Genomic DNA, 217,556 nt, shown 5'->3' on the forward strand with positions numbered 1-217,556 from the left:
AATGTCTTCTTTTGAGAAGTGTCTGTTCATGTCCTTTGCCCACTTTTTGTTGGGGCTGTTTGTTTTTTTCTTGTAAATTTGTTTGAGTTCATTGTAGATTCTGGATATTAGCCCTTTGTCAGATGAGTAGGTTGCAAAAATTTTCTCCCATTTTGTAGGTTGCCTGTTCACTCTGATGGTAGTTTCTTTTGCTGTGCAGAAGCTCTTTAGTTTAATTAGATCCCATTTGTCAATCCTGGCTTTTGTTGCCATTGCTTTTGGTGTTTTGGACATGAAGTCCTTGCCCATGCCTATGTCCTGAATGGTATTGCCTAGGTTTTCTTCTAGGGTTTTTATGGTTTTAGGTCTAACATGTAAGTCTTTAATCCATCTTGAATTAATTTTTGTATAAGGTGTAAGGAAGGGATCCAGTTTCAGCTTTCTACATATGGCTAGCCAGTTTTCCCAGCACCATTTATTAAATAGGGAATCCTTTCCCCATTTCTTATTTTTGTCAGGTTTTCAAAGATCAGATAGTTGTAGATATGTGGCATTATTTCTGAGGGCTCTGTTCTGTTCCATTGGTCTATATCTCTGTTTTGGTACCAGTGCCATGCTGTTTTGGTTACTGTAGCCTTGTAGTATAGTTTGAAGTCAGGTAGTGTGATGCCTCCAGCTTTGTTCTTTTGGCTCCGGATTGACTTGGTGATGCGAGCTCTTTTTTGGTCCCATATGAACTTTAAAGTAGTTTTTTCCAATTCTTGAAGAAAGTCATTGGTAGCTTGATGGGGATGGCATTGAATCTATAAATTACCTTGGGCAGTATGGCCATTTTCACGATATTGATTCTTCCAACCCATGAGCATGGAATGTTCTTCCATTTGTTTGTATCCTCTTTTATTTCATTGAGCAGTGGTTTGTAGTTCTCCTTGAAGAGGTCCTTCACATCCCTTATAAGTTGGATTCCTAGGTATTTTATTCTCTTTGAAGCAATTGTGAATGGGAGTTCACTCATGATTTGGCTCTCTGTTTGTCTGTGATTGGTGTACAAGAATGCTTGTGATTTTTGTACATTGATTTTGTATCCTGAGACTTTGCTGAAGTTGCTAATCAGCTTAAGGAGATTTTGGGCTAAGACAAGGGGGTTTTCTAGATATACAATCATGTCATCTGCAAACAGGGACAATTTGACTTCCTCTTTTCCTAGTTGAATACCCTTTATTTCCTTCTCCTGCCTGATTGCCCTGGCCAGAACTTCCAGCACTATGTAGGATAGGAGTGGTGAGAGAGGGCATCCCTGTCTTGTGCCAGTTTTCAAAGGGAATGCTTCCAGTTTTTGCCCATTCAGTATGATATTGGCTGTGGGTTTGTCATAGATAGCTCTTATTATTTTGAGATACGTCCCATCAATACCTAATTTATTGAGAGTATTTAACATGAAGGGTTGTTGAATTTGGTCAAAGGCCTTTTCTGCATCTATTGAGATAATCATGTGGTTTTTGTCTTTGTTCTGTTTATATGCTGGATTACATTTATTGATTTCCGTATGTTGAACCAGCCTTGCATCCCAGGGATGAAGCCCACTTGATCATGGTGTATAAGCTTTGTGATGTGCTGCTGGATTCGGTTTGCCAGTATTTTATTGAGGATTTTTGCATCAATGTTCATCAAGGATATTGGTCTGAAATTCTCTTTTTTTGTTGTGTCTCTGCCAGGCTTTGGTATCAGGATGATGCTGGCCTCATAAAATGTGTTAGGGAGGATTCCCTCTTTTTCTATCGATTGGAATAGTTTCAGAAGGGATGGTGCCAGTTCCTCCTTGTACCTCTGGTAGAATTTGGCTGTGAATCCATCAGGTCTTGGACTCTTTTTGGTTGGTAAGCTATTGATTATTGCCACAATTTCAGAGCCTGTTACTGGTCTATTCAGAGATTCAGCTTCTTCCTGGTTTAGTCTTGGGAGGGTGTATTTGTTGAGGAATTTATCCATTTCTTCTAGATTCTCTAGTTTATTTGCATACAGGTGTTTGTAGTATTCTCTGATGGTAGATTGTATTTCTGTGGGATTGGTGGTGATATCCCCTTTTTCATTTTTTATTGCATCTATTTGATTCTTCTCTCTTTTCTTCTTTATTAGTCTTGCTAGCGGTCTATCAATTTTGTTGATCTTTTCAAAAAACCAGGTCCTGGATTCATTAATTTTTTGAAAGGTTTTTTGTGTCTCTATTTCCTTCAGTTCTGCTCTGATTTTAGTTATTTCTAGCCTTCTGCTAGCTTTTGAATGTGTTTGCTCTTGCTTTTCTAGTTCTTTTAATTGTGATGTTAGGGTGTCAATTTCGGATCTTTCCTGCTTTCTCTTGTGGGCATTTAGTGCTATAAATTTCCCTCTACACACTGCTTTGAATGTGTCCCAGAGATTCTGGTATGTTGTGTCTTTGTTCTCGTTGGTTTTAAAGAACATCTTTATTTCTGCCTTCATTTCATTAGGTACCCAGTAGTCATTCAGGAGCAGGTCGTTCAGTTTCCATGTAATTGAGCAGTTTTGAGTGAGTTTCTTAATCCTGAGTTCTAGTTTGATTGCACTGTGGTCTGAGAGACAGTTTGTTATAATTTCTGTTCTTTTACATTTGCTGAGGAAAGCTTTACTTCCAACTATGTGGTCAATTTTGGAATAGGTGTGGTGTGGTGCTGAAAAATATGTATATTCTGTTGATTTGGGGTGGAGAGTTCTGTAGATGTCTATTAGGTCCACTTTGTGCAGAGCTGAGTTCAATTCCTGGATATCCTTGTTAACTTTCTGTCTCATTGATCTGTCTAATGTTGACAGTGGGGTGTTAAAATCTCCCATTATTATTGTGTGGGAGTTTAAGTCCCTTAGTAGGTCACTCAGGACTTGCTTTATGAATCTGGGTGCTCCTGTGTTGGGTGCATATATATTTAGGATAGTTAGCTCTTCTTGTTGAATTGATCCCTTTACCATATGTAATGGTCTTCTTTGTCTCTTTTGATCTTTGTTGGTTTAAAGTCTATTTTATCAGAGACTAGGATTGCAACCCCTGCCTTTTTTTGTTTTCCATTTGCTTTATAGATCTTCCTCCATCCCTTTATTTTGAGTCTATGTGTGTCTCTGCACGTGAGATGGGTTTCCTGAATACAGCACACTGATGGGTCTTGACTCCTTATCCAGTTTGCCAGTCTGTGTCTTTCAATTGGAGCATTTAGCCCATTTACATTCAAAGTTAATATTGTTATGTGTGAATTTGATCCTGTCATTATGATGTTAGTTGGTTATTTTGCTCGTTAGTTGATGCAGTTTCTTCCTAGCCTCAATGGTCTTTACAATTTGGCATGTTTTTGCAATGGCTGGTACCGGTTGTTCCTTTCCATGTTTAGTGCTTCCTTCAGGAGCTCTTTTAGGGCAGGCCTGGTGGTGACAAAATCACTCAGCATTTGCTTGTCTGTAAAGTATTTTATTTCTCCTTCACTTATGAAGCTTAGTTTGGCTGGATATGAAATTCTGGGTTGAAAATTCTTTTCTTTAAGAATGTTGAATATCGGCCCCCACTCTCTTCTGGCTTGTAGAGTTTCTGCCCAGAGATCAGCTGTTAGTCTGATGGGCTTCCCTTTGTGGGTAACCCGACCTTTCTCTCTGGCTGCCCTTAACATTTTTTCCTTCATTTCAACTTTGGTGAATCTGACAATTATGTGTCTTGGAGTTGCTCTTCTCGAGGAGTATCTTTGTGGCATTCTCTGTATTTCCTGAATCTGAATGTTGGCCTGCCTTGCTAGATTGGGGAAGTTCTCCTGGATAATATCTTGCAGAGTGTTTTCCAACTTGGTTCCATTCTCCCCATCACTTTCAGGTACACCAATCAGACGTAGGTTTGGTCTTTTCAAATAGTCCCATATTTCTTGGAGGCTTTGTTCATTTCTTTTTATTCTTTTTTCTCTAAACTTCCCTTCTCGCTTCATTTCATTCATTTCATCTTCCATCACTGATACCCTTTCTTCCAGTTGATCGCATCTGCTACCGAGGCTTCTGCAATCTTTGCGTAGTTCTCGAAACTTGGCTTTCAGCTCCATCAGCTCCTTTAAGCCCTTCTCTGCATTGGTTATTCAGTTATCCATTCGTCTAATTTATTTTCAAAGTTTTTAACTTCTTTGCTATTGTTTTGAATTTCCTCCCGTAGCTGAGAGTAGTTTGATCGTCTGAAGCCTTCTTCTCTCAACTCGTCAGAGTCATTCTCCATCCAGCTTTGTTCTGTTGCTGGTGAGGAACTGCATTCCTTTGGAGGAGGAGAGGTACTCTGCTTTTTAGAGTTTCCAGTTTTTCTGCTCTGTTTTTTCCCCATCTTTGTGATTTTATCTACTTTTGGTCTTTGATGATGGTGATGTACACATGGGTTTTTGGTGTGGATGTCCCTTCTGTTTGTTAGTTTTCCTTCTACCATACAGGACCCTCAGCTGCAGGTCTGTTGGAGTTTGCTAGAGGTCCACTCCAGACCGTTTGGATGGGTGTCAGCAGCAATGGCTGCAGAACAGCGGATTTTCGTGAGACCGCAAGTTCAGCTGTCTGATAGTTCCTCTGGAAGTTTTGTCTCAGAGGAGTACCTGGCCGAGTGAGGTGTCAGTCTGTCCCTACTGGGGGGGTGCCTCCCAGTTAGGCTGCTCGGGGGTCAGGGACCCACTTTAGGAGGCAGTCTGTCTGTTCTCAGATCTCCAGCTGCGTGCTGGGAGAACCACTACTCTATTCAAAGCTGCAGACAGGGACATTTAAGTCTGCAGAGGTTCCTGTTGACTTTTTGTGTGTCTGTGCCCTGTCCCCAGAGGTGGAGCCTACAGAGGCAGGCAGACCTCCTTGAGCTGTGGTGGGCTCCACCCAGTTCGAGCTTCCTGGCTGCTTTGTTTACCTAAGCAAGCCTGGGCAATGGCGGCTGCCCCTTCCCCTGCCTTGCTGCCACCTTGCAGTTTGATCTCAGACTGCTGTGCTAGCAATCAGTGAGACTCCGTGGGCATAGGACTCTCCCAGCCAGGTGCGGGACACAATCTCCTGGTGTGCTGTTTTCCAAGCCCGTCGGAAAAGCACAGTATTAGGGTGGGACTGACCCGATTTTCCAGGTGCCGTCTGTTACCCCTTTCTTTGACTAGGAAAGGGAACTTCCTGACCCCTTGTGCTTCCCGAGTGAGGCAATGCCTCTCCCTGCTTCGGCTCGTGCACAGTGCACTGCACCGACTGTCCTGAACCCACTGTTTGGCACTCCCTAGTGAGATGAACCCGGTACCTCAAATGGAAATGCAGAAATCACCCGTCTTCTGTGTGGCTCACGCTGGGAGCTGTAGACCGGAGCTGTTCCTATTGGGCCATCTTGGCTCCACCTCCCGGTTTTAAGTTCTTGAGAGCACAGGCTAAGGGAGACAGAGGAATGGAGGGTGGAAGGTTGCCCATAGTGAAGGAGGCAAGCCTAGAGAAAAGAGAGAGTAGAGACATGGAGGGAAGGGGTTCAGGGGTTCTTACCCTCCAGAAAAGCAGGAAAGGGGTTGGGGTGCAGAAATAAGGGGTTGGGGCGCAGAGATAAGAGGTCGGGTCACAGAAATAAGGGATCAGGGTGTAGAGATAAGAGATTGGAGTGTGGAAATAAGGGATTGGGGCACAGAGATAAGGGGTCAGGGCACGGAAATAAGGGATTGGGGCACAGAGATAAGAGGTTGGGGCTTGGAAATAAGGGATTGGGGGTTCTTGCCCCTTAGAAAAGCAGGACTTGCCGCTAAGGGTGAAGGAGAAGGGGTTGAGGGGTTCTTGCCTCTCCCCCAGAAAAGCAGAGAAGGAGTAGAGACACAGAGAGACAGGAGTTGGGTTGGGGTACTTGACCCTCCCCCAGAAAAGTGGGACTTGCTAAGGGTGAAGGACCAAGGCAGGTGTCCCTGCGTGGTCTGACACTTCTGAAACGTGGGTGAATAATCAGAGAGGCATCCCTGCAGTGATTAAACACCAAGGGAAGGCTGCCTTCCCTAGTCCGTGGCCGGCGCCAGAGTTTGGGTCCACAGATGGAATGTGTCTCCTTTGTCTCTATCAGAAAATGAAAGGAATTGAAATTAAGAGAAGGGAGAGACTGAAGTGTGGCGCAAAGATTGAAAGGAGAAAGAGGTTGAGGGATACTGAAGGAGATTGGAGAAGAAAGTAAAAAGAGGCTGCTTACTGGATTTGAAATTGGTGAGATGTTTCTTGGGCTGGTCGGTCTGAGGACCTGAGGTCATAGGTGGATCTTTCTCACGGAGCAAAGAGCAGGAGGACAGAGGATTGATCTCCCAAGGGAGGTTCCCCGATCCGAGTCATGGCACCAAATTTCATGCGCGTCAGTATGAAGAGACCACCAAACAGACTTTGTGTGAGCAACAAAGCTTTTAATCACCTGGGTGCAGGTGGGCTGAGTCCGAAAAGAGAGTCATCGAAGGGAGATAGGGGTGGGGCTGTTTTATAGGATTTGGGTAGGTAAAGGAAAAAGGGGGGTTGTTCTCTGGTGGGCAGGAGCGGGGGTCACAAGGTACTCAGTGGGGGAGCTTTTGAGCCAGGAGAAGGAATTTCACAAGACAATATCATCAGTTAAGGCAGGAACAGGCCATTTTCACTTCTTTTGTGGTGGAATGTCATCAGTTAAGGCAGGAACCTGCCATCTGGATGTGTACGTGCAGGTCACAGGGGATATGATGGCTTAGCTTGGGCTTAGAGGCCTGACAGTTTCTCAATAGTGGGTTGGGGATTTCAGACTCTCAAAACACAAGAACATTGTAAGAAAATTTGACATTTAAAACTTATTAAGCCTCACTTTGTTACTTTTATTTTTTAAAAGATGCTGATGGATTATAGAATTAGGGATGTCTAATCCAGTTGAGTTTTGGAGTCAGCCAGGCTCGAGTTAAATCCCATCCCTGCTACTTCACTATTTGAGCAAACAATTTAATCTCTCTCTCTCCAATGCACCCCTCTCCTCTTCCACCTACAAAATGGCATAATCATAGGACTGTTTTTGGGGATTCAAGGAAATGTAGGTTACAGTGACTGGTACACCATAAGTGCTCGACAAATTGTCCTTGTTAGTCTTTCCTTAAACACAAACCCCTGCTCAAGTGAAATGTTTATTTTCTCCATCTTTGTAATTCCAAGTCATAGTCTGTGGTAGAGTTGTTGGAAGAGAATCTCAAATAATTAACTGGGTCTAAAATAATCCTGGCTTTTTTCCAGAATCTTTTTTTTTTTTTTTTTGGCTTAAAAATGTCAACCTAAAATATTCTGTTTTTCTTCAATATCTACACAATAAACCAATCAAAATGAACCACCAGGCAGAGGGCATGGCGTTGAGCTGGTTTGCTCCTATTCTTGGGTATGGTCCTCCAGGGCGTCCCATCCGAGCCTCAGGCATCTGTAACTACCTCAGTGGATTCCTACCGATGAGAGGTTTTCAGCTAAGCTATTCAGGTTCCTGCTCCACACAGCTCCCAAAATCTGGCAAAACTCATGAATCACAGACTAGCTATGTATGTATTTGAAGTGGAGATTCCCTTTAAAAGGTACAAGCAGGTTACATGTAACTCTGGATTGTCATGCAAATTCTTGATGGTGACAAGAGATACTCCTGTGCAGCTGATTTGAGGCCACGACTCAATTCTAGCAAGGAAAGACAATACTTCTGGACCAAGGCATTTAAGAACTAGGATGCCCCCTCCTTTCCTTCCTTCCTCTCCTGTAACTACAGATTGATGTGAATAGAACTATAAGATGCAAGCAGCCTGGATGCCTCAGCCACCACCTGGAGAAGAGTTGTCTTGTAAAGTTGCCTAGGAGTTACCAAGCTCAGTGTGGATTTTCCATAATTGAGAAACAAACCTTTTGGGGGGTAAATTTGTTACTGTAGCTTATCCTGTTTTCATTTCACACTTACATGTGGGGTGCAGGGGGGACCATGAAGATTTCATAGTTTTGGAAAAAACAATGAAACAAGAACACGTAACAACACGTTCACGATGCAGTCTAGGGAAGTAGCTGAGAAAGGTACATGGAGAGAAAGCTCCCATGTTTGGCTTTTTGTCAATTAAATAGTATTTACTAAAATTTATTAAACAACTTGTATTGGTACAATATTCGTCTATCAGAAAAGGGTAAACGGACACAGAATAGTAATTTCTTGTAGAGACAGGGTCTCCCTATATTGCCCAGGCTGGTGTTAAACTCCTGGGCTCAAGGGATCCTCCCACCAGCCTTCCAAAGTGCTGGGATTATAGGCACGTGAGCCACCTCGCCCAGGCCAGAAGAGTAATTGTAACCTACGTATATTTCTTGTAGAGACCAGGATCAGGCTTTAATTTTAAATTGTGTGGTAATGGCAAATTACTACAGCTGTCAATGTTTCAACATGATCTTATTCAACTCAGTGACCCAGTGAAGGAAACAGTTCTAGTGCCAAGATGGTTGATTTGTGAGAGGAAAGAGCTTTTTTTTTTTTTTTTGAGATGGAGTCTGGCTCTGTTGCCCAGGCTGGAGTGCAGTGGCGCTATCTCGGCTCACTGCAAGCTCCGCCTCCCGGGTTCAGGCCATTCTCCTACCTCAGCCTCCCAATAGCTGGGACTACAGGCGCCTGCCACCTCGCCTGGCTAATTTTTTTTTTTTTTTGTATTTTTAGTAGAGATGGGGTTTCACTGAGTTAGCCAGGATGGTCTCGATCTCCTGACCTCATGATCCACCTGCCTCGGCCTCCCAAAGTGCTGGGATTACAGGCGTGAGCCACTGCGCCCAGCCAAAAGGAAAGAGCTTTTTGAAGTGTTTATATTACAAGTTCAAAACAAGTCACTTTGTTGCCACTTTTATTTTGCAGTGCCAGGCCAATAAGTAAATGGGGGAATGCTGTTCCTTCTAACTAACGTGGCAGTGAGAACTCTGCTTTTCCAAATTTTATCTCTGAATATAGTTTTTTACAGAGATGTGGGGAGGAGTAAACTTTATACAATGAATTTCTGCGGTGGAACAGTGGTCCCCAAACTTTGTGGCGCCAGGGACTGGTTTCATGGAAGACAATTTGTGGAAGACAATTTTTCCTCGGATGGGAGTTGAGGGCATGGTTTCAGGATGAAACTGTTCCACCTCAGATCATCAGGCATTAGATTCTTATAAGGAGCGCCCAGCCTTAGATCCCTTGAATGAGCAGTTCACGGTAGGGTTTGTGCTCCTGAGAACGTAACGCCTCTGCTCTGACAGGCGGTGGAGCTCAGGCAGTACTGCTCACTCAACAGCCCATCACCTCTTGCTGTGCAGCCAGTTTGCCAACAAGCCACAGACCAGTACCAGTCTGTGGCTTGGGGTCTGGGGACGCTTGCTGCAGAACATGAAACTTGGCTTAAGCAATTTCTGTGGTCATTAGTGGAATGAATATCTTCCATATCTGCCACTGGAAAGTCTATCACTTTTTCTAAGTCTTGGTCACAAATATGCCAATTTACAATTAAAGGTTACTACCTTCCTTATTGTGTAATTTTTTAAAAATCAGCAAAGAAACATCTTAAACTGCACTTTAGCATAGCTTCAGTCCCCTAAAGGTTATTTTGCTCCCCCAAAGTATAAAGCACATATTCTTTTAGTCAAACGTAAGGGTATGTTTGAATACTAAAATGCTATCGACATAAGACAACCCTATTCATGTTGCTTAAGTGTACTTAAAGTTTCTCATCTTACAAAAACTTTGTTGCTATATGGCTAATTCTGCATCTAGAATAATGCATGATCTCATTCTTTCAAGCTTAATTTCTTTTAAAGCTTTTTCACTGAAAGCTATATACATACATAGTCTTTACTTCTGGGAAGGACGCTCACAGAAATTAAACTTTAAAAATCTCTCTACTATGGCCAGATGCAGTGGCTCACGTCTGTAATCCCAGCACTTTGGGAGGCCGAGGTGGGTGGATCACGAGGTTAGAAGTTCAAGACCAGCCTGGCCAAGATGGTGAAACCCCATCTCTACTAAAAATACAAAAATTAGCTGGGCTTGGTGGCGCATATCTGTAATCCCAGCTACTTGGGAGGCTGAGGCAGGAGAATCACTTGAACCCAGGAGGCGGAGGTTGCAGTGAGCTGAGATCGTGCCATTTCACTCCAGCAAAACTCCATCTTAAAAAAAAAAAAAAAAAAAAAAACAGCATCTATATATTCATTCATTCCTACTAATGAAGTTAAAATTCATTGTCAAAGCGAAATATCAATAAATTTTGTTACATTAGTTCAGAAACCACAATAGTGTTAATTTTCATAGTGGTTTCAACATAAACACTCCTGAGATCTAAACAGCATCCCAAAAGTGATGAAAACACAGACCAGTTGGGACTCCAACCTGCAGCAGTCCTGTGTGTGTTGACGCACACACTTCCACAATAGCTGTGTGTACTGGAGTGGGAAAAGGAGGCATTAAAGAGCATGCCACAGTCAAGAAGGCATGCAGGGCTCAGACTAAGCAGTTATGCACAGATATGGGTTAAATACAGAAAACTTCCAAGCCAGTAGGTAGGAGACTGCTGCCAGGTCTCCTGAGCAACTCCTCCTCACATCTCCCAACCATTCTCAGGCCCACCCCCCAAAAAAATACAAAACACATAATGACCCTCTGATAGGGGCCTCTTGAATCTGTCTTCTGCATTTGTGGCATTTGTTCGATTTTGTTGCAGCCCATGCCATTATCAGTTGGGAAAACTTCTGAACCCCACTCTTGATGCTAGGTTCCCATGAGGCAGGTGCTATTAGAAATAGTTTACAGACAAGGAAAATAAGACCCCAGAAAGGTTAGCGATTTCTGTAAGGTCATATGCTATCAAGTAACAAAGCTGGGAGGCAAAGCCAGGTCAGACTTCCAAACCCATGCTTTCTTCCACTTTCATCCTTCTAAATATCTCCTTAAAAGGAAGCTATGGGCCAGGCGCGGTAGCTCACGCCTGTAATCCCAGCACTTTGGGAGGCCAAGGTGGGTGGATCACCTGAGGTCAGGAGTTCAAGACCAGCCTGGCCAACATGGTGAAACCCTGTCTCTACTAAAAATAGAAAAAATTAGCCGGGTGTGGTGGCACGTGCCTGTAATCCCAGCTACTTGGGAGGCTGAGGCAGGAGAATCACTTGAACCCAGGAGGCGGAGGTAGCAGTGAGCCGAGACTGTGCCATTGCACTCCAGCCCAGGCAACAAGAGTTAAGCTTCATCAAAAAAAAAAACAAAAAAAAACAAAAACAAAAACAAAACAAAAACAAAAAAAGGAAGCTATGAATTTGGGAAGTAGCAGACATAAAGAGATGCTCTTAGGATGCAATATGACACAAGATCATTTGAAACACCAAAAACATGACTAATATTAGTAACAAATCAGCCATGCTCATTCTTTAGATCAGGTAATTTTAGTATCTGAGTTTGATGTCTGTCATATAATGGAAATAAGACCTTAGTACCCCTGTGACATACCACACACCCAATCAAGAACGGGTGGGATGCCGGTCATGCACATATACTGTTTGGCCCAAGGCATATAGTTTTGAGAACAATCTAAGGTCCTTCAGGTGAAAATGGATCACACAGAGAATCTTAAACATAATTAGATACAGCAATTTTAAACCCCAGTAGAGTCACTTGATGCAATCAGAAGTACCCATTTGTGATCTTGGTGGTAGAACACCACACATAGGTAATTTCATCAGATTTAGAAGACTTCGAGATACAATGTTGAGGGGCTATATATTGGTGAGTTGGTTAATTAGTGAAATCTCTCCAAAGTTCCAGGGCTTCCTTTAGAGGAGTTACTGACTTACTAGAGTCAGTTTTAAACTTTTTTTTGGGGGGGGGGGGGACGGAGTTTTGCTCTTATTGCCCAGGCTGGAGTGCAATGGCACAATCTCGGCTCACTGTAACCTCCGCCTCCCAGGTTCAAGCGTTTCTCCTGCCTCAGCCTCCTGAGTAGCTGGGACTATAGGCATGTGCCACCACACCTAATTTTGTATTTTTGGTAGACACAGGGTTTCTCCATGTTGGTCAGGCTGGTCTCGAACTCCCGACCTCTGGTGATCCACCTGCCTCGGCCTTCCAAAGTGCTGGGATTACAGGCATGAGCCACTGCGCCCAGCCTTTTTTTTTTTTTTTTAATTTTAAAAGACCAACTGGTACCACTGCAGGGAGAGGAACCAGGTGTACTTTCTGTGCCTGTGACAGCAGGCAGAGGAAGACCTCTATGAGGTGCTTTCTGTAACATGGGTAGAATGGGGTAGCTCATTGATGGACCTGATCTTTGACTTAAAAAGGCAAGGGAAAAAGATGTAAGAACAGAAAAGGTGCAGCCCACTCTCCATCTTACCTAGAATGGGTCTGTGGCAGGGCTCTGCTCTCTAGTGACTCACAGCCAACAAGACTCAGCTCAGATGGCATTCTTCATTTAACACTTGAAAAATTCTTACATCAGGCATGGTGTGGGTTACATCTGTAAGTCTAGCACTTTGGGAGACTGAAGTGGGTGGATCACTTGGCCCAGGAGTTTGAGACCAGCCTGGACAACATGGGGAGCCCCTGCAAAAAATACAAAAAAAGGAGCCGGGTATGGTGGCGTGCACCTGTAGCCCCAGCTACTTGGGAGGCTGAGGTGGGAGGATTGCTTGAGCCCAGGAGGTCAAGGCTGCAGTGAGCTGAGGCTGCACCACTGCACTCCAGCCTGAGTGACAGAGAACCTTGCTCCAAGACTCCAAAATCTGTGTTTACCAGTTATGTGGCTTTACTGTTATTCCCCCCTCCAAATGTTTCTTCCTTTGTAAAACAGGGATACTGTGATCTGTCCTACCTCAATCAGTTGTTACTAGCAAGGAAACTCTGGAAAATATGACAGGTATCTGTGATGAAACAGCATCACGAGGGCATGATCCTTTCGGCAATTAGTTCACATATACAGCTACTACTTTTTGTTTCAAATTGCTACATTTCCTCACCTTCCATTTCTGGACAATCTAATCATCACTTGTTTGAAACCTGAGTCAAGCACTGTGAAAGTATTTCTTAAAATAATTAAAATTACTGCAGGAAGCAAAGCAGACAGAATTTTATAAATAGGGCTAATAGAATAATCTTTGAGTTTTAAAAAGCGATGATGACAATAGCAGCTTATATACAGTACCTACTTATGAGCTGGGCATATAAGTAAAGGTTGAGTGTGTTACATACGTGAATTCACTTATTCCTTCCTTGCAGCCACTCTGCACGATGGGTAGTTATTATCCTAATTTTCAGATGAGGAACCAGAAGCACAGGTAGTAAATGTTAGTCAACATTTTAATCCAAAGACTCTGGTTCAAAAAAATTGAGATCTTAACCTATTTTATTGACCTTCTTAAAACAGTCATATGGGCCAGGCACTGTGGCTCACACCTGTAATCCTAGCACTTTAGGAGGCCCAGGCAGGTAGGTCGCCTGAGCCCAGGAGTTTGAGATCAGCCTGGGCAACATGGTGAAACCCCATCTCTACAGAAAGTACAAAATTAGCTGGGCATGGTGGCACACACCTGTAGTCCCAGCTTAAGCCTGGGAGGCAGAGGTTGCAGTGAGCCAAGATCATACCACTGCACTCCAGCCTGGGTGACTGACAGAGTGAAACCCCATCTCAAACAAAAACAAAACCAGTCATATGTGTGTAGATAATCCACATCCCTATTACTTTAGACAAATGAAGATTTCCAGGTGAAAGCCATGCATTTTTGTACTAACTATAACTCTTCTACCCCATTCTCTGGCTCTCTGCAAATAACTTTAAAAGTTGATTTAAACACATTTACTCAAATCTTTCCTTTTCAAAAATTATAGAATTCCGGGGGTGGGGGGGTAATCCTCAAAAAAGAGAAATGAAGGGAAAGTAGGGGAAGGTAAATGGAGATGTTTATGTTGTAGGAAATACATCTAATTTAAATTGAAAAACAAGTTATATAAATTCTAAAACTGCCGAAGAATGAACTGAAACACAGGAACTAGAATTCCAATTTAATTCTAAAACTAGCTGCTAAAAGCACGCACTTATTTATTTATTTTTGAGATGGAGTCTCACCCTGTCGCCCAGGCTGGAGTGCAGTGGTGTGATCTCGGCTCACTGCAACCTGGGCCTCTGGCGTTCAAGTGACTATCCTGCCTCAGCCTCCTGAGTAGCTGAGATTACAGGTATGCACCACCATGCCCAGCTAATTTTTTTGTGCTTTTAGTAGAGATGGGGTTTCACCATGTTGGTCAGGTTGGTGGTCTCCAACTCCTGACCTCAAATGATTTACCTGCCTTGGCCTCCCAAAGTGCTGGGATTACAGGTATGAGCCATCACTGCCAGCCTAAAAGCATTTTTTGAATTAGATTAAATCTTCAGAACATTGAAATTTAGTATATGTAGAAGAAAAATCATCAGTTAACAGGTCAAAATTTAAGGCAGAATTAAAGAAAGACCTGTCAATGGGCTTTTAAATGTGTAAGTAAGGTTAAAACATTCACACAAAAATCAAACAGCAATGTAATTAAATTTTAAGAGTAAATTAACAATCTAGGTGAACTGTACTGTACAACTAAAACACAGCTAATAGCATGAGGGCAATCAACATTACTGCATTTAATAAGTAATGATGAACAGCAAAACAACACACAATATACTCTTTAGATGTTTCACCGAAGCTCTTCATTTTGACTTCATGTAATGAGGTGTTTGTTCACATTTTATATGCCATTTAAACTGACAGAGTTGTTTTAGAAGGAGATGGCAGTGAGTGTTAAAAAAAAAAAAAAAAAAAAAGAAAAAAAAAGATTGAGTCTTTATTTTTGAAAAACCACCAAGTATCTCCAACTCCCAACTTACAAATTAGGGTGGTTTCTACACTTACTTCCTCTCAACATGCACACACTAAAGCAAATTCAAATCAAAGAAAGATTTTAAATTCATATGCAAAAACTGTAGATTTTACCCTACATCAGTGCTGACTCTTAAAAGAGAGGCCTTGGCTATCATCTTAGGGATGTAGGACATGCTTTAATTCTGAGGACAGACACCAGGAGACCAGAAAACAATAAAACCCTAAAAAAAAAAATAGTGTCAAAGACTGTCAGAGTGACCTTGAAATCATTTAGCAATAGATACCAACTTTCCATGTGAGGGTAAAAGTTAAGTTATTTAATGTGGCTCAATTAGCCATCTTGGGCCTGCTGGGTCACTGGCATGTTATTCAAAATCTGTAACATTTCTTTGGGTAACTTTTAGAAGGAAAATATGGGTCTATAAGTTGATTCATCTCCTACACATCTTTGATTTTAAAATGATGACCTAAACCCAGGTCAAGAAAACAACTTCATTTCATGGCTTGTTTTTCCCCTTTTCTGCGTTCTGCCACTAGCAGTCGCTCTCATTCATTTGAAAGTAAAATGGCAAAGCAGTGATCTCTAGGTCTGCACTACTTAACTTACCGAACTTCAAAGTTAGATTTACACACTCACTTCATATCTCCCCAAAATTTTAAGGAAAATGGGCATTTTCTTTTAGTTCAGGAATTTAAATGATACTTTATGAACATAGTACTTTATAATTCATAAAGACGGAAACTCCAACAACAAAGCTGAAAACTTGCAGGCAGCATGTAAAGCACTCAATCAATGCTAAGATTTCATTACTGTGTAGTATTTTTTTAATAGGATTTCTCTCTGCTCTACAGAGGAATGGGTATAGCCAGCCCCTTAAACCACTCTTGATAGTTCTAAGTGTTACTTACCCAGGAGTTGCCTTGATAATGGTTATTAGGTTTAACTTTACCAGCTTGAAACAATTTACACTTGTCTTGAAGTATACTTAAGGAATTTATTCAGCTGATTTTTAAGTAAAGGAGCTCAGTCAATATCCTACCATCTTGAAAGCTCCCTTCCAATGTAATTTTCATAGTCTTTACATTTTAACTGTCATTGTTTATTACTGTTTTGGCTATATTCTCTACAATTTCAGCAGCATTTTAAAGAGACAATGTGTCTATGTACAAGGAAAAAACAAAATGGCTTGCAACATCAGAAATACAGTTTAACTGTACAATATTAAAGAGAATCCGTGGTAAGTATAACCTTTTTCTGCAACATGAACAACTTACATGTAAGTATCAGCATTATGAATGTGACAATAAAGAAAAAGTCCTTACAGGAGTGAAATACAGCATCCTGAAAAATACTGGTTTCTACCCTACAAGGCAGTTAGAAAATGTTCACATTTTAACAAATCTGTACAAACCACAAGAAATTTGTTTATGGGACCATCTTGCTGATAAGAACTTTCTAGAAATGTAGAATAACCATGAACAAATTAAAAATCTAGTATCTATGTGTTCTATAGCCCTAGAACCCAATAAACTGATTTAAAAAACTCAATTATGTCCAACATGGATCACTTTTACATCTTGTTAATGACTGTCTGCTTTTTAGTATCTCTCTATGATGTACAGTCAACTTGCACCTTCTAGGTCATTTAATTTTTTAGCAAAGAAGCAACATCATTTAGCAGCAATTAGAGCGCCTTCAAGAAGACTTAAAAAAAATACAATATCCAATTAGAAAAGCCATATTTTAAACATTTGTACAAGAATAAGCTGCTGAAACTTAGTAATTGAAATATGACATCTGTACAACAATTTACAATAGAGCTAGAAGGGAATTTATCATTATCCTGCATAGAACTGGTCTGCATTTGGTTACATACTGTCACCTGTTTTGATGAACAAGGCCTGGTAACAAAAGAAAAATACCTGTTATCAATTCTAACGTGTTGAAAACACTGGCAATATTATAATTTAGTGAATTCAACTGATTTCAAACCAAGCAGCTCATTTTGTCAAAGGTGTAAAGTATTTAGAAATAATAGCTCTCCCTTTAATATAACCAGTGAAAGAAAACAGACATGTGATCTCGAGGTACAACTTGGTAAAAGTCTGAATAGGCAAATGACAAAGCCTAACTTTGTCCAAGGATTCTAACTCTCACATTCTATTACTATAAAACACAACTGTCACTGTCATTCAGTTCTTACTTTGGTTTCAGCAGATTAACTAACTGCCAAATGCTGAAGAATGTATCCAGGCACTATAGTTCGTATGTTAGAAATATGTCTCATATTTTTCCATGTGTTTTTAAATAATGAAAAACTACCCTTCATATTAGAACTCTCTAGTAACAACCAAATGTATTTAAGTATTATAAACGTTATTTACAGTGTTCCCCCAAATAAACAAATTTTTTTTCTTCTATCTTAACATGGTATTCCTGTTTCTGTGTAACAGGCAGTCATCCTTCACTGCTCAAAATTATAGTCAGAAGTGTGCATTTATTCATTGTCCATGATCCACTCTCATACAAATGACACTATGAGGAACTTCAGTTCACAAACAGTTCTTAACCATGTCTTGTGTAAAAAAAACAAAAACAAAAAAACACTCAAATGCTCTCAAACTTAAGTGTGCATCTGGAAGCAATTCAAAGATATCATGCCAATCTTGGAGGAAAGTCAGTAAGTAATTATGCTTGAAGAAGGGGGCGTAGGGGATGCTGTCAGCCCAGCCATGTGTAGGTTTCCTGAAGAATTTGATCTTCTCATGTGTGGGAGAAGGTATGGGTCATTTGCCAGCTGGTGCACATCAAATCGATCTTCTTTTCGATATGCCAAACAGCGTCTTATAAAGGCCTCAAAAAGAGAAAGAAAATGTCAGCAATTAATGATCTTTTTCCCTTCTAAATATCAATCAACTGAATCAACAGAAGGATGGACACATTTAAGACATAAGTAAATCTCATTTTATCGGAAGTTCAAACCTTAAAAAAAAATTCTGTAGCTATAAAATTCTCACTCCAAATGCAACTCACCGCTTGAAGCCCCTGCAGCGGTTCACTTTACAGTCTAAATTACTATTGCAACCATTTGAACTTTTACTGGAAAGTTGTTTCTGCTTATGAAATTCTGAAGACTTCTTTTTCTAGCATTTTTCTTCTGCTAAACAGTCCTCCCACCCTTATCCCATTTTGTTATCACTTCAGTTTAGCAAAGGGTAAGATGCCATTTTCAGCCATTATTTTTTTTCCTACTGGCATAAAGACTTTCTTTGGATGAAGAGATCACTGAAGTGACACTTCCATTAGGGACATTGTTTCCCAGGTTAACCCTATGCATCATTACACTCATGGAAAAGCTAAATAAATGGAACATAATCACTTTTTTTTTCTCAAACCAATTTTACTTATTCTTTGAGAATAGCCTCTTACAAAAAAAAAAAAAACTTTTCCTGAAGTGTAACACATTTTTAGAAATGCACACAAATCGTAAGTGCATAGCACAAAGTAAATACATCTATGTAACTGGCAACCAGATCAAGAAAAAGAACCTCTGAATCCCCCTCATGCCCGGTTCCAGGCACTGGCTCTGTCCCCAGTCGAACCTGGGTAACCTTTATCTTGACTTCTAACACCATAGTTGAGTTCTGATTGTTTTGAATTTTATATAAATAGAATTGTAAGTTATGTTCTCCTTTGCCAGGCCTCTTTCACTCAATATTAAATTTTGAGGTTCATCCTTTTTTTGAGGGGAGGGAACAGATAAAATATTCTCAGGAGGTAACTGGTAATTGTTTCCCTTTCTTACTGCTGACACTAGAAATTAATATATACCATTAAACAGAAGTATAATCACATTAAAAGGTAACTATTTTGCACTTTCTTTGCTTTGAAATTCATTAGAAGTATATTTTTCTCTAAAAATATACCTAGCTATTCTCATTTTACCATAGCTTACTGTTTATTGGAAGTCGATCGGATCCCTTAGAGGTCTTATTTTTTTTTTTATCTTTAACAAAGTTTCAGAGATCACTTTGAAAAATGATTAAGATGGAGAAAAAACATCAAGACTGATATGTTAGAGTTTGAGGGGTGGAAAGGCTATCAATAGCAAGGTTAAGGTTAAGTCTGCAACAAATAATGTACTTAAAGATGCCCACACCAAGTCAGGGAAAGTGCTTGGCAAAGGTATCTTCTGTAGTGATACAGAATATAGGGATATTATATATTACATTAAAATATTAATATTATATAATTGTATCATATTAATATTATATCCCCCCAACAACCCCTTAACCCTTCCTGGATTCCAGATCTCAAGAAGGTGACTGTGGCGCCTACAAGAGCCTAAGGAGAGAACCAAGAATGGCTAAATGAGACGTTGCCTTTGGCAACTCCACTCCTCCTCGTCTTTTCGGTCAGTATTTAAAAAACGATCTTGCGTCAACTAAATTCATTTAATTTCTGTTCTCAGTGAGGCTATAGACAGAAAATAAGATAAGATTTAGATGCTAGCACAGTTAAAATATTTTTAAAGGAGTCATGTTTATCTTACAAAAATAATTCATTTTGCTTTAGAATATTTATCTTTTTTTTTTTTTTTTTTGAGACGGAGTCTTGCTCTGTCACCCAGGCTGGAGTGCAGTGGCGCGATCTCGGCTCACTGCAACCTCCGTCTCCCAGGTTCACGCCATTCTCCTGCCTCAGCCTCTCCGAGTAGCTGGGACTACAGGCGCCCGCCACCACGCCCGGCTAATTTTTTGTATTTTTGGTAGAGACGGGTTTTCACCGTGGTCTTGATCTCCTGACCTCGTGATCCGCCCGCCTCGGCCTCCCAAAGTGCTGGGATTACAAGCGTGAGCCACCGCGCCCGGCCCCTCTTTTGTTTTTTTGAGACAGGGTCTTTGCTCTGTCACCCATGCTGGAGTGCAGTGGTGCAATCTCACCTCACTGCAACCTCTACCTCTTGGTCTCAAGTGATCCTCCCAGCTCAGCATCCCGAGAAGCTGAAACTAAAGGCACGGGCCCCTACACTGGGCTAATTTTTATATTTTTAGTAGAGATGGGGTTTCACCATGTTGCCCAGGCTGGTCCCGAACTCCTGGGCTCAGGCAATCTGCCTGTCTGGACCTCCCAAATTGCTGGATTATAGGTGTGAGCCACTGCGCCTGGCCTATTTGTTTTTTTTGAGACAGGGTCTCACTCTGTCCCCCCAGGTTCGAGTGCAGCGGTATCATCATGGCTCACTGCAGCCTTGACCTCCATGAGCTCAGGTGATCCTCCCACCTCAGACTCCCAAGCAGCTGGGACTCTAGATGTGTGCCACAATGCCTGGCTAATTTTTGTATTTTTGGTAGAGACCAGGTTTTGCCATGTTGGTCAGGCTGGTCTTGAACCCCAAGGCTCAACCACCTCTGCCTCTCAAAGTGTTGAGATTATAGGCATATATGGCTACTAAGCCTAGCCTCTTTTTTTTTTTAAGAGATGGGGTCTCATTATGTTACAGCCCAGGCTGTTCCTGAACTTTTGGCCTCAAGTGATCGTCTTGCCTTGGCCTCCCAAAGTGCTGGGATTACAAATGTAAGCCACCATGCCTGGCCTATATTTATCTTTTTAATTGTCAAAATGTTTTAACCACCATTCACATAATTTACAAAAAACCAATAAAGATATAAGAGACAAAATGGAATGCTGGACAGTTCTAATAAACACAATCAGATTACACAAAACCCAGCATATTTTCAATTAGGTAGGTTACTATGACCCCAAACATCTCGCAGTATTTATCTGCACTATGTAAGAATAACAGAATATAGAAACTATATAGTGTCTGTTTATGAATTATTCTTATGGCCTGAACTATTCACACCAGAAAAAAATAGGAGCTTCATGTGTCTTATGAATTTGACGAGGTTTAAAAAAGAGAAGACTACAACAGCAAGCCACAGAGAAAAGAGCTTTGTGATGAGTGCGACAGAGGAGTAATAAAAACAGAAACACAAAAGGCTGATAGGATGAAGGCAGGAAGATATTGAACACCAAAAAAGTTTTGCTATTAATTAGAAATAGCTATTTCCTGTAATTTTATTATACAGACATATGGATTATACTGGATTAGCTCTCAAGAGCTAATACAGAGCAGCATAGAGGTCAAGGCTACGGACTTTGGAGTCTGGAGGAGTAGATACTTATAAGCCGCAGCTCTGCTGCCTACTAGCTGGTATGATCCTGAACAAGGTCCTTTTGCCATGGCATGGCTGTTCTCCTCTTTTATAAAATGGGAATAACAGAAGTACCTATACCTCATAAGGTTGCTACAAGATAATGTATATAAAAGCACTAAAATAAATGGTATTTATTACTTTCTTTTTTTTTTTTTTTTTGAGACCGAGTCTCGCTCTGTCACCCAGGCTGGAGTGCAATGGCATGATCTCGGCTCACTGCAAGCTCCACTTCCCAGGTTCAAGTGATCCTCCTGCCTCAGCCTCCCAAGTAGCTGGGATTACAGGCATGTGCCACCATGCCTGGCTAATTTTTTTATTTTTAGTAGAGGAGGGGTTTCACCATGTTGGTCAGGCTGGTCTCAAACTCCTGACCTCAGATGATCTGCCCGCCTTGGCCTCCCAAAGTGCTGGGATTACAGGTGTGAGCCCACCACGCCCAGCCTTATTATTACTTTTAATATTTCTTATATACTTATATATCTCAGTATTAACATAAGCAGATAAATAATACATAAAAGGTAATGATGAGCCCAGATCTTGTGATTTTTCCCTAATTTTCAAAGTAGCAGCTGATGAACATAAACAATCAGAGACCATATTTGGGTGCTTAAAAAATAAAAACTATAGCAACCAGAGGCTGATGCAACTCCTTTTCTGAAAGTAAATCACCAGCCCCTGCTGGACAGATCCCCTGCAGCAGCGAGTCTTGTGACTTTACTTACTGGAAAGTACTTACCTTGTTGTCAGCACAACTGATGAAAGAAAAGTTACTTCACAAAACTCATTTACAAAAATTTAATACCTTGGCTTCACTGCTTACAACTGGTTTTACAGGGAACTGGACTTCTGTGGCTTTTAATATTGTATTTTCTTGAAGAATGTCTTGTTGAGATTGATTGTGACCAAATGGCTTTAAAAAAAAAAATTAAACGTTGAGATACTTTTCTCACAAAATATTTAAACATAGATATCATTTCTGTTTAAGCGAATTCCCAAAGCCCAAAATCCAAATATTTTGTGTTCTAAAATCTTCCTCAGTTATTTGAAACCTGAGATGAATTCTCATACAAACAAGGTATAATTGATAGCAGGCCAAGAAAGCCTATCTAATAGATCTTCAACATAGATTAAACACTGTAAGAAGAAGAAAATAATGCTGTTGCAATATAAGATAAAAATATAAAGAGAAATTTAAAACTTTATTCTGAATAAACAATGAAGTTCAGTTAGAGAAGAGATGAAGTAGTAATGAAAATGTCTATGACAATTTCCAAAGAATAAAATAAAAATACTTTGTGCATCACAGGCAAATTCAAACGAAAGAGCTCTGGATCCCACACAAATCCCTTAACCTCTCTTCCCCTATTGATGAAGGGATGGGGTGGGATGTGGGCTAGATAGTATCTATGGTAACCTGCACTTCCAACTTCAATATAAAAAGAAGTTGGGAAATAAGACTAAGTTTGATGCTATTTCCCTGATGAGCAACAGGGGGAAACTGCCCACCCAGGCCAAACTGTGTGTGTGGGGGGGTGGGGGGTGTAAGAGGAGGTCAGGTGAATGGTGGATAATGAAAAGTATTGATTCCAGTATTCCCAATAGTAGACAAATATTGGCATGTTAACAGATAGTTACTTTTCTTAAAAAAAGGAAAGAAAGCAAAAAGTAGGTCAAGTAAACTGGTGTGACATTAAAATAATTCTGATCCATGGAAATTTTAGGAAGAAATAGAGGAGAAGCCTGGCTTTCTTTAGAAGGATCTAAATTGACTTTAAGTTAGTGAAATTTTGCTTTTAAGAAGGAAAAATTCAACTTAATTTATCTCTGTATAGCTGAAGGCTGGTAGAATTCAATTTACCTTTCTACCATAAAGACACTGAAAGAAGATGACTCCAACCGACCATACATCAACCTTGTTGGAAATCTTTGGTGGCTCTTTTCCAACTACAAAACACTCAGGAGGTAAATACCTGTAAGTTTTGTGGGAGAGAAAAAAGGTTACTACTGACAATCTGTAACTTAAAATCTTCTAAGTGTAAAATCTTAGACCACTAATTTTATTCATACATAAACTCTAGGACTTCCATCAGTGAAAATCATCAACTGAACTTCTAGAGCATTTACATTCTTTTATCATTTAACTCTAGAGCCAACACATACAACATTGTGATAAAGTTCATTATCTATCTATCTATCTATCTATCTATCTATCTATCTATCTATCATCTCTATCTTATCTACCAAAACAAAAACTTAAAGAGGTTACAATGGTCTAATTTAGAGTATCTAATAATAGTAGAAGAAATCCTCTCCCATCCTCTTTAACCACTGTTCAAACTGTAGGCACTTCTCTCCCTAAAATATATACCTGATCACGTGGTTCTTTTGTTCAAACAACTTCCGACAGTACTTACTGCCAACAAGACCTTTTATCTCTTGTTTGTAACACAAGACCCATGCTAATCCAGCAACAACATACATTTTCAAAATCTGCATACACTATTTTCCCCCACCCTAACCTGCCAAATTGCCTAGTCAAAACCAATTCACTTGCGTCCCCACTCCTTTATCCTCTGAGCTTTTGAATATGACAATCACTCCTGCCTTCCCTAATCACTCCAATTACTTAGCATCTTTTTTTCTTCAAGACCCACCCAACCCCCATAAGCCGCCTTTTGCTTCTCCCCAGGTGGCTCTGCTTTTCTCTGTTACTGCACAATGGTGCAATGCCTCTATTATGGCATTAAACTACAATCACACCAGACTGTGAGCAGCTCAAGGAACTCTTATTCACTGTGCAGTTTCAAGCACTAGCAGTGTCTGACACACAATGGGTATTCAAAATTACTATTTTAAAAATATCTAAGTCCTACTTATAAGTTCATAATTTTTTTTGATACAGGGTCCCACTCTGTCACCCAGGCTGGAGTACAGTGGTACGATCATAGCTCACTGCAGCCTCACACTCCTGGGCTCATGTGACCCTCGCACCTTAGCCTCCCGAACAGATGGGACTACAGACGTGCACTAGCACGCCCAGCTAATATTTTCTTTGTAGTGATAGTCTTGCGCTGTTGACCAAGCTGGTCTCGAACTACTGGACTTATGTGATCCTCCCACCTTGGCCTTGCAAAGTGCTAGGATTACAGGCATGAGCCACCACACTAAGCCAGTTCATAATTTTTAATAGATGAAGGGTAAAAGTCAAATTGTCATCTCCAGTTATAAGTAAAAGATCCATCACAGGGATGCAAGTATCTCACACCTCAAAAATTTAGATAAAATTATCAAAAGGAATAATGCTGCTAAATGGGAATTTACTTTTTAAAAAAAAAATGCAGTTTTGTATTCACTATGCTAAAATCATTAAGATTTCAGCAGGATGTTGACAGATCTCTTAAAAAACACATGAAACTTCCGTGAAGTAAAACCACCAAAGATAACCAATAACTCATTTGTAATGCAGTAAAAAGCTAGATTTATCAATAAAAGTGTGTATTTTATGCAGGTGTCTATGTGTGTAACTGAAACAGGAATGGCTTGTAAACATTAAGCTATACTCTCTCCAGGCACGAGGTGTATGTATGCAAGGAGAGCAACCACAGAAATTGACGTCAAAGTAACTTGGGAAAAGATGTCCACCAAGATTTAGTGAATTTGAGACCAGAGAGACAAAACTAAATATTTTAAGTTTTTGAGGATGAAAGGTAATTTATAAGAGCAATATTATATGTGTATTCTAAAATACATGAGTATTTATGGTGCTATCCAAATATATCAAATACAGTTCACCCTTGAACGATACAGGGGTTGGAGGCACTGACCCATGCAGTTGAGAATCCATGTATGATTTTTATTTATTTTTTTTGAGACCAGGTCTCACTGTGTTGCCCAGGCTGGAATGCAGTGGTGCGATCACGGCTCACTGCAGCCTCGATCTCCAAGGCTCAAGTGATTCTCCCACTTTAGCCTCCCAATTAGCTGGGACCACAGGCACACACCACCGTGTGGGGCTAATTTTTTAAAAAAATGTATACAGACAGGGTCTTGCTATGTTGCCCAGGTTGGTCTTCAGCTCCTGGGCTCAAGTGGTCTTCCTGCTGGGATCGGAGGCATGAGTGAGCCCCTGTGCCTGGCCACATGTCTAACTTTTGACTCTCCCTAAAAAGTTAACTACTAGGCTGAGCGTGGTGGCTCACGCCTGCAATCCCAGCACTTTGGGAGGCTGAGACGGGTAGAACACGAGGTCGGCAGTTCAAGACCAGCCTGGCCAACATGGAGAAACCCTGTCTCTACTAAAAATACAAAAAAATTAGCCAGGCATGGTGGCAGGCACCTGTAATCCCAACTACTTGGGAGGCTGAGGCAGGAGAATCGCTTGAACCTGGGAGGCAGAGGTTGCAGTGAGCCAAGACCGTGCCATTGCACTCCAGCCTGGGCGACAGAGCAAAACTCTGTCAAAAAAAAAAAAGTTAACTACTAATAGCCCACTGTTGACTGGAAGTTGACTTACTGATAACATGAACAGTTAATTAACACATATTTTATATGCTGTATCATATACTAAATGCTTATAGTAAGCTAGAGGAAAAAAATTGCCATTAAGAAAAATCGTAAGAGAAAATCACTATTCATTAAGTGAAAGTGGATTATGACAAAAGTTTTCATCCTTGTCATCTTTAGGTTGAGTAGACTGAGGAGGGGTTAGTTTTGCTGTCTCAGGGGTGATAGGGGAGAAGAGATGAAAGGGGAGGCAGACACAGTGCAACTTTACAGACATCATAATTTGTTTTGCTTTTTCATATAGTATCAATCCTTCTTCCACCATTTGCTTTAGTTTCAGTGCCTGTATTATAGAAGGGTCCATATCATAAAAGTCAAAAGCAATGTCTTGACTAATAGAAACCCTTCTGCCAGGCTGTCTAATGTCAACTTGTTTTCTGGCAGTGCCTCTTCTACCACTAGTTTCTCATCATCTGGCACCAGTTTGGAAGCACTCATCTCCATCAAGTCACCTTAATTCCTCTGCAGGACTGTCTTTTAGCTCTTGAATTTCTCCAAGATCCATATCTTGAAACCCTTCACCCCACCTTCTTTGCCATATCCACAGTCTCTTTCATGATTTCCTTGACTGCCTCTGTCATAAATCCTGTGAAGTCATATGCAACATCTGGACACGGTTTTCTCTTGCAGGAATGTACTCTTTCAGGCTTGATGGCTTTCATGGCTTTTTCTAAAACAATGATGACATCTTCAGTGGTGTAATCCTTCCAGACTTTCATGATGTTCTGTCTACTGGGGTCCTCTTTAACAGCACTGACAATCCTTTCCATAGAGTATCATGTGTAATGGGCCTTAAAGTTCCTTAAGACCTCTTGATCTAGAGGCTGAATTACAGATATTGTTGTGTTTGGGGACAAGTAGATGGCTTCAGTATCTTCAGTGTTAAACTCATGGGCTCCTAGGTGGCCAGGGGCATTGTCCAGTATCAAAAGAACCTTAAAAGGTGGTCCCTTATTGGCAAGGTACTTCCTGACTTCAGGGATAAAGCACTGATGGAACCAATCCAAAAAAAGGGTTCTAATTGTCCAGGCCTCCTTGTTGTATAGGCAAAACACTGGCAGCTGGTATTTATCTTCTCTGTTTGAGGCTCCAGAGTTAGCAGCTTTATAGGTAAGGGCAGTCCTGATCATAAACCCAACTGCATTTGCATATAACAGTAGAGTTAGTCTGTCCCTTCCTGCATCAAATCCTGGTGCTCACTTCTTTTCCTTACAAATAAATGTCCTTCATGGCATTTTTATTTTCCAGAATAGGGCACTTCTGTCTGCATTAAATTATCTGTTCAGGCAGCTATCCTTTCTCCTCAAGTATTTTTTCTTTTTCATTCATTCATTCATTCATGAGACCGAATCTTGCTCTGTTGCCCAGGCTGGAGTGCAGTGGTGTGATCTTGCTCACTGCAACCTCTGCCTACTGGGTTCAAGCAATTCTCCTGCCTCAGCCTCCCTAGTAGCTGAGACTACAGCATGTACCACCACACCCAGCTAATTTTTGTATTTTTAGTAGAGATGGGGTTTCACCGTTGGCCAGGATGGTCTCAATCTCTTGACCTCGTGATCCGCCCGCCTTGGCCTCACAAAGTGCTGGGATTACAGGCGTGAGCCACCACGCCTGGCCTCAATTATTTTCTTAATAGCATCTGGGAACTCTTGGTTGGCGGGAGCTGTTTCTCCTGTTATCTTGACATTTTTAAAGCCAATCCTTTTTCTAAAATTATTAAACCATCCTTTACTGGCATGAAATTCTCCAGCTTTAGATCCTTCACCTTCCTTTTGCTTTAAAATGGTCATATAATCTCTTTTTCTTTTCTACTTTTGAGACAGTCTGGCTCTGTCACCCAGGCTGGAGTGCAGTGGCACAATCTCGGCTCACTGCAAGCTCCGCCTCCCGGGTTCATGCCATTCTCCTGCCTCAGCCTCCCGAGTAGCTAGGACTACGAGTAGCTGGGACTACAGGCGTGTAGTTCATGTAACAGACATGTTCTCACTCTGTTACCCAGGCTGGAGTGCTGTGGTGCAATCTGGGCTTACTGAAATCTCCACATCCCAGGCTCAAGCAATGATCCTCTTGTCTCAGCCTCCTGTGTAGCTGGGACTACAGGTGTGTGCCACCACATTTGGCTAATTTTTGTATTTTTATGTAGAGATGGTGTTTTTCCATGTTGCTCAGGCTGATCTTCATCTCTCAGGCTCAAGTGATCTGATCTGCCTGCCTCAGCTTCCCAAAAGTGCTAGGATTAGAGGCATGAGCCACCATGCATGGCTTGCATTTTCAATTAGAGATAAAAGGGTATTTTGCAAAAAGTACAAGGTTTCGCCAGGCACGGTGGCTCACGCCTGTAATCCCAGCACTTTGGGGAGGCCGAGACGGGTGGATCATGAGGTCAGGAGATCAAGACCATCCTGGCTAACATGGTGAAACCCCGTCTCTACTAAAAATACAAAAAATTGGCCAGGCGTGGTGGTGGGTTCCTGTGGTCCCAGCTGCTCAGGAAGCTGAGGCAGGAGAATGGTGTGAACCCGGGAGGCGGAGCTTGCAGTGAGCCGAGATTGCGCCACTGCACTCCAGCCTGGGCGACAGAGCAAGACTCCGTCTCCAAAAAAAAAAAAAAAAAAAGTACAAGGTTTCTGTGCCTGCTGACATAGCTGCAGTGACAGCTTTACAAATTTCTTTTTTTAACAATGATCTTTTTGTTGAATTCATTTATCTTGGAATGGTGGGCAACTGCACCTGCAGACCTCAATCTATGTGGTACATATCAAGCAATTCAACTTTTTCTTGTAATGTCATGATTTTTCTCTGATCCTTGAGAGCACTTCCATCATTACTGCTGTTATTCAAGGTTGACAATATTGCACTAAACATGATGAAAAATATTTGAGAATCACGAGAGATTACTTTTTACTGCAATAGGCCTTTTACTGGACAGATTAATTGCTCACGTGGAAGAGATTAGCATCACAGATACTCAAAACAGTTGAGCTCCTTACAATAGCAACAAGATGTAGCTACAAAATTATTACAGTACACAGTATGTGGTACAGTTAATTTTATGAAGTTATTATTTAATTCGGCATCTTTACGTTTGTTTACATTTCTCTCAACTGCAAATAGCACCAGGTACAGTCTATGTTTGTATACGTGTTTTGATAAATTTTAACTTCTTATAATAGATTTGTGTACATTTTATGGCAGTAAACGATAAAACAGATGAGTATCTACATATATTTCATGCCTTCGTGACATACCTTTATCTTAATTTTTTCAGTTTTTTTTTTTTGAGACAGAGTCTTGCTCTGTCGCCCAGGCAGGAGTGCAGTGGCGTGATCTCAGCTCACTGCAACCTCTGCCTCCTGGGTTCAAACAATTCTCCTGCCTCAGCCTCCTGAGTAGCTGGGATTCCAGGCATGCACCACCACGCCCAGCTAACTGTTGTACTTTTAGTATTTTTAGTAGAGACGAGGTTTCACCATGTTGGCCAGTCTGGTCTCGAACTCCTGACCTCAAGTGATCCGCCTGCCTCAGCCTCCCAGAATGCTCGGATTACAGGCATGAGCCACCGTGTCCAACCAATTTTTTCAATATTTCTAGGCTACATGGTTCATCAGTGAGATTTTTCAAACTGTTGGAAATCTCCAAAAAATTTTCCAATGTATTTATCGAAAAAAAAAAAAGCCACATAAAAGTGGACCCATGCATTTCAAACCCATATTATTCAAGGTCAGCTGTACATAGCTAAACAACTAATATGACTGTAGACATAAACCAATTTTTGGACCACAGATTTCCATGAGAAATACATTCCATGTTCCTATGTAACAATGCCATTATTGTATCTCCTTCCAGTACAGCCCCTGAAACATAAGCTCTTTGTCCCTCCACCATCTGTAAAAGGGAAATTTCCTTGTCCTTCCCTATACTAGTGAAGCCAGAGTGAGAGAGAAACAAATAATGAGAATGTCCTGCAGAGGAAGAAAAATTTACTATTTAGAACATGGTTTTCAAGCTATCTTCCATGGAATCTAAGATTCTACCAAGATGCTTTGTTTTTGTTGGTTTTATTAGAATAAGATTTTGTTGTTAAAAAAAAAAAATGAGCCTTGTTGCTAAAAGAAAAAAATCCAAAGACTTTGAGAATATTGACTTTCAGGGGGTTACCAGTTTGAATAGTTTTCTTAAAACATGAAGAAAAAATTCATGACATTATTATCTTATCCATGTTCCTAGGAAATGCCACAAGCCAAATTTAAAATTTTAAAGTGGCTTTAAAAGAATACACGAATATGACTAATCCCTGTTCATAAAAGTGAAATCTATACAAACAGTGGCATCGTGTGTAACTGGTTATGATGTGCTCAGGTTGTGTGAACACTGCGCTGGAAAACCTGAAGTCACATTTATGTTTGTAGTCACAATCCTGTTTCAGTGAAGTTGAATGCAGTTATCTTTCTTCCCATTAAAATGTCACTCTTTATGCTAAACTAATTTTCTCTGAGAACTAAGTTTGTTTTGAAATTTTATAGTTTATGTTCTCCACTTTGGTGAATTTAACAAGTTTGAAAATTCATACTGAAGTAGTTTTTGTTAACACGTAGGTATACTGAGGGGATGACAGTCATTTAGATTTGAATCTATGAATCTGTGATTATATCTAAATTTAAATCTATACATATCAAGTCTTTAAAAGGGATTTCTGAAAGTCAAGTCCAAAGAATATGCCAAATTTATCTTCCATTCATAACCAACAAAACATCCATCTTCCACAAAAACCACCAGCCAGGTTCAGTGGCTCATGCCTGTAATCCAAGCACTTTGGGAGAGGCAGATCACTTGATACCAGGAGTTCAAGACCAGCCTGGGCAACAAATTAAGACCTTGTCTCTACAAAAAATTTAGATTAGCTGGGCATAGTGGGTGCGTACCTGTGGTCTCAGTTACTCAAGAGTAAGTGGGCAGATCACTTGAGCCTAGGAGTTTGAGGCTGCAGTGAACTAAGATTACACCACTGCACAGGGCAAGACCCTGTCTCAAAATAAAACGAAGATCCCTGCTACCATATAACCTCCATAGAGAGGGCTTGATGCTTGCAGTTTTTGCTTGCAATAGTTAAAATATTATATTAACATAAGTATATTTATGATAAACATCACCCTAACAAACATTGTAGAAGAAAACCCATGAATGAATTCTTCCTGTTAGGAGTTTCTGACTCGCAGGTACTAAAGTCACTTGTTAATGCCAGGTCATTCTCTCTCCAGTATGCTGTTATTTGCAGTTAAGAACAGATAAGAAAAGAGGAATGACCACGGAAGTCTCCCTCTCAACTAAGAGCTTTAATATCAGTACCTTTACCACAGTAATCTTAATGGCTACATGGAAATAAAAAAACACTAAATTATCATAAAAGCACTGGGCACTAATCTAGACATTCTGATGTTTTTAGTAATACACTTACCAGTAAGTGCCTGCCCCCTGGGAAGTTAGATCCATTCCATCTACACCATAGCTATCATCATCCATAATCTTGGACAGACCAAAATCAGTGATTTTGATTTCACCACATGCTGTTCCATCTACCAGTAGGATGTTTCCTAAGAATAAAATATAAGATTCTTTTAATGATACATACATGAAAAACATAACTTTAATAACTTCTAATTTTACTAGTATTCTACTGATGTCTTAAAAGTGAAACCAAAAAACATGTTTTCAGATAATGACTTTTAAAAACTATACTCGTTTAAAAAAAATTGGACAAATTTCATAATTACCTGGCTTAAGATCATAATGTATAATAGGGGGTTTGATCTCATTGAGATATCTTAGTGCGTTTACAATCTGCATTACAATAGACCTAGCTTCTTTCTCTGACATTAACTTGTGTTGCTTCAGATAGAAATCCAAGTCATTGCCTTCACAGTATTCTAACACTGTACAAAACCTACAACAAGGAAGAGAAAAAAATTAGACATAAGTAATATCCAAGAATTCAGAATCACAATGGGGAAATGGAGAGTATTTATAACATCAACACAGGATGAGGAAAGAGAAAGCAAGCATATCTTTCCTTAAAAATTAAACCTTAATATTCACTTACGTATCTGTATCCAAGGAGAAATAATCATAGAGTTTAACTATTCTGGGGTGATCCAGTTCTTTGTGTATTCTATACTCTCTGCAGGCATGTCTACGAGAAGACAGTGTATTAATTCTCCATGATCGTTCAAAAAATACTCAACTTTAAAAAACCATAAAGTATTAGTATTTACTTGTGGTAGTTTTCTTTCTTCTCATCTCTCCAGCTTTTATTAAGCTGATGTATCTTCACAGCAGCATATCTTTGTTCATAAAGGTCAAAAGCCTAGGATTTCAAGTCAAAAACAATTAAGATGAAAGACCAATTGAATAGCTGAAGAGATATTTTTTATTTTGGTGATAATTTTTGCAATAATATGGAATTAGGACAAACCCTACAATTATTAATGATCTTCTCCGCTAAGACTATATATAGTTCAATGACACTTTTATTATCAGAAGACAGAAATTCCATGGTAATAAATCAGAGAAAACCTTAATGTAAATTTTCACATTAAATTTTATAAATGCCAATATACTGAATAAAAATAAAACAATAAAGCTATTATTTGTTTTTTTTTTTTTTTTTGAGATGGAGTCTCGCTTTGTCACCCAGGCTGGAGTACAGTGGCTCAATCTCAGCTCACTGCAAGCTCCGCCTCCCGGGTTCACGCCATTCTCCTGCCTCAGCCTCTCCGAGTAGCTGGGACTACAGGCACCTGCCACCACGCCCGGCTAATTTTTTGTATTTTTAGTAGAGACGGGGTTTCACCATGGTCTCGATCTCCTGACCTCGTGATCCGCCCGCCTCGGCCTCCCAAAGTGCTGGGATTACAAGCGTGAGCCACCGCGCCCGGCCTATTATTTGTTTTTAATATGGACTTACTCCTGTATACTAGTAGTAAGCAGCCAGGAAAACAGATGACTGTGCCACTTTTTTTGTAGGTTGGATAAAACCTTTAAAATCTATCTTTTCCTAGCAATCCCCTACTTCTTTTTCACTTTTTAGAAAAATTAAAAAGTTCCTAACAGTTATTTTTCTAACTGTTGAAAAAAATTCTACAGTTATTATAAAACTGTTCAAACATATACACAAGTAGACTACTATAATGTGCCCTTATGCCCCACCATCCAGTTTCAAAAATTATCAATAATTTTGCCATTCTTGTTTCATTTATTCCCTAGTACCCTTGCATCCCACCCTCCCCAACCAGAGTATTATTAAAACAAATACATTATTTCTCCCAGTAAACACATCAGTATTTAAATAAAAATAACCACATACCATTATGACACCTAACTACATCAGTAATAATTCCTTAATCTCGTCTAATACCTAACCTGTCTTCAATTTTCGCTGGTGGTCTCAAAAATAATTTATACTTGTTCAAATCACCAGCCTATTTCTTAAAAACACAGAATGATCAGTGTTTTAATAGCTTTACATGCCTTATGTTTTTTTAAAAAACAATGAATACCATTAAAGAGACATTTAATAATTTTGGTTCCATTGTGATTTATACACAAAGGTGCCCCTTTCACTTAAAAGCTTACGTATTTATTAGAAAGAAGGTCCCCATTCCCTGCCATCAATTCAACCTAAAAATAAGCAGGAGGGGATAAGCAGTAAAGTGACTACTTTGGTACAAAACTATAAAATTATGAGATCAGATATAGTATAGCATTCTCTTTGCAATCAGATTAGCTTATTAGCTGAGTGACTCTGTGCTAATACCCTCTCTGAGCCCCAAAAGTCAGGGTTATTGAGAGGATTAAATGGGGGTAAAACATATGAGGTGTTTAGAATACTACATGGTACAGCCAAGAAACATTAGCTAATTACATATTATTATTAAGGGTTAAGTGTAAAGAAACTGAAAAGAATAAAAATAAGTTTATGTAAGGGACAAGGCAGAACAAATCTATAAAGAATTCAAAGGCAATCATAGTAAAGGATAATTGAAGAAAAAACTAAGCAAGCAATAAAAAGTCATTATCAGAGTATACTGATTATAATAAATTATATATAACACATCTTCCTCCCAAGATTTCAGGTGAGTAGAAGTATACCTTTCCATAAGGTTAATATGGCAATCACTCAGCAACTGACTCAACATCTCCCATCCTGGTATAAAATACAACTCTTTACTTTTTACTTACAATCTGCTTTTTGTCTGGTTGTTTCCCAACAGACCTGGCAATCATGAAAGGGCTTTAAAGGGCTTAGAGAATGATGTCACTAGTATTTAGGTCAGTATAGAAAGTTCAAGTCACTGGGCCCCAATCTGCACTTTCTAATCTCTATGTAAGCCTCTTCTAAAAAAGTCCTACCTATGAGGCTAAAACAGTTATTTAAAATACAAGCAGGCAGTAGCAGAGGGTTGTTATGAAGGCTCATGGTAAGTTCATAAGCTCAACAATTTTTAGGCCATGCTAATGCTAACTGCACTTTTAGTGACTTTTAGCTCCCAGCTGAACTACCATGATAATCTTTTCTACCTTATGGTAAGCCTACTTCACCCATTAAGTGCTTAAGTATAAACTATTATTAGTATCAGAGAAACGGGAATTGGAAGAGAGCCCAAAGATCACTTTTGATGAATGAGGAAGGTGAGGACCCTGACGTGTAATGCTTATCTAAGTTAACAAAATAACAAAAAATAGTGCATGGTTTAACTGATACCAGAACTGAAGTTCTAATTCAAATCCCATAATTTTTCCAAGTCAGAAGCAGAAACGAGAAGGGCATAGTCTTTGTCCCGTGCAACAGTCAGGATTTTTCTCTTTTCTATTTTTTTTTTTTTTTTGGAGAGAAAGTGTCTCCCTCTGTCCCCCAGGGTGGAGTGCAGTAGCACAATTCTGGCTCACTGCAACCTCCCATCTCCAAGGTTCAAGCGATTATCATGCCTCAGCCTCCGAGTAGCTGGAACTACAGGCATGTGCCATCATGCCCAGCTATTTTTTTTGTATTTTTAGTAGAAACGGGTTTACCATGTTGCCCAGACTGGTCTTGAACTCCTGAGTTCAGGCAATCTGCCTGCCTTGGCCCCACCAAGTGCTAGGATTACAGGTGTGAGCCATGGCCAACAAGCAGGATTTCTAATAATCTTATCAGCTTATCTTAGCCACCTATGTTCTATATGACTTACATGTGAACTCAGTTAATCACTGCAACAACCCTATAATGTAGGTATTGTTGTTATTCTCAGAAGGAGGCGATGAGTCAGACAGAGATTTAAATAAGAAGCCCAAATTAACAAAATTAGTAAATAGCAGTCAGGATTTAAACCTAGCTGTCTGGCTTCAGAACCAAAGCTTTTAACCAACTACGCCAGTACGTAATGAAGCACAAAGTATTACAAGGAGCTTATAAAAAGGCACACCAAATCTATCTGAGAAGATGCAGAGGGTCAGGGAAGCTGTTTAGAGGAACCAAAGATGAGCATATACCCTTCACTAGGACGTCATCCTAAGAGCAAATGGGAAGCTACTGGGGCTTTCAAGTAGGACAGATGATCAGGTTGCCTTTTATAAAAAGTCCACTCTAGTTGCAGTGTACAAAATAACTTGAGAAAAGCAATGCCCAAAAGAAGACAATCAGCTATGAGGTTCCGGAAGAAGCCTTGAGCTAAGAGACACAAGGGAAGGGTCATGGCTGAATTTAGGAGAACTTAATGACATTAATAATAGCAGGAACTAGGGACTTATGTGAGGGGAGGGGAACAAAGGGAAAGGAAGAGCATACCATGGTTTTTGTGTTTTTTCACTTGAGGGACCAGGCAGATGAATGGCAATGTTATATACTGAAGTCAGGGAAGTCAGAAGCAGTGTTAAAAGGCATTTTAGAGGAGAGGAAGATAACTTCTATTTCAAATGTGAGTCTCCAGTACCTATGAAGCACCCACATGAGGTACGTCATGTATACAAACACACTTTGAGGTACTGAACTCAGAAAGAAAGTGTGAGCTAGATATCACCTGGGGGTGACACCAAATAGATAACCCAGTGAATGAGAGAGGATAAAAACCTTCTTAAGGGAGAATACAGAATGATAAAAGGGACCTTAGGAATCCAGTATTTAAAGGTTAGGCTAAAAGATACAACGTAAAGTACAAAAAAAAAAAGAAAGAAAGGCATAAAATAGTGAACATGGGGAGTAAAAATGCTACATTTATACATACGCATTTGAGAAAGGGACTTGACGCAGGTAGAAATTTGGATAAATTCAGGACATGTTAATACTTCAGACATTTTTAAATTAAGGGGTACAATCTTTCTATAAGTGTACTGTATTAAATGGCTACCTGCCTATCTTGATTTAAATAGCTGTTACTCTTTGTATTGGACTTGTTAATGGTGACTAGGTGTCAAATATCACAGGGACTGTGCAGGTGGCAAGGACAGTCTTTGGATTCTGGAAATAAGACAACAGAAGCCACAACAAACCCTTTTTTATAATGAGGACATATAATCAATAAACTAAAAGACAAGTACTTCTGTTTTTTTTCTTTTTTTAGACAGGGTCTTGCTCTGTCACCCAGACTAGAGTGCAGTGGTGCAATCATAGCTTATTGCAACCATGAATTCCTGGACTGTGCAATACTCCCACCTCAGCCTCCTGAGTAGCTAAGGCTACATGTGTGCGCCACCACACCTGGCTGATTTTTTTTTTAAGTAGGGACGAGGTCTCACTATGTTGCCCAGGTTGGTCTCAAACTTCTGGCCTTAGGCACCCTCCCATCTCCCAAAGCCCTGGGGTTACATGTGTGAGCCACCATGCCCAGACAATGTAAGTACTTCTTAACCACATACTCCTATATCCTTGCTACATTAGTGTAAAAAAACAGAATAAAACATACATTACCTTATATACTTCACTAAAGCCACCTCTACCAAGCAGATGAAGTAATAAATATCTTTCATTTAATGTTGGGTGATCTTTGAACCTTAGAGGTGAGGGCAAAAAACAGACATATTAAAACACACACACAAAAATTCCTTCTACACTGAAGTTCTACTCTCTTATTCTCCTCCTAGCTATTTATTTCTCAGTTACTCCACTGCTAATTTCAAATTTCATTCAATATTTCTTGGCCGGGCGCGGTGGCTCACGCTTGTAATCCCAGCACTTTGGGAGGCCGAGGCGGGCAGATCACGAGGTCAGGAGATCGAGACCACAGTGAAACCCCGTCTCTACTAAAAAATACAAAAAATTAGCCGGGCATGGTGGCGGGCGCCTGTAGTCCCAGCTACTCGGAGAGGCTGAGGCAGGAGAATGGCGTGAACCCAGGAGGTGGAGCTTGCAGTGAGCCGAGACTGCGTCACTGCACTCCAGCCTGGGCAACAGAGCGAGACTCTGTCTCAAAAAAAAAAAAAAATATTTCTTTTCATTCTCTACCAGTCTACCTGCATGACTACCACCCATCTTAAGGCTTTGGTGCTCACAAAACTTTTATAGCTCAGTATTCAGGATCAATGACCAATTATAGCACTCTCACAAAGACCTAACAATTACTGCATTGCCAAGAGCTTCATAAAATCCTTTATGTACTCAGCAGGAATCACTTCTCTGGAAAAAAACAGACTTTTATATTGGGAGTTATAATCAAGCTTTTACAGTATTGACATATGATTAAACATAATTATAAACTGGACTTCATCATTAAATTTTACTGTCTCTGGACTTTTGTAAAATAAATCAACCACCGATTTTAAAAAGATTTTTTAAAATTAAAAAAAAACACTCATAGGTAATACTACTACTATTACTAGTTATAATTTACTGTATTTGCCATATATAGGCTGAGTATCCCTTACTGAAATACCTGGAACCAGAAGTGTTTCTGATTTTGGATTTTTTTTTTTTTATTTTAGGATATTGCCGACTGAGCATCCCTAATCTGAAAATCCAAAACCTGAAATGCTCCAATGAGCATTTCCTTTGTGCATGACCTTTGAATGTCATGTCAGTGCTCAAAAATTTTCAGATTTTAGAGCAGTTTACATTTCAGATTTCCAACATTGGGATGTTCAACTTGTGCGTTTTATGCTCTCACCTGTATTAACTCATTTAGTTTTCAACCCACCCTATCAGGTAGGTCCTATAACTATGTCTATTTTATAAATGAAGGTACTGCTGCACAGAAAAGTAAAGTAACTTGCTTAACAGCTAATAAAAGGCAGGACTTAGCAGAAAAATGTGGTTCCAAAATGTACACTTTCAAAAAAAAAATGTTAGCTTTGCAATGCTAATACACTGTATTTTTTTATTTTTATTTTTATTTTTGGAGACAGAGTCTTGCTCTGGCTGGAGTGCAGTGGCACGATCTTGGCTCACTGCAGCCTCTGCCTCCCGGGTTAAAGTGATTCTTCTGCCTCACTCTCCCGATTAGCTAAGACTACAGGCATGTGCCACCATGCCTAGCTCATTTTTGTATTTTTAATAAAGACGGGGTTTCACCATATTGGCCAGGCTGGTCTCGAACTCCTGGCCTTGTGATCCGCCTGCCTCCGCCTCCCAAAGTACCGCGATTACAGGTGTGAGCCACCATGCCTGGCCAAAATACATTGTATTTTATTATTTTTTTCAAGATCAATTGACTCTGGATTTGGTAATTAAAGCTTTTTCTTGAGAAACTTGTAGATATAAGAAATTTCTGCTTAGTGTCAAGCCACACTGTAAAGCTTTAACAGTTGATTTTATTTTCATCACTGTAAGTCAGATCCACAAAATTTGAAATGTAATTTTCGGAACAGTTAGTCTTAAATTAGTTTTGTACCATATGCTCTATTAGATTTTTTTTTTTTTTTGAGACAGAGTCTCACTTTTTTTTTTTTTTTTTTTTTTTAAAGACAGTCTTGCTCTGTTGCCCAGGCTGGAGTGCAGTGGCGCAACCTCCGCCTCCCAGGTTCAAATGATTCTCCTGCCTCAGCCTCCCAAGTAGCTGGGATTACAGGTGCCCACCACATCACCGGGCTAGTGTTTTTACTTTTAGTAGAGATGGGATTTCACCATGTTGGCTAGGTTGGTCTCGAACTCCTAACCTCAAGTGATCCGCCCACCTCAGCCTCCCAAAGTGCTGGAATTACAGGCATGAGCCACCACACCTGGCCCCTCACTTTTTTTTTTTTTTGGAGACAAAGTCTCACTTTGTCACTCAGGCTGGAGTGCGATCTAGGCTCACTGCAGGCTCAACATCCCAGGCTCAGGCGATCCTCCCTCCTCAGTCCCCAAGTAGCTGCGACTACAAGTGCATGCCACCATTCCCTGCTAAGTTTGTATTTTTTGTAGAGACAGGGTTTTTCCACCTTGCTCAGGCTCGTTTTCGACTCCTGGGCTCAAGCGATTTGCTTGCACTGGCCTCCCAAAGTGCAAGGATTACAGGTGTAAGCCAGCACATCTGGCTTTCATTAGAATTTTAATCTGACATAATTTAGGTTATTCCATAACTATATTATTTCTTTCCCTTCACACAATGATCTGTGTATTTATGAATTATACATACATAGACATCACAAGAAGGCCTTTCTAAGCAAGATTTTCATATTTCACACAGAAATTGGCCACTTCCTATTCTGATACTTGTATTAACTCACGAAGCTTTAAACTACATGAACAGTCAAAGATGAAGTGTAAACAGAAACCTTTCCTCTCTTTTACATCAATTAAATCCAAGTAGTACCTTGCTTAATTTCTACTTCTACGTCTTGCTCAATTTGTCTTTTTCATGAAGCTCCCACAAGCCCACAGATATTTTCTTTTCTTTCAACTGCTTCAACATACACTATCTATGGCACTCATTCTGACAACCGATTAAGAACACAGACTGTAACCTGTACTTTTCCATTTCTCTCCCAATTCTTGCATAATGTGGGACACATGGTTTACTGAAATACTTTTGGTTGAAATAATTGCTCCTTCACTACCATAACATTAACTTTGGTATTCAAATATTTATTAAGTGCCTGCCATATGTCAGGCACTGGTCTAGGCTTTACGGATACAGCAAGAACAAAACGAAGTCCTTGCACTCATGCAGCTTACATTCTAGAGGGAGGAGACAAATAATAACTAAAAAATAAATTTATAATTCCAGATAGTGATCCAGATATTCAGAAAATATTAAGCAAGGTAATGATATTAAAAGAGGAAATGAAGAAGCAGAGACTGCTTTTTTTTTTTTTTTTAAAGAAATGGGGGTCTCACTATGTTGATGACGCTGGTTTTGAACTCCTGGCCAAAGCAATCCTCCTACCTTAGCCTCTTGAGTAGCTGGAACTACAGGTGAGCACCACTGGGCCTGGCTAGGGACTACTATTTTAAATAGGGTGATCTAAGAATGGCCTTTCTAAAGAACATCTGGAGTGAGATAAGTAATTAAGCCAATTAGGTGTTTAGAGAAGGAACATCTAGGCAGAGGAAATGGTAAGCACAAAAGCCCACTGAGATGGAAATGCTCTTGACATGTTTAAGAGAAGTGAGGACAGGGAGGTGGCCAGGGACCAGATCATAAAAGGCCTTCCAAGCCATGGGAAGGACTTTGGATCTTTTCTAAGTATGATGAGACAACCCAAGAAGGAAATATTGTGTTTATGTTCTATACGGGGGGGCCGGGGGGGTAGTTTTAATAATATAAAACTGTGAAATGCAAATAATGACTTACTGTGAATTATCTTCATTGTTTATTCTTTTCAGCTCACGTATGTGAAGATTTCTGACTCTTTCCAAACGTTCAAGTTCTGCCTGGATTTCTGCCTCTTCCTGAAAATGAAGAGAGGGGACTATAACAAGCTCAATTTATTTGCGATATAAAAAAGATATTTTTACCCATGCATCGGTTTTTTACAGTGATGGGAAGAATAGTATATTACAAAGTACCACTGAGTTAAAAGATCAAAGTGCTCTTTTCAATGCCCAAAAGATGGAACGAGATAAGGCAAAAACCTATTTTAAGAAACCATCCTCCACATGAAAATCTATACCTAATGAGATGCTGGGTTTTATTCTGTACTACAAGAAATCTATTTTTATAATGTATATACTGAAAGGTAGTTGAAAACTGACATAACATAAAATGAGCTATTTCTAGTCCATGCAAATTTTAATTTAAGAAGGAATAATTTACTAGTAGAAAACAAATAAAATGAAAATATTTTATAATAGTTAAACATCATTCTCAGTAAACTATCGCAAGGACAAAAAACCAAACACCGCATGTTCTCACTCATAGGTGGGAATTGAACAATGAGAACTCGTGGACACAGGAAGGGGAACATCACACTCCGGGGACTGTTGTGGGGTTGGGGGAGGGGGGAGGGACAGCATTAGGAGATATACCTAATGCTAAATGACGAGTTAATGGGTGCAGGAAATCAACGTGGCACATGGATACATATGTAACAAACCTGCACATTGTGCACATGTACCCTAAAACCTAAAGTATAATAAAAAAAAAAAAAAAAAAGAGGAAGAAAGAAAAAAGCAGAATGATTCTTCCTACACCTTACAGTGTTTGGAGTACAAATACAAACATACATACACACACACACACACACACACACACACACACACACACACACACACAATTGACCACTCACTTGCAATCCTAAAGATACATTACAACAAAAAATTTATAGATTGCTGTAGTAGGCCCTAAGGTATCAAAGCAGATGTAAATAAATCTTAAAGAAATTTAATAATCGATATAAATATTTTGATAAATACAGTTTTGTCTTAAAATATACTTTTAGACTAGCCACCAAAACAAGTACACATATCACTCATGTCATTCATTCATACACACACACACACACACACACACACACACACCCATACCCCTTTGTCTATACAAATTTGAATACTACTTAAAAAATGGATAAGACTAGGGCTGGGTGCAGTGGCTCACACCTGTAATCCCAGCACTTTGGACTTTGGGAGACTGTGGCGGGCGGATCACCTCAGGTTGGGAGTTCGAGACCAGCCTGACCAACATGGAGAAGCCCCGTCTCTACTAAAAATACAAAATTAGCCAGGCGTGGTGGGGCATGCCTGTAATCCAGCTACTCGGGAGGCTGAGGCAGGAGAATTGCTTGAACCTGGGAAGTGGAAGTTGCAGTGAGCTGAGATCGTGCCACTGCACTTCCCTCTTCAACAAGAGGGAAACTCCATCCCCACTCTCCAGCCCATCGCCACCCGCTAGCAAAAAAAAAAAAAAAAGGGTAAGCCTGTGCCAGGTTTCAGTGAAAATTTCTAGCCCAATTTCTTTTTTCACTCTGTCACTCAGGCTGGAGCACAGTGGCATGATCACAGTTCACTGCAGCCTCGACCTCCCAGGCTCAAGCAATCCTCCTGCCTCAGCCTTCCAAGTAGCTAGGACCACAGGCATGAGCCACCACACCTGGCTATTTTTTTGTAGAGATGGTGTCTCACTGTGTTGCCCAGGCTAGTCTTGAACTCCTGAGCTCAAGGGATCCTCCTGCTTCAGCCTCTCAAAGTGTTGGGATTATAGGTGTGAGCCACCATGCCTGGCTCAGAATATTTTTAGTATATAATTTTGAAGTAAAGAAATACAGATCACCTTGGCCTAATGTGTACCCACTAGAATTATAAATCTAGACCACATGGAACAGAAGTTTTTTCTGAATAATGCATTTAAATATTTCATCAGCTCCTTTGCTTCTTTTTAGTAATTTATCTTTCGATATAAAAAATTATTTACCTCAAAATATAACTCTGAAATTTACTTTGAAAATATAAATATATCATTTCATTCAAAGACAGATAACAGAGGTATAAAGCTTATTACACCGGTACCTAAGACAGAAATTCAGAGGAGTATTTTAAGCATTATGAGAAAAAATAAATTGTATCTCTAAAGATTATGTTGTTTGTACTTCACATTACTCCTAAGGTTATTTTTATTATTTTAAAATGAAATTCAACCACGACTTGTTGCAGAGATATTTAATGCAGATTTGATATTACATGGCAAATAGAAAATTTCAAAATAAATTCAAATGAAGATAAATCTTTCTACAAGTACTGGGAGATTTTCTACAATAGGTACACTACATAGATTCTCTTAATTTAACTGAAATTTCCTCATTAACAGCTTCAGTCACATATATTTTTAATTTTAAAAAGTAAAGTGATATCCTAGGAGATTCAATAATCAAAGTTTCACTATAAAAACAGGAAGTAAATTTTAAAGCTTTGAGACAAAAAACTCAAAACATAGCTTAGTTATCATAGTTTAGCCATGTAAAACAGATAAGAAACTGGCCATACAGGTTTACCCAGGAGTATGAAAGAATTTAAATTAATTTACACTAGAAATCTAGAATCTAGATTCAATTTTAATCTAGACTAGAATCTAGAAAGCAATGACTCCCTTCGTGTTACTAACGTTTGCTGCTTAAAAACTTAATTTGACTGTCACACGTGTAGGAAGCTACTCAACATTTGGTAGGCTGGTGAAAGTTTAAATAATCTGATAAAATTGTGAAAAGCCTATTAGAATAAATACTTGTTTTAACTTTTATTTGAAATTGTGGCATGGGGAGACTATTTCAACAGTGAATTTATAAAAGCTAATTTTTACTGAGTCATAAATATATAAGATTCAAATAGGTTGTTGAACATAATTACATTTGTTTTATAATCTTCAGATGTCTATACAATGGTAGTAATCAATATTACAAAATAAATACTTGTTAAAGAAAGTAAAATATGTCTGTATCAGCAAATTAAAGCAAGCTTTTTTTTTTTGCCTCTAAAAACATGACAAATATGTCCCATAAAAATCTTACAATATAAAAGCACAAGCAAGTTTCGTTCCATTTGAATTGTTAAGTTTACTGGAAGAAAAACAAAATGTCAGTAGCACTAGAGAAAAAAAAGATGGATTCTGGGTATTTAGAAGGAAATGTCAAGGGAAGAAACTATGTCTTAAATAGATAGATATAAACCCACCATACTCAGTGAAATACTTTTGTCTTTCATCTTGTAACTTAGTATTTCACAGTATCTTGGACTTCAAGCAAATTGACACACTTCTGGGGGAAAGGTAACTCTGCTACTCTAAAAATTCCACTAAGAAAAAGTACCTATATTGTGATGGGCTGAATGTCTGTGTTCCCTCAAAATTCATATATTGAAGCCCTTATTCCCTAATATGGCAGCATTTGAAGATGAGGCCTTTGGGAGGTACTTAGGGTTGGATTAGGTTATGGGGCCTTCATGATGGGATTAGTGGCCTTATGAGAAGAAAGGTTCCCTCACCCCTCCCTCAAAGGAGCACAGAGAAAAGGCCATGTGAGGACAAAGTGAGAGGGTGGCTATCTGCAAACCAGCAAGAGAGCCCTTACCCAAAACTAAACTCTGCTTGATCTTGTCATGGACTTCTAGAATAAATTTCTGTTGTTTAGGTGCCCAGTCTGGTATTTTGTTATGGCCAACACACATACTTGTAGGTAAATGCTAGGGCAATACTGTCTAGCACCTTGTCCTCAGAGAATGGGGTAAGGCCCAGTTTTGGTTTGGCCCAGGGTACAACAGTTTGAATAATTTATCTTTGCTACAGATCATTTCCAAAGATCTATCCAGTAGGCTACATTCTCCTTGCCTGAGACTGACATTAACCTCTAGGCCATCCTCAGAATTAATCTTTTTCCAAGGGTTCCAGAGAAGACAGGACTAACTAGGCTCAAAATTGATCTGAATTCATCACAGAATAGAATCCTCAAACTCATAGCAAAACTAGGCCAGACGAGTAGACTGAAAGGAGACAATCCAATCAGCTAAGTTGTGCTTAGTAAGAACACCAAGTTTCAGTCCTGAATTCATACACTAGCTGAGCAGTTAATGAAAGCAGAGAAAATCTAGAAGAAACAAAGAGACAAATAGCATCTCTAGAAATGAATTGGTCTCTATAGGCTATTACAATGAAGAAGAGACATAAATAAGAACAGACTGTATTAAAGAGACAGGTAAGTTTGGCAATTAAATACACAATAAAAGGACATGGCTCTTTTCTGTTCAAACAAAAACTACAATGGAAAATTTAACAGTACATACTATAGCTATTTTAAAATAAAATCTAATACTCTCACTCACATAAAAAAACAAGTCAGACAGGTATACAACAGATCTCAACACTGTCTCATTGTTTAAGTAACTTGCAAAAAACACTACCTTCTAAGTTAAAATTTTTTAAAAATGTGTATGGATAATTCCCACAGCAACTTCACTAAAAGACTTTGTCCCTCACCAGATCTTCAGCATAGAAATGCTTTCTATTTGTAATCAAAGTATCTTATGGCAACTTAATATTCCTTTGGCTCAAGTCTATAAGCCAAATGTAGGCTGTAGCAATGCAGAATTTCTGTAAAATTCCAGGTTAAAAATGATAGGTGGTTCCTATGTGAAGGAGATATTTTTTAAAAAGAAAAGAAAATGGTAGGTGAATCTGGAGTATTTTGGAGCATTTCTCATAATGGCATTTTTTTCAAAAGGCAATTATTAAGAGGTGAAATATGGTAGGCATTAAAACTATAAGGCTTAAAAAGTTATAAAATACATTTTTATATGTAAAACCAATACATTTCCTGAAAAAATTAAACTTGCTAGTTTAAAGTTATTTAGCAAATCCCGAATATATGTTACATATTCTCTCTACCAAAAAACTCAATTTCTGAGAACTGCCTTCGCATAAAGCCAAGATAAAACAGGAAGTATTTTGATGTATTATTCTCAGCATGCCTATAACCTACGGGAGTTGGTAGAAGAATATAGCTTGGAACAGTCTATCCACTGTAACAACACTACTTGATTAAGAAAACCGGTTCAGAAGGAGGTTTTAACACCAGCCAGGTGAGGTGGCTCACACTTATAATCCTAGCACTTCGGGAAGCCAAGGCCAGTGGATCATCTGAGGTCAGTAGTTCGAGACCAGCCTGGCCAACATGGCAAAACCCTTTATCTACTAAAAATACAAAGATAAGCCAGACGTGGTGGCGCTCACCTATAACCCCAGCTACTCGGGAGGATGAGGCACTAGAATCACTTGAACCCAGGAGACTGAGGTTGCAGTGAGCCAAGATCACACTACTGCACTCTAGCCAGCCTGGGTGACAGAGTGAGATTCCGTCTCAGAAAAAAAAAAAAAAAAAAAAAAAAAATTTAACACCAAATTCACTTTAGTAATGTGAATAGTATTAATCCCTTAAAAGTTAACATCTCTTAAGTCCTAAAAAAATTAAATTTTAATTTCACAAACTATTCATAATGCCATTCTGAAAGTTTACCACCAAGAAAGGGAAAGGTGAAATTAACAAAAGGCACTATTAAAATCTAATTAAGGGCCAGGTGCGGTGGCTCATGTCTATAATCCCAGCGCTTCGGGAGGCTGAGGTGGGCGGATCACGAGGTCAGGAGTTTGAGACCAGCCTGGCCAACATAGTGAAACCCCGTCTCTACTAAAAACATATAAATTAGCCGGGCATGGTGGCAGGAGCCTGTAGTCCCAGCTACTTGAGAGGCTGAGGCAGGAGAATAGCTTGAACCCAGGAGTCGGAGGTTGCAGTGAGCCCAGATTGTGCCACTGCACTCCAGCCTTGGTGACACAGCGAGACCGTCTAAAAAAAAAAAAAAAGCTAATTAAAAGGAAGAGCAGTGCAAAAAAACAAGGAGAAAATTTCCAATTTATTTCGAATTTATCCTTATTATATCACCATGTTATATGCTTTCCCATATCCTAAATATGAATGTGTGAGATATGAACCAACGAAAATAAAAGCCAACCAACCAACCAACCAAAATAACCACCTAGACAAAGCAGGTCTGAATTTTGAAACTACTGCATCATAATCATATTTTTGCTTGAGAATAATTGTGTAGATTGGGGAGAAGGGTAGGAGAAGGAAAAAAGATAAAAATCATTAAATATTGGGGGCTTTCTTTCCTAATTATATAAATGTTCCCTCCACCCCCATCCCCAATCAGTAAAGTGGCTTATTACTGATGAGAGCATACTGTATCACCTCAGGTGTGTTCAACTAGCTTAGATAATTAACTTAGTACCTTTACTCAATGTTTTGCTCTCTACACACTTCATTTCCTGTTTTTCTGGGTGTGTGTGGAGGGGTAATGGTTTATTCTCCCTTCAAATGCATAAATACATACATTAATACCTGTAACTTGGAATGACTGTTAAAACAGGCAGGTTTTAATTCTGTCAGTTCCTCTACTTTATTATAACAAAACAAAACAAAACTACCTCCCCAGCATCAAATAAATGTTTAAGAATTCAACTAATAGGCAAAATTTAAATATCTAGCACACTTGTCTTAAAAATATTTACAGCTGCTGTTGTTATAGAAGTGAAATTCTGTAACATTCAACACTAACCAAGGGGCTGACACCAAGCCTGAGCGCACACAGGTGCGATGCCTTCGTATAGTATACTGCAGTCCTTCTCCCAGTTTTCTTTTCTGCTTTCCCGCCCCAACTTTTTTTTTTTTTTTGGTAGAGACAAGATTTCCAACTCCTGGGCTGAAGCGATCCTCTGGCCTCTGCCTCCCAAAGTGCTGGGATTACAGGCATGAGTCACCAAGCCCGGCCTCTGCTTCCTTTTAAACCTAGTCTTCTACATGTTCATTATGCATATGGCATGGATTTACAGTTATGATTGGGAAGGGCTGGTAGCCAAGCAACTGTTTTCTCTTTTTTGTGAAAGTTATCTCTGAACTGAATTTACAAATCTGAATTAATTACAAACCCTGCTGATGGCTAACATGACTTCTAAGATTCTTTCCAAAATGTTTTAAATTCCATTGCCTGTACAACAACAAGATTAATATTAAACACTGTGGATCAGCCACGGTGGCTCATGCCTGTAATCCCAGCACTTTGGGAGGCTGAGGCGGGCGGATTACAAGGTCAGGAGTTCAACACCAGCCTGACCAACACGGTGAAACCCCGTTTCTACTAAAAATATATATATAAAAATTAGCCAGGCATGGTGGCATGCGCCTGTAATCCCAGCTACTCAGGAGGCTGAGGCAGGAGAATTGATTGAACCTGGGAAATGGAGGCTGCAGTGAGCCGATCATGCCACCACACTCCAGCCTGGGTGAAAACACACACACACACACACACACACACACACACACACACACACACTGGGGAAGTAAAACACCTTTTACCTCTACATTTTCATTTTGGTAGCTGAACATTATCTACTACCAAGTTAAGGTTGTGTGATTATAAATATGGAAACATAGAGCCAGGATAGTTTGCAGGTCCATATGTGAGTAAGAGATAAGAACGTAAACACTTGAGTTTTCCCATCTACAGCTAATTCCATGTTCTCTCACCACAGTCATCTTTTTGGGACAACTACTCATTTTTAAATGGAAAATAGTAGTAAGGACAAATTGTAAAGTTAGAATTCCAGCACTCTTCTTGGCACCTTTCTTGCACACACACACACCACCCCCTCCAAGAAATCAGGAATCTTTTAACATTCTTCATGGGCTTAATCACAACTTTTTCCAGTATAGTGTACTTTTCCCAGAATTCCACTGAAAACTACTGCCTACACAAGCAGCATCTTGTGTCAGGTTCTACAGAAACATCATGTACAATGTAGTTGGCTTTAACTGAGAGAATTCCTAGAAGATTTCTTCCAGTCATGGCTATAAATATAAAGATGAACAACAGGTTTAAAGATTAAGCCCTCTAGCATTAGACTGCTCATTATTTTCATTCAAACCTAAAGTGACAAAAAATGTCACATATGCAAACTTATTCTTTGTGGTCATACTAAGGGTTTGATAAGTCAGATGACAATGGTGTTCTAGAAAGAAAGACCAAAGGGGACATCAAACTTCAAGAATATTTGGGGGTCAATTCACCTAAAGCCAACGCCCTGTATTCTCCACTGTTCAAAAGGCTTGTAGACAATCCATTGTCTTCCATTTCAACTAGTTGCATGGTCCACTGTGAAGGAATGAGAAAAGAGCTGTGTACTTGTTCTTGACCTGTAAAGATTTCATCATGGAAGATTAATACTGATGCTGCTGCTGCCTGTTACTGGTTGTTTCTCTTTGCAGGTGCCAATATCGGTCAGAGAACAGGATTTCAGTGGCAGAGTTGCTGCTATACTGTTATCTCTTCAGAACGGAGGCACAAGGAGAGATGAATGCCACATCGCAAGGAGCAAAGGAGAGAGAGAGAAAGAAATGGTGTCAGGTGGCATGTTGGATGTGATTTTTGTTTTAGTAGAGATTGAGATGACTGTAAATTGTTTAGCTGATTCCTTCGGTCTGCAAAGATACACTTGTGTTGGTGCTGATGATTCTTGACTAATCCTGTTTCAATTACAAATTGGTTATGTTTCTCAAATAAAACTTCTGGCACTTATATTCAGGGCTCATAAGTCAAATGCACACACACACACACACACACACACACACACACACACACACAACCAAAACACACACATTAAAGCCAATCCCTACTACACTATTTAATACTCCATACTGAGATGTCACACTTTCTAAACACATTCTCTCCAACTAATCAAATATTTAAAATCGAGAAGACAAAAAAACTTGAAGACAAGAAAATAAAGAGTAACATACCCACATGCTGTTTGTATCACAAACTTGAGTAACCGCAGTCTCAAGACATAGTTACTGGACCTAATAACTTTCAAAATTCTCATTTACTCATCAGTTTGGGGTATTATGACTAGTAACTTGTATCTTTTTAAAAATATGGACATTTCAAGGAAGTTGATTTTGCAGGGATTGTATTTTATTTTTAGTTTTATGTGTTAATTTAGTGACAATCCTTGAAAGCAAATCCACACCATTTTCTTCAACTCCAGAATAAAGATCTGACTATATAATCAACCTAGCAGAGCTTCTGAATCACAAAGATAAATTGTTTTCCCATAATTAGAACTTATCAGAGACAGGTATCAAAACCTGATCAACTATAAGAGCAAACTGGTTTTTGGTTGGTTTCCTTGAACCCACGATTCCACATGGGCACAGGTAGATAAAATAGGATCATTTAGAAGCTTTGCCTCAAGTTAACAACTTTTTAAAGATAAGAAATTAATCTCTTTGCGACTACAAGCTTTTATTAAGTAATAACTGGGGAAGTTTGTATATAATTAATGATAACCAAAAAAGTTACTTGTTCCTTTTGAAATAGTTTCAGGAATAATTTCTATAGTCTCCATATATTTTATTACATAGTTCTATTCTAAGAATTCCTTAAGATATATTTTAAAATTATTTGAGTTTTTATTTAAAAATGTGCTTTTTAAAAAGGTCTTTGTTGACCTTTAAAAGTAAATCGAGTGAAAAATCAATATATTAGTTAATAATAAAGAAATATTGTAGTTGATTCAACAGTCAGTAACACAATGCCCAAGGAAGAAAATGTGTGAAAGAGAATGAAAAAGAATGTGTATGAAAAATAATTAACTTGAAACTGTTCTCCTTTATCTGTAATGAAAATGAAATAGCACGTTCACCCCGCCACACATCAAAAGAAAACTTAAGGAAGAGCAAACAGTCCAGTACTTAATAGAGATGCAAGGAAAGCCACAAATGAATTAATTTTTCTGAATACAAAGAATCAACTTACTACTACAACAAAATAATTATAGGAATTAACTACATGGGTACAGTCACTGAAATAGGACTGGGAATGGTTCAAGTTTTGGCTTTGTCACTTACTGGTGGTATTACTCCAGAGGAAGTATATATAGATCTGGGCATTCAAAAAGGTGTAATTAATTTTCACTCAAAAATGGTGAAAGCTTCAAAGTCTATAAAAAGTAATATTATGTAATTCCATTAAAATGGGAATTTGAATTATGCAGAGTATGGCAATAAATCACCTAATAAATGGGTGAGCAATGACTGCATAAACTGGGAACAACTATAACAATAAATATTAGATAAAAGAATTCTTGATACAGTTGAGGGGAAAAAAGTGATGCTCCGCTGTGATTTTCCTAATCTTAGAAGAGAAAACTAATAAGCCCATAAGTAAGTTTACATTTACTTTTTGGTAGTAACTAGAAACACCTATTTATTTTAGCCATGTATTTACTTTTGGAGGTTTCTGCCTGACTCTCATTCCTTACTCTATCACGCTTTGGATAACAGAGTAAGGCTATCTTTGGATTTATTATTTTTCTAACCCTGAAGAACAGCATAAAATATGAACAAAACTTTATGATTGATTCAAAGGTAAATATACTTTTTCATATTTTAGTTTATCTTTTCAATTATAGTGATTATCATTATGAAACACAAAGCATGTCATAAATTATCCACTTCAAGAAAAAGTAAACAGGCCTTTCTATTCTCCTATGTCCATATGCCATGGGCTTCCTCAATGAACTTTTGTCCTTCAGTGCTAAGAAAGTTAGTCTAATAATTAGTTCTGCTTAATGTTAAGAATTTACTGAAGGGAGAAAGGGGCAAGAGAGTCACTCATGTTAATGCAAGAGTATGCCAGGCTCCAAATCTAAACCGTAAACTGACTGGTTATATTTCCTGTGCAGGATACAAGGGGCATCAAATATTCAGATCCAGCCTATGGTAGAAGCTGTATACTTACAAGTTGGGGTTCATGTCTGCTTAATAAACCCAGGAGCATAGGGAGCTGATAAGACAGAAGTGATAACATCTTTTCTTTTGACTCAAGCCTGTCCTGTGTGTTTTAAAAGTCTGTTCAATCTTTTTTAGAAAACAGAATGACCTATTTTCCAACGTGCTTCAGAATGCCAAATAACTTATTTTTATACATGTAACTTATTGCTTATTTTTTAACTGCATAACTCAAAAATTAATACTCAGTTCTAAGCAGGCAACTGCTATTTATGCTCTAAGGTGACATTACTTGCTTAATTTTGTTCCCTGTATGTACTACTGGCCACTTTCTTTATAATACACTCATTCTTCTCACCCAAAATAGTCTCTCAGAAGAAAATATGGGTACTCATGACATGATAATATGTTTCAGCATTATTGTTAATCCATTTCCCCAAAATATTCCATGATGAAGGTCAAAGAAAAGAAAAGTTATGTTATAAGTTAGTTAAAAAGAAGATAAAGTTAGAAATCTAAGACTGCTCAGTAAATTTGGTAAAAGCTAGAAAAAAAAGCAGGAAAAAGATTATGGAAGGGATAATTATTGGAAAGAGTAAGTAAATATGAAAAATATAGAAGTCAAACCGGGAAAGAGGAAAATACGAAGGTTAGAAGGTTTAGTGTTCTACAACATTTTACAAATGTCTATATAATATTTGGACACTAAGTATACCTTACTTTAGAAAAGTGTTTTTCACAGAAACCAGTATTTTCAAAGTACCAGGAAAGCTTTAAAACCAACCAACCAAAAACAAAAACAAACCCTCCTTTGAAGCCTTTTCAAAGTGTACTTTTTGTAATACAAATAGCCAATTCCTAATTTAACTGCTCTAAAATTTCGGATTTTATAACAGATTTTCATAAACTAAGGTGCACATGTAAAATGTCATCATTTAGAAAGAGTAATCTGAAATTTGGTATTACACGTGAAAATAATAACCCTTAAGTAAAACTCTCAAGTACACCTTGGAATCACTATAACTAAGTAAATAAGTATTCCTTTATCACCATAGGCTGGTTAGAAAATAACTGGTAAATCTTTATATGAGACGTAAAGCATAGGCCCTTACGAATTCATTATCAAAACAGTTTAAGTGGGCACACAGATACTTATGACTCATCCTGTACTAAAAATGCCCTTTTCCCTTCCATAGTTCCTTTATACGGTTCTATCATTATTACAGAACTATTATGATAGTTATATAGCTCCATCTATTATAGAGAATAGACTGAAGTTGTCAACTAAGTCTCAAAGCGCAGGAAAAGTAGTCAACAATTACAATAGAACAGAATAGAACTACTTAAATAACAAAAAGACCAAAATAAATAATTTTCTAAAATTCACTGTTCAAGTAGTTTAGGTTGAAGCTTTCTGGGCAGTTAGCATAGACAGATATAGCATATTAAAGGATACTAATGCAAATTATACATAATAATTTTCTATTCCCTATAAATGGTAGGAGTCCCCAGCATATTAATAACATTTCCAAAACAAATTAGTATGCAGTGTAATAGTAGCTGCTACCAGAATGGGTTTCTCCATCCTACCTCACCCTATCCCACGGAGACAACTTCACAGATACTATCTCCAATTAGTTCACTCATTCAATTTTACCTATAATTCAGCCTATTTAAAAAATTTAAAGAACCTGACAAGCAGAAAGCACAAAAAATTGGGTCAAAGAAAAAGAATTTTATGTCTGTCAGTAACTTAATTTTGAGGGAAAAAACCTACTCTGTTATTACTACTTCTCTGAAATAATTTGAACTAAAATTAAGACCTGTAAAAACAATAAACTTATTACAATTTCAGAGTTTACAAACAAGTAGGAAGATACACATTATTTAAAAGTTTACGACAATAACACATAGCAACATTTTTTCTCAGTTTTATCCCCTTATACTATTACTAAGTGCTTTTTCCTATGTACATCTTCTAATTGAAACATCACACATGTAACAAATTAAAAGATAAGCCAAAGAAATAAGTTTTTTATTTACAATTGCTATTTCATTATGAAATGAACATAAACAATATGGAATTTTAGATTTCATCTTTAAAATGAAGTATTTTTTACCAAAAGGTAGTACTTAAATAGAGTAATCTAAAGACCTTGGAGATCTGTCCAAGAATCATTCCTCCACTATAGGGACATGGTATATCACCATCTCAAGATTTTTAAGTTGACACAAGATAAAGGAATGTTACTTTAATATACTCAACATAAAAATGTAATTTTGGCCGGGCGCGACAGCTCATGCCTGTAATCCCAGCACTTTGGGAGGCCAAGGCGGGTGGATCACACGAAGCCAGGAGTTTGAGACCAGCCTGGCGAACATGGCGAAACTCTCACTCTACTAAAAATACAAAAATTAGCCAGGTGTGGTGGCGCATGCCTGTAATCCCAGCTACTCAGGAGGCTGAAGCACGAAAATCGCTTGAACCAGGGAGGTGGAGGTTGCACTGAGCTTAGATTGTGCTGATGCACTCCAGCCTGAGTGACATCGAGACTGTTTCAAAAAATAAAAAATAAATAAATAAAATAAAGTAACTTTAATGCATCTCTTTTTAATCTGAAATTTTTAATTTGAAATCTTACTCTCTTAAATTTTGGCTTTTAAAATAAGTGACTTATAACACAACTTCCCACAAATTATGGTAACAAATTGAACTAAAAATGCAGCAAATGTTTCACATACCTTTTTGAGATGTCCTAGTCTAAGTTTGAAAATTTCTTCCTGTTCATGATATTCTGCCAAAGTCAACCTGTCAAAAATGAAATTTTAATTCTACATATTGAGATTAACACTTAGTTTATTAACAACTAGCAAAATATAAAAATCAAGTGGAAATACTAAAATGTGGGCAACTTTAAGCCCAAAATGTATGAGCCAAAAATCCTTTGAGATATTCTTCAGAATATATTTAACACTTTTAGATGAAACAGTTAACTAATTCCACAATGATTTAATGAGTACCATTTATCAAGTGATGTTCTAGAATTTATATCCTAAGGATACAGTGAAAAACAAGAGAATTTCTCCTTACATATTAGTTTGAGCTTACACTCTATAGTGGAAGTAAGCAAGCATAAAAAAAAATGTGATGAAATAAATAAGTTTAAGTAACAGTAAGTGTCATGAAGAAGGCAAAAAATGATGGTATGGTAATGACTAATTGCATTATGTTAATTTGGACTGGGTGTTAGGGAGGTGACCTTCATCTAAATAACAAAAAGACAACCATGAGAGGACTCTGGGGAGTATATTCTAAACATGAGTTACAGAAAGTTCAAAACTAAGATGAAAATAGTCTTGGCATATAAATAGAAGAGAAAAAAATGGGAGTAAATCAGATGTAGTCAAAAGGGTTGTGAGTAGTAGGAGAAGCAAGCTGGGGAGACATACTATGTATAGATTTGCAGGCAAAGTAAAGAATTTCAGTTTTACTCTAAGAGTAACGGGAAATCACTGCAAAGGGAGTCAGTCCAGTTTGGGCAGTTTTTAAAAAGAGGAAAAAAACAAAGACATTTTTCCTTTCCCTGCTTCAGTGTGTTGGGAGTAAATAAGCAAGATTAAAAAATGCTAAAACTTTAGTCAAAGTACTAAATTCTGGCCAGGTACAGTGGCTCATGCCTATAATCCCAGCACTCTGGAAGGCTGAGGCAGGTGGATCACTGGAGCCCAGGAATTCCAGACCAGCCTGGGCAACATAGCAAAACCCCATCTCAATCTCCCTCACCCCCAAAAAAGCACTAAATTCTTATACTCCAAATATAGACACAGGGTCTTGCTTTGGTGTCCAGGTTGAATTTGAACCCCTGGGCTCAGGTGACTCTCCTGCCTCAGTGTCCCCAGTAGCTGGGAGTACAGGTGTCCACCACCATGCCTAGCTACTTCAAAATCTTAAAAAAAGATACAGGACTTTAAGTCTTGAAAGTGCTTCATGGTTATCTTATTATTTCAAATATTCTTACCTAACTTTGAAAAATAATCAGTTTAATATATGCAGAACCATAACAAGACTTACTAGGGTCTCGCTCTGTTGCCCAGGCTGGAGTGCAGTGGCCACGATCTTGGCTCACTGCACCTCCACCTCCCAAATTCAAGTGATTCTCCTACCTCAGCCTCCAGAGTAGCTGAGACTACAGGCATATGCCACCATGCCTAGCTAAGTTTTGTATTTTTAGTAGAGACAGAATTTTGCCATGTTGGCCAGGCTGGTCTTGAATGCCTGGCTTCAAGTGATCCACCGACCTCAGCCTCCCAAAGTGCTGGGATTACAAGTGTGAGCCACCACAAACGGCCCACACCCCAGCTTTAAAAGAATAGCTCTTATCTATCATATTCAAGCCCTTGTTTGTTAATTTACTTATGTGTTCTGAGGTTATTTCATTAAGCTCCTAACTCAGGTGTGATCTGTTTGGTTTCAGTCCCTCAGCAACATTTAGTATAAATGCCATTTCCCTTTAGCTAGATGCTAATTGAATTTACTAATTCTAAAAAAGCAGTATTCAAAGGAAATAAACAAAAACAAGAAATTCAGTTAGTATTCCACCCGCAACATCTTAAGAGCCAAAAAAAAATTAACATTTTAAATTAAATCTCTCTACCCAGTCTTAGGGTGACACAACTACTGGATTTTATTACACTGAATATAACAATAGTTGATAGCTGTAGCAGTTGCTTATAGTAAATTCAGAGAATTAAATGTTGGAGTGTGAATGTAGATAAAGTGAGAGAGGGAAGAGGAGGAATGTGATACTAAAGAAAATGAGGTTCGAAAACTAAAATGTATAATATCAAAACTAATCTAGAAAAGATGTAGGAATGTTAGCAAAAAGCTTCTGGGTATGGGTACAGGTTTATGCCACTGGTGGAAGTTTGCCTGCATAAGAGTATCATAAATTCATATTCTTAAAGTATAGTTTTAGGTCCACTAGTAGGCCATAGGATGGGCTCATAACTAATTTTTAAAAGATATTTAAATTTGTTTTGTTTCCATATAGAAATTCTGTACTTTGATTTTTACTGAATTACAAAACAGCTAAAATTTGGCATATCTTAAACCAAAAATAGTACATGACTTGAGTTACTTGAAATTTTTGTCCTACCAAGAGGTTTGGCTATCATGTATAACTGCAAAGCTCCTACACATGCACATGGCTAGACTTTGTGCAATTTAGGAGAAATGGTATTTTGTTGTTGGGTGTTGTTAGGCTACTCACTTTCCAGGGCAGTGATTCTTACCATTTTACAATCATTTAAAAAAAAAAAAAAAAAAACTGAAGGAAGTTATAAATACTCTCTCCAGAAAATTTTACATATATATAATTTTGGGATTCACAAATCTCAGTAAGAGTTCCTCTACCAGGGTCTTGTCTTGCCAGTTAGAATGCAAACCCCCAAGTGACAAAAGAGTCATTTCTTACATTTTCTCTCCATCTTCCTACTAGGAAGTATTAGGGATTATTAATACCTGACACATTGTAGCTTCTTCGATAATCTCTGTTGTCCATTTGTATTAATCAAAAACGCTTTTAAAGAAATCTACGTATTTAGATCAAAGAAACTGGGAACAACCTTCTTTAAAGAAACAGGATTTTAGACACAGAATGAAAAGAGCTAAGCTAGGATAATGTTCACATCAGTGGCTTTTAATTATCAATACTTTTATGTGTGTAAGATGCTTTTAAAAGAACCTGCTCTCTCAAACAATTCAGTCGGTTAAATTACTTAGCAAACCTTTTATTCATAGATAAGGCAAAGATATAGTCCATCTCTTCCCATAGACTCATATCTGATGATAGCTAAGTTATTAATATTATTACACAAACATAAAAATATTTTATTATGCACACATAACAATGTATTATTTTTATTATGCACACATAATATTTAAAAAGTTAACAAATTTAAACCCCAAACATAAGACTTGACTCCTGATAATCTTCCATACTAAGTCTGAGTAAATGAAAATTTTAATTTTAAAAGTGTTCTAAAATAGTTTAACAGAAATATGGGGTGACAGTATTTTAAAAAGTTAGTACAAATAACAAAAACAGGGAATACTCATTTTAAACAAATTTGGTATTCAATGTCTTAAAGACATTCTGTTTAAGCAGAGAATTAAACTGAAGCCTCAAAGAACACGAGCTATGGTAAATAGACTGTTGGAGGCACTTAAACAAAAATTAGCCAGATGTGGTGGTGCACGCCTGTAGTCCCAGCTACTCAGGAGGCCGAGGCATGAGAATCACTTCAACCTGGGAGGCAGAGGTTGCAGTGAGCTGAGACTGTGTCACTGCACTCCAGCCTCGGCGACAGAGCAAGAAAAGAAAAGAACAACAACAACAACAACAACAAAAGGCAACAACAACCCAGGCAAACTAACATCACAGTTAATGGTGAAAATGGAAAGTTTTTCTCCTAATATCAGGAAAAAGACAAGGACGTCTACTTTCATGACCACTAATCAATATTGCACTGGAAGTCCTACCAGAGCAATCAGGTAAGGAAAAGAAATGAAATGCATCTAAATTGTAAGCTAAGAAATAAAACTATATTTGCAGATGACATGCCTCTATATTTAGAAAATCCCCAAAAAATGCACAAGAAAAAAAATCACTAGAACAATAAATAAATTTGGCAAAGCTGCAGGGTATGAGAGCAATGCACAAAAATCAGTTACTTCTATACACCAGCAATGAACAACCTGAAAAGGATATTAAGGAAGCTATTACATTTACAATAGCATCCAAAAGAATATAATACCTAGGAATAAATTTAACCCAGGAGGTGAAAGACTTGCCTACTAAAAACTACAAAATATTGCTAAGGAGTTCAAAAAGAGTTAATTAAATGAAAAGATATCCTATGTCCACAGATTGGAGACTTTCAAAAAGTATGGTACCACCGTTAAGAATACACATATATACCTATGAAATAGATTTGAATTCAGAAATAAACCCAAAAATCTATGGCCAGTTGATTTTTGACAAGAGCACCAAGACCACTCAATGAGGAAAGAATAATCTCTTCAACAAATGATGCTGGGACAACTAGGGAACCACATGCAAAATAATGAAGCAGGACCCTACCTCACTCTATGTACAAAAATTAACTTAAAATGCATGAATGACCTAAATATAGGAACTAAAACTATTAGAAGACAATACAGGAGGCTGGGTACGGTGGCTCATGCTGTAATGCCAGCACTTTTGGAAGCTGAGGCAGGTGGATCACTTGAGGCCAGGAGTTCAAAACCAGCCTGGCCAACATAGTGAAACTCTACTAAAAATACAAAAATTAGCCAGGCGTGGTGGTGGGCACCTGTAATACCAGATACTTGGGAGGTTGAGACGGGAGAATCGCTTAAACCCGGGAGGCAGAGGTTGCAGTGAGCTGAGATCGCGCCACTGCACTTCAGCCTGGGTGACAGCGCGAGACCCTGTGTCGAAACAAAACAAAACAAAGGGAAGACAATGCAGGGGTAAATCTTCATGACTATAAGTTTGGCAATAAATTCTTAGATTTGTCACCAAAAGCATAAACAACAACAGTAACAAAAATCAACAAAATACATTTCATAAAAATTAAAAACCTTAAAAATTAAAACAATTGAATTCATGGAGATAGAGAGTAGGATGATGGTTACTAGAGGCTGGGAAGGACTGTGGGGAAGGGGGCAAAAGGTCGGGTTGGTTAATGGGTGCAAAAACATTTGGTAACACAAGAGGATGACAACAGTCAACAAAAATATATTGTACATTTAAAATAACCAAAAGAGTATAACTGGGATGTTTATAACAAAGAAATGATAAATGCCTGAGGTCATGGATACCCCATTTATCCTGATGTGATTATTACACATTGTATGCCTGTATCATAATATATCATGTACCCCATACATTGGTTGGTGCAAAAGTAATTGCGGTTTTTGCCATTGAAAGTAGGCAAACACCACAATTATTTTTGCACCAACCTAATACTATGTACCCATAAAAATAAAAAACTTCTGTACATCAAAGGATATTATCAAAAAAGTAAAAGACAACTTACAGAATAGCAGAAAATACCTGCAAATCATATATCTGTTAAGGGTTTAGTATCCAGAATATATTTAAAAAAAAAAAACCTCCCACAACAACAAAACAACAAACAGTCTGGTGAAAAAATGAGCAAAAGACTTGAATAGACATTTCTCCAAACAAGATATATAAAGACGAGCAAACACATTAAAAGATGTTCAACAACATTAAGTCATTAGGGAAATGCAAATCAAAATTACCGTGAGATATCACTTTACACCCACAAGGATGGTTACGATTTTTAAAATGGGAAAGTAAAAAGTATTGTCAAGGATGTAGAAAAATAGGGATAATTGTCATGCTGGTGGGAATGTAAAACGGTGCAGACTGGAAAATAAGCAGTTCTTGAACAAGTTAAGACAGAGAATTACCATAATACTCAGTACTAGACAGATAAAGAAAACAAAACAAGCCCGCACAGAAACCTGTAGACAGGTGTTTCTAGCAGAACTATTTATAATAACCAAAGGTGGAAACAACCTAAATGTCCATCAATGAATGAGTGAACAAATTGTGCATAATCACACAACGAAATATTGTTCAGCCATAAAAAGAATGAAGTCCTGATACATGCTACAACATGAATATACCTTGAAAACTTATACTAAGTAAAAGCCAGACACAAAAGGTCACATAAGGTATGAGTAATTTTATATAAAACATTCAGAAGCTGCAAATACACAGAGAAAGAAAACTGATTATTTGCTACTGGAGGTGAGAAGAGAAAGGGCTAGGGAGTGATTATTTAATGTGCACAGTGTTCCTCTGGGTTAAGGGAACAGTTTTGAAACGAGAGAAGTGATGGTACACAACACTGTGAATGTACTAAATGCCACTGAACTGTACCTTTTTAAATGGTTATTTGTATGTTACATGAATTTAACCTCAATTAAAAAATGTTATCACTAGGAAAAAAAAATAGGTGATTGTGGGAGGGATGAAACTAGTCTTCCTTTGAAGAGTCCAAATGTTTACAATGTAATAGAAATCGAAGTGCAATTACTTATACTTAGCATAAGTATAATGGCTGATATGGTTTGGCTGTGTCCGCACCCAAATCTCATCTTGAATTCCCACGTGATGTGGGAGGGACCTGGTGGGAGGTAACTGAATCATGGGGGCAGGTCTTTCCCATGCTGTTCTCATGATAGTGAGCAAGTCTCACAAGATCTGATGGCTTTAAAAAGGGGAGTTTCCGGCCGGGCTCGGTGGCTCATGCCTGTAATCCCAGCACTTTGGGAGGCCGAGGAAGGCGGATCACCTGAGATCAGGAGTTCCAGACCAACCTGCCCAACATGGTGAAACCTCGTCTCTACTAAAAATACAAAAAATTAGCCGGGCATGGTGGCAGGCACCTGTAATCCCAGCTACTCAGGAGGCTGAGGCAGGAGAATTGCTTGAACCTGGGAGGCAGAGGTTGCAGTGAGCCGAGATCTTGACACTGTACTCCAGCCTGGGCACAAGAGCAAAACTCCATCTCAAAAAAAAAAGGGGGGTGGGTGGAGTTCCCCTACACAAGCACTCTTCTCTTGTCTGCCACCATGTGAGACGTGGCTTTCACCTTCTGCAATGATTGTGAGGCCTCCCCAATCACGCGGAACTGTTAAGTCCATTAAACCTCTTTCTTTTGTAACTTGCCCAGTCTCGGGTATGTCTTTATCAGCAGCGTGAAAGCGAACTAATACAATGACTTACATACCAAGTACTACTGTGATATGCAAAATAATGGCCAAAGACTTCCATATCCTAATCCTTGAGACATGTCAATATGTTAGGTTATAAAGAAAAGGAAAATTAAGGGTAGCAGGTGAAATTAAGGTTGCTCATCAGCTGACAGTAAAACAGGGAGTTATTCTGCATTACCCATGTGTGCCCGGGGGAAGGGGCGGCAGTGTCAGAATCAGAGTAATGTGACAGGTGAGACACTTGACCGGCCGCTGCTGGCTATGAAGATGGAAGGGGATCATAAACCAAAAAATGTGGGCAGCTTCTAGAACCTGGAAAAGGCAAGGAAATGGATTCTCTTCTAGAGTCTCTAGAAGTAACATAGCCCTGTTAACAATTTGATTTTAGCCCAGATGAAGCCCATTTCAGATCTGTGATCGCTAAAACGGTAAGGTAATATTTGTGTTGGTTAAAGCTAAGTTTGTGTGATTTGTTACAGCAGCCATAAGAAATTACTGCAGATATTCTTACCTGGAAGTAGAATGCTCCTTTAATAAATACCTAAAAACATGGAAGTGGCTTTGGAACTGGGCGGGGGACAGAGGCTAGAATTTTAAGAAGCATAATTTCTAAAGGCTGGGCGCAGTGGCTCACGCCTGTAATCCCAGCACTTTGGGAGGCCAAGGTGAGTGAATTGCTTGAGGTCAGGAGTTCGAGACCAGCCTGACCAGCATGGTGAAACCTTGTTTCTATTAAAAATACAAAAATTAGCCTGGCATGGTGGTAGACTCCTGTAAATCCCAGCTATTTGGGAGGCTGAGGCAGGAGAATCACTTGAACCCAGAGCGAGACTCTGTCTGCCCCGTCCCCCACCAAAAGCATAATTTCTAAAAAGTTTAAACAGATTGTTTGCAGGCTAAACTTCATCAAAAAGAAAGGATAACCTAGAGGACAGAACCCTGTGCCCAAAAGGCAGAAGCACAGATCATCATAAAAGATTATTCCCAGACCTTGAATCCAAAAGGAGTTTGAATGGATTTTGAAATTCTGCAGGAATTTCCTTCCACTGCTTTTTGTTTTGAACAGAAATGTCTCTAAACTGTCATCAGATACCCGTCCTTCCATCATACTGTGGGAGGAGGTAACTTGCTTCTCGAGTTTCAGTTTCACAGATGAAGAAAAATTGTGTTTCAGGGTGGATTATACCCCAAGTCTCATTCATATCTGATTTATTTGATGAGAATTGGAACTTTGAGCTTATGGGATTTAGATGTGATGTTAGACTTTGTGCTGACACTGTAATGGGGATGTTGAGATAGGGTGAACCTACTCTGCGTGTGGAAAGGATGTGAATCTTTGGGGGTCAGTAAACAGAATAATGGTTTTCCCAAAAATGCCATATCCTAGTCTTTAAAAAAAGCTAGATTTAAATGGGATCACGGTTGCTCATCAGCTGATTTTAAGATAATTACTTTGAATAATACAGCTACGAATACACAGAGCAAAGAAAAATATACATTCTATCTGCAGGAAACTAGTAAAAGTCACAGAAAAGGTAATATCTGAACTAAATTAAAAAGAAGCAACATCAGGAGGCCAGGAAGAAGAAATGGGGTGTTAAGAGGCATGATGGGCCTGGCACGTTGGCTCACGCTTGTAATCCAAGCACTTTGGGAGGCTGAGGTAGGCAGATCACCTGAGGTCGGGAGTTTAAGGCCAGCCTGACCAACATGGAGAAACCCCATCTCTACTAAAAATACAAAAATTAGCCAGGCATAGTGGCGCATGGCTGTAGTTCCAGCTACTCGGGAGGCTGAGGCAGGAGAATCACTTGAACCCAGGAGGCGGAGGTTGCAGTGAGCCAAGGTCGTGCCATTGTACTCCAGCCTGGGCAACAAGAGTGAAACTCCGTCTCAAAAAAAAAAAAAAAAAAAAACAGAGGCATGATGACCCAGGAATACAGCATGACAGCATGGAGATACTCAAGCAAAAGTAAAAAGGAATGCAAACTGCAGATTAAGGAAGTATCTTCTGCTTGTTTGCTAAGAGTTTTAGTCACAGATCAATGTTGAATTTTATCTAATTTTTAAAAAATTTTGGTATCTATTAAGATAGTCATGTGATTTTTGTATTTATGTGAAAAGTTATATATATTTTTCTCATCTATAACCAACCTTGCACATCCAACATAAACCCAACTTGGTCTTCATAAATTAGCATTTTTATATATTATATGTTGTGTTTGTGTTACTATCTTATTAAAGATTTGTGCATTTATTTTCACAAGTGAGATTTGCCTGTAACTGTCATTCTTGTACAATCTTTGTTGAGTTTTGGCATCAAGATTATGTTGGCCTCAGAAAATAAGTGGGAAGCATATCTACCTTTTCTGTTCCTCAGAAAAGTTTGTAAAAGACTGGCACTATTTCATCCTTAAATGGCTGACAGAATTCTTAGATGCAGTCATTTGGACCTGCAGTTTTTCTCTGAATAAATGTTTAAATTACAGATTCACTTTATTTAATAGTGACAGAACTATGTGGATTTTGTTTCTTCCACTGTCAGTTTTGGTTCCACCGTATTTTTCTTTAAATTTGTCAACTTCACAAAGATTTCAAATTTAAGCAATTTATAATGTGTTGTTTCCTTTAAATATCTAGACCCAGTAGTAATTTTCCTTTTTTCATTCCTGGGGATGGCTGTGGTTTTTAAAAAATCAGTCATATCAATTTTATCAGGTTCTTTCCCCTACAAAAATTTTAACGCTATTTTTAAAAAACTAGTTTATTCTCTGTATTGTATGTGTGTTTCCTATATTAATTTCTGCTATCTTTTCCCTCTTCCTTCTTTGGTTAATTCTCTTGCTCATTTTCTTTCTAACTTATTGAAATAGATGCTTAGTTTGTAAAGTTTTAGTTTTTCTTCTTTTCTTACACACATAACTAAAGCTATAATTTTCTCTCTAGATACTGTTTCAGATACATTTTACCAATTTTGTTATGTAGCACTTTCACTAACATTCATTTCAAAATATTTTGAAATCTTCCATTTCAAAATTTTCTCTCATTTCCATTGGCACTTTTCCACTACCTTTTAGTTCCAGATTTCTAGCTAATTGCATTGTGGTCAGGGAACATACATAATGATTTCAATCATTTTCATCCCGGAGTTCTACCAATGACTAAGGGAGAAAGAATACGACTCTTACATAAACTTTCAATCCTGTGAAATTTGCCGAGGCTTGCTTTATAATCAATTTTTTTTATAGTCAATATTTTTAAAAGAACATGTATTCTGCAGATGTTGGGAGGTATTCTATATATGTCCATTGGTTCAAGTTTGCCAATCCCATTAATTTTGCATGCACTGGTGTGTTTTGTTTTGTAATGCTTTATTTTTATCTACATGTTCTATTTCTAAGAAATGTGTTTAAATTTCACACTATGATTTGTGGATCTGCCTATTATTAGTTTTTTATTTATTTTGAGGCCATGTTATCATATTTATATAAATTTAGAATTATTATAGCTTCCTAGTGATTTCAACCTTTTATAACAACCACTTCATTTCTAATAATGTTTTCTGCCTTAAATTTTACTGTGCCTGATTTAATATAGCTTTCTTTTGGGTGGTGTTTGCCTATCTTTTCTAAACTGTTGTTTCAGTATGTCTTTTTTCCCTCTGGCGGCTTAAGAATTTTTTTCTCTTTGCCTTAATTTTCTGAAATTTCACTATGAAGTGTATAGATGAGCTTTGTTTTGTTTTGTTGTTTTGTTTTTTGAGACAGAGATCTCGTCCTGTCACCCAGGCTGGAGTGCAATGACATGCACATGGCTCACTGCAGCCTTGGCCTCCCAGGCTCAAGCGATCCTCCCACCTCAGCCCCTCAAGTAGCCGGGAGTACAGGCCCATGCCTGGCTAATTTTTGCATTTTTAGTAGAGATGGGTTTTTGCCATGTTGTCAAGGCTGGTCTTCAACTCCTGAGCTCAAGCGATCCACCCACCTCGGCCTCCTAAAGTGGTAGGATTACAGGTGTGAGCCACTGCACCCAGCCTCGATGAGTATTTCTTTTTATTCACATCCCCTGGAATTTGCTGGCCTTAATGAACCTGTAGACTGATCTTGTTCATCTGTTTTTGAAATACTCTTAGTTATCTCATCTCCAAATACTGCTTATGCTGCATTCAGGATTGTTTCTCTAAAGACTATCGCTACCTTGTCAATAGTAATAATGTAAATCAGAAGACAATAAAAATCATCTCTTCAAGTAACTACCAACCCCAAATTCTAAAACCAGTAAAGATATCCAAAGAATGAAGGCAAAATAATTTTCAGACAAACAAAAACTGGTCACTACCAACAGACCCCTTTGTAATTTTCCTTTACAAAGGAAAATTTGTAAAGGGTATTCTTGGCAGAAAAGTCTTGTGAGAGGTGTAGAAATAAGTAAAGAGCAAAAAATAAATAAATATGTGGATAAAGTCCATATGAACACTGACTATGCAAGACAATAATGATGTCCTATAGGTAGACGTGTGTATATATGTGTGTCTGAGTATAGAAACATGCTCATACTGTAATAGAGAAAAAGAATAAAATAAACAAAAACTGGTCAATGCAATAAAAGGTGAGAAAAAAAGAAAAAAGGGGGAGACTAGGTAGGATAAACAGAAGCATAAAGAAAGACCAAATTTAAGCCTCAATAAGTAATTACATGAATTGAAAAATAGATTAAATTCTCCAATGAAAGGAAGATTTTTCAGACAGGATTTTTAAAAAAATCAGTTATACATTTCTCAAAAACCCACAGAATCTACAACATCAACAGTGAACTCTAATGTAACTTTGGATGATAACGATGTGTCTATGCAGGTAACGTATGTGCCACTGTGGTGTGGGATGTTGACAGTAGAAGAGAATGTACCTGTGTGGGGACGGGGTTAGGTATATAGGAACTCTGTACTTTCTGCTCAATTCTGCTGTACTACTGCCCTCCTCCTCCTCTAAAAAATAAGTTCATTAATTTTAAAAAGAGGTAAGTAGTCTACTAATAACTTAATGTTATACAAAATATATTCCTTTTTTTTTTTTTTTTTTTTTTGAGACAGGGTCTTCCTCTGTTGCTCAGGCTGGAGTGGAGTGCAGTGATGCAATCACGGCTCACTGCAGCCTTGACCTCCCCAGCTCAAGCAATTCTCCCACCTCAGCCTCCTGAGAAGCTGGGACTATAGGTACATACCACCATGTCTGGCTAATTTTTTATTTTTTGGTAAAGATGGGGTCCTGCTATGTTGCCCAGGCTCGTCTCAAACTCCTAGGCTCAAGTGATCCTCCCGCCTCAGCTTCCCAAAGTGCTGGGATTACAGGCCTGAGCCACCACGCCCAGCCTGAAATACATTCTTAATTTAAAATTAAAGCTATAATGGAAAAGCAATGACCTCTCAAACTTCAATAATATATGAGGTAAAATATTACTTACTCTTAACTTTGCAGTCACCCTCTGTGAAACATGCAACATGTAAGTCTAATAGATACAACCAAAGCTTAATTTGAAATACATTTTAAGTAAAAATCTTGGTTAAAATGTATTAATAAAGGAAAATCAATGCAAGTGTCATCAGACTTTATCTAGAGATAGTATTAACTATCCAAACTATTTATTCTGAATAAAAAGTCTTTGTAACTAAAATTACAAGTTATTACCTAAAAAACTGACTCTTGCTAATAGTTAAAAATAAATTATGAACCAAAAACCATGCCAAGTACATGCATTACCTCCTACCATCTTTTCAACAGTATAATGTAGATACTTTCACAAGAAAATGGAGATTCAAAGTAGTAAAATAACTTACTAAAAATAATCCGGGAGAGTTAAGTTTGGAATCCACATCTGTTTGACTACAGAACCTAAAGTCCTACCCACCACATCTGGATTCCCCACCCCTGGGCCTCAGACCCGTACTGTCCATGGCCTGTTAGGCCGCATAACAGGTGGTGAGCAGCGGGCCAGCAGGCATTACCACCTGAACTCCATCCACCTCCTGTCAGACCAGCAGTGGCATTAGATTCTCATAGGAGCACAAATCCTATTGTGAACTGCGCATGCAAGGGATCTAGGTTGTATGCTCCTTATGAAAATCCAATGCCTGATTATCTGAGGTGGAACAGTTTCATCCCAAAACCATCCCCCAGCCCCCAACCCGGTCCATGAAAACACTGTCTTCCACAAAGCTGGTCCCTGATGCCAAAAGGTTGGGGACTATTGTACTACATAATGGTAACTTCATTTTCTATGTTAATTTCTTGATAGACAATTGATAACTAAAGATTCATAACTTGTCCCCTAATTATACTAGATATTATGCACACAAGCCAAAGCCATTTTTCTTAAACAATAATTCAAAAGAAGTTTTAAAAGATAGTTTGCCAAGTAGAGATGTGACGTTTTGTGTTAAAAAAGCATTATTCAAACTGCAGTATATATGAATCAAAGTGCTTCTGTGGCCTTTTGCCCTATTTAAACCTATAATTTGTTTAAGAATGCAATCAAATTGCTATGTAGTACCCATCACTTCATTTGCCACAGAGTTAGTTTTAGGTCAACATATGGAATAATATGGGATAGAAACAAGAGAAGACTATGACTATTAGACTATAATTAAAGCTGTTAGCATCTTGGAAGACAAGTAGTAAACAAAATACCTGTGACAAACCAGAAAGATGATCTATCAAAAAGAAAATGAAATTCGATCAAATGTGTTTTTTCTGTTTTTTCCCCTTTGAGGCCGGGTCTCACTGTCACCCAGGCTGGAGTGCAGTGGAGTGATCATAGCTCACTGTAAACTCAAACTCCTGGGCCCAAGAGATCCTCCTGCCTCAGCCTTCTGAGTAGGTGGGACTACAGGGACATGCCACCACATCTGGCTATTTTTTTTTTTATTTTTGTAGGGATAGGGTCTTGCTCTGTTGCCCAGGCTAGTCTCAAAATTCCTGACCTCAGTGATCTTTCCATCTTGGCCTTCCAAAGCAGTGGATTACAGGCATGAGTCACTGCACCCAGCCTAAATGCTTATTTATTGTAATTTATTATTGACCACTTTCCATACACCAAACACTGTGCTGGGCATTGGGACTATAGAGATGAAACAGTGAAATAAATGCTACAATACATACAAGTATGCACAAAATATCATGGCACCTAGTATGAGAGGCAATAGGAGAAACTGGCCAAAAAAAAAAAAAAAAGGTTAGAGAGAACTTCCTTTTGAAGATAGCATTTAAGCCAAGTCTTAAAGGATAAACAGGAAATGAGACAAATGAAGAAGGGTAAGGAACAAGATGAAAGTCACAGAAGCAAGAAAGCACAGTCCATTTAGGGAACTGAAAAAGTTTAACTTAAGATATACATAGGGCAAATGCTGGAGAATGAGGCTAAAGTAAGAAATAAGGTTTACATAAAGGGTCTTCATGTGGGTAAATTTTATCTAGAAAGCCACTGACAGAGATTAAACATGGTGAGACATGAAAAATAGTAATCTAGGTTAAAAAAAAAACCAAGGTCCTATACTAAGACAGTGACCGTGAAAATGAAGAATGGCGCAAACATGAAAATGTTATGGAAACAGACACAGAGAATGAGGGAAAGGGAAACATTAAGATGACAGGCAGATTCCTAGTGTCATTACCTGAGTGGACATTGATGCTGTGACTGAAGAGAGACAGGGTACTTACTATGGTGATACCTCAAAGTAATAAATAACTCCCATCTTTCATGTATTAAAGAAAAGCTTTCAGGAGGAAGCAATAACTACCATGTGACTTAAAAGATTAACAGAAATTAAGACCATGGGGAAGAGTCTGAATGTTGGCAGTGAAGTAGAAGTACTGAATGATGGCAACGATGAGGCTAGATAACGAAGAAGGAGCCAGATCAAAAGTGCTTTATAAGCCATATTAGGACTATTGGGTTATATCATTCAAGTACTGGAGAGCTTTGTTAGGGTTAAAGGGAAGAGAATGAAAGGCTCACATTTTTATTTCAGAAAAATGACTCTACAACATGAAAATAGACTGCAGGAAGAGACCAAAATTGAAGCGAGAAGAGGGAGAGATTATAAACATAACCCAAGTAAAAGACAGCATTAACTTGAGTTAGAATGAATGGTGTTAGTGGGAACTTGCATAAAGGATGAGTGGACGTATCTGGTATCTAGCAGGACTGGGTATCTACAGGGTAGAGTTAAAGCTAACACATACTTCCCTTTTTTATTCTTTTAAAGAAATAGAGACAAGGTCTCACTATGTTGGCCAGGCTGGTCTCAAACTCCTGGACTCAAGCGATCCTCCTACCACAGCCTTCCAAAGCACTGGGATTACAGTGTGAGACATCCCACCCAGCCCACACTTTCTTTTAATACAATCACCCACCAAGTCAGTCATTCACCTAGGTTTTGGTTTTTTCTTAAACAAATTTACTAACTTACAAAAAGTAAGTTCTTTTAAAAAATTAATGACAGTCAAAATGTTTTAACTGTAACTTACAACAGCTCAAGAAAATTAAGAAAGGCTTTAAGAAGAAAATACATTTTGAGATGGACTTTGAAGGATTAATACTATCACCATCTAATCACTAATGGATTAAGAAAAAATCAACAAAATCTGGCCAGGTGCAGTGGCTCATGCGTGTGATCCCAGCACTTTCGGACGCCAAGGTAAAGAGGACAGCTTGAGCCCAGGAGTTCAAGACAAGCCTGGACAACATGGGGAGACTCCATCTCTTCAAAAAAATAAAAAATAAAAATAAATAAAATCTGTATTTAAAATGTTAAAGGTGACAACTAGAATTCTTACATGTGAGAGGATGGTAGTGCCACTCACTAACAGAACACAGAAAAGGGGCAAGGTATGTGTGTGTAAAGACAGACTGAATGGGAAATATAACAGTAAATACAAGGTTTTGTTTGTTTTTAGTAAATATAGTTTTGAACAGGCTGCATTAGAAGTTCCTGTGAGACATTTAAGTACTGATAGCAACTAAGCAGGATATGATATTCAAGATTGAGACAGAAGTATCTGATACTCAAGAGAGAAAAATGGGCTGGAGATGGTAATTTTGATGTCAGCAGGATGTATATGGTAACCGAAACCCTAAGAGTAGATGCTACTTAAGGAGAATACGCAGAGTGAGAAATGTGATGGCCTAGGACATATCCCTAAAAGTCATCTACATTTTACAGATTGGTAAGTAAATGATGTCCAGAGAAACAGACTGAGAAGATGCAGCCGGATGAGTTAAAATGGAAACTTGAGTATCTTCAAAACTAAGAGTCTTTTTGGAAAAAAATAAGTCAACAATATTCAGTGCTGCCACATAAGTTAAAGACCCAAATGTTACAGCATTTAGCATCAGGAAGATAACCTTAAGAACAATTTCAGTTAAGAAAGGGAGACTGGAAGACAAGGCAGAAGAGACTACAAGGACAGGCAACTCTTTCAAGAAGCCTAGTTATGAAGAGGACATACAGAATATAGAGACTAAAGGGATTTGTAATTGAGGCAGAGCTTTTTAATGGTTTTGCTTACATGTTTTCTGAAGGGAAGTAACAAGTAGAGCACAAAGGAGGTATCAACAGAAGAGGTTCCTGATACAGCTGCGGATGGGATTCAAAGCATGGATGACAGACAATCTTTCAATAGAGGAGAAAAGAATACATGACATACAAGACATTAGAGGGTATATGTATTTTCTCTTTTCTTTTTTTTGAGACAGTCTCACTCTTGTCCCCCAGGCAAGATCTTGGCTCACTGCAACCTCCGCCTCTCGAGTTCAAGCAATTCTCCTGTCTCAGCCTCCTGCGAAGCCAGAATTACAAGTGCCTGACACCATGCCCGGCTAATTTTTGTATTTTTAGTAGAGACTGGGTTTCACCATGTTGGCCAGGCTGGTCTCGAATTCCTGACCTCAGGTGATCCGCCCACCTTGGCCTCCCAAAGTGCTGGGATTACAGGCATAAGCCACTGTGCCCAGCCTATGTATTTTCTACTTGCGTGAGTTTACATAAGTTCTTCTAGAACAGAAAATTTATATAAGTTTGGATACATCTGTATATTGAAATTTTAACAATGGTGTTCTCTGTGAAATGGGATCACAGTCTATATTATTTTATTATTCTTGTCCTATTTTCCAAATTTTCTTTTAAAAAATGTCTTTGTCCTTTAAATTATAAAGAATAATTCATTAACAAAGAAAATCCAGAAAACAAAGAAACGCAGAAAGGGAAAAACAATACCTATAACCCACTAATGAACTGCTTTCACAGGTTGAGAAAACATATAAATGGCAGTTACATTACTTCATTCTCTCAAAGGAATGTGAATGGAAACTTTGAATTAGAATAACCCAAAACTTAATTGATTCTTAACCTATTCAGACACAGAAGAAAGGGTGAATTCTGGTAACCTCTTAGGTACCTCAGTCTCTGTTTTAAAAGAGAATTGTTAAATCTCTGCTTAAAAAGGTAGAATGCAGATATTTGGGGCTATTAATTTAGAGCTAGATTTTCAATACTGCCTTCCTTCCTGGTCATAATCATTTTTGCTATCTAAGTATTAATTATAAATAACATCCATTAGTAACATTCACGTTCACTGGCAACAATTTTAAAAAAGAAAAATTTTAAATGGAGGCTTACAGTTGTGGTAAATTTGGTCTAACAAAGGGATCATTCTCTGCTCCATTGACTGCTTTGTTTTTCCTTTGTTTTGGTTCAGAATTGGTAGAGGGTGCCTGAGAATTATTAGCTGTGGGAGGTTTGCGTTTGGCTAGAAGTTTCCTTTGCCTTTCAATATCTTCCCTTTGCTGATTCACCCATTCTTGTTGCCTGTGTAAAAATAAACAAATAAAACCATATTAACCTTCCATTACTTTTCAAGGCTAAAATTGGAAAAAAATGCATAAGAAACATGAAAAACCATATAATATACATTCGTAACCTTTTGGTTCCACTCTTGTGAACCAACTTGTACTTATCCTTCAGGTCTCATTTGAAAGAATTTTTTTAAGTGAGGTGTTCTCTAAACCCCTAGATTAGGGAAAGATGTGTTGTCATATATAATTTCATCGGAATTTCTATCTCCCCACCTCACGCTTTCTAATAAATATCATTCCTATAGATACTTCATCAGAAAGTGTCCAGTTAGATGACATCACTCCCTAAGAACAGAGATGGTGTCTATTTATACAGTATCCTGTTGTATCCCTAGTACCTAGTGTAGTGATCATCACTTACCTGTTGCTCAATAAATGTTTCTTGAATTAAATAAATGAGATAAAACAATCCCCCAAACTATTAAAGTATGGGGTACATGTTACACATGCATCTCACCACAGTATTTGCAAACAAATTTACAAAAGGCAAATATGAATTTAATATGAAGAGAGTTATTTTCTAAATCTACTTTTGTTAAAAAAATAGGTAATGGGAAGTTGGTGTTTTGAAATGAAACAAATTAAACTTAATGTAAGAAATTTATGAGAAAAATTTTTTTGATAATTTAAGGGAAAAAAAGACAAGAAAATAGCAAGAAAAATTAGCATGGCTCTGAAAAATGGGAAAGTAATAAAAATAAAATTAATGCTTCCCATTCAAGAAACTGAAACAATTTTGCAAATAGCTCCCTAATTCTAAAAACTAATAGATACCATGTCTATTATTAAAATGTAGATTAGATATTTTAGCAGTTTGAGCAGAGAGTGAAGCTTTTTAAAACCAACTTATCATATAATACCTTAAGCTTATTCTAACAGTAACCATGTTCTCTTTCAGGTCACCTCACTATGCCAATAAAAAATTTTCAAATCCTACATGGTTACAATACTTAAGAGCAAGTCAAATATTTCATGCCCTCCTCTCCCCAACCACTGACATCAACTAAAGGGTTCCTACTTTGCTAATGCAGAATTGACCTTACACACATCCCCTTCCCTATGGTTTTAGTGATAAAGTAGCAGAATATGATAGGAGTGAAAAAAATAAAGAAGAACCTAGGTGGAAGATTAAAAGAGTAGAGAAAAATCTCAAGAATAGCAAACTGAGAACAAGACTTTACTCCAGTTTTCATTTAGAAGCAGGAATAAATTTCAATTTTTAATAAGTAAATCTTAAGGCTATTTTAGGGCACAATCAAGATGGTATAAATGCAAATAAGCAGTAATAATCCTAATGATTAAAATATTAATGGAAAGTAAAGAATTACTGGAATAGATATTAATAGCTGATTAAACAGGGATGACTATACAGTTTAGAGATTAATATTATTACTTTATTTCTCTTCTCATCTTCTAACCAGTCTGGGTTATATCACTGATTATAAACGACTTGATATACACACAGTAGGTCCCCAATAAATGCTTATTAGTGAAAGTCAGGACATACAAGTAATTATTTTCTTTTTTGACAGTTATTTTTTGAGACAGAGTCTCACTCTGTTGCCCAGGCTGGAGTGCAGTGGCATGACCTCGGCTCACTGCAGCCTCCACCTCCCAGGTTCAAGCAATTCTCGTGCCTCAGCCTCCCGAGTAGCTGGGATTACAGGTGCACACCACCACGCCTGGCTAATTTTTGTATTTTCAGTACAGACAAGGTTTCACCCTGCTGGCCAGGCTGGTATCAAACTCTCAACCTCAGGTGATCCTCCCAAAGTGCTGGGATTACAGGCGTGAGCCACTGCACCTGGCCTCTATTTTGACAGTTAAGTGGAGAAATTGGAAATACTGGTAGAATTTATATCTTAGAACATTCATATTAATTATATCACCATCTCTTTTATTCATTGCAGGACAATTGCCAGTCTGGGTTTAGTAGCAGAGCCTCTTGCTCATGAAACACTAAAAAATTATTTCTGCTTTCCACTTTACTGTTGATATGTTAGTTCATGCTTTAATCACCTTTCATCTGGATACCCCTCCATCTTAACTACCAATAACATCCATCCTCTTTCTAATAATATTTTCACATTACCATCAGTTATTATTCTACAACTATCACTGTAGATATCATTCCAATCACGTACACTATATATGTAAACCTTTAAGAAGTCCCATTATCTGCAGAATTGAAACCCAAACTCTCTAATATCACAAGGACATTATCCTTTGTTTCACTGTGGTATAACTAGAACAGCTATGTTGAAGAAAAGTTGAATAAATCTGCTGAGAGAGAAGGCCATTCTGTGGCAAGTCCTAGGAGGCAGTGTTTGAACAGCAATGTTGGTGTGATACCATGTGAAAGAAAGTTTTGCCTCTATTTCAAATAACTGGATACTCTGGAAAAGCTGATGTTCATGCCGGCATTACTCCCCATTTTCAGGTTTAACAAAATTTTCCACCAAAAAAGGAGTAGCATATTTAGCACTCCTTAACACATAAACAGCCAATAAATCCTTATCTACCACCGTCTGAACTCAAGAAAATATGGTAACTATAATTTCTCTGTTTTAAAGTTTCATCTGAAAAGCAACAGAAAACCAAATACCGCATGTTCTCATGTATAAGTGGGATCTAAACATTGGAGACACATGGACATAAAGATGAGAATGATAGAAACTGGCGGCTACAAAGATGAAGGAGGCAGAGACAGGGGCAAGGATTGAAAAGCTACTGGGTACTATGCTCACTACCTGAGTGATGGGTTCAACTGTACCCCGAACCTCAGTATCATGCAATAAACCCCTGTAACAACCTGCACATATATTCCCTGAATCTAAAATAAAAGTTGAAATTGAAATAAATAATAAATAGAGTTTACCTCAGAAACGCTAAAGCCACATGTTCAGTTTAACTGATAAATGAGTTATTATATCTGAGGCAAAAGAGAAGTTTTTTTTCCTTAGGAAAGAGCAGGCAAGTGCTGAATATTAACACATAAGGATTGGGGAATGGGAAAAAACTAAGTAGGAAAATCCTAGGAGATAAACACACACACAAATCCTCCAGTGAAAATTAAATTTTCAACAATTTCCCTCTCAAAATATCATCTGTAAAGCTAAAGGTTCAATTAATATTTCGGAAGGTCAGAATTAGAATAACATATTACATTCTATAGATGACTGCTGATTAATCAAGAAATTAGTAAGCTAAAACTGTAATACTCTTGGTTTCATATCCCTTTCAAATGTACTAAATTCTATGATTTCACAGTAATGAGGAACTGGAGAGCATAATTACAAATCTATAATCTTTTAAAGTAATGAAAACCCAAACGAATACTAAAAACTTATAAATGTTAAGAATGACTAACTTCACAAGATTCTGAAATGCAAAACCATCTGTCCATTGTTCAGTAAATGAAGCCCCATGTCTAACTGTTGTAAAGTGCCCGAGGCGTAATCGATCTTGCATACTCTTCTCTCTGCTTGACAGTTTTTCTTGTGTACTCTGAAAAGAGGAGAAAAAAAAATCATCAATTTTATTCATTAATTTATAAAAGCATACAAAGCAAAAGGGTCTAATGAAGGGAAAGCGAAAATTTACCCAACTTTTAGCCTACCTTTTCAATAAGAAGTTTCTTGCTCATTGATATGCACTTATTTAATCGTTCTTTGTATTTTTCAAGTAATTTTTGTTGTTCATCTATTTGCCGTCTGAGATCACAGTTAGCCTATGACATAAGTAGAAAATGCAAGAGGTCTAGACTGGGGAATATGAAAAGCTTAGAAATAGTTTTAATGTTCTAAATAAATTATATACAGATAGGACTAATAATATTAAATATCTGAGTATGATACAAGAAAAAAAAAGCCTACTTAACCATGAGATAATACTGTTAAATGTTACTTAAGTGTGCAGTGGAAAGTACATACAGGGAAATTTGTATCCACATCCATACATTCAAATCCATACTCTAAGGTTAACTTTGGCTAAGTTATAACAACTTTAGTTCAGCTTATTTCTAAATAGAAGCAACACAATCTACCTCACTTTGTTAAAAATAACTAAAATATGGTATATAAAGTGTCTATCACTTAAAAATAAATGTGAGTTTTCCTCTATCTCTTATAATTAACAAATTAAATGTGGGTTTTCCTCTCTCTTAAAACTAACAAAATATTTTCTCCACTGAACTTATAAATGACATACACAAGTTGCCTACCCAACAACTGTCCTCACCATTCTTCCTTAGCAACAGGATATTAATTCTGTTCACTTTGTAGGTGACCATATGCTCAGAGAAGAGGCCTCCCTCTAACATCAAAAGATGAGTCTGATTAGTACAGTGCTAAGAGAATAACCTATAGGGCTTGTTACAAGAGATTACTGGGAACCATTCCCAGAGCTTCTGAATCAGGTCTCAGGAAGGACCTGAAGATTTCCGTTTCTATTAAGTTCTCCAGTAATACTGATGCTCCTGGTCTGAAGATCACACTTTGAGAATCAGAAGTCTAGGCCAACCATGGTGGAATCCACAAGACAAGGGCACAATATCTTGAAAGTGCTGAGAGAAAACAATTGCCAACCTAAAATTAGATACCCAACACAATTGTTTTTCAAGGAAGAGGAAACAGAATTTAGCACCAATAGACCCTCAGCAATTCAAACAAAACCTCAACACTGTGTGTGTATGATGCATATGCAATTTGAAACCTGATTCTAAAATTTCTCTAAGACTGTGAAGGGCCAAAAATAGCCAAAATGAAGAAGAGGATATCTGTTTAACCATGTATCATGACTTAACATAAAGCTACATAATTATGATCACCCAAGACTCCTCCTTCCTTTATAATGGAAATTCAATGTTTTATCCTGGATTGCTATCTGCCTAGCCAAAAGACTACAGTTCCCAGCTTCCCTTGCAGCGAAGGATGGTTAATTAGATGCAAGCAGAAGTTGTTCAATGAGATATCCAAGAAGGCTGCATACAGAATTGTGCTTTTTGTTCTCTGCTCCCATCCTCCCTCCTGTTATCTGCTTAGAACGCAGATATAATTGCGACCCTAATAGATATATTGAACCTTGATGTGACCTTTGAGATACAAGCCATGAACTAATAATAACAAGGTCCCTTATGATACTGAGGAGTAATAATATCCGAGCTGCTCACTTCTGTTCTTCTCTTGAAAAATAAGCTTCTATCTCATTTGAAGTACTGTTATTTATGTTCACTGTTACTAACAGCCAAAAACAACTGATAAAAATTGTTTTATCAACAATGATAAAAAGATGCTGCAGTACTTGTGTAGAGACACAAACAGAACAAGGAAACATGATATAGAACACAGAAATAGATCCACTTGTATACTGGAAACAAGAATTTTATGATGATAGAGCTGGCAGTATAAGAATGAGCTTTTAATTAAATGGGGATGAACAACTGGTTATCCACATAGAAAGAAATTGAAATGAAACCCTACATCATGCCATACCAAAAACCAATTTCAGTAAGACTAATAATTTATATTGAAAGATCAGCTGGGCATGGTGGCTCATGCCTGTAGTCCCAGCACTTTGGGAGGCCAAGGTGGGAGGATCACTTGAGGCCAGGAGTTCAATACCAGCCTGTAGACTCCCAGCTCTACAAAAAATAAAAAAAAATCAGCCCGGAGTGATGGCACGAGCCTGTAGTCCTAGCTACTTGGGAGCCTGAGGTAGAAATATTGCTTAAACCTGGGAGTTTAAGGCTACAGTGAGCTATGATCCCTCACTGTGCTCTAGCCTGTGCGACGGAGTGAGACCCTGTCACTTAGGGGGGAAAAAAAAGACCAGACCAAAAAACCTTGAGAAATAACTGGTATTATACAATAAAATGGGAAATGTGTATGCCCTGTACTCTGGCTATGTCTTTCCTAAACATATACCATAGAAAAATTCTTTCATATTTGCCCTGAAGACATGTACAAAGAATGTTCTTAGAACTGTTTATATTAGAAAAAGTAAAAATAAAATGTCAACTAAAAGCAGAAAAGATACAGAAATTATGGTATACTCGTAACACCTTACAATATTGCAGTGAAATGAACAAACTACAGTTATACTCATCCAAGTGGATGACTCTGATATATAACATTCATTGAAAACAAGCTGGGCAAAAGGGTCCATACTGGAAAATTTCACTTAACGTTCAAAAACCAACTGAAATAATATGTTGTTAAGAATGTAAGCACATATTTAATACAACCATAAAGAAACACCAAGGCATGACAAATACAAAATTTAAAATAGTGGTTAAGTGGTAAATCGGTGTGAGAAAGTAAGTATGACAGCATCAGGAAAAAGACACATGGATGTTTTAAAGACACTGTCAAGTACAGTAGGATCACAGGTGTTGGTTTGATCGAGTTTCTATGCCAGTAGCTCTCAATGCTGGCTTAAATTAGAATTATCTGGGAGAGCCTTTAAAACTACCAATGTCCAAGACCTACATCGTCATCAACTTGATCAGAACCCCTTAGGGTAGAGTTCAGGCATTAGTACTTTCACCCTTCCCAACTGGTGAGTCCAAGGAGCATCAAGGGGTAAGAACTGCTGCTTTAAACCCTTACATTGTTAAGTATACTTCTAGATGTATTTTTAAATAAAGCTTCCATTAAAAATCCTACAGAACTGCAGCAGTTACTTCATCCTATCGGTATCAGATGTCAGGCATATAATAAAATCAATAAACTTTTAACATGAAATGGTTATTTGTGTTATGGTAGTTGGTCATATAAATGTTATTAACTTCCAGTTCTCCAGCAGTTCCTCAATTCCCAATTTATTGAAGATCTAATAAAATATTTCACTTTAAAATTGGTATTTTCAACATGTACTTAAACTAACAGAAAAAGCTTATTGAGTTCTAGCTACAGAATTTTTTTTTTTCTGAGACAGAGTCTCACTCTTTCGCCAGGCTGGAGTGCAGTGGCGCGATCTCAGCTCACTGCAATCTCTGCCTCCCAGGTTCAAGCATTTCTGCTGCCTCAGCCCCCCAAGTAGCTGGGACTACAGGCACGCACCACCATGCCCAGCCAATTTTTGTATTTTTAGTAGAGATGGGGTTTCACCATGTTGGCCAGGATGCTGTTGATCTCTTGACCTTGTGATCCACCCGCCTCGACCTCCCAAAGTGCTGGGATTACAGGCATGAGCCACCGTGCCTGGCCTAGCTACAGATTTTTTTACAATGCTAAGTATTTTCTGAACAGTTTGACTGTTGCCAAATAATTTATTCAATTTTTTCCCCTCTATGACTCATTACTTACCCTGAGCAAATCATCTATACGTCCCTCCTTCTTTTCCAGGTCCTGGATTTTATTACTTTCTAATGCTGCTAATTTCAGCATTGTGAGATCAGTCTAAATGAAAAAAAGTTATTTTGTTACCTCCATTATATATGTTGTTCCAAGCAAACATAAAACTAGATTTTACTCCAAATTCAAAAGGTAAAGAAAAATATATTTGTGTGTATATGTAAAGTGGATCTCAAAAAGTTTTAGTGCAGTTTTAATAACTTCAAGTGTATAAATGTTACAGACTTACCAAGAAACATCTAGAAAGGTCAATTACTTAATGTTCCTCATTATAATTCAATATATCCGCTGCTTTGTGCTATACGTCCCTCTAGTTGATTTTTTTGAATTTTGCAAAACCTTTTTTAAATTGATAGCAAAAACCTATCTATTTATGGTACACAACACGATGTTTTGATATATGTATACATTGTAGAACGGCTAAATCAAGTTACTTAACACCTATCTTTTTTTGTGGTGTGAATAAAATCTACTCTCTTAGCAATTTTCATATACACAAAATACTGTTTTTAACTGTAGCCCCTATGATGTATAATAGTTCCCTTGAACTTATTCTTTCTAACTAAAATTTTATGTCCTTTGACCAACATCTCATGCAGCAAAACCTTTCATGATCTACTCAGTGGCTGAAAGGAATGTACTTGTAATCCTAGCCTCAGGATCATCCAAAGAAAGAGGTTTTGATACATGCACAACGGTTTGGATATGACCTCACAAATAAAGTCTAATGGAAATAAACTGGAAAGCTGAGGTTGAAGAATAAGATCTACTCTCCCAAACCCCAGTCTGAGAAAGTGCCATTCAGAAACTGTCACATGTAAAAAATTAAAATGAAAAACTTAGTGCTCAAAATTCATGAAACTAAGTGTAGAAAATATACAAATAATTCAAATAATGTTTATAATCTGTCACATATATGTATTTAATAAGTACAGTCAAATGAGCAACTTTAATGTCCATTTATAAAAAATACAGCAGTTTCACAAAATATCAATTACATATACTTGGAAATTCAGTTCAGAAAGAATCAGTAAACAGAACTGACATGTTACGGTTGTTTAAAAAGCTGTTAGTAAATTGTGTGTTTCAGTTTCTCAATCCTTCCTACAAATTCTGTTGTTTTTGTTTAGTAAGTTATCTTTCTTGATGTGTAATTCTGCTTTATGACTATGTATAAAACAAACAGACATCTCAGTTGTTAGTAAGTTAGTCAATGGTTTCTTAGAAGCCATAGAAAAATACATTTTAATTATCATTTACCTGAATAATTTTAAAGGATAACTGCTTTGGTTGTACAATAGGGTGGTCCCCAAATGCTAATGCAGTAGGAGAAGGGCTATTCGGTCGAACCTAAAGAAATTATTAAAATTTTTATATTAGCAAAACAAAAAAAAAACAGGTTTCTAATTAGCAACAATTACTTAACATTTCTGAAGAAGTTTCTATCAGAATAATACCTAAATTGAAACATAATTGACTTTTAAAAACCTTTAATCACCATTTATTCAACAAGCATTCATTAAGTACCTTCCACATAAGACCCAGTGAGAAATACAATATATTCCCTGCCCTCACAGAGCTTACATTCTAGTGCCATAACTCTCAATGCTTTCATACTGTTAAAAAAAAAAAAAAGGCCAAATAAATTATTCTGAAAAATATTAAACAATGATTATGATAGTTGAAAAAACAAACTTACTAGGGACAATAATACATGCCCATATGTAGTTTAATATCCATTTATTAATGAATTTCATAGTTTATCTGGTGGCTAGTTCAAAAATACACTCACTGAAAGCAGATGATAACATTGTATCAATGCTATCACTGTAACTCTTAGTTACTGTTGAATCTTATGCCTTACTTTATACACAGCAATGTGATATCCTGAAAGGTACAAAATGAGTAAGACAAAACCAAGTATGTCTAAAGACAAGGACAAGAAGGGGACACAAGAAATAAAAACAAGGTGCTTGAATAAATAAGTGAAACTCTGATTTTTAAAAATCTTTAATTCCTCTTTAAATTACTGAAAACCAATATTGTTTTTCTAGTTAGACATTGAACTTTCACACAATGAAAGTAAATTTAAAAATGAAATCCAATATGCAAAACAATGCATATAAAAGAACTATATCTAAAATGTTACGAAAAAAAGTTTAAGATAATTTTAAGTCCATGATTCTTTTCCTATACTGAACTACATACCCTGCCTTTTTCTTAAGGATTCCCAGAAAGGAATTATGCTATCATTTTAGTGGTTAAGAAATTCAATTGTTAAGAAAGTTATAAATTAGGAATCAACAACTGAACACAGACTGATACATGAGTACTCATGCTAGTCCCACAGACTCAACAGGCATTCTTTTAATATAAACAATGCTTCTTGGATATAATTAATTCAGAAAATCTTTAAGAGACTCACTTCCAGAAATAAAATTCCAATAGCACCAGATAATTTAAAAGGATTTAATTCATGTCACAGAAATAATGTATTAAAAGATAAATGCTAACTTATTTATATAGAAGTTCTCAATAAAAAACAACAAATTATAAAACTTATTCAATGTACATAACCTCCCAAAGACTACGCATGAAAAACTTGAAAGATGACTTACAGATGAGGAAGGAGTGGAATGTGAATGTGAATTTTGAGGAGAACGGATTGCAGGAGGTATGCCTCTTACTGGACTTGAGCCATTTCCACCCTGGTACTGAGTAAAAGAAAACGGAAACATTATTATTTACTAAAGCAGGCTCAGACAGTTATTTCAGATATGACATTAAGAATTAATCTAAATATACCTAATTTTAAAATAAGTAGTCATTTAAATGGGTCCAGAACAAAAAAACACTAAGGTCAGCCATGTCCTAAAAGACTGAGAGACTACTGATCACAAGAACATGACAAGACTGTTTTATAAAGATCCTTATTACTCTATATTCTGACTATAATCTGTTATTTTGGTCAACTCAAAGACAAATAAATTCCTCCAAAGCAATAAACATATTTTGTTTTCCCCTCAAATCTTAGCACAGGTCCCCTACAAATGTTTATTGAGCCATATAGTCCCTAATCCCAAGAAATTTCAAAATGTTTACACATAGACCTTAGTGAACATAATCAACTATTTTAAACAGAATATCATTCTCAAGATATCCAAGATGGCACTATATAAAAATAATTATAATAGGTCCCTTTCCTCTAACAGCACAAAATCTTTAAAAAATCAATTCTTCTGTACAAAGTGCATGACTTAGCTGCATATGAAGGGAAGCCAACTGATCTGTTCCACAGCTATCTTTTCTCCTATTTCAAGTTTACATATGAAGGATGGGAAAGGAAAATAACTTGCTGCTGCAAAGTTCCTCTGGGGGTGTAGATTATTGTCCATTTCATCATTTCTTGTTTAATTACTTTACTTACATAAACAGCACAGATAGGGCCTTCCTAGCATGTTCATTAAACAACTTCCTGCAACCTAGGGATTTTGCCTTATTTATTTTGTCAATAGAGCCTAGCATAAAATTTAGCACATAGTAGGCATTCAAGAGACATTTGTTTATTTGAATTGATCATACCTTTGGCAAAGGTTCTTAATTAATGCTATCAGTAAGTGACTGAACTCAACCAAACAGCATTAAGTATCTCAGGGTCAGCAACTGCTTTACGTCAGATGTTACGAACCCAAGAAAGAAAGCAGTGGTGGAAAAAAAAATCAGCCCTTCCCTTAATCAGCCAATTCTGCTCTCTCAAGTAAACATAAATATTTTTCAATTGAGTAGACCATGTTTGTTTTAATAATTACACTTAAAAATTTTCTAATTTAAAATGGTAGCCAAAAGTGTTTCTATATAGAAGTAAGGCAACATTCCAGATTGGGTAAGAATCTAAATTTATTGTTTTCACATACTCTTAGATTCAAGCCTCTATCAAATACTTAATCTCCATCCACAGGGCTCAAATGTTGCTGTAATGTGATGAAGTCTGTATTGATAGTAGAAAGAATTCTGAGTCCAGTGAACTTTAACTTCTATTCTTTACTCTTCAATTCAGACTTTGCCTTAAATGGGTTAACCCATTTATGCCTAGTGTTCTATTATTGCTCAAGGTCACTGCTGCCATGGTCTGACTGCAAAAATTCAAAAAATTACAATGTAGGCTACTTTACATTTCTGGTCTTCAGTTTCATCATCTGTAAACTGAAACACTAATATGTATTTTGCCTATCTTACAGGTTATTATAAACAACTATGTGAGAAAGTATTTAGAAAAAAATGATACGGCAACCCAATGTAAATGTAAATCTAATTTTCCTAGAAAGATACCACATAGTAATAAAGCTCTGCTCTAATCAAGTAAGTAATCAAAAGCTGACCTTGTGCTTCTAAGAAATTATTTTTAGCTCAGAGCAGAATAGTACTGAATTAGGAACTGGAGACAATCCTCAATGAACTTACTTCAAAATAGTCGCTAATTTTGTGGCCACGTCCCCCAATACTTTTTCCTAAAATATAAGAAGCGCATGATGTTAGTAGGGAAGTGATGGGCATCAAGAAAATATTAAGAGTCCGCAGGACATCAGCTATCAATTTCACAAATATGAAAATCAAATGACATTTCAATAGAGACATGCCAATTTTTAAAAGTTCCAGTTATTGGAGAATCATACAAATAAATGATGTAAGTGATGTCCTGTTTTAAAACTACATTATTAATACTGCTTAATAACTAATTTCAGAAAAGCAAATCAGTAAATTAAAAAGTAGCGACTGCATCACTGACAAACTAACCTTTACCTGTAAATAATAATTAAATAGCTTTAATTATACAAACCATAACATAAATCCTGTCAAACTGACAGTAACACACTTCAATAGGAATGTTATTTTGTAAAATGTATTTTGATTTTCTAAAGAGCATTCCCAAATTAAATACAATGTTTTTTAAAAACTAGATTGTAAATATTGCTCATATATGACCATACTGACAAAGTGAACCGGCTCATTAGAGATCACGCTATTTTTTAAATATTTTGCTCTAAAATGGATTCTTCATCAGTCCTATAAGTTTTAAATTTTAAAAGAACTTGCTAGGAAATATAGTGTTTAGAGATGCTTTCTTGGGGGAGAAGCAGCCATCCTTGACTGGAACTATACAGAATACACAAGTTCTTCAAGTTACAACTAGTGATATCACAAAGTCAAAAGCTTTGCTTAATATAAACATACATATATTTATTAATTCAATGCAGCCTTATTTCATGATTCATTTATTTTATTTAACAAATATTTCTTAAGTGGTTACTATGTGCCAGGCATTACTAAGATGAGAAACAGTATTCTTAAAAGTGCAACAACTTTAAATCCTTCTTGGAACAAGGTGGGGGGAGTTTTTAAAAACTAAACAAGTATTCAGGACTACCAATGCTACCTAGAAATTTTGAACATTAGTTCTGCATAGATTTATTTAGAGGTCAGAGATGCCTGTAAAGGTCTTATACTAAAGGGACTTCCCTTCTGTCCGTAATAATTTCTCTGTAGATTGTAAAGAGGTACTATATTTTAATGAAGACAGATGGTTTTGGTTGCCTACTCCAGAAGCTATTTCCCCAATTCTCTTTCCTTAACTGAATGAAAATTTTGTTCTGTTAACATCCTTCACCCTACATGGCACATGTAACTTCAGAGGAAGCTGACTCCTACACAACTTCCACTTCCAGGTCCCCTTCTCACCTTCTTATTAGAAATCCAATTTTGTTCTAGTATCATCCCTTCTCCATACAGGCTGTATGTTTAAGAACTTAACTCCATTTCCACGTTCAAAGATGGCCCCGATTTTTTTCTTTTGTTAAATTTCTGACACTATCCACCTAGAGATGGTCTGATTTTTTTTTAAGGCAATAGTACCTCTGTTGGTCATAACTAGTTTTGGAATGGACATATGACCACTCTAGTCCATAAGATCAGTAGTTGCCCACCTTTTTGGCACCAGGAACCAGTTTTGAGGAAGACAATTTATCCACAGACTGCGGGGAGTAGGGAAGATGGTTTTGGGATGAAACTGTTCCACCTCAGATCATCAGGCATTAGAGTCTCATAAAGGAGTGCATAACCTGGATCCCTTGCATGTGCAGTTCACAACAGGGTTCACACTCCTATGAGAATCTAACACTGCCGCTGATCTGACAGGAGGCAGAGCTCAGGCGGTAATGCTCACTGGCCCGCTGCTCACCTCCTGCTGTACGACCCGGTTCCCAATAGGCCAAGAACTGGAAGACCAGGTGGTTGGGGAACCCTGCAGAAGATGAGAGGAGAGGTCTGCTTTGGACTTGAAGTCAAGTTTACTCCAAAGGAAGGGGGAAAAAACAATGAAAGCCAGACTAAAGCAAATATAAGTGAGGAAGGTGAAACGAGAAAAAACAATTTAGGCAACCATCCTAAAAACAAAGATAATCAGACAATTCTGTAGATGGCAGACCACAAAGGAAAAAAACATGGTTCAACCAATCCAAAAGCCTCATTTTTGAGTTTATATCTTTACAATAAATAAAGCTCCAAGTCCACTAACTACAACTTGGGGGAGCTACGCTAAGATCAAAAAGGAGCTCAGTGTAAACTGAGATACAAAATACAATACACCTCAGAAAAGGCACTAAAATGACTTACTCCTTCCTTCCATAAAGACGGTTGCTGCAAATATATTCCTTGCTTCTAGTGCCCTATATACACCAGTAAGTCATGGGTTCACAGCCACAGATCTTATGGCTAAAGATTGGCTCCAACGCATGTAACATTATGTATAAAGTCATCATTATACACGATTTAAGAGCCCAATTTATTATATTTAATTTTGAGTGCTCAAATTAAATGACAGTACTATTTTTCTATTCATTATAAGATATTTAGTTAAATGAAAATAATTTTCTTAGTTCATATCACAAAAGGTAGGTATGCAAGAAAGAATGGAAAGAAAAACAGATAATACTTTAACTAGAGTCTCTCATAATTATTTTGATAGCCTTTTTTTTTAAATAAATGGGAGAAATTTGAGTAGTTCTGTTAAAGTGAGATTGAAGTTTTTAATTCAAAAACAAGCCATTTCAATACGATACATATAAAGAATGAAAAATGAAAAGTCGTAAGTTAATGCTTGCCAGATTTGGACATGATACTTGTCTTTCTAGGACCCAAATGAAAACAATAAGGGCAATGTTGAAAAGCCTAAAAACAATCATTATACACTAACTACCTGTGCACACACCAAGATTTACAACTTCATATTATTTTACAATTAGAATATTAATTGGTTAAAAATTAAAACAATTAATTTTAAGTGTCCACTAGGCGCTGAAGGAAGATGTTATGTGCTTACCCTGACTACTTTCATTCTGGTTTTCTGCTTTTCTCTTTCTTCCCCTGGATGATTCCGATTGTTTCTTCTCTGGTGTCTACAGAAAACAAGATAACAGATTTTTAAATGACAGTTTTAATATACAAAATTATCACAGTCAATATAAAACCATGTTTCGAGACCAAAAAAATAGCATTCAGTAGTGCTCAACAGATGTTAATATACTGTTATTTACACACAATTTATTTAAAAGATAAAATTTCCTATAGTATAAATTTTAAAATTCCAAGTAGAGAAGACCTTGTACATATTATCTGATATTCAGTTACAGAATTTGACATGAAGTGGATGAAAAATCCTAGAGTAATTAGCCTTTAAAAGATGACCAAATGCTTAACTGGATGAGGGGGAAAAAAATCACCTTAGTGTTTCCTATGAGTTTTTTCCTATTAAGTTTTTCCTTAGTTTCCTACTACTCAAACATACTTAGTGTATAAAAGCAAACTTGGATGAGAAAAAAGGGGCAGAACACAAACCCTGATATACACAATCCCTACTAAAAAGGACCATTCACTTAAATGCCTGGCAATTATTATCCAAAAATTATAGCCAATTCACAGATTATGCCCTAGATAACGGATCAGTAAACTATGGCCTATGGGCCTAATCAGTTTGGTCACCTGTTTTGTATGATTGAACCATAGCTTTCACACTTTTAAATGTTTGAAATTTTAAAAATTCAAAACAAAAAATATTTTGTGGTGTGAGAATTACAAGAAATTCAAGTTTCAGTATTCCTAATAAAATTTTATTGGAACACAGCCACACTCTCTCATTTAGGTATTGTCTATAGCTGCTTTTACATTACAACGGCAGAGCTGAGTAGCTGCAACAGAGTTGGAATGGCCCATAAAGTCACAAACATCTGGCCTTTTACAAAAAAAGTTAACAGATCCCTGCTCTAGATGGTGGCTCTGGTTCCAAATGACATGTGTGCTCCTATAACAGACAGGAAGTATTTTCATTAGACTAATACAAGTAATTTTTCTGGAGTTTGACAAACTTTCCTGCTTAGTCAAAAATTAAAACCAAGAGCAAAAGCACAGGCAATGGCACCAGGCCCTCAAATTCTAGAAACTTGGTAAGCACCTCTGGTGCTAGAAAAATTCCTGAACTTCACAAGAGCTCCATTAATATTTGACTGAATGAATGAATGAATCTTACTAAACAACTTAAAATAAATCTCTTAAAAGCATCATGGTCCCCCAACAAGGAAGGGACTTAATCCGTATTTTTATGTCTCTGAGTGGGCCTACAATTAAATATGAGTAACAATACACAGCCTAATTCTTATTGAATACATATTGTTCCTCTAAGTACCATCTTGAGTATTTAAAGTTCTCTCACCTCCATTTTGCCAACAAGATAACAGATTCAGAGAAACTGGACCAAATGTTCATAGCCTCTCAATTCTTTAAAAACAGATGTTACATCTTCTCCCTACCTCACCCTCTTGCCCCACTCCTGGCATACAGTTATTACTTGATAAATACATGAATGAATATTAAGTAACTTACTCAAGGTAACACTACCAGTGTGGCAGAGCCAGGATTCAAATTAAATTCGGTTCTGTATAATTCTAAGACCTAAATGTTCTTTATTTTTTCTATGATATCCTACATCAAGAACTAACTAAATGAATCTACTATACAAAAATATTTCAGAATTTTAGTGTTTATAAATAAAACTCAGTATGTCCAATGAAATGCCAGTATGTTTTCATTTGACAAACCACAAGTCTTAAAGAAATCCACCCTAATTGGCCATCTACTTGGGAGGTAAACTGATGTACCAGCAATTTTGGGCAGGTAGTTTACTACTTTTGTTTCATTGTCAAAATTACCAAACTCAAACAATAATCAATCTTCTGTTTTCCCAGAAATAAAAATATCACTACATTAAAAATTCTTTTAACATTTATTAAGAACCCTAAATCGGCCGGGTGCAGTGACTCACGCCTGCAATCTCAGCACTTTGGGAGGCCGAGGCGGGCAGATCACATGAGGTCAGGAGTTTGAGACCAGCCTGGCCAACACAGTGAAACCCTGTCTCTACTAAAAATATAAAAGTTAGCTGGGCATGGTGGTGTGTGCCTGTAGTCCCAGCTACTTGGGAGGCTGAAGCGCAAGAATCACTTGAACACAGGAGGCAGGGGTTGCAGTGAGCCAAGATCACACCACTGCACTCCAGTTTGGGTGACACAGCGAGACTCCATCTCAGAAACAAAAGAACCCCAAGTCTATGTTAAAATAAAAGATCCCCAAATAATAATTTATTCATAACCTTCCTAACTTAATTTATATATAAAAAAAGTCAAGAAAACATAATTTTTCAGAATACTTTAATGTTATACTAATTTTTTAAGCATGGCAGGATCCTATTCGAATTCCATCTTAAATCTTGACTAGGTATTCTTGAACAGGCAAAAATAGGCGGGAAAAAACCCATACAAAATGTTATAATCCTGAAACAGTTATATTGGAAACAGCGTTTTCTAGCTAGAAAACAAAATAAAATGTAAAGTTCAAAATGGTTCTGTATCATTTTCTAAAGTATATCCTAAGGAATTAGTGTTCAATGGTAGGTTGAGAAGGCTATATTCTAAGTGAGGGTGAAAAGGGGTGAGTTCAAATGGGGTAAACAAAATTAGATTTCTTTACTACAAGGCTTCTCAGAACCATCAAAATGCTAACGTGCACTGGCTATCTCCAAAAGAGGGATGAGGTGGGAAGATACAATAAATTTTCAAAACTTATTTGAGACAACATTCGTTAAATACTCACTGGATATGCACTTTAGGATATTTAAGGTTGTTTTGTTGTTTAACATATAGATTACTTAGTGAAGGTTTTTTCCTCTGAGGCAGAATTTCCCAGTGTGGAGGTATGGGACAGTCCATTGGCAAAAATGTCCTTTCATTAAACCAACCGAAAAGCAAACGAATGCATTATAATCATAGTAAAGAAGGCAACAAGTTTACCTCCTTTAAACCAGAGAAGAATTTACAGATGGAGAAGAAAAAGGGTAACAGGACTAAAATTAATTTTAGGACTGTTGTGCCCCAGAAGTTATTAAAGGGAAAGGAGAAGGGAAGGAAGTGTGTGGCTGAGTTAAGGCTCTAGTCTACCAGAGACACATCCTATGTTACCTCTACTCTGAATCTGCAAACACAGCATCTCCTATTTCAATATTGAGATTCCAGATGAGATTTCCTTTGAAAAAATAGTTCGTCAGCTTTTAAAAAAAGCTACTGATCATGACCAATGATTTCCTTGAGGAAATCCAAAGGACATCAACAAGGCCACCTATGTCTTTGCTAAGGTATACAATGTGCACATATTAAACATTTTATATAGAACATTTTCAAGATTGCTCTTGCTAATAATGCTGTCATTTCTTTCTTTTATTCTCTATTTTTTCTTAACTATCCTACTATAAATAGACCACTAAAGAAAAGATTAATATGGAAGGCAAAATAATAGGATTTGGCTTTGAAGTAAAGATGAAAAGTATGCAGTAATTATAAAAGGCCAAAGAGCTCCAATATACAGTGAAATAGTCGTTAGGAGAAAATGAAGAAAGGAGAGACTAGTACACTTTAAATCAAGTTAGCTGTGTAAATGTTAGATTTGTAATCATACCAAAACCTGAATGACTACTCTGGCATTTAGAGATTCCAAGATATTAGTGTGAATTTACACAGTATTTTCTACCAGTTGAAAGTTTGTTGAAAAAACACACAGACAAACTTAAAGGACTCAAGAGGTGTAGTGATATAATTTAACTAATCCTCCAATTTTACTTGGAACTTAGGTCAGTGATTATTAATCAAGGTTTTTATATCTAATCACGTAGCCTGCTGGTTTTATCTTATAATAAAATATAAATGAGTCGTTCTTCAATGTAAATAAGACCAAACATGAGAACACATGAATCTCAATGCTGTTACAGTATGAGGGACAGAAATCAATATGAATTATTCCATGAAAACAGATAACCACCTGTATAAGCCTCAAACTGGAGAGAGATTTAAAATTATGGAAATAAATGCATTACAGAAAATTTTAACAGTACACAAAAAAATATTTTAACGGCAACAAAAAAAGAGGGAGTGGATATTAAAGTTTGTTCTTCATTGGGCCTGACTGAATAGACAACAAAAATCAGGTATCAACGTCTCTAATAAAATCACTATAGTTAGTAGACACAGAATATTTCATTTTTTTGTTAAACAAGAAAATACTTTAAAACAGAAACAAAAGTTACTCTAATATTAAATAGTATCCTTACAAAATATCCGATCTTCAAACCTGACAGCATGAATTTTTTTCTGATAGATCCATTCAGCCAAAGACTGGTTTCAAAACTGCAACTCACTGGCTATTCTTTTTTTTTTTTTTTTTTTTTTGAGACGGAGTCTCACTCTGTCACCCAGGAGGGAGTGCAGTGGTGCAATCTCCGCTCACTGCAAGCTCTGCCTCCCAGGTTCACACCATTTTCCTGCCTCAGCCTCCAGAGTGGCTGGGACTACAGGCACCCGCCACTACGCCCGGCAAATTTTTTTGTATTTTTAGTAGGGACGGGGTTTCACCATGTTAGCCAGGATGGTCTCGATCTCCTGACGTAGTGATCTGCCCATCTCGGCCTCCCAAAGTGCTGGGATTACAGGCGTGAGCCACCGCGCCCAGCCCTCACTGGCTATTCTAATGATTCATACTTGGGTACCAAATTCAAGGGTACTATAATTTGAACAAATGGCATGACAAACCTTTTTGCTGGCAGCTGGTAAAACAATGTTCAATTTTTATCCACATTTCTAGGCAAAACTTGTTGAACTAGATGTGAGACAGGAAAATGTTTGCTGCTTTGTATCCTATTTACATTTATACGTTACCATGAAATATGAATTCAAGGATGATTTTGAGCTGGTATGACCTGAAATTCACATAGTCTGTCTCTGCCCAAGAGGTAAAACTTTAATATTGATAACTATTATCTGTAAATATTTACTTGAACCTTTGACCTCTAAAAGAAGATATCTATTATAATGCTGATTTTAATATTTAGTATAAAAAAATTATGTATGTAAAATTCTGGAAGCCTATCATCAAATAAAAGCATTTCCTTGTAGTTCTAAGTAAATCAAAATCATATCAGCAATTTGGAGTGTAGCATATTTTCTGCTGTACTGCCTTTATTGTTTAATAACATGTAATATAAAAGATGGTAGAACACCAATAAGAAGAAATTGGGGAACAACCCAACTAAAATATGTGCTGTCTTACAGGTATACTTAAAGTATGTCACCTCATACATTTTTGTAAAGGCTGAAGGACTCTCTATTTACACATGCACTGCATTCACAACCGTATCAGTACTCTAAAGAAATGTAATATTAAAACAATTACTTTTACGCTCAATTTTTAACAACTACCTAACTTGACATCCTCACATTGTGACTTCTTAAACTCCTATCACTTGGACCCACTGCATTCATACATGTTTAAAGGAATATACTAAGTTTTTAATATTGATGAAAATTATTTTGTCTGTTATTTTCTTATCACTTACGTAGTCTATTTCTTGGCATTTTCCCTTCTCTGGCTATCCCTTTAAGGCTTTATTTGTTAAACAGTATATACTATAAAATTAGAATAAAGTTGAACTTTCTCCCTACTCAAATTACCTTGCCAGTAGTTTTCAAATCATACAAGAATAAAACAGCCATTTAGAACAACTGCTGAAGGGTGGGGGTTGGGAAGTAACATTTTCAGATAATTTATTCCGGAAATGTTGGCATTTTGAAAGTGCTTATAATAGTCAAATTCAGAGCTGTGGTCTCACAACTTTTGACCCATTGTGACACTCACAATGGAGTACATACTCCATACATACAGTAACATACTCCTGTATCATACCCCTACAAACATTCCTTTGAACATGAATCCCTAGGTCTGTACAATTATTTCTCTGGTATACATACTTTTAAATGTAAATGCTGTATCACAGAATATGCACACTTAGTTTTTTTTTTTTTTTTTGAGATGGAGTCTCACACTGTCACCCAGGCTGGAATGCAGTGACACAATCTCGGCTCACTGCAAGCTCTGCCTCCTGGGCTCATGCCAATTTCCTGCCTCAGCCTCCTGAGTAGCTGGGACTACAGGCACCCGCCACCACACCCAGCTTGTTTTTTTTGTATTTTTAGTAGAGACGGGGTTTCTCCATGTTGGCCAGGATGGTCTCGATCTCTTGACCTTGTGATCCGCCCACCTCGGCCTCCCAAAGTGCTGGGATTACAGGCAAGAGCCACCACGCCTGGCCACACACTTAGATTTTTAAAGATAATGCCAAATTGCACATTCAAAGCCAATATCAATTGACATGTTTACATGAACACTGCATGAGACTACTCACCAATCCTTTAAGATCTGATGGGTAAAAAAGTGTTACTATTTTTCTCTATACCAATACAACATTTTTTTTTTATTATTATACTGTAAGTTCTGAGGTACATGTGCAGAACGTACAGGTTTGTTACATAGGTATACACGTGCCATGGTGGTTTGCTGTAACCATCAACCTGTCATCTACATTAGGTATTTCTCCTAATGCTATCCCTCCCTCAGCCCCCACCTCAAAAAAGGCCCTGTTATGTGAAGCACCCCCCACCGTCCCACCCCGTGTCCATGTGTTCTCACTGTTCAACTCCCACTTAAGAGTAAGAACATAACGGTGTTTGGTTTTCTGTTCTTGTGTTAGTTTGCTCAGAATGATGGTTTCCAGCTTCATCCATGTCCCTGCAAAGGACATGAACTCATCCTTTTTTATGGCTGCATAGTATTCCATGGTGCCAATACAACACTTTTAATCAGAAAAAAAGTGATCTTTTTTTTCCAAGAGATGGGATCCGCCAGGCATGGTGGCTCAAGCCTGTAATTCCAGCATTTTGGGAGGCCAAGGTGGGTGGATCACCTGAGGTCAGGAGTTCGAGAACAGCCTGGCCAACATGGCGAAACCCCACCTCTACTAAAAGTACAAAAAAATTAGCCGGATCTGGTGGTGAGCGACTGTAGTCCCAACTACTCGGGAGGTTGAGGCGGGAAAATCGCTTGTATCCGGGAGGCGGAGGTTGCAGTGAGCGAAGATCGCGCCACTGCACTCCAGCCTGGGCAACAAGAGCAAAACTCCGCCTCAAAAACAAAAACAAACAACAAAAAAAGAAAGATGGGGTCTCCCTTCATTGTCCAGGCTGGACTGTAACTCCTAGGTTCAAGTGATCCTCCTGCTTCAGGCTCCCAAATACCTGGGACTACAGACGTGACCATACCCAGCTTCTTTGTTCTTTTTTTAAATTGCTCTATCATATCTTTATTAGCATTGATTCCCAATGCTGACTATACATCAATCATCTATAAAGCTTTTATTTAAAGCTTATGCTGGAATCTCCAGTCCAAATTTAACCATCTCTGGAAAAAGATCAAAGGAATTACTAATTTTAAAAAGGTCCAGAAGTGATGTTATGTATCATCAGGATTAGGAACAGTCTATCTAGGTTTATATATAAAATAATAAGTTGTATAGTTCCCACATACTCCACTTTACAGTATCTCTAAAATTAAGAATGTTAGTCCTTACAGTCTTCCATATTAAAGACCAAAATTATTACATAGAGCAGAAAACTAATTAGGTTATAAAAAGTCAAATGGGTTGTCATGGTTACTCGGTTATTTTAGAAAAATGAGAATCTTAAAGAAAATTGGTAGAACATTCACGGTGTTCTACTGACATAAAAATACATCTTTCTAATATTTTTTAAACTAAAGAATAAAATTCTGAAATGAAATTTGTCAGTAATGTCAACTTGTGCTCAATGCTTTAAAAATCCAGTCTAAAAGCAACATTTATCAGATTAAACATTTGTGAAGTGCTGTTAGCTCAGGTATATCTTAGATTGGCAAATTTGATAATTACTATAAGTTATCTGAAACCTAAATATTTCCAAAGAGTACCATTTTTGTCCAAGACTTATCAGGGTAATTTATATAACAAGTTATACACTATCTTAGTTATATGGAAAGATTATAACAGCACAGTAGTTGAGAGCATCACTTTGAAATAAGGCATACTTTGGGATTCAAATTCTGACTCTGTTAACTTGTATCTGTGTGACTATGGACAAAGTATTTACTCTGAGCACCTGTTTCTAAATTTAGACATGTAAAACTTATGAAGTTGCAATCTAGCTCCATGGGTAACAAGCTATAAAAACTTTCTTTTTTCTCCTTCCAGTAATGAGTTGGTTCTCAACCAGGAGAGATGGTATTTGGCACTACCTAGAGGCATTTTTGGTTGACACACTGAGGATGGGGGTAACAAGGCTGTAGATATCTACTGTACAGAGGCAGAGATGCTGCTAAACATCCTACATTGCATAGGACAGGAACCCCACCCCTCAAAATTTATCCAGTGCAAAACGTCAATAATGTTAAGGGTGAGAAAACTTGCTTTGATGAATACATTAAGAATCATTTGTTTGGTACATAAAACTAACTGTATGGTGTGCTTTTTTACTTTCATTCTGAGTATACAGTGAAAATTACCAGAGGCTATATGACATGTGATGACATCTCACTGGATGATTTATGGATTACGTATTTGTGAATTCTAGGGTGACAACATTTTGTTTGAAATCCTAAAATGGTAAATACCAAATAGTTTTAACCAGCATAAACAAAAGCTCTTTAGGGTCCTTCAATTTTTAAAGTTACAGAGCAGTCCCTGAGACCCAAAATTTGAAAACTGCTTTTGTAGATACACTCACCCTGATCGTATACTAGGAAATGCTAGCAAGTGAGATGAGTATGCTAGAGAATAAGTAGTAGCCTATTAACGAGGTGGGTAGACAGTGATGTTACCCTGTCATGTTACCAGTCAACAGCTATTTACTGAGCACCTATTACGGTAAAGAACTATACTGAGTTCCACTTTAAAAGAATGTCTTCACTCTTACAGTAATAGGCCATTTTTCTCTTCCAATCTCGTTTCCACCAATCAGCTTAGAAGGTTCCTTTTTAAATTTTTTTTTTTTTTAAATCATTGTGGGTACGCAGTAGGTGTATATATTTATGGGGCACATATTTTGATACAGTTGTTACAAACAACTGTAACACAAAGGTGTTACAAACTATCCACTTATACTTTTAGGTTTTTTTAAATATACAATTAAATTATTTTTGCTATACACACTCTGTTGTGCTAGCAAATACTAGGTCTTATTAATTCTTTCTATTTTTGTACCCATTAACCATTCCCCCTCCCCACCACCACCACTCTTCCCAGACTCTAGTAACCATCTTTCTACCCTCTATCCCCGTAAGTTGCATTGTCTTAATTTTTAGCTCCCACAAATAAGTGAGAACATGTGAAGTTTGTCTTTCTGTGCCTGGCTTATTTTACTTAACAAAATGACCTCCAGTTCCATCCATGTTGTTGCAAATGACAGGACTGCATTATTTCTTATGGCTGAATAGTACTCCACTGTGTATATGTACCACATTTTCTTTATCCATTCATCTGTTGATGGATACTTGGGTTGCTTACAAATCTTGGCTATTGTGAATAGTGCTGCAACAGGTATCTCTTTGATACATCAATTTCTTTTATTTTGGGTATATATCTAGCAGCAGAATTGCTGGATCGCACGGTACCTCTATTTTTAGCCTTTTGAGGAACCTCCGAACTGTTCTCCATAGTGGTTGTACTAATCTACACTTCTACCAACAGTGTATGAGGTTTCCCTTTTCTCCACATCCTTGCCAGCATTTGTCATTGCCTGCCTTCTAGATAAAAGCCATTTTAACTGGGGTGAGATGATATCTCATTGTAGTTTCGATTTGCATGTCTCTGATAAACAATGATATTGGGCACCTTTTAATCAACTTGTTTGCCACTTGTATGTCTTCTTTTGAGAAATGTCTCTTCAAATCTTTTGCCCATTTTTAGATTGGATTATCATGTTTTCCTATAGAGTTGTTTGAGCTCCTCATATATTCTAGTTATTTATTCCTTGTCAGATGGATAGTTTGCAAATATTTTCTCCCACTCTGTGGGTTATCTCCTCGCTTTGTTGATTGTTTTCTTTGCTGTGCAGAAGCTTTTTAATTTGATGTGATCCCATTTGTCCTTTTTCTTTTGACATGGAGTCTCGCTCTGTCGCCCAGGCTGGAGTGCAGTGGCACAATCTCAGCTCACTGCAAGCTCTGCCTCCCGGGTTCACGCCATTCTCCTGCCTCAGCCTCCCAAGTAGCTGGGACTACAGACGCCTACCACCATATCCAGTTAATTTTTTGTATTTTTAGTAGAAACGGGGTTTCACTGTGTTAGCCAGGATGGTCTCGATCTCCTGACATAGCAATCCGCCTGCCTCGGCCTCCCACAGTGCTGAGATTACAGGCGTGAGCCACCGTGCCCAGCCCCATTTGTCCATTTTTAGCTTTGGCTGTCTGTGCTTGTTGGGTATTACTTAAGAAATCTTTGCCCAGACCAATGTCCTGGAGAGTTTCCCCAGTGTTTTCTTGTAGTAGTTTCATAGTTTGAGGTCTTTTTAGATTTCAGTCTTCAATCCATTTTGATTTGATTTTTGTATACGGTGAGAGACAGGGGGTCTAGTTCCATTCCTCTGCATATGAATATCCAGTTTTCCCTGCACTGTTTATTGAACAGACTGTCCTTTCCCCAATGTTTGTTCCTGGCACCTTTGTCAAAAATAACTTCACTGCAGATATATGGATTTCTATCTGGGTTCTCTGTTCTGTTCCACTGGTCTATGTGTTTCACTGATCTATGTGTCTGTTTTTATGCCAGTACAATGCTGTTTTGATTACTATAGCTTTGTAGTATAATTTGAAGTCAGGTAATGTGATTCATCTGGTTTTGTTCTTTGCTCAGGATAGCTTTGGTTATTCTGGGTCTTTTGTGGTTCTATACAAATTTCAGAATTATTTTTTCTATTTCTGTGAAGAATGCCATTGGTATTTTGACAGGGATGACATTAAACCTATAGATTGCTCTGGGTACAATGGACATTTTAACAGTATTGATGCTTCCATTCTGTGACCATGGAATATCTTTCCATTTTTTTGCATACTCTTCAATTTCTTGCATCAATGTTTTATAGTTTTTATTGTAGAGATATTTTACTACTTTGAGTAATGTCTAAAAGCCGGGTGCGGTGGCTCACGTCTGTAATCTCAGCACTTTGAGAGGCCAAGGGAGGCAGATCACTGGAGGTCAGAAGTTTGACCAGCCTGGCCAACATGGTGAAACCCCATCTCTACTAAAAGTACAAAAAAATTAGCGGGGTAGGCTGGGTGCGGTGGCTCACGCCTATAATTCTAGCACTTTGGAAGGCCAAGGCTGGTGGATCACCTGAGGTCAAGAGTTTGAGGCCAGCCTGGCCAACATGGTGAAATCCCATTTCTACTAAAAATACATTAAAAAAACAACATTAGCCAAGCGTGGTGGTGGGCGCCTGTAATCCCAGCTACTGGGGAGGCTGAGGCAGGAGAATCACTTGAGCTCAGGAGACGGAGGGTGCAGTGAGCTGAGATGACGCCATTACACTCCAGCCTGGGCAACAGAATAAAAACTCCATCTCAAAGAAAAAAAAAATGTTGGGTGCAGTGGTTCGCTCCTGTAATCCCAGCTACTCGGAAGGCTGAGTCAGGAGAATTGCTTGAACCGGGGAGGTGGTGGTTGCAGTGAGCTGAGATCATGCCACTGCACTCCAGCCTGGGCAACAGAGCAAGACTCTGTCTTGGGAAAAAAAAAAAAAAAAAAAAAGGTTAATGTCTACATATTTCATAGTATTTATAGCTATTGTAAATGGGATTACTTTCTTGGTTTCTTTTTCAGATTGTTCACTGTTAGCATATAGAAATGCTACTTTTTTTATATTGATTTTTGTATGCTGCAACTTACTGAATTTATCAGTTCTAATAATTTTTTGGTACAGTCTTTAGGTTTTTCCAAATGTAAGATTATATCATCTGCAAACAGGGATAATTTGACTTCTTCCTTTCCAATTTGGATGCCCTTTACTTCTTTCTCTTGTCTGACTGCTCTAGTGAGGACTTCCCATTCTATACTGAATAAGTGGTGAAGGTGGGCACCCTTGTTGTGTTCCCTTAGAAATTTCTCACTGTAAAAAACAACCACTGAACCACATCAAATATACTTTTTAAAAGGGTAATATTTAACAGCTGTTTGTCTGCTTGCTAAATAGCTTACAGAACCATTTCAAGATTTCATGACCTACAAGAACTCAACTAGACAGAATATATCAGAATTTCCAAGCAGGGAGCCTGGCTACTTAAACATTAAAAAAAGCTTCCTGAAGAATTCTGATATACATATTCTTCTACCTTTATGGAAACAGATGTATAGAGCCAGGACGAGACTCACATTTGGTTTCCAGTTCACTTTTCCTTCCAAGAGACTAATAAGCATGAACATATTCAAGCAGGACTCACCGCCTTTGCTATGAACCTGGTTAATATATTTTAGTGTCAGATACTCTAATTTCTGCCTGAATATAGGTCTCTAAAAGACTGTGTCCTTCAGTATACAGTGGTGAATTAAATACTGTTTTCTTTAAAAAAAAAAAAAAAAAAAGTTACAAAGTAACTTCAGGTGTTTCACAGGAACTTTTAAGTCTAATAATTCATGTTTACTTGTCTTAATAACAGAGAAGAGAATAAACTTAACATTCCCCCTCCCCCCTGCTTTTTTTTTCTTTCTTTTTTTTGAGACGGAGTCTTGCTGTGTCATCCAGGCTGGAGTGCAGTGGTGCAATCTCGGCTCACTGCAACCTCGGCCTCCTAGGTTCAAGCGATTCTCCTGTCTCAGCCTCCTGAGTAGCTGGGATTACAGGCATGTGCCACCACGACCAGCTAACTTTTGTATTTTAGTAGAGATGGGGTTTCACCGTGTTGGCCAGGCTGGTCTCGAACTCCTGACCTCAAGTGATCTGCTTGCCTCAGTCTTCCAAACTGCTGGGATTACAGGCATAAGCCGCCCCTCCCGGCCACATTCCCCATTTTTTATGTTACAAAATAATACCATTTTCCATGCATACAAAGAGTACTTGCCTTCGAGACATCATTACTGTACATATTGTTCACTGTATATGGCAACATTGTTGCATATCATGCCTCAGTAAAAACAATGACATAGGCCGGAGGTGGAGGTGTAGTGGCTCATGCCTGTAATCCCAGCACTTTGGGAGGCCAACACAGGCAGATCATTTGAGGTCAGGAGTTTGAAATCAGCCTGGCCAACGTGGTGAAACCTTGTCTCTATTGAAAATACAAAAACTAGCCAGGCAGGCTGGTGGGTGCCTACAATCCCAGCTACTTGGGAGGCTGAGGCCAGAGAATTGCTGAGCCCAGAAGGCAGCGGTTGCAGGGAGCAGAGATCGTGCCATCGCACTCCAGCCTGAGTGACAGAGTGAGACTCTGCCTCAAAAAAAAAAAAAAAAAAAAAGAAGAAAGAAGAAAAAACCAATGACATAAAAATAGTAAGATTTTTGGTTAAGAACAAAGTGAGAACATACAAGCAGGAAGATAAATAAAAGACAGAGGAGGTCAACAAGTAGAACACCACAAACATCATCATTTATCACACTAAAATATTTTAGAAAATAGGCAGCAAGATAGAGTATTTCTTAAAATTGATGATAGATGTCTAACATCTTAAGAAGCAGAACAGATTTAAAGAGAGTAAGTCAAAAGCAAGGTAATTTATTCAGGGGTAAAAGGCCTAAAAATGTAACTTTCAGTGATACTTATCCCATCCAACAGTAAATCGATTTTTAAAGTCTCTCTTCTTTCTTACTAGGTACTCAGAGAAAGGCATTTAAAAAAAAAAAAAAAGATTTCTCCAGGTCACAGCAAATAAATATAGATAAATTAAAATTTAATGAAAATGTTAACAAAACTTAAGGCCAGTATTACCTCTGTTTTCAAATAGAATCATAGCTAAGCACTAGTGCTTAGAATCACACTAAGAACTAGCTAAGCACTAAGCATTATTAAGAGGGCAAAAAAGAAGGTATGAGAGAGTGGAGGTGGGTATGTATATAAAACAAGGTTAAATCAGGAAATGCTCTAGATGCAACAACTGTCCCAGCTTCCACATATCCATATAATTTAAAATTCGTAACTCAAAAATCCCAAAATATACTTCGATGAAAAATACACAGTAATTTAAGGTCAGTGGATAAAGGCTTAAGATTTGGCAGTTACCCAGGAAAAAGGGTGGAAAACTACTTTGGTTATAGAGATAGTATATATTTTAACTTGTTCAAATCTGATTTAGATTATACAAAAGTATTCTGAAAGATGAATATTAAGGATTAAATTGAGAAAAATAATTTGATATACGTCTGCTTTATAAACACGAATATTATGGAGTATATTGTATATAAGCACACGTATAAACAGACATAACTGTGCTCCAACATTATTAAAAATGATGTAATTAAATGATATGTTCAGTCACAAATATCCCAACTTCAGTAATAAATAAATAAAGCAGATAAATGTATCCTAGGGCATCCAAAACGAGAAGAGGAAAAATGGTTATGGTTTTAATAATCATTATGAATTCCAAATGAGCTAGAAGATACATAATCTAACTTAGCATCTTGGGCTTAGGTAGAGACAGCAACTGTACAGAATCTGAAGGTGCTATGGTTTGACTATGTGCCCTGAAGTTCACGTAGAAACTTACTCCCTGTAGTAAGAATATTAAGAGGTCGGGGGGAGGCAGGCGTGGTGGCTCATGCCTGTAATCCCAGCACTTTGGGAGGATGAAGTGGGCGGGTCACTTGAGGTCAGGAGTTCAAGACCAGCCTGGCTAACATGGTGAAACCCTGTCTCTACTAAAAATATAAAACTTAGCCAGCCATGGTGGCAGGCGCCTGTAATCCCTCAGGACGCTGAAGCAGGAGACTCGCTTGAACCCAGGAGGTGGAAGTTGCAGTGAGCCAAGATTGTGCCACTGCACTCCAGCCTGAGCAACAGAGCAAAACTCCACCTTGGGGGGTGGGGGAGAGAAAAAGAGGTAGGGGCCTCATGAATGGATTAATGCCATTATTGTGGGGTTGGGTTTGCTACTGACAGAGCGGTTTCCTGATTAAAAGGATGAGTTGAGTCCAATTCTCCCTCTCTGTCTCACACGCTCACTTCTGCCTTCCATCTTCTACCATGGGGTGATGATCCTCATCCGATGCTTGATATCATGCTCTTGGACTTCCTAGCCTCTGGACCCAAGAGCCAAACAAACTTCTGTTCATTATAAATTGCCCAGTCTGTGATATTCTGTTAGAGCAGCAGAAAATGAACTAAGACACAAGATCACTGTGTTTAGATAGTGAAAGTGCCACAAGAAGAACTGCAAATAGGTGGATCAAGGCAGGTTTTAAAACAGAAAACACTAAGCAGGGTGCGGTGGCTCACGCCTGTAACCTCAGTACTCTGGGAGGCTGAGGCGGGCGGATCACTAAGTCAGGAGATCAAGACCATCTTGACTAACATGGTGAAACTCCATCTCTACTTAAAAAAAAAAAAAAAAAAATCAGCCAGGCGTGGTGGTGGGCACTTGTAGTCCCAGCTACTCAGGAGGTTGAGGCAGGAGAATGGCGTAAACCCAGGAGGCAGAGCTTGCAGTGAGCCGAGATCACGCCACTGCACTCCAGCCTGGGCCACGAGCAAGACTCTGTCTCAAAAAAAAAAAAAAAAAAAAAAAAAAAAAAGAACACTGGTACTCAAGAAACACAGGCTCTTCACCAAATAATGTGGGCTGTTAGCCAGCAGGTTAGGTACATGACCATATTTCTAACTCCTTCAGGTATTCTAAAAAATTTAAACAAAGGATGAATCGCCCTGGTAAACTCTCTTCTCTGGTCCTGCCATAAAATTTTTATCAGCCCTCAAATCCACAACCCACTCACGTTTCTTTCCTTTCAGCTGATAACCTATTTTCCTGTGAAGTAAGAGAAAAGGTTATCAGATATGCAAGTTCATCTACCCCAACTCAGGGGAAAGATGTTCCTAGTCCTGTCTATGAATAACCCTGCCCACCCAGGGTCTGGATTTCACCCATTCATTCCTCCTCCAGGAAAAAATGTGTGGTTTTGTTTCTCTTTTCCTCTCTCTTCAGCACTTTGTCTCCATCACAGCTCTGCTATGACTCTTTCCTTAGCACATGATATGTCAAGCCTGTTTGACTCTAGATACTGTCTCCTTTCCTTCATAGTCAAGGTTCTGCCAAAAGCAGTCAATATTTGCTGTCGCTATTTCCTCACTTTCTAATTTCTCCTCAATTAATTACAATCTGACATTTTGTTCCCATTAATCTACTAAAATTAAGTCTAAGTGTCAAATTCTTAGTCACTTTTTACAGTCACTATCTTAACTGACTCCTATGACATTTAATTCTACTTACTATCACTTTCGGGTCTCAGGAGCCCTCTATAACTTCTAAAAAATTGTTAAGGACCCCAAAGAGCTTTTATTTACATGTGTATAACAGTATTTACTATTTTAGGATTTTAAACAAAAACATTATAACAATAGAATATACAAGTGTAAAAGAATAAAAATGAATAAATCAGAGTGATGACATCACATGTTATACAGCTTCTGGAAATTTTCATTTTGAATTCGTGAGACAATGAAAGTTAAAAAGTCAAATAATGTGTTAGCACTTTTATAAAAAACACTTGACTTTGTGGACTCCTTGGAAGAATCGCAAGGGACCCCTAGGAATCCTCAAACCACACTCTGAGATCTGCTTATCTACAACCAAGCCTTTTTAATTAACACCTATGCCAAAGACCCCTAGCTCTTCTTATCTAGCCTGACCTCTTTCCTGAGTTCCAGATATCTTCTACTGTGCCATCTACACTTGTTATCTTCCTCTGTGATGCCTATCTCAATCAAAGGCACTCTAGCTAGATCCCTTTAAATCATCTTAGGCTCCTCCCTTTTCTTCTTTATGCTAATTCCAAGTCATCAAACCCTACTGATTCTACTTTTTAAAAATCGAATGAAATCTGCTGGGCTCGGTGGCTCACACCTGTAATCCCAGCACTTTGGAAGGCCAAGGCAGGCAGATCATGATGTCAGGAGTTTGAGACCAGCCTGGCCAACATAGTGAAACCCCGTCTCTACTAAAAATACAAAAACTAGCCGGGCATGGTGGCGCACACCTGTAGTCCCAGCTACTTGGGAGGTTGAGGCAGGAGAATCATTTGAACCTGGGAGGCAGAGGTTGTGGTGAGCTGAGATCACGCCACTGCACTCCAGCCTGGGCAACAGGCGAGACTCCGTCTCAAAAAGAAAAAAAAAAAAAAAAAACTAATGAAATCTAGAAGCTTGTTGGAAATGCAAAATTCTACCCGAGACCTCCCGTCATAAACATTAAGTGATTCATTCGTACAGAACAGTTTGAGAACCACAGCCTTGGGTGGTGATAGTCTCAGTAACCAAAGCTAGAGAATCCGAAGAAGGCAGAGCCCAAACAGCAAACTTGAAAATGCTAATTAGAAGTCCTCTTACCTCAAGTTTTTCCTCCTAATATTAAACCTTGAAGGTTTTAGAGTTTTATAAAGAAGGCTGTATTCCTTAACTAAGTGATCTTCCTAACTTGGGTTTCATGTCCCTCCAATGCAATCCTCTACATTCCATCTGTGGGAGCCTTTCACCTCTACTTTGTCTTTTGTTTCCCCTGTTTCAATGGCTCTCTACCTGAAGTCCAAATTCTTTACTATGAAATACAAGGGTCTTCAAAACCTGACCCCTGCCTACCTTTCACCATTCCTGCATATACTCCCCCTACCAGAAGTCTGAAAACCAGTGGAATCACCGAAGCAGCTGGGTATTTTTTAAAGCTTTTCTGGAGATCTGAAGAGCAGTAGTGGCTGAGAATTACTGTCCTCTCTTAAACCAAACTACTTGTCATACTCCCACATAAAAGCAAACACATATCCTAGTCCCTCTGTATACCTTCTTTTCATACTTCGCTCTGTCTTATGGGATGAATTCACAGCCTCTCTTAAAAACTCGACTATCATCTCTTCTTTGAAGGAAGACCTCTTTGCTTCCTTTCCCCTACAGGTAAATGGAATTGGTGGTTTCTTGCACTTTGCTTCCATAGTATCTTGTGCTTGTATCTGTTACAGCACAGCCTACACTGTCATGAAGCAGACTGTCTAAATGTTTGTTCTACTAAACACTGATTTCATTTGAAGGCAGGGATTGTATCCTACACATCTTTATATTCTCTGTGATTGGGCAGAGACTAGAAGTTAATAGATATGCAATAAATGTTTACTGAAAATATCCTGAATTTTTTGGAGCCTGCTGAATAGACCAGGAGTAATGTAAAATACAACAAAATCAAAACAATACCTTCCTATCTACCATCTTCTTTTATTTACAAGAGGAAAAACTTTTTCATTCTATTTAATTCCACATTTAGAAAAAAAGTCAGATTAATATATAAACCGCACACAAACTGAAATAAAAATTTCATTTGAAGTAGATTAATCAACTTAAGAATGACAATTGGATGCTTTCCAGTTTTAATAGTAAGGGTAGGAGAAAACAAGAGGATTCTGGATGTCTGAAAAAGAGTACTGGTTAGGAGAAAACAAAGTACAGAAAAGGGATTGTAGTGAGTTAAAACCATCACAAATCCTAAGAGGGATTCAACAGAAAATGTCCAATTGGTGAACTATAATACGGTATGCATATTAATTATATTAAAATATGGATATAAATTTCAGGAATCCAGGGTGGAGTAAGGGTGGTATGAGAAAGCAATTTTGTTTTTTAAAAAGTAATAAACTGGCTGGGCACAGTGGCCTGTAATCCCAGCTACTCAGGAGGTTGAGGCAGGAAAATCGCTTGAACCTGGGAGGCAGAGGTTGCAGTGAGATGAGATCGCACCACTACACTCTAGCCCAGGCAAAAGAGTGAGACTCCGTCTCAAAAAAAACAAACAAACAAAAACAAACAAACAAACAAAAAAAAGTAATAAACCTTCCAGTACTATTTGCTCCCAAAACCAAAAACTACTATTTTAAAAACTGTAGTAAATCGGAGAATGGATTACCAAAAGAATAGTGACATCAGAAGACAATGAAATACTTCATAAACTTTACTACTAGGAGTACTAGGAAAAACAAAAGTACTTCTATCCTGCAACTGTTTCTTCTCATGTTTATTTAATGATCTATAAATATCTGTATTTTGATATATATAAAATTTCACCCCAAAGGAATTCTTTAATTAAGGTATCAACTATACAGATAAAACCTGGAAATCATTTTCCAGATAAGCAACTCCTTAAATGGAAAGATACACTAAAATAATAATATTAATAATAATGGTAATAGTAATTATTTCTTTGAATCTTAAGGACAACGTATAATCTGTAGTCATTTCTGTGCCACTAGACTTAACCATTAATTTGTAAAAATCCAAGACAGAGAATGCAGAACAGCAAAAGTCAAAAGATTTTTCTTTTTTTTTCCTTAAGACAGGGTCTCACTCTGTTGCTCAGGCTGGAGTGCAGTGGCACAATCATGGCTCATTGCAGCTTCGACTTCCTTGGTTCAGGTTATCGTCCCACCTCAGCCTCTCGAGTAGATGGGACTACAGCCACATGGCACCATACCTGGCTAATCTTTTGTGTTTTTTGTAGAAATGGGGCTTTGCCATGTTGCCCAGGCTGGTCTCGAATTCCTGGTCTCAAGCAATCCTGCCTAGGCCTCCCAATATGCTGGGATTACAAGCGTGAGCCCCCGTACGTGGCCCAAAAGATTTTTCAAGATTTTCTATTTCTGCCCCAAATGTCAAAACTTCAATACAGATAAAGCTAAGTATATCTAATGATTAACCAAATTGTGTTTCATTGCAAATGTCAGTATGGTCTTTTAAGAAACAAAAACATGTTTTAACTAAAAATATAGCCAAAAGTGATCCTTGGGATCTTTAAAGGGAAGTTGAATTCTCTTATAGACTAATTCCTCTGAAAAAATCCAAATACTAAATCTATAACCTATATTTGGAATATGGGTACCTATAAAGAACGTATAACTGTGATAAGTGATCTAACTTTCACCATGTTTTGCTTTTTAAAAAATATCTATCAAAAATATCATATTTAGTGAACAGAAAACAGAAATATCTAAAATTATTTTTGGTCTTCATAACACAAATGCCTATGAAACAGGAGGCAGGTGAAATTACTAAATATTCCCAATTCTGGGAAAATATCAAGAAATGTTCCAAAGTCCAGGAAATAGAAACTGAGAACATTCTTAATATAGTTTTTAAAAAACTTTGACTAAGCTAAACCTACAATTTTCAAAGGCTTAGTATAAGTATGTTAATTTTTTTAAAACTAAACTGATAATCTGATGCTACAGGGGCTACTAACGCTTACCTCAAGGGAACCTACTGCAGATAAAGTCCCGTCACTTGCACAGTCCTTTCAGCTGCCTGCCAGTTGTTTCTGTGGAAGGGAAAGCCTGATGAGTGAGAGCCCTATGCCATACTCCTTTGCAGTGTCAGGGTGCCTGCACAGAACTGCACGAAACTGTCTACCTAGAGATTTCTAGATGCTTTCAATAACACAGAGCTAAAAAGATGCCACCTTTGAAGTTCCCTTTCCTCTGAACAGTGAAACAAAATGCATAAGAGTTTCTGAGTGCTAATGAACTACTGGTATTATCAAGGTGATAGGTCTATACTAACCAAGTAGAAAAAAGTCTATACTAACCAAGTAGAAAAAAGACAAAAATGGGTCAAGTAGAAATAAGACAGGGAAAATACACACATACACACACACACACACACACACACACACACACACACACGCGACAGACCTGTATCATCCAAGGAGAGAAAAGGCTATATCCACAAGAGTCAAGCTGTAACATCAACAAACGAATGCTAAAACCCACGGAACTTCCTGTCTACCCATTTTTAAAAGATGTCATCAAGTATATCATGCTCAGAGTAAATTATACCATGGATCCAAATGCCTGCTTGTAAAATCCGAGATATTTTCTTGGTGGGATCAGTAAGTGGGTAAAAGGGGGAGGGATTAAGAGGGGAGGGAATTCTTCAGATTTTTTAAAATACAAAAAATGAAAACCAGCAGCATGATTCCATAAGAAATTCTAAAAAGAGGGAAAAAATGTGTATCTGTATCTCAGAAAGTACACAAACTCTTACTAAGGATCACACTCAAAGGAAAGAATAAAGAGAAATAACAGAAAACTGGGAAACCCAACACACTTAAGAACCACCTTCCTTTCACAGAACTATGAATGGCTAATAACTGTCTCCAGTAAGAATATATATATATCATTCATTTACAAGTTCAGCTACATAACCAAAGAAACTATATTTTCTTTCTAATGCCAAATGCAGTCTTCAATCTGAATGTTGTGCTTCATAAGGCAGAACAAAACATTCCTATAAGAAACTTTAAAAGCATTAACCTTTAGCAAAAGAACTGATGAAGAAACAAAATACTAATTAAAACGGTGATTCCAGCTTTTACTTTAATAGCACCATATTTAAAATGAAATTACTTACCTCTGATTCTTTGTCACTTAAGGATCCCAAGCTTCCAAAACTGTGATTAGAGCTTTCGTTATTTGTTGAGGCCTGTTAAAGATTTTTTAAAAGGTAAAAATTAGGAGTAATTTTTTTAAAACAGTGGGAATAATTTTAAACAAACATATTACAAAGTACATAATCTATCTTCATAAATAAATAAAGTATAATTCCTTTAAACAAGGAAGCCAAATGAGGTAAAAATAAGAAATACTAAATTCTTAACACTATACTTTGAAAAGTTTTATCAAGTCAATAAAGTTATGCTGTGTTTTAGGAACTGACTTCTATTAGCTGGTTTTTTAAATCCCAGTTCAAAAGCAAAGGAACTGGGCCATTGTTAGGATGACAAGATCCCTAAAATTATTACTCAATGTATTAAAAACTAATGCTACCTTTGGCTGAAAGTATTATTTGGGCTCTTCAGGTCCCTTCACAATTATCAAATTCCATCATGTCTGAAACACACCTCTTTGCCTTTCTCTGTATTAACAAACTGTCCTGTTTTTCTTTTTTTTTTTTAATTTGTTTTAACTCGATCTCTTCAAAAAAATCTTTGACCATCTTGACCATTTTAATTAATTGCTTTGCTCAAGAATTTCTCCATTTCCTTGACAATATTTTTGAACTGTAACAAAGAAAAAAGAGCTAACATTCTGTAGGATGATGTCTGCTTTGTTTCCAATACGCTTCTATGATACTTACGATCTTGTGGACTTTTTTGTACCATGAGTACATCAGATCAAAGTCTTCCAGAAATGCTTAGACCAGGAGGCTGACAGATTATGGCATATATGTCAAAGATGATGCAAGAATTAACCTTACATACAGGAAAGCCAATTGATATCCTCATGTTTCACCTCCACTTGTAACAGGAGTGGCTGCTAATCCTACTATTAACAGGTTGCAAGTTAGACTATAATTATATAACTGAAATTAGATTAATTTCCAAAGTAACAACTCTGAGCCATTGCATACATGCCTAGTACTATGCTGGATACTGTAAAAGCTGCTGTCAACAAAGGATAGCACTTGAACTAATTACAATTTAAGTAGTACCTGGAATAAGTTATAATCTAATTATGGCAAGATTATCAAATTTGAAACAGCAGCAATTAAGAATACATTAGAAAGATTCTGGGACAATAAGGGCAGTGGCAAAGTGAGCATCTGTAAATACCCACCAAAAAAATGTATAAAACTAAATAGTAAACCAAAAACCCACGGACAATATTTATAACAAAACTAGGTGACAAGAATCTCCATGAATCCCCCTCAAAACATCAGATGGAAACAAGTCAACAACAACCATAGATAATGTATGGTATCATTATCAATATGGGAGGAAACAGAAAGAAACCTAAAACAGCCAACAAGTTAGGCAGAGAAGCTAGTTTAACTTAAGTACAGAAGGGTTTTGCACTTTCAATTAGTGACTAAGTGGGAGGAGTCCACGGTTACATCTAAGAAGTGAGAGCAGTCTAGCCTCTATGAATCCTTGAAACGGATCTTTACATAACAGGGTGGTACAATGAGTACAAATTACTGGGTGTGGAATGAAAATTGAGTACTATATAGGTACAATTACAACAATGGAAAGAGAATATTTAGATAAAGCAGGGAGGGAACACAGCCTAGCAATCTCAGAAAGCAAATGCCACAGTTTTGAAGCATGCCTAAAAACAGCAGTAGAGAAAGCCCTGTAAGAAAAGCCATCCTGAACCACACCAACTATTTAAGTGTTCAGGAAATCCAATTTCACATGAAAGTAGGCAAAAGAAAATTATGCAGGTCATAAAGGTATAAGAAAAAAGAAAGTAAGATAGAGAATAACATCCAGATAATAAAAGCATACCAGGAACACACATCTACAAAATAGGTACAAATTGTAACCTACTATTTTAAAATGAACTAAAAGATATTACAAAAATGACTCAAGACATGAAACAACTATATAAATCAGATTTCAAAAAACTCGGAAATAAGGTAACAGAACTCAAGAAAGCATTAAAAATAAAAGAAAAAGTTTCAGAAATAAAAAGTAAATCTGAACGAACCCAAGAGCAAATATATACAGTAGATAATGCTTTAAGATAACTGGAAGGCAAAAAACAGGAACATTTTTGAAATCAAAAGAAATGAAGAGATAAAAAGGATTTGAGAGTAAGCAACAGCTGATGAAGCAACAAAGATCAATATACAGATAACAGAAGACCCAAAAAACTACTAAAGCCAGAAAATAGTAAAAACTGTAATTCAAGAAAATGTCTCTGACGGCTGGGCACAGTGGCTCATGCCTGTAATCCCGGCACTTTGGGAGGCCGCGGCGGGCAGATCACCTGAGGTCAGGAGTTCCAGACCAGCCTGACCAACATGGTGAAACCCTGTCTCTACTAAAAATACAAAATTAGCCAGGCATGATGGTGTACACCTGTAATTCCCAGCTACTCGGGAGGCTGAGGCAGGAGAATCACTTGAATCTGGGAGGCAGAGGTCGCAGCAAGCCAAGATCACACCATTGCACTCCAGCCTGGGCAACAAGAACGAAACTCCATCTCAAAAAAAAAAAAAAAAAGGAAAAAAATGTCTCTGACATTTTCAGTTGTCAGTCTCTTGTTGTCAGTTGTTCTTTTTTAAATGTTCAATTAAAAAAATTGAAATTACTGACAGAGCACCATGCACACCTAAGAATAACAACCCAGAAAGCGAACATCAAAGGCAAACACTTTATACCAGACAAAAATGGAGTGACATAAGCTATTCAAGGAACGAAAATAAAAGCAAAGTGTTTTATATTCAGTAAATTCCATTTTAAACACATGGAAAGCATAGATAAACGGTTACCAAAAATGCAAGCAATTAGGGAACCCTGCTCCCATGAGCCCTTCCTAAAGAATCTACTACAGAACAAGCTTAAGACAACCAAAATGAATAGTTTACCAGTCTAAGAACTGAAGGCAAGCAATAATATGACTTATTGCTGATCAAGATTAAATGATAATGACAAGGGAGAGGATATAATATTTAATGACTAAATGCATGCAAAGTTAATAGTACAGTATTTTTAAAACTAGGGGATGGAAAGCATATACAAAATAATTGTTTTCAGTACCCACTTTGTTCACTGTGCTAATGTTGAGACAGCTATGTGTGTGAAATACAGAATAAAGTAAAATAATTAAGGCATATCCAATTCTATCCTCTGCTTTATATCTTCAAGAATCATAATTCACAGTATAAAGATGCATATAAAAAAACCTTATAATCCTGAGTTTGAATTGGAAATATCAATAAAAATTCATGAAATATTTTTATCTTTTAAAATAAACAATAAAAATATAAGTAGGTAGGTAGATGAATAAGATTCCACCACCAGTAAAAACAGAATACCTTATTTTCTACAGATAACTATATATAAATTCTGGAAAAAAAAGATTTAAAAAAGCCACTACCTGAACCAAAAGTAGGCAGAATGTAAGTACAAGACAACACTTAGAAGAAGGGAACAGAGGCTGGGTGCAGTGGCTCACGCCTGTAATCCCAGCACTTTGGGAGGCCAAGATGGGCAGACTTCTTGAGGTCATGAGTTCAAAACCAGCCTGGCCAACACAGTGAAACCTTGTCTCTACTAAAAATACAAAAAATAGCCAAGTGTCATGGCGCATGCCTGTAATCCCAGCTACTAGGGAGTCTGAGGCAGGAGAATTGCTTGAACCTGGGAGACAGAGGTTGCAGTGAGCAGAAATCGCACCACTGTATGCCAGCCTGGGCAACAGAGCAAGACTCTGTCTCAAAAAAAAAAAAAAAGAAGAGGAAGAGGAAGAAGGGAATAGATCTGGGTAGGTTTCCTGTTTTTACAGCTTTTGCTGAGGGGAAGGTCCCGGAGATCAGAGCTGCACAGACAGCAGTTGAAACCTAGATCAAAATCTTTAGTCTTACTGGCTTGAAAAACAAGAGTTTCAAGCTTCCAAAGAGGCTGCAAAGTAAGGAGGGATATGCTGGAAAATAAAGCTCCACAAAGGGAGAGTCCCAAATTCTACGTATTAACTCTGCCTACTTTGGCTCGTCAGTGATCTATGCAAAAACGGAGCAGACGATAAGCAGCCTAGATAAGACTAAAACAACTAACAGGGATGTGAGTGCTGCCCTCTGCAGGGAGACATAGTTTAAATTTCAGTCTAGCCAAGTTAACTGCCACCTAAAACAAAGAAAAACAAACAAAAAACAGTCTCCAAAGTCACTGTCATGTGTCATTCAGTGTGCAGGATACAACAAAAATTTGTAATCATATGAAGAAACAAGAAAAAGTGACCCATACTCAAGAGGAAAGACAATCAATAGATACTAATCATGAAGTAACACAGATTTAGAATCAGCAAATAAATAACATAAAGCAGCTAATATAAGTAGCTCAAATGACAAGATTGGAAATTTCAGCAGAAAAATAAAAACCGTAAAAAGAGCTGAACGTAAATTCTACAACTGAAAATTTCACTCTCTAAAATAGAAAACTTACTGAATGGGCTTAACGGAAGAATGGAAAAAGACAGTACTGAAGACAGGTCAAGAGAAATTACTCGAACTAAAGAATAGAGAAAAATATATTGAAAAATAGTGTCTGTTGGACACCATGAAGCAGTCTAATATACATGTAACTGGAGTCATAAAATGAGAAAAATAAGCAGAAAAAAATATTTGAAGAAATGACAGCCAGAAAAATCCCAAAATTTGGCAAAGACATTAATTTACAGATTGAAGAGCTCACTCAATCTCCCAAGTGGGATAAGTACAAAGAAAACCACACCTATGCACATCACAGTCAAACTGCTGAAAAACCAAAGATAAAGAAAACAATCTTGAAAGCAGCTGGAGAAAGTACACATGAGAACAAAAAAGGGTAAAAGTAACTGCTGACTTGTCATCATAAATGCTGGAGGCCAACTTTACTCTGCAAATAGTGAGCTAGAAGAACTCTATACTAAGATGCATAAGGCACAGCTGAGAAAACAGAGAAGGTTAAGTAGAAAGTCTACACTAAAGAGACCCTTAGGCCCCTTTTTTGTTCTCAATTCTAAAAAGTTAGCAGCCAAGCTTTTACTCCACAGGTATGAGATGATAAAATCTCTCCCTGGGAGATTTTATAAGTCCCTCAGAGAAATGACTTAACTAGATCATCCTACTGCAAAACCCATCCATGGCTGGGTATGGTGGCTCACACCTACAATCCCAGCACTTTGGGGGGCTGAAGTAGACGGATGGCTTGAGCCCAGGAGTTTGAGACCAGCCTGGGCAACATGGTGAAACCCTGTCCCTACAGAGGAAAAAAAAATTAGCCAGATGTGGTAGCATGTACCAGTAGTCCCAGCTACTCAGGAGGCTAAGGTAGGAGGATCACTTGAGCCCAGGAGATAGAGGCTGCAGTGAGCTGTGATAGTGTCACTGCGCTCCACCCTGGGCGAGTGAGACCCTGTATCAAAAACACCCCAAAAAACAAAGCCCATCCATCAGTCAGTAAACCTTGCCTAGTTACACAGTTTCCAGTAAGTGTTTAAGTGTCTAATGCATAGATACAAACAAAGTCCAATATCACTCAAAAAATTCTTCCAGAACTGGAAAGCATGTTTCTGGATTGGAAAGACACATTTTTAAAAAATCAAGCACAATGGCTTAAAGAAAACCAAACGAAGATACATCAGAATAAATAATTTTAAATTCTAGAGACAAACACAAGCTCCTAAATAAAAGCTTCCAGGGAAGAATAAATAGAGTATTTACAAAGAATCGAGAATCAGAATGGCATTGGAGTGTGCAACAGTAACACTGGAAGCTAGAAGACAATGGAACAATGCCTTCAAAATTCTAAGAAAATGATTTCCAACCTAGAATTCTACCCGTCACATACACTAAAAACAAAGTGGGAGGAGGAAAATACGCAAGATCTCAAAAATTTCACTCCCCATATATCTTTCCTCAAGAAGCAACCAGAAAATCTGCTCCACCAAAAACAAAGAAATAAACCAAGAAAGAGAAGATATGGGATACAGGAAATAGCTCAAACACAGGACAGACACAAAAGTCTCCCTGATCCTATGATGATCTTGGCTCACTGCACACTCCACTTCCCGGGCTCAAGTGATTCTGCCTCAGCCAGCCTTCTGAGCAGCTGGGATTACAGACATGTGCCACCACGCCCAGCTACTTTTTGTATTTTTGGTAGAGACAAGGTTTCACCATGTTGGCCAGGCTGATCTCGAACTCCTGGCCTCCCAAAGTGCTGGGATTACAGGAGTGAGATACCACATCTGGCCTGGCTTTTGAAATTATGAACATGAACTGTGTGTCTTTTCCTTCTTCATTTGTAGGAATTCTTTCCATATTTGGCACATGAATCTATGGTTTGCCTTTTCACACCTTACTGTGTCATTTCAACACAGTTACATTTATCAAATGTTTTTTCTTCTTGGCTACTGCCTTTTGGAACCTATTTATGAAATCTCTGCCAATCTAATAAAGACAGTCTATTCATTTTATTAAAGTTTTATTGCTTTACCTTTCCCATTTAAATCTACAATTTACCTGAAAGTGATTTTTCTATCATGGTAAGAGTTCAAAGTGAAGAGTTATTTATTTTCCCTTATAGATATCCAATTGATACAGCACATCTATTATAATGATCAACTCTTCCACTGCACTGCAATATCACCTTTGTCATAGATCAAGTTACTACTTACAGATGGGTCTACTGCTGGACTTTATTCTCTTTCATTGGTCTATTTTTCTACCCATGTCAATATCAGACTGACTTAATAACTAACTTTCTCTTTATTTTTTAAGAGACCAGGTCTTGCTCTGTCACTCAGGCTGGAGTGCAGTGCAGTGGCATGATCATAGCTCACTGCACCTTCAAACTCCTGGGCTCACGTGATCCTCTCGTTCAGCCTCTTAAGTAGCTGGGATTATGGGCACAAGCCACTGTGCCTGGTTTAATTTTATCAATAATATCAAAAAACATTCTTGATATCCAGTAGTATAATTCTCCCAGCTCTGTTATTGTCCTTTAAGGCTGCCGGGACCATTCTTGGTCTTTACATTTTTATATAATTTTGGAATCAGCTTGTTAATTTCCATGCTCCCCAAAATCCTGCTAGGATTTTAATTGGTATTGCACTGAAGCTATAAATCGAGTTAGTAAGAACTGATAGCTTTATAACATTGAGTCTTCCAATTTTTGAATATTGCATCTCATTTATTAAGGCCTTCTTTGATTTCACTGTTTTACAGTTTTCAGTGAAGATGTCTTGAGTATCTTTTGTCAGATTTATTTCAACTTATATTTTTATTATAAATATTTAGTAACATTTATATTAACAATTTTTAATATTGTTGTATATGGTACCTTTCTAAAACTTCATTTTCTACTTTCTACTTATTTGTTGTTGATATGCAGAAAATATAACTGGTTTTAAAATATGATTTATAATTAATGACTTTAACTAATTTACTTATTAGTTTTAATTATTTGTAGATTCCTTGTGATTTTTCTCTAGGCCATAATCACGTTATGGGGATAATCTTTATTTCTTGATACGGGTGCTGCTTACATCACTGTGTTCAGTTTGTGAACATTCATTGAGTGTACTTATGATTTGTGCATTATTCTAAATATAGTGAGGAAGAGAACTACTTATCGCCTATGCTATTTATTTGAACGGCTTTTTGCTACAAAGTCATCAAATCCTTGGGATTTTCCTAGGTATTCATTTTCTAAAATCATGTATTTAAAAAGGTTAAATTTCAGTATTGATTCTTTGGAGACTAAAGCTGGTAATATTTCCCCATAGATGAGCACTCATTTATTCTTAACGCTTTTTATGCCAGAATTCATTCTCTATCAATAAAAATATCTTTCCTAGCTCCACTATAACTCCACTTTATAAGGCTTTTTATTGGTAATGTTGCCAAAAGTTTAGTAAAAAGAACAATATTTAAACTAGCAGACACAATAGTTTTTTACTAAGAAACTATTAAAATTAAATTGAAAATTAATTTCCTCAGTCGCACTAGCCATATTTTAAATCCTCAGTAGCCACATGTGGCCAGTGGCTACATATTAGGCCATACAGATACAAAAGATGGCCATCATATCAGAAACTTCTATTGGACAGAGTTGCTATAAGATAGGGGGTCAGCAAACTATGGCCTTCTGCCTGGTTTTTATATAAAGTTTTACTAGAACAAGGCCATAATCATTTGATTACATATGGTATATGTCTGCTTTAGTACTAAAATGGCACAGTTGAGTTCAGTAGTTTTCATAGAGATCACATGACCTACAGATATTTAGCTACCTGGCACTTTACAGAAAAAGTTTGCTGACCTCTGCTACAGACCATATGAAAATCACAAAAATCAGTGCTTGAGTTCAATGCTTGAGAAGAGCTAAATGGGTTAAGAGGGAATATTATATTTCAACAATACATGCCCCCATCTAACCAGACAATCTAGTATAAACATTCCTTGCATCCCTAAAAAGCATTGACTGTCTTAAATTTGGGGTTTGAAAGTCAAGTCTTATGATTCAGAACACAGTAAACATTTCCCATTTTAGGTATTCAACCTCCATTCCAATTTCATGACAGCAACATAGTTTCTTTTTAGAAAACCATCCTGTCCTTGTATTTTTGGTAGGACTGGAAATCAACCTGCCCAGCAACTATAGAAATTCTAAGGAGGGTCCTTCTCCCATACATAATCTTTACCCATACCTATAATCAAGAAACAAAGGGGAAAATTAATCAACTCTCTTCCCCAGAAGTTTGAATCTCAAAGGAATGATATAATAAGCATGGGATGGAGGGGCTGTGTTTTTCTCTCTTTTTTTTTTTTTTGAGATGGAGTCTCACTCTGTTGCCTAGGCTAGAGTGCAGTGGTGTGATCTCGGCTAACTGCAAGCTCCGCTTCCTGGGTTCACGCCATTCTCCCATCTCAGCCTCCCATGTGGCTGGGACTATAGGTGCCTGCCACTGCGCCCGGCTAATTTTTTGTATTTTTAGTAGAGATGGGGTTTCACCGTGGTCTCAATCTCCTGACCTCGTGATCCACCCCCCTCGGCCTCCCAAAGTGCTGGGATTACAGGCATGAGCCACTGCGCCCGGCCGTCTTTTTTTTTTTAATCCACTGGAGATCCCACAATCAAAAGGATGAGCAGTTTCTGTTACTTCATCACCCAAGGTTGCCCTGGTTCCTGTACAACTGTGGTTTTCCAGGCCTCCAAATTATTCTGTGAATTGACTGATATTCAATCAATAACTTCCCTTCTTTGCTCAAGGTAGCTAGAGAGCTGGGGTTTTTTTCTGCCAAAGAAAAAAAACCCAAATTGTTTTGGCAAAAAATCTGGAGTGGACAAAAGTAGAAAACGAAGTCAAATGTCTTAAAGAAGACTTGTCCATCAATGACATTCACTTTCACACTACATATTTTCACTATGACCAGCTGTAGGCAAAACTGTAAAACTGACTAAGTTTTGGTTACCATCCACATTCTTATCAGCACCACTACTACTGGCTCTCTGTAGTTGTCAATTAATTCTAAATATTAATCAAAGTGTTCAGATTTTAGCTTGTAGCTGCCATCTCCCTGAATATCTCTTTAGTTCACTAATATCCCAAAATATCCATTTACTGTGCCAATAGATTTAATTAGAACGTTTCATATTTTAACATGTTTTTTGAAATGTGGGTTCAACCTGCAAACTGTTAAGACCACCCTCCTACCCCCATGGACAAAATGATGAATATGTCCACCTAGAAGTTACTAAACTATGCTTGCTGTGCTGTGGTTACTACTAGAACAGACTAAAAGCATCTGAGGGCAAGGATTTTGTCCTCTGTCTACAAACCAAGGACACTAAATGGAAGCTTACATGAGTACTTTAAAATATATGCTGAGGAAATGAAGCAACTAGATGGGTACTTTTTTTAATGTGATGTTAACAGGTTAGAAGTTAGGAAAATTAGTAAAATAAACAGATACTGGCCTTATTTTCAGTTCCAAAGAGCTTGCTGATACTGGGCAGTGCTAAGAACATAACATTAAAGCAAGTCCAGAATGACCACATGACTCCATGTAAAAAATGTAAACTCTAAATGCAATTCAAAATTTTCCCCCAGTACTCTTAAAAATATATGCCAGTCTCAAAATTAGCCTCCTACTGCCTGAGTCTCCAAAGTTTCTGAATCAGGATACACTGTTTTGATTTCTTTTAATAAAAGTATTTCATTCCCCCAAAATTGAGGACATAACTAAAGAGTAGACACAGAGCTAAGTGCTGAGACCATTAAAATTATTAAAATATGCCACACAGTCCTTTGTCCTCAAGAGCTTAGTAGTCTAGTAAGAAACAAATAATTAAAATGTGATGGGAAAAATTTTGTCTAGGTACACATAGGTGTTGAAGAGGGACACAGGAGATCCACCAGATTTGGATTTGGGCAATTAGATGGAATGAGGTAATCAGAGAAACATCCTTAAAGTGATACCTGATCTGACCTTGACATTCAAAGAGTGATGCATCTGATGAAAAGAAAGGGCATATGGGCATCTGAAACAAAGTGAACTGTATGTTCAAAGGAAAGATGTGAAAAACCATATCCATTTAGGGAACCACAAATAGGTTGTTATGAGCAAAGTACAATGTGAAGAAAAGATGGAAAGTGGGGCATGAAACTGGGCTACAGTGGTAAGGTAGGAATCCGAAAAATGTCAGGTAATTTGAACTTCAACTTAAAAACTATGTGAAACCATTAAAAAAAAAAATTTCTAAGCAACACCTTCTTAACACCACTGTTAAGAAGGCTAGGAGAATCAATAATTTAGAATAGGTAAGTAAGATCAGACCTGCTTTTCTGTTCAAATCTATGGCGAAGAATGTCCGTAGGGCTACATAAAGGTAGATTTGACAGAGACTTAAGTTGATCACTTCTGCATAATGAGAAGACTCCCCTTACCCACCTGTCCCATGCTGCTCTAGACGCCATCTGATTGTAGCCAACACCAGGAGTAAGAGAAGGGAACACCTGTAAACCTCACCACCAACCAATCTACCACTACTCAGAAGATCACCAGCCTAACCAGAATGGATGCTGTGGCAAGAAAATCTTACAGGTAATTTAAGGAGCCTAATTAGCTTGCAAGGGAGAGCCCTAGTCAAACACAGAATAGGTGGCTTAACTGGAGGAGAAATTAAGGTCAGAGCAGAAATAGATCTTTTATAAGTATATTATTTGAATTTTAAAGTAAATATAATTAGAAATAAAAGAGTTGACAGTGAAACGCAATTGCAAAAATTTAAATTCAGTAAACAGTAGGGGCAGAAACACTGCTAGAAATGAAATTGGTAATCTAGAAAATGAAGTAGAATCATCCCGTAACATCAAAATATGAAGAAATTAAAATCATGAGTTAAAACAATAGATACAAAGGACATATCTAGGGATCTACTATGAAAATAACTGGTTTTCAGAAGGGAGGAAATAAATTAAGAAAATAAATCAAATATTAAAAAGAAAACTTCCCTGAGCTGAAGAAAAATTAAAAACTAGAAGACATCAAAAATAGTACCTATAAACTACTGAGATACTATGATAAAGCAAAAGAAAGACATTTTCAGACACGCAAACTCAAAACATGGCAGCATGTATTCAAGAATGCTTAAAAGATTGACACTGTAAGGGCAAGCAATACCCTCAAACTAAATTTTCTTTTTTTCTTTTTTTCGAGACAGAGTTTTGCTCTTGTTGCCCAGGCTGGAGTGCAATGGCGCAATCTTGGCTCACTGCAACCTCCACCTCCCGGGTTCAAGCGATTCTCCTGCCTCAGCCTCCCGAGTAGCTGCGATTACAGGCATGCGCCACCATGCCCAGCTAATTTTGTATTTTTAGTAGAGACAGGGTTTCACGATGTTGGTCAGGCTGGTCTCGAACTCCTGACCTCAGGTGATCTGCCTACCTCGGCCTCCCAAAATGCTGGGATTACAGGTGTGAGCCACTGCGCCCGGCCTCAAACTAAATTTTCTAAAGAGGGAGAAGAGGGTAGCAGATACAGGTTTATGTATGACTGCCATAAAGATTTGTTATAAATCACAAACATGTAGAAATTAAACAACACACTCCTAAATAACCAATAGGTCAAAGGACAAATCTCAAAGGAAATTAGAAAAAAACTTTGAGATGAATGAAAACAAAAACACTGCATATCAAAACATATGAGATAAAGTTAAAGCAGTGCTTAGAAGGAAAACTGTAACTGTAAATGTTTACATTTAAAAAGAGATCTTGAATCATAACCCAACCGTCCACCCAAAAAACACTAGAAAAAAGAAAAGCAAACTAAAACCAAAGCAAGCAAGGGGAAAAATACATATCACAGCAGAAGCAAATGAAATAGAGAATAGAAAAACAATAGAATGAAACCAAAAGTTGGATCCTTGAAAACAAAATTGACAAATCTTTAGCAAGTCCTACCAAGACCAAAAGAAGGAAGACTCAAATTACTACAATCAGAAATGAAAAAGCTCATGTTATTACTGACTTACAGAAACAAGAATTACAAGAAAATATAATGAAAAGTTTTATGCCAACAAATCAGATAACCAAGATGATATGGACAAATTCCTAGAAAGACACAAGCTTCCGAAAATGATTCTAGAAGACATAAATATCCTCAACAAAACACTAGCAAACCAAATTCAACAACATATTAACAGGATCATCATACACCAAGATCAACTGAAACTTATTCCTGAAATGCAAGGGTGGTTCAACATACATAGTCAATAAATATGATACAACACATTAACAGAATGAATAAAAATCATATGATCATCTCACTAGATACAGAAAATGCATCTGACAAAATTCAACATCCCTTCATGATTAAAAAAAAAAAACTTTCAACACCCTTTTGTGATTAAACTCTCAATAAACTAGGTATAGAAGAAACGTACCCAACATAATAAAGGCAATAAATGATAAGCCCACAGCCAATTTCATACTCTAGGATGAAAAGCTGACAGCTTTTCCTCTAAGATCAGGAACAAGACAAGTAAGCCCATTCTCACCACTTCTATTCAATATAGTACCGGAAATCCTACCCGGAGCAATCAGGCTAAAGAAAAAAAAAAAGAATACAAGCCATCCAAGTCAGAAAAGAATAAATAAAATTATCTCTTATTTGCAGATGACATAACTGTATATATGGATAACCCTAAAGATTCCACCAAGAAACTGTTAGAGTTAGCTAAACTAATTCAGTAAAGTTGCAAGATAACAAAATCAACATACAAAAATCAGTTGTGGAAGGGCATGGTGGCTCATGCCTGTAATTCCAGCATTTTGGGAGGCCAAGATGGGAGGACTGCTTCAGGCCAGGAGTTCAAGACCAGCCTGATAAACATAGTGAGACCCCATCTCTATAAAAAATAAAATAAACTTTTTAAAAAATCCCACACAAAAAATCAGTTGCATTTCTATATACTAATGATCTGAAAAAGAAATTAAGAAAACACTTCCATTTACAATACCATAAAAAAAATTTAAGAATAAATTTAATCAGCCCAGGCACAGTAGCTCATGCCTGTAATCCCAGCACATTGGGAGGCCAAGGCAGGTGGATCATTTGAGGCCAGGAGTTCGAGACCAGCCTGGCCAACACAGTGAAACTCCATCTCTACCAAAAAATACAAAAATTAGCCAGGCGTGGTGGCAGGTGCCTATAGTCCCAGCTACTCAGGAGGCTGAAGCAGGAGAATCACTTGAACTCAGGAGGCAGAGGATGCAGTGAACCAAGATGGCACCACTGCACTCCAGCCTGGGTGACAGAGCAAGACCCTGCCTCAAAAAAAAAAAAAAATAATAACCAAGGAGGTGAAAGATCTATAAAATAAAAACTATAAAATGTTGAAAGAAATTGAAGACAATACAAATGGAAAGATATCTTGTTTTCATGAATTGAAAGAATTAATATTGTTTAAATGTCCATGCCACCCAAAGTGATCTACAGATTCAGTGTAATCCTAATAAAATTCCAATGGCATTTTTCACAGCAATAGAAAAAAACAACCCTAAATTTACGTGTAACCTCAAAAGAACCCAAAAAGCCAAAGCAAAACTGAGTAAGAACAAAGCTGGAGGCATCACAGTACCTGATTTCAAAATACACTACAAAGTAATAATAATCAAAACAGTACAGTACTGGCATAAAAATAGACATATAAACCAATGGAACACAATAGAGAGCCCAGAAATGAATCCACACATGTAGGGTGAATTGATCTTTGGCAAAAGTGCCAAGAACACACAATGGGGAAAGGATAGTTTCTTCAATAAATGGCATTGGGAAAACTGGTAATCCACATCCAGAAGTTGGAAACTGGACCCTTATCTCATACCATATACAAAAATCAACTCAAAATGAATTAAAGACATAAGATATGAAATTTTTAAAATATTAGAAGAAAACACAGGAAAAAAAGCTTCTTGACATTGGTCTGGGCAATGATTTTTGAAAATGATCCCAAAAATATAGGCAACAAAAGTAAAAATATACAGATGATATTACATCAAACTAAAAAGCTTATGCACAGGAGAAGAACCAATCAACACAGTAAAGAGACAATCTACATAATGGGACAAAATATTTGCAAACCATGTACCTGATAAGAGCTTAATATCCAAAATATTATAACTCAAAAGCAAGAAAACAACCTAATTTAAAAATAGGCAGCCAGGTGCAGTGGCTCACATCTGTAATCCCAGTACTTTGTGAGGCTGAGGCAGGCAGATCACATGAGGTCAGGAATTTGAGACCAGCCTGGCCAACATGGTGAAACGCCATCGCCACTAAAAATAACAAAATTAGCTGGGTGTGATGGCAGGTGCCTGTAATCCCTGCTACTCAGGAGGCTCAGGCAGGAGAATCGCTTCAACCTGGGAGGCGGAGGCTGCAGTGAGCCAAGATCGCGTTACTGCATTTCAGCTTGGGTGACAGAGCAAGACTCCACTAGGAAAGGACAGGACAGGACAGGACAGGACAGGACAGGACAGGAAGAGAAAGGGGAAAGGGGTGGGGTGGGGAAAGAGAAAGAGAGAAAGAAAAATAAAAGAAGCCAGTTAAATACTGCATGATCTCACATGTAGAATCTCATGAAGCAATGAAGCAGAGGGTATAATGGTGGTTGCCAGGAACTAGGGGGTAGGGGTAATGGGGAGATTTTGGTAAAAGGGTACAAAGATTCAGTTATACTGAATGAGTAAGTTCTGAAGCTCTAGTGTACAGTATGGTGATTACAGTTAATAATACAGTACTGTACACTTGAAATTTGCTAAGAGAATAGATATCAAATGTTTTCCGCACCAAAAAAACTACATGAGGTGATCAACATGTTAATTATCTTAATAGTGTTAATCATGTCACAATGTATATGTATATCAAAACATCACATATACACCTCACATATATATAATTTCTATTTGTCAATCATACCTCAATAAAGCTGGGGTAGAAAGGTAGAAATAAATAATCTGAATAGTCCTGTACAAGTAAAGAAATAGTAGCAGTATAATTAAAACAAGAAAATAAAAATCTACCCTTGAAGAAATGCCCAGGCCTAGATGGTGTCACTGGTAATTTCCACCAAATATGTAAAGCAGAACTAATACTAATTCTTCACAAACTCTTCCAAAGAACAGAAGGGAGGGAACACTTACCAACTCATTCTGGAAAAACAATATTACCTGATAGTGAAACCAGATAAAAACATCACAAGAAAATTATAGATCAATATCCCTTACAAATATGGATGCAAAAATCCTCAACAAAATACTAGCAAACCAAATCCAGCAACATATAAAAAGGATTATACACTTTGAGCAAACAGTATTCATTCCAGGAATGCAAGGTTAGTTCAACATACAACAGATATTAACAGAATAAAAAATAAAAACCACTGATCATCAACAGACATAGAAAAAATATCTGCCAAAACCCAGCACCCTGTTTGTGATTTAAAAGAAACAAAAAAGAGCCACTCAGCAATCTAGAAATAAAAGGAAACTTCCTCAACCTGAGAAAGGACACTTATGAAGCACTCACAGCTTTCCTGTCTAAGATGACAATATATGTGCTCTCATCACTTCAGTTCAACATTGTATTGAATGTTCTAGTCAATGAAAATTAGGCAAGAAAAAAATAAAAGGTAAATACTAAAGGTAAATACAGTAATAACAGCAAAACTATTAAAGCTAATAAGTTCAGAAAGGTTGCAAGACACAAGACTAACACACAAAAACATATCTATAACATATTTTTTTCTTAGGCAAGAAAAAAATAAAAGGTAAATACTAAAGGTAAATACAGTAATAACAGCAAAACTATTAAAGCTAATAAGTTCAGAAAGGTTGCAAGACACAAGACTAACACACAAAAACATATCTATAAAACAGCAATGAAGCAATGTGAAAAACAAATTAAGAAAACTTCATTTACAATACTATCAAAAAAATAAAATACTTAGGAATAAATTTAACAAAACAAATGCAAGACTTATACAGTATAAACTAAAAAACATCATTGAAAGAAAATAAAGAAGACCTAAATGAATGTACTGACAGTTGTGTTCATATGCTAGAAGACTTAATGTTATTAGGATGGCAATACTTCCCAAATTAACCTAGACATTCACCAAAATTCCTAACAAAATCCCCGTTGGCCTTTTGCTGAAATTGACAAATTGATCCTAAACGTCATATTGAAATGCAAGGGACCCAGAATAGCCAAAATAATCTTGAAAAAAGAACAGAGTTGGAGGATACACACTGCCAGTTTCAAAACATACTACAAAGCTATATTAACCAACACAGTGTGGTATGGCAAAAAGATAGACATACAGATCATTAGAACAGAATTAAGAGTTCAGAAATAAACCCATATATTTACAATCAATCAACTTTTGACAAAGGTTCCAGGACAATTCAATGGGAGAAAGAACAGTCTTTTCAACAAATGTTGCTGAGACAACTAAATGGTCCAACGCAAAAAAATTATTTTGGATTCCCTACCTCATACCATATATGCAATTTAACTCAAAATGGATCACAGACCTAAATGTAAGAATTACTTATAATTATAAACTCCTTAGAAGAAAGCATAGGTATATAAATATGTGATTCTGGATTAAGCAATGATTTCTTAGATATGACACCTACAGAATGAGACAAAAATCTGTAAATAGTGTACCTGATAAGAGTCTAGTACCCAGTAAGTATAAAGAATTCTTATAACTCAAGATTTAAGAAACAACCCAATTTTAAAATGGGAAAAAGATTGTAACAAACACTTCACCAAAGAAGAGATATGAATGGAAAATAAGCACATGAAAAGATGCTCATCAGCCATTAGGGAAATACATACCAAAAACACAATGAGATCCCACTTCACATATCACCCAGAATGGCTATGCTATGGATTGAATATGGTCTGTTCATCTCCACCAAAACTCATGTTGAAATTTGGTCCAAAGTGTGGCAGTGTGGGAAGTAAGGTCTAGTGAAAGGTGCTTGTGTTATATCTCCCTCATGAATGGCCTGGTGTGACTCTTGCAGTAATGAGTGAGTTCTTACTCTGGCAAGACTGGATTTAGTTCCAGCAAGAGCATGTTGTTATAAAGCAAGGTTCCCCCTCCCCAGTCCCTCTTCACACATATCCACTTCCCCTTTGACCTTCTGTAACATGAGGCAGTATAAAACCCCTCGCCAGAAGCCAAGGCCGTATCTTTGAACCTCTCAGCCTGCAAAGCCAAGAGTTAAATAAACCTCTTTCTTTATAAATCACCCAGTCTCTGGCATTCTGTTATGGCAACACAAGCAGATGAATACAGGCTATAATTTAAAAAGACAATAATAAGTGTTGACAGGGATGTGGAGAAAGTGGAACTCTTATGCATTGCTGGTAGGAATATAAAATGGTGTAGCTATTTTGAAAAGGAGTTTGGCAGTTCCTCAAAACATTAAACACAGAGTTAACACAGAATCAGCAATTTCACTCCTATCTATATACCTAAGAGAACTAAAACATATGTCTACAAAAAGTTTCTAACAGTGTTCCTAACAGTTCATAACATTTGCATCAAAAAACGGAAACAACCACCCAGTGTCCAACAACTTACAAAAGAACAAACAAAATGTGGCACATCCATATGAGGGAACAGTCTGTCATATAATGGAATGAGTACAATACATATTATAACATCTGTGAACCATGAAAACATTATGCTAGGTTTTAAAAGCCAGGCACAGGCCAGGCGCGGTGGCTCACACCTGCAATCCCAGCACTTTGGGAGGCCAAGGAGGGTGGATCACGAGGTCAGGAGTTCAAGACCAGCCTGACCAACATGGTGAGACCTCATCTCTACTAAAAATACAAAAATTAGCCAGACATGGTGGTACATGCCTGTAATCCCAGCTACTCAGGAGGCTGAGGCAGGAGAATCACTTGAACCCAGGAGGCAGAGGTTGCAGTGAGCCAAGATAGCGCCATTGCACTCCAGCCTGGAGAACAAGAGTGAAACTCCGTCTCAAAAAAAAAAAAAAAAAAAAAAAATGCCAGGCACAAAATAACTCATATTGTATCACTCCATTGATATAAAATGTCCAGAACAGGCAAATCCGGAGACACAGAAAGTAGACTGGTGGTTGCCAGGCAATGCAGTGTAGGCTAGGGAAGAAGGAAAGTTGCTGCTAATGTTTGTGTGTTTCAGTTTTGGGGTAATAAAAATGTTTTAGAGTTCGACAGTGGTGACGGTTGCATAAAAAAGTAAATACATTAAAAACCATTAAATATGTTAAATGAGTCATTTTGATGGTGTGTTAATTATATCTCAATAAAAGTGATTCTAAAAGTTCACATTAGTGGAGGGAAATCAGAAGGAAAAAAGCTCAACAAAATACAGTATATAATCACTCATACAAACACTCATATAGTATGTTCCACTGCAAGCACACATACACAGACTTGAAGCCCTCAAAAGAATAGATTGTTTTAAAAAACACCCATGAGACATTGTTTTAAAAAATATAAAAGCAACACAGGCACATAAGAAGAATTTCAATCATCACAGAAAGATAATTTCTCCTTCCCACATCAGTCCCACTATTGAGAGGCAATGACTTACTTAAAAAATGTTTTTAATTAATTTTTGAATAGGCAATGTAAACAGGCTACTTTGGTTTCTTTCTTACTGTCTTCCTAGAGTCTCTATTTCTATACAAGCAAATTAAATATATATTCTTTGGTTCCTCCCTTCTCACCCAAAGATAACATTACACAGACTGCATTGCATATTTTTCTCTTAATGTATCTTGGAGACATTTCCAAATCAAAACATAGATAGCTTCTTCATTCCTTTTTTTCTTTACTTCCTTTCTTTCAAACAGGTGAGTATGTACCAGATTCTAGTAAATCCTCAATTGACCCTGCCATGGAAGATGAAGAATTTATGTAGCATCACAGTTTCTCCTTCTTTCTCACACATTTGGTTATATTTTTATTTTTAATTCTTCAAATGGTTGCCTTACCTTAAATATAATTTTTTTCTTTAAGTTCAAACTGTGTGTAATGACTCCTCATTATGTAAAATAAGAAAATATATCCTTAACTTCTCCCAACATGACAACTACACAATAAGTTTACATAATTACAGTTTATAACATTTACCCTTCTTTCTATCTGAGAGTCACAAATTCATATGCTATCAGGGTCTGGCAAGTAAATAAACAGGTGAAACAGGCTTAGGGTAAAACAACAGTCAAAATCTAAAAGAATTATTTAAAATCCTTCATTCTAACTGGGTTTTAATAAATTCATTACGTTATTTCTAAAACGGTTTGATACATAAAAATTTTAACTGCCTTATCTTCTTTGTAGAGACTTAGTCCTTAAAAAACGTCTATCAGTACACCATTCAAGGTTTTTGCCTTTGAAGAATGCTTTGCTATTCATTCATGCATTCAAAAATATTCACTGAGGGCCTTGGTTCTGTTGTAGATGCTAGGGATACAGCAGTGAAAAAAACAGACTCAGGTCCAAGTGCTCATGGAGTTTCCATTACGAAAAGGGAAAGAGAATATAAACGAACACATAAATTTTAGTATTACCTACAGAATCAATAAGTTGTAGTATTAGAAAAAAGAAGTGGAAAAACTACGGGGCAGTGACAAAGGTATTACCTTACATATAGCGGTGAGATAAGGCCTCTTTGAAGAGGAGAAATTTGAATGAAGTCAGCGTGAAGTGTGTTTGAGGCAAGTGGCAAATAAGACAGTGTGGGTGCCGTGGTGGGGCAGTTGTTAGCCTAAGGCTAGACCAAAAGGCCTCCTGATTTAGAGGAAGGCCTTCTGATCTGTGCGGGGCACAGTGAACATAATGAATTTTACTTGAAATGCAATGGGAAACTTTGGGGAAGGTTCTGAGTTAAGAAAAAAAATTGATCTCAAATTTATATATATATATATATATATATATTTTTTTTTTTTTTTTTTTTTTTTTGAGACATAAGTCACACTCTGTCACCAAGGCTGGAGTGCAGTGGCGCAATCTTGGCTCACTGCAATCTCCGCCGCCTCCTGGATTCAAGCAATTCTCCTGCCTCGGCTTCCCGAGTAGATGGGATTACAGGCACGTCCCACCATGTCCGGCTAATTTTTTGAGATAGGGTTGAACTCCTGGCCTCAAGTGATCCGCCTGCCTCAGCCTCCCAAAGTGGTGGGATTACAGGTGTGAGCCACCGCACCTGGCCTCAAATTTATATTTAATTGTACTTTATTTTTCTTCATGATTATCTGAGATATTTTCTTTCCAGGTATTTCCAATGTTCATCATTTTTTAAGGGATGTTTCTTGTTAACAGCCTGTAGATGGAGTCTCATTTATTGTGTAATTACATGCCTGGCTTTATTGCTTCCATCTTATATAATAGCAGATAAAAATGAAATATTTTCTTTTTTTTCTTTCTCCTTCTCTTCTGTTGAATTACATTTCCTTATATTCCTCCTTCTACATTCTATTCCAGTAATTTAAAAGTTCTATGTATAGCAGATGACACAAATTCATATATAGAAAACCCTAAAAGCTTCACCAAAAAGCTGTTAGAACTGATAAATTCAGTAAAGTTGCAGAATACAAAATCAACATACAAAAATTAGTAGCATTTCTATACACCAACAATGAACTAGCAGAAAAAGAAATAAAGAAAGCGATCCCTGGCTGGGAGCAGTGGCTCATGCCTGTAATCCCAGCACTTTGGGAGGATCACTTGAGGCCAGGAGTTTGAGACCAGCCTGGCCAACACGGTGAAATGCCGTCTCTACTAAAAATACAAAAATTAGTTGGGCATGGTGGTGGGCACCTGTAATCCCAGCTATTTGGGAGGCTGAGGCATGAGAATTGCTTGAACCTGGGAGGCAGTGGTTGCAGTGAGCCAAGATTGCACCACTGCACTCCAGCCTGGGCAACAGAGTGAGATTCTGTCTCAAAAAAAAAAAAAAAAAAAAAAAATTCCATTTATAAGAACTAAGAACAAACAAACAAAAGTAGAAATAAACGTAACCAATGAGGTGAAGGATTTCTACAAGGAAAATTATAAAACACTGAAGAAAAAAATTAAAGAGGACATAAAAAATAGAAAGACACCCCATGTTCATGAATTGGAAGAATACTGTGAAAATGACATACTACCAAAAGTGATCTACAGATTCAACGCAATTCCTATCAAAATACCAATGACATTCCTCACAGAAAGAGAAAAAACATCCTAAAATTCATACGAAACTACAGAAGACTCTGAATAGCCAAAGCAATACTGAGCTAAAAGAATAAAACTGGAGGCATCACACTACTGGACTTCAAAATATACTACAATGTTCACCATGTTGGCCAGGCTGGTCTCAAACTCCTGGCCTCAAGTGATCCTCCCAAAGTGCTGGGATTACAGGCATGAGCCACTGCTCCCAGCCAGGGATCGCTTTCTTGATTTCTTTTTCTGCTAGTTCATTGTTGGTGTACAGAAATGCTACTAATTTTTGTATGTTGATTTTGTGTAACAGACACAGATCAATGGAACAGAATAGAACCCAGAAATAAATCTATGCATTTATGGCCAACTAATCTTCGACAAACGCACTGGGAACATTAAAATCTGGATATCTATATGCAGAAAAATGAAACTAGCCCCTATCTCTCACTGTATACAAAAATCAACTCAAAATGGGTTAAAGATTTAAATGTAAGATCCAAAACTATGAAACTACTAGAAAAAACCTTAGAGGAAACACTTCAGGGCATTGGTCTAGGTTAAGATTTTATGAAGAAGATCTCAAAAGCACAAGCAACAAAAGCAAAAATAGACAAATGGTATTTTCTCAAACTAAAAAGCTTCTTCACAGCAAAGGAAACAATCATAGAGTGAAGAGACAACCTGCAGAATGGAACAAAGTGATTTGTAAACTATTCATCTGAGAAGCGATTAATATCCAGAATTTACAAGGAACTTAAACAACTCAACAGCAAAACAATAAATAATACAATCTAAAAATGGGCAAAGACATCTCTTGAAAGAAGTAACCATACAAAAACCATACAAATTTTAACAGGTATATTTAAAAAATGCTTGGCTGGGCACACTGGCTCACGCCTGTAATCTCAGCACTTTGGGAGGCCGAGGTGGGCAGATCACTTGAGGTCAGGAGTTTGAGACCAGCCTGGCCAACATGGTGAAATGCCATCTCTACTAAAAATACAAAAATTAGATGAGTGTGGTGGAGTGCGCCTGTAGTCCCAGCTACTCAGGAGGCTAAGGCAGGAGAACCGCTTGAAACCGGGAGGCAGAGGTTGCAGTGAGCCCCGAGACTGCGCCACTGCACTCCAGCCTGGCAACAGAGCGAGACTCCGTCTCAAAAAAAAAAAAAAAAAAAAAGACAAAAAATAACAAATACTAGCAAGGATGCAGAGAAAGGGAGACCCTCCTACACTGTTGGTAGAAGTGCAAATTAGTATAGCCATTATGGAAAAAAATATGGAGGTTCCTTATAAGATAGAACTACCATATGATCCAGCAATCCTACTACTGGGTATATACAAAGGAAAGGAAATCAGTATGCTGAAGAGATGTCTGCATTCCCATGTTTACTGTAACATGATTCATAATAGCTGAAGTATGGAATCAATCTAAGTGTCCATCAACAGACAAATGGATAAAGAAAATGTGGTATACATACACAATGGAATACTATTTCACCATTAAAAAAATTTCTCTCATTCACAGCAACACTGATGAGCTTGGAGGACATTGTTAAGTGAAACTAGCCAGGCACAGAAAGATAAATACTGCATGTTCTCACTCATATGCAGAAACCAAAAAGGCTGATCTTGTAAGTAGAGAGCAGAATAGACGTAGGGAAGAGTAGGCAGGAGGGGACAGCCAACAGTTGATTAATGAATATAGAAGTACAGCTGGATAGGAAGAGTAAGTCCTAGTGTTCTATAGCACTACAGGAAGACTATAATTAACAACAATTTATTGTATATCTTAAAATAGCTGGAAGAGCAGATTTCGAATGTTCCCATCACAAAGAAATGATAAATGTTTGAGGTGACAAATATGCTAGATACCCTGATCTGATGATCATTATACATTGTCTCTACATGTAATATCATACTGTACTCCATATATATGTACAATTACTCTATCAATTAAAAACAATAAAAGCAGAAAAACAAAAAATGAAGGTTGTATGTACAGTATCTGTTGCTTGTGCTTACTTTCTTGCTTTTGGCAAATATACTGCTCTATTTTTCTCTAGAAATAAATCAATACTCCTAGATAATGTATTTACCTTTCTCCCCACCCCTCTCTGCTAGAGCACCATTGCTACCAGCAATTTGATCCTTGGAATGTTTTTACTTCCAAATTACAAACTCTTGATGCTACTATCATTAAAATTTGCCTACCTAATAATACTGCATCTCACAAACACATTATCATCATCACTCTCAACAACAGGAGTCATTGGTCACAACTGTCATACATTCTGTAGCTTCACCTATATTTGTTCTTAAATGAATTTTTAAAATTACAACTTACTCAAAAGACAAAAGAGTAAAACCAACATTAATTCAGTATCTTCATCCAACATATACCTATACTTGAATTTCCCCTACTGTCACAAAAATGTCCTTTATAACTGTTTTCCTCCAGTCCAGGTGCAAATCAGGATTCAGATTCACACACTACATCTGATTGCTATGTCTCTTTGGCCTCATCCAATCTATAACAATTCCATTTACCTCTCTTTGTTCTTCAAGACACTGAATACTTTGATGAGTCTAGGCCAGTTGTCTAGCAGTGTCCCAGGAGTATTGTCTCATGACTAAATTCAAATCAAATATTTCCAGCATTAAAAACAGAGGTGATTTGTGTAACTCCTACTGCACCACCTTAGGAGGCACATACAATGTCAGATTCTCTGACATAATATGCCAATGAAAAGTCTGATCTTGCTTATTATGGTGGTGAGAAATGGTGTCCATTTTAAACACATTTCTCTTTTGTAATAACTAATCTATGGGGTAAAACATTAGGACTCTGTAAGTATACTGCTCTTGAAAACATTTTACTAAATGTAAATGTCCAATGGAAAACATAGGATCCTTGCCTTAATGAGTAATTATATTGGGGATGTCAAATGGTGAGTGTTCTACTTCTACATTAGGTGGTATTCTTCTAAGAGACTATTACGTATTATAACAACAAGTATAACTAGCACCTAGATGTTGGTTCCTAAGTACCATTCTTCATTAAAATGAACCAGGAATCCTTGGAAAATGTCTGCTCATATTCAATGCAGAAAAGGACGAGGTAAGCCAGAAATGTCTTGTGTCTGAAAACCAAAGACTGATAAAAGATCTCTAAAGTGACCATGTGAAGGAGTTTCCACTGGCCAAATCTGGGACAATTTGAATTTCAAAGACAGTAATGAATTATAACAACTGAATAAAAAAAAGGAGCTGGCCAGGCGCAGTGGCTCAGGCCTGTAATTCCAGCATTCTGGGAGGCCGACGTGGGCAGACTGCTTGAGCCCAGGAGTTAAATGCCAGCCTGGGCAACATGGTGAGACTCATTTCTAAAAAAAATACAAAAAACTTAGCCAGGCATGGTGGCACTTGCCTATAGTCCAAGCTACTCAGGAGGCTTAGGCATGAGGATCACTTGAGCCTGGGAGGCAGAGGCTGCAGTGAGCCGAGATTGTGTCACTGCACTCCAGCTTGGGTGACAGAGTGAGACCCCTCTCTCAAAAAAAACGACAACAGCAGCCAGGAGACCACAGCAATACCAGAGAGAGACGGTAAAGATGTACATGAACACAAATTAAGCAAAACTGTTTACATCGTTTAAATCTAGGTAAAGAATATGATGGCATTCTTTGTACTACATTTTCAACTTATCTATAGGTATAGATTATTTTCAAAGTAAAAAGTAATAAAAATTTTAAGGTGAAAAAACCCACAGGAATGCAGTTTGAGAGAGCATTTTTAGTGTTATAATGACACTCTATACTCATATACTATACACTATACTGAGTATACTGCCATTATAACACTACGATAGAATATGTAACTTTAAAACCTCAGGAAAAAAATTCATCTGTCCAATGGAAAACACGTAAAGTACAAGAAGAAGACATTAGGCAATAGACGGCAGAACCGAGTCAGAAAATAACAATAATTACAAAAAATGTAATAAACAAAACTCACCATTTAAGAGAGTCGAATGCTCCTATTGTATCAAAAAACATATGCTGTCTACAAGAAACACATTTAAATTTTTTTTTTTTTTTTTTTTTAATGAGACAGGGTCTTACTCTGTCGTCCAGGCTGGAGTGAAGTAGCATGATCTCAGCTCACTGCAGCCTCAACCGCCTGAGCTCAAGTCATCCTCCCAACTCAGCCTCCCAAGAAGCTGGGACCACAGGTGGGCACCACCATGCCCGGCTAATGTTTTGTAGAGATAGGGTTTTGTCATGTTGCCCAGGCTGGTCTCGAACTCCTGGGCTCAAGTGATCCACCTGCCCCAGCCTCCCAAAGTGCTGGGATTACAGGCAAGAGCCACTACTCCCAGCCCCAAGAAACACATTTAAAAAGAGCAAAAATAAAATAGAAAACCACATACCTAAAACAAATATAAACCAAAAGAAAGCTAAAATTAACAGTAAGTAGTATACAGTCATAAAAAGAATAGAACAAGAGATACACATGTAAAAATACTGCCTCAAAATATATCAAGCAAAAACAAATGAACAGCAAGTAGAAATACATAAATCATCAGTTAAATATTTTAATACATCTCTCTCAGAAAAAGATACACCAAGCTGATAATGTAAGGAGATATCTAAGATCTGAACAAATACAATTAAGAGCTATTAGATATGAAATGTTTCTAAAATAAGGCACATTCAGGGACTGATGTCATACAAACTACTTTCCAACTGTAATGCAACAGATTGAAAATCCACAACAAAAAGATAGCTCAAAATATCCTATATTAATAACCCTTGTGTTAAAAAGGAAACAAAGGTAATTATGAAATATACAGATCTGAACATTAATTAAAATAGTACCCATCAAAACTTATGGAAAAGTTACAGCAGTTCTTGGAGGGACAGCATTAATCAGGAAACAAGAAAAGTTAAAATAAACGAGCTGGTATTACTTCACACCCACTACACTAAAATGAAAAAGAATCACAACAAAATATCAGGGAGGATGCAGAACAATCAAAGTTCTTATACAGGTACAAACACTTTGGAAATCTGGCAGTTTCTTATCAAGCAAAGTATACATCTATCCAGCTAAGTACCTTCCCAAGAGAAATGAAAACATGTTACCATTTGTACCAAAATGTTTATTGTAACCTTACTCATAACAGGCAAAATGAAAACATCCAAATACCACTCTACTAAATGCATAACTGTGGTATATCCATACAGTGGAATTCTATTCAGCAACAAAAAGAATTAACTACTAAAACAGCAACAACCTGGATAAATCTCAAAAATACTATGTTAAATAAAGGATGCCAGATACAAAAGAATACTGCATACTTTCATTTATTGTATATGGAATCCAAGTAAAGGCAGAACTAATCTGTAGTGAGAGAAATTAGATAAGGGTTGGGGGAAAGGGTTTGACAAGAGGGAATTGACTGGAAAGGGGCAGAAGAAAACTCTCTGGAGGGATGGAAGTGTTCTATATTTTGTTTTGTGTGGTATTTACACGAAAAAATTTCCAAATCTAAGAGGGGGGAATACGCAAATGGTTATAATACCTTTATTCCTAATTATCAAAACACTGGAAACAACACAAATGTTCCTCATCTAGAAAATGGACTAAAAAGGCCAGGCGTGGTGGCTCATGCCTGTAATGCCAGCACTTCGGGAAGGCAAGGCAGGCGGATTACTTGAGGTCAGGAGTTGAGACCAGCCTGACCAACAGGGTGAAACCCCTTCTCTACTAAAAATACAAAAATTAGCTGGGTATGGTGGCACATGCCTGTAATCCCAGCTACTCAGGAGGCTGAGGCAGAAGAATCGCTTGAACCTGGGAAGTGGAGGTTGCAGTGAGCCAAGATTGTGCCACTGCACTCCTGTTGGGTGACAGAGCAAGACTCTGTCTCAAAAAATAAATAAACAGAAAATGGACTAAAAACAAGTGGTTATCTTCATATAGCAGAATACTATTTAGCATTCAAAAGGGTCAAACATTCAACAACATGGATCAATCTCAAATGAATGTATTATGCTAAGTTAAAAGAAGCCAGACTCAAAAAGGTACATATTGCAATATGTATCCATTTATATAGCATTTCTTAAAAACCTAAACCAAAAGAACAGAAAACATATCAGTGGTTGCCAGAGGCAACCTAGAGGAGTTGACTACAAAGGGGTATGGGAAAATATTTTGGCAAAATAAACTATTTAATACCTTAATTGTGATGGTGGTTACACAATTATATATATCTATCAAATCTTACAACAGAACTATATAGTAAAAAAGGGTAATTTTACTAACTGACAATTATACCTTAATAAAAACCATGGGGAGAAAGTCCCATAACCGAACACATAAGAGCTACAAATTTTACTGTATGTTAATTATTTCTATATACAAGTAAATAAACTAAACATTCAACTCAATAGCTGGAAGAAGAGCCACAGAAGCAAATCCAAAATAACAAGTAAATTATGAAGGCTGAAATCACTGGGGAAAAGGGAGAAGAAAATAACAGTGAAAAAAATTAAAACAAAAATTTGTTTATTTGAAATATTCATTAAACAAAGCTTTGGCAAGATGAACAGAAAAAGGGAATATGAAGAAAGAAAATAACAAAGGAGGTTTTTAAAGTATTATAACTATATACTAATAAGTTTAAAAGTTTACACAAAATGAATTAATGAACTAAATATTAAAGAAATTAAAATCACAGTAAAAGATCTCTCCAGCTGAGCACAGTGGCTCAAACCTGTAATTCCAGCACTTTGGGAGGCCAAGACAGGTGGATCACTTGAGTCAAGAGTTTGAGACCAGTCTGGGTACATGGTAAAACCTGGTCTCCACAAAAAAAGTCCAGCAACAACAAAAAACTAGCCGAATGTTGTGGTGCAAGCACCTACAGTCCCAGCTACTTGGGAGGCTGAGATAGAGGGACTGCTTGAGCCTGGGAGGCACAGGCTGCAGTGAGCCGAGATCACACCCCTGCACTCCAGCCTGGGCGACAAAGTGAGACCCTGCATTCAAAAAAAAAAAAAAAAAAAAGGCACCATTCTAAACAAGCTCCAGGCCAAGACAGTTTTACATGTCTACTCATATACTCATGAACATTTCCTATCATATACAGGATGCTGAAAAAACTACAAATAGTGAAAGGGGCCCAGTTCATTTTGTGAGGCTAATGTGATAGTGAATTATAAAACAGATATGGTAGGGTAATGAAAATGTTCTGTATCTTAAGAGGAATGTAGATAACATGAGTGTATATACATTTGTCAAAACTCACTGAACTACATTCTTCCAGTTGGCACATTCATTTCTCTTAAAGCATATATGTAAAAATCCTAAATAATTTATCATGTATTAAATCCAATAAATGGTAGGGTTTTTTTGTTTGTTTGTTTTTGGTTTTCTTTGAGACAGAGTCTTGCTCTGTGGCCCAGGCTGGAGTACAGTGGCGTGATCTTGGCTCACTGCAATCTCCGCCTGCCGAGTTCAAGCAATTCTCCTGCCTCAGCCTCCCAAGTAGCTGGGACTACAGGCAAACACCACCATGCCCAGGTAATTTTTGTATTTTTACTAGAGACAGGGTTTCACCATATTGGCCAGGCTGGTCTCAAACTCCTTACCTCGTGATCCACCCACTTTGGCCTCCCAAAGTGCTGGGATTACAGGTGTGAGCCACCACGCCTGGCCTGATAAATGTTTTTTAAATAGTATATCATATCAAGTATGGTTTATCCCAGAAATACAAACAAGGTTCAACATTTTAAGAACCTATCAAATTATCGTATTAATAATCCAAAGGAGAAAAATCTGAGTCTTTTAATCAACATTGAAAAAAGACTTTCATAAGTTCAAAACTATTTATAATTTTTAAAACAAACAAAATCTCCTTAACTAACCAGGAATAGAAAGGCTCTTCTTTAATTTGGGCACAGTTATATACTCAAAACCCAGAGCAAACATTACACTTAATGAAGAAACCTTAGACAATTCCTCTTTTAGAGCAAGAAGAAGACATAGCATTCAAGGGTCATGACCAAGATAAGGAAAAAATATGTATTTAAGATATAAGAGATTAAACTATCATTTTTGGAAGATAATTATTTCCCTTAAATCTACAGAACCAACCATGACAACCAATAAAAGAGAACAACAGCAAGACTGCCAGATACAAGACCAAACTATAAAAATTAAAAGCATCCTAAGCCAGCAAAAATCAACTAGAAAATATAATTAAAAAAGATTAACAACAAACTTTAAAGGATCTAACAGCAGAAAATTCCTAAGAAGTCCATGGGGAGAAGAACTGAATAAACAGGGAGACATTTCATGTACTTAAACAGGATAACCTAATCTTACAAAGATGCTAGTAGTACCTAATCTACAAATTCAATGCATTCAAAATTAAAATTACATTTGAATATTTTAAGGAAAAAGACACAAAAAAAGCTATAATAGAAGAATTCCCAAATGCTATCAAGAATATAGAGATGCTTAAATTTTATGAAGGACTAAAGATCCATAAAGAACAAAGTCAACCCTAGAAAAAGAGTAAACGAGAGATTTTACTCTACCATATAAAACATACCAAAATATGATAGTATTTTTAATGTGATATTGGAGCACAAGAACACAGATCACTGGAACATCAGAGACATTTCAGAGACAAACCTACATACTATATATACATGGCAACCACATATATATACTTGTTTTTTTTTTTTTTTGAGACAGAGTCTCACTCTTGTCACCCAGGCTGGAGTGCAATGGCACAATCTCGGCTCACTGCAACCTCCACCTCCTGGGTTCAAACAATTCTCCTGCCTCAGCCTCCCGAGTAGCTGGGATTACAGGCACCTGCCACCATGCCCAGCTAATTTTTTGTATTTTTTAGTAGAGATGGGGTTCCACCATGTTCACCAGGCTAGTCTTGAACTCCTGATCTCAAGTGATCCACCAGCCTCGGCCTCCCAAAGTGCTGGGATTACAAGCATGAGCCACCACACCCGGCCCACATATACTTATCATATATATGTAAATCATATATGTGTTAATTATGTAAGTCATATGTATGATAAAGATGGCATCACAAATCAATTTTAAAAAAAGATGATTTAAGAAGCACTGTGGAGAAAACTTGTTCACTAGACGGAGAAAAATAAAACTGGATCACTACCAATATTATATAAAAGGTGAACCCTAGATGGATTAAAGAGCAAGTATGATAGTAAACCTATAATATGAATAACAGAAACTGCAGAATATCTTTATGGCCCAGGGATGGAGAAGCAGTATTTAACAATTAGAACACCATCAAGGTCTATGAGATCAAATTCTAGTTTTCGAATTTCTTTTTTGAGCCATTCTAACTATTTGTAAAGACTGATATTTGAGGACTTTTATTCTTTCTTAGGGATCACCCAAAAAAACAAAAATTATATTTATTGTTAATAGAATAAAACTCATTCCATCTTGCAATTACCAGATGTCAAATGGACCCTTTCATAAATCTAAAATATATTATGGAAACTTACAGATCTTATTTTTCCTATATTTTGAATTTATCACATACTAGGAATTACTTCATCATTACTTATTATTTTCATCAATTATTCCCAACTATACTAAAGAACAAAATACAAAATCAAAGAAAAAAATGAAGAATGATGGTGTATGGTAGGCAGAATAATTTCCCCAATGCTACACATGCCCTAAACTCCAGAGCCTGTGACTATGTTACCTTACATGGCCAAAAAAAGGACTTTGCAGAATCGATTAGGGGTAAGGCTTTTGAATTGGGGAGATTATCCCAGATTATTTAGGTTGGTCTAATCTAATCACATGAGTACATAAAAGTAGAGGCCCAACCTTTCCAGACTGCTGTCAGAGGGAGATGTAACTTTGGAAGAATGGTCAAGGAGATGGGCTGTTGCTGGCTTTGAAACTGGAGGAATAGCCAAGCCAAAGGATACAGCAGCCTCTAGAAATTAAAAAAGTGGCCAGGTGCAGTGGCTCACACCTGTATTCCAACACTTTGGGAGGCCGAGGTGGGCAAATCACCTGAGCCCAGGTGTTCAAGACCAGCCTAGGCAACAAGGTGAAACCTCTTCACTACTAGAAATACAAGAATTAGCCAGGCACGGTGGCATGCACCTGTACTGCCAGCTACTGGGGAGGCTAAGGTGGGAGGATCACCTGACCCCCCAGGAGGCAGAAGGTGCAGTGAGCCGAGATCATGCCACTGCACTCCAGCCTGAGTGACAGAGTGAGACCCTGTCTCAGAGGGAAAAAAAAAGAAGAAGAAGAAAGAAACTAAGAAAGGCAAGGAAACTGATCCTCCCCTTGAGCCTCCAAAAAGGATTACGGTCTTATAAACACCTTGATTTTAGCCCATAAAACTAGTAACAGACTTCTAACCTACAAAACTATAATAAATTTGTGTTGTTTCAAACTCCTAAGTTTACTTAGTTTGTTATGGAAACAACAGAAAAATACAGATTTAATAACCTAAAAGGATGGTGCAATAGTAAAATCACCTTTCAGTTTTCTTCTTGCCTTCCATTATCTTTCAAGTACTGCATCATCTTTCATCTTGCTTCATCTTTTAAGACTTTTTTTTTTGAACCTGAGTTTCACTCTTGTTGCCCAGGCTGGAGTGCAATGGCGCGATCTCGGCTCACCGCAACCCCTGTCTCCCAGGTTCAAGCAATTCTCCTGCCTCAGCCTCCCGAGTAGCTAGGATTACAGGCATGCACCACCACGCCTGGCTAATTTTTTTTTGTATTTTTAGTAAAGACAGGGTTTCTCCATGTTGAGGCCGGTCTTCAACTCCTGACCTCAGGTGACCCGCCCACCTCGGCCTCCCAAAGTGCTGGGATTACAGGCGTGAGCCACCGTGCCCGGCCTTTTAAGAATATTTTTGAAAGACTAGAATACCATCTTTGTAGTCTAATGTTAGCTTTCACTGACTCCACCTAAGAATTCAAAAATTTTCATTTTCCACCCACGATGGCCAAGAGAAGAAAATAACAGAGGAATACATCTTACAATTATTAGATGAATCAGAAAATATAAACACCAACAGAAGCATGTCTAGACTCTGAAGCTGATGGTGGTGATAACTATTTGTAAAATCTCACATAATCAGGTAACATAATGCTAGACGAATTTTCTCAAATTCAAGAATCAATGAATTGAACAATATATTTCTAAGGAAAAAAAGAAAACACAGTAAGGACTGCATTATATAATATTCTGCAACCATATTCTGGACCACCTCATTATGCTCAAAGGACACATCACAGTATTCTTTCATCTTTTATGTTTGTGAGCCAAAATTTACTTGATACAAAGAGATGTACAATGTAATTCTTATTAAAATATCTAATAAAGTTGTTTTTCATAATACTTTCATTCCTGTGTCTATAAATTAGTAGTAAAATAACTTATAAATATAAAAATACAAAAAGGTCTATTTGACCCAAATGGTTAATGGTGATGCTTATTTTTGTTAAATACCAAGAGTTAGTCAAAACTTTGGAGATACAAACCGTAAGGCAAAAAATTGGTGAGACTGATTACAACAAATTTAGAGAGTTCAATGTGCTATGAATTCACACAACTCCAGTTCAACAGAGACCACGAACAAAGTAAGAGACATATGACAAAGTGGGAGAAATTAGTTACGATGTATGAAGTCAACAAGAAATCAACATGTAGAATATACATGGAACATGGGAAAATCAGTTCAAAAAAGAAAGTAATACTAATATAAAAACAGAAAAAGAATTAAAATAATTTCTAAGACTCCCAATAAGCTAACAGGCATACAAAGAAATGCTCAAAATAGGCCAAGCGTGGTGGCTCACGCCTGTAATCCCAGCACTTTGGGAGGCCGAGGTGGGTGGATCACCTGCAGTCAGGAGTTCAAGACCAGCCTGGCCAGCATGGTGAAACTCCGTCTCTACTAAAAATACAAAAATTAGCCAGGCGTGGTGGTACGCACCTGTAATCCCAGCTACTTGGGAGGCTGAGGCAGGAGAATCGCTTGAACCTGGGAGGCGGAGGTTGCAGTGAGCCAAGATTGTGCCACTGCACTCCAGCCTGGGTGACAAAGTGAGACTCCCTCAAAAAAAAAAAAAAGAAGAAATGCTCAAAATAATTGATGGTACAAGTAAAACAAGAAGATATTTTATACTTAAATGAGGAATGTGGATGGTGTCAAGTGTTTCTGCGACATGGAAATACAGAAATACTCATGCACTCTGCTGAAAATGCAGATTAGTACAACTGTTCTGAATAGCAACCTTGTATTTATCCAATTTCAGTCTATACATACTCTATGATCTAGCAACTGTGCTCTTGGGAATACATCCTAAATAAACGGTCACAAAGGTCTATAAGAGCCCAGGTACATGAAAACTCATCACAGTTTGAGGTAGACAATCTGGGTCTATCACTGAAAGGCTGAACACAGCAATACCTAGCCTTTTTGGCACCCAGGATCAGTTTCATGGAAGACAATTTTTCCATGAAAAAAGAGGGAAGGTGGAGGTGGGGTGGGGAATGGTTTAGAGATGAAACTGTTCCACCTCGTATCAGGCATTAGATTCTCATAAGGAGTGCACAACCTGGATCCCTCACAAGTGCACAGTTCACAATAGAGTTCATGCTCCTATGAGAATCTAACGCTGCCGAATCTAACAGGTGGAGCTCAGGCAGTAACGCTCACTCTCCTGCCGCTCACCTCCTGCTGTGCGGCCAGGTTACTAACAGGACTGGTACTGGTCCTTGGCCCAGGGGTTGAGGACTCCTGGCCTAAAAGATATACACTATTAAAGTTTTATGCAGCAGTTAGAAACAGTGGATTAGATGTACAGATAGGACCATGGATAATAAGGGCAGGCAGGATAAGAAAGTACATAGTGGGAGACAGGCAGTACAATCTACCAAACTCCTTTTTATCCCTGAAACATATTATGCTGTATTATAACGCCCCTGAAATATGGTATACTACATTAAAAACGCATTTATGAACACTGATCTTATTCTACACATTATAAAAGTTACATGTGCTGTTAAGCACATATTTAGGAATCCTTTACATACTATTTTAGATCATTTAATAGAAAGAAAGACTGTCAAATAAAGATGAGAATTTTGCTCACTTTAGCTCCAACACTGCAACTGCCCGTACTTCCAGTGCTCCCACTTGCAACTCCAGTAAATCTAGCTTCCAATAACTCTTGCCTTCTTGGATCCAGACTATGAAGCTCATCCATTGCACCTATTAAGAAAAAAATATACATATGTACACATATATATGTATGTGTGTATACTTTATACTTACACAAATATATATGTGATTAGTTAAGATGTTAAAAATTTAGGAATGAATGCTACAAGCAGACAAAATTGAGAGACTTTATTTTTAAATGTACACATCAACTTATCAAAACATTCTACAATGGATTTCCAACACTTTTGGCTGCAACGCACAGAAAGAAATATATTTTCCATCTAATTTAGTACACAGTTACAAACATTCATATATTTAAAAGTTTCACAGAATACCAAATCTTACTGCAATGCAGTAGTAAGAGTCCTGTACAACATCTATTTTCTAGCCTATTCTAGTCCACTTATAAAAGGGTGAGGTGACACTAGTAAATAGCAATTAAATTGATTTCATAAACCAACAATGGACCATGGGTCCATAGTTTAAAAAATACTACTCTCCTAATGTAATCTCCCTATTCTAAGCATACCCAGAATTGTAACTATGCGACATTACCACTTAATTATTTTATGTATATCTTATGTAACTAACTACATTTTAAATATAAAGAACTGTTTTATTATTGTCACAATCCTTAAGATTTTTTGTACGGTTGATAGTTTCCAACAGGTAAATGAAACACAGACACGTTTACCATACACACAGATGACTGAAGTAACACTTACTATTATTAAACCACCTTGAAAATTAAGGGGAAAAATTTAACACCCTGATGTTATTGTTATTACGTAGACTAAAGCACTCCAAAGTCTAGATGAAGTTCAAACAAATTCTTAAAAATTACTTTATCTATGTCTGCTAATTCTCTTCTAACAAAAACCCCAGAAGTGACATAAATGAATGGCTCTCAAAGGGAGCAGGTAAGGATATTACGAGAATCCAGAATGACTTGGGGAACATTTTTGAACTATACTAGCTCCTTCCACACATCCTGACATTCCTCTCCTAAAGGTTAACAACTACTCCTATAGATCTTATCTTTTGAAATTCCCTTTCTTACTTTTTATCCTCACCTGGACAGAGGACTAGATGGATGCTGGCCACTCTTTCATGCTTATTTGGATCCCTGTACCTGAAAATACACCTTCCTCTGTCTACTTCTTCTAGCTCAAAAAAAGAGGTAAATCCCTCTAAAAAGCTAAAGCCTTTTAACACTTGCTTTTGACCTCATTCCTTCTTGACATCCAAGAAATCTTGTATTCACAAGTACCCTACCTCTCTGGCATCTACTCACTCCTTGTCTCCTTCTGCCCTCACTTATGTCTTTTTAGAAGTCTAACTTAGCTTCAATTTTACTGTACTATCATTTAATTCTTCCCTTAAACTGGTTTATAACCATATCGTCCTTAGTATCATCAATGCTTCATTTTTTCTCTTCCTGCTATTACATCAGAAACTGTGTATTATTCCTTTATTGAGAGGAAAAACCAAAGCAAAAACATCAACAGTTCTAGTTTTCATAATTCAGCCACACCTGTTCCCCCCACTACCTTCTTGTTCTCTCTTAACTGCAAACATTCCCCACGGCCTTCTGTTTTCTTTTCAGATCTCCTTTGGCTTCAAACATGATTCTCAAATCAAACACCTATTAATATGCCAGGTCTGCAAAGTCTTAAGCTTGGCACTGAAACTTACAATCTATTGAAGTTTTGCTTTATAAAAAACTATCAATCCTTCCCTGGCACAGGACTATTTTGAAAACATTAAATCACATTTTAAAAATAAGAATATGGTACTGGCATAAAGACAGACATATATATAGAGCAATGGGATAAAACAGGGAGACCAGAAAATAAACCCTCACGTGAAATGATTTTCAGTAAGAACACCAACACCATTCAGTGAAGAAAGATCAGTCTTTTCAACAAATGGTGCAGGGAAAACTGGATATCCACATGCAAATAAATTGAGTTGGATTCTTACTTCAACCATATAAAAAAAATTAACTCAAAATGGATCAAATGCATGAATATAAGACCTAAAACTTTCTAACTCTTAGAAGAAAACATATGGATAAAGCTTCATGGCACTGAATTTAGCAATGGTTTCTTTGATCTAACACCAAAAGCACAGGCAACTAAAGAAAAAATAGGGCCAGGTACAGTGGCTCATGCCTGAAATCCCAGCACTTTGGGAGGCCGAGGCCGGCAGATCACTTGAGGTCAGCAGTTCGAGACTAGCCTGGCCAACATCTCTACTAAACATCTCTACAAAAAATACAAAAAAATTAGCCGAGCATGGTGGTGTGTGCCTGTAATCTCAGCTACTCAGGAGGCTGAGGCAAGAGAATCACTTGAACCCAGGAGGCAAAGGCTGCAGTGAACCAAGGTCGTACCACTGCACTCCAGCCTGGATGACGGAGTGGGACTCTGTCAGAAAAAAAAAAGGAAGGAAGGAAAATAGGTAAGTTGGATTTCATCAAAATTAAAAACTTTTGTGCCTAAAAGGACACAATCAACAGAGTGAGATGGCAACCCACAGAATGGAAAAAATATCTGAAAATTATATATCTGATAAAGGACTGATATCCAGAATATATAAAGAACTTCTACAACTCAATAACAAAAACAAAACAATTAAAAAATGGGCAAAAGACTGGAATAGAAATTTTTCCAAAGAAGATATGCAAATGACCAATAAGCACATGAAAATATGCTCAACATTAATCATGAGGGAAATGCAAATCAAAATCACAGTGAGATACCACTTCATACCCATTAGGATGGCTGTTATCAAAAACTAAAACCCCAAATATACAAGTGCTAGTGAGGATGTGGAGAAATTGGAATCCTTGTGCATTGCTGGTGGGAACATAAAATGGTGCGGCCACTGTGCAAAACAGTATAGCGGTTCCTCAAAAAATTAAACACTGAATTACCATATGATCCAGTAATTTCACTTCTGAGTATATAACCAATACAAGCGAAAGCAATGGCTCAAACAGGTATTTGTACAAACACATTTACAGCAGCATTATTCACATTAGCCTAAAGGTAGAAGCAACCCAAGTGGCTATCAACAGATGAATGGATAAACAAAATGTGGTATCTACATACAATGGAATATTATTCAGCCTGAAAAATGAAGAAAATATGGGTGCACGCTACAACACGGAGAACTCTGAAGACCCTAAGCTAAGTAAAATAAGCCAGTCACAAAAGGTGGTTGCCAGGGGTTGGGGGTGTGGTGGAATGGGAAGTTAGTATTTAATGGGTACAGAGTTTCAGCTGAGGAAGACGGAAAATTTCTACAGATGAATAGCGGTGATGGTAGCACAATATGAATGTACTTAATACCACTGAACTTTACATTTAAAAATAGTTAACATGGTAAATTTTATATTTTGCCACAATTAAAAAAAAAATTAGGTGTGGTGGCGCCTGCCTATAATCCCAGCACTTTGGGAGGCCAAGGCAAAGAGAATCACTTGAGTCCAGGAGTTCAAGATCAGCCTGAGCAACATGGCAAAACCCTGTCTCTACAAAAAATACAAAAATTAGCTGGGTGTGGCAGTGAGCATCTGTAGTTCCAGCTACTAAGGAGCTGAGGTGGGAGGACTGCTTGAGTCCAGGACGTCGAGGCTGCAGTGAGCCAAGATTGCACCACTGCACTCCAGGCTGGGTGACACAGCGAGAACCTGTCTCAAATAATACTCATAAGTTCTTAATTCAATAAACTGGACTTCATCAAAAATTTAAAATGGTGCTAGTTCAAAAGAACATGGCTACAAAATGAAAAGGCAAACAACAGATTGGAAGAAAACATTTATAAAGCATATATGTGCTATATACTATGCCTACTCTTTGACTTGGTAACTGGTTGATGGCACACTGAAATTTACCATGGAAGATGAGGGCATGGGGCCCTGCTTTGACCTAGATCGGTAAATAATAATATATTTTGTTTCCTATTGTTTTTCTCAGATATATAGCTTCCTCTAGGACCTCAACCCTCTTCATGAGGTCTTACAGGAAATTATGCACCCAAGAACAAATGGGTTTCTAACCAAAAACTCTTAAAAGCACAATCTCTCCTTAATTCTTAACACCTTCTAATTACTTTTTGTTTGTTTGTTTTTTGAGACAGAGTCTCACTCTGTCGCCAGGCTGGAGTGCAATGGTGCAATCTCGGCTCACTGCAACCTCCGCCTCCTGGGTTCAAGTGATTCTCCTGCCTCAGACTCCTGAGTGGCTGGGACTACAGGTGCTCACCACCACGCCCAGCTAATTTTTGTGTTTTTAGTAAAGACGGGGTTTCACCATGTTGGCCAGGATGCACCACGTTGGCCAGGATGGTCTCGATCTCTTGGCCTCGTGAATTGCCCACCTCAGCCTCCCAAAGTGCTGGGATTACAGGTGTGAGCCACCGCGCCCGGCCCTAATAAGATATTTTAAAGGGCAATATACTCAAGAGCCCCTGGTGTAATTCCTGGCACATAATAGGTGCTTAGCAAATGTTAATCCTAAACAGTAGAGCCTTGCTACTCAAACTACAGTGCATGAGCCCAGCAGCAACTGTATCACCAAGATGCTTATAAGAAATGCAAAATCATGGGTTCCTCCACAAACCAACCAAACCAGAATCTGCATCTTAACAAGATCCCCAGTAATTACTATATACATTCATGTTTCAGAAGTACTTCTGTAGAACATGGATCTGTAACTTTTTCTGTAAAGGGCCCAGTCACAAATATTTTAGTCTTTGCTGGCCAATAGGCAAAATCATACAGATACTTACATAACAAGACAGAAACAATTTTTTTTTTTTTTTTGGAGACACTCTGTCACCCAGGCTGGATACAGAAACAATTTCTAAAAACTTTTTATTGACAAAATTCAAGATACAATAATGAGTATAATATTTTATAATAGGCCAAGTGCAGTGGCTCACATCTATAATCCCAGCATGTTGGGAGGCTGAGGAGGGCAGATCACTTGAGGTCAGGAGTTCAAGACCAGCCTGGCCAACATGGTGAAACCCCATCTCTACTAAAAATACAAAAATTAGCCAGGCGTGGTGGTGGGTGCCTGTAATCCCAGCTACTTAGGAGGCTGAGGCACAAGAATCACTTGAACCCAGGAGGCAGAGGTTGCAGTGAGCCAAGATCACACCACTTCACTCCAGCCTGGGTGACAAGAGAAGACCCTATATGACAAAATAAATAAATAAATAAATACACACACGCACACACACACACACACACACACTTTTTTTTAAACAAAAATTTGCTAATGAAAAAAATGAAATTCTTTTTGAGAAGATAGCACCTCACTTAATTGGGGTTTCCTATCATCAAAATCTATTACAAATACTCATCTGTTAAATTTTGTTTTGAGACAGAGTCTTGCTCTGTTGCCCAGCCTGGAGTGCAGCGGCACGATCTCAGCTCACTACAACCTCCGCCTCCCAGGTTCAAGAGATTCTCCCACCTCAGCCTCCCAAGTAGCTGGGATTACAGGCACATGCCACCATGCCTGGCTAATTTTTGTATCTTTTTTTAGTAGAAACAGGGTTTCACCATGTTGGCCAGGCTGTTTTTGAACTCCCAGTCTCAAGTGATCAGCCCACCTGTGCCTCCTAAAGTGCTGGGATTACAGGCATGAGCCACCACGCCTGGCCTCATCTGTTAATATTCATCTGTAGGTTAAACGCAGTGGCTCACGTCTGTAATCACAACACTTTGGGAGGCCAAGACAGGTGGATTGTTTGAGCCCAAGAGTTCAAGACCAGCCTGGGCAACATGGGCAGACCCTGTCTCTACAAAAATTAAAAAAATAAAACCTAAGGTGTGGTGGTATGCACCTATGGTCCCAGCTCTCAGGAGGCTGAGGTAGGAGGAGCGCTTGGGCCCAGGAGGTATAGGCTTGCAGTGAGTCATGACTGTGCCACTGTACTCCAGCCTGGGCACAAAATGAGAGCACTTTTGCTTAAAAACAAACAAACAAAAAAACATTGATCTGTAATGAGACTGTATGTATTTGTCTATGAAAATGTCTTTTAACAGAAACAGATATTGCCAAATATTGATATTAACCCACAAGCATGATTTTAATTGAGCATATTCATTACTGGGAAGGCAGTTATCCATTGGTTCTTCATTTGATATTTGCCTTTCAGTATGTCATCACAGTGCGGATTAATTACTTCCTATTCAAGGTTAGGTAGAAAGTTTCTCCACTGCAAAATTAAACAAATTTTTGAAATATGGAACTTTCTGTGCATTTGTGTCAACTTCTGAAAAATGCTGTGGGAACTACAGTTTGAGACTAGAAAATATGTCCACCCATATTTATGTGGGAATGACGATCTAACTTCTTTGACAGCTTGAGAAATATATAAAGCAGCCTGAAATTATTTGGGATTTGAATACCAGTTGCCATTGAAATGACTTTACCACAGTCTTTCATATATAGGCACTATTTTGCCTTGAAATCTTAGGTTAAATTCATTTTAAAAACATCACCCAATCTTCACAAAAAGCTAATTTCCAAAGCTAATTAGTATTTAATAGCAGTTGAGGGCAGGTCTCTTTGTTAAAAAAAATTTCAATCTCAGCCTTTAGCTCAAACAATTGCGAAAAAATACTTTACCACTTCTAAGCCAGTCAGGATATTCGTCCTCTGTTTCTAACAAAAATTAATGCAGCTGATGCTAGTTAAGTCCAAAAGAGCAAACTGACTTCACAGTTGACAGTACTGATTCAGTAACACACATGGATAGATGGAAATATTTTCTGCAAAGTATCTGCCGATGAATAACAATGAATAACCATAAACTATGAACTCCTCAGTTTTACAAGCTTTGTAAATTAGTCCAACTGAGCCTTTTTCTGCTCCGTATGTATTCTATCACCACCGCTTGCAGCACATCCTAGCAGATTCCACTTCAGATTGTACTTAGTGTTTTCTCAGCTTTGAAAATATTCTTGCCTGTAGTTCTTCTGCACAGACTATTCAGAGGCCAACTTTTCTGCCACTTCAAACTTGGCATTGACTCCTTGAATAAAGAACAACTGAATTGTATCAATAACATCTGCCGGCTCATCAAGAGCCAAGAAAAACCACTCCAAATCATTTGCCTTGTTTTTTAATTGACTAGTGATGTTGCTTCAAATGTCCCCAACTCTTAAATCAACTGTGCTTGCCAAAAAGCTAATAGCCTAAAACAAGTTTATTTTCTCTGGACATAATTTTTTTGACTGCTTCAATAAAATACAATTTAACTCAACATCAGTAAATGGCTTTCCTTGCTTGGCAAATAAGCCACTTGGAAACTTATTTTGGTGGCAGCCTCATTTTCATTTTTATGAAGAAATCATGCTGTGATGAGATATTCCATTTTTAAGTTTTGTAATTTTTCTATTGCTTTCCTGAGAGTTAGACATAGTGTAGTATATTAGTCTAGTTACTTTCATGTATATCGTACTCTTCTATTGCAGCTCTAGTGTCACTTCATAATAAGAGCAATGTTTGCTATTAAATTCAATAACAAAATAACCCACATTCCAATGCGCCTTAAAAGCATGTCTTTATTTTTCTCTTCTTTCCTTTTTTTGACATGATGGATATACAGTGGTAATAAATAAATAAATAAAATAAAAAATTGCAATCTGGTCACAGATGTGGCACTCAAAACACTGTCAAGCAATAATGGCAGCACTGAAATTTGTGGTACACCAAACAGTAGCTTGAAGTAATGAGAATGCCATATACAGTTTCTGTCAAAACTCCTCAGCTCTGCCATTATAAAGCAAAAGCAGCTGTGTTCCAATAAGACTTTATTTATGAATAGAAAATGAAATTCAAATTTCACATGTCACAAAGAATTATTTATTTTTTATTTCAACAGGTTTTGGGGGAACAGGTAGTGATTGGTTACATGAATAAGTTCTTTAACGGTGATTTCTGAGATTTTGGGGCACCCATCACCGAAAGAATTATTCTTTTTTGATGTTTTTAGCCATGTAAAAATAAGTAAGTTTGCTTACTCCTGTTCTAGAAAGCACATTTCAAAGATTTCAATCTTTTATGGACTCAAACTGTCATTTTTGACCCTTAACAAAAAATTCTGTCCTCAAGAGGGAAATTTTCTGGAAAAAAAGTAATTTCACTATAATCCATCAAATTCTTTATTACAATAAATGTTTATAATTTTGAAAAAGAAATGACAAAAGCCACTATAAAGATTGTACCATTCTTAAAGAATAGCCCATTTCAAAACACAACCACCTGTCTTTTAATTATGCTACTCTTCTTACTATCCTGTTTCCCAAAATTTACAAATGTAAATCCAAAACATCGCATAAAACATATAACAAAGGATGTCACTACCCAAATTAGAGATCAATTACATTCAATACGATGAAGAAAAATTTTAGGGAACATAAAGAACACAATCTGACCCATTAGTTTGTCATGTTTCATTTTAATAAACATGTTTTCTCTCTCTCCCTGTGTCTTTAAACACACACACTCATAAACTCAATACATGTTGGTTACTGTAGAAGTATGGGCTCCCAAGGATCCAAGGGTGATATATTAGAACATATTAATAGTTCCGGTTAGTCAACATCACTTTATATGATAGTTATATCACCTGTATTTATGACAAGGAATCATTTTTTCATTATATAATTTTTTAGTTGCCTTAGTCTTCATCTTCCTTGACGACAGTCATAATAAAATCAAATGCCTAAAATGTAGGTTTTTAAAAGGTTAATACCGGTTACCAAAAAGGCGAAAAAGAGTTTTTTCACTAAGAGCTTTCTAATAGTAGATTCAATTGCTGCTGAGCCATGACCTTAGTTTTAAATTTAAAACTTCCTGAAGTCTAAAAATATTTTAATTCACTCCAGATTTTAACTGCTACTTTTCATATTACACTTGATAAGCTGATTTATACATAACAGTTAAAGCTTTTCTTCTATTAATACTTTCCATATTATACTAGATAAGGCAGAGGTTCCTTTTATTAAAAATAAACACTATGATGAAGAAATTATTTCTCCAAGATAAAATATTCCACTTAAATAATTCCTTTTCATTAGTTTTTTAATGCACCTGAAAGTATCGTAAGCAAAAGAATTCAAAAGTCTGGGCTGGGCATGGTGGCTCACGCCTGTAATCTCAGCACTTTGGGAGGCTGAGGTGAGTGGATCACCTGAGGTCAGGAGATCAAGACCAGCCTGCAACATGGTGAAACCCCAATTCTACCAAAAAATACAAGAATTAGCCAGGCGTGGTGGTGCGCACCTGTGATCCCAGCTACTTGGGAGGCTGAGGCATGAGAATCACTTGAACCCAGAAGGCAGAGGTTGCAGTGAGCTGAGATCATGTCACTGCACTCCAGCCTGGGCAACAGAGTGAGACTCCGTCTCAAAAAAAAAAAAAAAAGAAAAAGAATTCAAGAAGTCTATATTGTATAACACTGGAATTACTTCTGAATCTTGTCTTGAAACATCCATTTTAACATGGTTAATAAATAGAACATACCTATTTTCATTGATAATATTTTGTATCATATTTAGCCATAACTTTTGTTGGCTATACTACGTTACATTATTTATTCCACAGTTTGATTCCCTACTTTAAAACCAAATATTCTAATTTTTTGGCAGTTAAATGAACATGTTAGTTAAATGAGCTATCACAAAACCTGCCCAATTTCTTTTTCTAACCCTTCTCTCACATGAATTCAATAAACACATTTCCTACATTTTTTTCTAATGATTTGAGATATTAACATTTAGAACATTAATCCATTTAGAATTATATATAGATATATAATATATCTAATTTTTTCCAAAGGAAAATGTCCCAATTTCTCACTAATTCAACCTTTTCCCACTGATTTAAAATACCTCTCTGGTTATCACATTCCATAAACATCGGTCTGTTTTGTACTTTATTCACTAAATAGTTTCACTAAACTATCTGTTTCTGAGTCATATTATCTATCCATCTATCTACATATATAGATATGTATGTATTGCACATACACACATAAACACAGACACACACTTCCCAAAGATTTCACCCAAATGTCTGCCAACAGTAAGTATAGAGTGTCAGGTCCCTGAATCTAGGTCTACATGTTCAATTATATAAGCCTGTGGTAGAGAAGACAGGTCTAATCTAGAATCATTCCAAGTCAGAGTAATGCTTCACCTAATCTTTTTAACATAATTGGTCTTTTTAAACACTTTTGTTGCAACTCTTACAGCAAAGAATTCAAATACTCTGAAACCAAATAATTCATATAAGGAGATATGGCTTGCATCAGAGGTAAAGCATAGGGTTTCTGCTTCTCTCTACTGCCATGACCTTAAAAAATGAAAATAATTTAAATTTCAATTTTATTCTTACTAATAAAAAAATCTCTGACAACTAATTTTTCTTTCATCAAAAACATACGTAGGTCGGTAAGTTGTGTAAAGTTTGGTCAAGTTCTTTAACCTCTCTCTATTTTAGCTTCCTTATGTAGAAAATGGAGATAATAAAAGTACATACCTTATAGAGTTGTTAAAGTAATATAAGTTTATATGAATAGTTCTGAACTAAATCTGTCACTTAGAAAGCATTCAATAAATGTGAACATATATGTATGCTAAAATATAAGTGCTCAATAAATATTAGCATATATAATGTAATAAGCCCCCTTCTAGCTTTCTTCCTGGGGTTAGAAGTTCCTGCTAAGTATAATAGGATGACATATACTTCCATGCCTAATTTCTTTATGCTAATATAGTAGTAACACAACTAACCAAGTTCCTCTTCCTCTAGTCTCAAACTTGTAACAATCTGCTATTTTTAAAATCAATCTCTCATACTGTGTATATACATGTACATGTATATATATACACACACATACATACAAACGTATATACACATACTCACATGTAGATGTATTTTACACTAGACTGCATTTCTATATTAACATATAGTCCTGATTTTAAAAATAGAGAAATTGAGACACTGAAAGGTTAAGTTATACTCCCTTTTGTTACAGTTTATATCCACTCAACTAAGCATCTCTGTCCCAAAAGAAGGGTCCAGAGGAAGAGTATGTGTGTGTGTGTGTGTATGTGTGTGTGCACGTGTCCATGTCAGAGACAGACAAAGACACAGAGAAAAACAGAGCATGTACTTGATCCTGCAGTAAGAAGGAATGTTCTCTAAGAAAACTCCAAAACAGGAATCTGGTAAAACTTGAGCTGGTAACTACCCTCTCCTCACTACCAGAAAGTAAACTGGTATCTTGTCTCTAACCTACGTACTAAAGACTCTTTTGTGGTTTCATCCCTTCCCCCATTACTAAGTAATAAGTGCTTCTTGAAATAAATACAAAAATATAAAAGTAAAAAGTCCCAATACTTCCTTGTCTCCTAAAATCCCACTCCTGAGAGGTAACCAATTGTTATGAACCTTAAAAAGGACAGTGATGATTTACTGCTCCACAGTACTCCTTCTTGGCCTATTCTTCTATCCCAATAATACAGGGTGAAAGAAGGGCCACAGAACAGTGTTTCTTAAAGTCCCTTTACAGCAGGTAAGTAAATCCCTGACCAAAAGGGAGGCTGCAAGTACTTTTTGTAAGAAGTCCAAGTTCAATACGATCTACATATTAAAGCACAACTGAAAACAATGAATGAAAATCAACAAGGGGCCAGGAGTGGTGTCTCACATTTGTAATCCTAGCACTTTGAAGGCCAAGGCAGGCAGGTCCTTTGTGCCCAGGAGTTCGAGACCAGCCTGGGCAACCTGAAGAGACCTCATCTCTACAAAAAAATCTAAAAAATTATCCAGGCATGGTAGTCCACACCTATAGTCCCAGGCTGAGGTGGGAAGATCACTTGAGCCCAGAAGGTAGAGGCCATGGTGGGCTGTGAGATGCCGCCACCGCACTCCAGCCTGGGCTATAGATAGGTTACTAACATAACATAACATGGGTAAAATTCTAAATATTCTAAATATTCATACAGTGATTTCAACCTATTATTTCATCAACATCATCTTTACCATATCGTCGTAAGATTCCTAAAATGGATTTCTGTGGACATTTATTGTAATATAGCCAGCTGTAAGGTTAAGAACATGGGCTCTGTGGCCAGACTGCCTGAGTTCAAATCCCAGCTTTGCCATGTAGTGACCCGGTTATTATAAAATCTTGGTAATAACGGCTGGGTACAGTGGATCATGCCTGTAATCCCAGCACTCTGGGAGGCTGAGGCGGGCAGATCACAAGGTCAGGGGTTCAAGACCAGCCTGGCCAACATGGTGAAACCCCATCTCTACTAGAAACACAAAAATTAGCTGGAAATGGTGGGCACATGCCTGTAGTCTCAGCTACTCAGGAGGCTGAGGCAGGAGAATTGCTTGAACCCAGGAGGCAGAGGTTGCAGTGAGCCGAGATCGCACCACTGCACTCTAGTCTGGGCAACAGAGCAAGACTCTGTCTCGGGGGAAAAAAAAATCTTGGTAATGACTATGTCCATCACAGGGTTGTTCACAGGCAGGACACAGTGTTAATCCATAAGGTGAGTTAAATGAGATAATACATGTAAGGTTTTGGCAGGTTCCTGGACCATACAGCCTAAATGATTTTTACTAAGTCCCAGAAAAATAAGCAACTTGCCCAAAAATGCATGCAAAGTAAATCACGTGAGAAGAGAAAGCAACAGAAGGAACATATTAGCATTCCAATCTACTCACTTACTTTCTGCTCACCTAGCCTAAACCTTCAAATAAGGAACAAAAATAAATAAATTTTATCCACCAGATTTCCAATAAAACAGGCTAGCCTATGTAGGATAGGGCTCCTACCTGCTCTACAAGTCCACGTAGACATGTTGAGTTATCCTGCTTGATGAAAACTAAAACAATCTTTAACCATCACTCCCAACTCTAATGTGCTTATCAAGACTCCAGGGAATGCCAGCTTTGGGATCCAGATACATAAATTAGCACATAATCCACATTAAGGTCATAATGGTCCTCTAGAAAGACGTATTTCCAATGACCAAATCACCTCAAAATCAAAATTTTAAGATTCTAATTTCTTTTATCTGCAACCTTAATGGACATATCAACCTGTAAACTTAGATAGATAACTATATATCTTTGTATCTATATATATAGACACAGAGATCTATATATCTATATATATAGAGAGAGATACAGAGATATATAGATAGAAACAGAGATACATATATAATACAAGCTAAGTAAATCAAATTTGAATGAAGGATGAAAAACTATTTTTAACAGGTTAAATCACAGGAAGTTACAGACACTCAACCATTTTTAATCTATAAAATAGGTTCATATGGTTCAACCTAATACTCAATGACCAAAATGGCCTATGATGTAATCAGATCCCCTAGTGTCCTCACAAATTACTGTAACTGCCATTGTGGGACAGTATTTAGTGATTCAAATAAATTGTGGGTCACATCATTCTCGTACCTTTTTTGTATTACTCTAAAAGCTGCCAAAACAGAGTGGCAGATGCAAAGTCCTATAGTCAAATGCCTGGTTGGCCTCAGATTAACACCATAGTTTTCCAGCAAACAGTCACTTAAAAATACTGACTTATACCAAGACTTCTTTCAATTATAATATTTCTGACTTCATATTTCTTCCCCAAGACAATTTATTTGCCTTATGAACAAAAGGATATTTTCCTAAAAAACTGTCAGGAAAGAAGCAATTTCACTTCTTTCCCTTTTTACCCTTAGTCATGAACGCATGGTAAAGAAAAATGGAAAAATGCAAAAAATTAGAGCCAAAAAAATCCCACTCATAGTCCTACCACCCAAAGATAACCAATGTCAACATTGGCTTATTTTCTTCCAGTCTTTTTTCCCACACACTTTTTTTTTTTTTTCCAACAATTGAGATTACATTTTATACAGTGGTAGCCCCTGGCATTCAAAGATGCTTTTACATTTACAATTATGAAAATGTGTACAAAATCCTGGAAGTTCATCACATGATATATTTATCATTAGCTGACGTATTGCTAAATGAAAGATCTTACATAAAATCTCCAACCATCCAATTCTCAGTTTGGGTTTGTTTTTCTTTACCATTGTATTAGTCTGTTCTCACACTGCTATGAAGAAATACCTGAGACTGGGTAATTATAAAGAAAAGAGGTTTAATTGATTCACAGTTCTTCATGGCTGAGGAAGCCTCAGGAAACTTACAATCATGGCCAAAGGCATCTCTTCACAGGGCAGCAGGAGAGAGAATGAGTGCAAGCAGGAGAAATGCCAGACACTTATAAAACCATTACATCTTGTGAGAACTCACTATCGGGAGGAGACCCAGCATGCGGTCAAGTGCCCCCATGATCCAGTCACTTCCCACCGAGTCCCTTCCACGACACATGGAGATTATGGGAACTACAATTCAAGATGACATTTGGATGGGGACACAGCTAAACCATATCAACAGTAGTCATATATCCAGAAACTCATAAAGTTACACTTACCCCCCCCAACACAAGTTTCAGATAAATTATAAATTTACGTATTTGTATAAGTTCACTGCATATTAGTTAGTACTCTAATAATACAGCGTAGTGGTATTTTAGTAAAAGTTTTTAAAATTTCTTTACAAATAGCTGTTTTCTAAGATAATTAAAAGCCTAAAAGGGACACTTAAACTTTTGTTTAATACTGATGGCTGTTAGCCAGGTGCTACGGCTTCCGAGTTCAAGATCAGCTTGGGCCACATAGTAAGACCTCATCTCAACAAAACATCAAAAAATTAGCTGTGTGTGGTGATCCTAACTACTCAAGAGATTGCGGTGGGAGAATCCCTTGACCCCAGAGATCAAGGCTGCAGTGAGCTATGAACACGCCACTGCATTCCAGCCTAGGGAACAAAGTGAGATACTGTCTCAAAAAAACAAAACAAAACACTAACTCTAAATCTCAACTCCACCACACAGTTAACTCAGCAACGATTTCTTTATTTGTAAAATGAGAATAAATGTCTAACTTACTGGCTTGAAGATTAACACAACACTAAATATGGATTAAACTCCTCTTACAGATCTTATTTAAAAACCAAGGAACTATGATTTCTTGGAGCTCAATAGGTAAAACTATATAATAATAAAAATAAAAGGGACACAAGCTGAGCTACTTTAGTCAAGTTGAAAATTAAACATTGTTACTTGTCAAGTACTGTAGTTTCTGCCTTTTTGCCTAACAGTAGATTCCAGAGGGGAAACATGGAGACATGTTAGACAGCCATCCAGGTTAAGAGAAAATAGGAGCCTAAACTAGACCAGTGACGGATCAGAAAAATATCTAAGAGACAAAAAACAACAAGATTTGGTGACAGACTGAATTCAGGCGCAGGCTCATGTCTGTAATCCCAGCACTTTGGGAGGCTGAGGCGGGCGGATCACTTGAAGTCAGGAGTTCCAGACCAGCCTGGCCAACATGGGGAAACCCTGTCTCCACTAAAAATACAAAAAAATTAGCCGGGCGTGGTGGCAGGTGCCTGTAATCCCAGCTATTCGGAAGGCTGAGGCACAAGAACCACCTGAATGAATCCAGGAGGCAGAGGTTGCAGTGAGCTGAGACTGTACCACGGCACTTCAGCCTGGGAGACAGAGTGAGACCCTGTCTAAAATAATATAAAATAAGCTTTTTTTAAAAAAGAAAAGGGAATGGTTTCTTTCTGGCTTTAGACACTAATAGTTCATAGTGTCTAACTATGAACAATGATGAATACAGGTTGAGTATCCCTTATCCAAAATGCCCAGGAGCAACATGTTTCAGACTTCCGATTTTTTTTTTAATATTTGCGTGTACATAATGAGGTATCTAGGGGATGGGACCCAAGTCTAAGCATAAAATTTATTTATGTTTCATATACATTGTGATGGTGTCAGGCTGTCGCCCAGGCTGGAGTGCAGTGGCATGATCGCAGCTTACTGCAGCCTCAATCTCCGGCTCAAGCAATCCTCCCACCTTCTCTCAAGTAGCTGGGGACTACAGAGATGCGCCACCATACCTGGCTGATTTTTTTTATCCATAAAATTCATTGTTATGTGCCCAGCCAAAATCATTTCAAGTTTTTTTTCTTCCTCACCATGTAAACCTAAATGCCATGCAGTATAACGGTTCTCTAAATTTATCCGCTTAACAGACAATTTGATTATAATATACAGGCAAGGTGTGATTAATTCTATATGACACATAAAAATCAATCCCATATCTTTTTTAGTCACATTATATATATATATTTCATCCTCTCAGATTGCTGTTAATGTACTTTAAAAACAATTATGGAATGGTCAGCTTCTCTATTAGACTGGCATTTAGCAAATCAGAAATTCCCCTTACTGTTCCCCTCATTCTTGCAATATATTACCTTTGTGAGTAATGATTAAATTATGTTAATTTCTTATTTAATTGTACTTGTGACACACTGCAAGAGAGAAAAGAAAGTATTATTAAAATATAGTTGGCTAGGCCGGACGCGGTGGCTCAAGCCTGTAATCCCAGCACTTTGGGAGGCCGAGGCGGGCGGATCAAGAGGTCAGGAGATCGAGACCATCCTGGCTAACAGGGTGAAACCCCGTCTCTACTAAAAATACAAAAAAAAATTAGCCGGGCGTGTTGGCGGGCGCCTGTAGTCCCAGCTACTCGGGAGGCTGAGGCAGGAGAATGGCGTGAACCCCAGGAGGCGGAGCTTGCAGTGAGCCGAGATCGCGCCACTGCACTCCAGCCTGGGGGACAGAACAAGACTCCGTCTCAAAAAAAAAAAAAAAAATATATATATATATATATATATAGTTGGCTAACAACTTGACTAATGATTGGGCAAAGAATCTGAACAGACATTTCTCCAGAGATGATATATAAATGGCCAACAAATGAAAAGACGCTCACATCCAGCAATCCCATTTCTATATATCCAAAGAAACTGAAATCATAATGTCAAGGAGATATCTGCACTTCCATGTTCACTGCAGCACTAGTCACAATAGCCAAGATACAGAATCAACCTAAATGTCCATCAACAGATGAATAGGAAAAAAAAAAAGGTGGTATATATACAATGTAATACTATTTGGCTTTTTTTTTTGAGACAGGTTCATGCTCTATCGCCCAGGCTGGCAAGCAGTAGTGCCATCACGGCTCACACCTCAAGGGGTGCTTGAGGTGGAGCTCAAGCAATCCTTTCACCTGAGCCTCCCAAAGTGCTAGGATTACAGGCATGTGCCACTGAGCTGGGCCTATTCAGCCTTAAAAAAGAAGGAAATCCTGTCATTTGAAACAACATGGATGAACTTAGAGGACAACGTAAAATAAGCCAGGCACAGAAAGACAAGTATCACATAATCTCACTTATACGTGGAATCTAAAAAATTTGAACTCACAAAAGCAGAAAGAATAGTGGTTACCAGGGGCTGGGAGAAATGAGGAAATGTTGGTCAAAGGATACAAAGTTTGAGTTAGACAGAAAAAATAAGTTTTCGAGATCCATCACACAGCAGGGTGACTATAGTTAATAATGATATATGACATGTATTTCAAAATAGCTAAAAGAATAAATTTCAAATGTCTTGCTGGAAAAATTAAAGGAGGTGACCATATGTTAATTAGCTTGGTTTAATCATTCCACATTATGTGTGTGTGTGTGTGTGTGTATATATATATCAAAAATGACACTGTACCCCATAAATGTATACAATTATGATTTGCCAATTAAAAATATTAATTGAGCTAGGCATAGTGTCTGAAGGCTGAGGTGGGAGGATCATTTGAGCTCAGGAGTTTGGGGCCAGCCTGGGCAATGTAACAAGGTCCCATCTCTTAAAAAAGAAAAAGATGGCCAGGCACGGTGGTTCATGCTTGTAATCCCAGCACTTTGGGAGGCCGAGGAGGGTGGATCACCTGAGGTCAGGAGTTCGAGACCAGCCTGGCCAACATGGTGAAACCCCATCTCTATTAAAAATGTAAAAAACTAGCCGGCGTGGTGGTGGGCACCTGTAATCCCAGCTACTCCAGAGGCTGAGGCAGGAGAATCGCTTGAACCCGGGAGGCAGAGGCTGCAGTGAGCCGAGGTCGCGCCACTGCACTCCAGTGTGGGTGACAAGAAAAAAAGAAAAAGATGCTCAACATCACTAATTATTAGGAAAATGTAAATAAAAAAATACAATGAGATATCACCTCACACCTATTAGAATGGCTACCATTAAAAACACTGAAAAACAGTGTTGTCAAGGATTATGGAAAAATGGGAACCCTTGTGTACTGTGGGTAGGAATGTAAAATGGTACAGCTAGATAGAAAATAGAAAGCAGGATCTCAAAGACATAGCTGCACACCCATGTTCATAGCAGCACTACTCACAATACCCAAGAAGTGGAAGCAACCCGTGTCCAATCAAAAGATGAATGGATAAACAAAATGTGGTACACACATACTGTGGAATATTATTCAGCCTTAAAAAGGAGGGAAACACTGAAACATGACACAGTATGGATGAACCTTGAAGACATTATGTTGAAGGAAGTCAGACACAAAATGGCAAATACTGTATGATTCCAGTTCTGTGAGGTATCTAGAGTAGTGAAACTTACAGAGACAGAAAGTAGAATAGTGGTTGCAGGGCCTAGGGGCAGAGGGGAATTAGAAAGTTGTTGTTTAATGGGTGTAAAGTTACAGTTTGACAAAATGAAAACATTCTGGAGATTAGTTGCACAACAACAGGAATACACTTAACACTACTGACTTAGAAATGGCTAAGATGTAGCCAGGAATGGTGGCACATGCCTGTAATTCAAACTTCTCCAGAGGCTGAGCCAAGTGAACCTGGGAGGCGGAGGTTGCACCACTGCACTCCAGCCTGGGTGACAGAGGGAGACCCTGTCTCAAAAAAGGACAGGACAGGACAGGACACGAAAGGAAAAGAAAAGGCTAAGATGGTACATTTTATGTTGTGTGTTTTTTAACCACAATTACAATTTTGAAAAAAAATGGCTAAAATGTTTGCGTATGTACACAGCTAACAATTTTGGTCCCTGACTTTTCTTGATCTATGAAAAGTCAGAGAAACATCTGCTCTTTAACTTAAAACTTTCAAAAACTACCTCGATAGTTGGGTAACTAGAAGGGTTGAACTTCCTCAAGGAAAGTTACTCTATACAAGGATGGGCAGCAGTGACTACCCTGTTAAATATTATAAGGTAAAAAATCAAAAGACTACTTTGTGATTCGTAAAATCAATATGAAATTCAAATATCAGTGTCCACAGGAAGGTTTTAATGAACACAGTCATCCCACTTGTTAGCATATTGTCTATGGCTGCACTTTACCACACAAACACAAGCAGCTGTCATAGTTGTGACAACTCTTTTAAAACAGTTTAGGCCAGGTGTGGTGGCTCACACTTGTAATCCCAGCACTTTGGGAAGCCAAGACTGGTGGATTGCTTGAGCTCAGGAATTCAAAAACAGTCTGAGTAACATGGTGAAACCCATCTCTACAAAAAATATAAAAATTAGCCAGGCAAGGTGAGAGGATTGCTTGAGGCTTGGAGGTCAAGGCTGCAATGAGCTGAGATCATGCCACTGTACTCCAGGCTGGGTGACAGAGTGAGACCCTGTCTCAAAAAAAAAAAAGTTTGCTGACTCACGCTCTATATCTTATCCCAAAATAAGGAATTAGATGCAGAGCAGAAATAAAATGAAGTAAATTCAAAAAAGAATACCAACAAATTAAAATGTTGATTCAATGATTTTTTTAAAATAAAAAGCCATAGACTTTTCTGTGCCTTTTTATTTTATTTCTACCCCCAAGCCATCTACATATACACCCAGGCACATGCACACATGCCTTGTTTAATACCTTTAGTATCTGGAGTAAGCCTCGGTTTTAAGATAAACTTTCAGCCAGGCGCAGTGGCTCACGTCTGTAATCCTAACACTTTGGGAGGCTAACGTGGGCGGATTGCCAGAGCTCAGGAGTTCGCGACCAACCTAGGCAACATGGTGAAATGCCGTCTCTACTAAAATACAAAAAATTAGCCAGGTGTGGCAGCGTGTGCTTGTAGTCCCAGCTACTTGGGAGGCTGAGGCAGGAGAAATGCTTGAACCCAGGAGGTGAAGGTTGCAGTGAGCCAAGATCGCGCCACTGCACTACAGCCTGGGTGAGAGTGAGACTCTGTCTCAAAAAAAAAAAAAAAAAAAAGATAAACTTTCATTAGTTATTAAGCTCTTTGAGCACTCTTAATAAACATAGGATTTATACAACTATTCAGTTATACAGCTTTGTCTTCTCAAATAACTGGACTGAAAGTTATTTTTACTTCATACAATTTAGAAAAGGCATCCTATAAAAGTTAAATTATACAATAAAATTATTGAGAACTAATGATAAAAAGTTTGCATCACTTTTATCACTTTCTTAAAAGCAAACTCAAGGGGATAGAGATAGGGGTTGTAATCTATCATGTGAGCTTTCAAAGATAACTAAAATGCTTGCTTAAATCAAGAAGTTTTAGACAGTGTTCTAACTGGCCATGTACGTTTGTTTTAGCCAGTTAACTTATTAATATAAAATTTAAGGAAGAACAGAATTTGCTAAATACTAATATACTTAAAACGACATATTTAATATATTTATTTTGGCTTTATAATAGCAAACAGAGAGTAGATAACTACTATAAGTTGATCCTAGCAAAGAGGCTACCATACCAAGGTATACTTATCTAAAAAATATTGCAAACCTTCAAATTTCAGATGGCAGCATTTGGAGGACAGTATGAAATAACGTAATCCCTCTTAAAAATCCCAATCATTTTTTTCTCAAGCTAGAGAAGAAAATTAGTTCAAAGAAATTTCAGTAATCTTAACATAAAAACTATCACACTCCTTGTAGTTTGTAAATACTATAGTAAGCATTGGCAGTAATGAGCAGGAGTAACAAGTCCAATATGAGATTTAAGATTGTTTTAATTTTTAAAACAAGTCACAAATAGAAACAGTAATAAACACGTGGAAAACTGCTTAATCTCTTGGTAATCAAATATATGTAGTAAGTAAAATAACATGTAATACCACCCCTACTTAACAAGCCAAACACTTCCTAAAAATACTATGAGAGCAGTAATGTTTCCATTAAACTGATTCATATGTATGTTGCTAGTGGCACTCTAAAGTTACAACTCGTACAATACAGTAACATCTATAAAGACATTCATATTTTTTGACTAAATAACTCAATCAATAAATTGAAACAGTAACTACAATACATAAGATGAAATTTTCCAAAGGCATAAAGGGTGTTATACTGTATGAGCAACTCTAAAAGTCTGTTTCGAAAGCTAAAACATTTTTTATATTAAACTACTGCTCAAAGGGTTATAATTTAAAAGAAGCAAAGTGACTAAAGACGTCTATCACATTTTTACTTACAGGACAAAGAATTGAGTACAGAGCTGAGAAAATACCCAGCATTAAAGAAATAGGATATATATATATATATACACACACACACACACACACACACACATTATATATAATGTTATTTCATGAAAAGCTGTCTTTTAAAAATATATTGTAATGCTCTGAAGATTTTATTTGAATCCAAACTTAACTTACATTGGTACTAGCCGGTTGCCAAAAAAACTTTTAAAATAACAGTAATCTGGCTGGGCATGGTGGCTCACGCCTGTAATCCCAGCACTTTGGGAGGCAGGGGCGGGCAGATCTCCCGAGGTCAGGGGTTTGAGACCAGCCTGGACAACAAGGCAAAACCCTGTCTTAACTAAAAATTCAAAAATTAGCTGGGCGTGGTGGCACACAAGTCCCAGCTAACTCGGGAGGCTGAAGCAGGAGAATCGCTTGAATCTGGGAGGCAGAGGTTGCAGTGAACCGAGATCCCACCACTGCACTCCAGCCTGGGCAACACAGTGAGACTCTGTCTCAAAAACAAACAAACAACAACAACAACAACAAAACCGGTTATCTTCAAGGCATCAAAGGCAAAAATAGTTCTGCTTTCAATTAAACCTACAATTCCAGATGGTTAACTGCTTCACAAGTTGGTCCTATTCAAACTCTGTATATAACCCAGTGGTCCCCAACCTTTTTGGCACCAGTGGCCAGTTTCATGGAAGACAATTTTTTCATGGACCAGGGGTAGGGTGGGGTGGGGTGGGGTGGAGTGGAGATGGTTTCAGATGAAACTGTTACACTTCAAATCATCAGGCATTAGTTAGATTCTCATAAGGAGCGAGCGACCTAGATCCCTCGCATGTGCAGTTCACAATAGGGTCCACGCTCCTCTGAGAATCTAATGCCACGGATGATCTGACAAGAGGTGGAGCTCAGGCGGGAATGCTCACTGGCCTCGCGCTGTGTGGCTCGTTCCTCACAGGCCAGCGACCAGTACGGGTATACGGCCCTGGTGCTGCGGACCCCTGATATAACCAACTGATAACTTAAACAAAAGGAAGATAAAGAGAGTGAGAGAAGAAGGGCGTGGTTAAGAGGAGAAAAAGATTCAAATTCACCCAAAATTTCAAAGCCAATTAAAGTATTAAAAATAAAAGCAAACAAGGACTTTCTCCTTCCAGTAATGGTGATCAGGTCATCAAACCAATCTTCTGGCTGAAGAAACTTGAAAAGTTGAACTAAGCTTAAAAAAAGACAACTCTACTTCTAGAGATCAGGCAGTAAAGAAATGGGGCCAGAATTCACTAAGTCCCCAGAAGTGAGTCTGGTATACCAGGTTTCTTCTCCCCTACAGGCATCTGCTGATTTAAGCAGTGACTGTGAGGCTGGGAAGCTAAGCAAAACATCTGAGAGCCTCACTGGGTTAGCCAGACAAAAATGAGACCCTGAGCCTCCCCCAAACTCTAGGTTGGGATCTCAACCTCAGAGCAAAAGAAATACAATTAAAGCCCAGCTTCAAATAATCTCAATCCTTAAAAGTGAATTAAGAAAAGCAGATTTATAGGGCCCCTATATTTCTGTCAAAATTAAATGTAAATTTTATGTCATGGAAGACTACCATTATTCTAGGCCTCAAATTATTTCTATAGTTTTTCACATCAAATGTCTCATACACAATTAAAAAAAACCCAGAAATCCAAGAAAATAACACAAATAAAATGCAAATGAAACATGGAACAAGACCCAAAGGGATCTAGATAATTAAGTTATCAGACACAGACTCTCAAATAAGTATGCTGAGTAGTAAGACTGAGAACTTTAGCAGAAAACCTGAAACTAAAGAGAATAAAATTGAAATTCTAGAACCAAAAAGTAAAATAAACTAAAGAACTCAGTGTATGAGTCTGATGGCATATTAGACACAGCCTAAGAGAATTAATGAACTGGAAGATTGGTCAGAAAAATTATCTTTAAAAATGCACACAGGAATAAAAAGATAAAACATACAAAAAAGGATGTAAGAAACATATGGCAAATTTAAGAATGTTTAATACATGTATAACTGGAGTACCAGGAGGAAAGAAGATGACAGAAGCACTATCTGAAGTGATATAGTCTGAGAATTTTCCAAAACTGACGAACGCGCTCATCAGTCCTGTGCAACAGAACTTTCTATTCTATTGATAGAATGATGGAAATGTTCTCCATCTGCCAATACAGTAACTGATAGAAACATTTGGCTACTGAGAACTTAAAATGTGAGGAATTGAATTTTTAACTTTTTAAATGTTAATTGGTATCAATAGTTACATGCAGCTAGTGGCTGGCACTGGGCAGTGCAGTCCTACGTCACAGATATAAGAAGTCCTACAAACACCAAGCTGAACAAATAAAAGATCGCACCTAGACATATCACAGTAAAACTGCTGAAAACCAAATATAAACACCCCCAATCCGACAAAAACAAAAAGTGACCAGAGATCTACAAGCTAGATTACAGTCAAAGGAGCAACAATAAGACTGATAGTTGACTTCTCAACAGAAACTCTGGAAATCAGGTCTCAAGGGCACTGTGCACAGCTGCAACATGACAAATGAAAAAACTGCCAACCAAGATTTCTGTATCCAGCTCCTTCCCCCCAAAAAAAACCCCTTCAAGAATAAAAATGAAAAAAAGGTATTATCAGATAAGCAAAAAAAGAATTCCTCAACAGATAGGCCCAAATAGAGAAAAAAAAAAAAAGAGAAAGTATTTTCAGAGAGAGACAATCAACCCAGCTAGAAGCCTGGAAATGCACTAAAGATTGAAGAAAAAACTGAGTACATAAACAAATTTAAATGTATAATTACTGAATAAAACACTAATGATAATATCTTGTGGGGAGTTAAAATAGAGAACTAAACTATCTGGCAATAGTATATAATTCTGGAGAGGGAAATGTACAATTAATGTTTTCTAACATTGCTGCACTGACCAGAAAGAGAAAAAAGTGCTAACTTATATCACACTTTAACACAGAAAGGAAGCATATTGTAATCTCTAGGATAAATATTAAAAACAAATTTAAAAAAAGATGGTCTAACTATTAAGCCAAGTTGGGGGGTGGGGGGTATTTGGAACAAAAAATAATAATAATCCCAAAAGCAGCAGAAAAGGAGAATAAGAGAAAGTTCAAACAGGATAAACAGAAATCATTTATTAGGAATATCAATTTAAACCTAAATATATCAGCAAGTATATTAAATGTAAATGTACTAAATGTTCCAATTAAAGAACAAACATGGTCAAACTAGTTTCTTTAAACTAATATATGCAACTTACAAGATATGGCTAAAACTTGAAAGCTGAAAGAATGGAAAAAGCTGTAGCATGCAAACACCAAATGAAAGTTAGTGTATCTGTCTTAACACTAGATTAAGAACACTACAAGGTAAAATGCAATACTGAGATAAAGAGGGACACGTCACAATAATAAAAAGTTTGATTCACCAGGTAGATTTAAAAAAACCTTGACTTGTCGGCACTTTAACATAATCAAAATATATAAAACAAAAACTGACAAATTAAACAGAGAAACAGACAAATGTTATAATCATTTGGGGATATTTTAACAAACCTTTGAATAGGAGCAAACAAATGCAAAAGCAGTAACAATTTAAAACAGAAACAAACTTGATAGAACATACTATACCACATCTAACAACTGTAGCCTATAAATATTTCGTTGTTGTACACAAGGAATGTTTACCCAAAAAGACCATATGTTGAACTATAAAGCAAGTCTCGAATTTCCAAGAACTTAAGTCTTAGGGATTTAAATCTTACTAGAGTGGAGTCAAATCAGAAATCAGGGCTGAGCATGGTGGCTCACACCTGTAATCCCAGCTACTCGGGAAGGATTTGCTTGAACCCAGAATCGCTTGAAACCAGAGGCAGAGGTTGCAGTGAGCCAAGATCATGCCACTACTCCAGCCTGGGCAACAAATCGAGACTCTGTCTCTGAATGAATGAATGAATGAATGAAGGCACGAATGGACAAAGGGGTCAGTAGTGACAAACTTTACTGAAAGTAAGGAAATGATATCAAATGGTAAATGGACAAGTAAGGTTAGTACAAAAACTATAAGATGTATGTATTTTCCTTATCTCAGTTTCATCAAAAGATGTATTTGGGAGGCCAAGGTGGGAGGATCACTTGAGGTCGGGAATTCAAGACCAGCCCAGTCAACACAGTGAAACTCCATCTCTACTAAAATACAAAAAATTAGCTGGGTGTGGTGGCACATGCCTGTAATCCCTACTCGTGAGGCTGAGGCATGAGAATTGTTTGAACCCAGGAGGCAGAGGTTGCACTGTGCCAAGATCACACCACTGCACTCCAGACTGGGCAGAAGAATGGGACTCTACCTCCAAAAAAAAAGGGGGGGGGGGGGAAGGGGTGGAGATGGAATAGTAGAGCTATACAGGACTAAAGTTTCTATATATTGCAGGAACTAATGTAGCTATGAAGTCGACTCTGACAAGCTAAGATATATAAATGTAAACCCTACAGTAATCACTAGAAATTCAAATATAGTTTTAAAATGATTAAAGAAATTAAAATGTTACACTGGGAAATACTCATGTAATGCAAAAGACAGCAGTAGAGGAGGGAAAGAGGACAAAAGAGAAATGAGACCTATAGAAAACAAAACAGAAAGTGGCAGACAAATTTAACCCTATCAGTAACACTAAATGTGAATGGATTAAATAATACACTCAAGAGGCAGAGATTACCAGATTGGGTTTTAAAAGAATAAGATCCAATTAAATGCTGTCTACTTAAGACATATTTTAGATTCAAAAATACAAATGGGACAGGATAAGAGTAAATGGATGGAAAAAAACATACCATGCAAAAGAGCTGGCATGAATATACTAGTATCAGACAAACTTTTAAAAACTGATGTTTTGAGAGGTCAAAAGAAACATTTTAAAACAAGGGTCAATTTATTAGGAAGATATAACAATTACAATCATTTGCACTTTATGACAGAGCCCCAAATTACATGAAGCAAAACTGACAAAATTAAAGGGAGAAACAGACAAGCCAAGAACAATAGTTGGAAGAACTAAATGGCCCACTTTCAGTAACGAATAGAACAACTAGGCAGAAGATCAATAAGGAAACAGAAAACAAACAATATAATCAACTAGATGGAAAAGACAGCTAGAGAACATTCTGCCCAACAACACAATACACATTTTTCTAAAAAAGCACACATGGAACATTCTCCAGGATAGATGATCTATGCTACACCATAAAACAAGCATCAACAAACTGAAAAGGACAAAAAGGATATAAAGTATGTTCTCTCACCACAATAGAATTAAATTAGAACTCAGTAACAGAAAAAAAATCGGGAAATTCACAAATATGTAGAAATTAACATATTCCTAAATAAATAATGGGTCAAATGAAATGAAAAGAAAAATTAGAAAATACTCGAGATGAATAAAAACAAAAAGGCAACATATCACAACTTATGGAATGAACTAAATCAGTGCTTAGAGGGAAATTTACAGCTATAATGCCTATATTAAAAACAGAAAATATAGGAAAACATTTTCATGAACTTGAGATAAGAAAAGGCTTCTTAAATACCATAAAGAGAAGACAAAAGCAGGCCACAGAATAGGGGGAAAAAGTTTTTAATAAAAAATAAGACTTCTCATCCAAAATACAAAAAGAATGCCTTCAAATATGGTTTTTAAAAGACAAACACAAAAGACAAATGAACAAAAGAGTTGAACAAGCACTTCACAAAGGATAACGAAAAGGCCAATAAACTTTATGAAAAAGTGGTAAACATCCTTAGTCATCAGGGAAATAAAAAATTAAAACCACAGATACCATCTTACAGCCAGGCACGGTGGCTCACACCTATAATCCCAGCACTTTGGGTGGCCAAGATGGGCAGATCACTTGAGGCCAGGAGTTCGAGACCAGCCTGGCCAACATGGTGAAACCCGTCTCTAACAAAAATACAAAAATTAACCAAGTGTGGAGATGCACGCATGTAGTCCTAGCTACTGGGGAGGCTGAGGCAGGAGAATCGTTAGAATCCAGGAGGCAGAGGTTGCAGTGAGCCGAAATCACACCACTGCGACAGAGCAAGACACCGACTATTTAAAAAAAAAAAAAAAAAAACAACAAACGGCCAGGCACAGTGGTTCACACCTGTAATCCCAGCACTTTGGGAGGCCAAGGCGGGTGGATCACGAGGTCAGGAGTTCGAGGCCAGCCTGGTCAACATGGTGAAACCCTGTCTCTACTAAAAATACAAAAATTAGCTGGGCATGGTGGCGGGCACCTGTAATCCCAGCTACTCGGGAGGCTGACGCAGGAGAATCATTTGAACCCGGGAAGCGAAAGTTGCAGTGACCCGAGATTGTGCCACAGCACTCCAGCCTGGGCAACAGGGTGAGACTCTGTCTCAAAAAAAACCAAAAAACAAATATAATGTATGAAGAGACAGGTATACACGTGTTCATAATACCATTATTAATATTTTGTCAAGTGGAAACAATCCAAATGTCAATCAACAAAGTATAAAATGTAGTACATTCACACAAAGTAATATAGTGCAATGAAAATTACAGTTTCAGAAAATAATGTGGATGAATCTTACAAACAATATGTGGGGCAAAAGTATCTAGATACAAAATACATACTGCGTGGATCCATTCATATAAAACTCAAAAACAGGCATAACTAAATCAGAATAATGGTTACTTTGGGGAGCATGGAGAAGGTAGTGACTGATGGAGAAGGAGAGTGTTTGAAGTGCTGGCAATATTCTATTTCTTGTCTCAGTGGTCGTTACACAGGTCAGAGTTTATAATAACTTACTGAGCACTACTTTGTGCGCCTTTTCTGTATGTGTTATGCTTCAATATGAAAGATAAAATATCATATAAAATTTAGAAATAAAATCAGTTGAATCACACTAGAATTAGAGTACTTGAACTTCAGAAAGCAGTAACTTTTAAAGACTTATACCCATTAAAGTATCATAAAGAGCCAGGCATGCTGAAGTGTGCCTGTAGTCCTAGCTATTTAGGAGGCAGAGGTGGGAAGATCACTTGAGCCCAGGTGTTCAAGGCTGCAGTGAGCTATGATTGCGCCACTATACTCCAGCTGGGACAACAGAGTGAGACTCTGGAAGAATGTGATCCTTTTATAGTTCATAAGTGTGATGACTGGGTGCTCACACACCAGAGGTGCCTCTCTCAAACCTTGTTATGACATAGGCATATGACCCATCTGACAAGAAAATAAATAAATAAAATATAAAGAAAAACTGGTATTGAATTCAATAAAAGCATAAAACTTTATACAATGGAAAATATTCAAATATATAAAAGAAAAAATATGATGGTGGAAATAGTTTCACCAAATGTAACAAGAATTAACATCACTACCATATATTCTCATGTCTAAGATAAAAACGTCAAGAAAAATTGACTTTGGGCTCTTGATAAAAATATTAAGTTCAATCTCACTACCAATCAAGACATACCAACTGAAACAAGATACCATTTAACAGCAGTTAAACTGGAGGAAAACTGTGTAACTCCCTTCTCTAGGGAGTACTTTATTCATAACCTCTGTGGCAGAAATACAATTTCCTTCCTTCCCACTTCTCCTTTTTAGAAAACTTTATTTCACAGCACTGGAAACAGTTGCTCAATGATCCACAAGAGAACAATGCTACTGTGATTCCTGAAATTTCCAGTTTCTACTTCAGTAGGCCTCCTTAAGTCCTAACTGGGGTCTAAGGGATATCCAGCTCTATAACCTTCTACTACTAATAAATCTGTTTTGCTTAAGTTAATTTCTAGCAACCAAATGGCCAACGAATATAACACCTTGATATAGCTTATCTCAGAAGCTGAAAACTGGCAACTTGGGTTGTTTTATCTAACCCACAAGGTGTTCTTCAAAAGTATAAATTAAATGTTAGAAATTATCCTTCTTCACTAGACTGTGACCAAGCTCCTAGAAAGTAAGGACTAACTTCATCGTATTTATCTTTGTTTCCTCATTACTAGGCTTCAGGTCCAAAAATACTTGCTGAATGAACAAACTATGCCAATAAGGTTTCTATAAAACTCTACAGCTCTGACAACTGATTCATCTCAGAGAACAATAGACTAAAATCCCAGTTATCCCACTAAGAAAACAACAGTGACAATAGAGATTAAATGACAAAAAAATACTGGCCCCCTTTGCCCAGTAAGCCAAATCTTTAAAACGTAAAAAACAAAAAGTAATTCACAGTTGTGATCATAGCACAGTACAGCCTTTCAACTTCTGGGCTCAAATGATCCTCCTGCCTCAGCCTCCCAAGTAGCTGGGACTACACGCATGCTCCACTGCACCTGGCTTATGTTTTAACTATCACTATTATGTGTGGATATAATGATACTTTAGAATTTAAATGTTTTCCTCTCTGTTTATGTGGCAAAGAATAGGGACTAAATACTATCGGAATAAATGTTCCTTAGAGCCACAGCATGCTTGACTTAGGTGATCTGTTTCTCCAGCCTGTTGAAGAACTGTAGCTCACAGATGTAGATTTTGAATGATATCCTAAATTGCTGCTTTCATCATCTTAGTGCCTGTAATTTTCTGTGGCTTTAGAATTGATCACATGTATGAGACATGGTTATACCATTTAAGCGTCAAGCACTAGATTTGGATTAGCAGTGTTTATACTTTATATTGGTATGCAGTCATTCCTTTTTTTTTGAGACGGAGTCTCACTCTGTCGCCCGGGCTGGAGTGCAGTGGTGCAATCTCAGCTCACTGCAACATCCACCTCCCAGGTTTAAGCGATTCTCCTGCCTCAGCCTGCCGAGTAGCTGGGATTTCAGGCACATGCCACCACGCCTGGCTAATTTTTTGTATTTTTACTTGACATGGGGTTTCACCGTGTTAGCCTGGATGGTCTTGATCTCCTGACCTCATGATCCGCCCACCTCGGCCTCCCAAAGTGCTGAGATTACAGGCATGAGCCACTGCACCCAGCAGCAGTTGCATACTTTAAAGCACTATATTGCAAATTTTGAAAGGTGCCTATATTGTGTTATTTTGTGTGTTCTTATTAGTACCAAGGAGAAAGAGTGCTTTATGTGCACTAGGTGCCTAATAATGCGTGTTTACCAGTGGGAACATAGGCAGTGTGGTATAGGGATTAGAAGTGTGGACTTGGGTTGGCATGCTTTTTTCAATCACTTCTCATCTGTGTGACTTTGGGCATGTTGTTTGTCATTGTTGCTCTTGGTGGTGTATTTTTTCTTTTGAGAGAAAGGCGAAACAAAAAACAAGCTAATATTATGGAGTCATTGAAAAGTAACTTTAGGCAACGTTCTGTCATTTGTACAGGTTTCCATATTGCACAGTTTTCCTAATTTTTTTTTTTTTTTTTGAGACAGAATCTCGCTCTGTCGCCCAGGCTGGAGTGCAGTGGTGCAATCTCGGCTCACTGCAAGCTCCACCGCCCAGGTTCACGCCATTCTCCTGCCTCAGCCTCTCCGAGTAGCTGGGACTACAGGCGCCCGCCACCACGCCCAGCTAATTTTTTGTATTTTTTTAGTAGAGATGGGGTTTCACTGTGGTCTCGATCTCCTGACCTCGTGATCCGCCCACCTGGGCCTCCCAAAGTGCTGGGATTACAAGCGTGAGCCACCGTGCCCAGCCCCTAATTATTTTTTTAGTGAATGTATACAAGGCTGGGCACAGTGGTTCACACCTGGAATCCCAGCACTTTAGGAGGCCCAGAAGGGCAGATCACCTGAGGTCAGGCGTTCAAGACCAGCCTGGCCAACATGGTGACACCCTCTCTCTACCAAAAATACAAAAATTAGCCAGGCGTGGTGATGCATAGTAGTCCCAGCTACTCAGGTGGCTGAGATGTGAGAATCGTTTGAACCCTGGAAGCAGAGGATGCAGTGAGCCGAGATTGTGCCACTATACTCCAGCCTGGGTAACAGGGTGAGACTGTCTTAAAAAAGAAAATACATGTGTGTGTGTGTGTGTGTGTGTGATATATATATCATGATACATATATCACGTTAATTTAGTTGATTTAGTTGATATGTATACCAAAACTTAATCATAGTTGTTGGTCTCATTTCTTCTCACTATATAGTACTGTGGTAAAAATTATGCAAATAGTCATTTTTCATCCTTATATATAATACTGTGGTAAATATTATGCAAATAGTCATTTTTCATCCTTAGAATTACTGTTTTTTTTACATTTCTAAGATTTTCCTTACTGGGAGTAAATAAATTATATTTCTCTCTAGCCTGGACAACATAGCAAGACCCTGTCTCTAAAAAAAAGGGTAGGGGTGGGCAGGGAGAAGCAGCAGCAGGAGAAGAAGAAAAGAAATGAAAAAATCCATAGTGACTTGTTAAAGTACCATGTATTTCTCATTCAATTTCACAACCTTGTGAAAACTTGTAGTTACTATTACTATCCCACCCTATCAAAAACAAAATCTACAGATAAGGCATTGAGAGGTTAAGTAACTTAGTATAATTAAGTGGCAAAACCCTTGAAACTATTATATTAACTTGTTATGTAATAATGTACTTTATACATGCTACCAACATCCAGAAAAGTATAATGCTGTCAACTAGGTCAGAGAAGTAGGAGACACTGGGAGGAAAAAGAAAGGAGGGGGAAGAGCTTGCAAAGGGGTGCCATTTATTAGCCTTTTGGTTTTGTTGTTTAAAACTATACAATAGACTGGGCACAATGGCTCATGTCTGTAATCCCAACACTTTGGGAGGCAGAGGCAGGAGAACTGGTTGAGCCCAGGGGGTCTTGAACCTGGGCAACATAGGGAGGCCATGTCTCTACAAAAAGTTAAAAAATCAGCAGGATATGGTGGCACGCACCTGTAGCCCCAGCTACTTGGGAGGCTACGATGAAGAAGTGTGCTTGAGCCCAGGAGTTGGAGGCCGCAGTGAGCCGTGATCATGTCACTGTGCTCCAGCCTGGGTGACAGAGTGAGACCTTGTCTCAGAAAAAAGAAAAAGAAAAAGAAAGAAGGAAGGAAGGAAGGAAGGAAGGAAGGAAGGAAGGAAGGAAGGAAGGAAAGAAAACTGTATAATAAAAATTGTTTAATGAAAATAAAAAATAGCCAGATAAAATACAATGAAACATTTGATAAACTGCATTAGATATTTGCTCAGTGTCAAGTTTGCAACCCTTTGATTAAGTGCAAGGCATGTGTTAATATTTAAGCCCAGTACAGTATTTCTAAGATGAGTTGAACCCTACCTGGTTCAAAAGTACATGCTCATCTCATGCATGCTGTTGGTATGTGAGCTAAGTACACGTATCCTTCAAAAAGATAATCTGGCAACATTTATCAAAAGCCCTAAAATTGTTTTATACTCTGCTCTGGTAATTCCATCACTGAAAATCTAGTATTTAAAAAAAAAAAGGGCTTTTACTCAGTTACTGTATCATTATCTATGATAGTCATAAAGTTAAAAAGACATATCCTAAATGATTCGCTATAATTGTTTTTTGCTCATCATCATCCCTTCCTCAGGAAAACTACACCTCATCCAATTCATGTCATCTCAAAGGGACTGTCAATCATGGCTTTCTGTGGGTTCCCCAACTCACCCTAACCACAGCCACCACAGTGGCTGCCCTTGCTGTAGCTCATCTCCCAGGTTCCAATGATTGGTTAAGGAACTGACAATCAGAATTGATTACCAACAACGCAGAACTGACATGTGGACATCAGGAAAGAGAAGCTGTCTTTCAAGTGTGGTTGCTAAGCTAAAGGTGTATGTCTCGGGCTCCAGAAGCAAGAGGCTAGAAAAACCCAGAAAGGAGACAAAGAAACCCAATGACATTACTTGCAACCTTGGATCTAGCTGTTTCCAAAGCTATTCCATCATCCTCCCCATACAATACCCAGTATGTGAACCAATACACTCATTTTTTAACTTAACGAAGTTGTGTTATCACGTGTAACCAAAAGTCATGACCAACATCCTCCCTAAAGAAGAGTAGTTAACCAATTATAGTGCATCCATTCAAGGAAATAACATTGACAGAATAGTGTAACTGTTAAGAGCATGTACTCAGCCCAGTCTGAATCCTGGCTCTGCTAAATATTCTCTATGTGTGCCTGGGTACGTTACCTTTTTTTTTTTTTTTTTTTTTTTTTTAGACAAGGCCTCGCTCTGTTGCCCTGGCTGGAGTGTAGTGGCGTAATCATGGCGCACTGCAGCCTCAACCTCCTGGGCTCAGGCAATCCACCTCAGCCTCCCAACTAGCTGCAACTACAGGCGTGCCCCACAACGCCCGGCTAATTTTTGTATATTTTTGTAGAGTCAGGGTTTCACCATGTTGTCCAAGCTGGTCTCGAACTCCTGAGCTCAAGCCATCTGCCCACCTCAGCCTCCCTAAATGCTGGGATTACAGGCATGAGCCACTGTGCCTGGCCCTTGGATACACTACTTAACTTCTTTATGCCTCAATTTCCTCATCTTTAAAGTAAGGATAATAACAGGATTTCATGTGATTGTTAGGAGAAGCAAATGAGTTACTATTTACAAATGCCAGGAATAGTGTCCAGCATTAATAAATATGTGTATCTTTAAGTAAATGAAATAAGTAACACAGTGGTATACAAAGTTGAGCTAAACTATATATTTACACAGATGTTTAAAAGAAATCTGCAAGGAAAAGGGAAATTTTATATTTTTTATGAGGCAAGTATACAGTATCAAAAAAGGAAAAAACTAAAGCATGTCTCTGGTCTCAGGAGACAAGATGAATATGATTAGCCTCACACAAACCCCTCTGACCTTCCCCAGAGGAACTACATTCATCCTCAGATAGGAAGCACTTACCTAAGTGTCCAGTGGGGAATCATGAAGTCACACAACGTATCATATTAACAGTAGAATTTAAACCTAGTAGTTTATTTCCTCCAGCTAATTAGTTTTCAAGGAAAGGCACAAATTTATGAGTATAACCAATTCTTAACAATCCATATAGATGAAGAGGAAAAAACATTTTAAGTCATCCCCCAAAAACATTTATATTTGGTTAATGAATCTACGTAGAATATAATCACTTTTATTTAAATACAGGTTAAACTGCCTTCTTGAAATTCATTAAATTTCAGACCTAATGATGAAGCCACATTGGAAAAATTTAATTCAAGATTGACAACCTACCACCTGGATCTGCTCTGCTCTGCATATCTTTCCACTCCATGACTGATGAATCCCTATCAATCCATTCAAATCCTGCCTCTCAATTAGGTTTGCTATATAATACATGCTACCAAAGGTTTTGTTATCGTTGTTGTTGTTGTTAGCAATAAAAGAATTAAAACTAAGTATTTTTTTAAATACTTTTTTACAGATTAGCTAGACTGCACATCCTCTTCCCCTTGCCCATACTGAATACTATTAACAGAGTCAAAGATCTGCCACTAAAGTATTATAATTTAGTTTAAAGCCTTGTCCATCAGGTTATAAAGCCTCCACAATAAATAGACTGCTCCGATACTGACAGTGGGAAGTTTTTTGTTCATATTCCAGTATTTACTTGTTATGGCTCCAATGGGTTTATGAGGCCAAAATATCAAGATAAATGGAATTACAAATTAGATTATCTAACATGCAAATAAAATTTTTCATTGATGTATCTCCAACATTTTCCGTGAGTGGACAAAACTTATCTTAAAAAAATGAAATGTAAGATTTGCACAGCTGGTACAGCTTTCTAAATTGGGTTGTTTGGTTGGGGTTTCTGTATTTTTTTTTTAATCTTATCTTCACACGTGTATAAAAACTCACGCAAAAAAAAAGTTAACAAAAGTTTAGAGGTAAACTGAATAAGCCTGGAAGACTGATTAGTAAGTTAAAATTTGCTTAGGAAAAACTACTAAAATACTAAAAACCAAATTTTCATATTTTAGGCAATATATCCTAGTGATTAAAATACACCAACTTGGTTCAAATCCCCATCATGTACTACTCTAGGTCACACTGGTAAGTCACTTTGCTTCTCTGTGCTTCAGTTTTCTCATCTGAAGATGGGAATAACAACTATATGTAACTCAGAGTTATGAGATACAAGAATTAACGTGCGAACACAATAAACTTTAGCTATTACTGTTACTGTTATCCATATCACCCTCTAAAATACAGTTCACTTAAGAATTACTAAAATAAGCATCTTCCTGGATCTGAAATATGTGCATACCACGACATATAGAGAGATGATGTATGTGAAACAGTCCTTCGACAAAACTTTTAGTTGAGTGCCAACTCTGTAGAGGATGTCCTCCTGTGCACTGAAAATACGGAAATGAACAAAATATAGTCTCTGAATTCAAGACCTTTCTGTCTAGTAGACAATATAAATAAAACTATAATAAAAGTAGCATGATGCAGATGCTATGGAAACAGACAATCCTATGAGACACTAAACAACACAGGCACTTAACTAGGGGCAAACACAGGGGTCCCAGATAAAATAAACTCCAGCAATATTTTCTAAGAAACAATCACCTACTTATTTCACTTCCGGGTATCACATTGTTACTTATGCAATTTATATTGTTAATATATTAATAAGTGTTTTACAAAAAACAAGACTACCTATCACACTACTTACCATGCTCATAAACTTAAATACCCTTTGGTATTAACGAAGATATTTTCTTTTCTCTTTTTTTTTTTTTGAGACAGGGTGTCACTGTGTTGCCCAGGCTGGAGTGCAGTGGCATGATCATAGCTCACTGCATCACTACAGTCTTGAACTCCTGGAATCAAGGAATCCTCCCACCTCAGACTCCCCAGTAGCTAGGACTACAGACATATGCCACCATACCCAGCTAACTTTTTTTTTTTTTTTTTTTTGAGACAGGGTCAGGCTAGTCTCAAACTCCTGGACTCAAGCAATCCTCTTGCCTTGGTCTCCCAAAGCTGGGATTACACGCCTGAGACACAGCACCTAGCCTGATATTCTCTTAAAAAAAACAAAATATAACCTTGCAAAGGTTATACTGCCTCTTCAAGAAACATTTCTTTCACCAATAAATAAAAGCCACAAACTTTCCCCTACTAAATTATATTAGGATTAATGTCACAGGAATGACAATATTTTTGAGTTGGAAGAGACCTTTGAGAGCCTCTAATCCAATGCTCTCATTTTACAGATGAAAAGAGGCTGTAAAGTATAATGGGGAAAAAAAACCAACCTGAGAGTCAGAAAACTGAATTTTGGGCCCAACTGTCTTACAGTGAAAGCCTGTGCAAATTATCTGCTTCCTCATCTGTAAAATGAGAGGTTTGTACTAGATTGCTTCCAAGATCCGGTTCAGCTCTGTAATTCTTAGTTTATGGAACTGAAGCAGAGATAAGCAACTTGCCCAAGGTCACACAGCTAGTTAATAGCAAAGTAAAGACTATCCTCAGATCCCAACTACAATCACTTTCTCCCCTATACCATACTGTTTCTACTATCTCATAACAATATTCCTGTAATTTATTCAAAGATTCTTGAAAATTATTAACAAGCATGAAGGAGTTTATGAAACTAAATGACTGATTTCTACAGCTCTTCTATAGGAAATGAGCTTTAAATCCAAATGCAACAAGTACATGAGGTCTCAAGCTGGGTATTATTACTTACTACACTTATTAATATTAAATTGACCCCAAGAAAGTTATGAGAATTTATGCTTAAATTTCCACCACCTAAAAATCCAACTCACAGAAGAGATTATGTGCCATGCAAAATTAAAATATGAATTGTTATAAGTAATGATACATATTATAGGTATAATTCTAGGAATAAGATGAGAATTTAAATTCTTCATTTTATGTTCTAGTTATATTTAATATGCATTTTAAATTCAAAAGACATCAATTTAAACACTTTTCTTTCTTCTTCCCTCTTTTCAGACTCTCTAGCTTTAAAAACATTAGAATAGCTTAAGCATATTACTTCTGAAATCACGTAAACAATTACAAATAAAAGACTATATAAACTATGCTCATAGTTTCTCTTACAAAATTGAAAATCAGCCCCCATAGTATTCTAAAATTCTGTGCTGAAATATATTACAACTCTACTAAACTGTATCATAAACAGCATTTGGTTCTCTAAAATGTCTTAAGCTTATTATATTTCACAGGGAATTTAGCAAGATTTCATGAAGACTGATCTTGCTGACACGAGAAAAGACAGAAAAATCCTCAGAGGAAAAGCACAATAAAAATGTAAAATAGTAATAAAGTCAACAACAACAGTAGTTTCATACTACTGACTTGACAAGAACATTCAAAAACGTTAATGAATATATATAAGTATAGTTTAACTATATTTAGGGATTTTTAAAGAATCACAGAATGTTTACATTTTTAAATTGGATGAAGCCTTAAGTCACTAATCCAATAGCACTCATCGTAAGAATCTACAGAATTTATCTCCACCTCCCCAAAAAATATGTCCCTGTAGTCCACTTTAAATTCTCAAAACTAACTACTTCTTTCCATTGTTGTTAGTTGTTGCGAGTTCCATTGTTGCTCCACTGTTCCACTGTTCCAAGTTTAGTTGTCATACAGTTACATTCTGGTAAAAAAATTAGACTGACCTCAATGTCTTCCTAATTTTCACCTGTTGGTCTGCCTTCTAAAGCAGGAGAATGGATCTATTCTCCCTCCTATTTATTAAAATTAACAGGTTTTTAAATCCTATTTACTGAAATCCAGGTTTCTTAAATACCTGGAGACAGCTATCATGTCTCCCACCCGTTAGTCTCTTCTTTAAATGTATGTTCCACAGACTTCCTGTAGGTCCTAGAGGCATTTTTGGAATACAGTATACTTTCACACTATCGGTAACTTAAAAAACAAAAAACAAAAAACTGCCACTTGTTGAATTTTGATATAATACCAAAGAAGAATACTCACTCTTTCCTTTTCCAACCGTATATCTACATGAAGCTGGATTCTCTTCACATATCTCAAACAAAACATCACAACAGACTGAAGGCAGACAAAAAATCCAGCTGTCTTCTCCAAGTAAGCCAGAAATCAAGGTGATTTGCAAAAATATAAAACAATGCCACTGGTCTAGTTTCTTTGGTTTTAGAACATTTATTCTTCATAAAAAATTATATTTACAACACAGTTTAATAAATATATTTGAAGTTGTCGTTTCATTTCTGAAAGAGCAAATATTAGTAGATATAATCTACATAAACCTAAATCTCTTTGGGGTCCTCAATAATTGTTAAGAGAGTAAAGAGGCCCTGAGGCCAAAAGGCTAAAGCATAGTCTATTTCTCATAAGATTTTCAAACCTCCATTCTGGTTTCTCTCTTTTCTCTCTCTCCTCTAATATGTAAATGTGCCATTGTAAAGGAGACATCTGTCACATATCTATTCATGAGCTAGAATCCTTAAACATATAACCCTGTCCTCCTCCAGCTAGTGATTTCAAAAAATTAAAGGCCTACAGGGCCATCTGGTACACCTTCGTTTTTAACATCTCATTACTAAATCATCTGAAGTCAAATACTTTAATTCTTCTAAGGAATGCAGTCTTTAAATATGGAAACAGAGGAAGTTTACAGTTTAATCGTACTATCATGCCATCTTTTTTTTTGAGAAAGTGTCTCACTCTGTCACCCAGGCTGGAATGCAATGACGCTATCTAGGCTCACCGCAGCCTCCACCTCCCAGACTCAAGCAATCCTCCCAACTCAGCCTCCTGAACCATGCCCAGCTAATTTTCCTATTTTTTGTAGAGACAGGGTTTCACCATATTGTCTAGGCTGGTCTTGAACTCCTGAGCTCAAGTAATCCACCCGCCTGGGCCACCCAAAGTGCTGGGATTACAGGCTTAAGCCACCACTCCTGGCCCATACAATCTTACAATCTTTCTGACCAAGCTTTCACTATTTACAAAAAAGTAAAGCAAATTATTTATAATTGGCAAAATGGAGCAGGAAAGAAAATGCAAGTGTTCTGTATAATCAATAATTTGATTCTCAGCAATAACCCATTCAAAAGTACCCATGTACTGATATACAAAAAAACCCAACTACTTATCTAGCCAATATGACACTAGGTTCCCAGACTTCAACAAAGCAAAACTGGCCTTTACTTGAAAACCTTTTTAACTCCTCACTCCCTTAATCACAGGATTATAGAAGACAAAATGGGATGGAGATTATAGGTTTAAAAGATTCAACAGAAAATCTAGAGCTACATCGCTGAACACCTCAAACAGAACCACAAGGGAAGAGCTTTGGGACCCAGGGGAAAGAAATCTATACTATATTTATCATAGAATTTCCTAAATTCTAATAGATTCCCAAATCTTACAGAGCTGTACTTTATTTGTAATAAAACTATGTGAATATGATAATGGTAATAAGGTAAAAAGAAACAAAACCACAACATACAACATCAAAAATAATCAGATTATAATCTTAGGTTTTTGGTTTCAAATGTCAAAACTTCAAAATAAGTAACTTTTACAGATGCTTATGGCATATCTTTAAAAATAACCCATTTTCAAAGTTAAGTGTGCCTAAAAGGAGTTCATCACATAGAATATTTATGTAAGTTCACATACATGTGTATCTCTTTTGTTTCAATTATTCTATTACTATATGTTAAACTGGCCCAATTTTTCAAGAAACAAAGTTAGTTTTCACCGTGATACATACATTCAAGTTCCATTAATATTAATGGTTCTTACTAGCAGTAACTAGTAGTTAAAAAGCTTTCTAAAACTTCATCAATTTATACAATGTACTAACATGTATACCTGGAAAAGGTGCTAAACACTTATTAAAATAAAAACTGAGATTTCGCTCAATAGAAAACATCTCCATTTTGATACTCAGGCCTTCATATTCCTGTTAGCGTTAGTGAAATCTGAGAACACATCGCCAACCTTCAAAATGAATATAACCCTAGAGAGGATTAATAGTTTTAACTTGCATGCTGGTTGGTCAAAAAGAAATATCCCCCTGTAGCTATACAGGTACTAGGTGTGAAGTGTAACTTTCACAAAAGCCTGTCCTATGATTTCATGAATTAACAGAAACCCACTACTTTAGGCTACATAAAAACCCACTGTAATCTAAACTGCCGGAAAAAATTATGGTTATTTGGAAGTTCAAGCTAAATGATTCGAAGCCCTCCAAATTTTCAAACATCACGAAAAGTGCAAAATGTTTTTAAGTTGAAGTAACCTCAGAAACTCACAATCTAGATGTTTTGTCTCCCAAATTCCCAATACTGATAACAGATGTCAACAGATAATTCAATACTATGTCCTCAGTATCTAGTTCACGGCCTGGCTCACAGTAATGGCTCAATAAATATTCGAGAAACGAATGAATGAATGAATGAATGATGATACAGCCTTAAATAAGAAACAATAAAATGGTCTTTTTAAACTCATAACACTAACATTAAACATCGTAATGAAACTACAAACAAAAGTAAAAGCATGCCAAAAGCATCAACTTCTCTATTTATGAAATACATTTTAAACCGTTCATTTAGAAATTTTCAAGTGCAAAAGAATCACCAGATGTACTGAATTTCTAGTCATTTAATAAATAAACTTTTATATTCTAATAATGAAAGCTCAGCGTTGGGATAAGATGAAAGGGGGAAACGTCTGTCAATGTATTCCGCATGTTTAATGGATCCCATAAATCAAAGCTTTCCGTGAATTTTCTAGAGCATATTCATGCCAATCTTTAAGCCTATTGTCACTTTCACACATGCTCACAGGAACAAAATGACAAAGAATGCTATGCCTGAACCACTGGATTCAGAGCACAAAACACTTGATTAACAATTGTCAAGGCTCTGAATAGTAAATATCGACAGATATTTTCGAAATAAAGTACTCCCACCGATTCCTACATAAATCGAAGCTCTTGATTTCTTTAAAACATTCACTAGACTGTTGAACTTCCAGACATTTGAAAATGTGCCTACAATCTCCTCGTGTGCGACAACTAGGAGTGAACAGCCCGTTTACCAATTGCGGATGAATACCGCTAAGCGTTTTCCAGACAAAAGAGCGTTAAAAGACATTCCATGCACATTTATTCATTCCCCATAAATGTGTTTTCTCCCAAATTTCATTTTATGTCGTATACTTAAATACAGCAAGTTGAAATTTTAGTCAAAAGCACGCCGCTGCCTTACAAGCTGTGTAACTGCTACATCTGGTGGCAGCACACTTGCTTGCAAGAAGCCAGAAAACTTAGAAAACAATTGTAACCAATTTGGTGCGTGTCTGCAATAACCTTTACGCAGATATTTCCCACAAAACCCACGACCCTGTCACAGAAGAACAGTAGCCTACTTGCAGCAGAGAATATAACGCACAAACACGCAGGAGGCAACGGCGAAGGAGAGAAAGTTGCAACCATCTGGAGGAGCGGTTTTAAAAGCCTGCCCACGAGTCAGTCTGTCGTTTAAATTGCTCTAGGGGGCCACACAAGGGATCAAAGTCTGCCTAGATAATTTCAGCGTCTCTCCCCAAAGGAGAGACTCTGCAAGCGAGGGGCATCCTCCAGGTCCCGGGCAGCAAAGCTCGCAGAGTGGGGACCGCCTCTATGGGAGGAGTGCGCGGGAGAAGGGGAGGGGGCTCGAGGACGAAGGCTCCAGCGGGAGGGAAAACCCACCAGAGACCGGAGGCCAGGAGGTTAAGAGTACTGAGTGTACTGGCAATGGAGCAGAAAGGGGCTCGCGTCCGGGGGGAGGCTTCCCACCCACCCTCGCAGGACTGGCTCCCAGGAACCCCAGGCGAGTCTGTGCGCCTCGCCCCGTCCCCACCAGCGCTCACCCCCTCGTCCGTCTCCTCCGCCACCCGCAAACCACCACCCACAGCCAGGGCACTCCCTCCCCAGAGCCGGGGAGCCGGGCAGCCTCGCGTCCACCTCGCCACCATCCCCCACCCCAGGGTCTGGCGGAGGAGTCCCGGGGGTCCGTGGCGCGGAAGAGGAGGCCCGCGAGCGGGCGCGGGCGCGGCGGTGCTTACCTTCCCTGGGCCTCCCGGATGGCGGCGTGTGATTCAGCAGGGACCTGGCCGCCGCCGCCGAGCCCGGGGTTGGAGACGTGGAGAGCTGGGACCAAGATGGCGGCCCCTCCAAACTTCCACTGCTACTTTGGACACTCATCAAGCTACTTTCTGGGAACCCGACTCCCCCCCTGCGACGGCAGCGGCGGCAACTGCACCGGCACCCGCCTCCGTCATGGCGGGGGCCGCGCTGAGGGCGAGCGAGAGAGCGAGGGCTGGGAGGGGAGAGTCAAGGGGATGGGGGAGGAAACCGAGAAGAGGGGAGGTGGGGAGGAAAGAGGTGAGGGAAGGAGAGGGGACAGGGAGGAGGGAAAGGGGGAGAAGCGAGGGAGCGGGCGGGCGCGCCAGAGAAGAGGCGGAGGGAAGGAGCGCGGCGGCGGAGGCGTCGAGGGGGTGCCCGGCGGACCGGGGTAGGAGCGCGGGCGGAGCGCGGGCTGCGCCGGCCGAGGACACTTCCGCGGGCGGAACCTGCCGGCACCTCTGCAGTGCGTCGGCCCCCGGCGTCGCCCGGGAGGCGGCGGCGGCGGGCTGTGGGTGGCGGCTGAGGCGGTGGGGTAACCTCTGCATCAGTTACAGGCGGCGGCGGCGTCACGCGCCGCCTGTGCAAACACTATCGCGAGGCTCCTGCGCCTCCGGTAGCGGCGGCGGCAGCGGCGGCCGCGGGAGCAGGCTTGGGGGAGGGACCTGCCAGGGGCTGGGGGGTGGGGGCATGGGGAAGGAGCGAGCGCGCGAGGGAAGAGACGAGAGCGCCGGGGCGCCCCTGCCGCACCCGCGGATCGCCGTGCGGCGCGGGAGCCCGGGATTGCCGGACTCGCGTGCGCGGGGGCAGCGTCCCCGCGCCGGTCGGAGGGAGGCGCGCCCCCGCCGCGCCGCTTGGGCTCCAGCGCCGCTGCCACCTGACTCCCCCTGTCTCCCGCGGAAGCGCGCCTGGCTCCTGACCCACACCCAACCCGGGGAGAAATACTGCTGCTTTCGCTCAGCTGCCGCTTCTCGGGAGTTCAATGTGATCGTTTCTCAAAATGGAACTGAAAAGTTGAGAGTTCCTTCTTTCTTGCCCCTCTGTACTGTGCAGAAAAACGTATGTGCGCCTCCCCGTCTGCAGAATGGAAATAATGACCGAATAAAAGAGCTATGAAAATAAACATGGGTAGTGGGAGAGTTGGGAAATAAAACTTTCTCGTGTTTTCTAAAAAAGAGTGAAGGAATCTTTAATGAGGAAATTGAAAATTACCAGTTTTGTAGACTGTATGGTATAGCAATTCTTTGTTTTAAAACAGTAAGTGGAAAATCTAAATGAAAAATGTGATTACTGAATCACACATTTAGGAAAACTATACAGCGTTCATCTTGTAGAAGGTATGGTTTCTAGAAACTTCTAATTTGTTTCTAGTGTCTCCACTGAGTTCCGACTACAAAAATCCCAAAATAAATGACAGCATTTGCCAAAATTTATAGATACAGTGTAGCTTTCTGCAGACCCACACAAGTACACTCACACCAGGGATCGGGCTTCTTGTACATAAAAGAGCAGTCTAGTTCAGGAAAAGTACAAGGTTATTTCTCTTTAGAAAACCAAATTGAATAGAGCACTAAAAAGATTATGATATAGCGCTACTGCACAGACATGAGGAAATGGCATGATTACCAGGGGGACAAAAATGTCGTTTCTATTTTTTATTTTTATGACTTTGCATTTCTCACAGTAATGTTTTGTTCAGATAAACTATCATACTAGAAAAAAACCTTGATTGTCAATTATCTCCAGAAGTAATTGTAGTTGCCTTGTGCTTTAGATACTTCAGTGAGTTTTTAGTCTTGTCTGCTTTTCAAACTTAAGAGGGACATCTCACAAACAACTTTATTGAGGTATAATTGACAAACTGCACATATTTAAAGTGTACAATTTATGGCCAGGTGCGGTGGCTCACGCCTGTAACCCCAGCACTTTGGGAGGCCGAGGCGGGCGGATCACGAGGTCAGGAGTTTGAGACCAGCCTGGCCAACATGGTGAAACCCCGTCTCTACTTAAAATACAAAAATTAGCCGGGTGTAGTGGCACGCGCTTGAAGTCCCAGCTACTCGGGAGGCTGAGGCAGGAGAATCGCTTGAACCCGGGAGGTGGAAGTTGCGGTAAGCCGAGATCGCACCATTGCACTCCAGCCTGGGCGACAGAGCGAGACTCCTAGACTCTGTCCCAAAAAAATAAAAATATAGTGTACAATTTGATAAGTTTTGATGTGTATACATCCCTGAAACCACTTCTACAAGGAAGATGGTGAGTGTATCTATCACCCTCCAAAGTTTCCTCTATCCCTTTGTGGTTCCTCCTGCACTCTACTTCCATTCTCTTCAACGACAGATCTGCTTTCTGTCATATGGGTAGCTTTCCATTTCATAGAATTTTAGATAAATGCAGGCCATACAATCAATTTGTACTCGTGTCTGGCTTTTTTTTGAGACAGAGTCTCGCTCTGTTTTGCCCAGGCTGGAGTGCCGTCTCGGCTCACTGCAGCCTCCGCCTCCCGGGTTCAAATGATTCTCCTGCCTCAACCTCCTGAGTAGCTGGAATTACAGGCACGTGCCACTACATCCAGCTAATTTTGTATTTTTAGTAGAGATGGGGTTTCACCGTGTTGGCCAGGCTGGTCTCGATCTCCTGACCTCAGGTGATCCACCCACCTTGGCCTCCCAAAGTGCTGGGGTTACAGGCCTGAGCCACCGTGCTGGGCCTTGTCTGGCTTCTTTCACTCAACATCATCATTTTGAGAGATTCGTCCACATTGTTGCATTATCAATAGTTTGTTTTTATTTTTAAGTAGTATTACACTGAATGAGTGTACCACACTTGTTTATCCATTAAACTATTGATGGACATTAGCATTGTTTTCACTTTGTGGCTGTTACGAATGATGCTGCTGAGAACATTCATGTACAAGTCTTTCTGTGGACATAGGCTTTTCTTTCCCTTGGATACATACCCAGGATCTTGCCATTCGATGTTTATACCTAAAGACATGCACTATAAGAGGAACAGAGTTTCTGTAATGACATGTTGATAAATGTATGCTGTTTCTGTATTTTTAAGAGTAAGCTTAATCAGCAGATTGCGGTGAAAAGAACATGGGACAGGAAGGAAGTTAAGAGACCTGAGTATTAGTCTCAGCAGGTAACTTGATTCAATTTCCTCATCTATGAGGAAGAGGTTAGAGTCACTGATTTTTAAAGCTCCTACCAATTCTGAGACTATGCAGAGCTCAGTTCCTCTCAAAAATGGTAAACAAAGCCCAACCAAAAAGGTTTGATGATGGTAGGTTATTTTTCTCCCAACCTTCTCCAGAGCTTCAAGTTTTTAAGTTACGCTTATACCAATTCATATTACTTTTTTTTTTTAATTGTCACCCAGGCTGGAGTGCAGTGGTGCAATCTTGGCTCCCTGCAACCTCTGCTTCCCAGATTCAAGCAAGTCTCATGCCTCAGCCTCCTGAGTACCTGGGACTGCAGATGCCCATCACAATGCCCGGCTAATTTTTTGTATTTTAGTAGAGATGGGGTTTCACCATGTTGCCAGGGGTGGTCTCAAACTCCTGAGCTCAGGCAGCACACCCCCCTTGGCCTCTTAAAGTGCTAGGGTTACAGGCATGAGCCACCACGTCCAGCCTAACTCATGTTATATTTAATGCAGATTGGCTATGTTTATTTTTAATGATAACTAGAGGATTATAGCATATACATGATCAAGTTACTTTAGTTATATTTTTGTTGTGGATACTTCCTTAGAAGGACAATTAAATGTTTGATTCCTGTCTTCATGTAGTTTTTGATAAGACAGCACTCACCAACCTTAAAAAAAAGGCTTCTACTGGCAATGGGGAGTCATTTAAACAAACTGCGGCTTAGCCTGAAAATGGAATGTCATGTCATTATTTAAAATCATGTCTTCAAAGAATACCAAAGAAGATAACATTTTCACACTATAGTAAGTGAAAAAATGGATATGATCTGGATTTATTCCTAAGTATGCATCAAAGACACTGGAAGTACTCAGGAGGCCAAGGTGAGAGGATCACTTGAACACAAAAGTTCAAGACTAGCCTGCGCAACATGATGAGACCCCATCTCTTAAAAAAAAAAAACTGGAAGGATGTGCCCCAAAAAGTTAATAATAACTAGCATTGGGTTATGAGATTACACAGTTATTATTTCTTTATGTATGCTTTTCCAAATTTTGTAAAACAAATCATGTATTTCTTTTTATATTCAGAAAAAGTTCAATAAATATGTTTTAAGTAATTGAAGTAATTGAAGCATAAACAAGGCCTCTGGACGTAAGTTGTGCAAATACATAATTTTATAAAATGATTACGTCAAATAAATGAAAACTTTTAAATGGCAAGGAGAAGCTCCTCCACACCTTGAATTTGCTAGTATATGGGCATTCAAAAAATGTCCGATAAAAAAATAGATCAAGGCTGGGCATAGTGCCTCACGCCTGTAATCCCAGCACTTTGGGAGGCTAAGGCAGGAGGATCACTTGAGCCTAGGAGTTCTAGACTAGCCTGGGCAACAGAGTGAGACCCCATCTCTATTTAAAAAAAAGAAAAAGATCAGATGGCTAGAGTGATAGATTACACAATAGGAAAAAATGTAGAAAAGTCAGAAGAGTTCAGATTCAGACAGAAGGAGACACCTGTCACTCTGTAGGGAAGAAGAAATCTCAAGAGCAAGAAGAGATCGTTGGAAGCTTTCCGGCAATCTTCCATGGAGGAATATTCCCAGTGGGAAAGCCAGCTTGAGAACACAGAAATGAACTGAGCAAGTAAAAGGTAGTAAACCTGCCTAGAAAGAATCAGGAAGAGACTAGAGAGAACGTTCTGAGTGCTCCATGGGGACAGGGCCTTAAACCTCTAGTACAGACCAAGGGCTCTGTCAATGTTGTGGAATTAATGAATGACGACGATCAATGAGCTGGGATTCAGGTGAAAGGGCAATGCAGGAGAAGTCTTCAAGGGTCTCCTGATGGAAGGTCAGATGCAAAAAGTGAAGGTCTGAGCCCCGATCTATAGGATGATCATAATTTATAACTATGTTTAATAGACTCTTCTCTATTTCTATACCATAGTAAAAATATTTACAAAGCATCCAATATTATAGACATACTAAAATGCATTTTATACTCTTAACATTTGATTACTTCTAAATTCAAGGAAAAAATTAATGTCTGAGCCACCTAAGCCCCTTTCCCCCAAACCAACAAGAAATTAGCCCAGAGGCCAGGCACTGTGGCTCACACCTGTAATCCCAGCATTTTGGGAGGCTGAGGCGGGTGGATCACAAGGTCAGGAGTTCGAGACCAGCCTGACCAACATGGTGAAGCCCCGTCTCTACTAAAAATACAAAAATTAGCCGGGCATGGTGGCACATGCCTGTAATCCCAGCTACTCAGGAGGCTGAGGCAGGAGAATTGCTTGAACCCAGGAGGCAGAGGTTGCAGTGAGCCGAGATTGCACCACTGCACTCCAGCCTGGGCAACAGAGGGAGACCCCACCTCAAAAAAAAGAAATGAGTCCAGAGACTGGATGAGGTATACTTTCTGAGTACTCCCATACAGTGGGATACTGGAGCCTGTTCATAACGTCCTGGGAGAAGATTATGTACATGGCTTCCCAACTCCACATTCAGTAATGTTACATGTTACAATTGTAGCTTGAAGTCAGCCATGGTGAGAGTACTTATAACTCCTAGGTCAGCAAAAGCTACAAGTTAGAGCTGCTTCTCCCCATCAGAGCCCGTTATTAAGCATTCACCAGCACACCACTGCTCCCATCGTACATTTGTCATTGCTGTACTGTTCTCTGTTCTCTATTTCCCCCTCTTGGCTGAAAGCCTAGGGAGGGCAAGGACCCTTCTCTGTAATGGTTACAGTTGTATTAATACCCAACATCTAGCACCTGCTTGGCATACAGTTGTGGAGCCAACCAACTACCTACACAGCTGGTTAATAAGCACTGGAGTCCCCTGAGCTAACCTGCTCATAGACATCTGGGCTGGCCATCTAGCAGGGGAAGAATAGGCCAAATGCCCCACCACCCCTTCACACTCATCCTCCATTGCCCAATGTTTGTGGTTTGATAAAGTTCACTGACCTTGTTAGGGTTTTCAGATTAAACTATGAATATTGTGTAGGCTATATTTATCCTAAAATGTCTTTTATTTATTTGAAATTCAAATTATCTGAGCATCCTGCATTTTAATTTGCTAAATCTGGCAACCCAAGCCCTTTTGAAGTAAGCAAAAAGATATTTCGTAAGGTAGTATCTATGAAAGACAAAGATTCTGTGACCTGGCAGTCCCGTTCCAAAGAATGTATCCTAGGGGAATTCTTGCTGCTATGCACCAGGAGATAAGAACAAGAATGTCCGCGGCACTACTGTTTGTAGTAGTCAAAACCTGGAAACTACCCAAATGTCCATCGACAAGAGAATGGATGAATTAGAGATATGTGTATTTGTCCAGTGGGATACTACACAACAATTAAAATGCTCACAAATATAATGCTCATTAAAAAGAGCAAGTTACAGAAGAACAAATTCAGTTTGATTCCTTCTAAAATACTCAAAATCATCAAAACTAAATAATATATTGTTCAGGAATATATTAAACTACAAGGAAAAAAATGGAAATGAGAAGCCAAGATCAGAGTAGTTACCTCCTTCAAGGAAAAGGGCACATGTGATCATGGGAACTCAGAGGGACTTCAAAAACGCTGCTAAAAGCACCACTTGTTAAGCTGGGTGGGAGTACAGAGGTATGTTTGTCTTATTCTTTCTCTTTAAACTACATGTATGTATTAGATCTACTCTTACATGTATGAATTATTACATTACAAATGTTGAAATGAAGAGTATTGGGGCTTCTTCCTTTTTATCAGAGTGAATTGAAATGTCAACAAGGCCTCCTCTGCCTGGACTCACCTCCAAATTTTTGTTTCCTTCTTTGTCCAAAGGTATGAATACAGATCAGAGCTCTTAAATGCCTACCCTGCAATCTCAACACGCCCCCTCAATAGTTTTTTTGATTAGTTGCTTAGACAAACGGCTCCATTACATTAGATTATGAAGAATTCTCATTTCATTAAGTTGGTTCTATCTTCATTGTACAATTCACAAAACCACTACTTGAAGGTTTTGGTTTCCAAATCCTGAAGAGATAGTTCCAAGCTTTTGTATATAATAGGCTAGATTACACTTCCTCTGCTCCCTCCAGTGATAGAAATGTTTTCTCTCAGATTTGTCAATCCATTTGAAAAAAAAGAAAAGCCTTGGTCCATACATAACAAAAACTGGAATTACTAGATTCTCAAACAAAAACTGGAATTACTAGATTTATTTCACCTGAGGTTAAAAAATTGTAACCAACTTCAGAACAATAATATCCCCTCCCCCAAAAGTGCACTAGAAGCTATCCTCCAAGGACATGGTATTATGAAATGGTTACGAAAACAAAGTACAACAAGCAAACAGTGCTCATATTACAAATTTTGAATCAACAATGTACCTCTTAACAAAGCAGGAAACTTTGAAAAGTAATTTAAAAATATATAAATTATAATTTATAATTATAATCTAGTGTTACACTTTACTCATCCTAAATTTTACTGATTAAACCAAAATATAAATTTATCACATTAGAGGGAAAAACAAAAATGCCCAAAATCTTACCCTGGACATTGTTTCTGCAGCATAAATTTTTTTGTAGGCAAAAGAAATGGAAGTTTCTTTTCGTAAAAAATATCAAACTTCTTTGATCTTTGACAATATCTTTCCCACTCCATAGTTGAAAGATTTTCATAATTACTTAATGCTTTCCTAGAAAATAAAAACTAAATGCCAAATCTTTCTTAATTCGATACATGGCAAAGGAGACATATATAACCTCATATGTATTTAGAAACTTTGAAACAATATGGGAATGTAAAATATTGATGAGAATTTCTTCCTCCTCTTCCTAAAAAAAAAAAAAAAAAAAAAAAAAAGTCAAAATGCCACCATGAAGTTAAGAGCAGAGATTCTGAGCTGCAAGTGATTTTTTTGTTCCATGATCCAGGTGCTGATTAGAAGTGTGTATTCAGGGCGTGGTGGCTCATGCCTGTAATCCCTGGACTTTGGGGGCAAATCAGGAACATTCTCCCATGGATTTGACATAATTCAATGAACCATGAATCATTGAATCATAAAAAGAATTCATAGTTTGGAAGATAGGGGTTGGAAAGAGCTGGTGTCTAAAACAGACTTTAGCTATAGATACAAGATAATATAAACACCAATAACGGGAGATAAGTTGATGCTAAGTCTAAAATGTTAATACAACTATCACAACAATATAGTTACATTGAGATTTTATTTATAATGATGAGAGTTATTCTGGAAGTGTGTGCTCAGGGCACAGTGGCTCGTGCCTGTAATCCTAGCACTTTGGGAAGCAGAGGCGGGTGGATCACTTGAGGTAAGGAGTTTGAGACCAGCCTGGCCAACATGGTGAAACCTCGTCTCTACAACAAATACAAAAAGCCGGGCGTGGTGGCGTGTGCCTGTAATCCCAGCTACTTGGGAGGCTGAGGCAGGAGAATCGCTTGAACCTGGGAGGCAGAGGTTGCAGTGAGCCAAGATCTCACCACTGCACTCCAGCCTGGGCAACAGAGTGAGACCCTTTCTCAAAAAAAAAAAAATTAGGCCGGGCGCGGTGGCTCACGCTTGTAATCCCAGCACTTTGGGAGGCCGAGGCGGGCAGATCACGAGGTCAGGAGATCGAGACCACAGTGAAACCCTGTCTCTACTAAAAATACAAAAAAATTAGCCGGGCGTGGTGGCGGGCGCCTGTAGTCCCAGCTACTCAGAGAGGCTGAGGCAGGAGAATGGCGTGAACCTGGGAGGCGGAGCTTGCAGTGAGCCGAGATCGTGCCACTGCACTCCAGCCTGGGCAACAGAGCGAGACTCCGTCTCAAAAAAAAAAAAAAAAAAAAAATTTTTTTTTGATCCACTAATTTCGTTCTGGGAATCTATCTGGAAGAAACAATCTTAAATTAGAAAAAATGTGTCTGTGCTTTTTCTCTTTGTACACGAAGATAACTCTATTCAACATTATTTATAGTAACAATAAAATTTAAAATAACCTAAATATACAATATTAAGGATATGGTAATAAATTATGGCTCATCTATCTTGTAGAATGTGATAAGGACATTAAAATGTTTGTGAAGATTTTATAATTACCAAAAGCAATAGTTTGCTTATAAGAGCATCTCAGTGAATAAAGCAACATAAAAAATATATATACAATATAGTCTCAATCATATAAAATGTGTATAGCAAAAAGAATGAAAGGAAATATATCAAAATATTTTTATTACCAGTTCTCACTATCTTGCCCAGGCTGGCCTTGAACTTCTGGGTCAAGGATTCTTCCACGTAATTGGAATTACAGGCATGCACCACCAGGCCCAGTTGAAAATATACCAAAGTATTAAGAGTAGTTGTCTTTTTGTGGTAAAATAATGGCAGATTTTTGTTGTTGGCCTTTGTACTTTTCAATATTTTCCAAACGTTTTATAGGAATAGCAAGTACTTTATGGTGAAAAAAAAACGCTGTATTTTTTCAAATGACTGAGTTTATTACCCCAGATTAAATTAATGAAGACCAAGAAAAAGAAGGATTAACAGGGGCTAGAAGAAAAACAAAATGTTTGGTGCCTTCTTTTCCACAGATAGTTAAAAGCTATTGTTTGGCTTTTTATTGATTCAATTAAGCAAAGGTAGATTTTAAAAGTACTTGTGGAAAGCTTTCAGGAACCCACCAGCAGAATCAGAGGAATGGCCATCTTTGAAAATCACAGTAGAAAATAAGAGCAAACAACAGAGCAAATGACAAAACTGAAAAGAAACAGCATGCACACATGAAAAGAAAGGCACAAAAACATGGCAGCAGTGAGACTAACCATGGTAAGTTTAGTTATTAAATGTAGATTCCCTATTAATAGAAAAAGGCTCCCAGATTGTGTTAAAAATTAAAATCTAATACTTTGCTGCTTATAAAAAAATACTTCTAAATAAAATAAGACAAAAAGACTACAAAGGATAGGTAAATATGTAGTAAGCAAGCCTGCAATAAATTAGAAAAAGCACTATTAGATTAAAATAGAATTCAAAGCTTAAAGATTATTTTGATTTAATATAAACATGAGATACACAAAAAGATAAATGTCAATAGACACAACAATTCACAAAATTGAAAACAAATTAGGTAACTATGGGAGTGTTGTAGAACCACTACCTCACTGTATCAGTTTTCCTCTTCTTCCTGGGCACATGGGAAAACTGTACCTTCAAGTCCCCTTTCAGTGAGATGGCACCAGACTTTGCACATAGAGAAATAAACCTACATTGTTTGGTGCTTTATTTGCTATTACAGCATAGCCTATCCTATCTTGATTAATGCAATGGACAAACCACCCAAATAGTCAAGAAATTTAAATTAAAAAATGAAGTACTACTTTTCATCAATTAAACTAAAAAGAAAAACTTAGAATAGGCTGGGCGCAGTGGCTCACGCCTGTAATCCCAGCACTTTGGGAGGCCGAGGCGGGCGGATCACGAGGTCAGGAGATCGAGACCATCCTGGCTAACACGGTGAAACCCCATCTCTACTAAAAATACAAAAAATTAGCCGGGCGAGGTGGCGGGCGCTTGTAATCCCAGCTACGCGGGAGGCTGGGGCAGGAGAATGGCGCGAACCCCAGGGGGCAGAGCCTGCAGTGAGCCGAGATCGCGCCGCTGCACTCCAGCCTGGGCGACAGTGAGACTCCGTCTCAAAAAAAAAAAAACTTAGAATATTAATACTCAGTGAAGTGGGGTAAAGAATAATCTTTTCAATAAATGAGGCTGGGTCAAATGGATATCCAGAGGGGAAAATATGTACTTTGACCCTTACGTCACACCAAACACAAAAATATATTCCAAATGAATTGTAGCTCTAAATATGAAAATTAAAACAAATAAAGCTCTTAAAAAATAGAAAAATACTTTTATGATCTTAAGTTAGGCAAAGGTTTCTTATACAGGACATGAAATGTGCTAACCGTATGGGATATATTTGATAGATTAAACAATATTAAGATAAAGAACTTCTGATCATCAAAAAACTTGCTTTAAGACAGTGAAGGGGCCGGGTGCAGTGGCTCCTGCCTATAATCCGAGCACTTTGGGAGGCCAAGGCAGGTGGAGGGAGGTCAAAGCTACAGTGAACTGAGATCACACCACTGTACTTCAGCCTGGATGACACAGTCGTCCTGTCTGGAAGAAAAAAAAAAAAAGACAGTGAAAGGATGCTGGGTGCAGTGGTATGCACCTGTAGGTAGTCCTAGCTACTGAGGAGGTTGAGGCAGGAAGATTGAAAGTTCAAGATCAGTCTGCACTGCCTCCATCTCCAAAAAAAAAAAAAAAAAAGACAGTGAAGGCAAACACAGAGTAAAAAAAGATAGTTGCAATACATATATTTGACAAAGGACTTGTATTCAGAATATGTAAAAAGCAAAATAAAACCTTTAAGGAAAAGATAGATAATATAAAAGAAACAAACAAAAACTTGAACAGTTGCCTCACAAAAGAGAATAACCAAATGCAAAAAAAAAAAAATGCTAAATATCTTTAGTCAACAACAGCAAAGCAAATAAGGCAAATGAGATACCACTCAACAGGTAGGCTAAAATGAAAAATATGAAAAGCCAGTAAATATGTGCAACACTGGGAACTCCCACACACTGGTGGAAGTGGATGTTGGTACCTGGTAGCAGTAACCACTAAAGCTGAAATGTCCATATCTGTGATCCATCAATTTCATTCCTAGGTATATACCCAATAAAAATGTGTTACATATGTTCATCAAAAGCACATGTACAAGAATGTTCATAAAGCAGCACTGTTTGTAATAGCCCCAAACTAGAAACTAAGTACTCACCAGAATAAATAAATTGTGGAATATTCACATAATACAATACTATGCAGAAATGAGAATTAACAAATCACAACTAAACACAGTGATGTAGATGAACCGTACAAAAATAATGTTGGGCAAAGGAAGATAGACATGAAAGACTACATACTATGTGATTCCATTTATATAAAGTTTAAAAACAGGCAAATCATTCTATAGGTTAAAAATCAGGACAGTGGTTACCCTTGAGAGGATAGGAGGGAGGCTTCTGAGTGACTGGTAATGTTCTGTTTCTTAGTTTAGGTTCAGGTTACACAGTACGTTTACTTTGTGGAAATTCATCAAGCTATATACATTTAGATTTGTACACTTTGGTACATGTATGTTATACTTCAATAAAATGTTTAACATATACAATAAAAATATAGACATGCCACACACACAATACAAAATTATGGGAAGTATCTAGTTAAACTAGTTGATATGGTTTGAATCTGTGTCCCCACCCAAATCTCATGTAGGATTGTAATCCTCAGTATTGGAGGTGGGGCCTGGTGGGAGGTGATTGGATCATGGGGGTGAATTTCCTCCTCCGTGCTGTTCTTGTGATAGTGAGTGAGTTCTCATGAGACCTGGTTGTTTAAAAGTGTCACCTTCCCCCATTTCTCTCTCTTGCTGTTATTCTGGCCATGTAAGATGTGCCCACTTCCCCTTCGCCTTCCACTGTGACTAAAAGTTACCTGAGGCCTCCTCAGAAGCTATGCAGATGTCAGCATCATGCTTCCTGTACAGCCTGCAGAACTGTGAGCCAATTAAACCTCTTTTCTGTATAAATTACCCAGTCTCAGGTATTTCTTTATAGCAGTGAGAAAACAGACTAATACTCTAGTATTCTCATACATTGTTGATAAACTGGTACAAACATTTTGGAAAGTGATTTGGATATATGTATAGTCCACTTTAACTGTATAACATACATATATTCCTATTTCTGAGAATCTTTCCTAAGAAAAAAATCCAAAATATGGGGAAATACTATGAATAAAAATGTTTATCACAGAGTCAAAGTCAATTATAACTATAGCATATCCCGTTAGTATAGTTTTATTCAGCCAGTTGTGACTACTTTGAAAACTCTGGTGCAACATGACAAAAGCTTTTGGTACGATGTAGGATGAAAAAGGAAACAGAAAATTGTATGCTCACTATTATTATAACTAAGGAAATATACCAGTTAGAATAACATAACTAAAAAGGAAAACACACAAATGATATATATGCAACTTTCTTGCCCAATCTCATCTACTCTTGCGACTCATATGGATCACATATGTACACAGCTAGACAGGATCTCACCCTGTTGCCCATGCTGCAGTGCAGAGGTGTCATCACATCTCAGTGCAGCCCCAAACTCTTGTTGCCCAAGCTCTAGTGCAATGGTTTCATCACATCTCACTGCAGCCCCAAACTCCTGGGCTCCGGGGATCCTCCCACCTCAGCTTCCAGAGTAGCTACGACTACAGGTGTGCACCAGCATGCCCAGCTAATTTTTTTTTCTTTTTTTGGCAGAGGCAGGGTCTCACTATGTTGCCCAGGCTGTTCTCAAACTCCTGGGCTCAAGGCATCCTTCCCGCTCGGCTTCCCAAAGCCTGGTATTATAGGTGTGAGCCATCACATCTGGCCTAATGATGACTCTTTAATTTGTATCTTCAGCCCACATCTTTATCCTGAGCTCCAGGATGTTCAGAATCCACCCTATGCATCTCCCCTGTTCCACAGTTTTCTCAAATGTCTTCATCCTATATTCACTATCTTGGGTAGAAACAGGACCAGGAATAAGAACCAAGACAAGAACCCAGTTAGTTATCCAAACAAGAGAACTGAGAGTCATTCTTGTTTCCCCCCAGCTCCCCATTTCCCATACCTCCATCCCTTGCCACTCCCTAAGACTACAGTGTCTCTTAAACAGCATGTTGAATCCATCTCCTCCCATTCATTCATCTATCCATCCATCCATCCTTCTTCCATTGCCTTAGTACAAACTTTTATTATTTTTCCTCCTGGATTATTCCAAAAGCTTTCCAACTATTCTTTCTAGCACTATATGATTCTTTTTCGTCTTTTTAATCTTGTTATCACCTGCCTGTCTTCCCAGTTTTATATCTGGTTACTCTCTCATGGGAATCCCACACTGCAGCCACACCAAAGTTATTACAGTGACCAAACAGGTTATACACTCTGTTTCACTTCCTTTGCCTTCTTCCAGCTTGGAATTTCCTTCTCCTACCTATCCTTTCCCCCACCCTTTTCCTAATTTTATTTGCTTGACTCACCATTCAAGATGCAGCTCAAGCCTCTCCTTGGCTAGATAACCTTTGGGGAATCGCATTGTTATATGATTGTAATCATGGGGTACACTATTTCTCCTTCTTGTTTTTATCACTAACATTAAAACGGAGCAATTTTTTAATTTGCCAAGGTACTCTTCATAATTATTATTTAACATGCAATATTAAGCTCTCTATCTCCTTGCTCCCATGGCATACTAGTATAATCTTTATTGTATCACTTATCACTTTGCTTTATAATTATTTTTTGCATGTCCACCTCCTCCACTAGGCCCTGAGTTCCTTGAGGGCAAATACTTTTGTCATATTCATTTCTATATCCTTAGCACAGAGCCTGCTGCAAAGTAGGAATTCACTAAATGAAAGGGAGTCAATGACTAAGTAATGGTGATCGTGTTCACACGATAGTCTTTTGGGTAACATTTTTTTTCCTTTTCTCAATTCCCCAAATTTTCTGTAGCTACTTATTCTTTAGATCCACCATCTTTTTTTTTTCAAAGGAGATTTAGAATATAACTTTTAGTAATATTACCCTTAACATTTTAAATGATTTTTATTTATAAAATGCCTTATGACTCCCAACTTCACTTAATAAGTATAATCAAGCCTGGGTGAAGTAGCTCATGCCTATAATCCCAACATGTTGGGAGGATTGCTTGAGGCTGGGAGTTTGAGACCAGCCTGGGCAACATGGCAAGGCCCCGTCTCTATACAAAATGGATAAAATCAGCCCCAGGTGCAGTGGTGCAAGCCTGTAGTCCCAGCTACTTGGGAGGCTGATGTGAGAGGATTGCTTGAGCCCAGGAGGTCAAGGCTGCAGTGAGCTATGATTGTGCCACTGCACTCCAGCCTGAACTACAGAGTGAGATTGTTTCAAAAAAAATACACTCAGCCCTCCGTATTCGTGGTATCTATATCCATGGATTTAATCAACTAAAGATTAAAAATATTTGAAAAAACAAGAAATAGTAGTGGTTGCATTCTATACTGAATATGTACAGACTTTTCTTTTTTGTCATTATTCCCTAAACAATGTTGTATAGCAACTATTTACAGAGCATTTACATTGTTCTAGGTATCATAAGTAATCTAGAGATGATTTAAAGTTTTTGAGTATGTAAATATGACACTATTTTATATAAGGGACTTGAGTATCCATGAATTTTGGTATGGGAAGGCGGTTGTTAAACCAATCCCCTATGGATACCAAGGGACAACTGTACATACACAATGAAGAAAAACTGGAGGACCATTTGTTATCTCCCATTCTATCTGTAACACACTTCATCATTCCTAATTAACAGTTACCTCTCAGTCTTTATCTAACTAGCCCTCCTAGCAGTATTTGATTCAGCTGATTGCTCCCTCCTTCTTAAACCTCTGTCTTTATTTGGCCTCTGGGACACTATCCTCCCACGTTGATGGCCACAACTACCTCCCATGGACCCTGGTTCTCAACCTTGACTGCACATTAGAATCACCTGATAAGCTTTTTAAAAAAGAAATACCAAATCCAGGCCCCTTTTTGTATCAGAATCTTTGGGGCTGGAGTCAGGATATCAAGGGTTTTTTTTTTTTTTTTTTTTTTTTTTTTGAGACGGAGTTTCAGTCTTGTTGCCCAGGCTGGAGTGCAATGGCGCGATCTCTGCTCACTGCAACCTCTGCCTCCCGGGTTCAAGTGATTCTCCTGCCTCAGCCTCCTGAGTAGCTGGGATTACAAGCATGGGCCACCATGCCTGGCTAATTATTTTTGTATTTTTAATAGACACGGGGTTTCTCCATGTTGGTCAGGCTGGTCTTGAACTCCCAACCTCAGGTGATCCGGCTGCCTCAGCCTCCCAAAGTGTTGGGATCACAGGTGTGAGCCACTGCGCCCAGTCAGGATATCAAGGGTTTTAAAGCAGTCCAGGTGATTCTAATTGGGACCAGTGTTGAGCAGCACACTGCGTGGGTTTAAAAACCATCTCTGTGCAGATTAGTTCAGAATACATGTCTCCAGCCCTGACCACTCTCTGAGCTCCAACCTCGGCTAGCACAGCTTCTCTTGGGCTGTCTAATAACTCACATATCCAAAATGGAACTCTTGATTTTTGCTCCCAAACGTGTTCTTTCCCCAGTTTTCCCATCTCTGTAAATGGCCCCATTAGTTAGTAGTTGCTGAGGCTGAAATCCTAGGAATTGTCTGATTCCACACTTTCCACATCCACATAATTAAGTTCTGATCTGCTACGCATTAGAGGCATATTCTAGTATTACCATTTCTCCTTTTCTCCATGGCTACCACTCTAGTCTAGGCTACCATCATCTCTTACTGAGCTAAAACAATAACGTCGTAGTCTCCCTGCTTCCACTCCTGCATTCCTGCCCTACATTGCCCTCAGCGTCCACAATGACTTGGCCTCTGTTCTAGATCTTCAGCCTCCTCTCTGAGCATTCTCTGCCTTGCTCACTCTCTGCTTCACCTCATCGGCCTATTTTTTTTTATTTTTTATTTTTTGAAACATAGTCTCCCTCTGTCACCCAGGATGGAGTGCAGTGGCGCAATCTCGGCCCAGTGCAACCTCCACCTCCCAGGTTCAAGCGATTTTCCTGCCTCACCCTATTGAGTGGCTGGGATTACAGGTGCCCGCCACCATGCCCAGTTAATTTTTGTATTTTTAGTAGAGATGGGGTTTCGCCATGTTGGCCAGGCTGGTCTTGAACTCCTGACCTCAAGTGATGTGTCTGCATCTGCCTCCCAAAGTGCTGGGATTACAGGCATGAGCCAGTATGCCTGACCCCTCTTTTCTTTTTTCTTTTCTTTTTTGAGACAGGGTCTCACTCTGTCACCCAGGCTGGAGTGCCGTGGTCCGATCACAGCTCACTGCAGCCTTGACCTCCTAGGCTCAAGGGATCCTCCCATATCAGTCTCCAGAGTAGCTGGTACTACAGGCACACACCACCATGCCTGGATAATTTTTTAATTTTTTGCAGAGATGGTTTTTTTTTTGCCACATTGGCCAGGCTGGTCTCAAACTCCTAGGCTCAAGGGATCCACCTGCTTCAGCCTCCCAAAGTGCTGGGATTACAGGCGTTAGCCACCTCATTGGTCTTCTTAAAGCTATTCCTCAAACAGAACAAGTACTGCTACCTCAAGACAGAAAGCCCTTGTGAGAGCCCTTGGCATACAGAATCCTAAGTGTCTTGAGGGGCGGGAAGGGCGTGGTTATTGGAAAGAGAAACCAAATTAGGAACAGAACTGGTCATCAAAGATAGACTTTACCATTTTGTTTAGAACCTGTCTTTTTTCAACTAACAAAGTGATAGAAGTACAGCAATTTTTAGACTCAAGGTCCTTACTGAATAAGGCCCCCAAAAGGATATGGGAGCATCTCCTACCAAGACTATAGTGCATATTTTAACAAAAAGCTTTTATATTAATAGCATCCATATTTTACTATTTAGCATTCTTTTTTTCTTTTGAGACGAATTTTCGCTCTTGTTGCCCAGGCTGGAGTGAAATGGCGTGATCTTGGCTCACCGCAACCTCTGCCTCCCAGGTTTAAGTGATTCTCCTACCTCAGCCTCCCAAGTAGCTGGGATTACAGGCATGCACCACCACACCCGGCTAATTTTGTATTTTTTAGTAGAGATGGGGTTTCTCCATGTTGGCCAGGCTGTTCCGCTGAGATCTCCTGACCTCAGGTGATCCGCCCACCTTGGCCTCCCAAAGTGCTGGGATTACAGGCGTGAGCCACTGCACCCGGCCTTGCATTTTTGAATGCTTAATATATGCTAGGTTCTGTACAGAGTGTTTAAATGCATTATCTAATCTGCTCCTATCAATAAACTCTATAAGATAGATAATATTGTCCTTCTCATTTTTTTAAGCAGTAAAACTCAGGTTTAGAGGGATTAGGGAGCTTGTCCAAGGTCACGCAGATATTAAGGGAAGAAATCAGGATTGGAACCTAGGTCTGCTTGAGGCCAAGTCTGTGCTCTCAACTGTTCTGCATAGGCCTTTATTTCAGTTTCCACAGATATGCTTCTTGATTTCTGGATGGAATGTCATGGAACTTTCAGTTACAGACAGGAGCCTAAGGGAAGCTCTTTGGCTTCTCACCCTTTCTTCTCCTCCATCTTCTCTCTTCATTGACTCAGTATAAGACAGATAGGCTTGGGTGAAGACACCTCATAACAACAATAGTAACCTCGGCTAGAGAGCAGGCAAAAACAGCAGTGGAAAAGTAACTCCAAGCCTGACAACCAAAGCAATGAAGACATATCAAGCAAAACATTAGCTGAAATGAACTGGGAATCAGTCAGCTTTATAAGGAAAACTACAGGGAAGCTTAAGATTTTACTTGTCTAAATAGAGTCAAACAAAGCTGCTGTAATATATATTGCTCTTATTCTTCTTGTTAAGCAGTTATAGACTTATTAAACAGAAATTTAAATGTTAGTTTAGGCATTCTACCATTTTCCTGGTTTGGGGTATCAATTTAACTTAACATTATCAAAACAGTCTTAATTTTCAAGTATATGGCCTCTTACACTGATGACTATTAAATTTTATATATACTTTTTATTACTACGGATAATTCAGTGCATTTTCGGTGCTGTAATTTTGAATGACTCTTTCCAGGGTTCTGAGGTAGCTTGCACCTGCTCTAGTTAGTGCTTTTTATAGCCTCATCTAATGATGGGTTTGAAGACTATTCTAATATTTCTCGTTACACCAGAATGGGCCTTATATTCCATGTAAGAAGATATGGAATAACAATTACCAACTGTATAGGGAAATTGGCAATGCTACTGTGATGACAAGTACAGTTGGAGTGGTGTGATTGATTTATTCATTTCCTTAATAATCCTCATAGTTGTAATGAGTCATCTCTGTCTCTTATTCTAAATTACAGGGCACCCTTTTATTCCCAAATGAAATAAATATACATGATGACATTTTTTTCTTTCTCATTCTCATTTCAAAGACCTAATTTTTCATAATCTAGCAGTTAAGAGAATCAGACAGACATGAATTTGAATCTTGGCTAAGAGAAGAAAAAAGTTAGAGAAGGTGTGGATTCCCCAATGCCCCCTATTTGTCCTGTAGAGATCGTTCAGAGGTTTTGAAACATGATAGGCTCTTTATTGCTATGAGTCTGACATTTAAGCAGTTAGCTCCTTCTATTCCTTTTATGAGAAGAGAAGGAGTAAGCTAAGAAGAGAAAAAGGAAGAAGTTTTTGGTCTGACAATCAAGCAGACGGTATTTGTTCTATTTATCAATTTCATTATTCACAAATAAGGAATAAGTAAAGGAGACATTAAGGAGCAGGAGCAGCCAGGTGCAGTGGCTCATACCTGTAATCCCAGCACTTTGGGAGGCCAAGGCCAGGCGATCACTTGAGGTCAGGGGTTCAAGACCAGCCTGGCCAACATGATAAAACCCTGTCTCTACTAAAAATACAAAAATTAGGCCGGGCATGGTGGCTCACACCTGCAATCCCAACACTTTGAGAGGCTGAGGCTGGTGGATCACCTGAGGTCAGGAGTTCAAGACCAGCCTGGCCAACATGGTGAAACCCCATTTCTACTAAAAATAAAAAAAACTAGCTGGGCGCGGTGGCGTGTGGCTGTAATCCCAGCTACTCGGGAGGCTGAAGCAGGAGAATCACTGGAACCTGGGAGACAGAGGTTGCAGTGAGCTGAGATCTCACGACTGCACTCTAGCCTGGGTGATAGAGTGAGACTCTGTCTCAAAAAAAAAAAAAAAATTAGCCAGGCACAGGGGTGGACGTCTGTAATCCCAGCTACTCGGGTCCACTGCACTTTGGCTCTGGCCTGGATGACAGAGCGAGAGCAAGAGCGAGACTTCGTCTAAAAAAAAAAAAAAAAAACTGCCCCCCGGGTCCCTGTGTCTCAATAGGCAGTATTTGTCATCAAAATTCAGATCCTAAGCTGATAGGAAGGGAAGACTTAGCATATTATCAGTTGTTTTACCCACATTGATATCACTCTTCTTGAGTATGGATAATTGAAATCACAGATTAACAACATGGGAGTGCTACAAAGTAAGGAGACCAATTGTTTTCTCCTTATGATTCCCGGAAACGAAAGAGGAACTGTCAGAACGGAGAAGACTACAGCATGTTTTAACTACTTCAAGTATTATGGCCTTTTACACTGATGACTATTAAATTTTATATATACTTTTTACTGCATTGGATAATTCAGTGCATCTTCAGTGCCATAGGTTAGAATGATGCTTTCCAGAGTACTGAAGTAGTTTGTATTTGCTCTGTTTGAAGTTTTGTGCTGATGTTACAAAGTTTCAGTAGTCCAGGAGGTTTGTCTGCATTGGCTTTAAAATGAGTGACTATTACTGAGACACTGATTTGAGACTACGTTTTCAGTCATGTAAATTCTGCAAATGAGTCACTTGACATGTTAGGACTATATGGGCATACAAGTAATGTTAAGAGGATGCTTTTTTTTTGTTTTTTTTTTACTTTAGCATAATGTTCAAAGCTGGAGAAGGTGACTCTTCATGAGAAGTAAAACTATAGGTCTAATGCAAATGTTAAAAAGTTCAGAGACTTGGGGCTTTAAAATATGATTAACTCTGATAATGATGGTTGAGGAGTTAAAGTTAGAACAGATTCATTCTGTAAAAAGCTTTGAGCACAAAAAAGTTTCTGTTTGTATAATGAACAAAAACAATAAAGGTTTGCCATTTGTTCTGATCTTTCAACAGAAGCTGGAAGAATTAATGTCTCATTGAGAGAAACAGTAGCTGAAACAAAATTCAATGTTTCTTTAATGATCTTGAAACAAAACTTCAAAGCTGGTAGTTGTAAAACACCATCACCAAGACCCCAAAATTGTCAGACTCGCAAGTGAAACAGTGAAATTTGTTTCTTAACTTCAATTGGTATGAATCATTCCATGTGCTTCATCAATGAGGTGTCCATATAAAGACTCTGAAGCATCTGAGAAATCCAAAGTAAAAAACCAAGCCAGGACCCAAGTGCTCTAATTTTTTTGTACATCCTAAAGCTTCCCTTCTAATATATTAGCATCAAAGAGTTTCTACGTCCTCATCTCAGTTCATTTTGTGTTGCTCTAAAGGAATGCCTGAGGGTGGGTAATTTATAAAGAAAAGAGGTTTATTTGGCTCCTGGTTCTGCAGGCCATACAAGAAGCATGGTGCCAGCATCTGCTTCTGGTGAGAGCCTCAGGCTGCTTCCACTCATAGTGGAAAGTGAAGGGGAACTGTTGTGTGCAGAGATCACGTGGCAAGAAAGGAAGCAAGGAGAGGGAAAGGCACCTGGCTCTTTTTAATAGCCAGCTCTTAAGGGACCTAATAGAGCAATAACCTATTCCTCTCTAAACACAGAGAGAGCATTAATCTCTTCATGAGGGATCCACTCTCATGACCCAAACACCTCCCATTAGGCCCCACCTCCAACATTAGGGATCAAATTTCAATGTGAGATTCGAAGAGGTAGAGCATTCAAACTATGGCAGTCCTTGTCTCTCTCCATCTCCTCCTAATCTGTCAGCTGCCTCTGGCTTTACTTCCTTCCTTATCCAGCTACGCCCCACAATCATCTCTTCAACCCTACTCTTGCCAAGACAATTAACTTGTTTACTCCTTCGAAAGATCACTCACTGAACCTACTTTGGGTCAATCCAACCACTGGCTTTTCACTCCTGTACCTGAGCGTGTAGAGAAAAATCCACATCAGACTATCAAAAAGGAATGCTAGTGATGACTATCTCTGGGAATAGGGCCATATGGAAATCACACTGTCTGTACTAACAAATGTAGATGGAATTAGAAAATCACTTTTTGGCAATCAGCATAATAAAAATTCAGAAAAAGCCTCAATGGATGCTAATTTAGTGGGTGAAAGTAGAATGAAGAAGAGAATTTTACACAGTCTCAAAGTACTTTCCCCCAAATTCTTATTAATTACAAAGGAATAGAAGAATAATTTCTCAGAAACCTGGCATATACCATCTTAATCAACTGATCAAATTAATACCACCAGAAATGGGACATATTGACATTGTGTGCTACTTATTAGAATGCAGTAAGAACTTAGCTTCACGTCTATGATGTTCCAGCAGGATCTAAGTCAAATCAAAAGGACACTTCAGGTAAGTCTAAACTGAGAGACATTCTACAAGGCCATGGAAGACAAGGAAATACTGAAGAACTATTTCAGGGTGGGAGACTACAGAGACATGTTAACTGGGTACAACACATGGAATGGATCCTTTTGCTTTATAGCAAAAAGAATATACTGAGGCCAGGCACAGTAGCTCACACCAGTAATCCCAACACTTTGAGTGGCTGAGGCAGGAAGATTGCTTGAGCCCAGGAGTATGAGACCAGCCTGGACAACACAGTGAGACCCTATCGCAACAAAAAATTAAAAAATTAGCCAGGTATGGTGGGGACATCCCTGTAGTCCCAGCTCATCCAGAGGTTGAGGCAGGAAGGTTTGCTCGAGCCCAGGAGGTCAAGGCTGCAGAGAGCTATGATTATACCACTGTACTCCAGCCTGGGTGACAGATCAAAACCCTGTCTCAAAAAAGAAAGAAAGAAAGAAGAAAGAAAGAAAGAAAGAAAGAAAGAAAGAAAGAAAGAAAGAAAGAAAGAAAGAAGAAAGAAAGAACATTTGTGATGCTGGACAAACTTGAATAGGGTCTCAGGACAAAGAGTTTATGGGGGTTATTTGTACAATTCTTGCAATTTTTCTGTAAGTTTCAAGTTGTTTCAAATAAGTTGTCTGAAAATAAAGTTTGAAACCTGTTTTTCCATATTAAAAATCATGATACATTACATATACAAAAAAGAATAAGTGTAATATATGTACATTAATGACATTTAAAAATAAAAATGAACATCTATGAATTTACTACTAAGTTTGAGAAATAGAGAATTTGTCAATAATGTTAAAGCTCCCAGTGTGTTCCTCTCCACCCACAGATAACTCTAAACTGGATAAGATATATCCTGAATGTATCTTATCATTTCCTTGCTTTTCTTTAAAGATTTACCACATATGTAGAAATTCCTAATACTCCCTGATAGTGAAAGAGGTTTAGCTTTCTTACCCTCTGTTTATTAGTAACTTTTGTTTTTTCTTTTTAAAATCATCTGTTTTATCCTTTGTCTACTTTCCTATCTGGTTGGTTTTATTCTTCATTGATTTTTTGATACTCTTTATATACTATGGATATTATCTTTGTCTATTTTTATATATATATATATGTTGCAAATATTGTCTTCTAGTCTGGTGCTTGCCTGTTAACTTTGTAACTTTTTGTTTGTCTTTCATTGTATGGATGCTTTAAATAATTTAAATATTGGGCCAAGCCTGTCAATAGTTTAATTGATGACCATTGGGTTTCTTATCCTATCCAGGAAAGTCTTCCTTATTTAAAGATATCCTCCTACATTTTTTTCATACTTTGTTAGTTTTGATGTTTAGATCTTTAATCCATCAGTAATTTATTCTTCATTTATGTCATGAGGTAGGACTCTAAATTAACATTTTTTTCATCTGTAGTAGGCAGAATAATGGCTCCACAGAGTTGTCCATGCCATAAACCCAAGACCTGTGGATATGTTACCTTACATAGCATAAGAGATTTTCCATATATGGTTAGGATTGTAGAGATGAGACGATTATCCCAGATTGTCTAGGTGGGTCCAATCTAATCACACGGGTCCTTCAAAGTGGAGAAACTTTCCTAGCTGTGGTCAGAGGGCGATGTGACTACAGAAGAATGGTCAGAGACATGCGATGTTACAGGCTTTGGAGACCAAGGAAAGGGCCAAAAGCCAAGGAACGAGGGTGGCTTCTAGAAGCTAGAAAAGGCAGGGAACTAGGTTCTCACCTAGAGAATCCAAAAAGCAGAAAGCCCTGCTGACATCTTGATTTTAGCCCAATAAGACCTATGTCAGGTTTTTGACCTACTGAACAATAAGAAATTTATATTGTTTAAGCCATCAGGTTTTTGATAATTTGATAATTAGAAAACTAGTGCCAGGCACAGTGGCTCACGCCTGTGATTCCAGCACTTTGGGAGGCCGAGGCAGGCAGATCACCTGAGGTCAGGAGTTCAAGACCAGCCTGACCAACATGGAGAAACCCCGTCTCTACTAAAAATACAAAATTAGCTGGGTGTGGTGGCTCATGCCTGTAGTCCCAGCTACTCGGGAGGCTGAGGCAGGAGAATCACTTGAACTTGGGAGGCAAAGGTTGCAGTGAGCAGAGATCACGCCATTGCACTCCAGCCTGGGCAACAAGAGCAAAACTCCGTCTCAAAAAAAAAAAAAAAAAAGAAAACTAGTATATCTTTCTAACCAACATCTCTAAAAAAAATTCCATTCATTTCCTACTAAATTAAAATGTCATCCTTACTGTATGTATAATTCCTATTCAATGTTGGTTTCTGAACTCTATCCTGATCCATTTATCAGAAAGGATCTCCTTTCACCATTTATTATTATTATTATTATTTTGAGACGGAGTCTTGCTCTGTCACCCAGGCTGGAGTGCAGTGGCACGATCTCAGATCACTGCAAGCTCTGCCTCCTGGGATCAGGCCATTCTCCTGCCTCAGCCTCCCAAGAAGCTGGGACTACAGGTGCCCGCCACCATGCCCAGCTAATTTTTTGCATTTTTTAGTAGAGACGGGATTTCACCATGTTAGCCAGGATGGTCTCAATCTCCTGACCTCGTGATCTGCCTGCCTCAGCCTCCCAAAGTGCTGGGATTACAGGCGTGAGCCACCGCGCCTGGCCTATAACTATGTTTTAATCACTGTTACTTTATGTTTTTAAATGTCTTGAATCATCCCTCTCCATTTAACCCCCATCCTTACCTCTTTATTTGGGACCTCATCATTTCTCCCATGTATCCTAGCATCTTAACTGCTGTCTCTGGTTTTATCCTCCTCCAGTTCATTTTCCACTCTGTTCCTAGGATGATGTAAAAATGCAAGTATCATCAGATTTCTACCCTTTGAGTCCTTCATGGCCACCCTTCATCTTCAATACAGAGTCCAAATTCCTTGGTATGGCAAATAGAAAGGGTATTGATATATGACACTGCCTATCTCACCAGTGTCATCTCCTAATAGATACCATCTGCTTCAGACACAAAAGAACTTGAAGCTTGCAGAGTGCACCACACTTTCAATCCTTTGTATCTTTGGATATGCTGCTGCTTCTGCCTAGAATATCTTCCATTCCTCCTTCAAGCCAATTAGCACTGTACATTCAAACCTCAGATAAAGCACCAACTTCCTGCGGCAAACTGTTCACATTCTTTGCTGTTAGATTGGGCTAGTGCCCTTCCTTTGTACTCCCATAGCAGCACAAATATACCCCTTCTAGCATACACTTTTACATTTTTATTGCAATTATTGGTTTACTTATCTTTCTGTCTTGCTCTCTCCCTAGATAGTGAATTCCTTAATGGCAGAAATTGTTTTTCATTTCTGTATCTGCAGTACCTAACAGAGTGCTAACAATCTTGTGATAATAAGAGTTTGAAAAATAATGAACTAAGTGGTATATCTTATTAAAACCTGAACTAAGTGCTTTTCATAATTCACTAACTACTAAGTGCTGGCTCATAATTTTATGTTCTGTGAAACTGTTTTTAACTAAAAATAATATTGTCCAGCTTGTTCACTCATCTTACTCACAAGGCTTGGCTACAAGTGACTTTGGGATGCTTCCAAAGGAAGAAACTTTCCTCCGTTGAGCAAATTCAAATGAATATGACTCAGGCTCTAAAAGTAAACCCAGAGGGGAGGCTTTAAAATATTTTGAGTAGGAATGGCATTGTTGGATTATTTTGATAGGAATAATCCTATCGAAATGCCTATAGGAAACACCAGATTCAGTGAGATACCTCTCCCTCTGTGCTCCTATAGCAATGAACACAAACATCTAGCCTCACACATACCATGTCACATGGAAGCGATGCATTTAAGCATCTCTTCCTGATTACCAGTGATTCTCAGTCAGGGAGATGAGACAGTCCCCTCCCTTGGAGGGATGTTTGGGGAAATTTTCGTCATAATGATGGGAGGAAGTGCCCTTGTCATTTAGCGTCTAGGAGCCAGAGATGCTAAATATCCTACAATGTGTGGGACAGTCCTATCTGACCAAGAATTATCCTGCCCATAATGCCCACAGTGACTCAATTACGAAGCGGACTTTATTTCTCATCCATTTCCCATTGGCTAGGAGAAGCCCAGCACTAAAAGTCACTCTGAACTGAAACTGCAAAGGAATGTGGGCAGAACACCTCATCATACTTTGTAAGTTGTGTGGGCTTAAATAATCACTTTGTAATCACTTTTCATAGTAACTTCCATATTAGTCTCTCATATAATTGATGAAAGATGAATGATAAAAGAATAGTCTTTAGGCTGGGCACCGTGGCTCATCCTTGTAATCTCAGTACTTTGGGAGGCTGAGACGAGTGGATCACAAGGTCAGGAGTTTGAGGCCAGCCTGGCCAACATGGTGAAACCCCGTCTCTACTAAAAATACAAAAATTGGCTGGGCGTGGTGGCGGGCGCCTGTAATCCCAGCTACTCGGGAGGCTGAGGCAGAAGAATTGTTTGAACCTGGGAGACGGAGGCTGCAGTGAGCCAAGATCACGCCATTGCACTCCAGCCTGGGTGACAGGGTGAGACTCTGTCTCAAAAAAAAAAAAAAAAAAGAAAAGAATAAAGTCTTTAAATCCAGGCACTTCTTTTTATTTTTTTTGGTTGGTCCAGGTAAGAGTAATTCTAATAGAAACAGCAAAGTTCATCTTCATTACTTTCTTCCATCAATCCACCCATCTCTAGGAGTCTTCTTTGCATTTTGGCATCCACTCCTAGGAGTCTCCTCAATTTAGCATTATCCTAGGAAATAGACATCCTTGCTGGAATATGTAAACCTGATGCTTCATTCCTTCAGGGTCCAAGGTCTTAATTGTTTTGCCTGATAACTCAGGTGACTCCCAAAGAATATTTCTAAACTATCTGCCTTGCAGTTTTAACATTCTATGACTCAATACCATTAAAAGTCTATGACAGTTTCACAAGTCCTTCCTAAACTTACTTCTAACTCTAGCTATTAATGAGCACTTCATCTTTAAGGGAAGAATGTCAGATGCCGTGAGCTGAAGTGTTAGAGAGAATTTTAAGAAGGGGGCACAAAATCACTTCAGTCAAGTGTGAGATAGTTTTTGAGCTACTGGCTTTTGAGTTCCTCCAAACATGATTTTTTAGGAAGCCAGCTCTCCACCATTCCCTAGATCCATTACTAGTGTAAAAATATTGTTTATTGTCTGCCTGCATCTGCTAGAATGTCAGCTTCATGAGAACAAGAACCTTGTTACCCTTATTTATACTACATCTCCACTGCCTAGAACTCTAGTTGTTATATAGAGGCATTCATTAAATATTTGTTGAATGAATGAATGGATGAATAAGTAACTTACTATAAGTAGAGATTTAATTATATACCAATAAAAGAACAGAGTGGTATATTCTACAATAAAAAGAAACTTCATGTTGAGGGAAGGGAGATTGTATGACAGATTATGAACTCTGGACTGAATTACAAAGTCATGGGAGGGGCAAGGAGCAGGAATCCACATGCAAAACATGAAATATAAAAATAGATATAACTAAATTATAAGGAACACATGAACATGGTTCAAGCGTCAAGTGAAATTCACTCATCCCTTATGTCAGATCTAGGAGAAGAATACCTGGTAAGCTTTTAGCAAAAATATGATCAATTCTAAAGTAGTACCCTGAAAACAATCCAAAGTCTCTTAGTTTAAGCAATAATCCTGTAAACACTTAAAATCCTATTTTACAGGATCCTAATATGGGCATTGAGACCTAAGCAGGCTGGGCACAGTGGCTCATGTCTGTAATTCCAGCACTTTGGGAGGCCAAGGTGCGTGGATGACCTGAGGTCAGGAGTTCAAGACCAGCCTGGCCAACGTGGTGAAACCCCATCTCTACTAAAAATACAAAAATTAGGCCAAGCACGATGGTTCACGCCTGTAATCCCAGCACTTTGGGAGGCCAAGGCAGGCGGATCATGAGGTCAGGAGTTCGAGACAAGTCTGGCCAACATAGTGAAACCCTGTCTCTACTAAAAATACAAAAAAATTAGCCAGGTGTGGTGGTGTGCACCTGTATTCCCAGCTACTCGGAAGGCTGAGGCAGGAGAATCACGTGAACCTGGGGAGGCGGAGGTTGCAGTGAGCCAAGATTGTGCCATTGCACTCCAGCCCAGCAACAGTGCAAGACTCCGTCTCAAAAAAAATTAGCAGGACGTGGTGGCACGTGGTCCCAACTACTTGGGAGGCTGAGGCAGGAGAATCACTTGAACCCAGGGAGGTGGAGTTTGCAGTGAGCCGAGATCAGGCCACTGCACTCCAGCCTAGATGACAAAGCAAGATTCTGTCTCAAAAAAAAAAAAAAAAGATTCAAGCAAAATACCTCATAGGAGAATCGTTTGATACATTATCCATGGCATACAAAGACATTACAACAGACTCATTTACATCCTTTGTGCTTAATAAGAACCAATAATTATTTTCATTTTACAAAAGGACAAAGTAAACAAATAAGAATTATAAGTCAACCACGAAAATCATCTTAAATCAATATCACATCTGAAGTGAAATATCCATGTAACCAGACTATAGAGAGGGAATTTAAATAACATTGAAAGATCAACTCAAATATTGATAGTACAATTTTTTTTTTTTTTTTTGGGATGGAGTCTTGCTCTGTCGCCCAGACTAGAGTGCAATGGCGCGATCTCTGCTCACTGCAGCCTCCACCTCCTGGATTCAAGCGATTCTCCTGCCTCAGCCTCCTGAATAGCTGGGATTACAGGCGCCCGCAACCATGCCCTGTTAAATTTTTATACTTTTAGTAGAGATGGGTTTCACTGTGTTGGCCAGGCTGTTCTCGAACTCCTGACGGTGTGATCTGCCCTCCTTGGCCTCCCAAAGTGCTGGGATTATGATAACATGATTTTAATATTTCAAATATTTCCTGATTTTAAAATGTTCATAAGAAGTATGAGAAAGACTTGAGAAAACAACATGCATTTTTTATTGCATAGGCCAACCAATTTTTAAAATGTTCAAAGTCCCACAGGGTGGCAAAAGAAATTCTGTTACCTATATCATTAATTCAAAATCACTATCATGGGAAGCATTTCAATTTGTGATTGCATTCATTAGCAAATAACAGGAAATATGACAGATATTTTTCATGTACCAAGAGGTCTGAAGATAGGCTGTGACATCAGCTGGGAGCCTTCCCTCTTTCTGTGTCTTTCCCTTTGTATATGGTTTTTGCCCTCATGTTGTCATTTTGTGGTCACAAGATGGCTGCTCCACCTCCAGCATTGTATTTGAATTCCAAGCAGGAAGAAAATCAAAAGGTCAGAAAGCAGTGAGCCAAGATCATGCCACTGCACTCCAGCCTGGGCAACAGAGCGAGACCCTGTCTCAAAAGAAAAGAAAAGAAAAGAAAAAAAAAACGGCAGAAGGCATGTGCCAGCTAAAACATGGAAAGAGATCTATCAGACATCTCCACTCAGTGAGGAAGAGACCCTGGCAACATGTTCACAAGGTCATATATTTTTGTCAAATTTGCACAATTAAGATATTTTAGCTGCAATCATTAATGTGACTTTTCTTTTCCATTCGAACTTCTCCACCCTCACAACATAAAGTGAGTGTTGCTGGAGTGGCATGGGTTTTTGGGAGATGAAGCTAAGGGGAAATTCAGTAGGATCTATTTAAGAGGTATACAGTCACTTTTGTGTATAGCTGAGTTAGTGCCAACCATGGAGGTATAAGAATCATTTTCAGGAAAACTCCTGCTGCCCATGGTGCTAACTCACTTGGCACCATGATGTGAGGGTACAGGGCTCAACATAAAGCTTACTGTCAAGCCACTACACTAGGACATTGATGACAAACTGTTAAATGAGTGTCTTCAATTCAAGGAGGAGTTGCATTAGTCACTCACAAGAAAATCTGAAATGCTCTCAAATCAGATACATGAGAGAATCTAGGTAAAAGTTTTCCAAAGTTTGACAATAATCCTAAAATTTTACATGACATTTCCAACTTATGATACTGAAAGAAACTTTTCTAAATTACCAATTAAAAAAAAAAACGAATTTCAAACAAACTTGCTAGAGGAAAGCCTGGATTATCTTTCTATTCTATGTAAAATGTTCTTTCAAAATGTGAAACCTTCATATAAAGAGGCAAACAAAAAGCATGCAGCAAAAAATAGTTTCAAAAATTTAGGAATATGTCAGGCAGTTTATAAAATTCATACTGTTTTTCTTTGTGATTTTTTAATGGTATTTATCAGTTTTTAAAATCTAATTTGTTGTGATTTCTTTCCTTATTTTAAATAGTCACTTTTGCCCTTAATTTTGTGTTCTTCTGGCTGGGCATGGTGGCTCACATCTGTAATCCCAGTACTTTGTTGGGTAGAGGCAGGTGGATCACTTGAGGTCAGGAGTTCAAGACTAGCCTGGCCAATATGGTGAAACCCCATCTCTACTAAAATACAAAAATTAGCTGGGCATGGTGGTGCGGGCCTATAATTCCAGCTACTAGGGAGGCTGAGGCAGGAGAATCGCTTGAACCCAGGAGGTGGAAGTTGCAATGAGTCGAGATCTCACCACTGCACTCCAGCCTGGGTGACACACTGAGACTCCTTCTCAAAAAAAAAAAAAATTTATGTTCTTCTTTTCAGCAAGTTCCCCCTAACTCCAAATTGGGTAACTTTCAAGTCCCATAAAATCAGGATCTGCCCTCATGCCTCAAGAACCCTACCAAGAAGCAATCTTAGTCG

General features: G+C 38.1%; 1 protein-coding gene and 1 pseudogene across 4 annotated transcripts; one reads left to right on the top strand and one right to left on the bottom strand.

The window, feature by feature from the left end:
* Window positions 1-15,834: 15,834 nt before the first annotated feature.
* TLK1 (tousled like kinase 1) lies at window positions 15,835-186,972 on the bottom strand. Of its 4 annotated transcripts, XM_030802753.1 has the most exons (22): window positions 186,267-186,661; window positions 143,585-143,703; window positions 108,520-108,591; window positions 107,360-107,428; window positions 86,804-86,879; window positions 83,890-83,936; window positions 82,047-82,142; window positions 80,689-80,778; window positions 79,381-79,473; window positions 75,693-75,803; window positions 75,444-75,580; window positions 71,838-72,026; window positions 54,091-54,157; window positions 40,377-40,474; window positions 36,578-36,659; window positions 31,908-31,999; window positions 31,736-31,825; window positions 31,410-31,579; window positions 31,094-31,229; window positions 22,934-23,045; window positions 21,878-21,985; window positions 15,835-17,708 (listed from the first exon to the last, which is right to left on the bottom strand). In XM_030802753.1, exons 9-22 carry the CDS (start codon window positions 79,459-79,461, stop codon window positions 17,532-17,534), a joined length of 1,650 nt encoding a protein of 549 aa, XP_030658613.1. In that variant the 5' UTR covers window positions 79,462-79,473; window positions 80,689-80,778; window positions 82,047-82,142; window positions 83,890-83,936; window positions 86,804-86,879; window positions 107,360-107,428; window positions 108,520-108,591; window positions 143,585-143,703; window positions 186,267-186,661; the 3' UTR covers window positions 15,835-17,531. The 4 variants fall into 4 exon arrangements, with proteins under 4 accessions (XP_030658613.1, XP_003254300.1, XP_030658612.1 ...); XM_003254252.4 differs by lacking the exon at window positions 107,360-107,428 and having other exon boundaries at window positions 186,267-186,972; XM_030802752.1 differs by lacking the exons at window positions 83,890-83,936; window positions 186,267-186,661 and having other exon boundaries at window positions 143,585-143,605.
* On the top strand, window positions 172,357-172,454 carry LOC115832709 (annotated as a pseudogene).
* Window positions 186,973-217,556: the final 30,584 nt, after the last annotated feature.

The sequence above is a fragment of the Nomascus leucogenys genome, chromosome 22a (genome assembly GCF_006542625.1).
Source record: "Nomascus leucogenys isolate Asia chromosome 22a, Asia_NLE_v1, whole genome shotgun sequence".
Lineage (NCBI taxonomy): Eukaryota > Metazoa > Chordata > Mammalia > Primates > Hylobatidae > Nomascus > Nomascus leucogenys.

Coding starts and splice junctions, on each gene's coding strand:
- TLK1 (XM_003254252.4), bottom strand. CDS start 186,405: ATGAGTGTCCAAAGTAGCAGTGGAAGTTTGGAGGGGCCGCCATCTTGG. Junction 86,880..108,519: donor TAAGTGACAAAGAATCAGAG/GTAAGTAATTTC, acceptor TGTTTTCTGTAG/ACACCAGAGAAGAAACAATC. Junction 32,000..36,577: donor GCTTTAGTGAAGTATATAAG/GTAATGTATGTT, acceptor TTGAAATCCTAG/GCTTTTGACCTTTATGAACA.